Below are 228328 nucleotides of genomic sequence, written 5' to 3'. Positions count from 1 at the left end.
ATACTAATTGTATCGTTGTGTGTGAGGAAAGTGGTCCCCCCTGTATATTATCGTCAAAATCATAATAAATGGCCAGACTGTAATATACAGGGGGGGGGGGACCACTTCCCCCTGTGTTCTCAGTGTAAGAGAATAGTGATGGGTCGTTCGCGAACGATCCGGCTCTAAGAGCCGGCTCTTGAAGGTGAACGTCGGGAGCTGGCTCGCATATCTGAAGAACCGACTCTATTTTTAATAGATTAATACAGCCTATAAAAACTAAATGATTATGACATAATGAATTTTAATTGTATTTAAAATAATTGACTAATTCAAAGAACAACAAAAAAATACTTGTAGGCTTAAAGGCGCACACGATCATCCTCACATTCTGTTCCTGTCAATCCTGCATGAGGGAGGGCCGAGCCAACTCACACACAGTGAGAGAGTAGTCAAAACTCGGAGGAGAGCCATGACAAATCAATGCATTTTTAAAGATATGTGGTTACGGTCGAGTATGATTTCATTTCATAATTTAATTCAAATTGTTTTCACACCTATCATAGTCAAATTCATAGTTAAAACATGTATTTTTTAAAGAGCCGTTCGGGAGCCAAAAGAGCCGGCTCTTTTTAGTGAGCTGAGCCATACGAGCCGGCTCACGAAAAAGAGCCGGAATGCCCATCACTATAAGAGACTGGTGTGTATAGATGAAACGTAGTAGGCCTACACATTATGATCCCTGTAAAATAATGAATGAAAGTTGAGTATCCTAAAAATACAACACCGACTTTCCTACTTATCTTGCAGTAGAATTTATTTGTGCCTGAAACAAAACGAAAGGTTGTGTGTTAAAAACGACACTACAATAATAAAATTAATAACAAAAAACTAAAATATACACAACCGTCCGAACAAGACAATGCTCACGAAGAACTTGGCATTTTCAGTTAAAATTGGCATACCGTAGCACTGTAAATTATGATACCACACTTTAAAGCCTGTATTTAAGTGCAAATTAACTAACAAACATCAATATATGTACCTTATGCTCATGGAAAGTAGGTAGAGTACACTATAAGCTAACACACGCAATTATATAAATCACATTCAGCTCAACCAAGCAACAAGAGTTATGATTTCGTGCACGCGCAAGGAAGGGGGAACAGGGGAACTAAATTCTCCGGAACACTGGTCCATGCGTTTAACATGTTAAACCACTTGAGGGCGACACAACTCATCTAGTCCTTTGCTCATCTCGTATAATCGAATTTCGCACCAAATGTACATGTTGGTTCACTGCATAATGCTGCTACTCATGAAGAATTTCAAAGTATGCAGATATGCCAGCTGACTCAAACATTAGAGACATATAGGAATCCTCAGAGTGACGGTGTTTGAGTAAATACAAGTCTGGCCACGTAAGCAAAGATGGGATAATCATTTCTACAAATAAGATACATTTCCAAAGCTCTAGCTGATCTGTTGTGAATGTCAGGTTTAGATTTGACAACTAATGTCAAAGAGTAACTTATACTACGATTGACCTAAACCATATTCCACTTCCATGCATCATTAGGGTAAGCCTTAAAAGATACCTATAAGGAAAAATGACTTGAAAAATGACTTGAAATTGAAATGACCTTCTTAAGAAGTCACGAAATCACCGACAACTCCGTGAGCCGAGATGGCAATATCAAAATGATTAACAGTCACTCATTGTGCTGGTGGTGTACAACAAAAAGGACGTGATTTCTCTCATGGTATGAGAGGGGTGGTGCTATATGCTTTTTTTGTGGAAAGGACTTGCTTCCGCACTTGTCTAAATTCCCTACTGTCTGGCTGACAAGGCTGAGATGGTAACTAGGTGCTTTCTACACAGCTCAAATGTGTTTCTGCACAAACCAATGGGACCTTTCCCTCTCATTGTACAATGTCAGTGGTCAAGGTTTCTTATCATATAAAGAAAGTATTTGACTGTGATTACTAAATATACGGTAGATCCACTTGGAATATTATTTTGTAAGTTTTGCTTGCCTTTAGTCAATGACTTAATGTACATGGGTGCAATCTATAGGCTACAGCCTACCCTTTTATATACAGTTAAAAAAATTGTTATTCACCTACAGTAGCCTTTTGCATTTAATCTTTTGTGTTCTTTCAAGTAATTTCACAGTTTATGGTTGCAGATGTTGACTTCAGTGACTATTAATTTAGGAAACCTATTAAAAGCATGGCAGTTAGTATGTATGTATGTATGAATACCCTACATGCATGTTTTTGACATTTTCGTAATTGTATTCATGCAATATTAAAGAGTTTGGTTGCACCCAAATGGAAGAACGAATGCCACACAACAAGTTAGTGAGAAAAATTCTCAACCTGCGAGACTCTTTCCTCATCAGAGTTCAAACGAGATTTCCTTTTTATTGTTTCAGTATTAATACACTTACACCGATTTTTGTGACATATAAACTTCTGTTTGTTTACTGGAGCAGTAGTCAAATGAATCTGAGAATAAAAACAAAAAAACAAAAAACAGACGAAAATGAGTCAACCACCAAAGAGTGCAAGAACTAAAATGTTAAAAGCAAGTAAATGTTTTCATTTATTTAGAAACTTTATTTTTCATTTTACAATTTGTCTCCCAAAGATTTCCAATTGTTAAATCAAAGCCCCAATAATAATAATAAAAAAGATATCATACATATAACAACCATAATCATGATCTAAATGACTTGAATACATTTACATCTCCAGTCTCACCGCTGTATTATTTATTTGTCTATTTGGGTAAAGAGGTTCATTTATTTTTTACAAAGACAACACAATTGAATGATCACTTTTCATGATTGTTAGTACAGACTGTGCACATCTTTTATTTTTTCAATTTTAGTGGTATAGGTAGATCGTTAGAAATTGCTGTTAGCACCGTTACTTTGAATTTAATATAATGCTCATCACCATGTCCCACTATAGTGACCAAGAACTGTCATGGATCTGCTTAGATGACAAGGTCCTTGTCCACATCCTCTGCAAAGAAAAAAGAGAAGCGATGATAGGCAAATTATTAAGAATAAAACATCAAACAGTTAAAGGGACAGTCTACCAAAATCTAATTAAAAAATGCTTTTACTATTGGTCAGTTTTAGTAAACTACTCAGTACTCACGCTCTTTGATGCCAAAGCAGTTGGCCCACTCCTCCAGGGCAATATACTTGTCATTGTCAGCATCACACTGTTCGAAGAAGCGCGTAGTGCAGTGCTCCATGGGAATGAGGGGAGCCCGCAGGGGGGACAACTCAGTGTGAGACAGATACCTATAACATTACACACACAAATAAACAAGTATTTTGTGGTGAGTGGTGGATGGGGTAGACAGATAAACTGTCTTTGAAAAGTTAGCTACAATGTAGTCTAATGTGTGATATCCTTCCTGAAATGACACCTCTGGCACAAATGGATGTCGAGGTGATAGATCAAGATTGGCACGTACCCATCAATAGGATGCTGGTCGAGCTGTCCGAACTGCCAGTGCACTGGGAAGATGTACATGTTGTAGTTCTTCTCAAAGTCATGGGCCAGAAGGTCCAGGGTGTGATCTCCAGCCTGCAGCCTCTTCTCGTTTTCATAGATTTTCTTCACCTAGACAAGGATTCACAGAGCAGCAGAAATCTTTATCAAGGGCTTTTACATTGAACCACATCTTGTTTGTTTTGATCAGATACTTGCATCGCTGGACACAGCAAAGCCAATCTTATTTACGATTGTATTTATGTATTTGACTTCAACAAGATGAGACGTACTCTGAGCTTCTGCTTCTCAGTGAGCAGGTTGTTGTCCTCATCTCTCTCGAAGAGGGTCACCAGGACATTCTTGAGCCAGTCCCTCATACGCATGGGGAATTCAGTCAGCTCGCTGTCCACACAGGGGGCAATGACTGGGTTGGGAAGGGGGGGGTGGTGACATTAGGAGAGATTCCAACACTATGTCTATATCATATATCACATTGTGCAACTGTAGAAATGTGCATGACACGTGGCTTTTTAACTTGGATCATGACATTCAAAACATGTCAAGTGAGTGATCCTTCAAGTCAAGTGAGTGACCTTTATCTCAGTTTGAACCCATCAAATCTCATCTAACTGTGTCTTTAGGCTTGACAGAGAGTAATGGAGTACACGCTTGGACCTGTTTTCCTTTTGGTGCTGCAGGGCCCTAGAATACTGTTTTGGCCACCCATCAATCACTGTCAGCCAGACCCCGGTCATAAACTGTCCTTTTGTCAGTTTTAAGCCAGGACATGGTTGGAAATGGTCTAATCTATGCAAAAAATATATATTTGAAAAGTCTTCTTTGGATGGTTTATTAATAACTAAATAATTTACGAACCATCAACCAACCCTGAACTATAAAGAAAACAAAACATTCTTGCATCTCAGCTTGTCAATTTAGTGAAAGGAACAGTATACAAAAAACTGTCCACTGTATTAATTTGTGCATGTGTCATTGCTTTTCTTGTCAATGTTTCCACACGCACAAACACACACAAGCACGACGTCACACAAACACCTATTTAGCCAGCTACAAAAACACCAGAAACCACCACAATTTGATGCTGTGTGGAGGGAATATTTACACTGAGGGGTAAGTTTAACCTTTTTTTTTCTCAGGTACATGCTCATTGCTCACATTTGCAAGGCCCAATGTAGTCCAGGTGCAGCTTGTGGCCCTTCTTGGTTCCCTCCAGACTGCACTTGGTGGCAAAGAAGTGGCATGAGGAGTCATAGGTCTTGTTGTCAGTGCCACAAACCTGAGAAAGAGTCATGTATTCATTAAAATCTCCAATTGACAGAAAACGATGGTTTATGTAATATATTGTGTTTAGTCAAACATTACCATCTAAGAACTGAATTGCACTCATTAGAAGCACATTTGTCTCATGTACTGTACTGTAGATCTCAAGATATGTACATATTCTTTTTTAAGATATATTTTCAGCATTATTATGACAAGACTGTAGAGAGACAGGAAAGGCAGGAGAGAGATGGAAGGACATGCAGGAGATGGTCAGGGCCGGAATCGAACCTGATCCCCTGCCGTAAGGCGTTAATATGTGGCATGCAGTTTGTGCTCATGTGCCCAGTGAACCACAGGGGCAGCCCTGTCCATATAACTTGTCAATAGAGGTGTGTAAGATTGTCAGCTTACATGCTCAAACTCTCCAACAGAATCTGGGCAGGTGGAGGGGTCCTGGCACACACACATTGGGCTGTTGCTTTCATCAACCTCACACACCTTACCCTTCTTGCAGTGGTGGTTCAGACAGGGATCTAAAACGGAAGAAATGAAAGAGCACAAAAAGTCAGTTGAAGTTCCTATTTTCCATCATGCAGAGTTCCATTCTCTTAAGTTGGTCTTTTAGTTTTGTGTTGTACACTAAGTGTTTCAGCATGCACGTGACTTATTCCTGGCTTTGGCAGAGAAAACGTGGCCATTCCCCTGCCACATAAAAACTGTGTTCATCTGTCTACTGCAGCTGGGTGGAACACATAATTACAGCTCTCTGTTATGTGACAGCTAGACGTTACCATAAGCTAAACATTACCACTTTGACAGTCTAGGAAGTTTAGTCAACGTCACACAACACCACTGGAGTAAAAGACACTGAAATGTAGACACTGAACCAGCAGTCACAACAGGAAATTATGGCTTTTAAATATGAAACTATAAATTGTTTGGCATTATTGCTTTAATTAATTAAAATATATATATATGGTTGAAGCCTGTCAAGTACTTATGAAATGGAAAAATGTGTGCTTCTGAAACATCTAACATTTTGAAGAAAAAAATAATTTGGACAATGAAAGACATTCAAACATCGAACAAACACGATCTAATGGAACACTGATTGAAACTTACTCTCTGCAATAACATCCTCCACAACTTCAATGGCTTCATCAAACTCTCCGGTCTCCACCTGCACTGGGTTGGCCCCCACCTCTACTTCCTGCATGAATGAAAACACTCAGTTGGATAACGTGTGTTCAGAAGACGAACTATGTCAAGTAAGATTACATCTATCTCGTATTTCTCATCTCTAACATCAGTTGTATGAGAAAGCCAAGGAAACTTGAAAGGAATTGTATCCCAAGAGTTCTAAAGATACGTCTGTTTTTGAAAGTTTATTTATACCAGCTATGTCCACATGTGGTAAACCAATGAAAACGTAATGGCTTCCTGTTGGCTATATTTAAGGCTTGTGGGATTTTTGTCCCTTTGGACCTTAACAACACAGGAAATTATAAGGATTCTCACGAAAAAATAAAAATTGAATTAAGACTGTATTTAAATTTAAATATACAGGATTGTATTTTATTGCATTTAAAATTGCAATAATTCAACTGCAAAACCTTAGCGTAATAAGTCAAATAGGTTGTCACTGAACAAATCACATCTTTGACTCAGAAACTACAAAGTTTTTGCTGTCACTGCTGTACACTATAAGAGGATGTATGGGGAAAATGGGAAACATTTTGTGACGACTAAAACACATTGTACAGCAATGAAACATTAACAACTTAGACCAACAGTAGTCAGTCAAAAAGATACACAGGTGTGTGAGTTTTGGTAACTTACTGACCTCCTCCTGTATAGTCTCTTCTTCAATAGGCTCCTCCTCTACAATAGGCTCCTCCTCTACAATAGGGTACTCTTCAAAAGGCTCCTCGACAACAGCGTCCTCCACAACAACCTCCTCCACAATAGGCTCCTCCTCAGTCTGGGAAACCAGACATGCCAATGTTTATGCTTAGATTACAGGTGCACATTTGCAAACACACAGACACAGACACGTAAACAGTTACTCACAGGAGCAGCCATGGCATGGCCAGCCAGGCACAGGAGGAATACAATCCACACCCTCATCCTCAAAGCCTTTTAAGAGACAAGACATACACATGTACTGTTAGCGTACAATTGATTATGTTAAGACTTTTCTTTTGTCTTTCACATGAATTGAATTGTCATGGATTATCTTTGACATGTTGTTGTTAGTACAGGGCAATGTGGTAGACCTAAGTGACAGAGAATAGGATTGGATTGTACACTGTACAGAGCCTACTGTATCATGTAGGTAATGATGGTCCTAAAAAGGCTATTTTAAGCTTATTTTCCTAGTTCCAATTAGTTTCGCATTTATATGAGCCTTTGGATATAAATAAGTAAATACAAAGCAGTACAATCAATACACACACAATTGTATTTGCAAGCCTAGGGGTCTTTTTAGCGTCTCTGTTGGCTAACCACTATGCTGCCAATGGACAACCAAAAGTCATATATTATTATCACTAATCCTAGACAGAGTGATGGTTTGAGTCACGAATGTAGCTAAAAGAGAGAGAGAGCTTCTCCTCAAATGGCTAAGTGAAGGGGTTTGATGTGATGTCCCTCATTTCTCAAAAATATTTTCCTAAAATATAGCTATTTCTAAAGCAACTGCCAAGGAGAAAGGTGTCTTTCTCTTTTTAGAGAAAGAAATCTTCACTTGACTGATTGTAAGTGGTGTTTCGTGACTGACTGCTCCTTAAACCAATGATTCAGATAACAAGTTAAGACATGCACCCTGAAGAAGCTAGACTTTGCATCTTGATAAAAGTACACTGTATGAGTTGACAGGTATGCACGATACTTAGATTATCATCTTTTTTTCTTTTCTTGTCAAAATCCTTCTTGATCTATAAGCGAACTTTTTGAAATGAGTGAGAGAGAGATAAAAGCAGGCTTTGGATCCCAGAGGTCAGTCAGTTAAGAATGCTCTGGGTTTAACTATAGTAGATGTCTACACATGTGGAAAAATACTGTGATTCTTAAAGAGACTGTAGAGGATGACGTCTTTAAACATGCTGCTAAAGGAAAGTTATTTTTGCATGGAGGGTAAAGGGGTCTTTTTTGGTCTGGACTTAGCAAATAAGAAAGCTCACGGGTGTTATTCCTAAGAATAACAACAGACTTGAAAGTTTACTGTAATCATTAAGTAACGATTTTACAGATTCTTATTTAGTTAGCAAATTTCTTAAAGTTGGTAGAAAGCGAACCAATATGGTAGGGTGCTGGAGTTACAGAAAAACAAATAGTTTTTTTTGGAAAGCTGTACTCATAATCAAATAGGTCTGGGGTAAGGGGGAAACTCAACGGTATGAAGGATCCTTTTTGTCAGATATTTAATTTAGCAGGGTTGTTAGGTAAGCAAGCTGCCTTGGGGCGTAAACTAACTTGAAGTTGGAAAACAGCAGCACATATCCTGAGTGTTTTTCAGAGGCCTTAAACGGTCCAGGATTAGAGAATTCTTTCTGCTTCTCCAGGGGTCACATAACAGGTGGTTACACATGTGGAAAAGGAGGCTTGGGGCACAGGGACACAGTCTCACATCCTGTTTGGACACAAGACTGCTATCGGAATTCGCCAGGGGTTGGAAAATATGACCCATTTTGAGTTTGCAACCTGTCACTACACCTGTCCATTCGACAGCTTTGCCTAAAACTAATCAACCACTATATTATTAACGCTATGTCATTCCCCACTTATCCCCTAGACGATGAATATAGTACCCATCCATCTTTCTTATTGTAATGGTGTTATTGAAACACAACAGGAGTATATTCCACAAGCTATGTAGATAACAGGATCACAAAACAGTTTTGCCTTGAACATTTTATTTTCATGTATTTATACTCACACTTAAAATAGGAATGCATTGCTAATTTTAAAATGTGACTATTCACACATTAGATTCAAACATTAAAATCTTCACTATTTTGATGACCCCCCGAAAAAACTAACAAAATAAGTCTCAACTGCAGTAGATTGTTTGAAGAAAACGTTCCTGGCTATAGGGTCCATGAAACCGGAGTGTTAAGTAACATGACCTAACAGTTTTTCCCATCCCCCTATTGAATAGAACCTCTGTCAGTTTTTTCTTTCTTTCATTACTTTTCTTTTTTTTTTAAGTATTTGTCTGTTGTGGTAAAATATTTAACTGAAGTGATTATTCACACTAACTTGAAGCCAACTCCCGTTGTCAGTTAAAAAGAATTATTTTCTACATATGATATATTTTTGCTTTGTCTAATAATTGAAGTTTTACATTTCAAGACGCATTCATATACACATGTTGCAATGAAGTCAGGTGGCTGAGCGGTTAGGGAATCCGGCTAGTAATCTGAAGGTTGCCAGTTCGATTCCTGGCCGTGCAAAATCACGTTGTGTCCTTGGGCAAGGCACTTCACCCTACTTGCCTCGGGAGGAATGTCCCTGTACCTACTGTAAGTTGCTCTGAATAAGAGCGTCTGCTAAATGACTAAAATGTAAAAAGTAATGTGTGATTTAAGATGTGTGATGTTTGGTTGCCTTTTCTACTAAACAAAGGCTCTGGGATATCCTCTCTTTGTACACTGTTTACAGGGATCCTGGTTCCCAGCCTCACAGCTTCTCTGGTGTGCATGGCTTCCTGAGTGAACTGTAAATCTGAACTTCATCTCTCTCTCTCTGTCATGTGCTGCTTTGACTACCTCACCCTTCTCCCTCTACTTATCTTTTCTCTCGTGAGTGTGATCTATACCATTTGCATCTCTCAGGTACTCAATATTTTTAAGATGTATCAAAATGCGATGTTAGGTTCAAACTCAAGACTACTGGGAAACCAATGAGAGGGACAATGCAGCTTTCAGTCATGAACCAGGTTGCCAAGGTTTCAACCCCCTTGTCCTTTCTTGGCCTGGATTAGCCCTCCAACGACAGCTACTTGTTAGCACTCAGAACCTCGTAAACAGTATTCAGGACTCATTGCAAAGGATTTATGGGGGTAAAAATTCACTCGGAAAAGAAAAATTGGTTTGGTTTGATTTGGTTGACCTTTAATTTGGTTAACAAGCATTTGTCTGTAAAGAAGTCTGCAAGTTTAGGAATATTGAAAGTGGATGACCCATCAAGAGTCTGGCATCTGTAGATTCTCACAAAATCGTCAAACAGCTGGTGGGGGATTGCCATGGTAACTTGCATTCCTTTTGATGAGAGTAATTGGGGGGGAGGGCTCTATCTGTTTGAGAACAGTTTGTCTCTCTCTCAGGCTTTGTAGACTCCCATCCCCCCACCAACCCCTGCCTTTTCCAGTTCTCACTCCTCCTATTGCTTATGTGGCACACAATACCTCAACACTGTGTTGGAGAACAGTGTTGGTCCAGAGAAGCATTATAACAGACCGGATCTTACAGTTTGGTTGCAGAAGTTACATGTGACTTCTCACAATAAAGAGAGAATAAACTCACAATAAAGATTTTTTATTGTGTCTATTTAAAGAGGATTATCAAAATACAGTATCACACCTAACCTTCCTCTTAAACTATGATTTACTTCCCAAAAGTAAGATCTATTTTTATTAGTTTTTCCACACAAACATGAAACCTTTTTATGAAAGTATGTGCTACGACAAAACTACAAATTTGAGTATATTAAAACAATGGCATAGATTATGCTTCTAGGTTGAGCAACACTAATCTGTAACAACAACAACACACTCAAGTCTAAACCGAATTCCTGAATTATAAATGACAAATGAAAGTATTTTACAAATGGTAGCCTAAGGAATGTTCTTACCTTCTGTAGACAGAGCAGAAAAGCCAAAAAAAGCAGTCAGCTGTCACAAGGGCTAGGAAGATCTAAAGCTAAAAGTTCACTCAGAAGACTTGCAGAGGCAAGATTTGCAGAGGGCCCGCCTATGCAGACCCTATAGCCTCCCCTTTTCTCCACCCAGGGAGGGACAGTCCACAAGAATTAACTCTATACTCCCACTTATGTGGATTGAAAGTTGTACGTTATAAAAGACCCATGTCAACTGAAAATGATTCATGCAATTCTTTATATACAGTACTTCAGAGTTTATGTTGGCTTTGGGAGCATTAACAATGTGTGATGTTTCTATATGACGGCATATATTTTCGTTTAGATGTTGATTACAAGCACAATGTGTGTAGTTTGTAGTTCATAATAACTGTATGGCTATATAAAGGTCTGAGGTTGATTTAACTAAAGTATTAATTAGTATTAATGTATTAATCACTTTTCCAATGACAGTTAAGGCGCCTACACTAGTTTAGTGTTTCATCATTTTCTGTTCTGTCGCATTTTTTAATAATATTTTGTGATGATTCATCATAGGCCTTTATGTTAGACGGCCCAGACAACACAATATAAATGCTAAATTGAGAGTTTGTCCCTTAGAGGTTTAAGCAGAAATGTGTTGCATCGATGTATTTCTTCATTTACATTTAACTTGACTGATGATCATGGTGATTAGGAATAGACAATAATCAGGTCAGTTTCATTACATATCTGTTTTTACAATGGTGTCAATATATTTCACAAACAACCTTCTACTTACTCCAGAGATATCCCATGGGCTCTGTCTCAGGAGAATGAACATATTGATAGTGAAAACACTGAATATTTAGTTCAGGTTCTGTGATTAGTGAAACTTGAAGCCCTAAACACCTGCTTTAACCTTGTTCATGATTAGATTCTGTAAATACTTAGAGGTGGGCATAGATGCACAACATGGAATGATCAGTGGTAGATTATTACTGTCTGTTCCCTACAGAGCAGCAATCCCAGTGTGTAAAAAAAACATCTGGATGAGACAACTAGAGGAAAATAGCTGCCATGCAACGTGGCATTTTCCATTCTGGCTGCAGGATCAACCAGACTAAATTCAATGCAAGGCAATGGAAGAGGTGTAATTAAACTTACTGTCGTAGCCTGTAGACGTGGCACGGTCTCAGTGCTTGAAAAAAACATTGCAAATTCATTTCCAAGAAAGAAATGGGAGTAAAGATTTAACTGTCCCCTTCAAGAAGTAACAATACAGACTCTGATTTCACTGTCTATATAGGATATCCACTGTGTATATTTGCAATACACTTTCTGGACAATGTTTGCAAGAATCACAAAAGTAAATAGACCGTGTTTGACATTGTCTATACCAATATATCACAAAACCTTGTGGCCCAACTACACCAAACCAATAATCATACAGCCCAAGTGGAAAACATTAACCATTCAATTCAATGTTGAATACATGGCCACACAAGGATTTCCCAACATTGAAAGCACTATATGACAATGGTTTATAGAACACAGAAGGAACAGACTAGCAAGTGAAAATGAGAAGCTGTGCACTTCATACAATTGTTTACAAATAAACAAAAACAATCCAAGAACTGTAAATTATGTTTGCAAAAGAAAACTACTTGTAATATACTCTGCAATTGACTTGTTTCCATACTTGATGACAAATTTTAATGGGTATCCTTGTCCATTAGGTCAAAGATCTGCAAAGTGTCGTGTCAAATCAAAATAAGATTATATACCACCACCAAGTGGTGGAATTGTAATTGTGTATTTAATACAATGATGAGCAAGGTCTACAAAAGTACATTCCGCAAAACAACTTATTAAATTATATTAAAAAAGAAACCGAAAAGGACAAAGGTGTAGTGGAAATCTTTTAATTTACATACATGTGACAGATCTGTAGACATCATCTAGATATGCATTATTATTTATTTTTTTACTACCCAACAAAGTGTAAATAATAGAAGGTATTTAAGTTAAGGCAAAGCAATACCTCCCAATGATTCTGCTATCGCAATGGTATTGAGTGTTTCATGTTGATCGTCAATAAATGAATGCCTTTCTAAAACTAAATCCAGTGATCCCATAAAATGTGACAGCTATGGGTCTGTGGTGAAGTTGCCCATGAGATCTGGTCTAGGATTCATTTTCATTCCATGTTATTATCATGTACTTGTTTAATATAGATTTATGACCGCAAAATGGCATTCATGAGAATACAAGGTTCTTTTTTGAGCGCCATTTGCTTGAATCCCATTTTGATCATTTCTGTAACTCTGTATTAATACCACAAAGACATGCCGTTGGAATGTTAGCTTTTGTGCTCGCAACATTTGTGGACCATTCAATTCTAGTGTATTTGTATGAGCTAGCCAAGAATTGAGGACAAAACTTTGAATAAAATGGTGTATGTGGTATCAACGCAACTGTAGATAAGTGTAATGACTTGTAAAAAAATAAATCCATTAGTAAAATATGAGCGTTATATTGGCTCATTTATCCATGTGGACAGTAAGAGTAATGTGACTATTCCCATTTTCTATTTTACTTGTACGGTTAGTAAATAACATGTTTAGTGTAAGCTCATTGCACATATGATATCAAATGAATACAAACATTTTGAACATTTATCACTACACACCAGAAGAGGAAGTGTTTACAAAGGATCCGCCATTACTTTACGGGTGACAAATCGGTTAGTGACAGTGCCCATTCAACTGAGCAACTTAGCACTTGTGATTTCTTCTGGTGGTATTGATCTAAATGAACTTGGCAAAAAAGAAAATACTGTTGACCGCTCAGAATTGGCATCTTAAGAATATTGGGACACACCAACACCACATGCTATGTCTAACTAGAGGATGAGGCAAATGGGAGATCAAGTTCAGCATATAAAGGGCAACTTCTCCCCAATTGTCCTGTTTCTTCCACAAATTCAAAGGGCTTTTCATGACTGTTGATGATTCTTCACTTTGCATCATCAGCAACAAGCACCTGCCACACACCGAACAGACCATACATAACATTGAACGTTATGCACTGACTTTTGTCTGCTAAATTGAATACAACAGATCATGTACGTACAGATTGTAATCTCAAACATATCACCTGTTTATAAAGAGCTAGTCAGGCATCCTTATTTGGGGCCATTGTACGTGACACCTTTTCCAGTTTTCTTCAGCGTTTCAAGAAGAACATCGACATCCTTGTCCGACTCGATCCAGACCAGGCGCTTGGGTAGGTCAATGTCAAATTTGACATCTTGGCCCAACAAGTGATATAAAAGTCACTTCACAAAGTTGCAAACACAGCTCACCACAGCAAGGTGACTTGAGTCTAGATATATACATATATATATATATATATATTAAAGAATGTTTCTTAAATCATTTAAAGAGAAATAACACAGCTCTACAAACTCACCACCAAGTTTATTGAGGACTCTGGTGACAGCTCCTGAGCAGCCTTCACATGTCATCTCCACTTTAAACTCGTGTCTCTGTGTAAATAATTAAACACAAGAACAACAGTAACTTGCTTCCGCATAGTACGAGTACACATTGCTAGTTATTTTTCTCGTACTGTAGCTGAGTTAGCTAATGTCACTGGCTGCAGATGATAGTATTTGCCACATCAGAATTTTTTTTGAAGTAGGTCCATGCTATTGTAGTAGTATTGACAAGCTTGCTCAAGACAAGATGAACATTTAACTAGCGTACAATAACGAACCAACTACTAATATCCTACCCATTTTACAGTGCTAGCTAGACAGTACAGTAGCTACTAGCCTAGCTAATGTACCGAACTACTAGTTCTACTAGACCGGCTTATTGTAATAGCTTTCCCAGCTCGTTTTGCTCCAGGTTTCAAAGTGGCTAGAACTAGTAAAACTAAAAGGGAGTTCACAGGTAAACCAAGAGCTTACGGTAGTCATCTTTTCGTGGTGTGACAGATTTACAGAGCAATAAGAATCAATAAACCAGCTTTGGCTCCGTCTTGCAAACGGTCAGCTAGGATGTTAGAGCTACGTAGGAAAAGCTGCGGAATTCGAGTCCAGTTTATTTTTCTTCTTCTATGAAGGTTATTGCAGACTGCCACCTACTGTAGGGGAGTGTGCGGCCGACGACTAACACCAAATTAAGAGAAACCAACCAATCAACCGACCAAAGAAGATCATTTATATCAGGGCTCCCAAGTCTCACGCATTCGCACTGAGACTTCAGACTTTTTTTGTTTCAAATTTTTGGGATCTGAATTTCACCATTCGAATGAGAAATGTATTTTGTGTAATAATGAAAAAAAGGTGGCTCCAATTTTTGGGGTTAACATTTTTGGGATCAGTATTTCACCATTCTAATTCAAAAAGTATTTTTTCTGCTCCAATAAAAAAAGTCAGTTCATTTTAATGATGATTTAATGATTGCTCTGTTTTCACAGATTTTGTCATCTTGCGTCGTCAAAGGTGGAGACCAAATTGGACCTACTGCCCCCTTGCCCCCTTATATATTATAGATTTCTCTGCTGGAAAGTTACCAGGGTGCTTATCTGCTTGACCCTAGAAGACGTGAACCCTGGACATGGCAACGTGTAATATGATCACTAAATGTTTTTGACTAACAGTATAGCCAAGGTATTTACCATTCTGGGGCAATTCTAGTTTGTAAAATGTGGGTAAATATGATAGAATAGTGGAAAATCATTTTCCAAAAGACTGTTGTTTAAAAAATAGAACAATCCCGGCAAAACCGGGACTTTTGGAAATTATCCTGGCCCGTTTGAGTCTGTATGAAGAAGGTCGTACAACTGTGTTGATAACATCCAGCAAGGAGATAACCACAAGTCCCACACCATAGTCCTATGTGTAGCACACATAGCCTCAGTGATAAGAAATTAAAGAATCTTGCACTTTTCATAAGGCAAGCAGCCTTTGCTTTCCTACACATGCATAAGTTTCAAATTCAATTCAATTATAGGCTATTCAATTTGTTGTTAATACCGAAGAAAATTCTGAAAGGCTAAGATTGAATGTGCATTCTTGTGTTACCACCTTATTGAGTGAGTATAGGAAGGATGTGTATTTTTTCATTGTGTGAAATAGGAATTGACCTTTACACACTGATTGAGCCGTAGTGAAGCAAAAAAATTCACAAGCCGATAAAATAACTTTGTTGTTGACATGTTTGTCAAATGCAGCACTTTGCTAACTTCAGACCGACTAAGGCGCGCCACCTGCGAGTTCCGAGATGTTGAATCAGCTGACCTGACAGGCACCATCCTCAGATCACATGATCAAGCGCTGTGTGCCATCATAAATGCACTGGTCTATCACAGCAAAATGACAAACTCAAAGTGACCATCCTTGCTTCGAGAAAATTACGATTTTCGAAATATAGCACTAGTCATATCGTGAAAATATAGTAAGCATATTCTAAAACGCATGATAACAAAAGGAATGTCCTGCATCTTTTTTTAAGGTAAGTCGCCTTGCTTGAGCCTGAGGTCTCAACAACAAGCTAAGTTAGCTTGCTCGTGGAATTAATTAGCAAGAGATGTGTTGTTGCCAGAGTAGTCATGCAGTGAGTCTTTATTTTTTGTCTTGTCAGGGGTTGGTGCTTGCATTGTTAGCGCACTTGCTACTAGTATCTCCCTCCCAAGCTAGCTGTAAGTTAGCCTATACTGTGTACAGTAAACCTAGCTAGCTCCTATGGGCGTATGTGAAGCCCTCTATACAAATAAATTTGATTTGATTTGATTTGACTCAGTCCCTTGCTGTTTTCCATAGGCTATAGTTACGTTCTTTTAGAACGACACAATGCCTTTCAGTGATACATTCATAGACACAGACAAAATGTCATGCGTTCAGTAGGCTAACATTTCCGTGTGCTAGCCTATCTTTGTTCATAAACTCTGTTTGTTTAAAACCCTTCCCCACAAAGTGCCTGTCCCTGCAATGCTGGTGTGGGGAAATCATTTGGGAAGTGTTCCAGCTACCTCTTAGTCAAGAAAAGTTATAAATTAACACATACATTATGTTGTATTCAATGACGCGTTCACTCTTGATATATTTAGTAGTTTACTATCCTTCACAACAAGTGCCTTACAGTTGAAATATGAGTAGTTCCATCTCACGCCAAATTACTGAATTATATTGGTTTTGAATCAGAATCAGAATGGGTTTTAATCGCCATGAAAGTTTGCACAGACAAGGAATTTGCTTTGGCAGGAAGGTGCATACATTAAACATATAGGAATCATAAAAAATAAAATATGAGGTCTAACTATACTAAGGGTACATAAACTACCAATACTAAGTGGATTAAAAATAGAATATACAATAAAATATAAGTTGCCGTAATTTACAATACAAATATTACAAAAAATACAAAAAATGACAGCTACCCTCCGTTCTTTATTGGCCTTACAGGGGAGTGAGGCACAGGTGCAAATGTAATTTGCTCTAACATCAGTGCTAAATAAGCCATACATATTTTGTGTAGATGTGGGAAATGCTTCCTCCATTAAGTCCTACTTGTCTTTGTGCTTTTCAGAGGTTGGAAGAGAGGCGAAATCCAACCCGAGACCCAACAATGACGTCTAATCCTAATTACCAAGAAGAGGGTATACTAATTGTGTTACCTTGACATAATATGTCAATATCATGTAGTTAGGAATGATGAGGACCACAATTCAGCATTACATAGGATGACTAGAACTAGATATTTAACTAATCACTCATGGTGTACACAATTTGGTATATGATTTTCTTCCTGCTTAAAGAACATTTGTTACAGCCTGACATCTCAAATGACAGGGGGTCAATACCCCATAATCTGTAGGTTGATGAGGGGAAAAAATATCCATTCTAGATTAATGTGTCTGAATTCTTTCCAACGCATGGTAAATTTATTTTTAATTTCAGGCCCAGTTTTACCCAACATAGCAAACAGCCCATCAGAGGATGCTGCTCTGTGTCCCCCTCCTGCTGCTCATAGTCCAGCAAGTGCTCAAAACCAGTACCAACGGATAGGAGGAGAGTCCGGGACTTCGTAAGGATGATCCTTGTTGCAGTGATTGTGATATGGTTATACATTCGGATGTTATTCCATGTGAAATGGTGTATGAGGTTGTGCAGGGAGTTTCTTGTAATAGGATTTTTGCATTGCAGGTTCTTCCAAACTCTGATCCACTTACTGAAAGGAAACATTGGAACAGGGTTGCTTGGTTTGCCGTTGGCTGTGAAGAACGCAGGGCTTGTGGTAAGCATACTGTCGTTTTAGACGATGGTCGTTTTTCTTGATTACGCATCTCACCAACAGAAAATGCAAACATGGCAGCTTGGATCATTTTCTTGTCTCCTCGTGTGTTTTGCATGGACTACGCACTGTATCACAGTGTCGATGCAGCAGGTTATTTGATAGTTGAGAGGCAGGGTCGGAAGTAGTGTTGTGCGCACGGTGGAGATTTCATTTTTACTAACCTTGTCATCAATTTGTGCTTGAAGTTGTTTGTGTGTGTGTGTGTACACAATTAATACAACGCTATACCTATTATAAGAACTAATTCACCAATAAATTATTTACACATTTACAAAAAGAAATATTTAGACATCTGCATTTTTTTTTGTTTTGACATATGTGGGTTGCGTAATCAAGAAAGCCCCTGATGCTGTTATTGTAGACGTGAAGCTAGACATGCTCTGAAATGACCACTACAGCCATTTTTCCTTCACAGTTGGGGCCGTTGAGCCTGTTTGTTATGGGCATTATTGCAGTCCACTGTATGAACCTGCTAGTCAGATGTTCCCATCATCTCAGTGCCAAGTGAGTATCTTGAGCTGTGTTGAAATGCAATGTTTTGTGTTCCACACATTGTTATCGATAAGATTGCAATAGATGTTGCATGCGTGCCTGTAATATGAGGATCACTGCAGAACCTCTGTGTTCAAGCCTGGACTTCAAATGCATTGAAACTATTTTGGATTTGGATCAGATGGTAAAAGTTCTTTCCCTTTTGCGTTTATAATTGTTCCCGATTGTCTCTTTCTATGTTTGAACATAATATGTAATTAAAACGCTGACATGCTTCTGCAACAATATACAGTTAATGATCTACAAGTGAGACACCAGAAACATTGGCACAGGGATAGTTATACAATAAAACAATTTACAGAGGTACAATACTACCACATTTACAAGACAACCAGCATGATGATATTATGGTTATTATAGGATATTTGTTGTCATTGCAGGATGAACAAACCGTTCTTGAACTATGGAGACGCTGTGGAGTATGGGATGGAAAATGTCTCCTGGTTAAGAAGACACTCTTTATGGGGCAGGTAAACAGCCCATAGAACAACAACGTGACCCGATCTTTAGTCATATCATATATATTGCAGACCTCATTTGGTAATGCAATGGCTATTTGTGACATGTGACATGTTTTTTGACTGTCCTCTCTTCTAGGCGGCTAGTGAACCTGTTCCTTATCATCACTCAGCTTGGATTCTGCTGTGTTTACTTTGTCTTCCTCAGTGACAATGTGAAGCAGGTGACCGACCGAGAACACACATTCACCCTCTCCCACATCAACTTCTCTGTAAAAGAGTCAGTTGAGATCTCCTTACAAAATATAACACAATCCCCAATTGTTATGATTGTTACAAGATTCCTCTGATGTTCCACATCTCTGTGCACTTATCTATAGTCCCAAAGATTACCACTCAATGGCAAGTGTGTCTGAACCAGTATTTCTCCCAGGTTGTAGAGGCTGCTAATGGGACAACCATGAACTGCAATACCAACCAGACAGCAGTGATTGTTCCTAGCTTTGATTCTCGTCTCTACATGCTCTGCTTCCTGCCTGCTTTCATCTTGCTGGTTTTCGTCCGTAATCTCACGTACTTGGCCCCATTTTCCTTCATAGCCAACGTGACCATGTGTGCCAGCTTGGTGTTCATCTACTTCTACTCCTTCACGGTAGGGATGCAGACACATGCGCCCACGCAGAAATGCACACAGCCACAACAACCTTTTGTTTCTGACTGACATTAGACTTGATAATGCTTTGGTCACAATCGGTGGTTCCAGATGGTGCGGTAAAATACAAAGTAACCCTATATACTACAAAACATTCATTGCGCTGAGAAGAAAAATGCTACTTTTGATTTGTGGCCTAAAAAAACTTCTTTGCACAAAACCAAGTTTTCTTCCTATGAATTTCACTATGGTGTTGTTCTGTTGTCTGCTTTTCATTTAGGTATGTATTTATTTAAATGTGTTTGTTTTACTTTTCTAGAATATCAAATACCCAATCAATCTGCCCTTGGTGGGGAAAGCCAATGACTATCCGCTTTTCTTTGGAACGGCCATATTCGCTTTTGAAGGGATTGGAGTGGTAATTTCACACTTGCACAGAAACACATGAACAATATTGCCTCCCTGTCCTTCATTACATTAAAGTAGGGCAACCAGTTAAATTATTGTGCAATGTAAATATGTTATTTTCAGACACCTGTCCAAGTTAACATTTTGTCCATATTTAATTCCTTTCAATCAACATTTTTGAATAAATTACTTTTCTTTCACCTGTTTGTAATTGAGTACAATTTAGGAAACCTATGAAATTGTCCTGACATTGTGTTGTTGAAATCCCCAGGTGCTTCCTTTAGAGAACAAGATGCAGAATCCCCAGAGTTTCAACAAGGTTCTCTACATAGGAATGGCAATGGTCACCACCTTCTACATCTCTTTAGGCACTGTTGGCTACATCTGTTTTGGAGCGGAGATAGGGGGCAGCATCACTCTTAACCTACCCAACTGTTGGTGAGGATTACTTATACACACCATGTGTCCTGTATTGACAATTGTGAAAAGATATGTTACCCTTCGCTTTTCCTAATGGGGTTATATGTTTTATTTTGATGATCTTGCAGGATGTACCAGATTGTGAAGCTACTCTATTGTTTTGGCATCTTCATCACCTTCGCGCTGCAGTTCTATGTTCCTGCAGAAATCCTTATTCCTCTGGCAGTGGCTCGCGTCACAGAGAGATGGAATCTGCCCGTCGACTTATTCATACGCACCGCTCTCGTTATATTTACCTGTAAGTTCTACTTTTCTACCTCTTGTATTCAGTGTGTTCTCTGATTGGATTGGATACAGTCTGTTGCTCGTATTGGTAAGCTTGTTAGAGCTATTTTAGAGAGAAAGTTATTGTGGACCAAAACATTTACCAACTGAACCACCTTCTCTGCATAAACCCTTTATAAAAACATTATGGTCACCCACAGCTGGTAGGGTCTCGGTCCACTTTCCATCTTTGAATAAGGAGTTGTTAGACAAAAACAACAATTGCATTATTGACCATGAGATTCTACACCCATCCACCAAGATTTTTCACTCAATAGATTTTAAGGTTGAGGCATGTCCTAGTATTGACCACAGCTTAGAAAAGGATGTCTTTCATATCTCTGTCCTACCCACTCCCATTTTAGGTCTTTTGGCCATTCTGATCCCTGAGCTGGACCTCGTCATCTCATTGGTGGGCTCAGTGAGCAGCAGTTTCCTGGCTCTCATCTTCCCTCCCATCCTTCAGGTCCTAACATTCCACAACGAAGGCCTGTCACCATGGTCGAAACTGAAGAACCTCGTCATCAGCATGTTAGGTCTGGTAGGCTTTGTCGCTGGGACCTACGTAGCTGTCGAACAGATCATTCAACGTCGTGGGAAACACAACTATCTTTCAGATCCAATGATCCATTGATACCTTTACTAAGATGTATTGGATTCTCTAGGGATTACTCTTTAGCTATTCCAAACAGTGATTGATTACATGCTGTTGTAAGCAATGTTTGTTTGTAGGTGATCGTCCTAGTGGTACTTTATAATTGATCTACTGTGTGCAGAGCATTGCAGGAAACTTCCTTTAAGCGTTGCATTGCACATTATCGTTGCCATAGACACGTGTGCTGGTCAGAGTTTCGAGCGCACCGCACTTTAGGAAGAAGGTACCGATGGCACAGCATTTTCAGATACTTTTTTTGCAACCGTTGCAAAAGGGGAAGAAAAGATGCCGTGTGATGGCCTTATTCTGTGTCACATGCCTGATTGCTTTATTTTTTATTATTATGAGTAGCCAATAGGATATAGAATATATCCTGTACTCTGTAAATTTGCATTTAAATTGCATTGGTCGTTGCTACATCTATAGAATGTATACCAAACACTGTACATCAAGGGACTGTAATTACACTTGAACAGTAAATATTTATTTTTCTCTTTTTAAGTTCAGAAATGCATACATTTACAGTAGTCAAAACAACCAGATCCATTATGTTGCTGATGGCTGCTGTATTTCACAAAATGGTGGTAGGTTGTTGAGGTTTAACTATAAAGAAAGTCTGAGGACAGAAAGGGGAACATGGGTATAGTTACCAGTCACACTTTCTGTCACAGACACAGAATTACATTTTACAACAAAGATTGTGTGTCTTACAGTAGATGTCCCTTTTTTCACACAAAAGGGTTTTAGGTTGTTTGTTTCAATTGTGGACCATGTGGGGGCAAATAGCTGTTGGCGCTAGCCACCATTATTGTTCACTAACAATTAGTCTATAGATGAAATGGGTCAGTGATGACCGTGATGCAGTGAATCTTCAAATCTGATTCACCTTAAGTTACAATTTAAATATGAATGAAAAACAATCTTGTTATTAAAACGTATAAACTTGTGCAACATTGTATGTTTTCTATACTGTAACATTGTATGTATTGTAAACATGTTGTATGTTTACGTAATTGCCAATCCAGCCAAATAAAATACTCATGGACAAACATCTACTATGGAAATGTATTTCAGAATTTTCCACTGAATAGTGTGAGCTAGATGAAATTGTTCTGGTAAATTCCTCAATTGATGGAGGGGTATTGCGGCCCATTCCTCAAGTGGCTAAAAATCAACTTTTTACCCAGTTGGTTACTAATATAAGATATTAAACAACTGTATAACATTCTCACAAAGACAACCACAATATGGGTATTTACTGACATTACAAAAATACATCTGAAATTCACGTGAACTCATATGATGTCATACACACTGTACTTACAACACAGAAACTCTCACAAGGAAGAAACTGAGCCAGCACAAAACATTTAAAGATTAAAAAAAATTGCGCACAATCATACAAGCAGCAGCACACACATTACATACCATTGAGTACCTTTACGAAACAACTTCTTTCAGATGAAAGATATTCACACACTATTAATTACAGCATTGACAACATCACTTATAAATCTAATATACTGTACAAAGATAAACCTAATTGGCTTCATCGAGAATACATTTTCTATACAATCATTGACTTATGCCATTCTTCTTAATGTGATCTAGTTCCCTTCATTTTCATATATATTATCCTGTAACATTAAAACAACTGAATTATACAACACTATAGACAGGATAACTCCACTGATCCATTCTTAGGACATCTTTAATAAAACTAAATCTTGAATGTAACTGCCAATCTCTAAAACGCTTTGAGAACTAGTTTTAGATGGACATTTTTATGAAGGTCATCATGGGCACATGTAAAAGATTGATGTATAATATAACACACCCTTATAAGCCTGTTAATTATTCCCTCATTAAAGATATATGACAGGCTCTTAACTGTTGGCTGTGCAAATGTCCTTTATTCAGTCTAGACTCTAGAACATGACCTCTTCACAGCTCCCATAGTCACTCTCAACCATGTCCGAACTATTGAAGCTGTGAGGGTTCAGTGTTGCTGGTCTTGTCTGTGCAGGTGTGGGGTTAGTGCCGTCATCATAGGAAGGCTGGGCAATGCTCAGTCGCATACTGAGTCTCCGGTAACCACTGGAAACATTATCCATGCTGCGTGCATGCTGCGTAGGGTAGTAACTGATGGCTGTGTACTCGTTAGGGCACTGGGAGCTAGGGAGGGGCAGGCCATCGGGCCCAAGGAAATCATCCAGGTTCTGATTGCTGTAACAGGGAGGCAAGGGAGCGCGACGATCACAACGGTCAAGAGGAAACGGAAATCCCCCAAAACGAGAGTTCCTACGTGAGTCTATGGTGTTCACTGGAGGGTAGGAATCCTCCACGATGTCAAACTGAGGGAAATCCTGTGCTGTCGGCCGGCCATAGTAGTCTGGATCAGCTGGATATACTGCAAGAAATTTGAAAAAAACCCGTTATTGATTATTTAGTGTCACTTGCAAACTGGTTGACTGTTACATATGGTGCAGATACTGTACAGGGACATACATTTCAGTTTATTGCACTGTAGTCTTATTAACTTTCCATTTTAAAATATCCTGATTATTTGTCCAACTAACTACACTGGTACAATATACTGGCTTCAGACTCAAGAGAAGTTTTGATCAAGTGAAGATGTAGAAAACAAAAAAATTACAATTTGAAAAGAAAATGAAACAACATTTCCAGTTAATTCACGCTCATTTGCTTGTGCTCGAGTTGTACCGCTCATCAATCCAATACGGTACACTGATTTAGTGTATATTCACACACACAGTGAAAAACAGCTTGAGACGGGACATTTGTTTGATTTTGAGCTCGACAGGAAAGCATACCTTCATAGTCAGCGTTCCAGTTGTGTTTCATAACAGACTCGTTGTCGGAGTTGGAAGGTGGGCGAGCGGGGAAGTGAGGAGCCACGCTGCACACCACAGGCCCCTGTGTCTTGGGACTGTAGACCCCATCCTGAGAGCCCAGGTCCATCACCTGACTGCGGGGCCTGAGGGAGCGGAAGGGACTGTTGCCCAGGTCGGTCCTGGAACCCATCAGGGTGCACATCTCTAAATGGCCTTCCTGGTTGTCGACCATGATGCTCTTTGCCACATTTGATGCAAAATACCTATGAATTAACAAAGGAGTACATTGCGGTTACATTTCTACCAACGGGAGTGTTAAAATAATGACATTACATGTTTACCATTACAAGCTTTTGGAGTGTTGGATGAACTTCTAGGTTTGACGGTCGTATTGTTACATCATATGTTTGAGGTACACCAGACATAATTACCATATATCCTTAAAATAAACAATAGGATGATCATCCCCCTACCCGTTAGAGTCCTGGACGCACACAGGCTTCTTCTTCTTTTTCTGTACGTAACGTTTGCGTATGCAGACGAAGGCCCCAACCAGCAGGAGCACCCCCAGCAGGCTAGCAGAGATCTCGATGATCATGATCTCCACGCTGCCCAGGATAGGGGAAACCTGATGCAGAGGGTCACAGTAGATAGAGCCACCCGAGATCTTACAGTCGTAGCCTCCAGGGCATGGATTGGATGAACAGGCATCTACCGAGTCCTGACACCTGAAGGGTGAGAGGATGGAAAGAGAAGGTGTGATGGGTCTGTTGCCCTGCTACTTCACTGCATTTTCCCCCATTGTAGATGCATGTATTTGTCTTTTTTCCTTTTGACTGTTTATATATGCATGAGTGAGTGACTGAGAGAGAGAGAGAGAGAGAGAGAGAGAGAGAGAGAGAGGCATACCTGCTTCCAGCCGTTTGGAGTGAACACTTGCAGATGAAACCCTGATTTTGAGGAATGCACACACCCCCATTAACACAAGGTTGGGTCAGACAAGGGTTGTTGGTCAGCTCACAGCGGGGGCCAAAGAATTGTGCCGGACATCTACAGCTCAGCTCTGTGGAGCCAACAAACACACACACATGTAAACACACACACGTAAACACACACAGATGAATAAATCCAATTATGCTACTGTGACAAAGATTGTCGGTATCTTAGAGTTGAAGAGAAAATATAACAGTCTGATGTCTCAATGACATTTCATAAACATTTGAAAATACATTATCTTACAGCGTATTACTATTATCAGGGCCGGTCCAAGCCTTTAGGGGGCCCCTCCGAGTTTGTATAATTACCATTAACATAATATATATAATTTTTTAATGAAGTTGTAATTTCATGTGCTCTTGGGAGCCCTCTGGTGGCCACAGGGGCCCTAAGCAGCCGCTTAGTTCATTTATGCCTTGGGCCTGCTCTGACTATTATATCTGACTGATACACAGAAATATATTAGCGCAAAGAAGATATTTTATAAGTTAAAGCTCACCTCCATTTGAGTCCTCACATGTGCCTGCATTCAGACAAGGGCTGTTGGCACATCCCTGCATCATGCCACAGCAGTTGTACACCCCAAAAACCCTCCTGCTTCGTGGTCCAGTCCACTCCTCAAAATCGCCTGTTCTGACTGGCTCTCCATTAAACTCCAGCCTATCCAGGCATCCGGTAAAGCCATGCAGATGAGCCCCTTTAAAAGAGGTGGGCCCAGCAAACAGCAATGCCCCATGAGGCTGTATCATGCGACAGGACTCTGAGAGCGCCACAGAGGCCGTGTGGTGCTGATCTAGGGTCAGTCTGAGGGCAGTGGCGTTGACCTCCAGGAGAATGTGGTGCCAGAGACCATCTGATACTGGGTCAGATCTTACATGTAAGGTACTGGGGAGGACGTTTCCACAGCTGTACCTGAATGCCAACTCCCCAGCAGTTAGCTGTGAGAGAGACAGAGAAATATATAAGACAACGGTACACCGACAGTGTACTAAAAGTAGACAATGATGGATTAGGATTTAGAGTGTCTTATTGTTGTATTAAACTTTACAAACATAATATGTGTGTTACTTTTTATATTTTTACATTGTGTGTAGATGAGTAGTTAATGTATGCACTATCTATACTACATAACAAGGGATTTAAATAATCTCAAAAGAACAAAAAACAGTTACCTTCAGAGTTCCCCAGTCGGTGCTGTTGGTGGTCCAGATGACACCTTGTGGCTGATGAGTCTTAAAGCGCAAGGAAAGATGGAAGCCCTGGTTCTCCTCATCCATCTGATGGAGGTACTTTAGATAGCCCTTCCCATCAAATCCAACAGCAGATTCTAAATGGAATGTAAACACCATTAGTTTTAAAATCTGAGGTTTTCCCAGGTTTTCTTATTTGATGAGACAATCTGCTTCTCTTTAAAAGAGAGGGAAAACTGTACAAAAATATGTATCTAGTGTTTGTGAGACCTTTGTTAAGACATGAAACTACTCTCTGGGTACTGTGGCTCCAATATAAACAAGGAGGTTTGGTTAAGAAAACGTGCCCTGGTGATGTCCCTGTCTGAGGTGAGTCAGTACAAATGTCTCATAAAGTCATGTTAAGTTAACTGAAGCTTTGTGAATGATTAGAAAATGATCTAAAGTTCATTTAAGATCACGACACTCTTAAATGTCAAACAGTAGGGGTCTAGGTCCTAGTACCACACACAAAGTGGATCACACCTACCATTGCAAGGGCAGACACTCTCCCAGGTATGCTGGGGGGTGATGAAGCCAGCCCTGGATGTAGCATAGTGGTTCAATCCACTCAGCACTACTGAGTTTCTACAGCCCTTCGGAGGACATCCAGACCCCAGGCAACCATTATAACTCACTCTCACAACACTCAGGCCCAAAGTATCTTCTATGTCTGAGATGACCCCAGCCAGCCTGGAGGTGGAAAGTGGCTTCACAGCGCCTCCTTGTGGCCTCCAGAGGAGAAGCGCTTCAAGGACAAGTGAGTTGGGCTGCTGGAGGCTGGCCAAGTACAGGTCCTGTCGGTCTAAACCCAGAGCTGTACTCAGGGTCCTCTGCAGGCCTTTCCAGTGGTCCGCTACGAACTCCTCAGGAGACAGCCCGCTCAGCTGCAGGGTCACCCCCGAGTCCAGGGCTTTCTGATTGGCTGCCCACACATGGATTTTAACAGCTGTCCACACACTGAACTTCCCATCCGACACGCTGACGTTGAGAGAGTAAAGGCCTGGTTCCAGATCGCTGTCTGCCCAGATCCTACCATCCGCTGCATCCACAGAGAATGTGTGGGACGGAATCTCTGACACCAGCTTGTAGTAGAGAATGTCGTGGAGGTCTTGGTCCGAAGCGTGGAGTTTGCCAACGACACGGTTGGAGAAGATGTTTCCTGTAGTGGTAATGAATACTTCCAGAGGAACCACAGAGGGGGGGTACTTGGTCTCCTCTGTCACGTTGATCTTCACCACGCAGATCGAGGAAAGAGGAGGGTGACCACTGTCTGTTACCTGAAGTGTAAAATAAAGCATTAGATGTAAAATAGTGTATGTAATTACAATTAATGTAATTGTTTCTTTGATGTTTAAGGAACTTTAGCTGAGGTGAATCCCCCTATTTTATGGGGAGTTTGACATTTGCCTCTGAGCAATCGTCACAGCTACGGTAATTGTTTTACTTAAAATGCATGCGTGTGCTTGTCTAGACTAAACTATGGGAGACAAATGACTTTTATTCTCGACCTTAAACCTCTCACGCGGTTTCCATCGCACTGTGGTAAAGGGGCTCACCTGGATTTTAAGCAGGTGCTGTGGCTTCACTTTCCTCTTGACGGGGCCGGAGAGAGACAGCAGACCACCTTGGTCCACATGGAAATGGCGGTCTTCGTTGCCTGACACGACGTGGAAGGAGAAGGGCGGCCCGTTCCTGGCTGTGTCCCTGTCTGTCACCAGCAGCTGGAGGATGGTGCTGCCCAGCGCTTCACCCTCCTGGAGAACAAACATCCTGCCATTCATCATCTACTACAACCATGTTTATTCACTGCAAAGACTTACTTGATTTCCCTGTTCACATATGCCAGTAAAATTGGCTACATTTACGTACATCATACTTACTTCACAAAAAATTTACGTGCTTTACGTGTGAATTCCTATTGTTTATCTATCTTTAATAACCTACCTGAATGATTAGACTGTGGTTGATCTGTGTAAAGACAGGAGGGTTGTCATTGACGTCTGATATCGTCACGGTAACCTGCACCGCTGTGGACAGTGGAGGGCTGCCCTCATCAGCTGCTTGGACAGTCAAAGAGTAGTGGGTGTTCTGAGGAGATGTAATACAATATTATAAGAAGAGGAAAACACAAATACATTGCATTATACTGTAAGGGCCAAACATGCCAGCAATCTCCTTATCTAACTATTGATATACTATTTAGTTGCTTAGCCTCTAAGGCCCAGTGTCTCTCCAAGCGAGGAGGATATAGGAACTACATTTACAATACATTTACATAACAGTTACATTTAGCAGACGACTTACAGTAAGTACAGGGACATTCCCCCCGATGCAAGTAGGGTGAAGTGCCTTGCCCAAGGACACAATGTCATTTCGCTCGCCCGATTCCATAACCGCTCAGCCATCTGACCCATGAACTATGCTCTTTACATCCCTATACAGTATACAGTAGGGAATTTACTAGGTATTGTAGTGTGAAGAAATTCCCCTCACCTCTTCCCTGTCCAGCGCAGTCCTGACAGTGATCTCCCCACTGCGTGAATCAATGTTAAACTGCTGCAGTGGGTCGCCACTAGCAACAGAGTAGTGGACCAGGTTGTTCAACGGCCCATCCAGGTCCCCAGCGGTCACCTAGGAGGCCAAGAGGAGAGGACAACTTGTCATTAGACCCACTGAACAGCACTATCTCTGCCTCAGTGGTGATGGTTGATAAGTGTGTAAGAGGTGGGTAACTACCTTCATGACCAGGCTCCCAGGAATAAGATCCTCAGCAATCTCGACGTTGTAGTCTCCCTTGTCGAAGACCGGGGCGTTGTCGTTAACGTCTGTGATGTTTATGACTACCATAGTCATGTCAGTCAGAGACGACTTGGCTCTGGTACCTTCCACAGACAGGTAGTACTCATGACACCGCTCAAAGTCAAGTGGCTGACTCACCGTCAGAATGCCTGTAAACACAGAGTATTAAAAAATATCTTAGTGATACATTTCCGTCTGAGTCCGACAGCAGTGTAAATCATTTGAACATGAAAGACTTTTAATGTCACAAAGCTGGAAATGAATCAGTCCATTTTCTATCTGTGAATTCATGCAAACAGCCCCTGTTTCTGTTGTTTACCCGAGATATGGGAGATTTGTGTAGTGGTGACAGGCGATTCCAGAAACAAGTTTCTAGGCTACATGCCAGTCAGCTCCCCACACACCGTTGAAATAGATGGCACATTGTAATCACACAACAATTTAAACTGCCTCCAGACTCAGGCAGGTGTTAGCATGGCTAGTATTTCAGATCCAGAATGAGGTAATGAGAAATAATATGGATATGGAAAAGGTTAGAGATGTACGGATACAGTATCTTGCTAACATACAGCTAAATGTAAAGACTTGGTTGAATACACAGTTACGTGTATTCAACCATTATTTAATTTGCTAAGGTATGGAATATATTGGTTCTCCTGAGCTGCTAATAGGGTTAGTCACATGCTTGCGGTACCAATCAGTCATGGTCAGGAAGCTAGTCGTCTCACAAATCAAACCAAATATGTGATTGAAAGGGGCTGAACTCTGCTTAAAAGGGGTGTCACACTTTCTCTGACCCCCATATCTTTTGGGATCTACAAAGCACAAGTGTCATGTAAATCTTTCTACACTTTCAAGAGTAAAGTGGTGTGCTTACAATTGAGATGACCCCATTGCTTCCAGGCATATAGCTAATCCTTGGTTTCCCCCCAGAAGATTGAATTGAGAAAGAGAAACAAAATGTACTTATTTGTACCAAGATAAGAAATTGTGGCTAGTGACTGAACTTTAGAATGACACTTTACATCTGGTACTAATTTAATAGAAGGTGCTGTCAAACACGACGAGTTGGTAGTGACCGGACGAGAAGTGGAGATCATTGTTGTTCATATCCTGGATCTTCTACAGAACGAAGGACTGGCAGCATCACCCTCCATCATCTATAGTTTGGACCACGCGATAGGTCCAGATGAGAACTACTCACCGGTGTCTGGATGCAGCGTGAACCTGCTGTCCTCGTTGCCAGCGGCGATGGAGTAGACGATGCCTTCCGGACCGGTCCCATCTCTGGTGAGCGCTGAAACAGTCAGCACCTCTGCTCCCACCAGAAAGGACTCTGGGACCTGGGCGGTGTATTCAGAGCTGATGAACACCGGCTGGTAGTCACTAAGGTCCACCACATAGACGGTCACGGTTGCAACAGAGTACAAGTGTCGAGGGAGCCCACGGTCAGTTGCTTTGACTTTGAGTTCAAGGGTCGGGGGAGTGTCGGAGGTAAAGGGATTCTCCAGTCGTAAAACCCCGGAAAACTCGTCTATGGAAAAGTATCCCCTGTCACCATCCATGAGTGAGTACTTCACTTCAGAGTTGATACCTGCAGCCAAGGGTGAAAACAGTTTAAATCTAGAACTGGGCCGCCCAGCCAATGACTCCTCAATTTACGAGTCAAGTCTAGTCAAATATGTAAGTATAAAGCACATTTAAAAACAACTAATGTCGACCAAAGTTCTGTAGAGTCAAAACATATAACCAACTAGACATATTTATAGGATTGTTATGACATTAAGGCAAATGTTCTAAGAACAATGTACTGTATTTCTATCTGAGTGTTTGTTAACGTTTCCATGGCATTATATATGCAAAAAGAAAGAAAGAAATCGTTCAAGTCAGCAGGCTGCATGGACATCTATACAGAAGTTACTAGAATAACTATTTGCATCTTATTGATTGCAGGGGGAAATACACCAAGCAGCAAACCCAATAACAGTGCAAGTGATTTTTTTAGGTTCTCCGCAAACAGTAATTAAGATAATTGTGGTGAAACTTGCCAGAAGGCAAGAGGAGCGGAATACAGAGAAAGAAGAGTATAATAAGAACATCAAAAGAAGATGGATAGAAGGTGCATGCGAGACATGTTTCTGCACATCCACTGGAGGGGTTTAGTTGTGCTCGGTCCTGTTCTCTGACTAACGCTGCCTGCCAAAGGAGCTCAATCCCTGATGACAGCAAAGACCAACACACCCACAGTATTACCACATAGCTGTTCTGTGTCAGTCCTAGAAACTATAGTGCTTTCATAGAGGCTGATCCTGTTTGGACTAGCCTCAGTTAACCTTTCATTAAGTTTGGTTTCACTGATGTCACAGACACACAACAGTGTTCAGACTTCAAAAAGAGTTTGCAAGAAGAGTATTGTTATGTAATTACTATTACACTGTTACATAGTACTAATTTACATCACTGTATCAATGCTATGGTTCTGTAATAATTCAGTAAATGTATGGCAAAGAATATTAATTCTTATGTTTCCCTGGTCTGTCCTGAGGTGTAGTATGGTAAGCCGTATCTGTGGGATACGGGATGCGGTGTGCAATGATGTGAAATGATATACCAGTGTCAGGGTCATTAGCGAAGATGACGGCCACAGGAGTCCTGACTGTGGTGTTGTCAAACACGGTGACTTGGTAGTGACTGGACGAGAAGAGGGGGGCATTGTCGTTCATATCCTGGATCATCAACAGAATGTCGGCCTGGCAGGATCGCCCTCCGCCATCTGTAGCTTTGGCTACCAAATCATACTCCCCCTCCTTCTCCCGGTCAAGCACTGCCAAGGTGAACAGCTCTCCTAGAACACACAGAGGATGTCATGTCAAGGAGAAAAGATAAAGCAGAGTAATAACACTGTCTTCAAGGAAGCCCTGCTATTAAGACTATATTTTGCATGTTACCTGTCTTGTGATTAAGATGGAACTTGTCGGCATTGGGCCCATGGAGGGTGTAAGATACTTGACCATTGGTGCCAATGTCTGGATCCGAGGCAGAAATCTTTAGTATGAACATACTGGATGGAGAATTCTCCATGACGACCTCTGTATACAACAGCTGAAATGAAGACGCAAACATTTTCATTTAAAAACACATACATTACATTTGTTTTACATGGGACAAAGACGTTCTCATTGCACTTCAGTAGCCATCTGAGGTCAAACCAAGATAAACACATTCAGTAGCCTTATTTGTAAACGTTGTCGCTACAAAGAAAAAGCCTGGTGAAGGATTACATTCCTATGGGCTCAGGGGGAAAAAGCATCCTTCAGAAGTGACCTAAAGAATGCCAAAGGTTTTGGGAGTCTGTGCAAGGACTGTAACCAAAAAATAGACTAAATGTAGATACAGTCTTTTGTGTCCTCAAACATTCTGCCAAGGCCCAAAGAAAGGGACTTCTTTGTGATATTAATTAAGTTCCTCAAGTCTTAAGCAATGCTACACAAAGAAGTCCAACAATAAAACAATAGATAGCTGAACATTCTTATAACAACAACTTATTTTACTGTACCTGTTCACACAAGGGGCTATTGTCATTGATATCTAAAACATGGACTTCAACTGTGGTCTGGCCTTGAAATCTTCCATCTGTAGCAGTTATCTTTAGGGAGTATTTGTTTTTGGCTTCACGGTCCAGAGGTTCCTTTAGAATCAGCCCCCATTTTTCTTCTCCAACATCCTCAATGGAAAACTGGCCCAACGGGTCTCCGTCTAAAAAACAAGAAATATATTATTTCTCAAGAGCACGGTTTAGTTTTTGTTCCATTTATCTGTATATGTCGTATGTATGTAGATTTTGATTAAATGTGCTATAATTTTAAATTTTTTAAATGAAATAATGCCAATTACAGTGTCAATGCACCCTCATGACTCTTATGTTCTTAGATTATATTCTGAATACATTTACCTGTTATATAACATTGGATCAACCTGTTCTCGGGTGACACATCCATGTCAGTGGTCGCCATGGTCACGATGACCTCTCCGGGACTGAGGTTCTCCATGACAGAGGTGTGATACACGTCCTCGAGGAAGCGTGGAGGGTTGTCATTTTCATCCGTCACAATCACCTCCACTAAAGCCGAGGACGAAAGCTTGGCCTCCCCGCCGTGGTCCGTAGCAACCACATGGAACCTGTAGAGCCTCGCCACTTCACAGTCCATCTCCTGGAGGGTCACTATCCAGCCGCTCTTGTCATCTATGGTGAACACATCTGTGACATCGTCAGGCTGGGCCTCTAGAGTGTAAGTCACCTGACCGTTGTCGTCAGTGTCTGGGTCGTTGGCGGTAATCTGGATGACGGTGGTTCCAGGTGGCATGTTTTCAGCCAGATAGGCTTGATACGGGTCAGCCTCGAACATTGGCTGGTTGTCGTTCACGTCCTGCACCTGGATGCTCACAGACACAAGCGACGCTACATCTGTTCCGTTGTGATTTCCCTGGGCGATAACATCTATCTGGTACCACTTGGTCTTCTCATGGTCTATGCTCTTCTGGACTAGCAAAGTGCCGCTCTCTTTGTCCAGAGTGAAGACCTTGTCTTTGTTGCTTTCCACAGTGTTGCCATTGACCAGGCTGTATATGAGGGGCATGTCAGAGTCAGCCTTGACCGAGCCTATCTCAGTCCCCATCGGTACGTCCTCGTAGGCAGAGAAGGTGTAGAGAGGTTCCGAAAATGTGGGTAGAGAGACTTCTGGCGGAAGGACTTTAACCTGGACAGGGACTGTAGAGTTTAAAAATGGTAATCCTCCATCTCGTGCCTTCACTTTAAATTTGAAGATCTTGTTTTCTAATCCCACCGGACTTTCTTTTACAGTGATCACACCAGTGAAAGGATGAATTTCAATGATATCTTCAGTCACCTCCTCAGCCTCATCCACGGTGTAGGTGACGTCAGCGTTTTTACCGTCGTCGGCATCGTAAGCCATGATCTGAATCACAGGAGTGCCCTTGTTAACTGACGACTGGATAGACACTTGGTATTCAGACGATTTGAACTGCGGGGCATTGTCGTTTTCGTCTGTGAGAATAATCTTCACGGTACAAAAGGCTACTTTGCCCCCTCCGTCTTTCGCCATGACTTTAATGGCTATCACTCTCTGGGAAGGATTCTCTCTATCCAGGGGCTGAGATGTGACTATCTGTCCATCGCTGTCAATAGAGAATTTCTCATCAGCCAGTTTGTTGATGATGGTGTAATCCACGCTGCCGTAGGGCCCGTCGTCAGGGTCGATGGCAGCCAATCGAATCACACGAGTTCCTGATGCCGCGTTCTCTGCGAGCTCCGCTTCGTAGATGTTCTGTTTGAAATAGGGGCTGTGTCTGTTTGTGTTCATCATATCTATGGTCACAGGAGCGATTTTCTGGAACACACCATCAGATACTGCCACGGTGAGGTTATAAAAGGGATCTAGATTTCTCTTGCAGACATTAGAGAAAGAGATGATCCCGGAAGTGTCATTGATGTTGAAGTATCGGCCTTCATTCCCTGAGAGGATTTTATACTGCAGGTTGTTGCTGTCTCTGCTGTCAGCATCTGAAGCTTGAATTTTGATGACTATTTGGCCACATTTAGCCAGCTCGTCTAGAGTAGTCTGATAATAATCTTTGCTGAAGTTAGGTGGGTTGTCATTCACATCAGTTACGTTCACGATGACATTGGCTTCACTGCTCCGAGGGGTGGTCCCATTGTCAGTGGCTACAACTTTAATGTGGAAATATTTGGTATTTTCATGATCCAACATTTGTTTTGTAACAATGAGTCCACTCACGGTGTTTATCTCAAAAAAGTCAGTTTCATTCCCCTCAGTTTTCAGAATTTGGTAGGTAAAATCTTTGTTTCTTCCAGAATCTCGGTCTGTGGCAGTTAGCTGCAGTACAGATGTGCCAACGGGTAGCCCCTCTAGTATGTCCACTTTGTACATCGGCTTAGAGAAAGTAGGGGAATTATCATTGACGTCTTCCACCTCTATTTCAATGGAGGCCTCTGAATAAGCTCCTGTCACTGAGTCAGTGGCCCTGACAGTCAATGTGTGCATTGTCTGGCTCTCGTAGTCCAAGAGATCTGTTACTGTCAAAACTCCGGTTTTAAAATCGATATGGAAGTGTTTGGTTGCATTCTCCTCTTCTAGATTGTAGATAAGCCGATATCCCTCAGGGTTTCTTGCTTGTACATGTAGGATGGTTGTGAAGGGAGGAATGTTTTCAGGGACTTTGAGAGGGTAGAGAAGCGTTTGAAACACTGGATTGGAGCGATTTCTCACCTGGATACTGAGCTCTGCTGTTGTAGTCCAACTAGGAGAGCCCTCGTCTGAAGCCAGAACAGTCAGCACATATTTATTCAATGCCTCAAAGTCAAGAGGTCGTGATAGAGACACATCGCCGACATAAGGGTCTATCCTGAACAGATTGAAGTCCTCCTCCAGCAGGTACATAATAGATCCGTTTTCTCCAAGATCCTTATCGGTCGCCGTCACTTGAAACCACACATCCCCTGGGTCAGACTCCTCCGACATCATCATGGAGTATGGCAGGTTCAAAAACTGGGGGGCATTGTCGTTGATGTCATCGATGTAAACTTTGACCTGAGTCAATGCCCTCCGAGGGGGGTGTCTCATGTCTCTGACCTCCACCATCACATCATACACAGCCTGCTCCTCTCTGTCGAAGGGCACACCTGTGCTTTCAAACAGTCCTGATGTAGGGCTTATAGTAAATCTACCCATGGGGTTTAGAAGAGAGTATACTAAAGGCTCATTCAGATGGCTGCCTGTGGCTTTCAGAACTGCTAAGGTTTTGGCAGTTGTTGTGTTCTCCGTCACATTGGTTGTATATAACTTCTGTTCAAATTCGAGATCGCTACTCGGTATAGTGGTCACATTTATGTTAACGATGGCCGTCTCTTTGTACAGCCCATCGGAGGCTCTGACTAACAGTTGGTAAAATGGTTTAAACTCTGACACATTAGATACATAGATGATTCCAGTGTCAGGATGGATTAAAAACGCATTCTGGATATTCCCATCTGCAATGCTGTAAGAGACTACAGAGTCTGCATCTGTGGCTGTGACTTGTACAACCTCCATCTCTTTGACAGGAGGAAACAGGATGGACGACTCGTATACGGGGACGGTAAATTTGGGTGCACAGTCATTGAGATTAAGGACAAGGACGGTGACTTTGGCCGGTTCTGCTGCATACAGTGAAGGTTGTCCTGAGTCCCGTATCTGAACAGAAAAGTTATATTGAGCCTTGGCCTCAAAATCCACTGGTGCGATCAGAGAGAGTGTGCCCATGCTGGAATCTATCTTGAACACCTTCAAGGCCTCTGGTTCAAGGATCTGGTAGACCAGCAGAGCGTTGGAATCTGCGTCTGCATCAGACGCCTGCATGACCAAAGGCGTGTTGTTCTCTCCCATCACCATACTGTTGATATTGGCTGACTCGCTAATCTGACCCACATACGTCTTCTGAAGGAAAACCGGCGCGTTATCGTTCTGGTCTATCACATATATGTAAACAACTGTCTCAGACAAGGCACCAACCGCTGTCACGGCTTGCACATGGAGCTCGTACAAGAAATCATCCTCGAAATCGAGCTCTTTTTGGAGAGAAACGAGTCCGGTGTAGGCGTTAATATGAAATGTCCCATTAGGATCTCCATTTTTGATTCCGTAATGCAGCGCAGCAGGGCTTGAGGCGGAGACGGTAACCACCGGCATTCCTGTGCAGCTGGATTCGCTGACCTCGGCGAAGTACTGGCTGGAGAGGAAGGTAGGTGGGGTGTAGGCGGACAGCTTGACAGTGACATAGACAGAGGCAAGGTCACTGTGTTGTGGAAAACCCTGGTCTGTGGCACTCACCAACAGGTGGTACTGTTCTGGGTGTAAAATGGGGAAAGGTTTGGCCAAGCTGATGCTGCCAAGTTCAGAATTTATTGCAAAGGTGCTGTCAACATTTCCTGAAATTCAAAATACACAAATTAAGATCTCACAAACAGATGCAATACTGTAGGAATACTGCAGATTAATAAAAACATGTAAAAAGTCATTTATAACTACATAGAGACCAACTGAAAACGTTTTAACCCTTGCTATCCTACCTGAGTGAATAGAATAGCTGATGTCAGCATTGCTGCCCATGTCTTCGTCTAACGCCTTAACCTGCAGCACCTCTGTCCCAGGTGTTGCTAAGTTTGAAATGCTGCCCTTGTACTGTGGGCTTAGGAAGGATGGAGAGTGGTCATTACAGTCCTCCACATGAATGACAGCCTTCACAACACTCCTTTTCATTGGCAGCTCCTGGTCTCGAACCTGAGGAGAATAATGAAAATACACAGATCTTTAGTTTTAAGTGTTTTGTCGCAGTAGCTTGATTCTATTGTCTTCTCTTTTCTCTGACCACGCACTGCTTCAGACCTCTTACAGATCTATTATCGAAAAAAACGATGATTGAATTGCCTTCTACCTTACCATTACAATGAGTGTGTGCACAGCCAGTTTTTCATAGTCTAGCTCCTCAGTCATGACCAGCACTCCACTTTTGGGGTCCAGGTGGAAAGTCTTCATACTGTCGGGATGAAGACTGTTGTGGATGGAGTAGACCAGCTTGCTGTTGGAGTCTTTGTCTTGTGCGCTGATTTGCAGGATGTCCTTCCATGGAGACGTGTCTTCTGGGACTCTCACCTCATACAGGCTTTTCAAGAACATGGGCCGGTGCTCGTTCGTGTCTACGACACGGATGTAAGCCTAGTGAAGAACGGGTGGATTTAGATAATGACCAATTATTTGATACATTTATTCTTGCGTTTGTATTCGAAAATTGTATTAACAACGATTAAGGACTTTTAATAACAAATTATATTGACATTGATTTGGTCAAATACATTATTCATGTAAGTGGCATTGGAAAGAAAACAAAACATACAAATAAAAAAGATTGTATAATAGGAGATGTATGACGCCTCACCTGTGTGGTGACAGTTTGGTGGCCGTCAGTGACACTGATCGTCAGATTATAGTTAGAGAGTTTTCCTGCATCCAAACGCCTGGCAATTACTATGGTCCCCACGTTCACCTGAATGTCAAAGTCCTGCTCCTCATTTCCTCCTGGGAGAGAGTTAGGAAGGAATAGCAAGAGAAAGGAAATGGTCAGAATCAGTTAAGGCAACTGCTTGATGCTTTGCACATCTACTGAATTGTGAAAGCACATGGTTATTAGGATATCTTTTTATAGACCGTACAATGAACAGAATATTAAACATATATTGTATAAGGACATATTGACAGAAATTCAAAGAGGCAAATAAAGGCACAACAGAATAAGCCACTTTCGACCTTTCAGATGATCTGTTTGATACGGTTATAAAGCGAAACGATAATCCTATCCAACACAGCCAGATTGTACTTGTTCTTCTAAACAATATCCTGGCATTACAGTGTACACCCAGTATTCTAATGAACAGAAATCACACTGTGTACCAAGAAACACTGTGGCCAACCAATTGTCACATGCGTGTCGAATTAATGACAGAATATAAGGTTGAGCCCCTCCATACAAACCCCCACCCCCTGGTACACCTCCCCCACCCCCTGGTACACCCACCCACCCCCTGGTACACCCACCCACCCCCTGGTACACCTCCCCCACCCCCTGGTACACCCACCCACCCCCTGGTACACCTCCCCCACCCCCTGGTACACCTCCCCCACCCCCTGGTACACCCACCCACCCCCTGGTACACCCACCCACCCCCTGGTACACCCACCCACCCCCTGGTACACCCACCCACCCCCTGGTACACCTCCCCCACCCCCTGGTACACCTCCCCCACCCCCTGGTACACCCACCCACCCCCTGGTACACCCACCCACCCCCTGGTACACACCAGGAGTGTACCAGAACACTACACAATAGTTTAAAGAGAAACATTTGGCAGCAACACACTGAACAGGTGCCTGAAACAGCAGGGGGGGAAACCCATGCTTGCTCACACAGATGGTGTTTATTGAGAAATCTACCTTTAGAAGGCTGACCGGCTCCATTTTAAAGTAACAATTCCCTCTTCTATAGTACTGTAACTATTTATTGCAAGTTGATGATCCTGATAATTAGACTAATTAGGAGTTTATATATGTTCACACCAAGTGGATATCTATGACAAATGTAGCCCACAGAAAGATAATTATATACACATTGTAACTTACTACTTCAAAGTAAGAGATTAATTCCCCCCAAAATCCAAAGATAAATAAACACACACACTTGGCTGTAATTGTAACCGCTACAGACAATCAATTCCTAAGTATCCCTGGAAGTAAGAACTTTTTGTCAGGAACGTCAGAGTTTCCATGGCCTACAGATCTAACTAGACTAATCATGATTTGACGAACAGCAGAAGAAATGTACATGCCCAAATGCAGTGTGTTGTATAAACTGTTCTGCACAGGTACATTATGAATAAATCAAAGTGATGTTTTTTAAGGTGCAGGCTTGGGCCCTTAGTTCCGCTGAGGAAAGTTTGGGGAAAGCATTTCTTGTTTTGACATAGTAATGGGCCAGTGCAGGTCCACATGGTTTGTCAAGATCGGTGTGGATTTGAAAAATAAAGCCTTGCCATTTTCCCCATGAGACACAATGGGCTCTTCCTGTTGGGAACTGGCCCATCTTCAGAAGAAATGTGTCACTGTTTCTGTTTCCCCCTGCCAGGTAAGCATACCTCCCTACTGGAATCCATCTGAAATAGTCCTCAACACCAAACACAGGGGTCCTTACCTATAATGTGGAACCACCTCAATCTCTGTGTCTCTGTTGTGATGAACCCCACCATGTGATTGACAGAGTCCGTTTCCATGACAGCAAAGGTAAAGTGTGGTTCGCTGAAAGACAAGATTTCAGAGCTGGGTGTCGGCCTCGTGACCCATTCAATGTCAAGGCGTGCTGTTGAAGATCGTGGTGGACTGCCGTGGTCTGTTGCTTTTATCTGGCAGAGGAGAGTGAAGACAAGGATGACTACACCATAATGATCTTAAACAGAATGCTTTCCAACACCATTTGGACCTGTATAATATACCACAAGGAACTTCTGTTAGACATGATTGAAAGGTTGTTATGACAATGATAGGATGAGACACAACGTGTGGGAAGGGTCTTACGAGATTTTATGTGTTGCTTTGGATTGGAAAAGTTTCATTACTGTCACCTTGCCCTTTAATTAATTTGTATATCTACCCATCATCTATCCATATTCCATAAAGCCACATACAGTGCACAATAACAAATAAAAACAATTCTTAGAATACAAATGATGTCAAATGATATGCTCGGGATGACAAATGTATCATATCATATTTAGCATATATTATATATTTAGCATATAGCAGCAGAATCAGGCCCTTAGTCTCTCACCGTGAGGATACTGTAGTTGCCTGACAGGAAGTCCCCCTGTGATGTCACTACGCCTGTGCTGGGGTGGATCTCAAACCTCTGATCCCGATCGTTTTCAAGAGAGTATGTGACCTCAGCGTTGACGCCCTCGTCATCATCTCGAGCAATCATCCTGCTCACTTCCTGCTTGTGATCCTGGCCTCTCTGCTCAACGTGCTTGACATGGAAGAGTTTGTCGGTGAACTTGGGCCGATTGTCGTTCTCGTCCAGCACCTGGATGACCACAGTGGCAGTGGAGGACAGGGCTGGAGATCCGTTGTCTGACACTATGACCTGAGGATTGGGAGATGTGTGATGGGTTCATTTGCAGGATTGTAGGATTGAGACAGTCATTTTGCTATTTAAATCAGTGATTTTTTTTCTTCTTTTTTTATATTGTGAAGCAAGTAAATGTTTCAAGATGCTTATAAAGTTCAAACACTGAGAAGAAAATTAGGGGAATGAACATTTGGGGCTGAATTTGTGAGTAAATGTATGTTTGTGTAAAATAACTGTAAAAATACATCCAACTGTAAAAAAGCCGACCAACTGGTCAGATGGCTGAGCGGTTAGGGAGTCGGGCTATTAATCAGATGGTTGTTGGTTCGATTCCCGGCCGTGCAAAATGATGTTGTGTCCTTGGGCAAGGTACTTCACCCTACTTGCCTCGGGGGGAATGTCCCTGTACTTACTGTAAGTCGCTCTGGATAAGAGCATCTGCTAAATTACTAAATGGAAAAATGGAAACTCAGCGTGGGTAAAGTTGTTAGATTGAGGTAAGTTGTTACCTCAATACTGTGTTCAGATTTGTCCTCTCGGTCCAATCCTTTTACAGTGCTGATCACACCTGAATAAACACAGAGATGATGGGTTAAGATGGTGTGTGAGTGTGTGAGTCTTTCCCACATGCACACTCTGCAAGCCCGAGCCTGCAGTTCCTCCTTGGCATCAAAACTGGGCTTGCTGCTTATACTGCCTCTGCACACACAGCGTTAAGCAACAGCTTTATTGTCTACCTACAACGACACTGTTCACACAAAATACTACATTTTGAAATCAACATGGTTGATATCAGCTTAAACATCATAGTTACGTGACGTTATTTTTGAAACCTTCAATGTCACACGTCTTTAGAATGGTTCATAGTTAATAGAAAAGCAAGGATTCAAAAGTTTGATACGAGGATCTAAGGAGGAAGGTAAAGGAGGCCTGGACAGGAGAGGTAGAGCCTGTGTTTGGGGGGTGGGAGAGGTAGAGCCTGTGTTTGGGGGGTGGGGGTATAAGTGAAGTTTTTGTTTTGATGCTTGAGGGGTCAGAATAGTGGGGGTAGGGTGTATGCCTGGGGTGGGAGGTGGGAGGTGGCTGGGAGTGGAAGTTCTTACTGGGGGCAATTTAGTACTTAAAACACACTAGACATACCCTGCTGGGCCTATTACTGGAGATGTTGTTTAGATAGGACACAGTAGAAAGTGTGCTTTTGTCATTAGTAAACTGGCCTCGGAGTCTCGGGAAAATGTTGAGAGTGGTCCCATTCCCTCAGTGTCCTTCTCTGTCTTTGTTCCCAGCTAGTGAATATCGTATCTAAGGGGTTCTGTTGTCAGGCACAGTGTGGACCTTTCGGAACGTCTTGTACATCGACCTTGCCTCAGAACATTTGACCCTGCTGTGAATGAATGCCTTTCCTTAGAACAAAAACTGTGAGTTCTCATTTGTGTGAGATGTTAGTCAGACACCTCTGTGATTCATCCTTCAAGCTCAGACATGATGAACACAGCTCTAGAGAGGCAGGATCCCCCAGCAACTGACTGCTCGACTTCAGATTGTTGTTTTACACATTTGTTGAAATTAGAAAGACAAATTCAGGTATCAAATGAAAGCTTTGATAGCTCTTTGATTAATTGTAGAAGCTTGTCTTTGTCAAATCAACTATTAACATGGCTGAATCTATATTTTTGATCCCTACCACACAAAAGGTTTCTTGTGGATCAGCGTGTGTGTGGGTTGGAGTAATACAGGGGCTTGAGTGAGATTTGCATGTAATAGCCTGCAGCCATGCAGCAACAGTAATAACGATCTAATGTTTTCGTTCTAGTGTTACAGTTTCTGGCAGAATTAAGTTCAGTTCACAAACAGCCCACCTGCTCAAAAAGGCAATGGTTGGCAGGTATGATGATTGTAATTGCATATTCATAAACATACGTTCAGTTAAATAAGTTTAGCTTCATGCCTGCCCTCCTGGTGACACACCCTTGTGCTTCTTCTGTGCTCTAACATGTTTGGGGAGTTAAATACTTAAAGTGACAAATGAATTTATAGTGCCCGTAAAGTAACTGTTTATGGTTCCTCTGACGGAGAAAATTACCTGACTTGGGGTCAATGTTAAAATAAGTGCGCTGTAGGTCGAGCATCTGAAAAGTGAGTTTCCCTTCAGAAGAGGAATCCATGTCTGTGGCCGACACCTTCACCACGGACTTGTCCTTGGACACATTCTCCAGGACGGAGGCGAAGTAAATGGGCTGGGAAAATTCCGGGGCATTGTCATTGACGTCAAGGAGCTCCAGGAACACATGGGTCCACGACACCAACGGTTCTGTGCCCATGTCCCGGGCATACACAGACAGCCAATAATGGGGGACAGACTCACGGTCCAGCATCGTAGATGTACGAACCACCCCTGTGGACACACAGGAGGAAGTGAAGGACTGTTTTACATTCTCTATATATTATTTCAACAGTGTTGATGTTATGCTGTGTTTATTATGACATCGGTTACAACAATTACAACCACTGTCTCTCTACAGGAGAGAAGCACCTATGTAGAGGATCTAAGATATTTTGGCTCAACTTTGGAGGTGATATAATGCTGACACATTTAAGTTAAATGCAATGGTTGTTTAAAGGAATTATTAAAAAAATACAATGGTTAGATGTATGCCTCCAAATCATGTTTTAAAAGAGTTAATCAGCACTTTCAATATTATTCAATATTTTGACAATGATTTACCTGTCTCCTCATCGATGGCAAAGAGCCCAAGTCCAGAGCCATCGTGAATGTGATATCTGACCACCCCATCCCTTCCCAGGTCTCGATCCGATGCTGTCAGAGTCAGCACAGACGTTCCCACCTCTGCATCCTCCATCACACTGGCCTCATACACGAACATGGAGAAGGATGGCGGGTAGAGGTTCTCGTTCACATCCAGAACTTCAATCTCTACATAGCAGGAGGAGGACAGGGACTGAGGGAGTCCGTAGTCAACGGCCCGGACCGTGAGATTGAAGAACTGTCTTCTTTCAAAGTCCAGCTCTTTCTCGAGGGTCAGAAATCCAGTGGATGCATCTAGGAAAAAAGCTCCATTCTCACTATCCTTCAGGTTGTAACTGATCTGGCTTCCATTACCCAGGTCTAGGTCATAACTTTCCACCCACACCAACACTGTCCCGACAGGTATATCTTCAGGGACCTTTATCTTGTAGAGCTTAGGCACAAACTTGGGCGGGTTGTCATTGATGTCAGCCAATGCCACCACCAGTTCAGTCATCGAAAAGAGTTGAGGGTCAGCTTTGGACCGGTCTCTGGCTTGGATTTTCATGTTGTATCTGGGAGAGACTTCTCTGTCTAAATGACCATTCACAGTTACATCCCCAGTCAGTTCATCGATACTGAACAAATCCGATGACGTCAGCAGGGAGTATAGGATGTTCCCGTTCTCCTCAACGTCTAGATCCTTAGCAACTGCTTGAAAAACGCGCGTACCCACTTCAGTGTTCTCAGAGATGTGTAGGACATATCTAGGCTGGTCAAACAGGGGTGCGTTGTCATTGACATCCAATACATTTACTGCAATGAATTTCCATGCTGAGGTCTGGGGTGTTCCTAAATCATAGACGGTTATGTTCAAAATGTAGAATTCTTTGCTTTCTCTGTCTAAAGGACATACCACTTTGAGATTTCCAGAGAACGTATCAATACTGAAACATCCATCTTCGTTCCCACTTGAAATGACATAGACGAGCTTACTGTTAAATCCAGTGTCATTGTCGCTAGCGTTGAAGTGAAGGATGGTTGAATTCAATGGAAAGTCTTCTCTGATGTCAATAGACCCTGGGATAGCTGCATCAAATTTTGGAGAGTGACGGTTTATTATGTGAACATCGGAGAAGGAGTCCACCTCTTCAACAGTCAGTACTGGCTTGAGAGATTCAATGAGTTTATCTGTCAACTGTTTGAAAATCCCCGTTTCCTGGCAGTTTATGGTGGCCTCTGTCCCCTTTTTGGTGACAGTGACGGTTACAATAGAAGGGTCAGACTCATGTTTGCCATCTGTTGCAGTGACCTTTAGTGTGAATGAGGGCCTCTCTGTTTTCAGTAAGTCCAGGGGAATCTCTTTGGCTAGTGTGACGGCTCCAGACACAGAGTTGATATCAAAGAGTTGGAGTTCATTGCCAGACTCGATAACAAAACGAAGCTGTTGAAGTTCATCTAAGTCAACAGCAGATAACTCTGCGATGGTGCTGCCAACAGGCATGTCCACAGGTACTGAGGCGTTGCATCCCACCCGCTCAAACAGAGGTGCGTTATCATTCACGTTGCTCAAGGTAATGGTGACAGCACACTCACTAACATGGCAGAAAGGAATGCCACTGTCGGAGGCCCACACTCTTAAGTGGTACCACCTCTTCATCAGCTCATAGTCTAACATCTCAGATGTAGATATCACCCCAGTGAAAGGATCTATTGTGAAAGGAAGGGGGCCCGTCTTAACGATGGCATATGTCACAAAACCATTCTTGTCTCTATCATCATCCATAGCTGAGACTGTTAGGACACTGCTACCAATGGGCACATTTTCTGGTAGTGAAGCTTGATAGGAAGGTTGGGTAAACTTGGGACTGTTGTCGTTTTCATCAATTATATCAACAAGTACATGTGTCTCAGCCTCACCATTATTGGCCGTCACTTCAAATTCATACCGGGCCTTTTTCTCATAGTCAAACTTCTCTGTTGTAATGATTATTCCTGTTTTGGGGTTTATCTTAAAGTGTGAACTATCAGGGCCATTTCTAATCTGAAATGTTACATTATTTATGGAGTCTGATTGGACAGCAACTCTGATCACATGGTTTTTGGGTGGGGAGAACTCACTCAGAAATACATGATAACTATCTTCCAGAAATGTTAGTGAAGAGAGATGTTGTGTTAAAGGGATATGGATATCTGTAACAGGAGCAACATTCAAGGGGTTAGTCCTGTCTTTAGCCTGAAGGGAAATATTTAATCCATAGGGAAACTGAAACCAGTTAATTCTCTTGGTTGAGAGCAGTTGGAAGGCATTGCCTTGCAGATTCGACGGAACGATGTCAAACCATTTCTGTGGATCTCCACCAACAATGCTTAAGGAATTCACTGGCTTCCCAACTGTCTCTACACAGACATCAATGGTTAATATGTCACTCTCCTTTGAAGGGTTGGGAAAGCGAAGTAATTTTACAACAGGCGTGGTTGATGATACCTTTTGCACATTTACTATCACCCTAGCAACATTCCCAAATTTCGGAAAACCAGAGATTTTCTTGATCCGGTTTTCAGCCAGAACTGTGAGATCATATCTATCAGCCCGGCTGTAGTTTAATCTCTTGATGAGGCTGACGGTTCCAGTGAATGGATCTATGGAATATGGATGTGCTCTACTGGTGAAGGAGTAGTAGAACTCAGAGTTGCTGCCAACATCAGCGTCTGTCGCACTGACCCTGACCACAACTGACTTGAGTGGAGAGTCTTCCCTAATGGTCACATTGTAAGAGGCTGGATAAAAGAGAGGCTTCAAATCATTGGTATCCAGCACTTGAATGGATACCTTTGTTCTCGACTGGAAATCATACACGCTCTCTGTGGCCTCTATAGTGAGTGTGTAGCTGTCTTTCACCTCCCTGTTCAGCGACGCAGAGTTGCTGCTCCGTGTTTTTATTCTTAAGAAGCAGAAATCTCCGACTCTGACCTCTTCGGTTTTGAAAAGATTATCATCGTCACCGGCAACGAGGCTGAACTTGATGTCCCAAAAGGGATCTGTCATGACGATACCCATCTTCACGTGACTCTCGATGTACGTCTGTGGGGCTGAATTTTCATAAATGGAGGCGTTGTAGAGATGATGCGTGAATCTCATCCGTGAACTATCCTTCTCCTTTCCCAAGCTCCCCTTTCCCAAGCCCAGCAGTACTGCTGCCACCGTGAGCACAATTGTGTCTGGCCAAGCCATCTTCAAGGCCTCTGCAACGATGCTCCGACCCTAAAGAGAAATAAGGACAGGGGAGGTGGAGAGTGGAGAGATGCAGAATGTATATTATTTAAAACATGCCTAAGTAGATAGAAACATGTAAGTATTTTAGAAATCAAAGATACATTTCTATAAAATGTTGACACAGCAGTTCTTAAAGCAGATGGCAAAGAGCCACTCCCTGTGTTTCTTTGCAGTTCTACAGGTATGCTTTACAACTGGGATGTTAGACATACAATGACACAACACCAGAGACCCAACCTGCACTAAAGGTATTTGTCTCCTGTTCCAACTTGTCTTTGCCAGAAGGAGCATTTCATTGTTTAAGAGCAAAATCTGCTTGGAGCAGCTTATGAACCTAACTATTATTGCTCCATATGTAACAACAGATGATCAAAAGGACTATTTTGCCAACATGATTCAATCATAAAACTCAATGATGTGTATTATAAAAACAGATTGAGGTGTCTATGTATTATCCTGGTATAAATATTATTCCTTGTTCATCCATGTTTTGGTTGTTGTCTACTCTATTGTTTATGACATACAGCATGAGGGTGTACCTTAAAAATAAACTGTATTCACATTAAACCACACAGGCTTTAAGGATTAGAATGGCAGTACATAGACTATAGTCAGGTGTTAGGGTTTATAAGGGGAGTTAACTATCAAATGATCTCTCCTTTCAGTGTTGTGCCATAGTTCTCTTTCCTAAACATACTTTTAAATCCTAAAATCCACATGATCATAGCCTGCGTCAGACTCAAAGGGTTTACGTCCCAGACTCCTAATTCATCATGTTCCCATTACTGTACTTTCAATTTTACATTTTATTTCAGGGATAGTCTCAGTTTACGACTGTTTATACGTTACAGTCCAAGAAATCACCTGTTTTCAACAGTCAAAATAAAAGGAAATGTTCATCCTTGATAAACATCTGGCAGTGAGGGATATCGTCCCAGGCTGTATGTGATTTACGAAGACCTAGAGCAGTAGGATATTCCTGTGTGTTCTTGTTCCCCAATCTAACCCCTGTGTTGCTGCTATGGCCTGTAGGCACATGCTCAGCAATGCTATACAGATCTTATTTCCACATCGCCCTTATAAAGCAGCTAAGATTTGAACAAGGCATCTTGGCTATAGCTGCTCTACATTCCGTTCATTTTCTTTCCATTTTAAATGACCTTAATGAGATGTAAAAAAAATCACAGAATATCATTAAAGTACATTGTGTGTGTTAAATAAACATACAATGACTCTTTCCAAGGCCAGCTAGATTAGTCAGCTATCAATTTCGCTATAATAAGCTTCTTCGAATTGATACATTCAGTGCAAGTGTCATCTGGAGCTCGAACACTTCTGGAGATCTAAACAAATCTTACCACACAATTAACTGCCTCTATTCAAACAGGATCCACAACATGACTTAACAGAGCACAATTTGTACATCCCATGATTCAACATGCCTGCTTTGCAACAGTTCAAACAGGAAATAAATGACTACCTGGACATGCATTGTGCAAGTTTCTGCAGAAAATGCATTCTACACAGAACCCAAACCCAATTCTTTACCATAAAAACTCAGCTTGACTGCCTGCAAACAATGCCTCAACAATTCAGTATTTCTAGGGCAGAGTAAAAATGCTGATTTATTACCTATTTAGCTTAATATGCTTGTTTGCATATGTTGCCAAAATACCTAGTTCTTCCATTGGAGACGCAGTTTATAACCAACTTACTGTACTAAAATGTTAGCAATCCTTTCTATTTCTAAGCTACAACAATACGATGCATGACCCCATGACTTGTGCAGTGCTTGTCATCGTTCTCCATCTCGCTGCACTATGTGATAGATGTGACAGCTATGCGGGAGTAGTGAGAGTTTCGGTGCTCTGGGGTCACATGTTTACCCTCCAGCACCACCTTATTTGTCTTATCTTCCTATAGACTCACAAAATGTCATGGTAATTTTCCTCAAATCCTCATATTTTGAGGAGGGTGTTGTTTGACAACCACAAAGACTGTTTCATCCCAGTTGAGGCGGGTAGGGGACACTCAAGGTTAGGGAAGTACTTCTAGTCCACTAGAACACCCACAGAGATAAATATGTTTCCAATGTAATTATCCAAATGACTGGAAGGCATCAGTGATAAATGGTCAGAGACAGGACTCTTAATTGTGACATGGTGGAGTTCTAGATCCCTTGTTGTTGGAGGGCAATGCACAGCCCTTATCAAACAGCCACGCTATAGCATCTCACTTAAAATGAAAATAACATGTTTTCTGGGGCCATCTTTCAGTTGACATTTACGAGCTGATGGTCAAGGGGTAGTCATTGTGTGGACCACCTAGCTTGGGAGTGGGGCTCATTGAGGTTATCTGATAGGACATCCATCACACATGTTCAGTTTACAAGTTTTCAGGAATAGGGACATCTCTGTTTTAAGATTGGATCATGTTAAGTGAAAATGTAACTGAAAACAAACGTGTCTAGGGAGGGAATGGCCACTTCGATTTAAAACATGCTGCAGATTAAATGTCGTAAATGACATATTTATGTTCAATGAGATAACATTTGTAATTAAAAAGTTTACAATATACACGTTTTTATACTATCCCTTGTGCTGCCTTTGGGTCATTGTGACCCACCGTCGTGGTGCAAAAGGTGGGTCACAATGACCCGAAGGGCTATAGTGTGTAAGTATATAAAATCATTGACACTTGTCGCTGAAAATAAATAACGGCAAATATTGTGAAGATGCAAAATTGCGTACAAGATCATAAATATGGCTTGTCAGTTAGTAGATCGTAGTTGCCATTAGCCAAAGCAGAGTAGGCAACAGTGAGAGGAGGCTTCTAAAAGGTAGCTTCTAAGCTAAGCTAGTTCATCAGCACAGGAATGACAGAAAAACCTACCCCGAGTCCTCTGTCTCAAATGAAGCTTCTTCTTATCCTTTATGCTTTAGGGATTTAAGAAACCCCCCAAAACACATGCCACAATTCCCATAATGTTGCAGGGTACAATCCATAAAAACACACAAACTTTGTGTCATCAGTTCTTTAGGCACCTTTCTCGGGAGGACTGAGCTAGGTGTGCAGGAGAGACATCATGCTCTCTAAGGAGTCCCCTCCCACTTCGCACACCAAGTCTCCCTTCCTCCACACACACACACACACACACACACACACACACACACACACACACACACACACACACACACACACACACACACACACACACACACACACACACACACACACACACACCCACACACCCATGTGAACAGATTGTGAGCCGTTCAGTCCCTCTCCCATTCCCATGTCTTCTGGGCTGGGGCCAACACAAGGCTCCAAGGTTGAGAGCACAGTATTTTGATGCCTTTTGTTTTTACTAAAGTCAGATGTTTGGGGAAAGTAAGTGGGTTTATTTTCTGAAATATTTCTGAAAATTAAACTTGTGAAATGAAAAAAAATCTTGAATAGTGTTTTAACTTATACCACAAAGATCCAATCAGATGTCATAATATTGGTTTCGGCTTTTTGGCTCTTTTTCTGTAATCTGTAATTCTGAAAGCTGACTAATTCTAACGTTCAAATCAACTTTCAACTTTCCTGAAAAATAAAGCTTTCACTAAAAACTTCAAGTGGACAAGTAATTAGTAGATTGCATTTTTTTGTTGTTGGTCAAAACCATATTATCCTCTTCATAACTCTACCAACTCACACACACATACACACAGCTAAAGGGAATTTTGTCTCTGGCACGTCTGACATCCTGCTGCCACACCACAGGCCGATTTGTGTGTTCCTGATTGTGCATTTGCTGACCACAAGGCCACAGTGATGTTACATTTTGAATGGAGAGTGAACACACAGACTGGCAGAAAGGAAACATAAAATGGAGAGAGAGAGAGAGAGAGAGAGAGAGAGAGAGTGGCGGAGGGAGAGACAGGGAGAGGGAGAGTGGCGGAGAGAGACAGAGAGAGACAGAGGGAGAGAGAAAGCAGAGAAACAGGGAGAGTGGGGGAGAGAGAGAGAGAGAGTTAGAGAGAGAGAGAGAGAGAGAGAGAGAGAGAGAGAGAGAGAGAGAGAGAGAGAGAGAGAGAGAGAGAGAGAGAGAGAGAGAGAGAGAGAGAGAAAAGGGATACTGTAAGTAGAATTGCCTACAAATAAACCGTAACAGAAGGTGGGCATGGAGCCATGGTGCAGCAGGAACACAAAGGGGAGCATGATGGGGTTGAAGTTATAAATGACAACACAGAGCAGCCCTTTCTTTAAAGGGGCAGTTGGTTAATTATCACTGCACTAAAATTATTTGAACCTATAAACCTGCAGTGTGCAGGTTTTTTGAGGTGTGGGTCCTCTTGCACCATGCAGGGACTGTCTCTCACTCACTCAGTCAAAGAATAATAATAACACGGTAGCCTACAACAAGGTATCTTCTAAACGAATTGGCTAGCTAACTATGCCAACACCAACTGTTAAGTGAGAGGATTTCACAAACAAAGTGGCACTTGATAGTCTCCACTTTCAGTGTTGTTACACACATCAGCTGGGTCTCTTTCATATTTTGGCCGCTATACATTATTTTGACCAGCAGGCGGACCTAGTGACAAAAAGTCTCACTGACGCATCATCCACAATTTCGAGATAGCCTACATGTGAAAACCACAAATTTCACATGTGAAAACCACACATGTGAAACCCACAAATGTCACATGTGCAATATAAGACTATTATTAATATGACTATACTTCTGCATCCAACTAGTAGTCGCAACTAAGTCACATGGAAAAAGGCAAGCGCAGACCTACTAATGTATAGAAAAGAACATGCTCGATTTCGTTTTTTTATTTAACTTATGCTTTCTATCACCACATAGAATCCCATGAACTTGCATTTGAATTTTGAATGCATTTCAGGTGACGCGGGTCACCTGAAATGCATTCAAAATTCAAATGCTATGTCCAGGATAGACTATTTAGGGTTGTGTAAACAGAATTGGATTGATATCCTTATAGCAATTTCCTCTTTTCATTCTCCTTTTTTTTGCTACAAGGTGATCTGGACATGTGATTGGGTTATACTTGAGAAAGTGGGTTTTGGACACACCGGTACATACTTCCATATTTTCTTTGTTCGCGTCCTTGTTGTTGTGTTTGTAACTTACCTTGCTGCCCTAGCATTCGGACAGCACGCACAAATAATGTGCAAAAAGGCCTTCATGTATGTGTTTGGAGCTATTGACAAAGAGTATAGAAGACTTCTATAGCCTACTCTTTGCCATTGAGTCGTAGGCTAGCGAGCGAGTAGAGAATTTTCAAACTAGTTTTGGGACGCACCCCTTGTCACGTGATCTGTAAATGCGGAAATGTGAAACATGCCTACACATCAAGTGTAGGTTAAAACAGGTCATTTGCGTTTGTGACGGCGTCTTGTGCGATAAATGTAAACTTATCGCATTTACCATTGTTTTTATAAAACAGTTTGGTGACTTATCCGCTATGAAGCGCTCTATTACTTTTATGATAGCGCTTTGCATCACAGAATCTCTCATATCACAGGGGAGCTGCAAAGTGCAAACCAAGAAAATGCTTTTAAAAAAGGCAAAGGTAAGCTGTGACATCGTTTTAATAATGGTATATTTGCATACTATTCAGCCCTTTGCCCAACCATTAACTGCCGGTGTCTATTCAATCGATAGATTATGGATTTCGACTGGAAGAATTGCGGGAAGCCAGACGATCCAGCTGTTCTGAAGTCCCTAACTCTGTCGCCCGATCCTATTGTTATTCCTGGAGATTTGATGGCCAGCGCGTCCGGGTCCACTGAGGTGGAACTTTCCTCGCCCCTTGCTGTGAGTCGATTTTCATAGAAAGCTGTAGTATGGCCTTGTTTATTTTGCTGATTTGTTATGCATTAGTGTTTGACTAAATTATTTCCCTTTGCACAGGCTATACCGACAATTGTTGAAATAACTTCACACTGGCAATAACATCACTTGAAATGCTTAAGTATCAGTAAAAGATAAAGATAAGCTTCATTAGAAGCCCTCTTGCTCTCTAGATTTCTTTTGTGTGTTGCGTGTCCTGTAAACCCTAATGTTGCCCCTAAGGCTCATCCCCACAAAGATGGTTTCTTAGTCAAATATAATAATTTAGTTTAGTGAACCAAAGTTGGTGGAGGTACTCTGGTATACCAATGACCAACCTATCTGAGACTATTCTCCCTCTGCCACATGAACAAAATTCTGTAAATAGCATTGCATAATCTAAAGACCTGATCTGTACAACTTGTGCTAGTTTTTAAACAGAAACCATTTTTTTCAGGAACTGATCTGCTGTTCTATTTCGTTCATTCTTGACACACTGCGGTGTAGATAGTGTGCTTCCAGTAGCCTATAGGCTATTTTGATCATCTGTTCTCACCTTCCAAAAATATCAAAAAGCCTCAAACTTAGTCGGCTATGACACTATTTATTTTCTGATTAGGCTGTAACAAAGTCTCTCTTCACTGAAAACACCACCTCACAGTAAAAAAAAACAAGAGACCTCGCTATACTCCACACCTGTATCAATTAGTCCCACACTTTGACTACACACAGGGTACCCCGAATAGTCACCATTGAAATGGATCCAACACTGTAACACTGTCCTCTTTATATAGTTACATTAGACCTTTTTTCATAGTTACATTAGACCTTTTTTCAATCATGCCAATCATAATTGTACTCCTACTGTAGGTATCATTATAGTGAGTATCATCTTGTCAACAACTTTAGTTCTAAGTACAAAGTCCCATTTGTGCTATCAACAAAATTGACCAAACCCATGGGCCATAGACAATATACTGTATTTAGTATAGATGGTGTAACCATTGTTTTTTTCCTCTCGCAGCTGAATGTAACACTGGAGAAGGAAGTGGCTGGTTTCTGGGTCAAGGTGCCATGTTTGGAACAAATAGGCAGTTGCCATTACCCTGACGTCTGTGACCTTCTCAACATGGCGGTTCCACCAGGACAGGACTGCCCAGAGCCTTTACACACCTATGGCCTCCCCTGCCACTGCCCTTTCAAAGCTGTAAGTCTGTCAGACCACAGGAATACAAATATTAAAATGGTTTAAATCATTATTGTGCAAACATTAGTCATGTATATTTAAAACTATAACTTTGTATGTAGAGGAAGACAAAGTCTTCAATTATTTATAATTATTTACCAGCAGTGGACCGGGCAAGCATACATGTTATAGAGTATTTGAGAGCCAAGGTATTGTAGAGCCAAGGCCTTTCTGCACATTATTTGTGCGTGCTGTCCAAATGCTAGGGCAGCAAGGTAAGTTACAAACACAACAAAGAAAATAAGGAAGTATGTACCGGTGTGTCCAAAACCCACTTCCTTGAGTATAACCCAATACAATGTCCAGTAACCAATGAAATGTGTATTTCCTTGTTTCACCAGATCTTGTCTCTTGCCCACATAATTTTCTCTTTACGGATTTATAGTACTCATAGTTTGCATAGTTTTCTCTACTTACTTGCAGATTACCATTTTGTTTTGTTTTATTTCCTCGTTCCTCAGGGGGCCTATTCTTTGCCAGAGTCTGACTTCTACTTGCCTGACATGGATCTGCCCTATTGGCTAACTAATGGAAACTACAGAGTACAGGGAGTTCTGGAATCCTTGGGAAAAGAGTTGGGTTGCCTCAAAATTGCCTTGTCTCTTCACTCAAATAACTAAATCAGGACTACTAATGCACTTTGTTGTCAGTTGTGGTTTGTACACTGGTCACACTAGTCTAAGGTGAGTCGGACCTTGTTGTGAAGATGTACGAAATTAAGATACTCAATAACTTGATAACCAATTTTATCAATGGAATATAAATAACTTCTTTTGTATTACAGAAAGTTACTGCTCCTTGGGAATTGTATTGCAAATGTGCACGGTCCTGCTTGGGAATAGGTGTCAGTGGGGAAAATGCTACTGTTGCATTTGACAATGGGTGATACTGTATTCACATTGCGGTACTGTTAAGGGAACTTTTGATCTCATGAAGCCAATTACAAAGAACCTGAAATTGGAGCTGTACTAAATCTTACATGTCCAATGTAATAGACATAGTATAGATGTCAAATATACATTTCTAATGTCTATTTGGTCTTTACTTGTGCAAGTTATTGAAAGATAACAGTATATGTTACTTATTGACTTACTTTATATCCTGGGTAAAAATCACTGGATGAGTAGCTTTAAAGTAGCTTTTTTTCATGAGTTGTTTATTGTGCCATGCTTTTTTATCTGAAGCTCTCAAGATTGTTCATCAGATGTTTTTGTTAGAGTTTGCTCCTTAATTATACTACTCTTAGTCTAATGTAGCCAGAATCAGCTTGTTGAATTGACTTATCAGACTGTACTTTTTGGTAAAGGGAATGCTGCAATTAATTTGTATGGAAAAGAAGGCTTCATGTCTAATGTCGCGTTGACGCAATGCATTGAATCATTGTTCTTGTGCCTGAAACAACTTTCTACTTTATAAACCAATAGATGTACACATTTTCGGAATAAACAAACAATAGTGCTTTTTCCAATTATTTGATTTGACTGTTATTCTCTGTATGGCCACAAGATGGTATAGAATTACATGTACAGTACCCTTGTTAAATGTAAAATGGGTGGTGATGATATATAGTGGGTAAGAACTGTTAAACATTTTGGAGTTGCAGAAAGAGCAATATCTATTTACCAACAAATTATCATTAGTTCATTCAGCTTAAGACCAATTGTAAGTGATATAACTGAGTGAAAAGTGAAAAAAATTTGAAGTTACTGTACATCCTTAGGCTGCTAGTATGGGAAGGAAAACACCCACAGGTAGCCCAAACTTATTAATAAACATGATTGAATACCCCACAACGCTGACCCATACCACATCTGACACTGCACAGAAATGTGTATGTGTGCTGAATAGTTGAAGACGTGTAAAATGTGGTTTAATGGAAGTGCAGAGGTCTCATGATTGTTAGGTGAGTTCATGTGGACTCATAAATTTTGCTTAACTGCCTACTTTGAGCAATGTCAAGGGAAATCGTTTTCTGTATTTCCTTCTCCTGGCCAAGGAAGCCTTGTGACTCATGCGTATAACTTTTTACTAATTTTCACTCCCAATCACAAGGTGCAAAACAGTTACCTACTGTCCACCATATACCAATAGCTCAATAACATCAGTGTAGTCTGGAGTATCTTAAGGGGACATGCAGTCATGTGTGTCCTTATCTAAGCTCTCCCTTTCAGTTGCAGGCAATGGAAAGAATGCTATCTGAAAGACCGCTAAGGAGACCCAGACCTTTTCAAGAGTTCAGTGGCCATGTTAAAGGGCCAGTTTGCCATTTTTTAAACTGGCACTAACACCTACCATCCAAAATCTAAATAACGGAAGTAAGCAGATGTGCTCCTCATCCCCTTTCTTTATACCAAGGTGCTTTAGGATGCAATTTGAATATGGATTGTGCCTGTAAAGATTGTGTCACTGTTGTATCCTTGGGCACAGCACCACTTATTTGTAAAGGTTTACACCCAAACCTTGCAGCGATTGAAACCAAGGACTAATTAAATATATTTTGGCCTTTTTATTAAGACATAGTTTTAATATAAATAATGCCTATTTTCTGGTTTTCACTGAGTGTTTATTTTTATACACCTACAGATTAATGCTCAATATATCAACTGCAGCTTTGCTGGTGTGCAACCGGTAAGGGTTGAATTCAGAAATGGTTAGTAGGTTAGTTTGAACTGTAGTATAGAAGTGTATATATGTTTGATAATTTCTTTATGTTAAGTGTTCCCAAGATAATGGAGGATGTAGTGATATACAGTCCATATTGTACTATTAAATATTGTACTAATGGGTTTGTTGTGTTGCCTTTAGCTTTCCTGCAGTATCAGACAGAAGTCATGAGTCTGCCCAGTTTGTGTTGAGATAAATTTGGTAACTGAAGCCAGTGCAGCTGCTACCCCTTGGAAAGTTACTCTGTTCTCACACGTTTACTGTAACAACTGCTGCTTATTTATATGCCTGATTACGAGAGGCTAACCCTATAAATAGGTTAGCGGTTTTGACTAAAACAAAATCAGATTCCAAAGCTTTCTGTCAAGGCTTATTACAAACAATACTGCAGTCCCAAGATAGACTGGCACATCTGTGGAGAGGAAGGAAGTTGGTGTTACAGTTGGCTTGAAAAGAAAATGTCTATTTTGGGCAGAAGATTCACATTGAATTTCATAATTAGCTAAATCCTTTAAAATATAGTTATCAACATTAGCATCAGTGCTGGGGGTAGTTTGCATTTGTGTTCTGTTGATTTGCATTTGAGAAATTATCAACCAAGGAGTACATATTATTGTTTCTATTGATTTTCTGTAAAGCACCCTGAGCTACAATTCTTGTATGACGTGCTATATAAATAAAGTCTTACTTACTTACATTATTTATTCCTTGCCAAATCAATCCTTGACTACTGATGCGTTCAGATGTTCATTAGTGCTTATATACTAGTATCCATAAACTTTTTCACAATGAAACATGCTTGAACAAGATTCTGAGATTTAAATTTCTTTGAGATAGGCTAAGTGTCATTTTCTGGCAACACCAGTCAACAGAGGGCGCGCTAACAATATTACAGATGTACCAACAATAGACAGAAGAGAACTTGATACATTTAACAGTACAGATTTAGTAATTGTTACTGATTTATGTAAGTCTGTCACACCAGTGAAGATTTACAAAGTTTATGTTCTAAGATGTGTTTTTGGAATGGTGATTCGAGCCCCCTGCGCATACTCTGTAGTCTATAGCCTATATTACGGTAAAAAAAAAAAAAAAAAAAAAAAAAACATTTTGCAGCTATGAAAGTGTCTAAATTCTGCGAACTAGGCGCTGTTCATTGATCTACAATGAACTGTCTACGAGCACATTGAACATGCTTCGTCTTGCGCCAGTCCACGCAGTAAAAAAATCTGCTTGCTGTCCACGCTTTGAAATTGGATTATAAAAGATCCGCCCATTTGAGTGTTTGTAAATTGACAAAACAACTACCTTTTAAGGGTTGAAGGAGCAGACGCGGAGGGACAAGGCATGGGTTGCTACCACAGTAAGGTGCGTGGCAATGTTAGCACTAGCAAAAATTAATGTTACGTAGATCTCAAGCTGTATAAAAAATCTCATGTAGGCTACCATATTAAGTCTTGCAGTTTCAAAGAAAGTTAATTAGCCAGCAAACCTTTCTTCCCCTCAGCTGCCATTATCGCATCGCGGGCGGCAGTCACTCACGATAGCGGGATACAGCTAGATGATGTAGGAAATTAACTTTGTAAATGATGCAAGCAATTTCCCTCAAGTTATGTAAACTCCCTAAAGTTACAGTGCAACTTGCACTACTTCACACGTTTAGGCCTACTGATTTTTACTACAAGTTTTGATTGGTTTACACATTTCCGCTCATCTGTTTCCAATCGTTGCAATGTTATCTTTACTTTTTGTTGTCTACTTTTGAGGCTTATGCGGCAACCCGTTATTTTAAAATAGAATAATCAATTTTAAACAATGCTGTCTTTGATAACTAAGCATCTTTGTCATGTGTTTCTCATCTGCTGAATACAATTTATTTGACATTTTGTATATGTCATGGCCTATGAAACGAAATTAAATTGGCCTATCCACCTCACAGGATTTTGTTATAAACCTTATAAGAGCCATATCAAAAAGTGTTGTTTTTAATTTTAGAGCACTTGGTGCACTCAAAGCTGTTACTTTTAGAAGGTTGGTTGGATTGTGTGTAAGACTGTTGGGACATTCCATATCAAGTTGGGACATTCCATAGTTCTCTAGTGAAAAGCTGTTTCATCCACATTCATTCTTAAAACTACTATATTAATCAAATTCCTTTCTTGGTGCAGTACAAATTTAGTCAAGAGTAAAGTACACAGTAATGGTACCTACACCTTCTATGCCACCTTTTGAATAGTCAATCAAGGATTGATTTTGATTCAGCTTAATTTTCATAGAATGTAGCAGTTGACCTAGTGACTTAAACTTTTTCATCTTAGACAGGAGTATACGTTTATTGTTCTGCAACAGGATAGATAACTGGTCAAAGTATTTACAAGGTGCTTATAAATCATTGTTCTCTTAGCAACCAATACTGATAAAACCTCACTCCCTCCAACTAACCAGCCACTCTTCAAACAAGTAGTGTAGCCTGGCTGGTCCCTACAATATTAGTCATATAATTCCAAGTGGATATGAGTCAGATTTTGTTTACCTTATTCAACAAGAAAAAACAATCTTTTCTGGAAAATGTTTTGTGGACGTTGAACTAAGTGCAAATATTTATCATAAAGGTCACACCGCATAAATCCTAACGGTGCACTGTAGTAGACGTAAAGAGACATCCATTAGCTTTTGGAGTGTACATTCTACCATGTCTCTGGGATTTTCTTTCCGCTGAGGGTTCATGGGAAGAACACTGCAACGTCCAAATGTAAAAAATGTTGTGGAAAGATGTCTATGGTTGATTTATGGTTGGGTGTCAAATAAACGTTCCAACCCTCCTCAACATGTTTCTAGAGGACCCCTCTGTTTAGGAGCATTTTAGATATGAAAGATATGAAAATATATCTGCTGTATGTTAAACTTGACAATACAAGTCTGTATGTGAACAGGACGATGATGTTTATAGGCTCTCTATATTCCTCATGTTCTAGGGAATTTTTTACAAGTTGTAATATGGCGGTGGCGAAAGGAAAAATACAGGTTTTAGACAGATCGTGGCTGAACGAGGCCTAAGTATTGCAAAAGACTTGACGGGAGGCCTTTAGTTTTAACAGTCTGTTGGTATTACTGGACATGTTACTGTCGTGTAGCAGTTTAAACAAACTAATATGAACCTGTGACCACTTTTGAGAAGTAGACTGTAATGCCATAAAGGTTCTGTTTGTATCGTCTGGTAGTTTCCTAGTGGCCCTAATATTATCCATCACTTTGTGGAAACGTATCTCTCCTCACCAAATTATCCTTAAAATGTTACATAATTGAGAAGGATTTCAGTTCCAGTCATGTGGAGAATAATCACCCTGGTATTGGCGATATGGGTCAAGTGCCCATCAGCAGGCAGATTTCATAAGCGCCCTTACTGCTCCAGTTACTAACAAAACAAAGACTTCTGTGGTTGGCACAGGCTAAATGGTGCTCAGAACATCATGCTAGGAAGCACACTACTAAATGGAGTATATATCATTGTATTACAAGAACGATATAAGACTTGTATTTATTCTGACATTTGGATGTTTCTTACCAGTGGACAACTTGATGATTGTGCTTAGATACATTAGATAATAGTCACATTGTCTCCAACAAAAAGAGAAGGTGAGAAGATCTGCAGAGACCCTAAACTTTCTGGTCTCGAGATCTCGATTAGGTTGAAGTCCTAGCTCTGGCCACTCTAGAACATTCACAGATTTGTTATTTACATTTAAGAGTAGTTACACTCTTATCCAAAGCGACTTACAGTAGGTACAGGGACATTCCCCCCGAGGCAAGTAGGGTGAAGTGCCTTGCGCAAGGACACAACATCATTTTTCACGGCCAAGAATCGAACCGGCAACCTTATGATTACTAGCCCGATTCCCTAACCGTCACTTGGGTCATAAGTGCTCTGGAACAGGTTTTCATCAAAGACCTCACTGTACTTTGTTCTGTTCACCTTGTCCTCGATCCTGACTAGTGTCCCAGTTATTGCCACATAAACAAAGGGGATGCCTGCCAGCTGATTCCTCCAGGTTTCCTCCAGATGTGATACTTGGCACGCATGCCTAATCTTGGTTTCATCAGAACAAACAATTGTTTCTCATGATCCATGAACTCTTAGTGCCTTTTCTCAAACGCCTAAGCAGGCTGTCATGTAGCCTACCTTTTACTCAAGTGACTTTTGTCTGGCTAATTTGATAAAGGCCTCACTGGTGTAGTGCTGTAGATGTAGAGGTTCTTCTGGGAGGTTCTCAAATTCATTGACACCTCACTCTCTTGTCAGGGCTTGTTGTTTGTTGGTATGAAATGACACTTGTCATTTTCCCCCATTTATTCTTTGTCCGTTCTCCGTTCCATTTCAGAAGAAGACAAAAGTAAAACGGGGAGAGACGGGGCTGAAGGAGGCTGAAAGTCATCAAAATGGTGGTGAGTGGTTTCCTGTTCAGCACTGCTGTGTGACAGGTTGTACATCATGAGATCATAATGCGACACACAACACAGCCCGTTTTCATGACTCACTCGCTGACTGCTTCTATGTCTGAATGTCTTTTACAGTAATGCATCATTTTGCACAATAAAAAAAAAAATGGTGAAATCAAAAAGTAACTGGACAGGGACACACATTGTAGTTTGGGATCTTTGCTCCACACCTATCTCAATTTGAACAAGAGGTTAGTGCAGACACCTCAGTTGCCCTTCGTCAGTCCCCAGCTGCACTTACTGAATATAGGAAGTGGGTGATGATGATCTGTTTCACTGCTCCCGTGTACTGTTTCATGTTGTTTAGTCATGTCCCAAATTATTTCTCCTTGGGGTTCTATCTATTTCTGTCTAATGATTTATGATTTGTAAAGGTTACTTGGGGTTAGCAGAAGATTATTGTAGGTGTTGGTTTTAAGTGTGTGTGTGTGTGTTTTAGGTAAAGTTCCCTTGGAGGAGTCGGGCACGGATATGGAGAAGCAGTTGGAAGGTAATGAGTGGCAGCTGAAGATCCTGACAGAGGTGCAGGCTGCCAGTGGTAACCAGGAGAGGGCAGAGCTACTGAAGGGATATTCCCTCGGAGAGTTCTGTGCGTTGGTTCAGAACATTTCTGACAAGGTGAAGATAATTTAAATCTAGTTTAATATAAGGCCAAATTTTATGTTAATGGCCCTGTGCTGCCAACAGAACAATAGTTATCAGAGTTATGTAATTCTAGTTTTGAGTGGAGCCCATGCTGCCCAGGTAATGTAGCCAGAGAAAACCTATGTATAGCTAGACTTTGTATGCACCTTGCCCCCAGGCCCCTGACCTGTGCTCCCCAAAACTATCCAGTAAAAGCAGCCCCTCATTCTGTCTTCCGAAGGATTTCTTTTTTTAAATCAGCAGAGAGCAGCAGGGTGCAGATTTATATGTGGCTCCACTCCACTCATGAAGCTGGAGTTAAGCAAAGTTTCCTTCCCTAGTCTCCTCAGTGGCCACACTGAGTTCTGTACATGCAGGAAGTCACTCTGTCCTTTGGGATGGGACGTGGAAGTCTTCAGCGACTCAGCCCCAGCTTTAGGGTGGCTACACTAGTACAGACTGAGCAAGAGAACTTGGTGATGCATCAATGCAAGAGGAAAGGATTAAGTTGAGCAAGATTCTGCAGCATAAACCTCCTCTGCTCTTGCTCTACAGAAAAGTGCCACTGACTGAGACTGTTGTACCCAATGTAGTTGTCTTTGTACCTTTTACTTAGTTTATCTTGACCCTGTCTCCCCTGCTTACTGTCATCATTCATTCGGCCCTTAATCTTTATCTCCTGTCTATTTTCCTTAATCTGTCTTTCTCCAGGTGAAGACTGAAACAGTTACAGAACTGAACATCCATCATGACGAGAAATTCAAGAAAGCCTCTGAGGAACACCAGAAGGAGGTGGAGGGTAAGAACCACAGGCCCAACCTTGTGAACTTAGAATCTGACCCAGGTTTAGCTAATGACTCCTAACCCAAACCCTTTACTTTCCAGAACTTAGAAGGATACACTGTGAAGAGAAGACTTTGTTAACTGAAACCTACCAAGCAACTGAGAATGTGTTGAAGGTGTGTGTGTATTATTACTTTATGTTCTAAATAATAATTAATCTGTCGTTATTACACAGCGTTTGTGGTAGTTGGTCGGCACTTGCATAAAATATTTAAAAAAAGGATTGCTAATGTTTCCACCATGTCATCACAACATCAACTCACTCAAATTCAAATGACCACCACAACCCTAACTTTACCGATGCACAAAAACGTTTTATTCCTGTACACCGCTATTACACCTTTTTCAACACCTGTTACTCTACTGTACACATTGTTACATAGTTCTTAATTATGATTACAGGATCATCTTTTTTATCTTGTTTCCAAAAAGACTAGATATTTGTTACCAGTCCAACTCTTTTCCTTTGATTTCTTAGAGAATTGTTATGGCAACTTATGTATCCCATTAAAGGCAAAGATTGAGGTGTTGACTGCAGAGCTCAAGGTTTTCGATGAAATTAAAAGGAGAGTAAAGGAGTCAACGTTCAAGAAGGACCTTCAAAGAAACATTCAGGTGCGTATTGTTTTTGTCTGTTATGGTAAAAAGACAATGGCGGTGGGACAGTGGAGACATTGGACATTGAATCTGCCAGCTGTCTGGCAGATTCAACATGTAGAATTGGTTTTGGCCATAGTTCGTTTTTGAGGCTTGTTATGTTATAAAAAATTATTCCACACCATTAAAATGTGATTCTTATCTTATGAATTAATACAACATTCTCTAGGCCCATGGCAGTCCTGGTGCATTCTGGGAGTCAGAGCAGGAGAGTCTGTTGTTTGTGATCGAGATGAAAACTCGGTGTGTTCAGGAGCAGGGAAACAAGCTGCTACAGATGGAGGACTTGGTAAAGACTGGTTTAAACTGTTTTAGATACTTCTGCATTGCATCCTTCAATCCTCATTTGATAGGAGCTCAACACTGATGTGACATGTTCTAGGTGGAGAAAAACCTGTCATTAGAAGATCAAGTTATACATCTTCTACAACAAAATGAGGACCTCAGGATTCGCGTTGACAACTATCAAAGCCTTATACAGTATGTTTTTATTACATCACTATCATTTGTTAAAAAATATCACCTCCATGGAAACCTCTGTTATTCTAGTTGGGGTAAATACCATTGAAGTCTTGATAAGCTTGATTTATTTGATTCGCTATGAAACCAGTGTTGCAGTCATAGTGTTGTAATGTTAGTACCTCGGATATACCCACAGTATGTAGTTGTAAACCTCACACATTTCACTTTCCATGTACATTTATGCAAGTCTTTTAAATACAGTTGATAGCCCTGTGACGAATGGTGAATATGGACATAAAATGACTGAGATGTGTTGATGACATGATGTTGCCCATACCGTTTGTCATCAGTTGTCAGACATATCCAATTTTTTTGGTCTGTTCTTCCCTAACCAGGCAGCTGTCAAAGAAGCAGCAGGAACAGCAGGGGGAGCTAGAGAGGCAGTCTCATCTCAGCCAGAGGCTTAGCCAAGATAAAGAAGAACTCATGTTTAAGCTGAAGCACAGGGACTCCTGCCCCTCCATCCACCTTTCAGCCGTCGTGGCTGAGCTAGCCCCCAGATGACCCTACCATACCGTATTTGGCATAACCAGTGAACGTTTCAAGATCATCCATTTTAAGCCTAGTTGTTCTAGGTAAACCCAACGCTTCTAGGAACTCAAATTGAATCAGTTACTGTTTATATACTGAACAATACCAGCACAAGTGGATTCTTTCAGCAACTTCTACCAGCTGTACTATTGGGTCAGTGGCCAATTAAATAAGTTACGTTTCTCAGACTCTGGAGAAGTGTCAAGGTAGACGCTAGAGATTAATTATCTTCAAATGCAAGTTTTAGGATTATGTTCTACAAGACGAACTAACGCTGTTCAGTTACACTAGTGCTCCGAGTACTGGAGGTGTATTACACATAGACATGTGTCAACATGTACAGTAGCACATGTTGTTTTTTTTGTTGAATTACCTGTGCCTTTCTTTTAACTCATCGCAGTGGACACATTCACTTTCTTCTGGTTCTGATGTAATGTTCAGTGTGCACCTGAACTAGACATTGTAGATGATTGAATAACTGCATTGTCAACTGGATAGGTAGCATTGCAACTGTAGCTGTTACAACATGTAAACTGTTTACTACTGTTTGTCTTGGTACATTTGTTTGTTCTGTGAAATATCTTTTTTGTCTTGCTATTAAGGAAAATTGCCCAATTACAACAAACCAAAAGCAGTTATTGGTGTTGTTTTTTTGTATTTAATTTTTTTTGTATTAATATGCACTAGCACTTTTTAATCCATGTTGAACTAATAGTGTTTGACAGAGATTTTCATTCTTGATTTTAAATGGAAATGTGTTCATGCTTATTCAGTTTTACGTTTTCATTTATTTTCTTTTTAATGACTAAGGGTGTTTATGTAGTGTGTCATCAGCCCTACCACATTTTACTTTGACAGAAAATTAATACTGGACTTGAGTCAATGTCTTTAGTTGATGTGATGCAAGTCAAATATCAAGCTGCTTTGATAAGAGTTTATTGAAGGTGTTGAGAAGTATAATTAAATCTTACAGCACGATATCTTGTTTTCTTTACCATATTAAATACACTTAGTTTTTTAGTTTCCTTTTCAGTACTGGCAGACAGAGATTTTATTTTGCCCTGTGGTAAGCTAAAGATGCATTATTTCCAACAAATTAAAAGTTCAGTTATGATAGACGTTTTACTACGCCTCTGACATTAAATTAATTATTACACAACACTTCCCTCTAATGATTGGTCACATTATGTTTTGTGCTCACAGTATATGAATATAATTAATTGATAGTAATTGTCTTCAGTTCACCTTTGTTTCCACTAAGGGGCAGGAGAGGACAGTTAATTGTCTAAACCTATTTAGTGCGGCAGGTTGATTAAAAATAAGTTTTTAAAAAGACAGTATCTGTATGGAACATGACAAGTTTGTTGATGCATGACTTGGATGTGGTTCCACAGCTATCTATTAACGTTTTTCCTATTTATCCTAAAGACGTCATTCACTCACTTGATACTTGATACTTAAAAAGAGTTTAGGATAACATGGATCTATGTAACAAAATGTATGTCGACTGCATTACCAATATAATAGGAGTTCAAACACAAAACAGGATACAAGGGTGAAGTGATTGACAGATTTATTGGTGACTTCTGAGATCCACCTACCCCTGCACCTTAACTCGAGTCTTGTCTGTATAGAAGTTAAAGTGGGGCAGACGGCCTCCTCTGTGTGTGTGTCTTGTCTCAGAAGCGTTGAGCGGATGTAAAAGGATCACTATGTCAATGGATGTTTGACAAGTCAAGACAATACCCGGTGAGGCACCTCGCTAACGGAGGGTCAGACCCCTACTATGATGTCACAGTGTTCCCAGGGCACTTCACAGCCACCTGGAAGCACCTCTTTCGAACGGTGAAAGGTGTGTGCATGAGACAAGCCCCCACCACATCCGCATACACATGGGCCATACTTTCTGTGAGGATATCAATCAGACTACCACAAAGCAAAACAATACTCTAGTTAAGTAAAGTGTTTTAAGTTTTAAGTTAAGTTAGTTGCATGTCCCCTCGGTAAGCTCTTTATTTGTTTTTAAGCATACGAGAACCATGTATGTAATAGAATAGCCAAAGCGGCACAAAGTGAGACACGTTGGGGAAGGCAGAGGAAGGATCTTAGGTTAGTAACCAGCCAAATACAACCACATTTTGCAATCATTGTTAAAATCGAAAATTCTGAAAATCGTTTTCTTAGGTTTAAGGGTTCTTAAGTTGTAAACATGCAGAGATGAAGGTTTTGCTATTGTACTGTTCAGTAAAAAAGAAATATTGAGAAATGTTTCATCAAAGGAAGCTAGTTTCTAAAGTGACAGTTCATGCAAACCCTAATTGATCACAAATTATTCTAATGATTATTTAACTGTTAAAATAAAACACGCAAACATGATTATTATTTAAGGTTATCAAAAAAACGTTAAAAAAATCTTCTTAGAAAACCCAAAGAATCCATGTAGCATACAATCACAAAGCTCCCAAGACTCTTGACAGATTAGCCCCAGCTCTCAACTAATCTACTGTTGAGATTTCTTTGAGGGGTGAGACAGGAAATGGGGTGAGGTGTGTTTTGAACACACCTGAATTGTACAGGTCCCGCTGAGCATTATTAGCCCTGTGAATATGACTCCCTGTACCAGTCCCTTTGTCTATAATGCTCTAATTGCTCTGCAAAAAAGGTCTCTATTCATTAACAATGGTGAAAATAATTGTTACATCTGTTAGCATGTCTTCATGACTGATTATGTCTGGGATATTCTCCTCAGTGATCTTATTTATCATTGCAATTTCCATTATTTTATTACAGTAAAGATAATCACCTAAATTACCAAGTGGGAAATTAGAAATTAAAACAGCATGCACGTTTCCAGGTTATTGCTGGCTGCTATTTGTGGTAGTGAAGGTGTTTTTTGTCATGTTTGCTTAGAACAAGAAAGGTGAAAATTGCACCCTGGGGAAAACAGCTTTGAAGTAAAAAAGGTGTAGCTACCCCACCACCATCCCTATTACTATGCCTGCTCTCTCTCTCTCTCTCTCTCTCTCTCTCTCTCTCTCCTCTCTCTCTCTCTCTCTCTCTCTCTCTCTCTCTCTCTCTCTCTCTCTCTCTCTCTCTCTCTCTCTCTCTCTCTCTCTCTCTCTCTCTCTCTCTCTCTCTCTCTCTCTCTCTCTCTCTCTCTCTCTCTCTTACTCTTGCTCTTGTTCTCTCTTTCAATAAGCATAGTGCATTGCACTCAACAAATCAGGACATTGGTTGAAATAAATAAATGCAAACGCTTGTGGTTATTATGTTTCACACCATGTCCAGCTCACTCAGTCATTTAGCCTAAGTACTGGAACTGCAGTTTAGAAGTAACATATCCTGTGCCGAGTGAATAAGAGTGAGAGGGTTGAGGAAACCCTCTTCAGCCATGAGCACCAGGCCCTAGCTGTGGTACAACTGGCAGAAGGGCCAGAGCCATGTGCTCCTTTAGGCATCAGATCATTTACAGATGGCCAGACTCACACCCAGTTTACACTGTTTCTCCTGCAAGCTTGAGCAATTGTCTGATGGCTTTGGATTGCCAGTACATTTAGTTGATCATATACTGTTGTATCCTTTATCCAACACATTGTAGTGCATGTGTAGCCTATCATCTAATAATTCTTGATATTGGTTTTCTATATAACAATGTACAATTTTACTTAATTTTCTTCCGAGTCGGTTACAGTAGATTTTCATATAAAATCAGTTGGTTTGATGACACCGTGTAACCCTAAAACATTTGGATAAATCAATAGACAAACAATAATTAGGTGACTTTATAGGTGCTTGTCAATCTGCAGTACATCCCTCCCACACCATGGCTGAGCATGTAACAGCACAGTCAAAAGATGAGTAAGGAGCTATGTGGGCCACTTTAATTTGTCATAGATACTGTATGAAATGAACCAACTCAGTACTTACTCAGTAATAGAGTTTCTTTTTTACATTTTCACTTCCAAGAACAAAGTATTTTATTTCTGAAGACACTTTGCCATTTCTAAGACAGTTATCTAGCGTGCTGCTTTCAAAGTTAATTTACCACATAAACTGTACTTAAGGAACAATGAATTGTGTGTATTAACTCTGTCATTAATCTTCCCACCAATCTGCCAACACTTCACTCTCTCTGCCTGTCAATGGAAGCACTGTGTCAATTATTAACAAATACAAAATACACTCATAGATAGTGTCGCTGATATGGTGAATGTGAGCTACTTGTGTGTACTTCTCATTAATCAGACTCCACATCAGCAATCGTATATGTGCTATGTCTGAGAATGCCCCAGGACATAATGAGTTATGACATTTTTGGCATAGTTGTCCTACAGGTGAAAACATGTAAGAAATAGATTTTTGCTACTGCTGCTACTACTCCTGGAGCAATTTGTCCTTGACAACAACACATCAATTATTCTTTAAATGCTAAGTATCCTAGCCCCATAGCTATGATGTGTCTAGAACAACTACACCTACCAGTAGTTGTCTGGTACAGAAGGCCAACATGTTATCATCTCTGAGTCTTAAGACAGTATGATTGTCCACTTTCTAAAAGGATTTTCTCAGTAAAACACGTAGGAATAGGGGGTTTCCTTAAAACTGAAAGGGTAACTACTACTTATGCTGTAAAAGTATTAGGCATTATCAGTGCTAACAAAGATTTTACTCAGTTTCTTAGAGTTAAGGTTAAGAGTAGAAATACTGCATCTAAATAATTTGTATGCTGTTATAGTTAGAATCTACTGAGAAAAATATATGGACTCGATCAGGTAACCCATTGTAATAGTTCACAATACAGTATTTTATTATTCTGTATCGTGAAGCTGATTAGTGGTTCTATATCTTCAAGCCTGATCAAGTGGAGATCAACTGACTGACCACCTCCATGTTCTGTGTTGTTGAACCGTGCACCACAACAGAGCTAACTAGCTGGGGGGCTGTTTTACCACTGGTTCAGTAGGGGCTTAGAACCATCCACATAGGGGTGATATTATGGGTCTATGTGAAATGGTAATTAGATGGATAGAAAGTCCAGGAGGTACAAGCCCATGTGTTTGGGCCTCTAGAGAGTTTCCTTTACCAACTTAATGGAGTCCCCTGTTGAGTGCACTTTGGTGCAGTGCTCAACGTACTTTTAAATCAGCTATGGCCTTTGTTCCACAGCAAGCCTATTTCATTGTAAGAACACACCATTTGATGTATATATTATTTTCATCTTTTGAACAAGGCATGCAGATTGTATGCAATTTTTTAGAAGGTCCCCCCTGTGGAAAATGTATCTGTAATGTGCATGGTGTAATCATGGATATAATAGATACATGATGATAGTTTCATGCTATCTGCTGTATGTAGTTCATTTAGTTGGCGCTACCTTTTCTCCAGTGTTCCTGACAGGATGTATACCAGGGCTTGAACACAAGACCAGACAACGGTGCAGTGTTGGAGTGTGACCTTTCTCATTGATTATTGAGTAATGTCCAAAACCATGTCAAGACATATACTCCATCAGACAATGTACTCCATTTCCAACGTGCTGCTCTATTGTTACACTTTGTATTTGTTTTCACACCTCTCTACACAGCTCATGCAGATACTGACTGGAATTTTCATTCTGAAGGTGTGTCATTTTGAAATGATAGCCTGTCACACAAAGCCTAAAGGCGAACTGCACACAGCTTCCCAGAGCATATCAGAGCATGTCAGTTACACTTCCAGTTACAGTGACAAACAGACATGGCCTGACAACATTCCCTTCATTCAAGACCAAGACAGACAGGCACACATACATTTAACATTACTTAATTACAGACACTTTCATCTCAGTGGCATTAGGAAGATTTGGAACTGCCAATCAGACATGTCTGTCTTTTAAATTTGAGTGGCCAAATACTACATTTTAATTCCACTATGATATATGAATAGTAGTGGCAGCATTATTTTTACAGGGGGAATTCCTGTAATCCTCTTCAAATATAAGAATTACATGATGTAATTTCACATAATTTGAATGTGATCCTTTTTGAATGCAAAAAGGATTAACTTACTAGATGCAATAAATAAGTTGATAGGAATGGACTATTGCATATTATATTGTCGGCTTTTTCCACCTCCAACCCGCTCTGGCAGATTAATTTCAGTTAACTCCTGATGAAGTTTGGTGGTACACATAGATCCATTCCCTGACTACAAGACATTTCTCAATTTCAACAAACATGGACATGTCCCACAATACATTGTTATACACACAAGGTGACAAAACACAAACTTGTCAACAGAAAGAGACTCAGGAAAACAAACAGAGGTTAGACAAGAGACGTTTAAGACCTAATTGGGCTCACCGGGGAATCACTGAAGCTGGTTAAAGCCTCTATTTAAAGACTATCACCTTCAGGGGATAGCACTAGAAACATACTCCACCACAGGAAGACCCTAGGGGCTGGGGAGAAAATGCATCCTCTTTATCCCCACCTGCCCCACCCCTCCCCACCTGCCCCCCCACCTGCCCCCCCACCCTCCTCAGCCCACCCCCCCCCCCCCAAGCACCTGCAGACAAAAGGAATGACAGGCACCTTGCCCCCACCCCTTCTGAAACCTCCTTTCCTTAAGATCTGACACCTGTCAACACATTAGGTGTCAAATAAACAGTCTTTCAACCTAGGCCGGCAGGTAAACCAACCAAATCAAAGAGAATCCCCAACCCTGACAGGATGAGTGTCAGCATATAGTCCAAACTAAACAATGAGTGTATGTGTGCACATTTGTGTGCTTTTATGTACGTTCAAATGTGTGTGTCTGTAGAAGCTTTTCGAAAGTCTTTAGATACTTTTAATTCAAGGAATGTTTAAGGAAACCTTCATGTCCATCCATGCTGTACCATTAATGTATTCATCTTTTGAAAACTTTTGTAGACCTTTATACACTGTCTAGTCACTTACTTTGTATTTGTCATGTTTCTTAATGGTTTATTTCTTATCTCTCATTGGGTGTGCGCATGGTTGACACAATTATTGAAATCACCTTCCTCATAAATGTACCCCTGTAACATTCTCAGGAGCTAAGCCATCCCTGCCGGCAGCTACCAGACACGCCCAGGGACGACACTAAATCCACCTTTATGGCTACTTAGGTGGTAATATATCGTCCAGAATTCCACAAGTGTCTTCCTAAAGTGGTCTGAATCTGATAAGACCAGACCATCCCCCTTGTCCCTCTGCCTATCACACACACAGGCCCAGTCACACACTCACTGACTCTGCCCCTTGCCCCCCTCTCCCTCCAACACACACACACACACACAAACACACTCGTACACTCACTCACCCACAGCCTAGTTCCAGACAAATGGAAGTGGAAGGAAGTTATATAAAATTACATACACCTTACCCACGGGAGACAGAAAAACGGTAAACGGTAAAAAGTTTGGAAATTACCTAGCACATGCAGAGACACTAGGTTGTCCTCATGCTTCCATTTGCTGCATAATAACAGGTATTTTATCATTGAGATGAGATGATGAATGTAATGAAAGGCATTCCGATGGAGGCCCATTGGCATTTAAAATGTTAACTTGTTGCGACATGGAACGCAGCCTCATATCTCTTCCTAAAACGCTATTCTAAATAAACGACGACTCATGTTGTCTATTAACATATTTGAGTAACAATGTTTTGCAATGTACTCAATGATCTAAATAACTGGCATCAACATCAAGAATTACATTCATAATGTAATAATCAAATGAAAACATTGTGTGCTTAGTTAATGTTCCAAAAGTCAATTACAACATGTGTGTCCAGACAGAAGTATTGTATTGAAAGAAAGAAGCTGCCAAATTTAGGCTTAACGGTTCCGCTTCCCTGTTGACGTAGTTTAGATAACACAACATGTAACAGCGACAGTATCTCAGAACTAAATATGAGTCTAAACAGGTGTGAAAAGAGCAAACAATGCCTACTGTACACCAAAATATCTACCAAATAAGTGTTTGTCATTTATACTTGCATTATGTATGACTCTGCCTGACCAGAGATCTTGAAGCAGGCTGGGAAATGCAGGAGTCTACCCAGCCTTCACTAGCTGTGGCTGTAGTCTGAATCAAAGGGGCTGGGACTGATAAACATACAAACAAAAGACCAAGGAAAAGGTGCCAGTGAGACAAAACAATAGTGACAGTATAATGCCATAATGTGTTATTCTACAGGTGATCTACAGTGATCGCAAGTTGCCTGCAGGGAACCTTGTCAGGCATGTCATGTGGATTAACATGAGATGGATTAAGGTATCAAAAGTGTGAAAATTGATTGACAGACACAAATTCATCTCAGTCAGTTCCTTGTGTAAACATCAGCGATGTCCGGAACAAAACCATAGTAATGGTGCGTGTGTGTGAGAGAGAGAGAGAGAGAGAGAGAGAGAGAGAGAGAGAGAGAGAGAGAGAGAGAGAGAGAGAGAGAGAGAGGGGGGGGGGGGGGAGGGGGGGGGGGGGGGGGGGGGGAGGGGGGGGGAGGGAGAGAGAGAGAGAGAGAGAGAGAGAGAGAGAGAGAGAGAGAGAGAGAGAGAGAGAGAGAGAGAGAGAGAGAGAGAGAGAGAGAGAGAGAGAGAGAGAGAGAGAGAGAGTGTGTGTGTGTGTGTGTGTGTGTGAATATGTGTGTTTGAGAGTGTGTGTGTGAAAAGTCCTAGCCAGTTATACACAGACTGTAGCACAGATGGGAGAGAGACTTATTACCCCTCCTATAGATGTATCACTCAGAGAAATGGAGAGAGAAAGAGAGAGAGAGAAAGAAAGAGAGGAAGAGAGAAATAGAGGGAGAGAGAGAAAGAGAGAGATTGAGAAAGAGGAGAAGGGACAGAAAAAGGAGGCTGAAAATAGTTTGAATATTGCTGAGTTTCCTTTCCCAGAGGGGAATGATCTTGAGCAAAGCCTTCGGCCGTTGGAGGTGAGAAGTGTTAATCCTGAATTAAACGATCTGGCACTTTTCAAAATATAAGACAATTACACTGATAATTATACCAAGCCTTCACACCATGCCTGTGGGTCACAATTAGCATAATACTGACTTCACACAAGGAGCTGCACAGCATCTCTCCAGGTGTGGCTGTTTCACTGCACAGATCTACTGTGGAGAGGGAGCCTGTCTGTGTGTAGGCTAGAAATGATTCTAAAGTACAATACAGAGAGAAATTGATCGTTTAAGTCGTTTTCTCAAAGCAACCGCAGTTTGCTTGGCTATGATGCTAATTCCCTCATTCATTGTCTATCATGTCATATCAAGTTATACATTTATACATACTAATGGCTTCCCAACTTCCCAGGATGATTGTCTGGGTCTTATTATTATCCATAAGAACAACTAATAGAGACCATTCAGGACTTAATAGTCAACTGTATTTTTTCCTCAGGAATAATACTGACATTTAAAATGAGAGCAACTGTCTGGTGAAGGCCATCTGCACAGGCAGATTGGCTTCATGTATCAGATTTATTACAATTATCTGGAAGAGAGAGAAATGGAGCCAATCCTGAACAGCTGTTCTCCTATACTGGTGGATATGTTCGTCACAGCAGCGGACTAAAGACCCTTTATATAACAAATATATCAGACGCTCCTAATGCACATATTTTAAGGTCTGACAAAGGCTTCATTACCACAGAAGTGGTCTAATGTAAATACACTTAGACATATTCCTCATGGCACAAGTTTATTAGATACAATATTTTAACTCTAATATGGAATGTATGGTAACTTTAGCCTTATTTTACTTTGTCATCAACTAAAATGGAAAATCCATCCAATTCCATTCCAATTAAAATTTCCAACCAAATTATTTATACTTTTGTGTGCAATACTTAGGCCTACATACAAAGTCTAAACTATATCAACATGTATTTAGCTGGTAGGGTAATCATTAGGGACACCAGAAGCTACGGTAGTCAGCAACACCATATGGAGAAACCTCAAGTTGTGTGTATAATTGGTCTAAATCTGACTGCCTCGGTCTCACTGTGATTCATTTGCAGTTTACATGTCTGTGAGAACTGGAGGCGTTGACTTCCACTCAGAGCAGAAAATGTTGCCATGACATATTTCACCAAACCTGCATGCCAAGTATTGCCTTTTTGGAGGCAAAGCAAGCTTATTGTATAGACGATTACACCGTGACACTGTATAATCATTCAATTTACTACAGTACTGCATGATTTGTAAATGGAATGGTACTACAATGTGACAGGCTTGCTTTAGTACTGCTGATCCCAATTTAAACAGTAGCTTCACTATTTTGCCATCTAAGTCAAGTCTAATCCAAGTCCAAATAACTGCCAATGCATATTTTTTGAGATGTAATCATTAATTGACACCACTTGTCCATCCATTCAAACTATATTGATGAAGCTAATAAGACACCAAGCAGTTTTGTTCAGACTTTAGTTTTCAAATATCTATTGCTAGTACTGTATGTCCACAAGCCTACTTGAACAAGAACAAGAATAGATAACGATTTAACGTTCTCACTACGAGACCATGCCTTGGCCAACAGTTCACTGGCAACCTGAATCAAGCCTGGTGTTTGTGTCTCCCTCTTTAATTTATGCAGGACATTACAACATGCCTTCTGGTTGGCCAGTTCTCTCCACCATAATAACACACATTTTATTCCTCTGTCCCCCACAGACTGTGACTGTTTTAATTCTGCCCACTGATTAGACCGAATCAATTAAAAGTACCGTGCTGGGCCCAACAGCAGCTCAGCATGGGGCACTTAGACACATTCATCAGGACCTGCCTCTTAATCACACTTTAATTACAGGCTGACACTTGTGAGATGGAGGTGGACATGGCTGCCTTCTCTAGCCATGGAGGACACAGGATGGGAAGGAGGGTTTGACGACTTTAGTCACTGGGTCTTAATGCTTCTGAGTAAGGCCTGAGGTTGAAAATGAAGAAGGGGAAGATGATCATTTAATAATTTTTTAACTATTTCAGTTGAAGCCTGCAAAACCATTTTAAGGGACACATAAGGAATTGTACTGGAATTGAAATTCAGTACCCCAAAAAATGGTAAAACACAGGGATATTAATGTAACACAGAGATTTTCCTTATAACATAGTGTTAACTGGAGCGACCAATATAGACCCTAGTCTGTCAATTAAAGCTGCTAGTCAGCTAATCCCCATAGAATTGTAGGACTTTGAGGAATAAAAGGGAAACGCTTTAATGCCGCCTAATGACGTTACCGACATACTAGCCCCATACTGCTGGGAATTGGTTAATCCCGCCCTATTCCTTTTCTAGTGGCCATGTTCAAACCAACGGCCCTCTTTCTCTAAAGTTCTCCTGGTGAGATGACACAATAGGCACCTGCTGGAGACCCCAGCCAGCTCTGACTCTGATAAACACATCAATCGTTTGTCTTTCCGTGACTGGGGGGCAAATGGTATTTTATTTATTAGTTAGTAAATGCAGTGCATTTGTCACTTCCTTTCCCATAGGTGAATAACCATTCCTCTGTCCCTTTTATACTGTCATTAGCAAGGATATCAATGCCAAACATTCATCAAAGAAACTTGAATTTTAAAGTGATAACCTGAATAATGCACAACAAAATGCTGACAAAATTCTATATAGAGGCATTTGTAATAACAGAATACCTCTCTTTAAGAAGCCTCACATGATGTTCAACCGTAAAATACTACATCAAACCCTTTCAATTTCTGTAAGGTGCTGTTTGGAACCCTAAATGGTTCTTCCACCTGAAAAGTGGTCTTTATGGAACATCACAGGGGTTTCTGTATAAAACCATCTTTTTATGAGGGTTTATCCACTCTTAAAAGTGATTCTAAATTGAACCCAATGTGCATTTATTTGTACATCGAGCCATGTATTATTCTGCATGACCAGAGAGTGTGAAGCAGGCTTTGGAGTGAAGGAGACTTCCCCCCTCTCTAAAGCTGGAGCTGTGCTGCTCATTAGCAGTCTTATACTCTAGCCCTAAAAAGAAAGAGGAAATGAAAGCTTTGATGAACCTGTCTCCAAATTTCCGCCAAACTTGTCCTTGCCAAATCTCCAAATCCCCATACTACTTTTTGGTAATAGGGACAATGATGGGTGTGGTGGAGTAGGGGATGAAAGGTAGAGCTGTAGAGCTTAGCAGGGTATTACTGAGGTTGTCAAACCCAGCTCCAACTTAATACCCAATATAAGTTCAAGTGGCTGAGATCATGTTTACTATAATATCATGTCTGCAAATTTAGGTTCTATAGAATCCAATGGAACTAAAGCATACCTATCTTGTTGATCTTCCAGGTAACATTGTTCTCTTGTATCCAGTGAGAACCTTTATATTGCATTCTTCTTCATTCGGGGACTAGTTGGATGAGCACTTGCAATGAACTTCTCTTCAGAGAGAGGGTATCTCTCCTGGGTGCCAAGAAAGTCTCTTGTAGAAAAGAAAAGATGACAGATGGCTATTGCATTTAAAAAAACTACTGCTCTTGTCCATGTTCTTCTACAGTACTGACTCCACTGACAACACTGTGCAACTCGCAATGAGTCATGGGAAACAGATGCCAGTGCATATGGTTTTCTTCAAATGATCTGCTTCATTTAGTAGGATGAATATAGGCATTTGAAGTTGTTGTTGTTAGTACTTCTGTCTACTCTCTCTCTCCCTAACTGTGATGGGGGACCTTAAAGGTCAACTATCTTTGATTTGGGAAAAGAGGGTTGTGTTGCGGAGAGATTGTCAGAGAGCGGCTGCTGATATGGGAGAATAGGCAGCCCATTAATAAAGTAATTAGAGAAGAGGAAGTGGGTGGAACACGCAGCCCTGTAAAGCCCCCTCATTAAGACCCAGTCTGTGACAGACAAGACGCTGCCAACCAAGCCATTCTTTTGTAATTAACTGGGATTCAAAGATTTAGTCTTCTGTCTCTTTATACCACTCTTTGTAACAGAAAAAACTCAAGTACCTTATGAAAAACTTACATGGACGATACCAATGCCCATTTGAAATGCAGAGGTGACAGTAGGTGTTTGTGGTACAGTAGTTGTCATATAATACAATACAAGACAGAAGTAACAAAGAAGCAGAATCAGTCATCAGCCAAAATATTACCTTTTGAAGCGTACAAGAATGATCAGGGAGTGAGTGATGATGGAAGTGTACAGACTAAAAATACCTTCTTGTCCCTGACAGAGGTGCCAAGCCTGCCCGAGGGTGGAGGAGGGTGGAGATGTGAAGCTTTTGTTGAGCTTACGACGGATCTTCGGAAGGCCCAGAGCAAACAATCTGTGGTGACAACAAGATGGTACCTTCATTATCGGCTTTCGCCCCACACCTTCTCTTCATCAGCGAGGCTGCCACACAGCTGAGGTGCAAAAGCTGACAGGGCGGGTGGGTGATCAGATGGGCGTTGTGGGTTTGGCTTCCTTCCGCCACGTAGCACAGGACTCTGGGAGTGGGCGCAGCTCTTGCCAAACTACATGCACACACATTCACAAACACACACACACACACACCTTCGTCTCCATTCCCCCACGAGCATACCAGTGTTTTTTATGTTGTTGAAATCACATAATGGTACACCAAGTAACAAAAACAAAGTGATTTCTGTCACTTACAATTCACATGGTTGAAATGTCCACATGCATATGAGATATATTAAACACACCTGGTGCAATATTTGTTTGCTGTAGACAAAGAAACAGCTATATAAACACAGAGAAGGATACACGTCAAAAGTTTGTAAACTTTACAGAAGACATGAATTAATTCCTAATAGACTATGGATAAGGTTACATCCTTGTCAAGTCTAGAGAAAAAAACAGTGCTTTGTGTTCGTGTAAGTGTGCACTGTTATGAGTGTGTGTCTCAATGTGTACACGTGTACTAGAGTGTGTGTGTGTGTGTGGGGTCAAGGGCCATGGACAAGCCCTGAGGCTTTGCAGGTGTGTATGGGTGCAATAGACAGACATAGCTTGGGAAGCAATGACAAAGAGGATGGTAAAAATAAACAAAACGCACGACTAAAATGCCCCATTAAAACAGCCAGAGGAGTGGTATGACTGCCAGGGCTCTCGAGGGGTGGGGGGGGAATAGCGGGACCAATAAGGCCCCTACTAGTGTGCTGATTCAGGGGCTCTAGTCTGGGTGAGAAATGTAAGAAGTTTTCTGTGAACTGATTCTTCCGCTTGCTGCTGCTGACTGGAGGTGTTGTGAGTGGGGAGAAAACCCCCCTGGAGCAGAGCAGTCAGGCATCCAGCGAAACTATGTGTGTGTGTGTGCATGTGTGTGTTTGTGTGCATGTACATGTGTGTCTAGGTGTGTGCATGTGTGTGTGTGTATGTGTGTGTGCATGTGTGTGTGTGCATGTGCGTGTGTGTGTGCATATGTGTGTAGGTGTGTGTGTGTGTGTGCATGTGTGTGTGTAGGTGTGTGTGTGTGTGTGTGTGTGTGTGCATGTGTGTGTAGGTGTGTGTGTGTGTGTGCTTGTGTTTGTGTGCGTGCAGCTGCACAACCATGTAAGCCTTCTCATACTGTCCCAGACAGTGGACACCTGAGTGGATGAATGTATATATGGGTTCAAGTCAGCCTGCAAGGAAGGTTTTTATACAAACAGAAGTTATACAGTCGTCTGACTGTGACTGGGGGCAAAATATATACTGTTGAAAAATCAGTATGAGTGCTCAAAAATGTGTTCATGATGCAATCGAAAGACTTGGTTAGGAATTTGGAGTTATTTGCCGACTATCACATTTGTCACAACCCCCATTCCACCTCCCAACACACACACTTGAGATGATGATTGGCTGTCAACAAATTTTTCCACACAACTACTTACAGACTAATTAACTTAAAATGTGCTACGGGTGAAGCCACACACATTGCAATATTTGAATACATGTACAAAAATTACCATAAACAATACACATTTAAAACAAATTGTGACAAGGTTGCAGGCTACTTATGTACAAAACCACAAAAAAAACTATCAATGGTTTTTGCAAGGTAAATGAAGGCCTGATTTAACTTAACCTTGTCATGGGATATTCAGTCGTTTCTGCAAATTGCACCCTGACAACATCATGCTAACAAGGGGAGATACTTTATTTTCCTTCGGTTGGGACAATTAAACTAAAACCCCCTCTTCACACCATCTGACCCACCCCCACTGAGAAGCGATCATAGCAGTTGGATGATCCGACAGAGTGATGATCCGACAAAGCAGTGTTTCTGTAAATATTTTATTGAATGCCTTAAGATACAATTACTTACATTTCCATATTTAATGTCTGTTAAAAGTAGTATTTTTTTAAATTGTGACATTAGTGTTGGATGATGTTGGTTTATTACAATGACAGAGTTTGACATATTGCAGACAGAATGAGGAAGGCATTCTTCTGTCTTCATGTGGTTTTCTATTGCTAGTGATTGAAACCTAGTTGTAGGCTTGTCTCAAGTCAAATTAATAACAATTAATTATGTGTCCTTCTGTTGTTTGTTGCTTGCATTCCTCTCATAGCCAGTTTTCCTCCCACTTCTTAAGGTCTTTAAAGGTTGGGCTTGGCATTGAAAGCAGAGCAGCTACAACATTTAGGAGTTAAGCTTCCTTCCCAAGTTATGGCAAAGTAGTTTGAGGAATAGTCACAACGAATGGCTAATAGCTGGTCCGGTGGACAGATTCTCTACTGGGGCTCTGCCTGGACTCAGAGAAAGATGTAGTGGAGAAATGTTAGCTGTTCAAACTGCTGTCTATCATGAACAATGTCTCTCTGCCCATACACAATACCATGGTCAGGCAGCCAAAGGAAAAAATATTACACTTAAAGCATACCTAACAAACATACAGTATATACTAAATTTGTACATTATTAAGTAAACTTTTGTAGAATAATATAAATATGATAAAAATGTATTAAGCTCTCATTTAATACATATAAATTAGATTTATGTATAAATGTTTCCGCTTGGGAGAGGAGTACCTTCAGCCACATAGAGATCCTGCCTGATCAGATGGACAACCGAGCACAAGAGATCCTTTCTTGTTGTGACCTTTGGGGCTCAATTACAAACTGGCAATTACAAAGATTTGTCATGTATCAGATTGAATGTCTGTTGTATTGAGGTTTATCATTTGGATTTAGATAATTGTATGTTAAACCAAAAGTGTTGGTGCAGGTCAATGCAGATAGTCAATACAATTTGACCTATTCGACTATATGGATAAGGGTAATTGCTAAGTGCCCGTTCAAAGCTGGTGGTGGATATCAGTAACTTAATCACTTTCTCCCATCACCTCACTGACAAGCAAACAAAAATAGCCACTGGCACTACATGAGAAGTGAGGAACTCATGAAGATTTGATAATTGAATATACAGAATGCAAAGCATTACATCAATTACAACAAGTTGTGTAAAAGAAAAGTAAAAAAAAACATTTGACTTTTGTCTTCGTGTACACAGGGGTAAGGACTGACAGACAAGAGAGTAGCAGGGCTAATTGTGGACATGCAATAGCTTACATTCTCAAACGTTCATCTCAATCTATCAAAAGATTATGACATACTGTAGAATGATAAGTGACAAGTCTCTCTCTCTATCACCTCTCTGTTTGAGTGTGGGACAATAACTCTAAAAGAGAAAAAGAAGAGACTTGCCTTTACATGCCATCTGTCCCCCTCCCTGACGCTTGCTCTAATTACCGCTTCTCCCCCTGGCTAATGCTCTCTCATTAGGCCATCGGAGCATGTGCAATCGACACAAGCGCAGAGAAATTTGCACTAAGAACGTTCGCTGGAGCCATAATGGGATCAGAAAATCTGTCTGGTGCGAAAGGCAATTCACACTAGCGGCTAAACGCTCTTTTTGCTTTTTCTTTTCCTCATCTGAAAAATGTGTATGTCGTCCAAACCACAACAACGCTGTTCTGGTGTGAGGGCCTGAGCACCAAGTGAAGGAGTCTCGCACACGGGTCCTCTGAGCCGGAAAGGTGGAGGTTCCAGAGAGGTTTTATGTCAGGGAGCTTCATGAATGGGACACCAGAAAGACTTAGCTATGGTTTTTACAAATGGGGCTGAGAGAGAAGCACTGAAGATACAAGAAATCATAGATGGTCAATAATCTGATGATGATGTTAGATGTTTCTATGAGATGTGTATGCTAGATTCATACAGATGGCAGCCCAACATAGGAGACTAATGTGGCTGTTTGCAACTTATTGTAAAGTTGTGACAGATGATGGACAGATGATGGACCTAAATTCAAGTGAGTTTGAAACTTTCTTAGAGTAGCAGGGTGTGAAACATACCAAGACACCATCTTACCCCCACCCCACACACTACTTTAGAACACCATCAGAGCTGTTTATAAAAAGACAGGTGCAAACCAGACTGTCACTGGTGAAGAAAAAAGCAGACACAGCCAGGGTGTACCACCACGGACAGAACAAGAAGCCTGGATCATTCAGAACTTCTCATTATTAGATGTTGTGACAAGACCTTGAGACCTTTTTTTTCTTCTTTTTTTTACGAGAGAGATTTTTGTTTGTTTAGTTTGTAACCTGTCTATAAATCTAAATGTGAAAGATTAGGGTTAACAAAATGGAAGGACCTGAAGCGTCAGAATTTAGCAAGTGTTCTGTGCGTGTTAAGCTATGCTTAATTCAAGGCCACTGATTGGTCACCCTTGGAGATAATGCACTACGCCGCATTGATCTGTGCAGACAATTGACAATGCAAGAAGTTTTGGATAGCCACTACCGCCTTTAAAATGACAACCACCAAAATCTTTCAAACTTACCAGCGTGGATTGTTGTCATATCGACATGTCTTCAGTAACATTTTGTTAAAATCTGGACAGAAATACAGTCTCTTTGTGCTGAGTGTCCATATCGCGTCTTTTTTCAATTATTCCAGTTAGAGCAAAAGCGGCTGCCTATAGAAAAGGCACCGCTCCAAGCATCTATTTTCAGGCCGCTAGCCTATGAACTTTTGAGTGAGGCGTTAGCGTCGTCACTGTCGCTCCTTTAGCTAGCTACAGAACAAGCAGATTGTTTAAAAACGCCCGTTAATGATTAACTAGAAGCTTAATTTATCAGAGTGTAAACTAAAAAAGTATTTGCGCTACTAGCTGCGGTCAAAAGCTGATGAAGCCCTCCCCAGATACCCACCAGCGCTTTTCTGATGGAGAAAACCGCTAAATGGACACACGCCCTGAGGGCTTATCATTGTGACATCTCTTATGACATCATCAACACATGCATGTTTAAAATATTCACTGGACTTGTAGGCTAATGGGTCATCCGATGAATGGGGGATAGGATACAGGTATTTAAAGTAGAATTTGTTTAAAAGCTCAAAATGATTACTCATGTTAAGGCCTACAGCCTAGGATTACATGTAGTTGAGATTTTCAGGTCAAGTAGGCCTACTGCAGTATAGAAAGGTAATACACACTGGCCCCATCACTGCTGAAATCACCTCACAAAGCATCTCTCCTTCTACCTTTCTGTATTTTTAGAGGATAGATCCAGTGATCCTGTCCTCTTCTCTCTCCCAGGATGGCCATGCCTGTGGAGAGTGTGGCCGTGTACTCCCACCTAATAGTTACTGTCATCCGTGCTACGGGCCTGAGGGCGAAGACCTACCAGCATCGCATTAACCCCTTCGTGCTACTCCAGCTTGGCCCACATCGAGCCTCCACACAGGCTCTTTACGATACGCCGGCCCCACAATGGAACGCTGAGCTTTCCGTCCCTCTACCCGCCTCAGTGGACACTACTGCTGTCCTTGTTCTCACCATCATGCACAGACGGGCATCCTTATTCGGCCTGTCTGACAAGTTCCTGGGAATGGTCTCCTTCCAGCTGGTTGACATCATCACAAAGGAACATGATGGACGAAAAGAGTGAGTGTGGTATGTTCTACTATGATAATAAGGAATTAAGAAATAAGAAATCGAATTAACTTGTGCACAGATTTCTCAGTTTTTTTTCTTCCTGTATATTGATTCGATTACGTCTTACACCCACAATTTATCAGGCCTATTATTTCAGCTTGATGAACGTGCTGATGTGAACTGGTTAGAAGACACACATATGAGACGTCCAGAACAGAACGTATTTTAGGAGCCTGCTCTTGTACCAAAAATAGTTTACGCCCATGCATGTTCATCCAGTGACAGAACACGTGATAAATCATACCTGTGAACAAAAACTAATCTCTACAAAGGGTGTTGCCTTGATTAACAATCATGTGTTCCATTAACAGATCTTACATGGAGATATTAATCTTTTTACAGATGGTTCATGCTCCATTCTAAACCCAGCAAGAAACCGAAGAAGCGAGGCCACGTCGAAGTATGTTTCCGTTTGATCGGAGAGACAGACTTCCAGTCCCAAACCCAGACATCACTATTCCAAACCCTCACACAGCCCTCACAATGCCACGGCATTTCCCAAACGAAGCCTCTATCCCTCACCACCATCCAACCTCTCTTCCCCAACCTCTCTTGGTCCCACACCCACAACCAGTCTCTGTCCAACACTCAGCCCCCCTCCATCTGGGAGAGTAGCCACATCAGCTGGGAGGGAGAGTGTCTCAGCTCACCATCTTCTGTTCAGGTCAGCGCCTAGAAAAATGTTACATCATTTTTGCCTTTACCAACTGACAAAAAAGTAAAAAATAAAATTCAATGTTTTGCGCATTTAGAATGTGATGAAAACCTTGTCAAATTGAAGGAAATAAGATGTTTTCATCAGCTATCTTTAGGCATGGGTTATCTGACTGCCATGTAAGAAATACAATCTATAAATGGGAACTCAAAATATAAGTGAGATATTACACACCAACAGCTGTAGAGTCGTACAAAATCCTCTAAGAATAGAAGAGAGTAGATTACAGTGTGTTGAATGGTTACCCCTCGTCATTGTATGTGCAGCCGGTTGAGGGTGAATGGATGCCAAACAAGACATCTTGTGTGGAAGGTTCTGAGCTGGACTTGGGCCCACCATCTGTAAGAGCAGCAGCCCCAGCAGGCCCTCAGGAGTCAGCCACCAGCCCAGACCATGTCAGCATCAGCAACGGTGTGTAGACTGACCACCCATCTCTTTTTTCCCCAACCAGTCATGTTAGAGAGAAGGATGAAGATGAACTGAACAACAAAAAGAACCCAGAACCCAAGAGAGCACCAGGGAGAAAGACAAACAAGTATTTTTATTCTCTGATTTTCTGTTTTTCCTTTTATCTTTCCCGCAGACCTTGCAGCCTCCAGACCGACATCTCTAGGGTCTGCAGAGGTGAATCAGGGCTGTGTGGATTTAGATGATGAGGAGTATCTGCTGAAATCTGAACACAGTAGCAGTTCCTCCAGGGCATCTATGCTGGACCTTCTGTGTGAACGCTACACTATCGGAACTCAGACCTCTTGCACTTTCCACATCCAGGATTTATCTGGGAGAGCACCGTCTTTCACATCCAGACTAAGGCAGCTGTGCTACAAGGGGAGTGCACAAGAGGAGAATGAAGAAAGATGGTGTCCAAGGTTTACACATGGTTCCACCATGTTCTCAGGCCACAGTCCAAGTTCATATGAGCAGATCCCCAAACCAAACTCCATGAGGAGGCAGCCAGGATTCTTCTCACGGCTGTGTGTCTGCTTCCGAAGAGAATAACGCACAATACAATTACTGTACACTTGGCATAGCCTATTGTGCTGTTTTCCTTCTGCCCAAACAGAAGTCACCATGTATAAAATCCCCAAACCAAATAACTCAGTTTGTAGTTTCTCAGTTCCACAGTTTCTGATTGAACTTTTCTTTTTCCTTCTTTACCATCCAAACTCCAGGTAGAACTCAACTGTGTGTGATTCACAGTTTTGTTTGTGTCTGTTTACTCTTTGTTGTCTTGGATAGGAAGGTGAGGTTGCCTCTACACCTGAGGTGGCAGAGCTCTCACCTCCAGCAAACTGCCAGGTGCGAATGCACAAACAATAGAAAAGTATAATGATTTGTTCACATGTTAAGACCCTGATAGGTGTCACAGAGGGCTGAAGGAAAAACAGTTATAATTTGATTAGTGGCTGTGCATCACAACTTAAGTGCTCTTCGGAAGAAGAAAAAAAACGAGAGAAGCTGAATTTGCTTTTGTCATGATGTGTTACATGAGAGTGAATTCAGTAGGACATTTAACTGTTTCGCTGTATTTCATGAGAGAGGCAAAATACCCAGAATCCCATGACTACAACAGGAATTATGGGGTCCTTATATACATGCTGTGTTGATGCATCTTTAGGGATGAGAATAGACAATAGTGGAGATAGAAAGGTTTATTTCTTCACACCTTTGATGAGAGATCCACAGTTGAGGGTAGAAGGTGGAATTATTCATTTGGATTACTGCCATCGGTGGTGTAACATCTGTTTGCCAGACAATCACGCCAACTAGCAAACCATAATAATTCACCATTAAGCGGGGTCCATATGTTTTGTACTTTACATTTTATCATACTAGCTGCAGATAGTAATAGCTTAATTAAATGCATAATAATTGAGTAAGACATCCAGTGGGGTCTGAAACATTTATTGGGTCAACTGAAGAATAAGAAAGTCAAGTATTCTGCGACACCACAAGAAGCTGTTTGGAACATTGTCATATCATGTTGGGATAACATGGGTCATCAGGTTTTGCACAAACTTATGGAGTCCAGGCCAGCTACAGTACACAATGTCATTAGAGCAAAAGGGAGACATGCGAAATACTAAGATATTCAGAAATGTTCTGACGTGTAATGTCATATTTTTTCATTACGTTCAAAACAAATGCTATATAGAAGTATCTTGCCTAAGGTCACTGACCCCACTGTATGACATGGTACAATATAGTGTGGTAATAATATTTCAAATCATCAAGCAGTGTAGTGCATTATTGGACACCCACTTTTTTGGGTTGGAATACCAACTATCTAAACAAATGCGCAAAACATTTGACCCACTGCCAAGTGAGTAATGGTGTGGGCACTTAAATTGGAGTGGATGCCTTCTTTCTGCTAGTCTTTTTAGCACAACACTAGCTTTTTTCTCCATCTACCCTCCCACCCATTTCTACCCCTGAATTTGTTTCGCTCACCAAATTGGCTCCTCAGACACTCATCCTCTCCTTCCCCAGTCCTCATTTAAAAAGTGAGAAATTATAATTATCTGAATTATGCTTTTAATGATGCGTTAATTAGACTCCTAGAGTGAGATAAGCAAGTGCCTATGAATTATTACCCGTGAAATCCTTCCAGATTCGTAAGGGAGTTCTCATACAGGCAACACCATGGAAATTTGCTTTGCTTAGTGATTAGTATGCCTCCAAATAACAGAACAGATTGTGGTGCATATGCTTATGATTACAACTTTTGAATGCTACAGTGTTACTCGTGTATCATGTACTGGCAGTTTTATATGGAGATTTTAGTGACTGAACCTTTCTTAGGGAGTCAACCCACTTACAATATTAAACACCAAACCAGGCACACGAGGCTAAAGTAATTCTCTGGCTCACTGCTTTTATGTAAATAACGTATATCCTTATTGCCTTGTTGTTCCAGTATTTTCCTTTTGGAATTTACATAGAAAGGTAGAGTGACAAGTTTGTCCTTGGAACAACTTAAGGGTAACTTAAGGGTAACAACTTACCGCTTTTATATCTGTATCCAGACTAAAATATATTTGAATTGGCGTGAAGCACAATATCACAGAAACCGCACTACAGTATGAACAGAAGAGGGAAAATATTAGGATAGCTACAGAACGTTGATCTTTACTAGGAATGACGAGCGTGTAGAGAGCATTTGGGTAATCTTTTCTTGTAATAACTCTGTCTACTGTGTTTTGAATCTGGGGCGCCCATCCCTGCTCAGCCACCATGACCACGACCAATCTCCTAAGGCCCTGGCATTTAGTTGTCCCTGTTGTCCAAACTCCAGGAGGGAAATGGTCCTGCTAATTTGCAGGATGTGGGATCCTCCTTCTACTTAGCATGCATGAGCGCCGCTGAAGAGGCATCAGGAGCTTGAGAAAGAAGGTCTGGCTTGCATTGTTTAAATGGCCATAGCCAGAGGCTAAGTACACATTTTTCTTCTTAAGCAAATAAAGGCTCTTCACTTCTATTCTCTGACCAGTGTTCCAACGTCTTGCTTTACACTGAGCCATTGTCAGGATCACTGTTAAATGCTAACATTTCTCCAACATTCTCAAAAACAGTTTTTCCATAATCAAAGAAAAGCCTCACTGTGAGTTTTGCGCTTCACCTTCAGTAGCAGGCTCATTGTACTACCGTGCTCGACTTAGTGCGTCTGAAGGATCTTCTCACCAGTAACTACCACACTATTCAATGCACTACTCTCTGACTGCCTGGAAACTATTATTATAGTGTTAACAGTATGTTCACGACAGAATACTGTAATCACAACAAGTGACATTTGAAAATGTATTTGTTCATTTACAAAACAAAGTGTAACTTTGTCAATTATAATTAGCTATTGTTTCAGACTCTCCTGCTGTATTATTTTGCCACAATAAATGGGATCATAGTGGTTTCAAAATGCTGGAAGGCTTAAAGCAACAAAACAGACCACAATACAGGTGTTTTCTGGCTAGACCTCCGACTAGTCAAGAGGATATAAATATTGGCAGGCAGTTTTTGTTTAGCACAGGTTTCATGGAAATCAAGTGATGTTAACGCGTATACTCCCCTTGTTATAACACTAATTAACACAGTGCTACCTGCTCAATATTTGGTAACAGAACCACTGTCTGCGGATGTAGACATTTACAGGATTCCATTTTTAATTAGGCAAGAAAGCACAGGTGTGTTAATGAGCAGATGAGCTCCTTTGAATAAAATCCTCCTGTTTATAAAGAAAATTAGGCATCAATGCTGAAATAAATTCAGAACATTTCTCAGAGAAGGAAATAGCAGTTATTCTGAACTTTGTTCGCCTTTATTGCCTGTTTTCTCTCCTTTAAATCGTTATTTGATTTAATCATTGAAACATTTTCAATCATTCACAAACCATTAGCTTAGGAAATTGCTCCACTAAAATCCATTAAATGGCCAATGTATGTGGACTCCTGACTATCACTTATTGTGATAATGACTGTGGGGATAGACAGGAAATGTAAGGTAGGACATGCAGGGACTGGCTTTCACTGGAATCAAACCAGGCCCCCTGTGGTTAGGTCTCAGGTCACATGGTACGTGCTGTCTACCCTGTGAGAGCCACTGCTGGTGGAAATACGAAAATCTAAAGCATAAATGTTATTCGACACAAATCTGTGCTTTAAACTTTGTGGCAAGAATTTGGGGAATGCCAGAACTGTTTCGGCTTGCCCCCAATAATGCACCAAGCGAGGTCCTTAGAGACATGGAAGCAAATCCCGCATCAATGTTCCAATGTATTTTTGAAAGCATTATCCATAAAGTGAAGGCGGTTTTAGAAACAAAGTGAGAACCAACCACAATTTTGGAATGATAGGTTCAACAAGCAGGTGTCTGTATACTGAGCAGAGTCCACATACTTTTGGCCAAATAGTCGTTGTACCCAACTGTTTGTTGGGTACACATCAATGGAGAAAAACCTCTGTCAATAAAATACAATATCAAAGTGGTTTCAATCCTTTCAGTCTAGCCCAAGAAACATATTTAATTGTTCCTTTTCACCAGACAACATAAAATAATAACACTGCAGTTAATTCATGATTTGTAATTTAAATAGTTGTTAAGATATAAGTACTGTGTATAAGAGAAGAGGGTTATGCCAGGATTTAGCTTCTTGGAAGACTGTTCAATGTCAACTTAACCCCAGGCTTGACATTAAAATGTTCTACTTGACTGCTTCAAGCAGCAATTAGTGAGTGTTGTGAAACAAGTGTTAAAGATACTAAATAACCCTCTCACACGAGATCTCTATGCTGAAGAGTTTCAGTCTCCCACTTGGGATCAACCTTTTTTTTTTACATTTAAGTAAATACTTTCATTATCAGAAATGAGTTAATGAACATTTAATATCACAATCATACCATCTAAATAGACAACATACTTAAAAGATAGACCACAAAGCAGCCAGGCAAGCCTCTGCATTAAGAAAATTATAAGTAACTTTCCTGCAAGGTATGTCTGACTGTAAATTAATGACAAACATAATTCTTTCCAGAACCCACATCACCTGTTACCAGAACTCACATCACATTCATTACGCTATGCCAGATAGGATGCTGCCCAGTCATGTCTCAATAAGCTTTTCTGTCTCTCGTCATCTCAGTCTTATTGCAATTATTCTTTATGCCATAGCTAAAAATGTAATTGTGTGAGTGGTGTGATCCTTGAGAGGGAAAGATAGAGAGATGGGCTTGTTGGTGTGATGAAATGGTAGGAAACCTGCTGTCAAGTGTTGGTTCTGGCTGCCTAGGAGACGCCAGGGGGGGATGCTTGTCAGATTAATAGCCCGGTCAGAAGAGGAGAGCTGTTGGCAGGGGGTGGGGTCTTGTCAATGTTTATCAATCATCAGTTAGATATGATACTGTAATAGCTGCGGTATTTTTTACACACCTACAACTAACGGAAATGTACAAAGGGTCTTTGGATAGAGGTTCAATTTTACTTACAGTAATATCATCAGGTCTGCATAAATGCATTGCAAAACTGTTGGTGGTATAAACAAAGGAGACGGTTTTAAGCCGGTCAGCTATCAGTTAAGGACTGACAAGTACGGCTGACAAGTTGAGTTATTGTGCCTCAGTGATCCAGCACACTGTAGCCTAATGTTTACTTGTAGGCCTGGAAGTTTCTGTCATTTAAATGTAAAGGCATTTTTATGAAAATTATCACGGACCATTTTTCTATTGAGCCTTACATTTTGCTCCTTGTTTCTATGATTTACTTTAATACATTTTCCTTGAAAGCCCCATGGAAACCACTGCATTTTCAATTCAGTCTTACAAAGAGTAAACATTTGCTATTCAGTTCATTTGTTATTTAGACGACAGTAAACTGACATTAGTTGTTATGAAAAACAAGTGTTTGTATTCCAAACATCTCAATAATTTATGTTATGTTTTACTGCCCACTTGCATGTCTGGTTTAGTAACCTTCTTTGCTATTTGCTTTGCTTTTGAAAATGTATGTTTGCATAAGCTACAGTGTGTGTGTGTGTGTTTACATTTAGTCATTTAGCAGACGCTCTTATCCAGAGCGACTTACAGTAAGTACAGGGACATTCCCCCGAGGCAAGTAGGGTGAAGTGCCTTGCCCAAGGACACAACGTCAGTTGGCACGACCGGGAATCGAACTGGCAACCTTCGGATTACTAGCCCGATTCCCTCACCGCTCAGCCACCTGACTTTGTGCGTGTGTATATGAGTGTGTATGAGCGTGAATGTGCAGCATGTGTATATGTCAGTATTAATTTGTGTTTGTGAGTGGACATATGTTGATAGTTTACATCTTTCATGTATCTGTAATGTATATGAGTTCCTAGACATAATAATGGTTCAGATTATACTGTGCTATCCCCATAGGAACCAAACAACAATTAAAATTCAATAAACTTAAAACAACATTTTATTCACAACATTCATTATACCTTGATTAGAGCCTTTCTCTGAGTCATAAGAATCAATCTATTACTCTCCCGGACCCGACTGGCAGAACCCTGTAATTGAGTGGCTGCTTTCCTTTTCTCAAGTGCCCTAAAGCCAATCAGTGTGGAGCAAACAGGTGGTGTGTGAGGAAACAAGCTTTTCCAGTCCATAAAAGTAGCTAACTAGCTCCAGAGACCTTGCCAACCTATCATTAGCATGTCATTTGAGTTGTAAATCAGCCTGAGCTCTTGTCATGGTATAATCAGATCCACAGCAATTTTGGATGACTACAAATCTACCTGGTCATTTAGTAGACAGACAAAGTCAGGCAGCTCTTGTGATGCCTGAAGTGTACAGGCTGGATTGATGGCTAAGTTAGCACCTCAGGTTAGAGACTATGCTGGAGGTAAGGAACAGAGGTGGTTTGTAATGATACTTGCATGAGGAACCTATAGCCAAGTGAATATTCCTTTCTTTAGACTTTAGCTATGGTGACTCAGAGCATGTCTGGAACCGGATGTCTTTTGATTGATTCTAGTCCATGTCACAGTAATTAATCAGTGTTGTAATATAATTGAAGGTGTTGGTATAAAGACGGTAAATTGCATACATTTCGACAGTTTATATAATTCTAGGAGCTGTAGATTTAATTGTCATTGTTCTCTTGAAATGTCCACCATTCCTGGTGTGAGTAGAGATGTAGACATGTAGAAAGCATTCAGCACAGAAGCAGAAAGCAGCAATGTTAGAATTCCCCTCAGTGAACCACGTGGCATCCTTGGTTTATTGGTGTGCAGCCGTCTCTTGTCATTAAAATCACCAGATAACCTCAATCAACTGTGATCTCGTTGATTATTCTTAAATGCTATTATTCTTACACATTCTTCCATTTGAAATTATATATTGTGGGGAATATCTGAAAACCACTAACAGTGAAAAGCTTTCTAAACTAGATGAATTGTGTTCCGTGGTCAGGAACTATGACTAATTGAAGATTGGTTGTTTAGAAAGAAGTTTCATGTGGCGGGCAAAGTTTGTTCTTTGCAAGTTGTAGTGGATTTGGCGCTGATATTTTATGGGATTTGGTTTATCAGTTGCCATCTACAGTATTTGTGTCGACACTGCAATTATGTAAACTTGACTCTTATCTTGTTTCTTGTGTGATCTCCATATGATCCAAACCAAAGTTCATGAATCTAAAGAAGTGTCAGCTACATAAGCAGAGTGAAAATGGTAATTCCATCAAAATATTTGACAGTCATTCTTTTTCTATGTTTGGGAGAGAAACTCAAACATGAAAAAAAGTGCATTGATGTAAACTTCATCCTCAAACAATCAAAGCTCAAATTCTGTGGTAATTTTGTTTTACATAACAATCTTTTGAGACAGATATTCTATAATTCAGGGTTTTTTTACTTCTCATTTTGAGCCTTTGAACCTTTTTGAATAATTCACAACATAAGCTAGAAGTCATACTTTTCTCTTTAATTTTTTTTTTTTTTTTCTTTAATTATATCCCTATATCCTATGTTTGTCAGTCAAATCCCAGCATTAACACTCAGTCATTAACCAGATGTAGTGCAGTGTGCAATTACTTAGTGTCTCGGTTCATTTAATTAATCTTAATTGGTACATATTAATAATTATGTACTTGATTGAAAGGTCAATAAATAGACATCAACAGTAAGTGTGGTTTAGTTTGTTAAGTTTTCATCAATAGCATAATTAATTGAAACCTTTAAAATTCTGCTGACCTATTTATAAATCTCTCTCACTTCCCTCTCTCTTTATCATTCACACAAATACACACACACACACACACACACACAAACACACGTATATACACTGATTAGTGTAATCATTCATAGTCCTACACATTAGTATTTTACTATGATTAAGGCACTTCTACTTAAACACTTGAACTATTTTAACACATTATCCCATTGTAATGGAAAGCCTCCACTTGCAGTATGGTCAGGTATGTATGTCCTCACACTCTGGGATCACTTCACTGCCACGGGATCACTTCACTTTCACTGAAAATGAAGGAAATATGCTGTTCCTTATCAAGGATAATTAAGCTAGTTAAAGACAAACAATGTCTTTATAACTGGGTTGAGCTTAAGTTTGTTTCTGCAATGCATGTCCACAAAAATGGGGGAAAAAACGATCAAGGGCTGGAACAATGGTCTGAAAAATGCATACCTTTTCATTTGTTGGCCCAGAGAGTGAGATGCTGATGCATTGGAATGCAATGTATTGGTTGCATATCCATGTGGATCTATCATGGACCTCATTTCCATGTCATGTGGGTGTTCTGTAACTAAAACATAATCCAGTCTATGTCCAAATGTACTCTCATAGATTTTATTTGCATATCAAACAAGCACACTCTTATTCTATTACATAGCCTGGTACTTGTTTATATCTATCAACAAGATATGTATTTACATAGATCTTTCACAGTTTTTATCTGTACTGTTGATCCTATTCGTGACTTGACAATACAATAACAATACTGTTTTAAAGGGGTCATTGTGTATCATCATAAAATGTGTGAATAATGACTCACCCTCCATGGGATTTGTATTTTAAGAAATAAACTGAAAGACAAAAGACAATATTGCTGTATAGGGAAGTCCGTCTGTCCATCCTTTACCGATTCCAAAAACACAATTGCATATACCTCAGTTCTGTTTACTTTCAACGCAAGACTATGCAGGTCATGCAGTAACAAATGCTTGGAAAATGAACAGAATCTTCCAGAAACAGTACAGTAGTCATATAAGTTGTGTCTCATGATTTTTTTTTTAGCACACAAAGCTGAACATTTTGTGCACCTACGTGCATAACTACCATCTGTTATTTTATTAGTGCCTCTGAATTATCCATTTCCATGGCAACAACACAGAAGCAGGTATAGGCTTTGTAAATGTTTGAGTTGTAAGTGATAGGGTCCATATAGAGTTTAGGCTTTTGACATTTTAATACTTGAGTCTCTCAGTATATATATATATAGGTATGGTTTAATGTGTGTGGTGTGTATAGTGTATGTGTGTTTGTGTGTATGTGTGTGTGGACTTGATTGCATACATTTCCCTTAATTAAAAAATATAGATTTCGACCAAGAGGGTACTTAGGTCATTCTTGAAGCAAACATACCAAAAATACTAACATGCAAATTAAAAATGTATCATGTCAGAAATGACCTAAATCCCAAACAATGTTAAGACCAAAAGCAGTAATAGGGATAGTTTGCTCATACATTTTCTTCACAGTTTATGAGCATATCTGCCGATAATGAGACTATTATATATATGTCTATTATAAAAAGGTGATGAAAATGATGAAAATCTAACACCTCTCAATAGCTTAGGGCTTTAAGAATTAACAGGTCTAAATCACAATGCCTAGGTGATATGAATTAATTTTCCAGCTGGTGGAACAGTGGGCCCAAAACCTTGTATACGAAACCCCTCAGTGACATGTCTATTTCGACTAATGAATGAACTAGAACAATAACAATTAGCATTTTTATTCATAGTGTAAAACAATTTAGAATTTTACTTTATTTAGCTTTACGGAGCATTCATCAAATTGTGAATGGTTAGGCCTAGGTATTATCTAGGGTGCGACAACGAATGGTTGCTATTAAATCAGACAAAAAATGTTTTAATCTGAGAAATGTGTGAGATATTTTATACCCTGAAGGGCGACGGTTTGAGAGGTTATGTGTTTGTTGAATATTTTAATGGAGAGAAAAGAAAGCGCATGCTCTGTCTGTAATTTTCCGAAAAACTATAGCCTGATAATAGATTATCCTGTGATTAAAACTCAAATCTATTGTTTTTGACAAAAGGCCTAACATGTCGTGCCTGTAGTATAGGCAAATAGTCACTCAACCTCAGCAACTATAGGCTTGCGATAACGGTAGGCACAGCCTAACGAAAAGAAAAAGGCTACAAGAAGGCAGTTGCCGTCGGTGGCTTTAAATTAAAGAGTTATTTTCATTTTGAAACAGGTTGTTATTTATATGATCCTTGCCCCATAATAAAGAGCAGATATTAAATAACCTAAATAAATAGCAAATGACGAATAAAACGTACACGATTAGGTGGGATAGAGCGAAATAAAAAAAGTCGTTTTTAGCAACTTCTTACAAGCTGACTTCATCCATTTATAAGTTTTTATAAGTGTTGTCCTAATTGCTACGACCGTTTTAGTGAGGAGATACATGCCGTTAGTGAATTTTGTTACAGGTTTGTGAACCGTTTTCATTTTCTTCACAAAGCATGGTAAACGGAAGGGGGAAAAAATATGTAGGCTATACAAAATACATTTATGGATTAAAGCAGTCTCTGTACAAAGGGTCGTTATCCTATCTTCATAAAGATACAGGACAATAATTGTGTTATATATGCGTCTCAGATGTTATGTAGATTTTTGTATTTTCTAACGAAACCATAAGGGCATAAATCCCATATGGGCAACCAATATTTTCGAGCCTTCGCATGCCCTGTTCTCAACCGATGTCAGAACGCTGAAAGATTGCATGTCATTGACTATTCTTATTGCCAAGAGTGCATGTTAGGACCTGCATACAAAGTTTCAATAATACACAAATATTGTTGTGAAAAGACATCTCATGTTGATGTTTTTATTTCCGAAATAAAAACACAGAGAGAATTACAAAACCATTTTCAGACAGAAGGTTTAAGAAAATAAAGTATAATTATAGTGCATTTTTCTAACATCTAGAAAACTAAAATAATATTTCACTACCAAGTGCTACATAACAAGATGTTCCGGGTATGATTATGGTTGTGGAAATAAATGTACAGTAGAGGTAAATGTTGTTTTCCCCCATGTCATTGTGATGTAACTGGTCATTTCTTTTCACTAGGCTCTACATTCTGCAATAGTCTGGAGGCTGGAATGAATGCCAAAGGCATATAGACTAATTATAAATGAGCACACAGACCATGGCTTTAGACCTTTTAAACACCTGTTCAAAAACAAAACAAAAAACATAAACATGAACAAAATATATACATATCAGATGCATAGAATACATTTTCTCAATTTACATAAATAATACGTTTAACTGCCAAAAGGATTCAGTGAGAGTCAAATTGTTTCCAAGTATAATATACCACATATAATATTAATAATATGCAGTTAGCTTTTCTGGGTGGGTCTGATCAAATTATCCAGCCCACTTGTAGTTGTTTGCAGAATTATACATTTTCGGTGGCTCTTCCAATGTTACTATTGTGTGATTAAGCAACTTAAGGAAGAATCTTGTACATAGATAACATGGTAGATGGATGTTGCAGTAAAATAGTCTCTTCATAAGTTTGGTAGGGCTGTGATGCCACTGCATAGCAACAGGCCAAATAAATCTAGTGTCCATAGTCCAGGCTGGCTTCAGTCCAAGAGTTGATGTACACTTTGACAATGTCTCTTCAACATCCACACAATGTCATATCAGTCAGTTTTTATCAACTGTTCATGATGTCCATCTACTGTGTGTTGGGTTAGGCATCTCAGTCCAAGAAATAGTCCATAAAGTAAGAGTCGAAACTCCATTCAAATTAAATGTTGATTCTGAAAGGTGTCCAACATTGACATTCAGCACTTTGACCATTACATTTCAGTATTTGTGGAGCTCCCTGGTTTAAAATGATTGGACCAAACTCTGCCTAAGGCCCCTGTTATTTGAGACCTGCATGTGAGAAGGTGATTGGTGGCAGAGACCCTGTAGCATGTTGACAACCTCACAAAGTCATGTGGTCAGTCTTCTGAGATCACGTCAATGTCCTCAGTGCTGTTCTGTTGGGTGGCAACCCTCCAGCGACTGACATGCTGACTGCCTTTTCTCTTCTGTTGAGACTCAGGGGATTCTTCCTCCAGCTTCTGGCGCTTGTGCTTGGTTCGTCTGTTCTGGAACCAAACCTTCACCTGCCACAGACAGACAGACATCCCCTTAAAAATCACATTCAGTCTTGCTATCAATTGATGTTGCACCAATCACAAACTTTTTGAATGTACATTTGTACGACTAAACCACCCAACCATTTGTCTGCTTAGAACTCAGAAAAAAGCTGTGTGTGTTTCTGGATGTCATGAATACAGTTTCTTTTCAAGTCCATCTTATTCTTAAAGTTCAGGAAATCCAGAAAAGTGTTAGATCTTAAACTTAATATAAACTTGTAGTCTACATTTTGGTCGTCTACAGACAACACAGAAAAACATGTATTTGTCCCCACAATTGTAATTGTATCAATGGTGGAAATGTGATACTTTCCTAGTTGTAAACATTACTCTTTAATTCAGCATGTCTACAAATGCGTGATGATTTCATAAAAATAAATGAACCCAACCCTTTACTATAAAGTTGCCCAAGCCAAAGGAGCTATAATCCCACCACATTTTCTAATTTAAATTATTAGTGGATGAAACATTAAAGATAGAAAACTTTAGTATGTCTTGTGTCTAGTAACCAGGCTGCGTTATCTCCCCCTTTCAGGCCTTTTATAAATACTGTATTTAGAGCTTGTTTATCAACCCACTCACCTGTGTTTCTGTTAGGCACAGGCCGCTGGCAAGTTGCTTGCGCTCAGCACCTACCACGTAATGGTTTTTCTCAAAGGCTCTCTCTAGTCGCAAGAGCTGGGAGGGGGAGAATGCGGTACGGATCCGCTTGGGCTTACGGGAGAAAGCTCCGTGTAGGAGGAGATTTTCTGGACTGTTGTCTTCCCCTAAAAGGGTTGAGAAAAACAGGATTAAAACAGGCAACTTTACCCTGCATGCTTCACCTGCAATTTAAAGTTCTTGTTTGTTATTGACTTCATTCCAATGCTCTTTGCTGCTTTTCACTGTCATATAAATGCAGTCCATTTACTGTCATGTGTCACTTTGAAAAAAGAGATGTGTTCGTGTGGGTAATGCTTGCTTGTTTCAGCGGATTAGCCCTTAGAGATGATGACACAACACAATAGCATTCATGATGTTATGTTTAAAAGTCATCGGATATTAGCAAATAGTGTTGTGTAACTGACAGAATAGTGTTGCCTCTACTCCTGATGACTCCATTGTATGTCACAATCTTCACCAGAGGATGGTTGTTGTCAATAATGGGTTTCCTGTACTTAAGAAAGCCTGCTAGCCCAAAGTTTTGTTCAATGCTGTTCCAAGTACAGAAAAAAACATAGGTACTTTTACTTTTAAGTTATATATCCACTGAAAGATATTCACAGGCAGTATCAGTAATTGAAACTATCAGCCTCCATATTCTTTAGCAGTTTTCCATTTAATTTAAAAGCTGTTTATTCCACCATTAAGACCAATAGTTATGTGACTTAACCACTCCTCAAAGAGTGGCATTGGCCTCATTTGTATGCAGGGCCTTAGTGGGGCATAGTTAGTTCAATGTGCAGCATTTAAGGGGTATCGGAAAGAGTGAGCCATACGTAAATCCTGCAGGTTTTAAAAATGCAAAAACTATTTGTTGTGAAAGTAGCGATGTACAATTAAGCAAATCAAATCTCATGTTCATGTCTGATTTCATTCAACACAAGACAAAAGTTAAAGGCCCCCGTTTTTCACTTTCATTGTGTTCGTGACTTTTCCAGCCCACAAACAGCATCTGGTCTTGCAGGCTCTTCAGCCGTTTATTAAAATCACACCAAAAAAAACATAATATTTTACATAAGCAAATACATCTTGAAATTATTTGACCACTGAATGAAAAGATTTCATCTCTCTTGAAAGGATGAGGCAGCACAAAAATAACCTCAAAACACGTGTACGCAAAGTCAGTTGGACCTCGGCTGTAGGGGACAGTGTGTGGGATACACGAAAGCTAGGAACAATGGTCGACTGTCAAACATAGGTGAATGCTAAGAAATTAAATTAACTATATTCATATGCAAAAAGCCTTTCTGTGTACACTGACTTTTGGATATAAACACTGTATTCGAGAAGATGAATTACCTTGCATCTCCTTACCTTCCCTTACATTACACTTGGCTCATACAGTGTAAAAATATTTGTAAATGTAGTTACAAATGTGTTCAAATTTAAATATGGACAACTCCATTTTTATATCTCTTTTATTATATTTATTAACATCTGGCAGGTGGTACGGGACCATCAGGGATTGCACCTCCAGACTCAAAGACAGTTTCTACCTCTAAGCCATCAGGCTACTCAACTGACTGAATTATAGATATATTTTAGGTTTTTCTTTCATTCCCCCTCCCCCCTTTAATATCTTAGATAGCTTTATTTTATAAATTGCTATTGATCGGGCCTTGTCTCAAGTATGCAGGTACTGTGCAGTATGCAGAGTACAGTATTCCATACTGTCACAAAGTAATTACAGAGTCAGGTCCACTGTTTCATTCTCAAAGACACGTCAGCATGGAAGAGTGGCAACAAGTAAGACACCAAACGTTGAGTGATACTGATGGCTTACATACTTCAGAAAGTCACATATGCAAGAAATGTTTAGCCACATACCAAACATGACTACCTTATGTACATTTACTTAAGGGTAATACATGTCTGCATTAAATGATTTGTACGTAAACAAGAAAAACATGTTTTCTCTTTGTTAATTCAGGAGTATATACTATATATCTATTTAATCTATTTCAGATGTTTCTAATTGAGGTTGTAAACAAACACTATGAAACAAAACACTATAAAAGTAAACAAACGTCATATTTGTTCCACTCAGATATTGTTACAAAGTGGAATTACCTTACTGAATATTACAGATAAGATAACAACACATTTCCACCCAATGTTGCACTCGAGGTGGAGATCTTAGTTTTTGGTGGGCTGACAGTGTGTGCTAAAGAGTTACCTGTATGAAGCTGTCTATAGCACAAAATCAAGACATATCTCCAATTTGTCTTTGTCTATTGTCTTTGTCAGTCTGTCGGATCTCACCTTCTGTCTCAATGAATATCTTGTTTGATCCAACTTTTGTTTTTACCGTTTACTGGTTGGGCTAATACATTTGGTGAGAGTGGCGACAGAACTACTGCTACTGCAGTTGTGTAGTTAACACTTCAGCTGTTCCTTCCTGACACAGAAAGCAAACCTGTCTTCGGCCATGTGCATTCTTTCTGCCACAGGACTATCATTGACAACCAAGCTCAGCTCGCAGTGCTGAAACCCTTTTGAACATCTAAGGGCCAAAAACAATGAAAAGGTCCGGGAGCCATTATGCATGTACAGAAAAGAGAGGAATGTAGGAAAACTCTACAGGAAAAGATCTACGACTGCCAAAAGCTACTAAAACTTACAAGTGATGTTATGACGTTGGATGCAGCTCAGTAGTATAGTAGAAATAAATCAATTTGTTATTAATGTAGTATTATTGTTCTTTACTAATCATGTTTCCCCTGTTTTCATTGTCAGTCCCATAAACTTCTAACTCTCGGTATGACAACTTTGTCCTGACGGAGAGGAAGCCACTTAACACAATTGAGCCCCAGCTATTGACCCCTGAGCCCTCCTGATGAGCAGGGGGATACCCTGGGGCTCAAACAGACATTGGCCTTTACTCTGCTAACGTGGCCCCTCCATGGCTGGTGTGGAGCAGATGGCACCACAGAGAGGAGAGCTGCCTCACTAGGCAGACTAGTCCCCTGGCATCACCAACAAGCTTGGTCTTGTTGGCTCAACTTTGTAGGTAGAGGGGGGCAATTTCCCAGAGGTGGAGTTGCATGTCATGCATGGACAGTCCATGGCAGGAAAGGGAGGGAAGAGTGAGTGTGTTACTACCTCTTTCTGTCACCCCTCTCTGTTTATGTCTGCATCTCTGTTTCTTTCTTGCACACTCCGACACTCTTTCTTTCTTTCTGTCTTTTTGGTTTTCTTTCTCAGGAAGTGGCAATAGGATACTACAACAATTACCAAAATAAACAAATGTTTCTGACACTCATGATGGGTAATCCCTTGCCTTGTGAAACAATCACAACATGCATTATGTTTCCCTAAATAAACTTTATTGAGCTAAATCATTTAGAAGGCAACTGGGTCAGTCTTCAACCTATCAGAGCAAGGTAATAAGATGTTTAAGAGATATAAGTTTAACACTACTACCAGTGTATCAAATAGTAACACTAGCGATATAGATAGGGTTAGATAGCATGTATGAAGAGTATTTGGGGGATTCTTGATTAGTTATACAGTTCTGAACAGAATGTGTACAGTTTTACTCACTTTAACTTCTACAGGAAACAGTATAGCAACTCAATAAATTCCAGAGCAGCAAATATTGTGCCCCTATCAAAATTGCAGTTGCGTTAAAGGATCTTCCCGCTTTGCTCCCAGTGCACTCACTTCCTTCTTATCATGAACTGCACCACCTCTACAGATATTTGATCATGCTAATTTGTTCTGGCCATATGGAGGATGGAGTGAAAGGGTTTCAAATGGTTTGAACCTGTTGGTGGAGTTTTGTGGAGTGTACCTGTGTAGCACAGGAGAAAATAATATTGAATGGCATGGTTTGAAAGTAGGTCATTTCTGTCCACCCTGTCCTTTTGTTTCTCGTTTGAACACTTGTAATTAGATAATTTGATTGATAATTGTCTAGATTAGCTGTCCTACTGCTTTCTGAATAAGGGGTATGATATGGCCTGACACAAAGTTCAGCAGAGGAGGACTGGCAATGTCAACATAAGCTGCAGTCTTGATATTCAGGCCTTTTGTTTCGATAAAATACTGTGGTATCAAAAAAACTAAATTAAACAGGATGTGTTCTTAGTCAAATCAAGACAGTAACAACAATCATATCAATAATAACATAGCTTATGACTAACAATACTCACAACTAAGAATAATGTGTACGTGAATCATAATAATAACATATGTAGATGAAGAAGAAAAGAAAAACCTGAGCAAATCGTAATCTATATGTGAGAAATGTATATCTGCCTGGGTGTGAACAAGCAAGCTTTTTCAATATTGCAATCTTAGAGCTAACTTCCAAACAAAAATAACATGAAGGGTAAGCATAGCATAATTTATTGCATCTGTCTTGACACATAATGGTCGCAATATGTAGTGGGTTATGGTTGTCACAATGTGTTTCCCGAAACATCTCTCAATTTACATTTGAGATGTTTTGGTCTCCAAAAGTAAGATGAGAAAGTGGTTTGGAACTTCCTATGCAGTGAGAAATTCGTCAATTACTTGCCAATTACTTCGGCCTACTGAATTGGGATGTGCTTTTAACATAGTAATGAAATAATATGAAAACTCGCATGCTACAAATTGTTACAAACCCGTTTACCCATAGCCTACATTTCTCACATATAAAATATATATTGACAATTAGGCTATAACAAAGCCTGTAGCCTATATTAAATTATCTATATTACTGAATGTATTTGGGCCTTAATATGGCGTGGGCTATGTCCTTAACTTTAATTTAATTGAGAATGCATATCTCATCTTCTGATAGGCTACATCATAAACCATTGTCACAATTTCAAAGCACTTGTGTCTCAAATGCAAAATAATGACTTTCATATACTGACTGTAACATTAATTAATAAAGCCGTGATAAAATGTTTATTATTGTAATGTAGGTTAGGCTATTATCAATCTTATGAGAAAAAATATCATGTTAATGCACATAGCCTACCTTGGAACCTGTGTCCGAGATATCGGTTTCGTAGAACCCACGGATAGAAATTTAAGGTTTCTCTCTGGTGCGGATTGAAGAAAGGCTGCGATGGGATCTGAAGCTGATGCAGCGGCAAACCAGAATTGTTCGTGTGTGTCCCCGGCTCTGGGAACATCATATCTGGACTACTGTACAAAGCCCTGCTGGAGTTTTGAAAGCAACTCCCAAAGGGCGCGGAGTGAATTGATTCCGTAAACCTCAAGGCTGTCGGTCTGATGGGTTCGTCCACCGCTGGCGAACAATTTGCGTCTTTTCCAACCAGTGACTCGATTGTAAAACATTTCTTATTACTATGTTGGTACATAGTGTCAACCGTGTGTCTTTGCGTCAAGAAGGATATGACAAAATAAGTTAAAGAAAACAACCAGTGAAATCCGGTTACGGTGTCTAATTCTTAGAAGGTAGTTGAGCAGTCCGACGGGAATCCATAACTTTGAAGTTGCAGCTGTTAAGAAAAACTTCTCCCAATATTTCTAATTAACCATCACCCTTCGCACAATAGACAATAAATAATCGTTTCCAATATCAACTAATTGGTTAACTAAAGTGCTGTTGCCTATAAATCAAAAGCGACACTAGCGTATGGTCTTTTAGCATATGATTAGTTTAGGTCTTTGACAAAGTAACTCTTCTCTCATCATCACCGAGGACCATTTTCGGACTCTGTATGAGGATCGCGGATCAGTGAGTCTTTGAGAAGGAGCTTGTCACTCATCAGACTCAATACCTGCTTTGAGCGGTCGGTAAGAGAGGTGTGGTGAGCATGCGCGGACATGACTGTATGCTCAGCCATTTTGTTAAGTGGTTAGTGCTGTTTTCTTTACTCATAAACAAGCATTTTGTTGAGATGATAGGCCTAAATGATTGTTAAAATAAATAACATTGTCCATCTAAAACAAAACATTTATGAATACATGCATGTTCTTTCTGTCACTATCTATATTTGGAAGATGTTAATAATTCAGTTTGATATCATGTGCTAGAATAAATCTAAGGTACAACAAGGACGATTCATTGACAAATAATACTAACTGTTGAAGAAATAGAGTTGTGTTATTTTAGCCTATTAAAAAATATTTTAAGCATAACCTATTCTTTTGAGGTTATTCACCAGTGTCAAGTAAAAGGCTTAGTCAACGTCTTGAGGTCAGAGGGCTTCAGGAAATCTGTCCATTAAATCACTGTACATAAGATTGAGGGGGCCTGGACATGGACACACATCTTAACCACCCGAAATGAAGAAAGAGTCCTATTTCAACAAATTGACAGTCCTCAATTTTTCAGTCACCATTACACCAGTACATCAGGGTTCCCCTCCCCTTTTTGTCAGTTACATTTTTTACATGTTGTTAGGAGAGCACGGGTGGGGAGTACCAGATCAAAGTCAGAGACCCAGGACAGATGCCACCTCTATTCAGGGGCACTAATTGTTGGCTTAGGGGAGCCCACAAAAGCCCCCTGCCTCTCTCTTGTATGATCTGCTCTGCGGAACCCATGTGAACCTCGTAGGGCAAAGATCCCTTTGAGTCTCAAAGTATCTCAGTCTCCTGTTATTTTGTACCCCCAATCCCTTTGCATACAGTTATTGCAAATAAAAGAAAATAATGATTGCTTTTATTATAAATGTTTAGACTTTTGGCTTAGTTTCCCAGTACCATCTATACATTCGTTTCTGGTAATTAAGTAAACATGTTAGTGGAGACAGCGATAAAATAAGATAACATAAATGTGTTATTTAATTAGAATATTGTTCCTCTAGTAATCCACAAGGAAAGCATTTGTCTTTTCTACTGTTCATATAGGAAAAACTGCTATTTACAGAACTGAATGAAATAATTAAATTAAATGTAATGCCCTGATACCTAGTATAATTTGAGGTAGGCCTGTATGTCAACTGCACAAAGGAGAATCACATTATCAGCCACAATAGACAGTTATGTGTTAACATAATTGTATTATTATTTTGTAAATTGCATTAAAGAGAAATAAGAAGGACCAAGAAGGGCAATGCAGCAGTAAAAATATCTCACTCCACTAACCCAATCCCGCAGTTATAAAGAACATAAGTATGTAGTATAGTTTGTGTTACATACATGGTTTGTGTTATGTCGTTGAATTAATTGTAATCTAAAACATTGGTAAATGTACTCCCTCTAGTGGATGAATTTGGTCTCAGCAGTTCGAGTTAGATTTTCTGTAGCATATGCTTTGGTCACAGGCCATATGCAAAATATTGATACCATTTAGTTTAGCTTCCTACATTTAGGCTATTTGTAATTTTTCCTGGAACGTTTGGAAGACATTCACATTTAAATGTCTTTCAGATAGGCCTGCTTTTAAGATAGCATACATGGTAAATAGGAAATTAAAAGTGAATGATGAATTAGGGAAGTCAGGTGGCTGAGCGGTTAGGGCGAACCGGTAATCTGAAGGTTACCGGTTCGATTCCAGGCTGTGCCAATGACGTTGTGTCCTTGGGCAAGGCACTTCATCCTACTTGCCTCAGGGGGAATGTCCCTGTACTTACTGTAAGTCGCTCTGGATAAGAGCGTCTGCTAAATGACTAAATGTAAATGAATTATGGGCATAGGCTATTTGTCAACTTTCTGTCGCCCCTTGCTTAACTGGCGAAATGGTTTCGTCGATAGGACTAAATAATTGAAATGTGAGTTATATTGCTTGAGATCATTTCCAAAAGGCTCCACTCTCTTCACGGTGAAGGTGAACAAGTAAAGGCGCGTTGGATTAGATTATCTTCCATTTTATTTCAAAGCATTGATTAAGATACAACTACAAAAACGTTTTAACACATTAGACGTTCATTAATCAGTTAATGCATAAAAAAGTACGAAAAAATACCTTGTCTACTGCGCAGATATTGACGCGTAGCATAGGCTATCTTTATTTTACTGATGATCCCGTGTCCTGACCGTCAAACTCCCGTGGTCGTAGCGCCGTCAATTTTTTATCAACGTTTCAAGATTACATTTTTTGCTACTGACAGGAATTTCTCCATTGCGGCCAAGTCTTGCATTTGACCAGTAACTTTGAATCGTGCACGTCTTTTAGGCCTACGTCATATCAACTATGCGTCGACCAGCACGCATCCTATAGCTAAAGTAAAGTGGTCACATAATGCGTTTTCTTTTCCGTTGCACTTTTTATTTGACTTGCAAGTTTAATTATGATTGAGGGCATTGTTACCAGGGCTCACCTAGGTGCTGACATTGATTGACCAATCACCATCATGAGTCAAAGGGTGACGGGTGGGTACAAATCGCTGGAATTATGGCGAAATTGATTCAATGGTACCCTCCCCCTTAAAAAGCTTTTGTAGTCTTACGAAATGGATATGTCTTCTTTGTATATTGAAAACGAATAATGAATCATCTGAAGCATTCATGAGCTAGGGAATGATATCCTGCTGGCCTGTAACACCGCCTGGTGGGGGGGGAGGGGGGTTAGAGAAATCATAAACGAGCATCTTTGATGTTTAATTGGTGAATAACAAACAGCTTTCTGAAATACCCCTTTAACAACCCTCTACATAAAATAAAGATTTTGAGTTTGAAAGCACATTCAGTAAATACTTTTTCTACTGACATTGTCCCCATGATCATTATGGCTCAAGAAACACTTGAAAATAGAAACAAAACAGCTGCTGCATTTTGAAAAGCTGCAGTATTACTAATTTCCTATGCAAGTCATGCTAAATTTATAACATTTATTTGCATTGCAAACTATAACAATGAGAAAAGACACCCTCACATTTGACGAAAAGCATAGTCTTATATAAATACTCAATATTGTACAAATGATTTATGCATCTTAAATAAAATGATTGGACTATATTGTCCAATCAAAAAGCTTTAAATGCTTGACCAAAAGAGGCCAAAACGTACAAACAGAAGGATGTTTTACCTCATGGAGACTTCTACTAAAAATTATGAACAGGTTTTACTGACACAACAGGATTTAAAAAAATGAAAACATGGTTCTCAAAGATCTGTGAATAAATACACACATACAAAAAGTATGCCAAAACCAAATAACTTTCAAGTAAGGCAGGGTAGTAGACTGTAGCGTCTATGAGGAATATATAACAACAGCAGCACTGTTCTAATTATTATTGTTCGTCAAAATACATTCTCACAGAGTTTGGGCTAATTTATCTGGGCCATGAAAGACCCCCATGTCCTTGGGGGGAGGGGAGCTGGTCAGAAAGAGAAGGAGAAGCTGCACAGTTATGTAATTGTGTTGTATGCAGGGAAAAGATAAGTCTGTGAAATCTCCACCATGTGCAGGTCTAAGTCTTTGCATTCCCCTTGTATTCGTTTGTATGACTACAAGAAGGTATTCAGGTTATTCTCAAGAAGCAGTGAGGTGATCCATGGACATCCCCAACCCAGAGAGGAAGGCCATCTAGCCAGGCAGACACCATGGGGTCTTGTCCTGATCACATGCCAGCTTGGTGTTGAGAACAGTGCATGGGGCTCCACTGATGCTTAGCTCCTGTTTAGACTCAATCTTGTACTGCAGGTTAGTCAAGCCTCCCTCATAATCCACCTTGAACTGCTCCTTGCAAAGGAAAAAATGTTTAGTGTGAAAAAAAGCTGGACATGATGAGGCTCTGAAGTTGTATTTTCAATCAATCAATTTATTATTTGTAAAGCACCAAATTTTATATTTCCTAATTTCCTACCTGCTTCTGTGATGCTACTCTTTTCTGGTCTCTCTTTCTCCAGGCAGGGTCATGGATGTGTTGGAAGGTCTTATATCCTGTAGTTATTCCACTGGGCCTGAAAAGCTTCAAAAATGTATAATTATTTATAGATAGGTGTCTGTGTGTTGTCTCTCCATCGCTCAAGTTAAACACATTGAGAACACAAAGTTAAACACATTGAGAACACAACATATCATTCTGATGTTTGATTATTTGGCAGTTATCCTCTTGGTTTACCTGTAGACCAGCTTTTCTTAGTCTCCTATAGAACTCGTCATCTTCTCTTCCCCACCCCCAAAACCGGTTGGACATACCATTACACTGCAAGAGCAGAACATATTAAGAAACCCATCATGAGCATTTTACTCAAAATATAAAACAAAATAAAACAGATCTGACTACTATACTGATGTATTGAAAGAATGTAGCGAGTGCACTGAGCGCATATTGAAAATATGTACAATATAAATGTGAAGATTATTCAGTGAAGTAACAGGACATAATTATTTTCTCTTGTCTGCATCTTTTCCATCACAGCTGATTGGAACTACAACTGTTGTGGTTTAACCAACCAGAGTTTGTTCCTAAAATCCACAACTAAAAAGCAGCAACAAGGCTCATAACAATATGAATAATATGAGATCAAATGCAAAGAAGAAACCAATTATTAAAATGTTAACCAACAGTTGTATAACGTAGAAGTTGTTACCATGTGGTAATGCTGCTTGGTAAGAAGCAGAATTCCTCCAACATATGTCTTGTAGTGGTAGAGGGGATGGAGCTCTGGGGAGGCTACATGGAAAGGCCCTTCTTCAGGGAAGCCATAGTCAAGAGCTTCGTTCAATGGCAGCAGGTCCACATCGTGCATGGCAATGTAATCTGTGTCATTGCCACTCTCTATGTAACCAACGTTGATGAGGGATGCTCTGTTGAACCTGTGTGACGCACACACTGTTAGCCAAATCCCATTATTATGGAGATGAAAATGTGCACTGGCGTTAAGTACGACCACAATCGAGTAAGATTCAAGGAATGCTGCCATACTCAAATTTCATTTGAATGCACAACACCATTACCACAACAAATCAAGGTAACATATCATTTCTTACCGATAGTGATCCACTTGGTTGATAACTAAGATCTTATGAAGTATGTTCTTCTTGTTAAGAAAGGAGTGCATTAAAGGGACAAAAACCAGTAGCTCCTCAAAGCGCTCTCTAAAGGGTATGATGAGGGCTAGTTTGTGAGGACCCCATGAGGGATTATCTGCAGCTGCCCGTCTTTCTGTAGGGCATGGCTGGTGAGGGAGATGCCTGTCTTCCATTACTACGCGATTCATGTCTCCAGTGCAGCTGAGCTGAAGCCAGAAGAGAGATACCAGCACAAGAACCATGCACAGACCAAAGAGCTTATAGACTGTCCACTTCCCTGGTAGAAACCTGAAGAGACAAACAAATGTTCATTCAGAAATTAGTATATAATTGAAAAAGCAATTCCTGCGTTAAATGTTCCAACCTTTGGAAAGGCTTCCCAGAGGAGTGTTGGCAGTTACAATGCATCAAAGGGAAATAAAAAGGGCAGAATTACATGCAATTGATTACCTTGTTTGTCTACATTTAAATTTACATTTAGCAGATGCTTTTATCCAAAGCGACTTCCAAGAGAGAGCTTTACAAAAGATGATCATAACAACGAGATAGCCCCAAACATTGCGAGCAGCCAAAACATGAAGCATACATTGTGGAAAACCAAATAAGTGCCAAAGGGAAGAACCATAAGAGCATGCAGTTTAACAAGTTACAATTGAACAACATGAAACTCCCCACAAAAGTGCAAGTCTAAAATTATTACACAAAATAATGCAGGGTTACTTAGTCATCACAATTTTCCATACCTGACGTTAACATGCCAAGCCACCAACTGTGGCCAACCACACACTGTGTAGCCTACTTCAACGTAGCTAACTACTCACTTATTTATTTCATCTTGAGGCAGAACCTTTTTGGTCTCATTTCTTGAAGGTTGTACCAAGACGTATTAATGTGATTAAATATGACAAGTGATCTTAAGCATCGCAAGGTAGCCACCAACCTGTGTTGCACTGTGCAGGCGGGTGGATAATTTATGTAGTTGCAATAACTTCATCACTGAGTAGCAGGCTAATAGGAATAATTTCTTACCTCCTGTCTTCTTTGAAATATAGGACTGGTTTTCTTCTTGATGAATACATCATTTTTAAAAGTAATATGCAACTAAAGAATGCTGGAGTTAAGTTAACAACTGTGTGTAACAACAGGAACACTAATACTGTTTTAAAACTTTGGCTAATGTTAGCCAACAAAATACATTTCTTTTATTTCTCCATACCCTTGTAATCATTGACGATCACAAAGATTTGACGTCTAAGCTGTTTTGAGCTTTGATAACCCTGCATGTTTTAACATAATGCTAAATATGTCAGATAGTTAACAGTCTGCAGCATGCTTGGTTCTGTATGTTACACGTAGATATAGCGAGAATCGATAACGTGTAGCTAGCAACACTAGTCAGTAACACACACGGAGCTCAATACATTTCATAAACATATTTTGTCAATCTCGTTTACGACATGCGTTAATCCGATTCTTGCTCTCACACCGTCAAAATTATTTTAGTCTCGATCTGAAGAGATCGAGACTAAAGATCTATTTTTCGAGAAAACTTTACTTGTATCCTAGCCTAGATACGGCTGCCGCTAATGTCAGAGGTCCATCCAGGTTGCACCGACGGAACACTGTTCCCAAAATTAAAGTTCCTATCTATTTTTATCAGATCGATCAGTTAGCCTGTCTGCACTATGCACTTGTATAATTTTTGGGTCAATGTTAGGACGCATGAAAACATTTGGACGAAATATGATGTTGAGAGGACTCGTGCATAGAGATTACATTGAAACTGTTGGTCCAAGCATAGGACAACGGTACACCGTACACTGAAAATATACTGGATTCACAAAAGCGTCATATGCCACGCAACCACACAGCAGAAATGCAGAGTTCACATTGATATTTTTTTATACCGGTACATGAGGGATGCTGAGCCATTAAAAAACCCCATAAAGGATGCTCCTTTACAGTTTTGAGGAAGTCTGAAATTCTTTTCATTCTATTTATATAAAATCAACAGAGCAAATCCTGAAATAATGTGAATATCTGTTTCAAACTAGGTGGTAGTGGTTGATTTCGGTTAAGCCTCAGTTCATTTACTTTTAATTTGTGGGGTAGTTTCAGATATGTAATTGAAAACACATTAAAAAGACAAACAAGCCAAAGGTGTCAAACTTTAATTTGAGTGCAAATGTAGACAAAATATACCCCCCCAACACACACCACCTCCTCAAAATAGAAACCTTCACCAACTGATTATAACACACCAAACTGTAGTTATGTAGTCACAAGAAATGCAAAAAACAATAGTCAATAGTCTTTATCAATTGAATGAGAAGGCTGGAGGCCTCAAATAAAAACAAACCAAATGAGCAAATGAGACAGGTACAGATCAATTTATCCAGATGAGTTCAAAAGTGTATAACACTGATGTATAGCATTGACTCATTTCTAAACCAAAATAACAACTTAAAGACAAGATTATTCAGGTTTCTGTCAGCTAAAAATGGAGCAGGCCTTTATGATGTGTCTGTATAGAGCAACTCTACCTGAGAACTTGCAGACAAAACAAAATGAGGAAACATTTGATTGCTGTATATGAAATGAGAAATAAGTTTGCAAAATCGAACAAATTCGAAAGACAATTAGCATATCTACCATTGTCTTAAACATGACAGGTAGAAACACATTTCCTTCTAGAACAAATGCATAGTTTATCCACAAATGTTTTTCTTTGACAAAATACCAGATACCTACAACCAAAGTGTCTACAAGGTACTTGGCACTACCACCATGTTAGGTTTCCCCTTTCACATACCGGCTCAGAAATGTACCATTTTACACAGAATATCTACTGGAGATTACCAATTTCAATTGCAATGATTTATGGAAGTCCATACACTCACTTACACAGGTTGAATATACATTCACATTGAGCATAATAAAATACATTAGTATGCACATTACCAAAAAATAATCTCTCAATGTACATTCTTTCTAAAAAGAAATTTTGGGATCTCTAATGGCCAGTAACACATACCCTTTTCAAGAAAATAGCAATGTAATCAGTATGAAAACAATTGTTCTCTTGAGACGGCTGAGGGTGTATGTATGCGAGTGGACTGCTGTGCATGTAAAAATATATACAATGATGGTGATATTTCAGTGGGGGGGGGAATCTGCCTGTTATAAATGTGAGAAATAAATACATTTTGGTCTGCTTTCCCAGAAATTAGGTACCTAAAAAGAAAGAAAAAAAAGACTCAAAAAAAAAAAAAAGACCCATTAGGTTGGTTTACACTCAGGATGGCATTTTTGCAAGTCTTTAAACATAAGCTACCTTTGAGAGAATGACACCTTCTGACTGATGTTTTTTGCATGACTACATAAACAATTTCACACTTCTCTCTGACACACTCACACTAGTTTCTTAGCCTCAAAGAAGCTCTTGAGATGTCTCATCTGCCAGAAACCAATGGCCACCAGGATAAGAGTCTGAACAATGGACCACCACAGCACCCTCTGGTTGGTGCTTTCGCTGGTCTGCCTGAAGCGCTCCTCCCGGTACTGCCCAAGACAAACAACAAAGAACAAAACAAACATTAGCACAATTATGTAAGAACAAACTAAACCAAGACCCTTCCTCAGGTGACCGAGAATGTCAATGCAAGACAACTGCATAGAGGCATATTATGGGATGGATTGCAGTGCATAAACTCCTCATTACAAAGACCAATACACAATAGAGTAGTCCTTTCCCATATTCTTGACAGTTCAAATCAATAACCATCCTATGCAAAAACATTTCTATTCTGATGGGAGTTGTCTCTTCCAGGATGAAAATGCCTCAGGGGTCACTGAATGGCTTCACTGAATGGTTTCACAAGTATGAAAATAATGTACACCATATGCTATTGCCTTCGCAATCACCCAGATCTAAACCTCATTCAACACCTATGTGACCAACGTGTTGAACAGCGGTCTCCACCACCATCATCAAAACACCAAGGGAATATCTTTTGAAAGAATGGTGTGCCATCCCCATCCAGAGACTTCTAGAATCCATGCCAAGGTACTTTAAAAGGTATTCTGGCAAGTTTGTAGTGGCCCAACACCTTACTAACAAATCATTGTTAGTTTTCCCTTTCATTTGTCACGCATCTATAACCAGTCTATTGCCGTACCTCAGGCGTACCTCTGATGGTTCTTCAGTAACAAACACGGAGCTTGTTGCATTGAAACTCTTGGTCCAAAGCATAGTGAGGACGTGACTCAGGCTTACCCTCTGATAGTTCTGCTCCTTCTGGATCTGGTCCACCTGCTCCACCAGCTGCCTCACTCTCAGCTGCAGCTCAGTCAGTTTGTCCTTGGCTGCTATCTCTGCGTAGTTGTTCGTGTGCTCCCCAACTTGAATGTCCAAGTGAACCCTCTAAAGACACAACATTTAGCTCAGTGAAGACAACAAAATACACTTTTCAATTGGGGGGGGGGGGGGGGGCTTAATGCAACTTCCACATGGATTTCAGTAAGATTACGATGACGCCATATTTACATAGTCATTTAGCAGACGCTCTTAACCAGAGCGACTTACAGTAAGTACCGGGACATTCCACCCCAGGCAAGTAGGGTGGAGTGCCTTGCCCAAGGACACAACGTTATTTTTCATGGCTGGGAATCGAACCGGCAACCTTCTGATTAATAGCCCAATTCCCTAACCGCTCAGCCATCTCACCATATATGTTTACTGTCACGTCTATTCAAAGAAACGAGTGATGCATATAAATGGGCAACTTACAAGCATTCCCCCAGCAAAGAGGGCAAACTTGGAGGAGTTGGAGTGGAGGCATATCTGATGCTCTCCAGGGGTGTGAGATGTAAATGTGAATCTTCCCTCTGAGCCATACTGCCGTGACAAGATCACCTATAGGGAGGAAAAGCATATTCACAAAACAACAAACCATCATAATGAAAACACAGTTTCTTACTTGCTCTGTGATGGTGATTCCCATAGAGCTAATGGCAAACAATGAAAAACATTTTCATAAATTCTCAAATTTGTCTGATGATTTGAGCGTCACCTTCTCGTCAGGATCTTTCACTTCAACAAACATGCCCAGTCCCTGCGTGGCTGGCAGGTATTCTTCTTTCTGCTTGTCATACAGCTGTGTGCGGTAGTTTCCTGCATGGCAAAATGCATACAGACTTCTATGGGACTGCTTACTAGGAATTACATAGATAAATAAATGTAAATGTTACATCCTAGACAGTTATTAGATACGTACATGCATGTCTTACACAGCAACGAATGCCTAACTAAAGCATGTTCTGGTAAGCCACTTCCCCTGTAGCTCTTCCTTGATAGTAAGCTAGCTTGCCAATTGTGAGACTGAGTTGGGAGTTACTACATATAACTCTGTATTCAAGGTAATTTCATAATGCTGGCTCTCCTTGACGTTTGTCATGCAACCACCACGTTGTGGTTCAGCTGGCCAAGCAAGTTCTAGCTAAGTTACTGGTAAAAGGCTATTCTAGCTAGCTAGCTGAATAGCTAACTTTTTAGCAACTGTTAGCTGCTAGCAACCGAAAGCCCATATCACAAGGCATTATACAGACCAATGATCATTGTTTCATCTGGAATTTCTTCTATAAAACATTTCTTCTCGGTCTCCCCGATGTGAAAGTAGAGAGATGAGACAAAACTGTAATAAACGTTCAAAAGTAAAAGTGACAACACACAAGACTGCATTTTGACGGCCATCTCCCTGCCTGTAACCACGAAGTTGTTGACTGAGTTTGCGCGAACTCATTAATGCCACGTAACCTTAGAATGCATGACCGTCGTCCAATCACCACTCAGAATTATTTTACAGAACACCGGCCATTCTATTACAGCTTACTGTGGGTGTAGAAGACATGGCTGCATCTCCATTTAGCACATTTAGTGACAGGCACTACTCTACTGACCAGCAGGATGAGGAGCTGTGAATCAGGCGTCACGCAGTAGAGGTTGACTTAATGCTTGTGAGGCATGTTTATTGGCATTATGTAGTTTAAACATTTCACTCATGTCATGTGTCCTACTCAGCTTTCATCCATGACCTGATACACCGAGGTAAAGTTAACCTGAACCAACTCAAACTAGAGTTGTACTAGAAGTATGACCATTTACAGAGAAGTACACATAAGAAAAAGCAGTGGAGTTGTTTATTTTTTTTAAATCAACAAAACAATTCCGTTGGTTGACTCAGCTGTACAGAAGGTCATTTATTTTTGCACATTCCACTTTAAAATCATGGATCGGAAATTACTACAAAAAAAGAACTGCACAACTTCTGATGCACAATAATGAAGTCCCACCACGAAGAAATCTAGACAAGTCTAGTAAATGTATCCCCCCAAATCACCTGGTAACTCTGAATACAACCATGCTTAAACCAAAAATCTAGACAGAAAAAGTCCAATTTGGCCATCATCAACATCTCACTTCCTAGAAGCTGAGTTACACTTTATGTAACTTCTGATATGTTTATATATATTTCTCAGCTATCTACTGCAGCATGTAAGCCCAAATGGGTCTTTGTTTTGAGTCGGCAAAGAAGCTTGAAGCCTGAAAAGGCAAAACCTGCATAAGTTACAAGTAAATGACCCTGGATTAATCCCCAAATTTGAATTTAACCCTTGTGTTCTCCTCGGGTCGTTCTGACCCATCAGTCATTGTGACCCACCGTCGTATTGCGACAACTTTACCGCATACAAAAACAAAGTGAAGCATTTTCTTTTAACCGTCGGGCTGTCTCAGACCCCCCACATTGCGAAGGTTAAAAGAAAAGTATTTTTATTTGTTTTTGTATTGGGTAAAATTGGGTAAACACAATGATGGTTCGTTACCCTTTGGGTCATGTGACCCGAAGGCAGCACGAGGGTTAAAAAGCAAACGCATATTCAGCACATAGAAAACAAACTTCATCAGAGACTGGTCAAATTTGAGAGGTAATAAAATCTTTTTACATCTGTCTAAAAATAATTTTGTTGAATGTAGTTTGAGTTGTATTCGAAACTAAAGGAAAGTTCTGTGTGATGTACTGCCCTGTTCTGATAAACCCAAAAAACTGAGTGAGTGAATAGAAAAATTAAAAAAAACATTCCAAAGACCCTCATTTACAAGACAAGCAGGAATCACTGGTGGTCTTTTCATAATAATTATAATTTGTTTTTATCGCAGTGCTTCAATGATATAAACAATTGAACATATCTACAAAATTCACATTGAATCTGTTGACTCAGTTAGTTGGTTTCTTCCCAAATTGACATAAAGAATAGCTCTTTATTCAGTAAAACCTTTTGTTTCTTTCTTGTCGCTTCTGAAAAACAACAGCTCCGACAACAGCACAAACTACAATTCCCAGAAGTGCACATAGCAAAAGCAGGAAGACCTTCCAGCCTGTCAGAGGTGTGCTTCGAAAGTTGCCGGTTGGATCATCAATGTTGTCTGAAAATAAGAGGTGGACATTTCTATTATTCAATTATCTAAAAGAATGCTATTGGTTCATCTCTAATGTGGTTACAAATATGAGCAGAGTTGCAACAAATTAGATTAATAGTAAACTCCTTTCATAAACGTATTAAAGTATTTACTTTAACCTCTAAACACTATGTGTTGGCTTTATGCAAGAATCAATGATTCACAGTGGAAATATGGAAATACAATTTGACAAAGATCTTGCTCCACTCTATTGGTTCATTAGTGCCATGTTGCCTCACCTTTGGGGGACTTCAGCAGGCTCACACTGGGTTCAATCTTTGTCCAGTCAAGACTATCTTCCTCAGTAGTATGTTCTACCATAAGCTGATACATCTTCATGGAGATTATGTCATGATGGTCTGATAGAGAAAATATCACACAAAGTATCAATATCCGGACCCTTCATATATTCATTTAATACGCTTTGAAATAAAGAATTGAAGTAAAACAACCTCAGGGATTACCCAGGTGAACCTCAACCTGGTCACTCTTAACCTACCTGAAAGATCCCCTGTGGCAGCAGATGCCCCAAAGTAATACCCAGTTGGCAGACGGACACCTCCTATGTCAATGCATTCTTTCCACTCATTCTTGTCATCAACATCCACCATCACCTAGGAAAATGCCAAATGACTTAAAGCACAGATACTCAGGTCAGATACAATGACTTATTTAACATGATATTGTAGCTCATCAATAAGATAATGAGTACAAATTTGCTGTTGCAGGATCAATCTTTAACCCATGAAATACACATCAACGTTGTATGATACAGATATTCCAAACCACTACTGCCATATAACGCCAATGGTAATAAAATTATTTGAAAACTTACTACTGATGAACAGTGCATTGGATTTAATTAAAAGCTGATATGTACACTAAGTGTACCAAACCATAAGAACACCTGCTTTTTCCATGTAAAATCCATGTCAAAGATATCTGTCTGGAATCACTGTAGACATTGTTCAGCTGAGCTCCACAGTTTAAGTTTAGAGGAAGTGACTTTACTCTGTACCTCGAGAGTTGAACTTCAGTGAAACAGTGCAGCAGGCGGCCTTGCAATTTTAAGGCGATCATTTATTTTTTACAGTGTTATAAGCGCTTAGGTTCACTCACAGGTAGCCATGCTCCCAGGCATGGGAGTAGCATACACAGGCCATTAAGAGAGGATAATTTTTTTGTGGTAATGTTCCTTATTTTGAAAGCTTATATAGCAATGGGTGTAATGCATTCTATCGAGAGCCGAGGCTAAATTGTAGGATGACAATTAGATGGGTCGCCTACACAAAAGGAGGACACTGATCTGTTAACTTAAAAAACGTTGTGTTAAGAGGGAGTAGAACTTGCAACAGAACATTATATGTCAAAACAGCCCCACAGTACCATTGAGTTTTGAAAGACTTGCGTTCTGGGTCTAAAGCGCTCTATGAGTAACATTTAGTGATTTGGTTTACTGCCATGCTAATTATTCAAACTTTGATTTTCACAATTTGTTGAAAATTAGTTAGTTAAAAAAATCTTACAGTCAGTCTGCCTTTGGAGTAGCGGATGGCCAGATATGTGTCATGGTCCTTGTTCCTTATTTCAGCCGAGCAGCCTCCTAGCTCTGAGTTACGTCCATCTTTTCCATGGTCGTATGGCTGGGTACCATTATTCACCATTGCTGAGATGTAAGGGAAAGACCGCTGAAATACAAGGGAAGACAAAGAAGAAAAAGGGGCAAAGTAAATCAACTGTTGGTTGACTCAAAACAGCTTATCGTCCATATAAAGTACTGTGGAAAAGTCCATTTATATGTTTAAAAAGTATATCAAAAATGCTCTCAGAAATAATTAAATGGAAAGAAAACATTTTCGCAAAACTGCACTTTAATACTTCCGCTGAATACAGAAGACAAAAACATTATACAATCCTGTGCAAGTCTTAGGCACACAAAAAAAGTTAAGCAGAATTACTAAACACAAATGTTAGCAACCTTGCACTTTTATACTGCAGCACAAATACAGAAGGCAAAAAATGAAATACTTAATATATTATATATATATAATATTTGAGTAAAAAAACACTTAGGTGCCTAAGACCTCTGCACAGTACTGTATAAAACCACTCTGTTTTCTATTAAGGTAAAAACACCAATATAAGTTCAAAACAACATAAAACATCATGCTGGATTGTAAATTAAATCGATACAGTCCATAAACTCACGTCTGAGGCTTCATCATTAGGATATGTGTCTATAAATATGGCCAGCCCGTGGAAATTAGAATTGCTGCTAAACACAGGCCCTGCAATAAAAGAATTACATGAGTCAAATAGCTAACACAGTCACTTACATCCATTCCATGGAGGTCATTGCGGAAGGTATCCAAAAATAAAGCAAGGCCAACAAAATGATCTTGGTTTCCAAAGACTGGGCCTGAATGGAGGCAGAGGCAAATACATCATGAATGACAAATAAAAATAAAAAAAGCAATGCAGGATGGAATGAAATGAGATTTTGTGAAATCTGCCAGCAACATTACCTGGATGCAGTCTTTCTTTTGTGTACCAGATGGCAATGCCATCACCATGGAGATTCTTCTTCCCTGAACCATGAACTTTGAACTGCACGTGCATTTCCCAGTCTTTTTGAAAACATGGCTGCATATCGAGAATAAGACTTGACACTGACAACATGATCATTCAATGCCATTTACATGTTCTGAATCATCCTCGCATTTTAACAGTGGGTGCTGGTTTCTCGGGACACAGACTAATATTAAAGATGCAACATGGTTAACTGCTAGGTGTTAACTGTTCTTCCTGCAAATGTGTTTAGTTTGAGGCCCAGAGTTTTTGTTAAAGCTTGTAAAAGTTTGTTCTTACCACAGTGTTCCAAATGGAGCCTTGTTTGCTTTTTTCATCAGGTGTTAATCTTACATATTGGCTGGTTACCAAGGTGCTACCCCAGAAATCCCACTGACTGGACGGGCTGGTTCCAATACCTGGAAAATATATGAATAGGCTAATCACTTCCATTGTCCCACCATGGCGAAGCAAAAAGAGTGTGCATTGGCAGTGCTTATGGGGCAGTAATCAGGTCTCTCATGGACTTATTTAACTGCATTTCCACTGTTCATACGCATTCTTTAACTTATCCGTGAGTAAGAGAATAACACATGTTTTAACAATATGTTACAAACGCGCGAGGTAAATATTTACATTCGTTGACAGCCAGAACAGGACCTTGCTACTTCCGGGAGGACGGATCGGGTGGTGACTAAGTTGAATATCACATATTGAACATAGGGTATCGACAGGCTACACATCAGCTGCACATGATTCAAATAACGTATACTCTTTGGATGAGGTGAAGCTAAAACTTCCAGTGCCACTGAGTGAAGCAGCTTTTCATGCAACACCATACAAAAATTCCCCGAACGTTTAATTCAATGCCATACTGTATAAAAGGTTATGAGACGTAGTGCTAGTCGCAGTCACATACTCGTAGGTGTTTTGTTCAGTCATACTCTTCTAGCTTTCTATTTGGTTTAGCTACTATCAATTAGTAACATACGCATCAACATATTTTGAGCCATCCTAGAAATAAATATGGCAGAGAATGGGACGTGCAAGACATTACACGGTAGCAAGCTAATTAGCTTGCCTAGCTAACATTATACTAGCTTACCTTGGTACGGTTTAATGAGAGAATGTTCTCGTTTTAAGTGTTCTGCGTTGCCATCTGTAATATCCCCATGTACTAAAGTCAAATGAGGTAACACAAGTAGGCATGTGCTTAGGAATTTTATCAACCTTTTCATTTTAGAAGCACTCTGTAAAGAAGTGGCGGACTCAACTATTCTTGTCATTTCAAGCACCATGTTTCGAAGTCCCCGTTCTTTTCTTCCCGATATGAAACATCAATCACTTGACATAAGTTCCTGTCTTGTATGGCACATATAATACTGTATGACTTTGACATATTTTGACATTCCATTCATTTCATATTCTAGGCATAAGACAAAGAGTAGTCGATAAAATCAAACCATAAAATGTCATCCATAGATGCTGCTATATTAATAATTTAATTAATGTTGTTGAATAGTTAGCCTAAGTAAAGTCCTTATTATTTATTTATGTTAAAATGTGTTACTAATTATATTACTTGTTATTATATATTGTAAGTCTTTAGGCTACATTTGATTTAATATATAACCCGCCCCTCTAAGTGTGGGTTGACCACTCGATTTGACTGACAACCAGTCAAACAGTTCGGTGATTCGAGTGGAGACACAAAGTGCTTTCGCCCTCTGCCGCCACTTGTTGTCTTGCTGGACAATACAATGGAGATTGTAGAATGAGGGACTGTATCTCCTTATTTAATTACGGCTGCCCTTATTGGAAAGTGACACTTGTAATCCTGTGTGTTAATGAAAGTTTCTTATGTTGCGTTCTGGCAGTATAATAAATATCCACTAGAGGGCGTTACACGATTACTGTTTTTCCTAAACTCTGTCCCATACGGTCTGTTTTATTTTAAGGAGTTGTATGTAACGTATACTATAGGAGTACTTCATAATACCACCCCCATGCTGTCTGTAAATAATCAATTAATTTAATCGCATTTCATGGACTACTATTTACAGGTTTATTGACATGCAGAGAATAAACTGCAGGGTGTCATTCAATTAATTATTGTATTTCTTATCACTGTACAAGCATAAAGGGAATAGTGCTTAATTTTATATGATTCATAAATACCTTCTAAATAAAATATGAATGTGTTTGTATAGCCTTTTTTTTACAAGCAATGTCACAGATGGCTTAATTAATAATTAATAAAGTGACCAAAACAGCTTTCTTTCACCTGAGGAATATAGCAAAGGTACGACCATTCATAAACCAAAATGATGCAGAGAAGTTAATTCATGCTTTTATATCCAGCCGGCTGGACTACTGTAACGCACTTTTCACTGGTCTTCCCAAGAAAACCACTGAAAGACTACAGCTCATTCAAAATTCTGCAGCTAGATTATTAACCAAAACTAAAAGGAGAGAACACATTAGTCCTGTCCTAGCTACTTTACACTGGCTCCCTGTTACCTTCAGAATTGACTTTAAGGTCCTTTTCTTCACATACAAAGCTCTACACGGACAAGGACCTAGCTACATTGCTAACTCCTTTATAAACTACACACCAGCTAGAACACTGCGATCATCAAATGCAGGCCTATTAGAGGTCACCAGAAGCAGTCATAAGAAGATTGGTGATTCGGCCTTTGTCAATTACGCCCCAAAACTATGGAACAAATTACCCATAAATATTAGGGAAGCAAACACTCTAGACATTTTTAAAAGACAGCTTAAAACCTACCTTTTTACCAAAGCATTTAAGTAATTTGATCTCAAAAGGGTTTTCCTACTTTTTAAAGTTGTTTTCTCTCTTGAACAGAGATCGTCTTGGGATTTTTATTTTTGTTTGAATTGTTTATCACTTGTATTATTGTTTTTATTGATTTTATGTAAAGCACCTTGAGCTACAATTCTTGTATTAAATGTGCTATATAAATAAAGTCTTACTTACTTACTTACTTACTTAATATCTACCCACAGAACTACACCTAAGTCAACCTAAGACACTTAAAGACTAGGAAACCTTGGGAAGAGCAATTCAGTGAGGGATCCCCTCCTCCATAGACGATCGGGGCCACAGAGAGGTGCAGAGCATAGGCGGAATACAATTATGCAGTAAGAGTAGAGATCAAAATAAAAGTATGCAAATGAATGATAGACACAGATATCCAGAGTTCCGAATCAGAGGAGCATCCCCAGCATTCCACATTGGTGGGGACCCACTTAAAAATGATATGTGCAACCAATACCCCTAATCTGATCGTCACTGGAATTGTCTAGACAGCTCTCATTGTTGCTGCCTACACAGGCGTAGATTTAGGGGTGGATGGTAAGGACATTTCCCTCCAAATGTCAAAAACCCATCTATTTGTCCCCACCAGTAACTATGCCAAATCTGAACGCATTTCAGTGTATGTTATTATCATACATATTTCTTGTCGCCAAACTGAATTTTTCACTGCACAGTACACGTAAGTGCTGTGGAACGTTTGTGTAAATCTAACAGTTTGAGTGTGGCCATTTTAGAAGGGATTCAGATAGTCTTTGGCAGATTTGTTTCACACCGCCTGGGGCTCAGGCCTGCGACAGTCATCAGCAGCAGCCCATTGGAGCTCTGGCTCTCTTCCTTGCCCTCTCTGTCTCCTCTGGCTGTCTCAGTCTATAAAACAGGATAGAGGTGGGAAGGAACACATCAGTAAAAACATCCATGGATATAAATCAGCAGGGGACATTTTAAGACATCTCTGCTATAACCATTTCCCAATAGACACACCAGTGGAATTATTTAGGAAACGAAGACAGTACAATAAGAAAGGATCATCTTATACTGGCAGGCAAATGGGGATCTCTGACATTTTGCAAAAATGATGTGATACAGTCAGTATTGTTCTAAAAAATATGATTTTTGCGTCATGAAAACATCAACAACAAGAAAAACCTAAACCTTAATCTAACATGTTCTCGCTTTCCAATGCTTTTTCAGGGGTTGACCACAATAAGTGCTCATTCTGAAGAGACATCAAAGGGAGAGTCAGTTAAATCTGAAAGTCAAAGCAATATCGGAGCTTTCTCACTCTTCAGTTCATGCATTCCAGTAATTTTCTGAAAACCAATATTGAATGTGATACCTTGACATCAATGAGTAACAGAGTAAACACAGTGAAGTCTCCCTGTGCTCATTATTTGCTGGTTGTGCGGGAGGGTTAATTAATGGATGCACTTCGGAAAATGCCGCCCCCCTCTTCATGCCGCCCTAGGCGGCTGCCTGTCGCCTGTAGGAAGGACCGGCCCTGCCTGAGAGACCCTGTGGGACATCCAGAGAAAGGAGTGACTATCTAAATCATGAAACAGGAAGGACGTCCAGGCATTATGGACTATAGAGTAGAGCTGGGAACTAAATAGAAGAGCCATAGAGGTAGACTATTTTAGTTGTACAATCTCTTGAAATGTCAACTTCCAACCCATTTTACATATGAGGCTTAGGACCATTTCAGGTCCCACGAAGTCTCTGCTTTTGTAATCAGAGTGAATTGTGTCTGAACCAGAGGTGTGACTGTCGGCTCACATGAATGAACATACCTAACTGGGAAATCTTTGGGAATATATTGTATTACTCTATCACACATACATGACCCTTTCTCTTTGGGTTCATATCAATACCAGAAGTAATTATTAAGTGTAAACATTTAAGTTCAAAAGAATCAGTGTTAGTGCTAGCATTAGTGAAAATCTATATCCAACTGGCCTCAGTCAAATGTAATTACTTATTGGAAACAGATCCATCCTGAATCTAATCATGCCCAAGCTGACTGTTAACATATCTACCAGGGACAATATCCAAGATGGTGTGTCGTGATTTGTTTCACTGTTTTGAGGCAGTTAAGCTTTTAACCTTCATGTTGTCACTGAACATACCTCAGAGTCCCCTTCAAGCTAAACATGGCCACCCCTCATATAATGTCTGTCATGCCTTGGTCTAGCTGGGAGTCAGGATGTGTGGTAACATATCTATCATACAGCTGTCTGCAAGCAACATAACTGAACCAGATGGTCAACATCTTTAGTTCCCTCATCACACAACAACACAGCTGGTGCCATGAAGACCTCCATGAGAGAGCTGTTTTTGATTTGTCATCAAATCGGACATTTATGATGTAATGATGTATAAATGTGTTAGGTTAGAAATGTATTCATCCTGTCTAGTGTTTTGTTATCATGCCTATTCTGTCATTGTCGCCAGAATTCAGTAACAAATAATGTTTCTTGAATCAAAGGTCTTCAAGAATATAAATGGTCTGAATAGCTATATCATGCTACAGTAATGTTGTAAGCATATAAAATAACACAATGTGGTAAGGCGAAGATTCTTTAGTCTACCTCCTGGTTTGTTTACACTGTTACTCAAGTGAAGTCTAGAGCAAGTCTACAGTAAATAAAATTGGGAGAGGTTTAAGAAGTGACGCACACAGTTTACCTGTTGGTACGAGGATAAATTAGTACCTGCTGTCTCAGTCAATGACCAGCATTATTGTTGAACCATGACGACAAGAACAGGGGGGTATGAGGGTCTCCACATGTGGGACCCGTTCCTTTTGTATGTAACCACAAGTCATAGTATTTTTGTACTGTACCTCAACAGTAAAACATTCAAGTTTTGCCACAGTGTGCCAAATGATATGCAACAAGACCTTGAGATGCTGGCTTTTGTTGGTTCCCGTTAATTGACTTTGCCTTTAAAACTGAATGACCATGAAGTGTAAAAAAAAAAAAGAAAGTTCTGAATCGTAAACCTTTGTGCATGTTTGAATGACATGGCTATCTTGATTCATTACATATTTTTTATTTAAATATTTGTTTATAGCAAAGTAAAGCTGAGACTCAGGCATATAAATATTTCTTTATATTTATTCATTCGTCAGAGCTGTCACATAGCAACATAAAATGTAATACACATGGCTCCCTGAATAAAAAGCATTTTTTTACATGACAAGATGCATGCATATCTTACTCATTTTAGAATACAGTAAATACTGAGGAGTTCCCAAACGTTTTAAACGGTTTGTTGGGTTGTGATTTATACTGTGTATTGTTACACATTTCCACTGAAAACTGAGCTCATGTGTCAGGAGAATTAAACAATGCAGGGTTGACAGCCCAGGTGAAGTCAAAACGACAGGTATGGTCTGACTACAACTCAATAGGATCCAATTTATTAAAAAGGTCAAAGAGGCAAAGTTTAGACTGAATTCAAACTTAAACATTCATTTTTGCTGAAATCTTGAAAGACAAGTGAATGCTGCACTGTACAGTATTATACTGAGCAAGTAGTTTACCACTATGAAATGCCATGGATTTAAGTTTATGCAGAATTGGAAAATCCCCCCCAACTAGTTCTAAGAATCACTGTTGATTGTGCTGCTGTGTTGTATTTAGGTGCTTTTGTATCGTGTGTATTTTGCAAATGTATAGTGCTTGTGCAACATGATGTAACATCAGTTTTACTAATTTACTATAACCCTTTGAAAATATTTTTTTGTCTACAAATTTGATTGTGCTGTAAAGGTGACAGTTGGTGGTGTGATCTAAGTCTAGCAAAAGTATGTTTACTAAGTTAAGGGAATGAATATGGAAAGGGAAGCACTGGTAACTACTTTACAGTATGAGACTTATCATTTTTAATCATTTATAAACATTCATCCTTCATCTTGATACTTTGCTGGAGGGGTTATGCTGGCAAAAGATTAGAAGAAAATAAATTAGTTTATACAACTATTAATTTAAGACCACTGAAGAGGCACAGATTAATATTACAAAAACGTTGCAGAAGAATATACCATTGTGTACGATTTATAATCCTAGGAGAACAGGCGTCACATATATTTTATGCACCAAAAAGACCAAAAGACTGATTCAGTTTCAAGATAGTTTCATCCACAACATGTCAATTTGCATGGCTTATGTAGGCCTAAGAAGCTGTGCGAATCATTAAAATCCATAACTGAATTAAGTAATTGTACTATAAATAATAATACAATCACATACAATTAAAAAGGTTGATTTATGGCATCATACTGAATATTTTTATGATTCTATGTTGAGTAAGTAATCCTAAAAATGGAAAAGAAGGGAAAAGAATCATCATTATGTATTGAAAATTACATGGACTAATCTTCAAAGTAAAAAAAGTGCTCGTGCTTCAGTTATGAGAGGTCACAGTTGGAAAGTAAGGTAACGTGGAAACGACAAGAAAATATCTCATATAGGTGAAAATAAGAGCATTGATGCACTCCAAGTACATTTCTCTGTCTATTGTAGGAAAATATATATAATTTATTGTACTAAACCTTTCTATAAATATCTTTTTATGACCCAACACCGTGTGTGTGTGCATGTTTTGTGTGTGTGTGCGCATGTTCTGTGTCTGTGTGTGGGTGTGAAATTGTGCATGAGTGAAAGAGAGTGTCGACAAATGCCTCTTCATAACAGTGTTTCTTCATTGTTATTTGATTGTCTTTCATGTAGTCTGCGATTCATAAATCACATTTGTACTGTAATAAACTCTCCAAGGCAAGTTGCATGTGTGGAGAGAGGCAGAGATTTCACAGAAATTAGGTGTGGCCTGAGATGTTTGCCTTCAGAGAAGAAAGCACATTTTACTAATAGGTCAATAGTCCTGTCAACATTATTCATTTTACATACTTAGCTACCTTCACTTTTAATGAAAAATTAATCTTTTTGTCATCAATCAACCCAAATAATACAATGAGTCATGCTTACTATTTAGCTAAACATTTCTTGATGAAGTCTATGAGTCTGGGTCTACCCAGGATCTCTCTATGAATATCCAGTTGTGGGTGAGAATCTGTGCTCTGAATGACATTAGGACAGCATGGAATACTTAGTTGACTAAATGACTGCAGGTCATTAAGGTGTAGAAAACTAGTATTAAACCATCATGTCCTATGTTGGCTGTAAGTGTGAACCACTTCAGTGCTGGTTTCTCTTCCTCTCTCTTATTTTCCTATCACATCTAAGGGAAGATCCAGGAGAAACAACTGCTTTGGCATTGTTGTTTTCTTCCAGGTTCCATCTTTATTACAATGCTGCATATTACAAGTCAACCCAAAAGATCTGACCCAATTCAATGGGGAAAAATCTTCTAAATACTTTGTTTTATTTATTATTATCCCATTCTGTTTCCCCATTTCCAAACTAAGGTTTCTGTCATGGTTTAATTTTGTGCAGACAACATTCCAGGAACATTAATATTTTGGAGATGTTTTGCATAGTTTTGTAGCATCTCCTAGTTTCAGAATAGGAAAATAGTGTAATGTATTTTTAAGCAAGCAAGCTCTAATTGGTTTATAGGTCTGCAAAATCATTGTTTGTAATAGAAAAAACGAATGCCCTTCCATGTGTGCCGGTTGGGTGAGGATGAGAGCATTACAGCTATTGGCTTTGTAATGTTTGCAACCATCCAAGGGAAAAAAAAACTTTACTTAGAGAACTTTGTCCCACCATTCATGAGTGGAGCTAGTTCAGGCATGGGACTCGGGCAGCGCACGTCATCCACTCATCACTACACCTGTGTTAGCCAGCACAAGCCCATTGGACCACGTCCGATAAGGCAGCATTAAAAAGCAGCGTGGATACGCACACACTCACCACCGGTTGTTGTATGATCAGTGCTGCTGCCACCCTCCACCATCCCCTTCTCCCCCATGCTGTCAGTATGTTCTATCTTTCAGGGGGATTATATCTCTATTGCTCCCTGCCTCATATGCCATGTATGCATGCATAGCATCGAGGAGGCAGGGAGTGCTTCCCTTATATCATCCACTCCGCCAACGTCAAACCTATTTCCATGTCAAGGTTATCAATAAATGCTCAATCTAATACGTAAGTGTTTTGACTTAATTAGCCAAATCTGACACCAAATTGTCAAAGGTGTGTAAATGAGAGCACTTTTATGATCATGTAGTTATAAATACTTTCTTTTGGTACAAAAGTACTCTTGATCAATTGGGTTAACACTGAAGGAAGCACCATCATTAAGTGGAAAATCATGCTTTTTTTACATACTGGAATGATAAGAATCCTTTTGGGCTTCTTATGAAATCATAATATGTTTTGCTCAGAGTATGCCCAAAAAAACACTTAATGAGAAAAAGCCATTGTTTACATTGACGGAGTACTGTATAGGTAGGACCTGGCCATATGTGCTGTGGCCCACAGTTAAAGAAGATCTATAATACATATTCATAAATATAAATGGCTGAGAAACGCCTTTACACTACATTCTGGCACATGGTTATAAAGGCAAGAGATGTTTTAAGAACAAATGGGATGCAACTTTGGACAAGACACATCCTTACCCAAGCAATATAACATTTACCCAAAGCATAAATGATCAAATGTGCGACATTGTTGGTGTGACATAGGCAGTGTTCACACATAGTCCACTATTCACACACAAATACATAGCACATTCCCACATGAGATCATTTCCAACCACACACACACAATGGAAGCACAATATCAGTGATAGGCAAAATATAATGCCCAATTTTAATATGAATGAACTGGTGACAACTGGTGTTTTTGTCTTTTTACTAGTCAGAAGGTCATGGATTTGTTCATTTAGTGTGTTGAAGCTTATATTGACCTCCAGTATTGGGCAATGACTGCTTATAACGACACAAAATAATTAAAAAGAAATAAATTACCTTCAACATTCTGCTTTTGAAAGTTGTGCAAAACCTAAAAAAATGAGTTACATGGTATTCTGCTAGGTATAGAGGACAGGGCACAATGTGCTGGAATGAAAAAAAAGAAAAGAAATCCACATCAACATTTCAAATGAACACTTCCATGTCAATAGAGTAAGTGCATAAATGTTGTGGAGCTTTACAACCTTGATCAGTATACCCTATTGAAAGGATTACTTAGTGACATTGTTATAACTTTCATCACCATTGGAATTTGCTTTCCGAAGGGGGAAAAAGGGAACTATAGGGAACAATTGAAAAAGTACTTACTCCCTCTAAGCAAAGTAAAGGACAGGTTCAAATAAGTAAATGATAATACAATATCAATACTCAAATCTGTTTTTGCTGTTTTGGATTACAATCCAGATGATCTTCAGCTTGCTGTGCCATAACCTTTCATTCCCACAACTGTCAGACCTGGAAAATAAGTGCAGCCAGCCTGAAGTTTTGATCCTGAAGTATTATCTTGTTCTTGGGGAATTGTAGTCAGTCGCAGTCAGAAGCAGGACTCCTGTGACTCAGTGTCGTTTTGTAGAGAAGGTTTCTCTGGTTCAGTATGGTTCCCGTTGTGCAGGGCGGAATACCTGAGAAGCAAGAAGACTATTACAACATTACACAGTAAAGGAAAATATATTTCAATGTGTCCCAATACATTTTTGATCCGTCCACTTTGTGAGTTCATAAGGTGAATAAAGCAAACGGAAATTAGAATCAAAGAAAATGGCACTATCGTGTGTTTAATCATAGCATTGCATCAGGTTTTATGAGAGGTTTGGTGAGAACACAGACCCTTTTTTTCCTGAAGACGCTGGATTTATATTGTCATTTATGTCAGACGTTGCAAAAGTATTTTTCTGACCAAATCTGTCATGTTTCTGCATTCCAAATGCTACAATAAAATATTGTTCTCTTTGACATTAACCACAAATATTGGCAGGGACAATTAGATGTCCTTTTGACAACGTCCACCCTTAATCTATGAGTGTCCGTACATCAAGTGCATGTGTGTGTGTGTGTATGTGCTAGTTATGTAGATGTGTCTGGAATTTAACGCAAGAGTTATTTACCTCAAGAATTAGCCTAAAACCATAACGAACAAGCACACCAAAAGCAATTCCTGCTGAGAAATTGTCCATGCACATTTACCTTGACAAAAACCATCTGAACACCCTCTGATGTTCCAGGACTTTAAAAAGGAAATTTGCTAGAGCTTCTAAATGGAGCAGAACCCAAAATTGCTGCCACATTGCAGTGCTTAACTCAGCAATACACAGCAAATGGCAGAATGCCAGCATTCTGGTAGTGGCCACTATAAGTAACATTGTAGTAAAATTGGTTAGTGTAGTTTCCTGTACAATTTCTTGAAATTTAAAACCACCAGTTGGCAGCACATTGGAGTACATTTGAGCTAATAAAGCTTTGTTTTTTTTTTACAATTACTGTTTTATAAATATGTGACTCAGCCTTAAGCAAGTGTCTCACCAGTTATTTTTTCATGACAGGCAGGGCTACAAGAAAGTTCTGTAATGCTGTATCAAAATAGGAGTTCTTTAAATGTCAAATACTTTAAGAAAAATCAAAATGCAAATGGAACTAATCTGTGACATCAGTAAGGCATTAGAGGTCTGTGACAGCAAACAGAAAAGTTCACAGCAGTTTTAACCCTTGTGTTATCTTCGGGTCATTCTGACCCATCAGTCATTGTGACCCACCGTCGTATTGCGACAAATTTACCGCATACAAAGACAAAGTGAAGCATTTTCTTTTAACAGCTAGGCTGTCTCAGACCCCCCACATTGCAAAGGTTAAAAGAAAATTATTTTAATTTGTTTTTGTATTGGGTAAAATTGGGTAAACACAACGATGGTTCGTTATGAACCTTTGGGTCATGTGACCCGAAGGCAGCACGAGGGTTAAAGCTACAAAGTACCAGCCAAAAACTGATACACTGTAATATAGTAAACTAGAGAGGGTACAATTTCTGGGGAAATTGTAGGGTGTGCTTGCTTGCGTCGGTTGCACAGGGGTCCGTTTTTGAATGACATTTTTAAAACTGATATTTCTGAATATTTTATATAAAAATGCATACTTATTATTTATAAAGATTACATAGATTTAAAAGCATTTTTTTTGCTGCTCATTTACAACTGAAAATACGAGTGAAGTGTAGAATGAAATAGATCTTCTAATTTCCCCTGCAAAAGGCATCCTCATCGTTGAATCAAAACGAATAAATTTGGCAGACCGGTGTAAAAATTGACCTAATCTCTATGACGTAAACGTCCTTTTAAGTTTTTCCCTTCTCGTGATATTTTCATGCATTTAGCCTACTCATTGCATTCATTCATGAATAAAGAACCCCCTTTGAAGATTATTCTACGACGTTACCGGCAGTAGAAGATTGAATCGCGATTCAAACAGTACCATCTTCTAACTGAAAATACGCCCCCAAAAACGTAAATAAGCTTGACATTTATTTAGTGGAAAATCGCTTTCATGAAAAGCTCACTGGTAGCGATCATTAAGTAACAACAGTAACAACGCAAAGTGCGCTATCCCTGTGTGGAGAAGCTGCCCCGGTAAATTGTACTACTGCTGTGTTCGTCTTGGTAGCGATTGCGTTGGTTGAATTGGATTTAACGTTCCGTTGTACGGTTTAGGCTGAAATTAATTATTTTCATGAACAGATTGACAAAGTTTAGGCTGTGGCAATGAAGTTAAGGTTAGCAGTTAGATAGACTTTTGATTTAAGTAAGGGGAGTGCCGAACATGTTCTGTCGCCGTTTGACTTCCTACAGCTGTGTAGATGTTTTTGTAGTGTCTCGCGTAGGCTACAGCGTTGCAGTGAGCAACACTGGTTTGAAACCACAGGTAATGATAATTTCACCCACAAATCGTTTACTTGTAATGTAATGTCATAATAAATCCTACAACGAAAATGTATTTGTGAGGAATGTTTATTTTAAAGATTGAAAACAGATGCATCATAGACCACTGTAGTATGTGTTGCCCGGGCAACAGAGGCTAATGTCATGATGCTAATGCTTCAGTGAAATAGTAGACTACCGTTTCCAAAAGTAGATGTGGGCCTACTTCCTTAATAATATCAGCTAATATTGTACATTACATTTCATAATTGTGTTTCACATCACAAAGTAAAATGAGTAAATAGTTATCACCCTGGCCTCTTTGCTTGTGGCGTTCCTGCAGCTGCCTTGCAGTAAAGCTATAGTTAGCCTAGCTATCTCCCAAGTTAACAGATGTGAAACGAATGTTCTGCTACAGGTAGTCACGCGTGTTTTCGTGACGTTAGTGACGTAGTGACGTTAGTAACGTCAGTGACTGTGGCTAGCAAATTAGCCACCGTTAGCTTCACTTTTCACCACAAAAACGCAATTTCTACTTAAACCTGCAACGGAACGTAAATAAAAATACAACCAACGCAATCGCTACCAAGACGAACCTTTTGACACCGCCAAATATTGACTGATCCTTAGGGGGGCGAAAATAAATAATAATTATAAATAAATATATATGTGAGAGAACAAAGGTTGAGCCCTTGCCGAAGGCAAAGCACACCCAAATATGTAAAAATAAAATAAAAATACGTTATCTATTCACTATCAGATCAAATCAGTGACTCTAGAATCTGGAGCATTCCCCAGAAACACTGATGTGAGACAGCCAATATTCTACACATGGGCTGTGGTTAAAAAATAACTTTGACAGAGCTGGATCAGCTGTCATTGTAATATGTTAGTCCTTTTTAAATGCATTTTGTATGAACTTGTTTTAGAAATGTAGAGATGCAGAAATCCTGTGCCTGTACTGCAAAATTATATTGAGAGATGATAATGATTGTGAGTAAGAGATGAGATCTATCTGAACTTAAATAAAATCATCCCTTCCTTCCTTGGGGCTGAAACGGCTCTTGAATTAGTTGATTGGTGCACATTTCATCTTAGCAGCTCTACATGGAGATCAGTGAAGGATAATGTAACATAATACATCCCTCCCACATGTTGTGATAGAGCTGTCGGCATGCGAAATGACTGCATAGCTGATCAAATGGTGCGTGAACGGCATTGTCATTTAGGTCAGTCAGAAAAAAGAGTAAGATGAAAAAATGAGAGTAAGGGTATAGACTATAGCTTTATTTGGAGGAACTTCTGAATAATAGACCATTATTTCCAAAGACAGCCTTCGTGAAACTGAGATGAGAAGAATTGGAAGACTGACGATCAAATCTGTCTGGAACAACGCAGCTGACTCTAGCTTTCAGATGTACTATTCGTCATACCACTGGTGAATTTACATTGTTGATTTATGTAATAAAAAGTAGTACCTAAATATAGCAACAGGCCGTCTGCTGTACCAAGATAGGACCGTCAACTTGTTCATGGCCAAACATTCTCTGTGTAGCAAAATCTTTGAAAGATTCTGAAATGAAGAGTTATTGGACGCTTGGATGCTTTTGGATGCAGATGACACAATGCTAGTTTGTGAGGACGTTTTGTTTGCTGTGTTGTTGAGATGACGTTGGCAGCTGAGCACATATGGCAGTACCATTCAAAGAGCTATGACAACCATGATGCTTACAGCTCTGGAAATGGCGCTGCAATCTGCACCACATGAGATCTTGAACTGGGGTTGAATCTTCTCCAGGCAGTTTTTACACAATAAAAGTCGAAAGCCCAAGTAGGTGTCAAAAAGTACAACTTTGAAAAGAAGTTTCACCCAATGCTGCCATTCTCAGCCATTCAGTCTAAAAAGATACAATCCCTCAGAAAAGCACCTCTTTAAATGCAAACACACCTTCATGCGAGCAAGCACACACGCACACAGGTAGAAACCCAACTCACACATCCATGCAGACATGCGTGCATACACAGTAGATGCCCTTCACAGAAATTCTTCCTATGGGAAGGGTGGAGAGTGAGGGTAAAGCAGGTGAAGGAGACTCACTTGAGAAGTCCTTCAACAGCACTAGACGGGAACAGGCCTAGTGTTGCAGAACCAGAGAAGTAGTTTGGAGAAAGACGAGCATCCACTGATGACCAGCAGGGAACAGGGGGCAGCAGAGGTCCAGAGAGCAGGGAGACGAGAGAGAACAGAGAGAGGGGGGAAAAGGGAAGAAAGGTATCTAATTCAACAGTGTCTAACAGAGCAGGGATAGTGTGCAAGCAGGGACACTGGAGGCAGTTCGAGATGCCGGGGTTATAATTAAGCAAAGCCTTGTGAGGCCTTCAGCATCACTTGTTTTTCATGACTGATGCCCCACTCTACATACCAATTAATGTGTAAAACAGAAGCAACCCACGTAGAATGACAAATGTATGAGAATATCTAATAATGAAGATGACTCTGTTATTAACAAGACCTTTAGAAATGCAGGTTTGAGTGTTTGTATGTGCATGTGTGATAACATTCTGTTCTCTAGTGTATTATCTTAAAGTCCGATACTGACTGTGTTTATGGCTGGTACTGTTTATGGATGTACTTTGAGGACTATGCACTCATGACTGCTACTGTACATTAACTCTTACAGCCCAGATCTTTGAATGAAAGCTAGAATGTCTCTGATCAACAAAGGCATAAGAAGCTACACTACAGTGTTCTGAACTTGATTTGATGCTTGGTGTCTAACTTGTAGTGTTGGATGACAAAGTACAGTAACAATAACAAGTTTTCTAAAATATTGATCGGTAAGCTGCAAGTGAATGCACTAAAAACATGTAATAATGTTGATGCATCCAGATACAGCCATTATTACAGTAGTTGGCATTCATAATTTAATATAAATTAATTTAGATTCCCTATGCTGTTACTGTGCAGTTGCCACATTCATACCAGCATCTGGACATTTTTCCTGATCTGAGCTTTCCTGTTTTGTAGTTGCTTTGTAGACGTTGTTTATTTTCTGCAAACAATACACTCCAGACGCACTCACACAAACAAACATTGTATTGGATTTTTTCAAGGCTATTATAGTAGAACCAAACATCTCAGCCAGACAAAATGAGAACAGGAAGTACTGTATACACACTGCAGAAGCTATTTTTTGAACACAATAAGTAAAGTTGTTGAGCAATATGTCCAATCGATGTCAAAGCGGAGGAGAGAGAAATTGGAAAAGAGAAGGGTAGACATTACAGTGTATGATACTGTTCACGCTATTTTCTTTGTATTATTTATGAATAATGGGTGGTATGGTATTGTCATAAGAAATATCACCCAGATAGAATTCCAGTGTGACCTCCTAGTCAATGCCCCCCTGAACTCTTGAGACAGACTGCTTCTTAGCTAACGCACCATCCACCAGCCCTTCTAAGATGTGTGTGTGTGCAGTTAGTAATGTTGAATTTCATGGCGGGAGCTGTCATGGCAGACACAGACTGCAGACTAATGGGAGCTTAGTCAAGCCAGGGAGGCATGGGAGATGCATACTGGAACAGAGTTGGCTCTGTTGGCCGACAGACTATTATTAGCCAATATATCATCCATATTAGCTTTTGGGAACTTCTGTTGGCACTATGGCATTCTGTGACTTACAGTAACATTCACACTGACTCCCGACTCTAGTAAGACTAGTGCCTGTAGAAACACAGCGGGATCACTGCTCTTGCCCTCCTCACAAATAAATACACTTAAGGCCAGGACACACCAACCAGACTGAAAGCAAGGTCACAACCACATGACAGCGGTGACAGCATGAGTCAGACAGGTTAGGGTTAGTCTACGTTGAGGGTTGGCCAGTGTTGGTACCACAACAATCTAACATTTCAAACAACAAAAGTGTTGGTTCTATGAGCTGATGATGAGTTTATGAGCTGAACTATAAGATCCTGAAAACAGCATTCGTTAGCAACCTAGCAAGCTTTTTGTTGTTGTTTTGATGCACAAAGGAGCAGGGACGTCAACGGCAGAGATGACAGGTGTATTAGCAAACTGATGTGAACGTGTCTGAGGCAGCTTATGGTGCAATGATATAACCAAGTAACATTTCCCAAACAGGCTGCATTTCATGGATACTACCTGCACCGGTATATACTGGTAATCCCAGAAAAAAGTATGCAAATTGTCTATACTATATTGTAATGTAATATATATTTTAGACAGTTTTGATAAATAGTGTATATACGAATTAATGTAAGCACATCCCTGCACTATCCTGAGCCTACTGAAGCAAATGTTATTCTTATCTTACTGTAAAGTGACATTGAATGACAATAAAGGTGAGTGAACTGAACTGAACTATACCTCTTATGTACCAATCGATCTCCTGTCTGACACGTCCTGATCGTGAAATGGCTCACAGCCTAACCTCTACCCTACCTCCAACTCCTGTTGCCAACCCCTTTCCGCCTTATGACAGAGCACCAAAGGGTCTCCAGCAGCAGCTGTTTGCACATCCCAGCATCTTTGTGTTTATGGTCCGGACGAACATGCTGACAGCTCTGCCATTTGGAAACAGTTCCAGGATTTATGTTACTGCAGATGTTCCAAGGGCCACAGAACTCTGATAATTGTGTATGTGTGTGTGTGTGTGGGGGGGGGGGGGTGTCATTCATTCATACATTTTATTTTAATACAAGTTTAGGTTACGTATGTTTTTTTTTAACGAAAGTCTACAGAGGAAGAGAGGAATTTGCATAACAGAAAAGTTAACATACAAAACTTGGATTTGGTACTGTACCACACATATAACCTGTCAAACCCATGATCCTCCACTCTCATTTGATGCAACATCAACATAATCGAGCCATTTATAATATCCTAAACACTGTGCTGTTTTGTGTAATATTTGGTTGAGGCAAATGACAACCTCTGGCAGCAATGGGAGGGCAAGTTCATAAGTCAGCCAAAGCTGTCATCCAAAGCTTCACACTCACTGTTTCTTGTTAAGACACAAATTAGTCATTGACGAATGCTTTCATGTTCTTATTAAAGTAATATTTTGAAATATTTTCCTGGAATGTGTGTAATTTATAATAGTGCAAACTAAACAGAAGGCATACGAATCCAGAATTCTCAATTGAGACCACCCCAGGTAGTTTTGTTTAAGTGCTGTAAGGTGACTTGTTTTTATTTTAACTTTTTCTCCAGCAGTATTTACTGTACCTTCACGTCATCCAGGGGGAATCACGCTAAATGTCACTAACAGGCCATGCATAAAGAACAAAGAACAAAAATAAAAAACTGCTACCATGCCATAATAAATGATTGAAAAAATAAATCCATCAATTATGAATTACCTTTCTTATTTTGATGAGTTTGAGTTGTTTGATGCATGACTTGCAATTTCATTAAGGTCAAGGAAACAAACTAAAAAACATAATTGTGATATCTGCTAACTTTCTGGTATGTCTTTCATTTCTTTTATAACTTAAAGTACACAGGCATCAAACTATAAAAAAGTTGTCTTGTTTCCAGTGCAAGTACATTACAATATGTCTGAATTTCTGGTACTGTAAATCCAAATGAATATAATTTCAAACTTGGTGCCAAACATTCTGTGACAATGTGTGTTTCTGGTCTAATGACCCATAGGGATCTTACATATAACACCAGAGCTGTGCAACACATACACATCAGAACGTATACATATTATATTATTCTCTATGGCTGAAAGCCTCAGTTCAGAGAGATGTGAGAGTGTGAGAGATTGTCGTCTCCAGAACACACAACTTTGAGTGTAAGAGATGAACTGGCCAGAACCACTGCTGCTGTCTTCGATCCAAAGCAGAGGAAGTCATTAAAGAGAGGGAAAGCATCCTGTAATTCTTAACTTCTCTGCTCACTCTTTACACTACAGCCATGAAACAAGCAAGTAATGCCTCTAAAATCCTCTTGAAGAACCAATGAGTAATACATAGATTGGGAAAATGCTTGAGGTAATTTGTGTTGTAGTCAGACTATTTGATTTTGTGATTGTTTGCAAGCACCTGTATTCGTGTATGTGCATGACTTAAGTGCAGTCATCTGGACATGAGCAACAATATGATCTAACCTCATTCAACTGCCAGCCCTTCTCTTGCTCTCATGGGAAAACAAACAATGGAGTAAAAGGTAGAGGTGTTGGCTGTGTTCAGTCATAAGTCTTGCCTGTCAGTAGGGCCCAGGACTAAGGTGGGAAGTGAAAAAAAAAAAACGGTGGTAATGTAGCGCCTCTCTAGCGCGTTGGGCTATATTGAGAGGTGGCTATCCTGAGTTCTTTAAACCTATACAACTAATCAAATAAGTGGGAATACATTTCAACAAGGTTACAGTAATACTTTTGATCCAGGTGCTTCTTATAAGCATCAGTTAACAGGTAATAAGGCCTTAGTAAGTTAGTATGTCCTATTAACAAATTAATGTTAATACACATTTTTTAAGAGCCTTATTACTTATTAAGTAACACATTTCATCTTACGATAACACTAATCCTAACAAATACTATTAACACTTATGGGGCCCTTATTTGAACTATCTGAAACGCATGTATCAAATGCGAAACGCAAGTAACTTTGTGGGCGGAACTCGGGCGCTGTTGCTATTATACCTCCATGCTCAATCCCATCATATATATATATATATATATATATATATATATATATATATATATTATATAATAAGTTTAAATTTTTTTGTACTCGCTGTGATATATTGTTTTTATTATTGTTGCTTGTTTTTTCCACAGGTACACTTGCACTTATAGCGGTTCATGTTGTTTAATTGTAACTTGTTTAACTACATGCTCTTATGATTCTTCCCTTTGGCACTTACTTTGGTTGTTCACAATGCTTCATGTTTTGGCTACTCGCAATGTTTTGTGGCTATCTTGTTGTTATGATCAGTGACCTATGCACTTTGTAAAGCGCTCTCTCTTGGAAGTTGCTTTGGATAAAAGCGTCTGCTAAATGAATAAATGTAAATGTAATGTAAATGTATACCGGCGGGATAAATTACTCCTGCGCCCGACGCAAATCTAAAATGGGTTGGTCTGAAGTAGCTACATTACTCATAGGTGTGGTTTGGGCGTAACGTGCAATAAACCAATCAGAGCGTCATCTCACATTCCCTTTAAAAGCAGGCGCGCTTGTTCCATGGCGGATTGCTATTATAATAGCGGATTTGCCAGGCGCACGCATGATAAAGGTGATTTCGCAGTCAACCCACTTTGTCAAGTGTCCTCATATACCTATGTGTCACTATTGGTAAAATAGGTTTGATCCGTCATTACTGCAATTAGCCTGAATAATTTGGGTAAGTATGTAAGCTAGATTTATGCCTTTTTTCACATCTTCATGGACACACACAATGATTTCCCTCATGTGGTAATATTTTTGGTAATTATCTAGGCCTATGGTTTGCACAAATGGGAACTGCTGCGTCTGTAGATGAAAAAATAAAAGTGTATGTGCGTTATACACACGCTACGTTATGGGCAAGCATGCGCCCCAATAGCATCTGAATAACGCGCCACTGACTTTAGACTACGTTTTTCCTGGTCGGTGGCGGAATTGTTTTCTGAAACTGCAAAACAGCACCAGGGAACGTTTGCTCTGGAACACGCCTCCTCTTTTCGCTGAACCGCCCCCGGGAGCGCAAGTTCATTCCTTAATTTACCAACGTGCGTCTGTGGAGGGAAAAGTCTGCTGTGCGTTGGGTGCAAAATAGGAATGATACATGCGTCGGTCTACAAAGTCAATTGCGCTGGGTGCAAGATAGGGCCCATGTAGTCTTATGAATGACTGCCTTTGAAAGAAGTACACCTACTTGAGTACATGCGTGGATCCGTTGATCTGCGTAGCAGTGCAGGGGGTTCCAGGGCCTAAGATGGAGGGTCTCCTGTATCGCTTCCTACCACAGCAGAGAATGATGAGGAAGGCACGTCTGAAGGACTTGTTGAGGAAGGCGTAGAGGATGGGATTGAGCATGGAGTTGATGTATCCCAGCCACAGACATGCTGCCCACAGCTTATCTGGTACGCTGTAGTCTATGAACGGATCCACCACGTTGATGATGAAAAACGGTGCCCAGCACAAGCAGAAACAGCCCATAATAATACAAAGAGTCTTGGCTGCCTTGGTTTCCGTCCGCATGCGATGGTTGCGCTGGTTGTCAGCGCTGTCCGAGGCATTGGCACCCCCCGCCCGCTGGAGCATGCTGATCTGGCGTGCATGAGCACGAGCAGTGACATATATGCGCTGGTAGGCCAGGACCATGAGGCCCAGCGGGATGTAAAAGGCTACCACAGAGCAGGTGAGGGCGTACGGTTTGTTGACCATGAAGACGCACAGCGTTGAGTTACTGCCCTCGCTGCTTTGCTGCCTCGCCTCTATCTGCAGAGGGGGAGGTAGAAATGTGTCAGACACAGCGGAGATACACACGGGCACACATGTACACACACAGGTGGCAAACGTGTAGTTCCAGTACTTTCCAGTACTTAAATTCAGTTCCATTGCTTGTCGTGACTATAATCCATTTTAATCCTGGAAAATGTAAGAGTATCGATGAGCTGTACAGCGAAAGGATTCCGACTAAATGATCATTAATCATTAGCTACCACTGGCATTCCCCCCAGCTTCTTTGGCCACAATCCACAGACGCTGAAGGTGGAAAATGAATCAATCAATAAATACATAATCCCTTTATTCTTCTTTAATAAAGCAAAACCCATCAGTGTTAGCCAGAGGCAGAAAGCAGCATCAGTCCTGCCTCGCTCTGGCTCTTCTCCACATAGACCAACTTAGCAGACATGTTGTTTATTCCTTGTCCAAAATAGTATCTAATAGGCCATTAAAATAACTACACTTTTCCCTTTGCATAAACTTTAGCATAGTTGTGTTGGCAGACTAGGAAACTCTTTACAGTAATCATCAGTAACGTGTGAACAGAACAAGAGTCTGTGGGGCTATTCAGATTTTTGGTCTCAACAATCCACATTTACTTTTGTTATAAACATATTGTTTTTGCCAGACAAGTATTAGTTCAAGCATGTAAGTATTTATTAGAGTGAGCATGCAGCCCATGAGCCCATGCTAGCATCCGACTTTTGCAGCATTCTTCGGCTTCTTCTATTATCACAATTTTTCTAGACCAGCAGCAGTGTTTGTGTGACTGGTGCTGTGTGAAATGGTAGTGTCGCAGCAAGCTGACTGCTGGGATGAATTGTTACTCTGTAGACAGACAAACTTTGTACTTTGACACTGTATTCCCTCTGTTCTGACAAGACCACTGTTACTACGGATGTGACTAACTTGTGATAAAAAGAATAGCAGGAAGAAAGGCCAAAATAAATATCTGTTTGCGTCCAAAGTACAGTAACTGTTGGCATTCAACTGTTTCCGAGATGACATGTGCAGAAATGCAGAAGTTGCTAAAGAAGTGCTACAGAAGGTGTATAACAACACCAAAAGACACTTCTCAATGTTTGTAAACATTAAAGTACTGTAAATCGTACTGCTGTCTTCACGTTAATCTTGTGTATCAATGTATATAGGGAGTCAGGTGGCTGAGCGGTTAGGAAATCGGGCTAGTAATCTGAAGGTTGCCAGTTCGATTCCCGGCTGATGACGTTGTGCCCTTGGGCAAGGCACTTCACCCTACTTGCCTTGGGGGAATGTCCCTGTACTGACTGTAAGTCGCTCTGGATAAGAGCGTCTGCTAAATGAATAAATGTATAAGAATACGAGTACTGTGGTTAAATGTCCATAATGCTGTCAAGAGCAGTGTTTAAAAAAATGCTTGTGTAGTCGAACCTATTCATCTAAATGAGATACTACTGAGATGCATTTTCAAGCAAAGTGAGCACTTTATAGGTGCACCACTAAAATGCACCACTCATCGATATCACTGTAATCCCCATTTACCAATAAAATGGAGGCAGGACAGCCACTTCATCCATGCATAGATATTGTAACTGTTCTTCTGTTTTGCATTGCAGTACATAGATTAGTGCTGATGTTATGATGAATAGTTTGATTTTTGATAAATGAAAAGTGAGCTACAGCTGAAAAGTGCTGATGTCATAGCAACAAACAACGCTCAGCTCAGGGAAGCTCAGAGACAGAGGTCAGTTCACATGGCATGCCTGATTTAGCTTTACCAGCTAAATTATCCTTATTTTTATAGGAATACTCTATTGAATGTATAATGCTGAACTAGCTGCACCAACAGTTATAAAATATTAGAAACTTCCCATTGATTTATGAGAGTTCATATTAGGTTCAAATTCATCAGAAACCCTGTTTAAAGAAAACTATAAATCATGTCACTCATCTGGACAATCCTTTCATTATGTCAGAGACCCATGAATTAGCGCAAATCTTGTTCCAAAGCTTTTGAGTTGAAATCTGACTCCTGTTGAAATTTGTAGAACTTAAAAACAAAGTTAGAGTCTATATTCTTGGCCTCTATACTATGGACGCCAATTACATTTATTTAGTATGCTTCCCCTTCCTCCAGATTAGCCAAACCAAATGGGATTGTTGGATACTGATATTCTGGATTATTTTCAGGTAAAAAATAAATAAACAATAAAGCATGTTGGTCTCAATCCACACTCTCAATCACATGGTTCTCATTACAACGCCCCCCAGGCCACTTGATATGTTTACAGTCCTGCTGCAAATTCAACATACACATCTTAGCAAGACCATCATATCATCCATTGAGCTTTTCTCCAGGCGATTGCGATTGATCTTAAAAGCCACAATGTGGATTTTGCATTATAAAGTCTGAAAGACTATGTATAACCTGTGTAAAAATGCTGACATAAACAAACACATGCACATGGATAGAATAGTTGTGATGACTCACCAAGTGGTCTATTCCAATACTGTTCCATCCCTGCATGATAGGCAGGAAGGATATAACAGCAGGAATCACCCAACATCCACTCATCATCAGAGCCACTCTCAGTGGTGTCATTTTGTTTCTGTAGACAAGGGGCTGACAGCAAATGGCATAATACCTGGAAATTAAAGACACACACTGTTATCCCTACATAACATTTACATTTTAATCACTTAGACATAATAAAGACCACGTCATGAAGTAGCTGTGTTATTGTCAATTTTTACACATTTTCCACAGTTATGCTACGGCCAATCAACAGTGGGCAACAATAGTACAACAGTAGGCACTTATCCATGTGTACAGTATCATGTCAGTCATTGTTGAATACTTGAGCGGAGATCTTGGTTAAACCCTTGGAAATAGGCTACAGTACACTTATTATGTCCTACAAACCATAATAAAATTGCTGGATAATGTTGGCCGAAAGATCTATCGACACAGACAGGCTTCCAGTAAATTGTGCCATTAAAATATTATTTTTTTTGTTTCATGAGTTGTTTCATGTGACACTGTATCACTTGTGACATGTGACATTGTGTCATGTTTTTACGTCGGTACCATGGTACGGCCGGGAATGGGAATCGATATAGTTTTCAGCTGTTCATACCTTTTTCATAGAATATCAATATACTGTATTCCTTTCAACAGATGTGATCGATTATAATATCCAATATAACCAGAGTAGCCATACATCCTCAACCCCATCATCCAATTCAGCACAAACAAAATAGTGTGGTTCTCTTTTGAAGAGTCACCAACTGCCAACTGGGCCTCAAGCACATTGGCACACGCACAACAGGGGTTACAATGCACAGCAAAGCCCATCGTGGCTATCGCATTAGCCTATCATCACAGTAGAAAGTCTGCAGTCTGTAAAGCACAAAGCCCCTTGATACCAGCTTGACGGTCAATTATTATAGCTGCCATCAAAAAGCACTTTATGTGAGAGAAAAAGGTGCTGAGGGTTTCATCGTTTTCCATTTTCTCTGGTGTTCATTGTTTCCAGCGAGTGGTATCTTTTCCATTTAAGTGTTTGGCAGAGTTGCTGCAAGTGCTGCTTTTGACAGGGTTCATTACGAAAGTGTCATAAACACGACTAGAAACCTGTCAACATGATATGAAAAAGGTAGCAGCTCTTCCCAAAACTAAAGAGACATCACACCTCACACAGCAGCTAAGATATGAATAAAGATCACAAGACTATTTGGGCTGTATTCCAATATCCTTGAATAGGTCACTCCCTTCCGTCAGCTGAAACTGTGACTATATTAGCAGCTGTCAAATTAGAATGGATTTTAAGTATCTAGAGAGTTGACATTAACACTCATCCACTATCAATGAGCGTGGCCATCTTAGCATCAGTAACCTCTGATGAAGTGTTCTGTTTTCATCTGCTTTCAAAGTGAACTAGTTATTTAACATGCAGCAATGAGTGAACAAGCTCACCTGTCCAGGGCGATGCAGCAGAGGTGCATAATAGAGGCGGTGGTCAGGAGAACATCCAGTGAGGTCCGAACTAGACAGAACGTCTCTCCGTAAATCCAGTTCTGATGGATCAGCTCGATGGCACCGAACGGCATCACCAGGACTGAGACCAGCAGGTCGGCAAACGCCAACGACACTATGAAGTAGTTGGTCTTGATTTTTCTACATGGGGGAGGTGAGGTAGAGTTTGGAAATGGAACGCTTTGAAAATACTGTACCACAAACAATTTTAAAACTGTATTTTCGTTTTTAACCAAGGAGGAGTATCTGCACATAAAAAGCAATCTGCAACAAATAAAAGGAGTGTCCGTATTATATTTCTGCATTTTGAATGTGTGTAGTATAGAAAGGTCTGAATGCTCCATTACATGCAGTATATTGCCTTTCTACATTAGAAACACTTAGAACCTTGAAGACACCTTGCAGAGGCGGTGAGTTTTTGCTTCTTCAAGCTAAAAATACAATGTTTAAGTATTTGATTTCAGATGCAGGTTAGGAATGCTACACTACCTGCCCCAAATTACACTATATGTACCAGGAAGTCAAAAATACAAATAATTCTTGGATTTGAAAATGCAATAACTTCTCTGTACACTCCAAAAACTTTCAAGTCCTTATTTTTTTATTCCAGGTGTTTTAGCAGTGTTGCTTCGGTAGGTAGGAACCTTTCTGAACTCTTAGCATACTGGACTTCTCTGTCTTCTATGTATGTAAAAAGAAGCGTGACATAACTTTAAAAAAAAAATGCTTTTCCATGAGCTAAGCAAATTGGATGTAACTTGCAAAATACACATACTTGGACGATAAGCAGCAGCGAGGAGGGAAAAAGAGAGAACAGTGAAAAACAAAAGAGGGATATTGCTGCGTTGAGACATTCACATAGTGATGTTTAGCTGCTGGACAGTTCTCTGGCATGCATGGTGGCGTCTCCTGTTTGTGTGAATGGTTGTGTGAGTGTGTGAGGAAGACCAGAGCCCTGGGCGCACCAGCAATGACTAATAAAAGTATGTCTAAGCCAACCACTCACAAGCTTGCTTGATGGATAAAAATAGCTCACTGGAAATGGCTAACGGCCGCCACTCTGTCATTTAACCAAAACACGCTGTAAAGGGTATTTAGCAGCTGTCTGTTAACGGAGCAGAAAAATAACATGCCCCGTTGGCGTCAACTCAATACTAGTTAATTTTTTATATAAAGAAGATTGACGGTTTACACTGATGTAATTTAATATTTTGATGTATTTGTATAACATTGCATAAGTTTATGTGCATGAATGCACTGTCAAAACATTTAAACATGACATCACATAACATGCACGGAGCAGCGTGTTCTCGTTTTGACTAAATAAACTTGACTCTTAAGACACCCGACATTAACTTTGTCTCCAGACAGAAAAACCAAAAACTAATTACCAAGCTCTAGTTAAAATGACTGACATTGATGTATTTCTACATGATAATAAATAATCAAATGTTTTGTTCATTTAGCAGACACTTTTATCCAAAGCAAATAAATGGAGGGATTCAAACCTGCAACCTATTGATCTGAAGTCAAATGCTCTACCAGTGAGCCATACCTATCATATTCCCACTGTTGTTAAGTACAGGAGGAATACGATTGCCACTGAGTTGAACCCTAGACAACTCAGAAGTCATTTGAACATATCAGGAACATGCTACATCACAAAACAACCAAATGACAATGGACCCGTGTATACAGAAATGTCCTTGATAGAAACACAGGCTTGGGTAAGCAAGGTCAGGAAGGGAGTGGGTGGACAAAAGGAACAGATTCAGATTGACAGTTGGAGGAGCATCTGAATTAGTTTGATGCTAATAAGGTCAAGTCAATTTCTCATCTTTATTATCATATTAGAGTCTCTGGAGCTTGTTTGTTATTTTTAAACAAGACAGACAACAGGACTGTTCCATCCTACATCAGTTTTAACTGGCATTTCGATTTCTGGGCATGTGGCGAAATGTGTGTGTGTGTGTGTGTGTGTGTGTGTGTGGGGGGGGGGATTAAAGGTATTCATAGATTTCTTGCAGGTGTTGTATAATTGTATAAGGTGTTAGTGTATGTGAAAGTGTATTTGTGGGTAGATAAAAGCCATAACTTTGTGACAAGCTCAACAAAACACCCATGTGGAGGGTGATCATGAAGGGACACAAGGTCAGAGGAGCGTCACATGAGTCCGGTTTAGTGACGCTTTGTGGTAAAATACAAAAAGGAATGTGTCCAATTCGTTGTTGGAGCATGCGAGTGTGCATGTGTGTGCGTTTGTACACAGACTCACCTAAGCCGTCTGTCCTTGCAGACGGCTACCATGACAAGGAGGTTGCCCAGGACAGTCATCAGCATGACCAGAGATAGAAAGCAGATGAGAGCAATCCGCTTTGGCATGCTGTCCCTGTGGAGAAGGCGAAACGTTTTTTACAGTGTGTTTGGTGTATTTACCATGTAATTAATACAGTCAACTGCTTTGTAGTAACTAATCTTACATCATATAAAAATGGCCAACATATTTTCAAGGAAAAACCTGAATGAAAAGACTGGAGAAACATTACGAATGCAGATGCTTCCATATAGGTGTGCTGCATGATACAATTAAGCAATTAACATGCTCTATGGGGTGTATAAACATATTTAGCATTCCCACTTTACCTCCATTTTGGACCAAGATGGCGAGAGGTAACGATCTAAGTGATTTTAAAAGAGGTACAGATTGCAGGAGCTTCAGTCACAAAGACTGCTCAACTTTAAATTCATGGTAAAGGCATCAGTAAAGAGGGTTTACATTTTTGGTCTATAGCACGCATTGGACTACCGCGATGCTCCTGCATTTGTGTAATTTGTTAAGAAAAACAGAATAACAATTCTTTCACAGGTGACTGTCAATGGCCGGGTTTCCCAGATTCGTTAAGAAGCTTCTTAACGAATCTGGGAAACCCGGCCATTATCGGTTGCAGTGCTTAAACCTCTCATTCCAAAAATGAATGCACATTCAGTGGTGCACTGATCTACAGAGATGTGGAAAAAAAGTGATATGGTTGGATGAGTCATCCTTCACCATATTCTAGATGTGGGTGAGTGTGGCGTAGATTGCACCAAGATAGCAGTGAGGAGACCAGAGGCTCTGGTGTGCCGTGGTAGCCATATTCCTGCATGACAAACTCTGGGTCCTCAGTGTGAAAAGTTACTGCATATCAATTCAAATTCTTATTCTACCTTTGATGAAACACTTCTATCCTGATAGTTACGAGAGGTCTCTTCCAGGTCTCTTTAAGGTACCAGGAGGCATACAGGGTCACCACATGGTTTCATGAGTATGAAAATGATGTGGAACATGCTATGGCCTTCACAATTACCAGAGTTGAACTAGAACCTCACTCAAATTCAACCCCCATGAGACTGACGTGTTAGAAGGAGCGATTCACCACCACTATCCCTCCAGAGCACCCCATTAGCTTACTGGTTAGAGCGCGTACTACCTGCTTCCCTGTCTCTCTCCAACTGTACTATCAATACAAATTGAAAATAATTTATAACCCCCACCATCCTTCAATTAGTGTTCCAGAGACTTGTAGAGTCCAAGCCAAGGCACATTGGCTGGTGGTCTATTGGGGCCCAACACCTTAGTAAGACATTTTATGTTGTTTTTTCTTTTAGTTGTCACCTATCTGTATATCTGAGGTAAGGGTTACTGTTAGAGAAATTAAGGATGTAACCGTTATACTGCATAAAAAGGATCAGCATTCCTTGCGTGCAGAAAGAGGAGCCCTCCAAATGAACTCGAGGCAACACTATGCTTACGTAAACATGCTGACCCTTATTGTACTAAGCATGCTATAAACTCTGACCGTTATCTTTACGCATGCCATCTGGTTAGCCTAGTAGGGTCAAATCTTCACCCCTGTAAAGTTTTCACACATGCACACACACACACACGAGAACTTTAGGATAAGAAGGAGTTCTTCAGACTCCAGACCTCAGACAACTTTGTATCACGATCAGACTTGTCTCCTTGCTAGCAAGAATAAATTGGACTTTCTTTGAACCCGACGACTCTACTTCTTTTTAAAGATTTACCTAACAGTTACTAATTGGCTTGTCTCAAGCTCAACTCTCAACAATTAGGTGATTTTTTGGGCTTCATCAAATGGTGAGAAAAATCTTTTCAAACTACAATGCTTGCTCCAAATGATTACTAGGAGTTGAAACCGTGAATGTCAAACCACATCATTACAGTCAGCTTCTTATCATTGCAGTCAGCTTCCCTGTCCTTGGCTAGCTTTCCTCTACAAATGGCACACTGTTTTGTTTCTTCTGTCTCATAAGAAAACCTAAATCAATATCACATTCTAGGAACTGTAGGTCTTTACTCAGATTTTGATTGCTGATGATCTCTCATCTGCACAGACATTCAGAAAAATTGCATTCAGGAACGAGTACACAACTAACACAACAGGGAGGTTTTGATTCATTGCTGATTGGGAATCGGGTTACATGTTGTACAGATGGGGCCGCATCAGTGATGGGAGGAAAACAAGGGATTTAACAGCTGTATTTAACAGATGTCAGGAATGAATAGTGTTGTATCCTTGAATAGCAATAAATATGTAAAAAGCAGTAATCTGGCCTTCACAAGATTACCGGACCCAGGTGTCTTGGTTCTATAAGCATTGACGGCATTGTATATATTCCAGGTTTTTTCCTTAATCAAATAAATCAATTTGGATTAGGCTTTTATTAGGACTATTCAAAATGTGCATTAAAACCCAGAAGACAGACATAAATAGAAAAGACTAAACAATAAAACAATTTACCAAAAATCTCAATTTATTCGCTCATAGTTTTAATAAACACAGTTGGGAGTTAAAGAATTTGAATTTTGGGATATCTGATTCTGACTACAATTTACTTGTGGTTTACAATTTGTGGTGATTTGTGGTGACCTACAATACATCAGAATTTCAACAAATTACTCTCATTTGACTTTGAAATCAATAACTTGATGTTAACACAATTTCGCTGTGCCATTGGATGTTCCTTTCTCCCTACTTTGGAACGACAAAGATGCACTTTAACTGAACCTGGAAGAGGAGATATATGCCAGAGAGTCACAGACAGAGTAGCGAGACAGAAGCTACTCTGTCTGTGACTCTCGGGAATATTCATCACAAGTAGGTCTCAATTACAGTGATTGCAGATTGCAGTACAAAACTGTGGAGTTATACTCTCACTGGTAAAAGGCCCAATGAAACCATCATGATACACACTCTATGAAACAAGCTCAAGTTGCTATTTCTAAAGACTCCTAACAATAAAGCAAGAATGCTTGATGTTATTTATGATCACATTAAGGTGAGGAAATTACATTTGAAGGATGTAGGCAAGACTGGCCTGTGCCTTCATCCTCTCATGAAATCTGAGAGATTTGACCCTTGACCTGCAATTGGGTTGAATGCTGAATTGCAATCAACGCTTAGCTGGCTCAATCAACCCTACCAGACAGATGATCTGAGTCTGGGGTCTACCTCCCACCCAGGAGTTTGACCTGCCACAGTATCAAATGGTTGCTCTCAAATCTTAGCCACATGGAGTGTTTTCTGATTGATTTCAAATGTAAAAGACAGATTTCACTTGTTGATTGGCATCCATCTCGGTGGTCTGTGGATTTTAATGAACCTTTAGAAACTGTAAGTTAATTGATGCAGGATGACAAGCCAACTGGTGAGTGTGGTAATCCCACTGTGGTTTACAAAAATAGTTTATTATGTGTCCATTACTCTAAAAAAGCTGTACTTTTTATACCTTCTTCTTTCCAGCAGTCACAGTGTGACTGCTGGAAAGCAGTCACACTGTGGTGTTCTTTCTCAGCAAGACGCTACAAGGAAGCTATTACGTAGACATCTCCTACAGGGCAAATAATACATTTTAAATTAGTGTTATGATTAGAGAGCAAATACAGTGAGGAAACATTGATAAGCAACATCATAATAATGTCTGTCTAGCAGAAAGTTTGCATTTTTTGCCATACTTATGAATAAGTGCATCAAACAATAAGAAATTAATATTGAGGAAGGGAAAGAGTGTAGGAAATATTAGTGCAAGTTGCTTTTAAATTATTTTATTTTTTATTAATAAAAAAAATCAAACAGGTTCTATAAGAATAAAAAACAAGAAACTACACCATATATTTCCCTTGGTAAGTCACAAAGAAAAAAAAATCTTCAGTTGTTTTTTAACCTAAAACTACAGATTGTGTCCACTGCTTTGCTGTAGCCCAACACTATAATTCAATGTGTGGTATGCTAAGTGCAAAGTCATGTTATGTATACCAAAGCCATTTAGACACTGACATATATATAGATATATAAGTAAACATTCCCTACAGTTCATAAGAATATATACTCAATAGATTATTGTGAAATGGTCCATCTGTGACCTCTTGAGAGAAAGCGGGTGAGGTTGAGAGTGCAAGCTGGCTGTAATTTGATGTTAAGTGGGCTTGGATAGCATGTGTTATTTTAGTCCTGATGGTTATTTTCTTTCTAGTGAGAAGAGCTCTGCAAGAGACCATTGCTGCTGATGTTGCCTCATAAAGCTAGCTTTTCTTCATCAACTGAAGTGATAGGTGGTGACTGAGTTTTCTTCCAGTTACATACTGTTGCCTCATTTAAAATCAGGTAAAAAACAAAAAACTCTGAAATACAATCTGGTTTAGATGTGTAAAATTCAAGGACAGAAGAGAAAATCTAAGTTGTTCTGACTGTCTGAATGATGCAATTTCGCAGAGGATGTATTGAAGTGGGAAAGCAATGTGATTGAGTATGTGGTATGCCTACTGGGTTTTGTGAATCACGTGGATAGCATTCTATTTCAAACTCAATACCCACTTTCCAGTAATTGTGATTCAATGGAGAGCACAAAAAATGAATAAAATCAAACAGACTTTAACATGGAAAAACATATTTTCAAGCATACTGGCCCTTCATACACACTGTAAAAACATTTTTTTCTAATGATGGTGAAACTGGTTCCTGTTAGGTTACTGTAGGGTTCAGGTAGATATATAATGCTTGTGAGATACCTTTTATTGTTAGAACTGATTTTAGAGGGCAGTATTTCATGTGGTGAAAAGTCAACTGATGTAATTGAATGAGTCCATGAATTATTTGTGTACTTTCTCAGTTTGAACACATTACAAATGCAAATGCCAATTACATAACATAAATTCAAGCATAAAACTGAATCTGCCTGGTCCCAGACCAGAACTGCAAAAGTTGTGCAAAGAGGAACTTATGGAGAGCCTATTTTGCTTTTACATTCTTCCTGCTATTTTAATTTTGTATTCAATATTTATAAATATGGCAAATACATATTTTCTACACCATTAGCTACTTGTGCACGTAGAATTATACTCATACTTTAGCTGGTACATGGGGACATTATACCCTGGTCTGCTCAAGATCACTGTGTCTCTGGACCCCATTCTGATCCACAAAATGGCAAACATAGGTCATGTGACGACCTTATGTTGGGCTGCATGTGGTGGCATGAGATTAGGGGGGTGGAGCTAATGATCTGTGACAGAGATGATCAACCTACTGCACTGCATCATCCTTTCAGGACAACTGGATCTGACTGATAAACCATTCGGATCACAGTATGTCAGACAAAATCATTTCACTCTCTGTGGAGAGAAAAAGGAGGGTATAGGAAGGCCCTCTCTGCTTTTGTAATATATGTAAAAGAAAGAAAACATTTGTTCTTGAAAAGCTGGAAATGTCTACATTATTTCATCTAGATAAACTCATCATTAGACTAGAGCCTGAGACACAACCATTCACACATGACACCTTCTGTGAAACAGTATATGAGGTCAATTGATGGTTGATGTGGAGTCAGGTGGCTGAGCTGTTAGGGAATTGCGCCAGTAATCCGAAGGTTGCTGGTTCGATTCCCGGCCGTGCAAAATTACGTTGTGTCCTTGGGCAAGTCACTTCACCCTACTTGCCTCGGGGGAATGCCCCTGTACTTATTGTAAGTCGCTCTGGATAAGAGCATCCGCTAAATGACTAAATGTCAATACGAGGTAAATTGATGGTTGGTGAATTGAGGTGAAACAACCATCAAATACAACATATTTTTGGTAAAAAAAAAATATATATATATCTATTAAATCCTTTCCAATTTTCAATAATATATTTGCCTCATCATGTTTAGGTCTTATATTTTGTGCAAGGGAATCTGGAAATGACTAGCAGCAGGGGCAAGCTGGGAGTAAAAATGTTGTGAATTAAATTGGTTATGTCCCAGCTGATATAGACATCCTTCAGGGAGAAACTGAATAAACACGAATGCTAAAAAAACTACAATATTTGTTGATGAGAATAATTCAACATTCTGTTCAAGGCTACAGATCTCTATCATGTTTCTTTTTCATCTTCATGACATGTCTATAGAATGTAATTGTGAACACAACACATTTTCACTGGAAATGTTGCATTATTACTGAGCTGTTGCTAAGGTGGCAAACCTATAGTCTAAAGTGTGTCTAAAACACATTGCAACTGCTATCACTCTACACACATTATGTATCAGTAGCTACATGATAATCTAAGATGATTTTACAAGAGTGAATCTATCTGGTTTCATTTTAGTATTTGTACTGAGCACTCTGACTGTGGACAAAGACCAGTATGAGTTGCTTAGCAACATTGCATGACTTAGAAAAGACTCTCAAACATGCAGATGCGGCTAGGGCATTATATCTACGTATAAGTTTAATGATTTGACATAAAGAATATATTATTTACAAATGCCTTCGCTCATCATCACATTTACTGTTACTGCACCATGCTGACTGGAAATCAGAAAACCACAGCAGATGGGGAAACGAAGAAAATAGATTGCTGCTTGCAATATGATTATTTATTTCAAATAAAATGCTGCTCATACTTGTACAAACACGTATCTGTACCTCATCCAAAATACAGACCCACAGAGAAGTCATATTATGATGAATGAGTAATTTTCTTCTCAAGTGTTTGCCAGATCAGCCATGTTGCAGACAAGGCCTACCACTCTGTTACCTGCTCACCTTGGCAAAAGGCAGACAGAAGTAAAATACCACTTACCATTGGCCCTGTGGCAAATTGGAGGACCAGCGCTCTTAGTGCTTGTGTTCATACCAAAAGAAACATCAACTACAGCGGGTGTGTGTGGACACTGACCTGCGATCTCTGTGATAAGTCTCTCGATCAACATGCAGTAGTGTTTTCAATAGATTCACGTACATGAATTAATTCTACTTGTCTCCCTACTTTGCAGATGTAAGCCTGGTCTGGTATTGACATATGACTCTAAATATGTCATCATTTGGCACAGTAGGAAAGAAACTATGGAACGGGTAATGGATTAGTCTCAACAATTAACAATCACTTAATCTACTTGTTCATAAAGACTAATTAATGCAGTGTAGCAATCATTTAAATACATTAAACTGTTATATTTCATATGAGACAGCTAATGTATTTTAGAGGACAGTGAAACTGAGCTTAATGGTACAAATAGAGGATATGTAGGAAGTCTTCTGTTTCATAGACTGTGGTGATTTTGCCATATCACCTTTCATCCTGTGCCGATGTAACAGAAGTTGAGGTGGTCGCTCCAAGCTGATTCTAACTTAAATTAAACATAGTTTTTTTTTTTACTCGGCCCACTACCAAATACTACACTACACCTTTTCAGTACACCAATTGCAAACACTAGAGTTCATTATCCAGCTATTTTGCCAGCTAAGAAGATCAGTACAAGCAATAATCAATGTTCTGTATTCCTAGATGAATGAAATATCAACAACTTTGCTTCGTCTCTCAGTAATATTTAATTTGTTATACCTCCCATATAATCCCTGTAGTGCGACAGACATTTCAAATCAAATCATTTCCACACAGAGGGTAACTCCAAAAGCAGTATTCCCTCCATCTTAATATGTTTACTGACATGAACAGGAATGAACAGAAAGAAACTTGGATCACAGACTCACAACTCCTGAATTAAAATAGGTGGGAAACCACTACTGCTGTACAAGTAGATACACCTCTTGCACCAGAATACAAATGGAAATTTCTGACTCAATAAATTCAGATCAATAATACTGTCATTTGTGTTAATTGTGTTAATTAAATGAGCGTACAGGCATGCAGATGCGTCTCAGGTCTGCCTAGATTGTCTACGTTTGCTGGTATATTTTTCTCAGTCATTTGACAGGATGAATCAACTAAAGAAACATTCCAATGCCCACATTCTGTAAGCATGAGCTAAAAGAATACCCTAAATATAAAAGCACTTCCAGAAGTAAGTTGGGCATGTCCTTGAAAATAGCAACAACCTCCAAAGGCTACTGTGTAAAACACACAGAACACCCGGAAATCTGGAAAACACGAACAAAATACGCCAAACCCAAGTAATATTCCTATTAAATTGGTGTTTACTTTTCTTTTGTATGATTATTTGGAGCATCTGTTTAGAATGTTGTCTGACATAATATGTCCTTCAGGATCCAAAGTATGTCACATGACACCAAGACTTCAGTGAGTATCAGCGGATGTGGGCACAAAAATGCTGATTCTGGAAGAAGGAGCCTCTGATTCCTTCAATACTGAATGACTACAAATAGTCATAAATTACCATTTACAGTATCCATTGTGACATACAGTACGGTGGTAAATGCATCTCGAACTTGATCCTGTAGGAATTTAATCCCCCACCACATAACTGTAGCTATGGTATAATGTTCAACCGACTGAAACACAACAGGCCAATATAGATGTTTGCCTTTGTGGCTGCAAAAAAAGTAAAGTATTGTTTGTTCACTGGTTTATACTGGTTGGCTTCTTTGCATATTTGCAAATTCATTAACAATAGTTTAAACTCACCTCTCATTAATGTTGACCTCCTCCATCATCGCCATCTGGCCTTCCAAGCTCAGATTTATATGCTCATGAATACAAAAACACCCTGCCGAGAAAACCATAGATACAGTTAGGATGACAAGTATTGAAAGTTGGTATCATTTTTCTATTTGAATGTAAATTAAGGTAGTGTTCCATGAAAATATATCGAAGGTTTTTGTAGTCACGTCCCAAAAAAAGGTTATCTTTCCTCCTACAAGACTTTTCTGTCTAGATTTTTTGTCCCGCAAATAGGAGGCACTAGTACTTTACTATGTGCTAAACTTACAGTACTATTAAGGGGTCTAAGCAACATAGGTATCATTAAGAGTCCAAGCAGCATAGCTGCTGATTCCTGTTGATTCTGTCCGTATAATTACGGTCTAAACAATGATGCTGCAGTTCACCATTGTCTACATCCTTATTATTATTATGTTCTATGTTGCCCACTCAACCACTCGTTTATAATCCACACCAGGTTGGAAACAAAGTACAATTATTTTGTACTACTTACCCTAATTTGAGCATCACAAATCCTAACATTCATAATTAAATATAGCTTTACCATGCATCTTGCTCTATATATTGCTTCTTGCTCTCACCTCATTGATACAGGTTACCTGTTAGTACCTTCTAATTTTGACATTGTAGTGAATCATGTTTATAGTTTCAGGAGTACTTTAAAGGTCAAAGAATTTTGCTAAAGATTAAAATGGTCCATAGTACACTATTTTATCTTCTATTGGTACAATTCCTGGTTGGTATCCATTGCTACAAGTTTACTGCCATACCATGCATAACAATGTTCAAAGTGCTTTTATTGGTGCAGTGTGATCATGTCCAGGAAGGCAACGTAATATTGCTCAATAATGGCATTACTGACAGCATCATGTATTTTACTCTTGTATTCATACAGACTCGGTTTGGTGCCAATGGACTTTCAATATCTGACAACCTTGACATTGACAATATGCTTTACCAAAAATGTGTCCGAATGAACACTCAATAATGTCAGTTCCAATCTGGCATTTTTATTATGGGACAGACTAAACCTGAACCAGGTTGCAGGCTTCCACAGAGCTGCTTTTCAGATCCTGGCAGCTGACTGCATTAACAGGGAAGACTGGATCCAACCCAATAATAGACCTTACAGGATGTGTACCACTCAATAATGTGTGCATTTTGATGCATGAATGCAACAGTACACAGTGCCTCCACCTTTTATCACAGACCTATCTTGTTGCTATGCTGCTCCATACTCATAAACAAACTGTGCTAGTACACTTCAAAACGGCTGTGTCTTTTGGTATACAATGACAAAGTGACTTGAGGGTTATGACTTCTTCTACATCATCACCTGGAGACACACACATCATCACCTGGAGACACACACATCATCACCTGGAGACACACACATACATACACATGCACACACTGTTAGCCACACACACGCATACACACACTACCAGGAAGACTTGCCTGAGATAATGTGTCCACATGGGGAACAATAATACACACACTCATTTCTGAACTACAGGAGCTAATAGCTTTCTCAAAGGAACTGTACGGTGTTTCAATGTGCTGCAAGTCACATTCACACACTTCCTGGATACATCACAAGTCAAGCCTTCAAAGCAACTGGGAGCATTGGTTGCAGCCAAGTATTCAATTAGAAATCTAATTCATGAAATCATGAATATCATTTCCATTTCCTTTGAATTTGTATTGAGTGGCATTGAAATTCAAAGTATCCGCTTAATGTTGGATTTCAATTAAACAAAATGTTAGTTCACCCCATGACATTACTGCAATGTTGTTGACTGTCAGTATAGTCTCTGGAGTATATCTGGAGAGAAGAGGTGGACAAGTAGGTTGGTAAGGTCAGGTTTGTAGCCTTATAATAAAACACACTTTGTTTTCATCAAGCATAAATGTGTTTAACCATTTCACTTTGAAATGTCATTTCTGGACAGGTATTTCAGACTCATTTCAGACTGAATGCAGTACCCTGAAGCATTGTCTTACAATCAGTCACAAAGTCTGACTGGTTAAGGGTTTTTAAATGGTCCCAGGATCTGTTTAACTTACAGACTAGGAATCATACCCAGGTCTTCCTCACACCAACCTAGTAGATGCAATTTAACATATATATAAATACTGAAAGATTATCAAGCTACTTTTCTAAGCTGTAGTATAAGATGAACAGCTTATACTACAGCTTATACAGCTCAACCTTTTCTAAACGTTTTTATTTTTTCTTGCACATCTGAATTAATGTTTAACTTAAATAACTGATCCTCTGGACCTTTATCTCCACTGAAATGTTGGGTGCTCCTGCACTTTAGCTGACTCTGCTCTCCATAACCTTTCCTTTGACATAGTAAAATGATATAAAAGATGCATTTATTCTACAGTATGTCATTTCTATCCAAGTTTCCCCTATTTCACAGCTCCCTTAGCATTCACTGCCAAGGAAGAGCACTTGCATTCCATGAAAAGGTTATAGTAACTTGTTGTTGTGAATGACTGAATACCAATCTGAATCTTCAACAAATGCCTTTGAAGAGCACAGCCTCTTTATGAATATTTCACTTCATTTGTAAATCTCAGGTTAGGTTACCCTATTATAAAATTATGGTCCACTGTCTTACATTTACATTTAGTCATTTAGCAGACGCTCTTATCCAGAGCGACTTACAGTAAGTACAGTGACATTCTCCCCGAGGCAAGTAGGGTGAAGTGCCTTGCCCAAGGACACAACGTCATTTTGCACAGCCGGGAATCGAACTGGCAACCTTCAGATTACTAGCCCGCTTCCCTAACCGCTCAGCCACCTGACTCCCACCCCTCTGTCTTTGTGAGTGAATTGCACAGAACAGCAGGACAATATTACCACTTGTACTTAAGACTACACACACACACACAATTTCTAATTGAAATACTTATTTGAAACTGAAGATGGATAGTGGTTCTGATGTCATACATTTTTTTACTGAAGACTCTTGCCTTTCTTGGTGTCAGTACCATTAGCACATTTCTGAGGCATGGAGAGTATTTAAAGCAATGTTCTAACCCATTAATAATCCACCTCATGTGGTTGTGTTGTGCAATCATGCAGCAGGGCTGGCTCTTTCACTGACCACCTTCCATGTGAATGTCAAGTTATGTAGCATCCCAACCCAAGCGTTGTACCAAGAGAGAATCACTGGTGTTGTTTCTAACTCTAACTCTGTTACTGTACGTACAGTATGGTTAGGGAATGCAGGGTCAAAGGGTTTTCAACTGTTTAATATTTACTGAAATAACACTAAGCAATTTTTAATGGCCTAAAGAGAAAAGTAGAACTGGTAATTACATTATTAATAGTATATACAAATATAATAGTATTGATCTAAAATAATAAATTAAATAATAATAATACCAATACATACAACAACAACAACAAATGCCATATAATAGTTCTTAAGCATTTTAGACTATGAATGACAGTGTCAAAATGTTTCATGACACCAGATTTATTGGACAAACTAAGGTTTTAAACCTGCCAAAGTCAGGTGGCTGAGCGGTTAGGGAATTGGGCTAGTAATCTGAAGGTTGCCAGTTCGATTCTTGGCTGTGTCAAATGATGTTGTGTCCTTGGGCAAGGCACTTCACCCAACTTGCCTCGGGGGGAATGTCCCTGTACTTACTGTAAGTCGCTCTGGATAAGAGCGTCTGCTAAATGACTAAATGTAAACAAATGGGTTGGAAATTGGATTCCAAACCTCTCTGTAAAGCAAACATTCATTCTGAAGTGATCACAGGACATTTAGAAAGATCATTAACAGCCCTTCCGGCTATTATTTGATAGTGACTCATCGGTTGATAGAACCAACTGCAAGACCAATAAAATAATGCAATGGACTTTTTGAGAAGAGGGCTCTGTATTCTGAGTCAGAGCCTTAAAAATTATTTAGCCAACATTATAAATGTCAAACTGAGTGTCTAGATGTAGATAAGACACAAGGCTAAAATTAGATACCCTAGATGAAGGCACATGATCTAGCAAACACCGAAGATGGGGCTATAGCAGATCCAGTAATTCACAGTTACAAACCATAGAGATCTCCAAACTCAAATATAAGATTATTGATCACACAGGCCTATTTGATCGTCTTTCACTGTGTGTATTTTTTTAACAATTTATTTCTGATTGTTTTGGTCCTAAAATGAGTTAATTAACTCTTTTGTTGAGGCAAATTTAAAACAACCTTTTTAAAACATAAACGACAGGGAGGCCTTATTCTGACATGGTTTGAGTCCACATGTCTGCTTACAGAGGGTCAATGCAAATCAATACAAAGTTTTCCAAGAGATCAACATTATCTTATCATGAAGCGTATCCATCCGGATGGGAGTGGTTTCTTCCAGGATGACAGTGCCCTAACCTCATCCACATGGGAAAAACATTTTGGTAAATCATAGCTATGGCTCCGTCAAAACTTTAAAAGCTGTCATCTGTAAAGATGCAAGGAATGTTGGAGTGATCAGCAGAATATTGGTCCTCCTGTAAAATGTCATCATGGGTTTATTGCTCTATGAGATGTTCAGTTGTATTCTATTCCAACTACTCAAAGCTATTGTAGTAAAAAATAAAAATAAAAAAAATCTACAAAAATGAAATAATAAAAAAATAATAAAAATGATTAGACAAGGGCTAGCTCCTTGGCTAGCGAGTGTAGGAAAGTTGGAACCATAGTCCAATAAAATATGAAAAAGGTTTTGTTCCACTTGATCGTTGCCACAAAGGCCTTTAAACAGACAATATACTGACAGCCATCAGAAAGTCTACCTTTAAGACAGCCTTTTTCAATCCTGGTCCTTGTGCCTACCTGTCCTGCATGTTTTCTATGTTTCCCTGCTCCAACACACCTGATCCAAATTAATGGGTCATTATCAGGCATCTACCAATCTCGATAATGACCTATTCATCTGAATCAGGTGCGTTGGAACCTGATTCAAATCCTCAACCAGGATTGAGAACCAATGCTAATCCATCTTTTCAATGTTGAAAGTCATACTGTCTCTAGCAGTCACTAACATAGGTATAATGTGCCACTCTGTTAAATTTAATAAATAATTTTCAGAAAGCATTTTCAGTATTAAAAATAATTTGTTTCTTATTGCACATATAAAACAAATCTTAAGAATGCTATGTTCATGACTGGGGGATATTGCACAAGTATTTTTTGTCTAGTTCAAGGATTGATCAATGACAGTAGACTGGCATGCCAGACTGGTGCAATAAAGAAACTTTTACACCTGCCAGGGTAAACTATGATGGTTTCTCACTTGCCTTCCATGGTGAGTCAATATGTTCAGTGTTTGTCTAAGTGCTGGACCTAGAAGGAGTTCTGTAAGTCAGTGGAATTTTTGTTTTTTCTTCCCCTCCGCTCTCTTCTGAGCCTCCTGTGCAAACTTATACAAATCATCCAACTGAGCCCAGCTCAGCAGGGAGGACCTGTGATTGATTATAGAGAAACTTCTCTGCCTGGTTTGTGTGAAATGCACTTTCCACTTCCGTGTGGACTGTAAGACGTTCGCAAAAACACAGAAAAGCATCAGGGACATTTCTATAGCCCAACTGGAGGTAAAGTAAAGGACTGAGTTGGGGGTCCCAGTTGGACCAATGAAGGTGTGTGTGTGTGCGCAAGCGCGTATGTGTATGTAGAGAGATAGAGTCTCACTCTATCTCTCTACATACACACACCTTTAGGAACTTTTGGCCATGAAGCATAATATTTCTATCACTCTCAGTCAAAGACTTGATGAAATGATGTCTGTAAAAGGAGGCTACATTCCTAAAACCACTTTAAGGCATTGCCATATCTCTTATATCTCTTACTTTCACTTTTAGTTCAGAGGAAAATGATAAAAATACAATATATCATTTTCTAGATACAGCCATAAATTGAAAAACAATTTTATCCATAAATTGTAAAGCAAAATATCAAGATGAGAAACAAGTTGATTGATGATTGCAATTGCCATATCTAAAGATTTAATACCACCCACACATATTAACATAAACCTCTTCAGTGCAAAATAGACCTTCACTACCCAAACAGGGTAATACGCATGATTCACAAGAAGACAAATGTATATGTTTTATATTCATACTTTTGAACATCAGCTTGAGAACTGAACAACTCCTGAAAGAGGTTGTGTGTACAGCTTTTCCAGGGAACCACAATTCTTCCTATTGGAAATGTACAGGTATCCAGCAACATCAAACTTTTCATTTTACTATGGACAATCAATTTCCAAATTAATAAATATAAAATATGCCATCTTACGTAATCAATATTATGCTTCATGTCCAAAAGTTCCTAAATGCTCTAATTGTGAGCCAGTGGCCAGGTGCCTATAAACTGGTTCTGTTTTATCAACAAATGCAATAATGTCTGTTACAAAAGTTTTTGCATATCTTTATCATTTGCATTAAGTTATGAAACACGAATATCCACATTTTTGGTGTCTCTGTTACACACCATTTCATTATTTTTTTTGCACACTTACACCGGTATGGTTTGTGATTTCACTACCCTAGTGTAATTACAGGGCTTTTAGCAAACAGGGAGGATGACACTATCAATGTCATCAGAAACAAACTGATAATGTGTTTGGTATTTAGAGAAGAAACCGAAATCTTCCTGTTTTAAAATTGAAATTCTAGCTAGACGGCCATGAACGAACTTGCTTGCTTCCATAATGTAACACATCACGAACATCCCCAAAACATACCAAGAAACTGCTTTAACTAGGCAGCTAGTTGGCAGTTCATCCTAATCTCACAGCACCTGAGCTCGTCTGAGGCACGATGCAGAAGTTATCTTTCATTTAACTTGTTTACTGCAACTACATAACCAGTGGTGCGAATAAGCTGACCCAGATGTCTGAAATATTGTCTTTTAACTTGTCTTTACCTACAGACAAAACATACAGGATTTAACTTTCATATTGTCCGTTATTTTACCAGGAATACAGACATCAGACATCCACTGCCAACTAGAATCTGACCAAAAAAGGCCCAAACATTCCCTGGTTAGACTAAGTCCACCAAAGGCTACTGGTCCCAATTCTTTTGGGACAGTTCTTTGTAGTATAAACACAAACGTCTAAGATTCTGAGCCAAACACCGGAGTCAAGAGTGCCAGTGGAAATGTACCATTTCATTTTCATCTTGAAGCAGTAGGCATGTTGATGTGCTAGCCCATAACATAAGGAACGCCTTAACATTCCAGACACTTATAAACTGGAGATTTCTTCAGTGGAGTCCAGCTCAGACAGAGCACAATAAATTTGGAGGTAAGAGCATAGTCTTAAGTGTGTCTGTTAGTATGCTAACGGGAGTGTGTGTGTTTGTCTGTGCAGTGTGTGTGTGTGTGTGTGTGTGTGTGTGTGTGTGTGTGTTTTGGGGGTGTACAGGCTGAGTGGTGTCTGAATTTAAACAGAGGCGAGCTAAATGGGATAAATGTGGAAGCAGAAGCTCTCTGTGACAGGATTTGTCTTTCAACCAGCAGACTGTCTGTCACTCGGTTACTTTCAATTCTTTACTTTATTTAACAGCCATTTAGTCACCATAACATATTTTTTATTTCAGTCAGTGTTACTATAATGCAAATAATGTTTCACTAAACACAAAATATGGCCAAATATTAATCATTAAACTACCATGTAACTACATATCACTACCTCATTTGTAACAATATTGTAGTTACATAGGAACAGATATGTAGTTACACTTCATTATAGTTTAGCAGTACTTAACACTAGTAACACTTGGTTTGTGGGTGGTTGGGATTTCCAGAGTTAAGTGGATGGTCACATTGATCTTGTTTTGGTAATACAACCTTCAATAGCCCGTTTACAACATCCACTTACCCCTTTTTCCCTTCATCCATGTTGTGCTTTATTGTGCCTCTACCATTTATTTACATAGAAAATCCTATGTACCTCCAATGTTTATACTACAGGAATCGCTAGTTACATGATAGATAACGTAACATATAAAGTGTTGCCCAAAATCTAAATTCAAATATTGATTTTGTATTGTGAGAATGCAATGGGTTTTACAGATGGGCCTGTTGATGACCTAGTAAGGACCTTTACCTTTTGGCTCATCTTGCTCTGTTGAATTAAATTTACATTTGTCACCATAGAAGTTTGAAGTTGGTGTCTGGGGTGGGGGGAGAGGTGTGATTGATAAATTTATATTGTACAGAGAGATCATTAGTTTCCACTCACAAGGCACATCAGAGTACCACTTGGCCATCAGTGTCAACAATTTCAAGCAAACTGTTTACGTTGTCCCACTTAAAGCACCTACAATAAAAAAAATCCATATGATATTCTAAATAGGCTGTTTTTCACACGTTTGTTGACCTTGGTTTGCATTGGTGCTCACATGCAAGTCAGACAAGCCAACACTGTCTTGGCGCTGTTGGTTTCCATTAACAAGCTGTCTGGCTGCTACAGACTGCTACCAAATATGTCCACCATGCCAACCCCTTGCCTAATGTAAGAAACTGTGATTTTCAAACATCTCAGATTTTTCAGAAATGACTGTACTGTTTTCTATGAGAGAATACAACAGTGTTAATGTAGGTGACCATACTGGGTTGGATTCTTAATTTGTATTTATTTGAAGAACCTCTCAGTTTTGATCAAGCTCATCCACCAAGGTGAGCATATTCTCATTAATCTCACACATCAAAGAGTTCCAGGAGCCCTGTGTCTGATTATGTCCACTGTAACATCAACACCTCCAATTATCACAGAGGGATTCCACCATCATACCGGAGTCAAGAGTTTTTGAAAGAGTTTGACTACAATGGTGCTAGCAACACACCTGAGACTATTTCCCTCAAATGTGAGTCATAGAAGATCGTCGAGGAGTGTTTGAAAGGGTCAGAACTCAGTAAAATTAACACCGTCACAGACGCTGTTTTCATCTTTTCTGTTAAGGTGTGTGTGTATATATATATATATATATATATATATATATATAGATAGATAGAGAGAGAGAGAGAGAGAGGTGGTTCTACCATCCTCCTAATGCAGTGTGGGGCTATTGATCTCATTAAAAAGGCTCTGACTCCATTCCGTGTCATCCATAACGATACATCCCCTCCACTGCCTCAGCCGCCTGGCAAAACCTTATTGACAACTGGCTTGTTTGAATGTTGCGTAAGCTTTTCTTCGACCAGGCAGCAGGCAGGCTACTCAGCTCAGCTCACTCAGAAGAGGTCACAGACAGTTTGTCTCACTCTGCTAGTATACAGTATATGAAGTATTTACACTTAATTCTATATATGGCCTTAACATGCTAGGTAGGAGGTAGATGTGTCACTTCTGGAGAGTGTTTACACAATTAGCCTAATAATATTTGTACCAGACAAACAAGTAATGAACTAGCAAACTTTACAGTAGCGAGTATTCATTTGTGTGCCCAGGGCTGGTAGGTGAAATTTAAAACACGTAAGTTAAAGCTGACACAAGTCCCAGTGGGTTAGCTGGTTATACATGACTTATAGATAGGGTTTGTGGTTGAGGTAGTTAAGTGGGGTTTGGATGCATGTGATGAGTGGTATTTATACATTTCTGTCAATTTAAATAAATGCCTTGTGTTTAAGTTATGTGTAACTTTACAGTTACCTAGCAGTTCAACATACATAGCTGACTTGACTTTTGCCATGTTTGCTGACACTAAACTGTGATCCATAGCACTAGTACTGCTGAGAAATGCACACTCTGAAACTCTGCTTTCTCTATAGTGATGCTGAATAATAAAAAAGCAGATAAAGTGAAATATCAGAGACAAAACTTTGTAAGTGGCAGGCCAAGTTCCATTCATTGTATTATGTGTATACAACATTAAGCAAAGCACACTGTCACATTTTGATTGCTCCATATAGTCCACGGAGCCAGGAAATCACATCATTTTGAAAATTAAAAGATATAAAGAATGTTAACGGTAAAGCTTTTTCTCAATTCATCCAATTATCCTATGCATACGTGAGGTTAGTATAGTATGCAAGTATAAGTCTTTATAATACATATGTACCACACATATCACAAATAAGAAAAAAGGTGACAGAATTTACTGTGTGCAGTAATAGCAGTTCTGAGATCATCTCAAAAGTCTCGTGCTTTGAGAGAAAATTGCAACGCTGATTTATATAGGCTATATTTTTGTAACCACAAAAATATATTTCCTTAAAGCTAAATGTGCAGTAGGCTACACCATTTTTTCTTTATCCCATTCCAATAGATTACACTTTATTCAAGTTTGTATGTGGAATATAGTAATACTCACAGGTTACTTTACAATATGCATATTATACCCAACATACTGCAAGACTATAATAAACTTACCATTTCCAAGTGTAAACGCCGGGTCCTAAAACCATGTTACGTTTCTATATCCCCATGAGTCGTCAGCTTCTCGACTTGTGACAAAATGCTCTAATCATACCTGAATACTATTAACTGAATAGAATGTAGTCAATAAAATTCTTATTTCACGAATCGCAATAATTTCCCATTTTAAGCCTCGAGCGCAGTCCGCAGTTTAAGCACGCATGGAAAGGGATGGAAGCTTTGACGCGCGTGTCTACACCGTGCGCTGTGTGTGGTTATAGAAAAGCATAGCGACTACGGAGCCCTCGATGTTCCCTTCAAACTCTATCTTGAAGTCCCTCCTCTTTGAACCACAACAATTGATACGATTTATGAAACGCTTGGCCGTCTGTTTCTTCTCACACACCGATAATTCGTACAGGAATTAATTGAACAAATACTCTTGAATAGATAAAACTGACAACTGCTCAATTGTCCTAGTTTATTCAAAGTAGATACTGCAGCCAAACGACTATAATGTCAAACTATTAATCAATCAGTAACAGTGTATCTCTCTATGAGAGAGGTTCACTCGTGACATGTGTACTGTATACTATGGCAGTGGGACCTTACATAGACTAGACAGGTTTAATAGAACTGAAGTTACAGAAACTCAAGTGTGTAGAAAGTTGTCGAAACATCTCAAGGATGATCAATGGAAACAGGTACCAGAGCTCAACATCAAGTGCATAGGTAAGAGTCAAAATACAATTTTAATATGGTATCTCTTTCAATTCTATGTCCGTTGCTTTGTATAAAAGTTCAAAGATGATTATGAAACATTAACCGGGGTTTTGCTCTAAGATAATAAAAAAAGTGCAGGGGGATTTTAACCAGTCCAAACTCCTCAAGCAATACAGTAAAGCACCAATAGAGGCAGGACTAAATGGAGCAACAGTCACACTTCCTTTTTTAATAGGTTAGTGATTGTAACAGTGAAAGTGTTCGAAGGTTGGTATAGTTTTTAGGTATTTTCTGTATATTGTGGCAGTGACGCCATATAGTTATTAGTTGGTCCAAGCATTCAGCAATCCATAGGCCTACTTGAAACAATGTTCTCAGCATAAACCATCGGTTTGACCCCACTTTAGAGTTTTAGTTTCCAAGGTAGTTCCACGTGTTGTAGACTACAGCAATGGCAGCGATAGTTCCAGTAAAGGTCACCTTTGTGGTATTAGTCATTTATTGGGTGATGAAAAAGGGTGTCCTCACCAATGTTTAACCAAACGTACACCCTTATCTAGTTCTCACAACGTGCCTTTAACAATACCAGAGGTAGTAGCACTGCTACTCTAGCTGATCTTTGTTTAAAAGGTCAGGGTTCATACTTGTGGCTAATATAACAGCAGCTTACATAACCAACTTAAAGTCAATAAAAACATGCCTCAACATGTAGGTGGGATTGTGTAATATATATTACACTGAGTAATTAAGTAATTTATGCAAAGCAATAGTCATTGAATGCATTTGACAGGTTGTGGCAGACGAATTTAGAGGAATGTAAAGAAACTAATCTGCTCTACAGATTATGATTAATCTTTTAATTACTCTATTATAATTAGGAAACTGAATCAATGTCCCAATCAATGTACATACGAAGCCGATGTAATAAAGACTACTGAAGATTTATGAGGAACATTCTCTGTCTTGATTATATCAACCTATACAGTAATTTGTAATAATAATGGTAGACTTCTCTGTAGACTTCAGACATTTTGCAAAGGCGGCATGGAAATGCCAATGATAACAACTGTGCATGAGCCACCCAACAAGTCTGTTGGCTTTGATGAGGCTCCCTAATTCTGTCTTTTTCCTGGTTCCCTCTGCACCCCACCGTTTGTCTCCATCTTTGTTCTTTCTTTCTCTTATTGGACCAATATACCAAAACATTGCATTGGGGGGTTGGAACTGATTTGTGAATACTGCTTTTAGCATTACATCCATGAGATAGCATGATGTTGTAACAATTTTGTCAAATTAGATAGATTAGAAGACACTGACTGTTTAAAACAGTGGGAGCACCTGTTCTTTCTATGGACTAGGGTGAATCTAGGGAAACTATGATCCCTTATTTCTATAGCCTGGTAAATCCACTTGAGTCAGTGTAGATGAGAGGATGAAACAGGAGAGAAAGCAGGAAGAAACTTTTTTACCTGAATGGACAAAAATGTTGGACCACAGACACACCTGGGTAGCGTTTAGCGCACTGGAGTTTTGTCTTACACTCTTGGTTCCCGTCTAACGCTCCAGGATAAATAATTTTGTGTCTTGCTCAGGCAATTTTTCCAGAAGTCGACGAGACCGGCTCAACTGTGTGGCTGGAATTATTGAACACGAGTACTTTGGCTAGTTCATATCACCGATCAGGTGCCCAACAGTACAAATGGAGGTTGTGTGAAAAGAAGTAACTATGTGTAGCTGGTGTGAATCGGTAAAACTCACTCCTCAAGTATGTAGAAGGCCACCCGCGTCAATGAAGAGCTAGCTTTTCGTTGGCGTAGCTGGTAGTGGTGGCGCCTGGGAAGTCAGAGATGGCGGGTTCGATTCACGGTGAGGGATGAACACGGTCCGGAAAAGCCTGACAGAGCTTGCAAGACCACGTCTGTTGCATACAATGGTGACTTCAGACACAACACATGGGGAGTACTAACAATCGCTACGTATGTAGAGATAACGACAACCTAAATTCACTAGGTTGAGATGGAAGTTCACTGTAGGAATAAATAAAAAAGACTAACGGAGATGCTCAACATCCCATATAGATTGCTAGGTCTAGAACGGTGTTCAAGGATTTAGCAGTGGCTATCGGTGCATCTTTGACTGGGGTCTAAGGAACACCTGAGTAATGGAGTTTGGCCTGAAATACCTGGTGTTTTTCAGCTAATGACTTTTATGGGCATTCAATGAGGAAACAGCATTTTGGCAAAAGGCTCCATATTTACCTGTGATGTGGGGGCAATACCCTGGCTGTTTGCCACCAGCTCATCTAGCTCTCTATCAAGTTGCTTACAGCCCTGTAGTGTCTCCTTTGTCATATTCAAGTGGCATTCATTACTCACGGCAGTACTGTTCAGAATCCAACATCCCACAGAGGAAGTGTTGGATTCTTAAGGAGTGTATTGTGGTGACCCTGTGCCTTTTCATGCACCCGAATGTTCTAACGATTGCAAGTTGAGATGTTGACAGAAATGATTAAATGTGTATTGTTTCAGCCATGTGGGGACTATTTACAGTTTGTGTGGTGAGGCAGGTCTTTAAAGGATAATCACTGTCTGCATCACCCTTCCAGAGCTTTGCTCGGAAAAACAGGAAGAAGAAAAAGGGTGAATACCAACTTAGAAATATCAAAAAAATAACGTGCTGAAGCAGGGTAATTGCATACTGTAGACAGGACTGCAACCACCTCTCATGATCCATACAACCTGCAGGCCTACATTCTTGCAAAGGAAACCTTACATAGATCTATTAAAAAAGGTGCTTGATTGACTGATTGATGGTTTTTATTCAAATTGGGTTTTTGAAAATAAATCACATGGTGTAATAAATTGCTGAAGAGGAGGTTGCTTGGGAGGAAGAGCAGCACTGCTCTTGTGTGTCGCTGCTCTTCCAGACTCCCACAACTTTCACTGCCTACAAACTTTGTGGAAACCTGAGGTGGAGTAATACCCATGAGATGACGGAGCGGCAGTATGGTCCGGCCCAATGTGTTTGCCGTTTATAAGGTTAATGAGCAAGACAAACAGTTTCAGTGTCTTTAGGTGGTGAGGATAGTAGACTCACACAAAACGCTCGGCCGGCTGTATCTTGACACAAAGAGGATGTGGCAGCTGACGACATAGAAGTTTTCCTTTCAGCCCCCAAAAAAGAAAAGAAAAATGCTCTTCCAAGTAGGCTAAGAAATGAAAACACAAATTGGGTTCGCAGTAGTAGGGGAGCAGGCCCTTGAGCATAATAGGCCTCACCCCGTCATGGAGGGTATACCTAAGGTCAGCCCCTTGGAGCTGTTGCGGGCTGTAGCAGTTGTCAAAGGTATGTGCACTACATTATTTAATGTGTTTCTAAATTGGTATTACAAAAGGTATACATAATGAATGACTGTTTCAGTAACTGGACATTGAGTGACCTTGTTTCAGACATCAACACTCACAGGAGAAAAGTAGTTCATGCAGCTCAATTTAATTCTCTGTAAATTATCATCATATAGTTATTTCCAGAATATTCTCAAATGCATTTAAATGTGCCACTTCATTTTGAAGTTGTTTTCTAGGGGTTTGAATCTGTGACTACCTAAAAGGTAGCAAGAGCCAGAAAAAATAGTTTGTAGACCGTCTTTCCCAAGGAACCTGAGGAAGATGTTAATTCCTGTACAAGCTGTTTGTCCATACAGAGATAGAAAATAGAAGGCAAGAGATAGTATGCAAATGTTGTGTAGATTACAAAAATGAATGGTGTTTTATACAGGAAGGTTGCTCTAAGTGCACATTTTAATGTTAAATTGACATATTCATGTCTGGACCTGGATACTAACTGTCATTATTCTTTATAGAGGCTGTTCTTTGACTTTTCAAGCACTACACATTTATCCATCTAGCGGACGCTTTTATCCAAAACAATGATGAAATAATGGAAATATTGAGTGCAGCAGATAATGAAAGACTAGTATCAAGGAATGCTCCGCTTTTTTACTAGACACAGGGCAACAATAACATCATCTCATCTACAACATTTTATGATCCCATAGATAATACATTGTATCAACAATAACATCCTATCTTAAGTACAACACTGAAATTGTGCATGTGCAATCTGTTTTACAAGATCTGTGGAAGAAACTGGATTTAAGATTTGTCTATGTTCATCTGACTGATAAGATATTTCTTGTCTGGGATTGAGAGTTTGCCTCATTTTGTATAACACTATCACACTGCATGACGCTTTGGTCGGTTATTCTTCGATTATCCTTGAATTCCCTTTTTTTTTTAAACATCCTCAGAGTTACTTTGCAACAGACCATGTCCTTTAGTTTGATCTATTCTGTATTTGTGTAGTTCTGTTTCTTGTCTGGTGTTACTCTCTTTCCATTCAGCTGACTGATTAAGGTGCCAGAACCCAGACTGAACACACCGCTAGTGGAGAAATAAACATTTTCTTCCACTGATCTCACACAAAACATGCACGTAAAGGTACATTTAGCATATCCCACAAGATACGATGTGCAAATAAGGGCTGCACAAGGAGCTCTCATAAGAGGACCTCCAGGTCAAGTAATTAGTCTAGATAGAGTTTGAAGAGGTGCATCTTCAGACCTAGTAGGAAAGAGGGCAGTAAGAGAGAGGAGTGTAGTTAAAGAGGAAGATCCTTCCCCAACGGAGGAGCAAGGATCGGAGCATGGCATGGCAGGGTGGGTGTGGGTACACTGGAGACACAAAATATCTGAGCTTTGTAGAGCAAACTGCCTGAGTGGGGGCATAAGGCTGGATAATGTCAGGAAGCACCATTTTATTACAAAGGAAACATTATTTTAAAGAACAGTTAAGCCAAAAACCCTTTCTACGCACACACAAATCACTGATAAGTGGACGGTAGGCAGCTGATATTTTTAAAGGCAGGGACTGTTTTTTCTGTAACATAACATAACCTCTCACATCCTATAATCAATTATCCTAACTCTACTGTACATGAAGCACTGGCCCTCTAAACGTTTAACATGACATACATTTAGCTGAATCTTGGACATGCATCATGGGCTTACAAAATATTTATGGATTATGTGACTGTTAACCACATTGACAGAAAATGAACAATGGGAGATTGGACTGGACATTGAACTCCACCCTTTTATTTAAATACTTAATTGGGTCGGGAGACTCACATATTGATTGGGTTCCATACAGGCGTCTGGAGCTGTTTGGAATGTTGCTTGGTTAATTACACCCATTATATAAAGCTCCCTGGTCGCTATGGAAAAAATCACCCCCCAAAATAAATCTACAAGGTAATCACGTAACTGTTGACCCACGTTCAGCCAAGCCGCTCCAAGCCCACACTCAAATAGAGTGAGTAACATCTGTAACGGTTAAACCGTCTGATAAGTGTATGATAAATGATCAAGACACATCAACCCACCTTGTCACTGGACCCAGACGATTAGCAACAAAGGTGTGTGGAGGAGTGTAACCTAGGAAACTATAAAATAGGATTGACCGACAACAACCGGTGTTTTCCGATGTGAAACTAGTGCTAAATCTTTCCATATCACATGTTCCATATTGGAGTAAGACATAACACGACTATTTTAAAAAGAAAAAAAGCTAGTTTTTTACATTTATGAGTACTGAGACATCAACAAATGGAAAAATGTAATATGCCCATTTATGGGCAAGTAATTTTAACTTGCATATAATATGGATTACCTATTTTTTCCCCTCTCCTCCATTCACCTTAATCCCTAAGATATTTACCTTGTGGATCTAATTTATTTAGAGATAAGAGGTCTTCAATGTCTGAGATGACATTGACTAAAAACTGTATAACAATAAACTGTTTGCAATACTACTGGATAATGCAGAGAAGGTTTGGAAAAGGACATATCGACGCCAAGGGTCTGGGATTAAAGTGCTGCTTTTGGTCCCAGTCTGTTTTTAGAATAATGTTATTGTAAGTCTGATGTAAGATGTGAGAGGGTGCAAGTGAGCACAAGACACACAATCATCCTTCCTCACATGCCTAGCTCTCACATGTAAACACGCACACTATACACTAGGGAGTCAGGTGGCTGAGCGGTTAGGGAATCGGGCTAGTAATCTGAAGGTTGCCAGTTCGATTCCCGGCCGTGCCAATGACGTTGTGTCCTTGGGCAAGGCACTTCACCCTACTTGCCTCGGGGAGAATGTCCCTGTACTTACTGTAAGTCGCTCTGGATAAGAGCATCTACTAAATGTAAATGTACATGAGTGAAAGAAAGATAAGAACACATTGGCAGGAATAATGGATGTGTTACCTGACAGGCTTGCCCCTTTCGCCCCCTCTGAGACCTCGGCTCATCTACAAATAGCAGCATGGGCATGGGATTTGAATAGGCTGTTTTGAAGCTACAATGCAAGGACATTTCTTTGCTCTTTCCACAATCATTGCATGTCCCTCTGGTATGGGGGAAAACTGAACCACATGTATGTAACCTTTAAAAACCCAACAAATCTATTTAAAACCAACAATTATGTAGAAATAATAATAATACATTTAATTTCTAACGCACCTTTCATCCGAGAACAGATGTCAAGGTGCTACAGTTAATATTATAAAACAAGGTAAAACATCAATATAAAATACAATTAGATAATTAAAACTCATAAGATCTGCTAAAAATAAATGTTTTTAGTCCTTTTTTAAAAGTCTCAGTGGTTTGAGGTGCCCTCAGATGGTCGGGTAGGGCGTTCCAGATCCGGAGAGCGGTGGAACAGAAAGCCCGGTCACCCATGGTGCTGAGTTTAGTCCTGGGGAGATGTAGGTGGTTTGAATTATTTGAGCGGAGGGATCGTGCTGTGGTTGTAGGGATTAATAGTTCTTTCAGGTAGGGGGGAGCATTGCCATGGATGCACTGATGGGTGAGAAGGGAGACCTTTAATTCTATCCTGGCAGAAACGGGAAGCCAATGGAGTGAATGGAGTATGGGTGTGATGTGGTCGTATTTCCGCACTCTCATCAGGATCCTTGCTGCACAGTTTTGAAAATAAATAATTATGTTTAATGTGATGAGTTATGGTATAAAAACCCTAGAAGGAAATCAGTTAAAAATCACATCACAACATAAGTCAACCAACACACAAACGTGTCTCATAATACAATTTTAAGTACAACAGACCAACATAGCTACAGGGCTGTAACAGGTGACGTGTAAAAGATCTGATCTGGAATCATTCTTGTTTGTGTATACATTGCACAGTAATGTGATGGTCATTGCGAATTAAATAAATTGAAATCAAAAGCAAAACAGTGTCTATCTTGTGCATTGACACCCTTCATTACCCATGGTAAATCATTTGTTGTAGGACTAATAGCCATCTGAGTTGCAGAATTTGCAAAAATAAGGCATGCCAAAATACTAAATATTTTAATGGATTCTTAATTCTAAAACTACCTAACAAATGTACATAATATAATATGTTTCATATCACAATTACCAGTGACAGGGTGCTGACAGTGTGAGTTGATGTGCCAAAGGGCTTTGTAATCGATTGAGACAGGGCTTAGACATTGGCGGTAATGTGTTTGAATTTTATGAGAGTGCCGAGCAAATCATAACTTGATAAAAACAAGTTAAGCTTCTACTTGTCTTACACTTAAAAATATATTTTATGAATGAAAGGGATTTGAGTAGGGGACAATATCACAAGATAATCTGATATCTCCTTGATTACCCATGGCTGAAAAACAACCCACAATTGGAACGTCATACAGGAAGTGTACAATAAAAAAAATAAGTTTTGAAGATCTCTTTTTTTACACACACCAGAAACGTGAACTGACAAATAGGATAACTCTAAGTATGCATATATAGCATGGATCAATAGTCAATATTGAGGACTCCACGATAGATTTTTTTTAAACGATGCACATTTGGTGTTTAGCGAGAAAGGGCAGTCATTAATCATGTACTTGGCACTGTTCTTGCTGCTTTGACATACTAGCCCAATGTGTCTCTGGTAATTACGGAGCGACTTTAATTAAGTAGATGTAACAGAAGGTACAACAGCCGGGGCCGTTCAAACCAACCCCTCTGAATGGTAAACTGTGACTGTTCAGTAAAACTATGCACTTGGTCTTTCATTCTACAAAAATTCACAACACTGAAACATTGCTTCTGTCCCCAGGCTACCATTGCCACCGTATGTTCCTGACTCGGTGAGCATTCATACGTGATGGAAACTTCAATACACTTTTACGGCTTCATTGCTACTTGCCAAGCACTATATTTATCTTTTCAATCAGATAATCTACATAAAAGAGGATGGGTCAATGTTCAATAGCTACTCACAGTGGATGTCAAAATTTGATACATCGTTTCAAACTGCACAGTCCAAGTTGTAAATTAATTCGTTTTTTAAATCTTCTACACTCGATACCCTATTTTAACACTGCATTAGTATGCAGACCTGAGTACATTTGCGTTAAATGAATCGTGTTGGGTACTTGACCAAGCAGCTCTTGCATGCATTGTCTGTAAGCCATTACTCTTGGTACATCATCTCTTTTCTAAGAGGATACTACAAACACTTTGCATTTCAATGTGTCTCTTTGAGAGAACGGACAGGAAAGACCAACCACAGACAAATGAGGACAAATTATCCTCTTATGGAAGGCCAAAAAAAGGAGCTGGGAAGCCCCAGGAAATGCCAGGTAGAAACCCAGAACAGACCTGGGACATACCTAGAACAAGTCAGGGAGAGATTTATGAAAGACCCGGAGGAGATCTGGGATGAACCAGAATAGACTATAAAGAGATCCCGGAAGGGCCAGGGACAAACCCAGGACCAAACAAGGAGAGACCCAAGATCCAGTTAAGGCCAGTAGTAGACCCAAGAGAGACAAGGGAGGACACACTAGGGAGAGACACATAACATAGCCGACCAGTAAAGACTTTGGATAGGTCAAGGAGAAACCCAATAGGGAGAGACCAAGGATGTGACAGGGGGCCAATTACACATTTAAAAGTTAATGAGTCAAATCTGGTCGAGTCATTCAGGAAGCAAATAAACAAGTTAATGCATAACGTCACCATCTTCCAGTAAGTCCCGTCTCACCATACGTAACCCCTCAGAAACACAGGGCAATTGTTTGTTTGTAAGGCTCCCCTGGACCAAAGGAAGTACAGGAACTTTCTGACCTCTTGTTTTTCTCAGCTGACTGAGTGTGTGTGCACCTACTGTACACAAACCTTTCGCAAAAAGTTCAATGTGAAGGTAGAACCCACTCTTGGACAGAACCTTGTCTTGTCGATTCTCCTCATAGACCCTTATAATTACCCTGATGCACATGAAAGCAGTTCATTCTAGAACACTGAATTTTGGTGAAAGCATCAAATTCTAGGACACTGGTTTGTCATGTAAATGTCCAGTTTATTTAACTTCATAGGCCCCGTTCTGATGAAGTGCTTACAAGCAAGCTTGGGCAGTGGTTTGAAAGCTTAAGTGTAGATATCAAGGAATGACTAAAGCCAACCAGGGATACATGCAGCTGAACCAGATGTTTTCCCACATCGTCCCCTAGATACGTTTTTCCCAGGCTCTGCTTTCTTGGGAAAGGAGCCAGGATTGGGAAAGTATGAGAGAAGCGAGAACTGCATCTACAATTATACTCAAATTGTTGTATTAGTTACATTTTTGGTCACTATGCATCATTAGTCCGGATTACACAGTATTATATATGGAATTGCAGTGCTACCAGTATGTACAAAACAGGCGACATGAGGAAACAAATACATTTAAAAGCCTTTAAAACATCTGTACCTATTGTAATAACTCACCCCCAGTACCAGTTGGTTTATTGACATCTATTTGCCTGGGTCCATGTGGGTCGATGGGTATGACTCTATTTGTGTCTCTGAGGTCTGCAGGGTCAGGCCGAAAAGGACAACAGGGTGGAATATTGCTCCTGGGGGTAGTCAATACTGTGACCTATTACTGATATCAAACAATTGGGAGGATAGTTGGGGTTAAGGACCACTCCAAATCCATGTGCTTTTGTTGATGTGCCCATTGCAAATTAAGTCACCATTACTGTATGTATGTAGGAATGTGTATAGATAGTGTAGATTATACAGTACACATTTTATACCAGGAAAGACTAGATACAGTAGAAGGAATTCAAATATTGTTGAAACGTGTTTAATAAAACATATACATTTTACTGAAGAGTTAAGAGTGAGTCATTAACATCTTCTGTAAAATTGCATTTATGTGAAAGAAATAATAAGAAGAAAGAAATCCTAAAGCCAATGAGGAGCCATTTGAAACTTTCAGAAAAGTATTAAATTTATACTATATTAGCATTTCTGTCATTTTAATCAGGAATGGTACATTTTGCTTTCTGTCTTATTAATCATGACACTGACATCTGAGCTCATTGAGAGAGCAATATTGACAATTTCATACCCCCCAGTAATACTGTTGTGTAATGGACATACATGCACACATGGCACCCTCCCTTCCTGACACATGTCCTGGCCTAATCTACTGCTATGGCAAAATGACAAAACACATTTTCTGTGGTATGGGTCTTTTTCGCGTACAGTCGGTCTCTTGCTGTCCATGTAAGAATTGAAGAAGTGTAACATTTGTTGAACTGTATATATCATATGGTTTATTTTAAATTCTTAAGTGCTTTAAAAAATGCATGAATCAACTATTCATCATTTCAAGTAGTTTTTCATTGGTCAGCAATACATTTCAATGTACATAAGACCACATCGAATATACTTTTTGCCACAACAGCAACTCAATCTTATGCTGGGAAATGTCTTGAATTTGATCCTTCCTGTCAATTACAACCAACTGTCACTCCAATGCCCTCTGCATTGTCATGTATTAAAGTTAACATAAACAATAAACAATAGATGACAGCATAACTGGAACTGTATATGATATAATTGGAAAGCTAATGTTATCCTCCATCCAGTGGTGTATAGGCTATAACTCAAAAAGCACTTTGTGGTCAATGAGCAAGTCATACCTTCTAAATGGTAGATTACAAATTCCGGAACTCACTAAAACATTAGAGCCAGTACACAGTATGCACAGTTAAAAGTACAGTAATCATACCTTTGTATCTTAGGATTTGTATGTATATGAACACTTGCTTGTCAAACATCTACTTTAAAAATCATGGGAATTAATATGGAATTGGGACCACTTTGCTGCTGTAATTGCCCTAAGAATTCTGGGAAGGCTTTCCAATAGATGTTGCAACATTGCTGTGGTATTTGCTCCCACTGAGCCATGTCTGTGAGATGAGAGATACAATGTACTTTATGTGCCAAATGACCTAAATATGTATCGCCCAGTGTGAACATTCCTGGCTAGTGAGACAGAAGGTGGACATCTTCATCTTGTGCATGACTTACCCAGCCACTTAATGTGATCCAGAGAGAAAAAGTTAGTATAGTGAATATGTACACTGAATACCCAGCCCATGTGACGCCTGGACAATACTTGTTGACTTCAGCTGGCGAGTGTTCAGCACAGAACAGTTGGCTTTCCCGGGTGAGCACTGCATGGTGATGCTATAGGCCTACATGTACAGTACACAACAAGAGTTTACTATGTGGAAATTATTAACTACAGGCATTAACTACTGGCAATGCCTGACCAACTGCACAAGTTTAACTTGGCATATACGTATTGGCTTCACTTTAAAGACTTTACTTGAGACTTGGGGAAGGCCTTATCTCACTTTCACCTGTGACTACTTACAGCTCCCCCTTACAATCCTTCCATCGCCAAATTCATTCAATTTACATTTTACATTGTACTTTTTGTAAGTTGCTTGGCAACTACAGATTGGCCTAGACTCAGTGTCACTGGAATACACAAAATGGTACTTGCCTTTTGCCTATACAAAAAAACTGGATTGACTACACTGAAAACTGTTACATCACTGTTTTCTGATTAATCAAAACTGAAGATGCACCTATATAGTGGACACACTTGTTGTAACTAAGCATGTCAACTGAGCAGAGAAAGAAGCATGCTATTAGTTAATAATAGTATTAGCATTATCTTTCAGATGAAAATGCAAATCACCTCAAATATGAAATACTTCTTTACAGTGAAAGCAAGACAACATTTACTTTTTATTCAGACGCTTTTTCCAAAGCATTTTAAAATTACAGCTGATTCAAAAGGCTTTTTTCAAATTTCCTCTTAAATTTGGACAGTTAACGTCTCAACCTTGCTTCTACAGCAAGCTAGTTAATATGATTGATTAATACATTAAAAGCCTATTGACCATTTATTTAATAACAAAAGATTTGGACTGGGTTGGGTTGAAATGATCAACCGAGATTGAAACTTGCACAAACCATCACATGCTTTTATCACAAACACATCTGACTCATGTACACAAATTAAAACCCAGATTTAGTCCAGTTCTTAATGATGCATCCTTGTAGGAGGACCTTGGCTATAATTGAGAGACCTCGTCTCAACCATGGGCAAGTTTATAGATACATTGCTTTCTTCAGATACATTACTACCTCTTCATTGAGAGAGAATGACTCACACATGCCTCCTGAATACCACGATCATCTTTTTCTTTGACCACAGTTTTCTCCACCTCGTATTGTTTTTCCCTTTCTCTGAGTCAAGCACTTGTTGTCAAGGCAACAGCTCAATCGTCATCGCTAAAATAAAACCAAGAAGGTTGAACTCTAATTTCTTCAATTCAGGTTGTTGAAAAGAGGATACTTTTTGTCATGGTGATGAACCATTCAAGAGAGATCAAAGCTTAAAGGTTAAACTGAAACAAACAATTAATTTTGATCCCTTAGGTTTACATGTCAAGAAGGCATACCTGTTAGATGTATTAGGCATATCTTTTAGGCAAGGGTTATCTTAAGCCATTTGTTTCATTTTTACATTTGATTTAATCCTCTCTGCCTCTGCTTGCTGCTCTACATTTTATTTAAATCTTACAAAAGGTTTTATGGAACCAATTTGACTCTATAACTACATCCACTAATCTAGGAAGGCTTCAAAAGTATGTGATACCCCTTCAAATGAGTTCTGAGGTATTTTGCATAACAAGTGTTTGACTTCAGATGCAACACTCACTGTAGGTCCAAACTGCGTCTGGAAGGAGTGTCATAATCTTTTTTTTTTTTCGAGCTTTATAAAATGGTCCCCCAAACATATTCCACAAAGTATGAAGCAAAGAATTATGTAGAATGTCATTGTATGCTTAAGCATTAGGATTTTCTCCAGTAGAAATATGCAGCCAAGCTCAACCCATGATAAACAGCCCCCAACCATTATTCTTCCTCCACCAAACTGTATAGTAGGCATTATGCACTCGGGCATGTAGTGTTTTCCTGGCATCTGTCAAACTCTGATTGGTCTGTCAGACTGACAGATGGTCAGGGGTGATTCTAACTCCAGACAACGTGTTTTCACAGCACTAACAGTCCAATGGCTGCAAACCCTTGGCATAGCACATTGTGATCTTAGGCAATGGAAACTTCTTGAAGCTCCTGACAGTAACTGTGCTAACGTTGCATCCAGATCAAATCAAATTTCATTTGTATGGCCTTTTTACAAATGATGTTACAGAGGGCTTCTTAGATGCAGAAAGAACTGTACCTAAACCTGCCTGAAACACTCAGACGACAAGGAAAAATACCCAGGAAAACTGATTTTTTTTAAATAAACCTTGGGAGGAGCAATTCAGTTAGGGATCCCTTCTTCCAGAGACAGTTGGTGAAACAGTGAGCTGCAGACTATAGGCTGAATAAAATGATGCATAAAAATAGAGATAAAGGTGAAAAATGTGCCAGTTGTGCAAGATAAAGTTAGCCTCCCAGATGGAGACAGGAAGTGTATTCCAGAGGAGAGAAGCTGAATTGAGAAGCCCTGCCCTGCCCCTCACTGATGTCTCCTTGATGTTGGGAACCATGAGACATCCGGCGTCTTTAGATCGTAGTGTTGCTATGGGTGACAGGGTGTGAGGAGATCCAGGAGACAGGGCGGTCCTGATCCGTGGAGTGATTTGCATGTCAGGAGTGGGCCAGTGTTGAGGGGCAAGGATTGGTGAAATGTGGTCGTATTTTCTGGTAGTTCTCCAGGCTTCAGGGAAATGTCATCCATGCAGCAGTGAAAGTGTACTCTGCACTCCATAAATTACAATCATGTTTGCTAGAAGCAGCAAGAGAAAAATAGAGAAAAATATTCATTTGATCTAAACCGCTTAGAAATGGTTGGTTAAGCATGGTTGTTATTCATAGATTCGCAGGGACGATAACAAGAGAATAAAAGTGTTCAAACGATCCTGAATCCTGATCTTAGTTGTAAAAACCCTTTTTGGATGAATGTCAGTGATTTTTCTGGCATGTTGTATGGTCTGCATAGAAGGGTTAGTCAACATTCTCGTAAGTTGAAGATGGGGTGTCTGTTAAATCCATTGCTTTACAGCTGACAAAGCAGATGAGAGAATAACAATATGGCTTTATAGAGTACACATAAAATGAGAAACAGCATCACTGAAATTATCTCGACATCAGATGGACTGATTCAAGGAGTCTTTACACCTCTCTTCGATGCCATCTAATTTTGTTCTCTCCTTCATCCCTCTTGCTTTGCCCTCTTATCCAGCTGTTATTTCATTTTGGTCAACAGCTTGCCAGCTGGTTGGCTTTCAGGCTTTTCAAGGAACCCAAGAGGCCTCTGTTGTTGGTCCGAGAAAAATGACCAGGCCACCATGGGCCTAGAGTTACTGAGTTAGATTCAACCCCTCAGTCTCTCATTTTCTTAGCCTTTATTCGCTTTGAAAAGATCCCATTGAGGTAATGACTGCACTTATCTCTTTCACAACCTAGCCAGGATAAGAACAATTCATAAAACAAAATAATAAAATGTCAACATTAAAACAGATGGAGTTTCAGAGATAAACCATGGCCAGCCAAGAAAGACAAAGTGTCACCTGAAACAGATGGAAGGGTGAAGCAGGAGAGAGCTGCCCAGCCACTGAGGGACCTCCTCTTGGCGCAGGACCTACGGCTCATCTTATGACTGAGAATGAGGGGATCAACACAGTAACGCCATTGGTCAGTAGAAGCTGTTATCATAGATTACCTATTGCCTTACCTATTTAGCATGTCAAGTGGATGGCAGAAGTGGTATTCGGCAGTTTATTGTGCATATAAATATCATAGCGAGTATGTGTGAAATCTTGTTAAAAGATTACAGTAGAAAACAACTTTAGCATGTTGTGGGTTACTGAGCAACAAGGACAGACATGACCATTTCTGCTGATAATATCTGTTGGACTCCCGCCCACCTGTCTAAGTACCTGTGTACTGCACCACAAGGCCATTTGCCTCTTTCAGAGTATCACTGTATACATGAATGAATGCATACCCATATGAACAATGAGGGTTGTTGAAGTTAACATGAATCCACTCAAGCAGTCACTCTTTTGGTATTACTTTCAGAAATCAGATTATAGTAATGAATTGATAACATTTTCAGCTGTCTCTAGTGAAAAAAAACACTGTAAATTATTTTTGAAAAGCACTCAAATAAGGAGAGCGGGAAGATCTGATTAGCCGGAGTGTTTGATTTGTTATCTCTAATCCTTGACTATACATCTAATCCTATCCCTACATACTACCAGATCAATACTGAAATGTCCCTTTTCATTATTAAATTAGTGTATGAGCCAGGAGGCCTCTGTCCATCATGACGAACCAGGTTATTTAAGTCACTTGAGTTTGAGCTAAATCAGGTTGTCACTTGAGTAATGGGAACTTGGAAAATCCAGAGGTAATATGTAGAGAAACTGCAAATGACCTTTTTGTACTGCTGAAATCTAGTGCAGTGGTCGGTATTTGGACTCAGTTTTTCCACATCTTGTAGAGGGATTATTTATTATTTTTACATTTATTGCCCTTTTTACCAACATCGGTGTGGTTTAATGTGACTGCTTTGAACTGCAGAAGACTGCAGGGGATATTTTATTTCTGTCTGTCTACGTGGTGATGGATGTTAAGGCCAGTTGTGTGTTTGAACGTTGAGGTATAATGTGTTGCACTCTCACAGATGACCCCTTCACATGTAGAGCTGGAGACCAACACAAGCAGGAAACCCCACTATGAACAGCTCATGTCTGCCCCCCATTGGTGGCACAGCAACATTCCCTTTTTATAAAAATGCAATTACACTGTATACTCTGTATAATCTGTTTAGTGCATTCATTCTATTTAGACTCCTTCACTTTAATACTTTACATACCGGCGCAAAAATATATAAAATTCCGAACACTCTTTAACAATAGGTATGGCAGAGACAGACAGACAGACCTCCTGGCCAAGGACAATTGGATGAGCCGGAGGTAATCCCAGAAAGAGACAAAAGAAAGAGAAATTAGAACATCAGTCCACATTCCCTTAGATACCAAATTAAGTCTTTATTGTCAGGTAAGGCAAATTTGGTTTGCAGACAAAGTTAAAATATATAACATTAATAAGACATACAGTACATTACAACAGCGTCCAGAGAGCATTGGTTCAAAGTAGCTTGTAAGGGGATGGCCCAGGAAGACAATGATAGTATTGGACTCTTTCTGCATCTCTGCAAGACAAAATGGTCAGAGCAATGCTATGATGTAGGTCAAGACAGACTGAATAAAATGTAGTTAAATAGATAAATTCACGAAATAGAAAACATTTCCCATCAACTCTATATCAACACAAAAGGTGTGTACCCGTACTCATCCTCACAAACCCACATATGACTTAACTTAAACAATAAGCACATATGCTACATACACTTGCAGCAATTGATAAACTAACTTTGCACCAAACTGCATCAAAGAGTAAACACAGTTACTGTAATACAGTGGGCATGGTGTAGCCACAAATGACTTGGACCTGAATTACGTAAATGTAAGAGGTGGTTACAATTGCAAGTCATACAAATGAAGAATTAAAGGGCCTTTATTACAAAGTTTGAAGATAAGTAACTGGTAATCTACACTGGGTCAAATTTACCCTAACTTCACTTCTTAAGTTTTTAGTAGTTGTGAAGAATGTTAAAACCAGCCCAAGCAAATGTTCTTAAACAAAGTTAAATATTTATGTTGAATATTATTCCACTTTTATCATTGTTGAACACTTATTTCTAGTACATTTGCTGTGGCAAAAATTAGGAAGGCACTATGATACATTCACAAGTAAAAAACAAAGGCACTTGAATTTGAGGTAGAACTTTTGGATCTGTCCCACTATATTGCAATAAAAATATCTTACTTATACAGCTGCAACAATTTTATAGGAAAGTTATATGTAAGACACACCAAAAATACTTTTGCCTTTAATGCAATCATAACAATATGCCTAGGGTTGAGAATTATATCAGAGATGAAAAACAAATCTTAAAAACCTAAAGATCTGGGTGGTATTCCAGAAAGCAAGTTATGCGACTTAACCGGGTAAGTTAACTCTCCAGCTGACACAAAATGTCGCTACAATGCTGTGTGCCAACTCGATAGTTCACTTACCTGGTTATGTTGCATGATGCTTTCTGGAATACCCTCCTGAAGGTTGGAATTTAGTTTTGTATTTTGCTTGATTACTGGTTGTTAACATACAACGTCCAATATGGTCAACTCTGAATGTATTTAGCTCACAAGCATGCTTCTCACTATCTCCTCATGTTATGGTTAAGCTGGCAAATATATTAAAGGAGTATCCCTGAGTAGAAGCCTGGAGGGCAGATATTAAGTTGGAGACATTACATGGCAATCATGAGCCCCTTGTAAAGGGTGAAACTGTCTATAGCTCAGTGAGTTCTTATTGACTAATTAATGAATATCTATGTGCAGTGAATGTCTTGGAAAATACACTCAGCACATTTACTGGGCAACACAGGGCATTCAGTGAAACATTTTTGTGAAAATCACTAAATGTTTTTTAAATGGTTTACATTCACCATTAGAAAACAAATATTTTGGAATAGCATTCTTAAGACAACATTGATCTTCCTCTGATAGATTCAGTAAAACCGTAATTCCTTTGGTTATGATCATAATTGTTTTAAAGCAGGTGATAATACACTTTATGGCCAATAGTATACAGACAACGCTCTGTATACAGACATCTGCTTGTTGAACCTCTCATTTCCAAACTTTGCATATTTAACTGCTTTCAATATTCTGGGGCTTTCCAATATACATCCGCCATAAATGTGACATGAACACATCAAAACATACATAAATATTGAAACATCAGCTATGTGTACCCCTTTAAAATATAAATGCTGTATAAAGACGTTGAAAACTGAACTCAGCAGTGTGGGTCACATGCCCCATTTTCACCTGAGAGACATTGAGCATAATGCACAGCATCACTGATGGTGAAAAACACATGTTCTCTTTCTCCATCGTTGTCTGGGTAGTACCCCCCTCTCTGCAGAGAGGCACGCACTGAGAAGTTACACTGTGCCAGTAGTACCTTCACTCCCAGCTCTTTGTAGTCCTCATATACCTCTTTCAGTGAATTCACCCCAGCTGTATCTAAAAATAATACCGGACTACAATCTATCACCACACTGTGGAAGCTGGACTTAACTGGCAGAAAGACATTGGTGGTCATCTCTGCCTCTTGACCCTTGGTCCTGTTCTCTCCTGCCCTCATCTGACCTTCTCGTTTCCGGTTCTTTTCCAACTTCTTGCGATGGACCTTTTCCTTGACCGGGTCTAGCCCCAGCCGGTGATAGAGGCACTTCTTGAACAAGCTCTGATTGGCGTAGTAGATGGGCGATTCATAACGGAAGATTGCAATGCCAGGCTGGCTCTGGATACCGTGGTAGCCGGCTAGGTCCTCATACAGTTCGCTGGTTCCAACCCTTCCCAGCTCCAGGCCTTGGGCCCTCTGCGTGCGAACCAGAACACAGAAGGCTGAAACCAGGACCCCAACCAACAAACCAAGCTCTGTGTTGATCAAAGCCGAAGTTGCGGCAGTAATAAGCCAGATGCTTGCGTCAACACGGTTTACGTGCCACATCTGAGGAATTTCCGTGAACTTTCGCAGTGCCCCGCTAAGGTTCACGATGATGATCACAGCCAAAACACACCTGGAGAAATGCAAACCCAGCAACAGCATCATCAATGAAAATGAAATAATTATGCAAGTGGGATTATTAGTGGATACTGAGCACCACAAAATCATTTTCTGAGTGACTATTAGAAAGCACCAATAATAAATGACGATAACAATTAGACAAAATGAGATATTAGAGGTAACTCAATAGTCATACTACAGTAAATCATGATAAATCAATTAGTAAACAAATTAATAATTGAAAAAAATGAATGCATTACTTCTGCAGTGAGTAGAAAAGTGGGGCGATGAGCAGAAGTACTAGCAACAGCACCAGAGCAGTGACCAAACCAGAAAGTTGGGTCTTGCAGCCTGTTGACTCCTTCACCAGGGTTTTCGTCAGTGCTGCGCTAGTAGTAAAGCAACGGAAGAACGATGGCAGGATGTTACAGAACCCAATCGCGTACATCTCCTGGTTAGGATCCACTTGGTAGCCGTGCTTCTTGGCGAACATCTCGGACAGTGAGACAGTTATAGCGAAACCCACAACAGCAATAGAGAAGGCATCAACCGCCACGGCAGGGATAAGTGACCAGGAAGGCATCTGGGGTGGCAGGAAACCTGTGGGGATGGTGCCAGCGACATCTGACCCATACACCTCCTGGAAGCATCCAAAGTGGGAAGCAACTGTTGCAGCAATGACAACAAAGAGTTCCCAGGGGATCGGTGCCTTGAGTCTGAGGAGTAGATCCATAGTTGTGTGGTCAGATTTTATTGAAAAATGTATATAAAAGTTTTTTTGGTGAGTGTGTGTGTAAATATTATAAAAATGCAAGGGATACAGTATAATGCTGTTCCAAACAGAGCCAACCCATACCTGGTCTTGAAACGCTCATTCAGTTCCTTAGTGGGGACCAGGACAAGCAGGCAGAGAAGACTGGTAAACAAGTCACACAAATTGGTGTCGGCCATGTTCTGTAGTAGGCTGAACCAGGTCTTTATTAGGGTGAACCAGCCTTGAGCCCTAGGCAGCTTCAGTCCTAAGAGGTACTTTAGCTGGGAGGTGAGGATGGTGAGGGAAGCCCCAGTGGCAAAGCCGCTTAGGAGGGAATCAGACAGGTAAACGGACACAAAGCCCACCTGGAGGAGACCCATCATAACCTTGAAGGGACAGGAGGGAAGTAGGGGTAAAGGTAACTATCGATACAGTATTTGCGGATATTTTGTGATCATCCCAGAGCTTTGGGGTTTGTTAACTCTCGGCCACAGTCTTACCTGGTACACCCCAGCCGTGAAGGTGACCGTAGCTCCGACCATAATGGCATAACAGCTCTTATCGCAGACTAGACCAGCACCTGCGGTGTCATTCCCCAGTCTGCCCAATATAAAGGACGTTGTTTTATTACTGTATCCCTCTGTGATGTATCCTGCTGCAGCCACCTCCCTGTCCACCACCTGCCCCACAAGAAGACACAAAACGCCAAAGATACCCACAGATACGTGACGTGAGGTGCCCAAGAAGGAGTAGATGATGGAGGAGAAGAAAGAGGTATAAAGGCCATAAATGGGTTCCTGCCCAGCTAGTAGGGAGTAGGCAATAGACTGGGGAACAAGCAGTATTCCCACAATTAAACCTGACATAATGTCACCAAGGAGCCACTCTTTAAGATGGTAGCGAGGAAGCCATTGTAAGATTGGGATAAACCTAAGCACAGAAGCTTTGGCTATCTGAGCTGAGCTGCAAAAGCAATGTTTTTGTAGCCTCCGAGCAAACACTGTGTTCCATGGCTCTTCTGTCTTCTCTCGTCTCTCTAAGACAATAGCAAGCTGCAGGTCACTGTCCTTGGCTACTGAGTAGGAGTCGTTTTCATCCACAGCCGGCCTTAATGTAGCCATCATATACTCTGCAAAGATATTAAAGGTGATTATTATTATTGTACAGAAACGTTGTATATGTCAGTCCTATTTTCCATTGTCAACGGTTTTGTAGTTAAGATAATAAATGTGTTTCTTGTTCATGATGAAATAAACTGCTGATTTGGCCTGGCACAATATTTTTGCACAAACACCTATGGAATCAAATCAATTATATCATGCTATTTGTGGAGTGTTCATAATAATTTCGTCCATTCTAAATGTAAGGTCTTTTTAATCGTAGGCCTACTGTTACTTGTGTCTGCTGCATATGACATGGTAAATACTCTACAAGATACTATGAATAAATACATACGATTTGTGCTGAAATAGGGCATAGCCTAGGCCTATAGCCAAACCAGTCTATGAGCCTATACCTCTGTTTGCCAATAGGATTACTGGCCATGACAAACACTTATGCAGTAGGCTAGAGTGCCTCGTTGTACTGAACACACTGGAAAGGCAAAAAGTGGCCTTTTGACTTTTCGATTTTAACAACTATGCTACTTTCATAAACAATCCTTAATGAAAATTTAGTTGAACTGTATTTTATTTGAGTAGTTCTCAAAATTTGGGGATGCGTAAACTATAGTGGTGTGGTTCAGACAGGCATGTCCACGAGGATTATCCGTATGTCTACTATACAGTTGGTAATGTACAGTGAGACATAGTGGACGGGATCGGAAAGCATACTGTCAATTGTAAATTGAAAGCTCACTACTTCATTGGAGACACTAAACTACTTCTAAACTCCATCACTTCCACCCTTTGTGAGAGGCTTTATGAATGAAAACCGTAACTTCTGGTCGCCAACGTGTCTAATTGACAGCAATTAGCTCTCCAATAGTCTATATTTAATGATAGCGTTACTCACCTGAGTTTACGTTCATCCGTTCATTGCACAGACTTGTTTTTCAATTGTAACATGAGAGAACAAGAAGGCTGCTTCTCAATCCGGTTTACTTTAGACAACGTCACCCACGCCGTGTACACGTAAACACGCGATGGAATGATAACCGACTAAAAGGACCAAAAATAATCAAAAATCTGCACAAATGCGCACCGTTTTGACACTGCACAACAATTTGTAAACGTAGCCTATTTTATTTTTTAATAATATAGCCTATATGCAGCATTCGTTAGCGACATCTATTTTGGTCCATGTCCTTCTGATATTTGAGACCTTTGAGAGGTCAACATAATTCTCTGCCCCCTGGTGTCAGATACGAGGCTCCATTGCTTATGCGGGGTGGGTTGAACTGAAATATGTAGCCTATACAGGCTACTGAACGCAAATATACACTAACTCACGAGTCCCTATCAAGATTATAAAAAAATAGCCTAAATGAATAGGCTACTAAAACAGTAAGTCACTTAAGATGAGTCATCTCTTGATACAAAATAAGCGTATAGCCTAGAAGTTAGATTTCAACCAAATTCTAATTAGGCATAGTTTAGGCCTTACTCCACACACTACTAGGATGTATGAGGTGATTTTTAACGCTTTTGTGGCAGTTTTTTCACTTTCTTTACCTGGTATAGGTCATTGGCTCAATCTTTACAGACTGAAAGTGAGAACATTTGTCATTAGTGTTGTGTGGGCCGCATGGGATGTTGTAATACATTGAGCACTGGCATGCCAAGGTACACCAAGATACAAACTATCCAACCTAACTTAATTTCCATACCAAAGTTAATATTTACATAAAATGTTCTTTTAACGCATTGCCAAAATACATTTTTACACAATTATTAATGACTGTTATTGAAATCTGTTTAGGTCTGTTTTGAATGTATTCCTTGTGGAAACCAAAAACATGTACAAACAACATTCACTATCTCGGGATCTGGTTGCACAAATATGCCACTGTAATATTTTTGTGGGTTTGGCAGTGTTATGCAATGGAAACTGCCATTTGTCTTTAATATCCAATATGCTTGAATCCATATCTTAATACCTCTCTGCCTGGATTTGATTGCTCAATTTAATTTATTTTCCAGTTAGTTGCAGTCTTCTCATATTTGAAGGCAGGATATGTTATGTAAAATGGCTGCGAGCAAACATTAACAGAACTTGGAACAGATGTCCCTCTGGTGGTGTATAGGGTACATTTCACAAGTGCTTTATTTTGAAAGCTTATTTGTGGTTGGGGCTACAATTCATTTACACCTCAAAATATAATGCAACCACTATGGATTTCACATGACTGGGGAAAAATATTAATCTGTTGGATGAGTAAGGATGTGTATCAGACAAAGCAGGGTGCATGCTGTGTAAAGCTGGTTAATGGTGCGACCTGTAGCAGCAAATGTAGATTCAGAACATCCCAAACACTGATAAGACACACTGCCAATTTAAATATAAAAAAGAATGGGGACAAAACTGCTCAATTTAGAGTGGCCTTTTAATGTAATCAAAACAAGGTGCATCTGTGTAATGATCACACTGATCAATAAGCTTAAAACTTCCTCATTCCATCCACCTGACTGATGTGGCCCATCATAACAAAAAACTGAAAACTTCTCAAAAATGTATGAAGACAGACATGTCTGGGATCTAATTTCAGCACATGAAACATCATGAAGCATCAAATCTCAACACGTTGCATTTTTACTTAATAAAATTTATATTGTTTGTAAATGTCTACTCAATATTAGTATTTCTCAAAAGATGAACACGATTTCCAGTCTTGAAACATGTTGATCCTTCCTCTGTGTTCTACACAATAATCAGCCTGGAAAGTTTTCAAACTTTTAAAAACTTTATTACAAGCAAAAGAGTGAAGCTTAAGGGTCAACAGAATACAGGATATTTTAAGTACAGAACTGCAGGTATAGAACAGCACATCTTCGACAAAAAAACATCAGGTCACAGAAAAAAGAAAAGATCACCATCAGATAAAACAAAATAAATAATGCAATGATCACGATAGTGCTTGACATCTCAAAATAACCTGTCACTAATCTTAAGATACTCAAAAGTATACATTGCTTCCAACTCCATTAATACCCCTGAGTTCATGTTGCTAAACTAATTGACTTATCTGGCTGATAACTTGACTGTTACCACCCAACTTCTTAAAATGCGACGTGAACTACATTTATTTAAAAAAAAAAAAACATTTCAAAATAAAATTACAATTTGACAGTTCTTAAAAGTTTAACTGGTATCAAAGTCCATAATGTTTAGGAGTCTATGTGGAAGGGGTTGAAAACAGGGGCTAGGGGGAGGGGTGTTCATTCATTCAGAGTGGGTGATGGGCGACGATTCCTTGGGTTCCATTGTAGCAACAAAGAAAGTGAGCACCCCGACCCATGGGTGTAATATCAGTTCTTTGAATCAAACTTTCCCTATGGACATTTCCAAATTAATTACGGAGGTCAATGGTTTCTAATAGCCGCCATATCCCCCCCTGCCGTAGCCGCCGCCGCCACCTCCGCGGGCATACGGTGCACCGCTTCTGCTGGAGTAATTGCCCCCCTTCATGGCTCCGTAACCGGAAGACTGCTGTGCGTAGTCGTCGCCAAAGTCACTGTATCCGTAACCACCCCCCATTTGGCCCCCATAACCTCCTCCGTAACCCCCCTGGTTACCGTAGCCTCCGCCGTTACTGTACCCGCCGCCGTAGCCACCGTCGTTACCACCGTAGCCTCCGCCATAACTGCCATAGCCTCCACCTCGGCCGCCACCGTAGCCGTTGTATGACATCCCCCTTCCTCGTCCGCCTCTTCCACCACGACCACCGGCCGCCTGCATCTCTTGCTTGGTGAGAGCTTTCTTCACCTCCACCTTGTGCCCGTTGATGGTGTGGTACTTCAACAATACTGCTTTGTCGGCCGAGTCATTATCTTCAAAGTAGACAAAGCCGAATCCCCGCTTCTTCCCGGTCTCTTTATCGGTTATGACTTCGGCCTTCTCTATTGCGCCATACTGAGAAAAATATTCATTCAGATGTTCGTCTTCTATGTCGTCTTTCAAACCACCTACAAATATTTTCTTGACTTTAGCTAGTGCCTCTGGCCTATTTGCATCTTCACGAGCAACGGCTCTCTTCAACTCCACGTTTGTACCATCTACGACATGTGGCCTGGCAGCCATGGCGGCATCGGCCTCCTCCGGTGTAGAGTACGTGACAAAGCCGAAACAGCGGGACCGTTGCAGCTGCTGATTTAGAACCACCGCGCAATCAGTTAACTGACCGTACTGCTCGAAATGCTGCCTAAGTCCATCGTCGGTAGTCTCGACGTTCAATCCACCGACAAAAAGCTTGCAAAGTTGGTTTGTCATGATTGTTTGTAGACTGGCAAAACGGCAAATTCGTTCGTTCTTTTCTCCAAGATGCCGATCGACGTAAAAGGCCTTCCTTGCGTTTGCCGTCTGTAGTGTACGTGCAGCGTGCACGGTACGTTCTTCGTTCTGATTCGCAGTTCACTTAAGCCCCGCCTATCCTGGCCACATTTTAAAAAATAAGATACTGTTGAGAACCCCAGTGTTTAGAAGCCTCCTCGTTAACAAATTACCGAAGAAACACTTTTAACCAGTGAATCTCAGACTGAAGGCAATTTCTGAGGCATTACAACTCACGGTGTCCTGCCAAATCAAATAATTTCAGACAATAGTAAACTACAATTTTTCATACTCGTCCTCCAATAGGGTTTATCCTTGGTCGATGCCACATGTTCTCCATTACATAAAACATTCAGTGGATTTAAGATATTAAACGTCTAGATATTAAATGTTGAAACTGAAGTCACAATGTTGTGTTCACTATATAATCATTAAATGGATGCTGTGTCCAGCTATACAGTCACTATGATCAAAATCTTATTTATCCCAAATTTCCAAAGCCATCACTCAGGATTAAACTTTGAAATCGACTTCAAAGACAGAATGCATTAATGTGACAACCCCATCTAAGTCACCAACAAATATCCGTGTCTTAGTTTGATCCCATTACATTTACATTTAGCAGGCGCTCTTATACAGAGCAACTTACAGTAAGTACAGGGACATTCCCCCCCGCGGCAAGCAGGGTGAAGTGCCTTGCCCATGGACACATCATTTTGCACAGCCAGAATCGAACCGGTAACCTTCTGATTAATAGCCTGATTCCCTAACCGCTCAGCCATCTGACTCCATTAGTTAAAGGGGCAGTTGGTAAACCAACCATTTACATATTCATAACCTCATTAATCGACCTGGCATATCACCAATGAAGTGAATTATGTAATGTATACTATGTACTAATGAGGAAATAGCATGGAGTTTTCCCAGACAGTTCTTCCTTGTCTGAGGGTTTATAGGTTTGATTTAAGTGCAATTCTATGGGTGTATTTGAAGCCCTCTGATTGTAAAAAGGGATATACAAATGCAATTTGACTAGGGAGTTAGGTGTTGTGGAAAACCTACACATATCCACCCCAATATTCATCGACATGGTGAGGATTCACTTTCATCTGAAAAACATGTTTCTCCAGTGCTGAAGGCAGAGCTCATCCCACTCAGCATTCATAAGTCTTCAATGATTCAATAAGACAATGCTAATATTGCTATAATATTTATTATAAAAACAGTCTTAGGATCCATACACATCACTTGCACAAGCAATCCCCCCATAGTATGCGATGTGCCACCAAACATATGCATCTCCTTCCTAAAAATAAAAACAAAAGCAAATTAGGAAACAACTTCTGTATCATAGCCTGCACTTGTACAAAGACAGTAACATGTTCATACTCCATGTTTACCAATACACCTGTAATTAAGCCAGGTGGGACAAAATCACCTTGGGTGACGCATCAGCAGTTAGCATGGTCCCCAGGTCTGGATGCACTGGAGACATGTTCCTCTTTGCCAGATGAATGTCCTGGCACTGGTCACAGGACAACCTGAGAGACAACACAAAGTAAAGAATGAACCACTAGTCAGGTAGATTTTTCCTTTTCTGGAGGTAGACACTAGGTGCTATTCCATGCGCATAAACACAGGAATAGCAGTGTGTCTCCTTAGCCCATTACATATTTTTAAGGACCAAATTGACCAGAAACCCCCTTTTTACTAAATACAAGACGCTATAGATTAAGTCTAAGTAGTAACGATTGAGTTAATGCAAGAACCTTAGTAAACATGGTACATTTGTGTACCATTTGAAAATCCATAGCTTTAAATACTTGACCAACACATAGTGAAGACAGGTTGATTTACATACCTAGTTGCTGGATGTGATCCTAAAGAGATATTTCAGAGTCCTATCACAATCGACCCCAGGTATTGAACAGGGTCCTGTATAAACAAACTGCTACAGCTATTTTGGCGTACTGGGATAACAGTATGAACACCTAAATGTAGGAATCAAAAATAAATATGAGAGCCCTCCAGTCCACAATAAATTCACAAAAGCATAAAGGTAACTACTGTACGAGACAAAGTGCAAGTCATATTGAATTTACTTTATTAGCCATCTAGAAAGCCTCCATGCATTGGCTATGGGCAACGTGACTTTACCATTCACCCACTGGGAGCTTGCATACAATAAATTGAAGAAATACCGGTTAACTAGTGATACGAAAACAAGTATAGTTTCAATTCACCTGTAACCAAGAGAAGAGGCGAACTTAAGGCAACCTGGTTAAATGAGTAAGAACTAGCTAAACTTGTTTAACTTTTTATTTAAAATGAACATACATATGTATATCAATGCTTAACAATAGTAGTTTGATCTTCAGACAGATTATACAATATACATGAGATATTGCTGGAAGTGAAGGAAACGAACAGGCTGATAAGGTGGACGCTTTGTGTAGTGGCTGGGAATCTACTGACGTACTTCGTTGATTTACAAAACATTTTGGCAAGAAAATGAAACTGACTGCATCCGCTCCACCAATCCCGCGAACACTACAACCTAAGGGCTATAATAGTGGACAGTTACACAATTTACATCAGAGACATAAGCTAGGAAATCCAATGCCATAGCACATGCGCCCCTTCCCCATACATTGAAAACAGACTAGTCTTAGGGAAATTCGATACCATTTGCTTAAAATGCAGATAAGAAAAATATAGTAGTATTTAACAAAACAATCCTAAGTTACTAAATTCGAGAAGATGCTGTACGCATAACTAAATAAAAAGCAGGTCAACTAACGACAGCTACACGCCCTCAACTTTAAACATAAGATAAATGAATTCTGCAATCGAACGTGTCCTACGGCAACAGCTGGTCGTGCAAATCAGGTTCTGGGAAGTGATCTTCCTACCTGTTTGGTCTTGAGGTCTTCGTTAATGATTAGGGTTCACAGTGTCCGCATTTTGGCCTGGTGTTTTACGGCTGATGCCCCATGACTGATTTGAGCTCGGTTAGACGTCCAATCTGACGGTATTGAGGGTGTGAGAATTCTTACGAATAGTCTGTCGTGGACATTGGTTCAGTAGCCGCCATAGGCACCTCTGCCGTAGCCTCCAGCACCGCCTCGAGCATAGGGAGCACTGCTCCGACCCGCAGCGTAATTGGCGCCGCTTTTCATGGGCCCGTATCCGGAGGCTTGCTGGTTGTAGCCAGTGCCAAAGTCACTGTAACCGTTGCCGCCACCATAACCACCCATCTGGTCGCCGTATCCCCCTCCGTAGCCACCGGCAGCTCCATAACCTCCTCCATAGCCGCCACTAGCATAGCCGCCGCCATAGCCTCCATCATAGCCCCCACCGTAACCACCCCCATAACCGGTGTTGTAACCACCTCTAGCACTGCCGTAGCCGTTTTGATTGCCTCTCATGCCTCTCCCCCCTCTACTCCTACCACCACCGCCGCCGCGCATTTCTTGCTTGGTCAGGGCTTTCTTCACCTCCACTCTATGACCGTTGATGGTGTGGAACTTTAGAAGGGCTGCTTTATCGGCAGCATCGTCGTCTGTGAAATGAACAAAGCCGAAGCCCCTCTTCTTTCCGGTTTCCTTTTCAGAAATAACTTCGGCCTTCTGTACCTCACCGAATTGAGTAAAATACTCAGTTAGATGTTCATCTTCAATATCATCTTTCAGTCCTCCGACGAATATTTTCTTGACCTTTGCGTTTATCACTGGGTCATCGGCATCTTCGCGAGCAACAGCCCTCTTTACCTCCACGTTTTTGCCATCGACGACATGTGGCCTAGCCGCCATTGCAGCGTCGGCCTCCTCCGCGGTCTTGTAGGTTACAAAGCCGAAACAGCGGGATCTCTGTAGTTGCTGATTCATGACTACAGCACAGTCGGTAAGCTCACCGAATTGCTCAAAATGCTTGCGGAGTCCGTCATTGTCGGTATCGACGTTCAGTCCACCGACGAAAAGTTTGCAGATTTTGGCAGCGTTGTCCATTTTAGACCTTCTGGGTTTGTCGTTACCAGCGTCAAAAGAATATGAAGGTTGTGTGGGGGAGGGATTCAAGCTGTATTTATAGGGGATCATGACGTCACATTTCACGAACGCGCTTGCCAATCGCACGACAGTGCGCCCATTTTGAGATCTGGAGAGGTTTTTAAAGAAAATATGTGTATACTGATAAACTATCTAGGAAATCCACTACATGGAAAGCGGTTCATTTATGTGTTGGCAAATACACAGTTTGTGATGGTTTAGTAAGCAGACATTCAGAAAACGAGTGCTACTGTTTTCACATTGCAAATTGTAAGATAATTTCCTTTGTATTATAACTGTTGTTATAATATTGTGTTATAATTTGTATTATAACAGTTTTTGATTGAACCCAGCAATCAATAAACCTGAACACCTTTTCATGTGTCTTCCATATGACACATGCTTCTGCACATTCTTTAGTAAAACCTGCTTAACCTCTATCGTGGTTTATTGGATTTAAGCAGTAGACTGTTCCTAGAATATTGTGAGCCCTATGTGAGAAACTTGGATTCAATGTCAGCTGGTAAACTGATGAGGATATTTGCACAACAGCAGAGGGCATGTCATGTGGTCATCTGAACAATGACTTTGGTAATGCAGCCTAGTGCTGCCTATTTGTGATTGAATAGATTGATGAGGCCCCTCACCCTTTATGTAAAGTCATCAATAGGGCAATCGAGACTCAAGGTGCCAACAGTATCAAACTGCAGTTGCCGATGCTTGCTGAGTGTAGAATATGGTCTTAATGGTCATCACACCATGATTATTTGTAAATATTGACATCCATCTCCTCCCCTTAAGTGTTCACTACCCTCTCATGCATCACAAACCTCTTTTTATAACGTTTTTTCCAACTACCTGCCACTCCCAAACATCCCAGTCAAGCCTTGGGGGTTTCTGTTGTGGATTAGTATGTTATAGTATATATAGTGATACAAGTTATATACCATTGAGTGGCTGGTTGGGAAAAAATGACAGGATACATTTTTACTTAAATCTTTATCATCAATTGTTCTTGAACAATCCATCTATCCTACCAAGATAAACATGCATGAGCAGTTTCTAAAGTCTTTCTACTATGACAATACTTAACAGTTGAAAAGCAACCAGCCAATGAAAAGTGGAGATGGTAATGATCGAGATTCATGACTAGGTGACCTTTAATCCTCAAGGAACACCTATGCCAAACTATGCTGTTCTATGAAATCGGAAGTCACACAAACTATCAGCCAGCAGATACAATTTTATGAGCAAAAATATTCACAACATCTTTTCTTTATTGTAATGCACAGGGTTTATCATTGTAAAATATGTATGAAGTTAAATGGCAAACATTAAGTGATGTGGATGAAACTCATCACTTTCATTTCAAATGAACAAATATCAAAAGTACAGTGACTAATTCACAAGTCGGTTGGGAAAAAAGGAATTGCCAAACCTCACACAATGTAGGAAGACCACTTGGCAATAGAAAACAGATAATTTAGCTATTCTATTGAAAACGTATCTGAGTAAGTCCACCTTTTGTCAAGGGGATCTTCTGGTGTTCTAAAACTATGATAGGTTGGTGTAGGTTAGATTTTGTAGTTCTTATTAGTTTGTTTTGGTCATTCTCCAGTTTAGTCCCTTCAGTTACTGAGAAGACAAGAGAAACATTGCCCAAATGTAAACAATTGACAAACCCAAATCTGTACACCATGATGGTCAAATCTGTATCCAGTATTTTTCTAAAAGGAGCCCATTTCCAAAGTCCGCAAATCAACGCCCATGCCCCTAAACATGGCTACAAACAATGTTAACAAGAATGTGCATCACGAAACGAAAGGCCGCTCGATGCAGTTCACTTGACCCCGCCTATAACTCAGTCTGCCAAGTTTATATTGACAGCACACTACTCGGGGGCCTACTAAGTTCAATCAAACTCAAAATGTCTCACTTTAAAAACATTTCTGTTAACTAATAATCTCTTGTTCACTCCCACAGTGTTCTGAGTCTGAGTCATCTCTGACCAGTATGTTGTTGTCAGTTGATGGGGGGTTGCGGTTGTAGACAGGATATTCATCAGAGCTGAATGAGCTGGAGTTTAGCTCAGTTGCATCAGGGCGGGCAGGCAGGCCATATATGTAGGCTTCCCGCCACGCACTGATTGGACAAGGTCACAGGTTACGGTAGAAGAGTATCCAATCACATGTTGTTCCTTAGTTGACCCATCTGATCACATAATGTAGACTTTCTCAGCCTGGGAGAAGTTGAATACCTCTTTGGTCCGTGGGCAGACTACCTTGTCATCTTGACGGATGGACAGGAGGGACTAGAGAAAATGAAAATATAAAACAATTACCAAATAGCTACATCTTTTAATTGAAATCAAATCACCCATCAGCTTTGGCCAAGCGTGAATCCATTTCTCTTTCACTGTAGTGATTACTGATCTGACAAATATGCAGTGTACAGCTAGCTTTGATTCTTTATTTGATTGATTATTTGGAAGAACTCAAACATGGCCTTAGGTTTCAACACCGAGATGCAGTATGATCACAAAGCCATAATAACAACAACAGAAGACGGAAAGAAAGACTGACATTGTATCCGTAGACGTATCCATTGGGCAACATCATGGGAGGGTTGTTCTCGTTCATCACCTCTCCAGAGATCTTACACACCAGCCGAGAGTTGGCACAGTGAGCCATGGGAAGGGGCTGAGCCAGCTTGTTCAGAGACTTGCTACAGACTGGACAGTCTGGGTTCTTCGAGGTCCCGTCCTCCTTGTAGCACTGACTGGGGGTGTGATGGTTAAGGGGCTGAAACTGGTGCGTCGATGGTACCAATCACAGTCTGGAATTCCCTCTTTCTATGATAGAATGCTACCAATCAAAAATAACTGTGTGGCTGTATCATTATTGTATAGACAACACAAATCTGGAACACGGGAGCTTATAAATGCAGACAGTGTAGAGATGGGACAGGGGAGATGGAGGGAGAGGAACAAGTGAGGGAGGATACGGCGTCTTGATGGCAGACAGGCCTGCCTGGAGGGTGATGGTGAACACAGAGTTGTTCCCCAGCTGATGGAGACGGTAGTTGTCGTATCTAAACTGCTGGATCAGCATCTTCCATCGGGCTGGGTCCAGCAGGTCCTGGGGAAGGGGGAACATTCAGACACAATCCAACTGATACGATCAAAAACTAAAAATAGTCTCACGCAAACAAACACACCCTTTAAAAACTGATCTTAAAGCAATGGTGGAATAAGTAAAAATGAATCCTAGTGCATATTTGATGTCAATCAGTTAACACATGTATCATGTCATTTTTCCATCCATATGGTATAGCATGCAGTGGGCTCCATTCACAGGTGACTTACCTTATAGGGGGAGATATGAGTGTCTGAGGGGAAGGCGAGCATTCCCATCACCTGTCGTACCTCGTCCAGCTGCCCTCCCTCAGCTTGGCTAAAGTGTTTCCGTGCATGTCTAACATATATGCACGCACACAGACAAACAGAACGGTGTTGGCCCATAACCTCCCTCTACACTTTTTATCCCTCATTCAAAATGGCATTAAAAGTGTATTTTCAAAGAGGCTAACTCATCCAGCAGCATGGTATTATTAAAGAGGCTAGCTCATTCCCCTACCTGACGGCATCCATGCGTTTGTTCTGTCGTATTAGCTCGATGAACTCCTGGATCCTCAGACTAAACTCCAGACAACTCTGAAGAGGAGAACACAATGTAATGTACTGTATGTGAAATCACACTAAACAGAATATAAAACCCAGTTTAAGGTCATTCTAAGACCAGAGACAGACATCTGCTGAAATGTGAGACCAATAATGCTCACCTTCATTTTGCGAAGGCGTGACTTGTTGTCATGGCACCAGGCCAAACATGTGGCGGTTTCTTGTCTCTCCAGCGACTCCTCCACTTCCTTCGCTGTCAAAAACATCTCGATGTTCACCAAGTCCTGGAGCACATTACATGACGCAATGCATAGAATTAGAACGCTGTGGGCCATTGATTCCACAGAGGCAAAGAACAACACAGGCGTTGCCAAGTCTTTTCTTTGTCAACTGGTTTTGTTAGATCAGGGAAAACGAATGATATCCTCCACCAACAAACAAAACTGTTTCCGACAGATGAGAAACAACATCAGACATGCTACCCAAACACACGTACTTCTATACCACTCTGGCGTGCCAGTTTGACCGCTGTGTTGTAGTAGCCGCAGCGAAGCAGGTGCTCCACCATCATGCGGTCCATGCGTTTCTTCTTCCACACGTTGGTGCCGGCAGGCTGGTCACTGCTGTGCTCCTTTAGGTGCTCAATGCGCCGCTTGCACAACTTGGCACTCTCATCTTCTGCCTGTATAGACTCTGCTGCCTACAACCCAGATTCCACAACCAGATTAGGGAGGCTGCAGAACATGCAGAGTAGCTACATTCACTGAATGCCAAGGTTTCACCCAGCATGTTTTACTGTAGTACTCATATCCCAAACTGCTGTGGATTCCCACCCCCCCAAATAGTTCCAAATGGTCTATGTTTTAGTCTAAGGGCTAGGGTTTTGCTTTTTTCTAGCATGCCATATCTTAAACATGATCTTGTAGGAAAGGGTGACCTTGTGTGAATATAGTACTTTACCTTTCGCTTGAGAGCACTGAGTTTCTCCACAACCCCATCTAGTAAGGACACCACTGAGTCTACTACTGGGAAGCTGCTCAGGGTCTTCTCCAACTCTGCCACCACCATTGTTACGTGACTAGTCTCTCGGTCAATATTCTTCTGGGCAGCTCTGAAGCGCTTGTTCAGTGTCTCGTAAGGTACCTGTGTGAATGATCAAGACAGACGGATTCAATGCCAGTCCTTAAAAAAGACTAATATGAAAATAATTTTCATATTATGCAAGGTTCCACAATGTTTGGGTGATACTTGTTTAATGTATCCAAGTTAACTTAACATTATACATACTATTTTACAAAGTACAGTATGCTCACCACTGACCAGATAAAATTGACGCATCATCACTGAAATCGATTTACAAATACTTACCCAAACGACCACTGACCACAAACAAAGACGCGAGCAAACCAACAGCATTCTAACAGGCCATGAAACGATTGTGTAGCGGTGCTGTCCGGTGAGAACCTTCTAGCTAGCCATTTTGAGAATAACCTGAATCGCAAGGTAGCTTCAAACCACCATCTTACTTGCATTTAGACTGCCAGTGTGTAAAACTGAATTGGATACAATAGTATGACAATACATTATGTGGGGTGGGGTACTCTTCGCAATGAGAGGTACCATGTCATGATACAGACAGCTAGCTCTAGTAGTAGAGTAATCGGTTTAAGGTTAGCCTAGCTCTAGTCTAGCTAAGCTACCTAGCACCAGAGTAGTCAATGCTGGGTAATCAATTGGACCTTTACTCGGATACTAGCTGTCTGGGAAATATACTTTCCAAACTTGTTAGAGGCAAGCCAATGTAGGCAAGCTGCTTGCATACGATAGCTAGCTGTCGTTAGTTAGAAGCTAAGTTACAAAGCTCTGATGTTAGTCAGACAGCTGCGTCAGTGACGAGTGGATGACAGCAACTATGCTAGCGTAGCCAGCTAGCAGTACTGTAGCCTAGTAGTAGTACTAGTATTAGAATGCCACATTTGTAGGCAAAGGGGTATGATCGACCTGGTTAGCATGCGAACTTTGAGACAACACATTAGACTAACTTCAACCTAGTTTAGCGTCTTTTTCAAAGGAAACCACGTCCTTGAACAGCTACTAGTACTAATGATAAGAGAGCTAGATACAGTTAAATGCTACCACGACGTATCTGACGTTGAGCTAACTACTGTAGTCTAACGTTAGTCTGCTTTCATCGGATTCTTTCACAGCTGAGCACAGTAAAGTTGTCAAAATAAGGCTTCTTCACTGGATAATACATCGATGACTATCTAGAACGAATGCATTATAACACAACGTTGAGGCTTTGGCCTGTGTCATCGTCTCTATATGATCCGATTATTACCTTTAGGGTGGGATATTCTTGAACCTTGAGAGCCATGGATAGTTGTGATGCTGTCTCTTGCACCGCCATTTTCGTTTATAATGTTAGTGGTGGTGTTGGCGTTTTTTTCGTTGCAGCGTAAAATGGAAAGCCTATTTAGCTCAATACTGACATCTTGCGACGATGTAGATGGAACCATGTTGGTTTATCTTATTACTGTGAGCACTGAGCAGTTACATATCGGATAACGTAGAAACTTACATCAGTGTTGCACTGCACATTAATACGATATAATAATATCACTCTCACTGGCCCAATCATTCGTCTTAGATGGCCCCATCCTAACTTACTGTTTGTTTACAAACTAGCTTCCAAAAATGTATCATTTATTGTTGTAGAGTCATAACATAGTAATAGATACACTCATTATAACTCTCAATTCATATATGATTGCAGGATACCTAGTTAAATCTTACTATCATAGCATAGGTTTAGCTGTCTGGATCATTTACAGTACAGTAGGCTACTAGAAAGATTTACATGGGATTTTACTTCCAAAATAGATGAACGGGATGTCTGTTATATTACACATACTCAAGATACATAGTGTAACTGTAATGTAATAAAAATATTTTTATAAACAGGACATATCCTACTAGGTTTCTATATTAACTTATAAATGTGACTAAGTTGTAATCAAACCATCAAAAAGAACCGTCCAACACCCTACCATTGCATAACACGTCATGTTTTCTATCTTGCAGGAAACAAAAGATCAATTTGAGTGGCCTTAGCTCCTCCCCCATTCCCCATCTCTTTCTTGCCGCCACCTCGTACTTGCGCACCCCCCTCTCCTCCTCCAACCTTTCGTTTTCTCTCTTTCCCACTCCTATAAAATGCAGTGACACTTGCATTCTGTGTATGGACGCGTTTTTGACAGAGAATAATAGCCAAAACAGATAGTGAGAAAGGGAGGGAGTTAGAGTGAGGGAGGGAGGGAGAAGAAGGGACGGAAAAAGGGTGAGCACATGTGTATATTTGTCACTAAGGGGGCAGGAAAAAAGGAATAAGGAAGCTGAGGTAGCCGCCATATGCTGTGGATTTTGTGAATGTCTTGCTGAAGTGAATATCCTTCTTTGGGGGAAAAGATGGGAAGCTCTCATTTGCTGAACAAAGGCTTACCTCTAGGTAAACGTTTGCCTCTTTTGTGCATGGATCACACATTAAATGTGGTATTGTATGATTGTGTGTGGATGGGTGTATTTGTGTGTGCATATAGATATTTGTTTTGTTTTTCATACAGTATTCCCCCCCCCCCTCCCCCCATTATCTTAAATCTGCACTGTTTGTTCATGCTCACAGAGCACTGCTTGCTCTCTGCTGAGTGTTAGTGTGTCTGTATTTGCATGTGTGTGTTACACTGTAGTCCTGGTCATAGGATATGTGTGGGCAGCAAGGTCAGGGTCTGTATTGTTTATCTTTAGAATGATGACACTTTACAGCCGTGATGAAAGACAGAAATACTCAGATTTTTTCTCTTTGGAGATTTGAGGTACTGGGGCTGCCAATGATCTGGCAAATGATTTCCTGTGCATTCTCCATTCGGAGAGAATGTCATCTCCGGCTCTGGCCTTGAAAATGTTCCTAATTCTGACTTTTTAGGAGGAAGAAAATGCTCATTCTAGAACAGTCCACAGAGGAACTAGGGTAGACAAGGACAGATATAAAAATGCCCTCTTTAGCCTCTTGACTACTGTTTCTGAACTGTTTTTAAGTATTGTCCCATAAAAATATTTGCACGCAGTACAGTTTGATCCCATGGAGGATGCGGTACATGTTTATTCACGTCTCGTGTAGCATGTTCGGTATCGCAGGGGTCCTCTGATCGGGTTATGAAGCCCAGGCTAATTAACACAGATGTCTTTCATCCCCTGTGGGGACTCCTTATTGGCTGATTACAACCCATGAAGATCACATGTCAGAAAATAAGTCACGGGGTATCAGAGATTTGGCAATAAAACATCTTGTAATTATACATTAATACATGAAAGAAAAATGCCATAGCTTTATGTTATATTATTGTGGTGTTTATTACATTATTATTTATTATCCAGTTTTTGTTTAGAGGTAATCATCAAACACGGGTGATAAAAATGATCCTTATCATGCTACACAGGTCTAGACAAATGGTTCGTATAATTTTTGTACTAAATAGCTTCTGGCCGATGGTCTGTTTTGCTGTGATCTAAATAGACTTCAACTTAAAGAGATCTGTCAGAATCACAGTTTGTCTGTGTTTGTATGTGCTTCTGTGTGTGTGTGCCTTGTCAGGTGTGTGTATGTGTGTGTGCGTGTGGTGTGGTCTGACGATTTATAGAAGCAGGGAGAAGGAGGGAAGGAGATGGGTGTGTCTTCTGGCAGGTCTCTGGTGGGAACTGAGCCGTGGGTAGAGATAGGCTAGGCCTGCCTCCGCCATGTTGAAGCACGCCACATTGGCCAGGAACATAAATTACTGAGCTTGACAGGTGCAGACATTCTCTCCCTTTCTCAACACTGAGTTTTACTTACTATACCTATTTCAGAACATCTGTAACCTTGATTGTATGCTTTGTATTAATGAACATTTAATTATAGAAATGCAATTCCTAGTGGGCACAATAAACTAATTTATGCTAAATGAAGATAGGACTGCCCCTTGTTACAGTTTTTCTTATTCAGATATGTCAAGGATTTAATTACATGTGTTTTATGTGCCACTGAGGATAGTTTCCCTGTTACAAACGTCCAGAACAGAGGTTTTGAACATCCAAAATAGGGGATGCGTCAGACACATATGTCCTGCATGTGTGAGTATGTTGACTTGTTTGTGTGTACAGTCACAGCCACTAGGAGACAGATACCCCAAGGATATGGACACAATTCATGTTCTGACTGTAAAACTAAGAAACCACATTAGACCTTGGAGGGTGAGTCAAGATCTGGAACTAGATTTTTTTTTCCACTATGTCTCGTGGTTTGACATTAAAAATAGAAAATAAATTAAAGGAGTCCTCCTGTATTCTGTAATTTTCCTAGAATTATTAATGTGAATTCCTTGAAAGGACATGGGGCTAATAATATCATAAAGAGCTGGAGAATAGATTCAGAGCAACTTTGTGATAACAAGGACAATTTAGTAAACAACAGAACAGGTTTTGTTTGTATACTGTTTCAGTATGTGTGTTAATGTGTTTTTGTGTGATTGACAAGGCAGTTACTCTTTAAAGGTACATTTGTTTAAGTAATTTACAGTTACTGTACATTTAATTAATTTAGCAGATGCTTTTATCCAAAGCAACATACAAATACTGCTTTTATCCGTTTGGTCCCAGTTTCTGACTAATGGCAGAAAGTGGCCCATTATAATTATTGCACTATGGAGAGTGGGAGGGGACTTCATTATTGCTTAATGACACTACACTTTCTCAATAGCCATAGTGTGTTTCTGGTGCATTGTCAATTAGAATTTCGCTTTCTAAAGCCATGGCTTTAGGTACTATGCTCTCTTCAGGAAAACCAGCTAATATTTTGGAGGAACAAAACGTTGCTTTATGTGCTTTTTGATTTGTTTTGTAAAGGAAAGGTTGTATGTCACATACAATGTAGGAAAGCTGACAGAGTAAATCAGCGTGTCTAATATTACGCCACTAAGTTTAGGTACTAAGATTAAACAATCTCCATTGTGTTTATGTTTGTGCTGTGTTTGTCCAGGCATCCGGCCACCCATCATGAATGGGCCAATGCATCCACGACCTCTGGTGGCTCTTCTGGATGGGCGTGACTGCACAGTGGAGATGCCCGTGCTGAAAGATGTGGCCACTGTGGCCTTCTGTGATGCCCAGTCCACCCAGGAGATCCACGAGAAGGTAGACGGAGCACACACACACACACACACACAAGAACACATCATTTTCCCCCCCACACACTATCATGACTATTATGCAACATGGCTCATAAGTGTACTAAGCTTTATTAAGCTGATATCCAGATTTTGTTTGTGTTTAGCCTATTGTCCAAGTCTGGATGCCTGCCAGAGAAATTACATTGTCAGTCTGTCTCTCAGTGTCTCTCTCTCGGTCTCTCTTCTCCTTCCCTCTTCCACATCCATCAAGGTTCCCGTCAAAGTCTTACTGTCATGTAATGACTCATTTGAGTGACGCAGAAGCTTCACACAAGACATAAAACCAAACCTACCTGACTGCATTTCTGTGTCAATCTAAACCTTCAAGAAATCCTTCTTTCTCACAACACACCATTTTATTCAACAATATGCAAATCTAACCCTACCTATCTATCCTTTGCATTCTGGAACAAGTATATCCTCTTTGTTAATCCTGCTATTTGGTTACACAGTTGTTCACGTGCTAAGATAACCCTGCTGCCAGTCTTGTTGCCCTCTATGTGCTAAAAAAACATTGTTATCTGTCTCTGTAGCCCTCTATGTGCTTAAGACATCTGTACCTCTGTCTCTTTCATGTTTTTGGAGACAGCTCTGTTACCTGTGTCTTTGTTGCCAGGTTCTGAACGAGGCTGTGGGAGCTCTGATGTACCACACCATCACACTGATGAGGGAGGACCTGGAGAAGTTCAAAGCCCTGAGGATCATCGTCCGCATAGGCAGCGGCTTCGACAACATTGACCTCAAATCTGCCGGAGATCTAGGTGAGCTGCACTGGCATCAAGTAACACAGGGATCAGATGGCTGAGCGGTTAGGGAGTCGGGCTATTAATCAGGAGGTTGTTGGTTCGATTCCCGGCCGTGCAAAATGACAGGCACTTCACCCTACTTGCCTCGGGGAGAATGTCCCTGTACTTACTGTAAGTCGCTCTGGATAAGAGCGTCTGCTAAATGTAAATGTAACAAAAAAACTAAAACAAACGAGAAAAGTCACTCAAAAGCAGATATTACATAAATATCAGTTATGATAACCTACAACGATTTTGTCTTTTGCAGCCTGGTCGCTCATTCCGTTGTCAAACTTGTACTTAACACCTTTCGTCCATTTTGTCAGTGTGTGACCCTCTCCTCCTCCTCACCTCTCAGGCATCGCAGTGTGCAACATGCCGGCAGCGTCCGTGGAAGAGACGGCCGACTCGACGCTGTGCCACATCCTGAACCTGTACAGACGAACCACCTGGCTGCACCAGTCCCTCCGTGAAGGAACCCGGGTCCAGAGCGTGGAACAAATACGGGAGGTGGCGTCTGGGGCGGCCAGGATCAGAGGGGAGACTCTGGGCATCATCGGACTGGGTAAGGACAGGGTGTGGAGGCGGAGGAGGAGTTGGGAGGGTTGTAGATGGCTTTGAGGCTTTGAAGATTTGCTCAGATTTGGCATAGCATGGGGTAAAACATGGTTTGAGACTGGTTGAGTCTCATGAGATGAAAGGAGGAAGTTTGGACGTGGCGTCCAGAATTGAGGGATGGAGGCTTGGGGTTGTGACTAAAACACCATGTGTTGCGGTGTTTGTTCAGGCCGTGTAGGCCAGGCGGTTGCTCTGAGAGCTAAAGCCTTTGGCTTTAACGTGATCTTCTACGACCCCTACCTGTTGGACGGTGTTGAACGAGCTCTGGGGCTGCAGCGGGTCAATACCCTGCAGGACCTGCTCTTCCACTCGGACTGTGTGTCCCTGCACTGCAGCCTCAACGAACACAACCACCACCTCATCAATGACTTCACTATCAAACAGGTGCATGCACACACACACACACACACACACACACACACACACACACAAACACACCACTTCACAATCATATAACATGCACAGAACTAACACATAAGATGGATTTTCACCACTGATCAACAACATAAAACATGTGCACAATGTTCAAAAAGGCACATGCGGGCAAAGATGTTTCGTCAAAGATTTGTTCATTTGTTTCTGTGCAGATGCGTCAGGGAGCCTTCCTGGTGAACACGGCACGAGGGGGCCTCGTAGATGAGAAGGCCCTGGCCCAGGCCCTCAAGGATGGGCGGATAAGAGGAGCGGCGCTGGATGTTCACGAGACAGAGCCTTTCAGGTGAGCGCACACACAGACTCACACAAGATAGCCCTTCTGCTCTCCCTGCCCTCTCTCTTTCCTGCCCTCTCTCTCTCTCTCTCTCTCTCTTTCTCTCTCTCTCTCGGAAAAACACACACATAAACACACATACACTGGAAAAGTGGTTGTGAACGTGTATTGCTCGCGGCCGGGGTAACTAGATCTAACTGTGTGTCAGCTTCAGCCAGGGCCCGCTGAAAGATGCCCCCAACCTGATCTGCACCCCTCACGCCGCGTGGTACAGCGAGCAGGCCTCCATCGAGATGAGGGAAGAGGCGGCCCGAGAGATACGACGAGCCATCACCGGTAGTTCACACTTCATGGACACTGTATTAGAACCATACTTTTCTCACGGCACTTTCAAAATTAAACAATGAGCTTGCAAGTTGTTTATCCCGATGTGCAATAATGAGTCTAAAGCATAAACAAATCAGACTAACAGACTACAGTATACATGTGACAACTCGTACAATATGTTTTTTTGGTACTCATATGGTTCTCATATGGTGTAACAGACTGAACGCCGCAGGAACCACAGATTCACTAATGATCCAGCACTGTTCCCATCTTCAGGTCGTATCCCAGACAGTCTGAAGAACTGTGTGAATAAAGAGTTCCTCACCCAGACTAACCACTGGGCGGGTATGGACCCCGCAGCGATCCACTCTGAGCTCAATGGTGCTTACAGGTAACATGGCATATGAACAACGCTTTCCTGTTTTACATGACATTGCATGTATTTAAATGAGACAGATAGGTTACCACGGCTAGAGAAGTTTTAAACAGGTAGCCTTGCCCCTTATATTAAAGAATCGAATATCTTCGAGGTTGAAAATGTGTGTACATATTTGGTTAATAATCACTTCAGTCGCCTGATTTTTCGGTGAACTTGTGGTAAAATAGACACTTATTTCTTTGTAACCATCGCTGTCCTTTTCTGTGTCTCCTGGTTCTAGATACCCCCCCGGGGTTGTGAGTTTGGCCTCTGGGGGCCTCCCTCTTGCCGGGGAGGGGATTGTGCCCAGCGCCATGCCCTCAGCCACACACCCGCCCCACAACCCTTCACCTAGTCAGCCAGGCAAGCCAGATGGAGACAGAGAGCAGCACCCTAATGACCAGTTGTAACTTTACCTTCAGTAGATACCAGTCCAAGCTGCACCCACACAGGGCTCTCTGGTCGTAGCCAAACATCCTTTCCAGAGAGTGCTGTGGTACATTGTCGATCTATTTTGGGGAGCATTCAGTGAGCTGAAGCACTGCACAATGTTGCAAACAGAAATGTGAGGTACATATTACAGATTCGTACCTGTTCTAAGTGTACATTTCTACCTGAACATTGTTTAATGTTGCACCATCCTGGACACACCAACTGCTTTTCACCCCAAAGAGAAGGGAAAGGAGGTGCCAGTGGTTCTCACCTGTTCCATTAGCAGACTTACTGACTGACGGCCTTCCTGGCCTAACCCTATTTTGGTTGCCCTTAAAAAAAAAAAGAAAACGTTTCTAAAAAAGATTACATTTAGTCATTTAGCAGACGCTCTTATCCAGAGCGACTTACAGTAAGTACAGGGACATTACCCCGAGGCAAGTAGGGTGAAGTGCCTTGCCCAAGGACACAACGTCAGTTGGCATGACCGGGAATCGAACTGGCAACCTTTGGATTACCAGCCCGATTCCCTCACCGCTCAGCCACCTGACTCCCTAGATTATATCAATTTGGAAAGAAAAAATGAAATTCTGCTGTTTCTAGACTGTATTTTGTTCCAAATATGTGGATGAATATCTGTTTGTGTGTCCTATACGGATTCATTGTTCATCTGAAGTAGTCGGTAAAAGATTAATGTTTGTGTACAGTTTTTAGGGTTATGAGAAAAATATGTTTGTAGGATACAAGAAGAAAAAAATATATCAAAGCAACAAATTTGTCCCCCTGATAGCCACAAAAGGTTTTGCACTCCTTCTCAGGAAAAGCCACTTTTGTTTTAAGACTGCTATGAGACTCATTCATTCTGTCAGTTAAGGGGCATGTTTTTTTCCCTGGGCTCTGTGTAAATGTTGAAACTGCATTGGGAGAGGCGGCCCTTGTGTCTCGTGCATACATACCTGGTGTCCTGCTTGCCCGTGTCAGTGTGACTTGATTGTAAGTGTTGTCTGAGAAGTGGCTGTTAGCTGCAGAATTAGTAGCAGACCTTCTGCCTATCTTTGGTTCCCCCTATGGTAAAGTAGTAGGCTTAGCAATATATGTATTATATTATACAGTAAAATATCATTATTTTTGGTCAACCAAAATCCAGAAAGAAATGTTTGTGACTGACTGTATGCATTTGTATGAATTATTTTGGAAAGAAATTAAAGTCGCTTTAGAAAGTTTAGGATTGGATTATCTGTGAATTATTTTAGATAAAATGGTGGCATTACCTACATCTGCCACTAGATGGCAAAACAGCTGCAAGAACTCGCACAAAGAACAAATGCTTTTAGTGCTATATCCACGCCATCCTTTTGTGTTTTTTTCCCCCTTAATATTCTGTCATTGGATCTTTACTTTTTATGTTTGAATGAAAACATACGCAGTTTTCTGCATGATAAGACACCTGCACAAGGGTATCACTACATTAAATAATTTCAAGTATAAATTGAAAATTAAATGAAACCCATTTGATAACCATACAAGGCATGGTAACATTTGCCAGTTGTATCAACGATAGAAGGACGGACAGACAGACGGATGAAACAATAGATAGAAAGACAAATAACTAGATAGATATTAAAATAACATTTAAAATAAGGTTTTCTGTAGATAGATGGACAAAGAGATAAAATGAATAACATTTCACAGCAATTGTTGAAGCAGCGTATGTACAACCACAGTAAACAAATCTACAACAAAACGAGAGTGTGTAACCACAAAAGATTGTGATAGATATTGTTTAGTGCACCGCCCACTCTTTTCACTTCAAACACACTGCACTCTGGAACAGACAATGGAAAGAGATCTCTGCTTTTTTCATTCTAAATTATAACAACTGGAACAGCTTTGTGAGCATGTGGAAACTGTGGAACAGAGAATATCAAAAAGCAGATGGGAACCTAGGAGCAAAGTTTTGTATTCAATGTAGATCCCTCTCATCTGAGTGGAGCTGTGGACGATTTTAAGAGCAAGTCATAGAAATGGAGTACATATTGTACTAAATGTTTTGTCCGTTCTGTGTCAAAAGCACAACGCAATGGTTGATGTGTTTCCTATGTAGCCTGAGGAAGAGGGAATGCTCACCTGTATAAGATAGGTGCTAGTGAAGTACATTCCAGCTCCAATCCAAACGTATGTGCATTTACGTGCAAAACACCAATATTTCAACAGCAAGCTGTCTTGGACAGGAAATTTTATCTGGTCCCAACAAGTAATTTAATCTCCATTACCAACCTTAATAAACCAATAATTCTTGAGCGAAGCCTGAATGATGTCGGTTTTAAGATTCCCCACTATATCTCACCATTGTGGTAAATAGTAAGACAATGATCAAATAAAATGTCACCACATTATTTTACTTTGAACATTTTCTTCTTTGTGTCTAAATTGTACTGTATATTATACTGTTTCAGTTTTTCAGTTCTCTTCCCACCCAAACACTGTGACCTGCACTTTATTTGATTGGGCTTTTCTCTGCATTTTATTACAATATAACCCTTAACAGCCAGTCTTGCTGAATTGCACTAGAAGGTTGGCTCTCAGCAAGTAGTAAAATTATTGTGTTCTACTAACATGTCCAGAGTCTTAGAACCAGTTTCAACTCAAATAAATCTGAACATAATCAAATTGTCTAGATTTGCAAGGCCCCGAAACTTACAAAGCTAAGCACTTTTGATTTAAAAAAGCATCTATTAGTCAAGGCAGTAATTGTATTATTTACTCTATAAAACTCGTGTAAATCATTATTTCAGATCTCCTTGTGTTTTGTAGAACAATATAATCTCAACCACAATAAGATTGTGCAACACTTTCTTTCACAATCCCTTTCAATGTAAACAGACTGTTTGGCAAAGTCTTCAGCGACTTTAAACGATGGGAAAGTAGGCCTGAAAAGACCTGTACTAAAATAAAGGAAGAATGTTTTATGTTGGGAAGAAGACACATTACAGTTTTAAGCATTGGAATGGGTTTATATTCTTGTTTTTGTATTTTGCAGTTATCGGTCACGTTTTTCCTAAACTAGTCCAAGGAGGGGTGACCCACTTACTGCCTGGCTCTTATTTCCCACTGGCAAATCAGACAGCAGCCGTGAAGAGCCATGTGGTTCACATCAAAATCTCAGCTAACAACACCGTTGTACTTGCTTAACAGCCTCAGACCCCTGTTTCTATCACTTCACGTGTGTATGGTTGGCCAACATAATAATACTCTGTCTGGATTCCAATTCATAATTACATTTTGTTTGGCCAGCAACTGTTAGGCTTGTAGCTTACATGTGAGAAATGTTTTGAAAAAAAAATGCTTTCATCTGAGCAGCCCAATTCTGGAACATTTCCAAAAGCCAAATCACACCAGTTCCATCCTCAGAACTTGACCAGGGGGATTCCATGAAACATTACAAAATCTGGAAAGCTAAAGCATAAAAAAGGCAAAGTTCAAGGAACAACTGTGAGTAAACTCTCGTGGAACTGTCTTATGAACATCATAGTCATATTTTATGGGAGCTTTCTGTCCAAACAGTTGGAAAAATATTTTGGACAAAGCCTTCTGCACATGAGTGTTGGGAGCCATAAGAGTTTAAGATGCTACATCATCTTAAAGCTTGCATATTGGTACCAAACATCACTACATATTTGAACAAAACCCTAAGCAAACTCGTCTCAATTCAGAATTGGAACAAATACTATCATGTATTCCATAGCTTCTTTAAGCATGTGAACATCTGAAAACCAAATGGATCAGACTTCCAACCGCTTTTTAAACTCCGGACAGTCTCTTTAGGAAAGACATGGAATTATTAAGAATACTGTATCTGGTTCTTACCAAGGTAAAAATAATAATGGATTGTTTTTGGTTTTTGTTCTGACAGAAAAATTTTAATAACCCCCTGGTGGGCAATCTGTATAGCTCAGTAAGCAAGCTGATGAAGTGTAGATTTTTGAGTGAATTTACAATCTCTCGGTCGATAAAACACTGGATGGGAAGAGAAAAGCTAGCCTGAAGCACCAAGAGTTCTGAACATTTGAATAAGCTCCAACTTTTATTAAAACCCCATTCATCAAAATTATACGAGCAAATTACTTCACCATTCAGTCTGTAAGGGGTAATTTTGGTGTTATAAAATATAGAACACGTAAAAACATTTTGAAACTATGAAACACGCTCACTTCATTTTTTGACGACATTCAAGGGCCAAGTCAGAGATATTGAAAATATCAAGTCTTTGATCTTGAATTTATGAATAGCCTCAAGTAACTCTTGGAAATAGTTGGAAATAGCTGGTTCATTTTATAAACACGGCAGTAGGGACTTTTGTAGGGACTGACTTGTTCATCCCATACAGACTTTCCTTGTGAATGAATTCTCCATTGCTGTCGTTATGTAATGGAACTGGTTGAGTAATATCCAACAAAGGACTTAACTCAGTTGGCAAAGGCTATTTTGAAGGAAACCTGAATTAAAAACCGATTAGTCTTAGTGTAGAACCAATGCCCTACTGAGAAAACAACCTGGTCAAGCTGAGATCCCTTCTTTCCCAATAGGAAGTCACCTTTAATAACAGCTTTTCAGGCCTGCCAAACCATATGTCAGAGCCATTAACTGCATTTTCTGATATAAGACAAGTTTGCCTGTCCCACCAAATGGTTCTGCAGAATGTCAAACAGATTGAGGTATTGATTTTATCTGACAGCTAAATTATTTAGCGTCCGGTTCACTCTGGTTTTATGAGTTTGTCTGGCTTCAGCCTCAACATCCTCTCTTTCTTTCGACACAACCTGACTACTGGCATCCTGTCTGCTACTGTCTTCTTACTCATAAATGAACATGAATGTCCAAAGAGAGGGGCAAAGTGTTAGAGGGCCACCAAGTCTTTGCATTGACCCTTATTGCATTTTATTCCCTTAGCAGACGGTTAACACAATGCTGTGACATGGAACCTGATAACCTGGTGCCTTAACATTTAGCAGCAGCTGGATTATTTGTACACTATCAAGATGGAGCAAATGTCTTTCTGTAATTCGGAGACTAAAGACCCATGGGTACAAAAAGGCTTTTGAACAAGGACTCCATTACCTACCTAAGTGAAGCATTTCATGAAGGCAAAACCGTGTGAAGAAATTAAGCACTCGACAGGTGGAGAGGCCTACCGTGTAGGTTGTGTGTGGAAGCTATTCATCCCAGCCAAGCAGCCAAAACCCAATCTTTATACTGTGGTGGATTCCCTTACGAGTGCAGAACACAAAGAGTTAAAAGAATATCAAAGGGGATTGAACAAAACAACCGTAAGACTAGTTAATGTGCCAGCTAACGGAAGAGTTTCCTGGATTGTCCTGAAGCATTTCATTTCCCAGGACTGAACTTTGCAATCAAAGGCAGTAGACTGTGGTTCTAGAAAGCAGAAGCCACAGGACTGCATGCTTCCAAAGGTTTGTAGGCTTCATTTCATCTGTCATTCCACCTTTACATCGTGTCTCCTACCATCTGCCATCCACGTGACAGCAGAAACCCTACTTCCCTCTTACATTTAGTCATTTAGCAGACGCTCTTATCCAGAGCGACTTACAGTAAGTACAGGGACATTCCCCCGAGGCAAGTAGGGTGAAGTGCCTTGCCCAAGGACACAACGTCATTTGGCACGGCCAGGAATTGAACCAGCGACCTTCTGATTACTAGCCCGATTCTTTAACCGCTCAGCCACCTGACTTCCTCAATAGCTTACATACACACTCACAAATCAAATCAGACCTTTTGATGGTTGATTCAAACAGCGCTCGCGTCTACGTGGACAGGACCTGTAATTGAAAGATATGTGAACTACCGGAGAAATGGGTTTTGCGCTTTAAATGAAATTGGACCACACTGTGCTATTGCCAAGGCACTATATCAAAATTAGGTTTTAGGGTAAAGCTCCTTATAAAACAGGCTACCATGCTGGAAAACTCTTTCTTTTCTCTTTTTTTGGTTGAGGCCCTTAAATCACTTGTTTTATACCTCCGGCCGAGGTCAGACGTCTCCCGTGCGGAGAAGTGGATGATGGGAAAAACAGAGGGCTCTCCCTTCGCGGGTCAGTGAGGAACCTCCAGAATTCAGACAAGAGAGAGAAAGAGAGAGTGACATATAAAGCGTGCACAGGGGGAGACAATGAAACAAAACGGACCGATACACAGCATTCAAAGAGAGATGCTTTCAGCATGCAAAAAGCTCAAACTGAAGATCTCTAAACATCTTTACACTGACTGACAATAATAAGATTATTGAGGGAAAAAAAATAATTACACAGCTGACAATACTGAATCTGAACGCGTATAGGATTTTACAACTTTGGCAGACAGCTTCCACATGAGGCTACCATGAATAGGACATCACTACACTGGCAACACTTGCACCTCCCCTCCCCTCAGGTATTGCTGACACACTGTCTGTCTAGCAGGCTGCAGTCTGGATGAACAAGACATGGCAAGGAAATTAAATGTGATTATTGCTTTCTACCTGGGGGTAGTTTTTGGGAGAAAAGGTAGCACAAAAGCAAGTGTTGAATGTTTAAACCAGGTGTTGGGAGACTGTGTGCTTAAGGCACTGCAAAAATTATCTAATTTGTTGCACACGTGGAAACTTAACAGATCATGATGTGTACATGCCATTTGTAGGTTACCTGTAGTGTTAGTAGGCCTAGTTAATGTTGGTAGTCCTGCCCTGTTTTCTCCTCACCTACATTCAGACACATCAAGTCCCTTTAGGTAAAGACTACTTCCTGTTCAGTACTGTACTTCCTCTCACAAAACACCCTTTCAGTTGAATTTTATTCCTTTCAGAAATTGCCATCTTGAGATTCAGTATATTGTATGCATGCCCATGCCACGATAAAAATACTAGAACATAAATAATAACATCTCAACAGAAAATGCACAGAGCAAGAGGTGAGGAAAGGCGCCAGGGTGTGGGCTGAGCAATGGGGCAACCGAAAACGTGAGCATGTGGAAGTCATTATATTAACCCGCAGCGGTGGAAAAGCTGTGCTTGTGGGCTGGAAAGCCAACGTTTGTGTGTTTGTTGATTGTGTGGGTTAATTGTGTACGTATTTGTGAGTGTGTGTTTATGAGTTGTTGTATTCAGTGGCAGAACTGAAAGATGCAGAAGTATGACGTGGATTACCCCACCTTACCCATGGCCAAGCCACCAATCCCCCCCCCCCAACCCCTCTTTACGAAAGTAAGAAAGGAAAGAGACAGCAGAATAGACATTTAGAGAAACCACACACTGTTTCTAAACCATGAGCTAAGTGAACTTGCAAGGTAAGGTGAAATTGTGTTTCTGGAGGGCGGGGGAAAGATGGTTGAGAACAGAAGGAGACTGGAGGCTGAAGTGCTAATGTGGAGCATGTCTGAGGAGGGGGGGGGGGGGGTCCCTGGTGGTGAGAGATGTGAGGGGGGTGAGAGGAGAGGGATTCCTCTAGAAGGCATAAATAGCAGAGAAGCCGGCTCAGGTCTCGCAGTCACTTCTCCAAACGGCCCCGGACACAGGTGGTGTCTCCTGCACTCATCTTCTCCTCTCCAACACCACTCCTCTGTTTCTCCCCATCCTTCCAGCCAACTCTCATCTCCCAACTGCAAAAAGTAAGTAGCTTTCATTCTTAATCCTCATTCACATTTGTACAGTGGTGTTCTGAAAGGCATGCATGCAAAGTGCATGAGATCAGATTAACCTTCACACAGTTTACCATGTAACTGTCATTTGTATCTCTTCCAACAATTTAAAAAAAACTTCAACGTAATCAACAGCCAGTTTTGACATTTTTCCTTTGCAAACTTCTTTTGAGAAAGGCACATTTTGAGTAGGAGTAGTTATTTTGGCTGAAAAACCATGAAAACTTGATCTGGAGAAACTGAGACACTACATTGTATTTAGCATTTCCATGTCAGTCTGTCTTTTTCTTACTGAAGCACAGAAGGACTTCATATTGTGGAAAATGTTTTAGGGGGGAATTCTTTCCCTGTGAGTCATACAACCCACTGAGTGTTGAACTAACACGTCCAACTTCTCCCTCCTCTCACATACTAACCCCCATTTATTTCAAAGAGTAGAAACAAGGTTGAACCTGTAGATCATGCCTGATCTGACACGACACATGGATATGCATGTTAGCGAATGACTGAGTGAAGGGACCAGTTCAAGGTTGAAGAGTAAAATATTGAACTGCAGCTTCAGACAGAAAAGCGTGGCTGCTTGCACAGACATGCGTATTGTGTCATTTAATTCCTCCCTCCTCATTTATCCCTCTTTCTCTTTCTTTCTCATTCTCTCTCTTTCTCTAAAAAGCATGGAGAAAGTGAAGAACATCTTCTGCCCCAACAGCCTGCCCCACCAGCTCACCACCTTGACCCTGACTCTACTGGGACTTGCCCTGCCCATGCCCATGCCCAACCCTGATGAGTCTGGATGCACGGCCTCTGAAACTGCCAAGTACAGCCTAACGTTCACTGGGAAGTGGAGCCAAATGGCTTTCCCCAAGCAATACCCCCTCTACCGCCCCCCAGCCCAGTGGTCCCCTCTCATTGGTGGGTGTACAAGTGTAGAACGGACAGTAATTGGTGGTAGAATTGCTTCTCTAACTAAAATACATCTACAGACGTAAATTGTATGCAGATGCACGACTCTTAGAAACTAAGGAGTCTGTAAAAATGAGCCAAGCTCTTTCTCTGGGGTAAAATAAAAAGACTCTCCCAGTCGTACAAAAAAAACCTGATGAACTTGATTTTCAAGCATTCATATATGACATATTTTGAATCATGTCTTCTGCCAGGGGTGACCCACAGCTCTGACTATCATATCTGGCAGAGGAACGAGTTTGCCAGCAACGGGGTGAGGGAGTTCACAGAGAAGGGCGAGGCCTGGACCCTGATGAAGGAGGTGGAGGCAGCCGGGGAACGCATCCAGAGTGTCTACGGGGTGTTCTCGGCTCCCGCCATGGATGAAGGAACCGGACAGATGACCTCCGAATTCGAGGTCTTCGCTCGCCACTCTTTTGTAAGTCTAAGCGCTTGACATTTTTTCAACTCTTTAATAGAAACAAGAAACACATCAAAGGAATATTTGGGGACGCATCCCACTAGAGAATGAATGAATTTATCTTCAGTGTACCCATCTTAGAAGTAAAAGTATTTTACAGGGTCTCACAGGTGGATGTTTCATTATTGTATCCTGAGCCAATTTTTTTAATTAACGTACCCCAGTGGTTTATTGATAGTGTATTGATATGGGTATTGGCAGTAACACAAAAATCCTTTCCCTTTTTGCTCCAATCTTCATCTCTGCCCAGCTGTCCTTCATCGTGCGGATTGTTCCCAGTCCAGATTGGTTTGTGGGAGTGGACAGTCTAAATCTCTGTGAAGGCACACAATGGAAAAACAACATCACGACAGACCTGTATCCCTACGATGCAGGAACAGATAGTGGCTTCACCTTCTCCTCACCCAACTTTGAGACCATCCCTCAGGACAAAGTCACACAGGTACATAGATGCAGAAGTATCATGCATTGGTTCTACAGACCGACCTGGCTGCCAAATTCTTCCTCCCCATGGAAGATTGAATTTCTCCTTAAAAATCCTACTTGCTGTTCAGCCGTGGCCACCGACTACATCTCCCATTCTTGTTTCCAGTTTTGAAAAAGATGACCTATATCCTCCTGCACACAACATGAATGTGCTAGCCTGTCTAGATAAAGTTTAGAAGTGTAAGAATTAGAGATTACACGTTTCTTTAGGATTACTGTGCACATGGTTAATGTCATCTCTGAACTGCCTATACACTGACATTTGGTTTCTCTTTACTCAGATCACATCATCTTTTCCGAGTCACCCAGCCAGTTCCTTTTACTACCCCCGTTTAAAGCATCTACCCCCCATTGGCAAGGTTACCCTCACCAAGATCAACACAAACCAGATATTTACCCTTCCCCTGGAACCAACCCAATCAAACCAGATACCAACTGGAAACGAGATAGAAGATGTCCTCATAAGTAAGTGTATCTGAGTTGAATTGGTTGAGCTCACTCCTCACTGTACATACCGACTACCAAAAAGGTTTGGTTTTCGGAGACGTTGATGGCTAAAGCAGTGTTCATGAGAGGCGGTGCGACTTGGATGGCGAGGGATCTAATGCCAGAGAGGGTAGGTAGGGAGGAAGTGAGATACATTAGGGAGGCTAGACCTTTGACCATGAATAGAAGAACGTCCTTGTCCATACAACACCATAAACTTACTGCAAAATGTTAAAATGTATTGTTGTTAAGAGACATCTAAACCAAAAAATAAATCCTGTCATTTTGTTCATCTAGACATGAACATTTATATAACTTTGTGATCAGTTAGAAAACTTCTGCAATTATTTTGGCATTTGAACTGATGAAAAAGCTGGAACAAAACCAGAAATGGGTCATGAAAACCTTGCAATAATCTGAAGGTTGGTCTGAGTTTGACTTCTGTGACCATGGTAACCAGACAACAAACAAAAGAAAGTTGGCCTGAGAAAGCACAAGGTTTCCTCCTCAGCTCAGGGAATGCTTGTTATAGAAGTGATAGTTGTCCTGCTTTGCTGTTATTTCCATGTTACCTCCTTGTGCTTTTCTTCTTCTACAATTCTCTTCTCAATGTCTGTTGTAGAAATCAGCTTTTGACTCATGTCTTGGGGAGGCAATGACTTGGAACGCTGATGAGAATGAGAACATGAATGCTGCGTTGCAATAATTCTATTATTCAATTAAGTCAAAATAAAAAATAAAAAAGATAACTTGAGACAGAAATGTCTGGCCAAGCTTTTTGGCTTCATGAAAAATACACAATAAATTTGTACATAGCTATTTTACAGTACAAAAAAACTTTAATCTATGAAAGAAGGCTCATGGAAATCTGCTGTACATGCAAGACAGTCTTGAAAAGGAAGATTTGATTCCAGTCCATACATTAGCATTAATTTTTTGTGTTGGGAATGTGGACGGTTGTTAAACTACCTGATCCACAAATGAATTATTTAATTGCACGTGCACATATACACATGATATATAATAGTAATACTTAATACATGCTATTCAATTATTATGTGGTTTTGTGTGTAGATGGACAAGAAAGAAATCTAAATGAACTATTTTGAATTCAGACTGTAAGATAGAATATCTGTATATTTTGTTTGGTATTTTAGATGTTACAAGTGTAATTGCTAACAGGTGTGCGTCCTTTCTTCAGATACCCCTTTAGACTGCGAGGTGTCGGTGTGGTCTCTCTGGGGCCTGTGTAAGGGGGAGTGTGGAGAATCAGGCACAAGGCACAGGACACGTTACATTCACATGCACCCGGCCAACAGTGGAGCAGTCTGCCCCCCTCTGGAGGAGGAGAGGAAATGCACCCCTGACAACTGCTTATGACTGGGCAGGGGTCAGCGGAGACGCAGACCGAAACACTCCAAAAGACGCCCTCCTAAGAAGGCCAAAGTGTAGAGAACAATCGCTGGACCAGGTTCTGCTGGGCCTCATAAACTCTGAGCCAACTCGATACAGTAGACAGGTCATCTGCAGTGTGATGTCAGAGAAGACTCAAGTCCCAAATCAGCCCTTTGCTCTGCCTCATGTATGTACTCCTGAACATCTGAAAGGATTGATAATGTCATGTTATGTAGTAGTGGTTCTTTTTTTCTTTAATCGTTGATCTTAAAGGCCAATTAAATTATTTTAATTCCCAAAAGTGTTAGTTAGGGAGGCAGAGCCTTTCAACTGAAATGATCTCTTCACACCAGGTTACATGAGTTTACCACTACACAGAAAACTAAAAAACTCAGTCACATAAATTGTTCAATTGTTGTTCAATGAACAGAATGGACGATTTCTTCGGACGTAAAAGCCAGAAAGTCGTAAAACCTTGTGAACATTGAGGTCAAACAAATATTGAACTGGGCAGTAAATTCTAGGTCCTTTAGTGGATTACCTTCTTTAAATAGAGTGGAGACTAGAGTTACACTTAAATTCAGTTTCCTTTAAGTACTGTCAAACTTAGGAAGTGCTCTAAATGTAAAGTGTGCATTGTTGTCCTTGATCATCTCTTAATAAAAAGAATATATTTATTCACAGGTTTTGGACCTGTAATGTACAGTAAACTGGGCTAAACAGAAATTTTTATTTTACGCTTTTGAGATATTTGCCAAACCTGAGGGAAACAGTAAAGCTGAACAAAATGTCTCCCTAAAAATTGTTGCCAATTTTATTGGGTTTTGTATGAATTTCCTTTCCTTGTTGAATAAACAACCAATTCCAGCAATTGCTTTCACATTAAACTGATCTATTGTTGTATGAGATGTTTTTATTTTATTGTTATGTCATTAACAGTGTATATTGAAGGAACTGCACCACAATTGTTGAAAAGAAGTTTGTTTTTCTGACTTCCACCTCTTAAGCTTTCATACTGTATCTTACCTGACATGCCCTGATGCACACCTGGTGAAGACTGGTAACTTCAATGTTGACAGAGTAGCCAAATACTCCAATAATAATAGCAACCACAAATCTGAGCATAATAATTTGTATTTTTTTCTGGTTGCTTTGTCTTATTTTAAATAAGAAAATGACATTATTGAAGAAACAAGACATGTAGAAAGAGTTTTGGGGATGACTATGATGATGCTATTTGAAAATACTTGACACACTAAGCGTGACTTTAAGAAATAAGTCAACTATTAGTCCAGTTTGCCCATATTTTTACTGAGGCCAGGTCCAGTGTTATCATTGGCTGACCAATCACAGCATTTCAACACATGCAGCTGTGAGATTCTCACACGACCTCTCACTCTACCTGAACCTGCAGCTACACCAAGGCTGGCTGTAAGACAGGGTATGTACACGAGGTGGGCCATAACAATATACAGTTGATCAATTCAGGATGGATATCAGGTGGGTTGGTGTCGTGGCACAGTGTTGCCTGGTGCTCACGGCTGCTATGTACTTCGACTTGGGAGAGCAGGAGAAAAAATGCATAATTGAAGAGATCCCTGAGGATACCCTCGTCACTGGTGAGATTCGTGACACCATGAATACTATGTAGTCTGATTCTGAGGTATTTAAATTCCCTGTCATTCTCATTTCACCCGAACGCTAACCCAATTAACATGTTAACATGGAGAATGTTTTATATTTAAATCGAATCTCTACTTGATTTGTGGTTTGTGGCCTCATGTAGCCTTCATGTGTTTTCTACTCAGGCTATTTTCTATTGGAGCCTTGGGACCACAAAAGGGGAACAAACTCCCCACACCTAGGCCTCACTGTTTCTGTGAGCGATCCAAACCACGAGGTGCATTTAGCTTCACCTGTGTATTTTGGATGTACATTACGAAGGCTTTGTACTGTTTATCCTGGCTCATCAATTGGCTTATATACACTGATAATTGAAATACCTTCTCTCCTCGTTGCAGGTGTTAATGTCTAAAAGATATGGCAGGTATGGAAAGTTCACTTTCACATCCCATGCCTCTGGGTCACATTTTCTGTGCATGCAAACCAACTCAACAAGGTTTTCGGTCTTTGCTGCTGAAAGATTGGTGAGATATGCCTCTATTTACACACTTGGGAACACACAAGACATATAAGTCTACACCAGTCAACATTTTTATTAAATTTAATACAAAATTAAATACAATTAAAGTACCGCAACACCCCACCCTAACACTTTGAATAAACCAAAATGTAAAAACAGACTCTCTAATGCTTTACTCCCTATGTTAGAAAATCCATCTAGACATTCAGATGGGTGAGCATTCAATAGACCCCAATGCTGAGAAGGCCAAAGACACAGTCCAAACCATGGAGAACAGTCTGAGTCACCTGATAGACCAGATACAGTACATAAGCAGGCAGCAGGACTTCCAGAGGGTAAGGTCTCGAACACATCCAGTGTGTTTGGGAGTGTCTACATTGATTCCGAAAGTGAACGACTCACCTCTGGTCTTTTCCATCCAAAGGAGCGGGAGGAGACTTTCCGCCAGATCAGCGAGGAGACAAATGGGAAGGTTCTTTGGTGGGCTGTGGTGCAGACCTCCATTCTGCTGTCAGTTGGCATTTGGCAAATTAAAAGACTGAAGGACTTCTTCATTGAAAAAAAGCTGGTCTGAGAAGCTTGCTTCGCAGATATCGAAGAGTACAATGTAATGGTATTACCTGAGGGGTAATATAAAATAACTAAACTGTGTTCAACTTGATTTAGATAGCCTAACTGTTAAAAATAAAAAATGTCAACACATTATTATCTCAGTGTTTGTGCATGTATTTAGAAAACATGTGATCCAATGCCACCAATAATAATTTGTCTTTTAATAATTTATAAAGAAAAACTAAATAAAACAGTTTAGAAGTTAACTCAACGTGACTTGTATGAGAGCAGCCAATCATAACGTTACTTCATGATCTGTTTATGATCGCAAGCACTGATGGGATTGAAAATCAAGAATCCGGACAGTGTATGCAACTAAAATCCAAGAAAAAGACGTGCTATTAAGTCATTCATAATCTAGATAATGTAATACGTTTCTTTAAAAATCCTTTAATCAAGTAATAATACATTATTATCTACTTCAGCTAGAAAGCTCGAAAGATCCGATAATCTACTGTACTAGACTAGACTACTAGCAGCAGTAGTTAGCTAGCACTAACTGTTCGTTAAATTAATAGGCTAACGATCTTAGCTAGGTATCGGGCTAGTAATGCCTGAGCTACAAGCCAACTGTTAGCTTAGCTGTGTGTTTTCTGAGTGTGTGTTTGTGTGTGCCAATTAACAAGCTAGCCTATCTGTAACACTTGAAACCATAAGATTACTTTTATTGTAGGCTATAGCACTCTAGCCAGGTGACCCGAGTCGGCAAGGATGCCTCACTGGATCTGCTGTAATTCTTGCTTCCAAGCCCCTGGTCCTGACCGCAAAGTAGCTGTCACAACATGTGGCCACATCATATGCAGCGTGTGCTTTCAAAAAGGTAAATATATAGGTAGTAGTGTAATGAGGTACGTCTGGCTCAATTCCAAAAGTACTCATAAACATACTGTGCACATAGCCAAACCTGAAAAGACAGGGCCATCTACTGATGTACTTCGGTCATGTTCTTGAAGGCACTGGAAACCAAGTCCTTGTAAACCCCTCCTCTCCCTTCTATGAATTATTGACTTGTATTTGTTTTTAGTAATAATGTACAATTTATCATTGAATCTGGTCAAATCTTTTATGGGTTGTAGTCAGTGATACATGGTGGAGGTAAGACAAAGCACCATAAGACAAAAACTTGTTTACATCTAAAGATTGCTTGTTTCCACACTGAGCGCCTCATTGGGTGTGCCTTATATGATTTCAGACTTTTATCTTGTATCACTGCAACCATTGTCATAACATTAAAATTTAGCATTCTCTAGGATGAAATGCCCTGGCCCCTTCAATTTTGACATCACTGTCAGTGATTGGAGACCCATAAAGGACTGAGTCAAATTTAATAGAATAAACCTGCAACAATTCAGGATTGGGTAAATACTTTTTTACGACACTGTATACAGTTTGGGAACTGTACTATTTTTGTTTCTAGGCAAGCAAGGGGAATGCTTGATATGCAAAGCAAAATGTCAAGTTAGTCCTCTTTCTGACAAAGTGAGTATACATTTCTTCTTCAAAAGGTGTGTTTAGAGCTAAATATACATATCTCTGTTCTGGTTGGGCTTTTTCGGCATAGCTCTAGTGTCTATCATATTAAAAGTACATGGATATAAAAGTAAGAGATATTGTTTTTACAGAGCAGTGCAGAGGTAAAGGCCCTCTTCTCTGACATCAATTCTGTGGCAACCAAACATTTTACAGAAATTAGCAAGGTAACGTCTACAGTCATTTAAAAAGACATGAATCTATCAACTTGTTAACTGTGTCAGCCGTGTCAGCCATTCATTTAATCTGTCATGAATCCATCCATTAATTCCTAAAAAAAATTCGGGCCATTTTAGGTGCTATTATTCCAGGCAAGGCATCAAAGGAGACTAATGGCACATTACCAACAGAGGGTAATGATAATTTAGCTGACGTCAAGGTTTTGTAATTTATAATGACACATGATACATTACATAATTGTTTCTCTGATTGTCAGTGTTTTATGTTGATTCATCACTAATGATCCAAACGTTCTGAAACATCTTTCTTTCCATCTGTCTAGAATGAAAAGCTGGAAGAAGTCCTTCTAACAATAAAGCAAGAAATGCAACAGATGTCAAAGTAGGAAAAATAAACCTATACATCCCATTCATCACTCTGGGTGTCAAACCTTTACTGATGGAAACATTTGTGTTCTACAGAAGGCTCGCAGAGCAGAGCGCCTACATAGCTAAGCTGGAGAATACTCTTCAACACCAAAGGTATACATTACAAATATTTTTCAAGAATAGGTGCTTCATATGGCTTTCCAGAGTCAAGACTGCTAGACTCTCACTAGATGTCGCTCTTAGCAGTATTTGCAGCACTCCTATATGAGACCTGAAATAACGAATAAAAGCAAAACTGTTACTGAAATAGAGGTGTGTGAGTATGGACACGTTTACGTGACAGATTTTGATCATGTATCTCTTGTCCTTGTTTAGTGTACCCCTTTCCACCCAGCCAAAGAACCAGAGATCTCACAACCCATGTGGTTCAAAATCAGGTAATCTCGCCTTGTCTGATAGCTGTGACTGTGGTTTGGCCCTTGGTCCCTTTAATTTATCGACCATGTTCAGTTCATTTCCTTCATTTGTAGTTCTACAGATCCCATATTCCTCTCCCATCTCCCTGTCTCGACAGTCTTCCACTTCTAGCCTGTGAGTACAAACACAAGCTTACATGCACATCGGATGATGTGCATGTAACATTGTTGATGATCTTCTACTTTTGAACGGTGTACATATTGGGTGGGAGGTGGTGAAATGCCTTTTTATAGAGGGTTCGGTTAGATCACTATTGACTCTGTTTTAGTAGGGCAACTAAATAAAAAGATCCACCAAGTGGGTCCAGGTCTGGTTGTGTGTTCTCTGTGCTTATCTCTCTGTATCGTCGGGGACCCAGACCGCTGGAACAGCCCTACTTTGCTACAGAAGATAGAGGGAATGAAAGGGGGAGAGGGGCAGCACAGTGTAAAGCACAGGCCTTCCCAGGAGTACATGGGCTTCATTTCTTGTTCTTATTTTCACTCCTTATGTTTGGCATCAGATGTGATTTATGTTACTCTATGATTGAACTTTTCACAGGGTGGAAAACATGGAGGTTGATCCAAGGAGTCTGTTATTCAGGAAAGTATGTTTACTGAGCTGTTGATCTTTACTTACCAAGCATGATGTCATTCTGTGTTATGACGGTGACACAGTCATTTACGCCCTGCATTGAAAGATTTGTAATACCTGTTGACTTGTGTTAATAGATTGTGTGTGTGTTCCTATCCTTCCACGGAATAGCCTGAGATATGTGGGAGTGTTCCGAGGCTGTCGTTGATCAGCCCACCACAGGACGGACACATAGGTATGTCTGTTCTACTGCTGCAGTAGCCAATCCATCTGGTCTCTTCCTCTCCACCTCAAGCTATAAACCTCGACTCTGATCTCAGGTCCACTTCTCTTCTAACACTCAATCTCACCTACAGCGAACATCTACCTCTCCTCCTCTCCACATCTCAGTTCTACCTCTCCTCCTCTCCTCTCCACATCTCAGTTCTACCTCTCCTCCTCTCCTCTCCACATCTCAGTTCTACCTCTCCTCCTCTCCTCTCCACATCTCAGTTCTACCTCTCCTCCTCTCCTCTCCACATCTCAGTTCTACCTCTCCTCCTCTCCTCTCCACATCTCAGTTCTACCTCTCCTCCTCTCCTCTCCACATCTCAGTTCTAGCTCTCCTCTATCCTTCCTCCACACCTCCCCCTCTTCCAGTTGTCCTCCATCCCAGCTCCAGTGCTTTAGGTGTTTATAAAGTGCATATGCTGTGATATTGATTAAAGTGTGTTAAGTTTGTTTTGTGTGTACCCTGTAAGTGTATACCATTTTAGAATGTAGAAGTAATCTAAGTGGAGCCCCCAAAATGTCATAACACCGCTGTCTTTTTAGGTACCGTCTGTTATCGATCAGCCAGTCAGAAAACCATGGTCAACCGCTCAGCTTGCTCGGCCACTGTCAGGTGACGCTTGCCTTTGTATTCAAGTAGAATGAGTTATTATCACCTTGTAGTCACTGCAGGACACGGGAGTCACTCAACTGAAAATCCTTTCCTAGCTGTTTTGTTTTTTTGCACTGGGCCAATAAAGCATAGAAAGTCTTAAGTGTCTCCATAGTGCGCACGAAAGTTTGAATCAAGGCTATTGGCATTAAAGAGTGCTTTTATTTATGACAAAACATTTTAAATAGTTCCCTCCTACATGGTTATGGGATCAGGTACGAGCTGTTTATGTCCGACAGTTGGGCAGTTTACCAACAAATTGATAAAGATTTTGAGTCGGTGCAGGCAACTTGAGCGCTGACGTGCACATCACTAAAGCAGAGCAGAGCTTTCCCCCCTAGATGTCAGTGTCCAGGGTGCACTGTAGAGGGGATATTTGTGGCACAGGATGTGACATTGTGTGTTTTCTGTCCCCGCAGTCGCCTGCAAGAACTCCAGATGACCCCTGAACTGTCTTACCGTGCTTCAGGGTGGGACACACCCGTTTTCAAGCCTCCATCTGCTTTCCGCTACTCCTCCCTGTCCTCTCTGGTCACGCCCTCACTGGGCAAACCATAAACACACTCTATAATGTGTTATCAGCTTCACAGGCGGTCTTAGACCCCCTGCGATTGGTATTCTAAAGACGTGCTGAGCAATTAAATTGATTCCTTTTAGTTTGTAACTAATAAAGACAGGGACCCTGCCCTCAGCTAAAACAGGGAGTGAATTGAGTTGAATGTGAATGTCTGTTCTACAGGGTTTCATTCGACTCACAAAACGAGGCCCTCTGTCATAGCTGAGCTGCCTGTCCCTGCCAGGCCTTCTCAGCAGAGATGTTAGGAAACCACAAAGCAGGGTTTCAGGGTCCATTTACTGACAAGAACACAGGCACAAGCGTGAAGGGTGTTGGGTAATGAGGTAATTCTTCTAAGTGACTTGTCAGTCATGACAGATTTGAGGCAGAAGATTTTACTGCATTCTCTTTATTTGTTCCGAGCCCCAATGAGATGGTTTATCTATTCTGGCTTGTCATTTTATTAGGACTTGCAAGACTGGTAGACCAAAAGCTCTGGGTTTCCTATGTGGATTTATTCAGCGAGCATTTAATCTGTTTTCTACCCGCTGTAATCCATCTTTTACTATGGTTCATGATCATGGTTCTCATGGTCTCATAACCAATACAAAAAAGACATGCTGAATGCCTGTTTAAAGGTATGGAGTTTCTCAGAGATTCTAGTAAACCCATCAAAAGCTATTATAGGAGTCTTAAACAGACCTTGGGTGATGATGACATTGACAGCTGACATTCAACCATTTGGAGATAAGTACAGGTTAATTGACATGTCAG

General features: G+C 40.2%; 20 protein-coding genes and 1 long non-coding RNA gene across 28 annotated transcripts; 8 read left to right on the top strand and 13 right to left on the bottom strand.

The window, feature by feature from the left end:
• Positions 1-2372: 2372 nt before the first annotated feature.
• On the bottom strand, positions 2373-10783 carry sparc (secreted protein, acidic, cysteine-rich (osteonectin)). Of its 2 annotated transcripts, XM_062476226.1 has the most exons (11): positions 10633-10783; positions 6850-6915; positions 6623-6760; positions 5902-5989; positions 5191-5312; positions 4672-4792; positions 3786-3919; positions 3476-3624; positions 3151-3299; positions 2944-3012; positions 2373-2490 (listed from the first exon to the last, which is right to left on the bottom strand). In XM_062476226.1, the coding sequence occupies exons 2-10, from the start codon at positions 6904-6906 to the stop codon at positions 2984-2986; spliced, it is 987 nt and encodes a 328-aa protein (XP_062332210.1). In that variant the 5' UTR covers positions 6907-6915; positions 10633-10783; the 3' UTR covers positions 2373-2490; positions 2944-2983. The 2 variants fall into 2 exon arrangements, with proteins under 2 accessions (XP_062332210.1, XP_062332209.1); XM_062476225.1 differs by lacking the exon at positions 2373-2490 and having other exon boundaries at positions 2564-3012.
• Positions 10784-12523: 1740 nt separating this feature from the next.
• Positions 12524-14736, bottom strand: atox1 (antioxidant 1 copper chaperone). The gene is made up of 4 exons (XM_062476807.1): positions 14591-14736; positions 14089-14164; positions 13774-13926; positions 12524-13659 (listed from the first exon to the last, which is right to left on the bottom strand). The coding sequence occupies exons 1-3, from the start codon at positions 14597-14599 to the stop codon at positions 13802-13804; spliced, it is 210 nt and encodes a 69-aa protein (XP_062332791.1). The 5' UTR covers positions 14600-14736; the 3' UTR covers positions 12524-13659; positions 13774-13801.
• A 1226-nt stretch (positions 14737-15962) lies between these two features.
• On the top strand, positions 15963-22505 carry slc36a1 (solute carrier family 36 member 1). The gene is made up of 12 exons (XM_062475847.1): positions 15963-16139; positions 17214-17283; positions 17585-17711; positions 17831-17921; positions 18397-18485; positions 18914-19003; positions 19131-19215; positions 19425-19643; positions 19963-20061; positions 20323-20489; positions 20600-20769; positions 21161-22505. Exons 2-12 carry the CDS (start codon positions 17253-17255, stop codon positions 21427-21429), a joined length of 1437 nt encoding a protein of 478 aa, XP_062331831.1. The 5' UTR covers positions 15963-16139; positions 17214-17252; the 3' UTR covers positions 21430-22505.
• Positions 22497-50109, bottom strand: fat2 (FAT atypical cadherin 2). Its single transcript, XM_062475841.1, has 25 exons — positions 49996-50109; positions 43806-47091; positions 43164-43475; positions 41590-41648; positions 40784-41095; positions 40151-40358; positions 38345-38484; positions 37849-38124; positions 37479-37689; positions 33285-37337; positions 32889-33088; positions 32281-32434; positions 31944-32177; positions 30537-30926; positions 29270-29481; positions 29027-29164; positions 28478-28621; positions 28090-28287; positions 27021-27810; positions 26474-26628; positions 25801-26239; positions 25215-25368; positions 24779-25033; positions 24285-24568; positions 22497-23860 (listed from the first exon to the last, which is right to left on the bottom strand). Exons 2-25 carry the CDS (start codon positions 47059-47061, stop codon positions 23379-23381), a joined length of 13056 nt encoding a protein of 4351 aa, XP_062331825.1. The 5' UTR covers positions 47062-47091; positions 49996-50109; the 3' UTR covers positions 22497-23378.
• A 2343-nt stretch (positions 50110-52452) lies between these two features.
• Positions 52453-55682, top strand: gm2a (ganglioside GM2 activator). Its single transcript, XM_062476803.1, has 4 exons — positions 52453-52691; positions 52784-52936; positions 53976-54158; positions 54659-55682. The coding sequence occupies exons 1-4, from the start codon at positions 52584-52586 to the stop codon at positions 54815-54817; spliced, it is 603 nt and encodes a 200-aa protein (XP_062332787.1). The 5' UTR covers positions 52453-52583; the 3' UTR covers positions 54818-55682.
• Positions 55683-58143: 2461 nt separating this feature from the next.
• Positions 58144-65513, top strand: ccdc69 (coiled-coil domain containing 69). The gene is made up of 9 exons (XM_062475849.1): positions 58144-58229; positions 61241-61304; positions 61798-61976; positions 62694-62781; positions 62868-62941; positions 63339-63440; positions 63652-63771; positions 63865-63962; positions 64340-65513. Exons 1-9 carry the CDS (start codon positions 58209-58211, stop codon positions 64506-64508), a joined length of 915 nt encoding a protein of 304 aa, XP_062331833.1. The 5' UTR covers positions 58144-58208; the 3' UTR covers positions 64509-65513.
• A 17232-nt stretch (positions 65514-82745) lies between these two features.
• LOC134032664 (uncharacterized) lies at positions 82746-85288 on the top strand. Its single transcript, XM_062476682.1, has 5 exons — positions 82746-82980; positions 83095-83442; positions 83836-84157; positions 84475-84619; positions 84792-85288. Exons 2-5 carry the CDS (start codon positions 83096-83098, stop codon positions 85205-85207), a joined length of 1230 nt encoding a protein of 409 aa, XP_062332666.1. The 5' UTR covers positions 82746-82980; position 83095; the 3' UTR covers positions 85208-85288.
• Positions 85289-95904: 10616 nt separating this feature from the next.
• On the bottom strand, positions 95905-103172 carry emx3 (empty spiracles homeobox 3). The gene is made up of 3 exons (XM_062475850.1): positions 102827-103172; positions 97735-97919; positions 95905-97119 (listed from the first exon to the last, which is right to left on the bottom strand). The coding sequence occupies exons 1-3, from the start codon at positions 103170-103172 to the stop codon at positions 96952-96954; spliced, it is 699 nt and encodes a 232-aa protein (XP_062331834.1). The 3' UTR covers positions 95905-96951.
• A 3406-nt stretch (positions 103173-106578) lies between these two features.
• On the bottom strand, positions 106579-110423 carry b4galt7 (xylosylprotein beta 1,4-galactosyltransferase, polypeptide 7 (galactosyltransferase I)). Of its 3 annotated transcripts, none has more exons than XM_062476666.1 (7): positions 109772-110423; positions 109564-109605; positions 108701-109030; positions 108301-108526; positions 107829-107912; positions 107571-107675; positions 106579-107440 (listed from the first exon to the last, which is right to left on the bottom strand). In XM_062476666.1, exons 1-7 carry the CDS (start codon positions 109822-109824, stop codon positions 107291-107293), a joined length of 990 nt encoding a protein of 329 aa, XP_062332650.1. In that variant the 5' UTR covers positions 109825-110423; the 3' UTR covers positions 106579-107290. The 3 variants fall into 3 exon arrangements, with proteins under 3 accessions (XP_062332650.1, XP_062332649.1, XP_062332651.1); XM_062476665.1 differs by having other exon boundaries at positions 106579-107446; positions 109772-110418; XM_062476667.1 differs by lacking the exon at positions 109564-109605 and having other exon boundaries at positions 106579-107446; positions 109772-110410.
• A 618-nt stretch (positions 110424-111041) lies between these two features.
• tmed9 (transmembrane p24 trafficking protein 9) lies at positions 111042-114529 on the bottom strand. 2 transcript variants are annotated; one of them, XM_062476461.1, is made up of 6 exons: positions 114350-114529; positions 113815-113915; positions 113532-113657; positions 113019-113165; positions 112158-112303; positions 111042-111976 (listed from the first exon to the last, which is right to left on the bottom strand). In XM_062476461.1, the coding sequence occupies exons 1-6, from the start codon at positions 114492-114494 to the stop codon at positions 111802-111804; spliced, it is 840 nt and encodes a 279-aa protein (XP_062332445.1). In that variant the 5' UTR covers positions 114495-114529; the 3' UTR covers positions 111042-111801. The 2 variants fall into 2 exon arrangements, with proteins under 2 accessions (XP_062332445.1, XP_062332446.1); XM_062476462.1 differs by having other exon boundaries at positions 111889-112303.
• A 393-nt stretch (positions 114530-114922) lies between these two features.
• Positions 114923-120154, bottom strand: lman2 (lectin, mannose-binding 2). 2 transcript variants are annotated; one of them, XM_062476602.1, is made up of 8 exons: positions 119932-120154; positions 119127-119245; positions 118784-118901; positions 118595-118677; positions 117785-117946; positions 116758-116872; positions 116498-116617; positions 114923-116225 (listed from the first exon to the last, which is right to left on the bottom strand). In XM_062476602.1, the coding sequence occupies exons 1-8, from the start codon at positions 120122-120124 to the stop codon at positions 116065-116067; spliced, it is 1071 nt and encodes a 356-aa protein (XP_062332586.1). In that variant the 5' UTR covers positions 120125-120154; the 3' UTR covers positions 114923-116064. The 2 variants fall into 2 exon arrangements, with proteins under 2 accessions (XP_062332586.1, XP_062332587.1); XM_062476603.1 differs by lacking the exon at positions 118595-118677 and adding an exon at positions 118467-118546.
• An 8812-nt stretch (positions 120155-128966) lies between these two features.
• On the bottom strand, positions 128967-165595 carry htr4 (5-hydroxytryptamine receptor 4). Its single transcript, XM_062476693.1, has 7 exons — positions 165352-165595; positions 154921-155002; positions 146271-146384; positions 143936-144136; positions 142451-142604; positions 139406-139971; positions 128967-129228 (listed from the first exon to the last, which is right to left on the bottom strand). Exons 2-7 carry the CDS (start codon positions 154953-154955, stop codon positions 129141-129143), a joined length of 1158 nt encoding a protein of 385 aa, XP_062332677.1. The 5' UTR covers positions 154956-155002; positions 165352-165595; the 3' UTR covers positions 128967-129140.
• Positions 165596-182522: 16927 nt separating this feature from the next.
• LOC134032265 (uncharacterized) lies at positions 182523-209587 on the bottom strand. Its single transcript, XR_009932002.1, has 2 exons — positions 209086-209587; positions 182523-183844 (listed from the first exon to the last, which is right to left on the bottom strand). It is a non-coding gene; the product is annotated as an uncharacterized LOC134032265 (long non-coding RNA).
• On the bottom strand, positions 183061-188053 carry slc26a2 (solute carrier family 26 member 2). Its single transcript, XM_062476172.1, has 5 exons — positions 187968-188053; positions 186455-187083; positions 186057-186340; positions 185461-185916; positions 183061-185213 (listed from the first exon to the last, which is right to left on the bottom strand). The coding sequence occupies exons 1-5, from the start codon at positions 187981-187983 to the stop codon at positions 184424-184426; spliced, it is 2175 nt and encodes a 724-aa protein (XP_062332156.1). The 5' UTR covers positions 187984-188053; the 3' UTR covers positions 183061-184423.
• On the bottom strand, positions 189837-191489 carry LOC134032557 (heterogeneous nuclear ribonucleoprotein A0-like). The gene has a single exon (XM_062476552.1). It carries the CDS (start codon positions 191379-191381, stop codon positions 190485-190487), a length of 897 nt encoding a protein of 298 aa, XP_062332536.1. The 5' UTR covers positions 191382-191489; the 3' UTR covers positions 189837-190484.
• LOC134032556 (heterogeneous nuclear ribonucleoprotein A0-like) lies at positions 193747-195510 on the bottom strand. Its single transcript, XM_062476551.1, has one exon. It carries the CDS (start codon positions 195446-195448, stop codon positions 194522-194524), a length of 927 nt encoding a protein of 308 aa, XP_062332535.1. The 5' UTR covers positions 195449-195510; the 3' UTR covers positions 193747-194521.
• On the bottom strand, positions 196745-201663 carry maea (macrophage erythroblast attacher, E3 ubiquitin ligase). Its single transcript, XM_062476550.1, has 9 exons — positions 201508-201663; positions 200127-200309; positions 199663-199866; positions 199328-199450; positions 199123-199199; positions 198852-198960; positions 198491-198624; positions 198070-198265; positions 196745-197798 (listed from the first exon to the last, which is right to left on the bottom strand). The coding sequence occupies exons 1-9, from the start codon at positions 201574-201576 to the stop codon at positions 197703-197705; spliced, it is 1191 nt and encodes a 396-aa protein (XP_062332534.1). The 5' UTR covers positions 201577-201663; the 3' UTR covers positions 196745-197702.
• LOC134032264 (C-terminal binding protein 1) lies at positions 202474-209940 on the top strand. Of its 2 annotated transcripts, none has more exons than XM_062476174.1 (9): positions 202474-202674; positions 205237-205391; positions 206043-206187; positions 206570-206776; positions 206999-207213; positions 207417-207547; positions 207753-207874; positions 208142-208256; positions 208525-209940. In XM_062476174.1, the coding sequence occupies exons 1-9, from the start codon at positions 202635-202637 to the stop codon at positions 208691-208693; spliced, it is 1299 nt and encodes a 432-aa protein (XP_062332158.1). In that variant the 5' UTR covers positions 202474-202634; the 3' UTR covers positions 208694-209940. The 2 variants fall into 2 exon arrangements, with proteins under 2 accessions (XP_062332158.1, XP_062332157.1); XM_062476173.1 differs by having other exon boundaries at positions 207747-207874.
• A 6292-nt stretch (positions 209941-216232) lies between these two features.
• spon2b (spondin 2b, extracellular matrix protein) lies at positions 216233-221080 on the top strand. The gene is made up of 6 exons (XM_062475848.1): positions 216233-216373; positions 217077-217315; positions 217561-217784; positions 218077-218268; positions 218594-218777; positions 220000-221080. The coding sequence occupies exons 2-6, from the start codon at positions 217078-217080 to the stop codon at positions 220176-220178; spliced, it is 1017 nt and encodes a 338-aa protein (XP_062331832.1). The 5' UTR covers positions 216233-216373; position 217077; the 3' UTR covers positions 220179-221080.
• Positions 221081-221588: 508 nt separating this feature from the next.
• Positions 221589-223039, top strand: si:ch211-255i20.3 (transmembrane emp24 domain-containing protein 11). Its single transcript, XM_062476493.1, has 5 exons — positions 221589-221812; positions 222002-222093; positions 222215-222340; positions 222525-222671; positions 222761-223039. The coding sequence occupies exons 1-5, from the start codon at positions 221683-221685 to the stop codon at positions 222908-222910; spliced, it is 645 nt and encodes a 214-aa protein (XP_062332477.1). The 5' UTR covers positions 221589-221682; the 3' UTR covers positions 222911-223039.
• A 144-nt stretch (positions 223040-223183) lies between these two features.
• LOC134032443 (probable E3 SUMO-protein ligase RNF212) lies at positions 223184-227711 on the top strand. Of its 2 annotated transcripts, none has more exons than XM_062476413.1 (13): positions 223184-223253; positions 223629-223768; positions 224366-224427; positions 224571-224645; positions 224775-224831; positions 224981-225039; positions 225120-225179; positions 225402-225463; positions 225557-225617; positions 226044-226089; positions 226248-226311; positions 226890-226959; positions 227418-227711. In XM_062476413.1, the coding sequence occupies exons 2-13, from the start codon at positions 223660-223662 to the stop codon at positions 227554-227556; spliced, it is 864 nt and encodes a 287-aa protein (XP_062332397.1). In that variant the 5' UTR covers positions 223184-223253; positions 223629-223659; the 3' UTR covers positions 227557-227711. The 2 variants fall into 2 exon arrangements, with proteins under 2 accessions (XP_062332397.1, XP_062332398.1); XM_062476414.1 differs by having other exon boundaries at positions 224337-224427.
• Positions 227712-228328: the final 617 nt, after the last annotated feature.

Source organism: Osmerus eperlanus, chromosome 13 (assembly GCF_963692335.1).
Source record: "Osmerus eperlanus chromosome 13, fOsmEpe2.1, whole genome shotgun sequence".
Taxonomy (NCBI): Eukaryota; Metazoa; Chordata; class Actinopteri; order Osmeriformes; family Osmeridae; genus Osmerus; species Osmerus eperlanus.
Note: the sequence above shows the minus strand (reverse complement) of the source record. Positions and strands in the feature narration are given on the sequence as shown.

Bases quoted from the DNA above. Each gene is read 5' to 3' on its own strand.
- sparc (XM_062476226.1), bottom strand. From the start codon at position 6,906: ATGAGGGTGTGGATTGTATTCCTCCTGTGCCTGGCTGGCCATGCCATG. The intron at 6,761-6,849 runs GTGAGTAACTGT...CTGGTTTCCCAG, and splicing joins GCCATGCCATGGCTGCTCCT to ACTGAGGAGGAGCCTATTGT. The intron at 3,625-3,785 runs GTACGTCTCATC...ATCCTTGTCTAG, and splicing joins CTGAGAAGCAGAAGCTCAGA to GTGAAGAAAATCTATGAAAA.
- atox1 (XM_062476807.1), bottom strand. The intron at 13,927-14,088 runs GTGAGTTTGTAG...TGTTGGGCCAAG, and splicing joins AGTCCTCAATAAACTTGGTG to ATGTCAAATTTGACATTGAC.
- slc36a1 (XM_062475847.1), top strand. From the start codon at position 17,253: ATGACGTCTAATCCTAATTACCAAGAAGAGG. The intron at 17,284-17,584 runs GTATACTAATTG...TTTTAATTTCAG, and splicing joins TCCTAATTACCAAGAAGAGG to GCCCAGTTTTACCCAACATA. The intron at 20,490-20,599 runs GTGAGGATTACT...ATGATCTTGCAG, and splicing joins CTTAACCTACCCAACTGTTG to GATGTACCAGATTGTGAAGC.
- fat2 (XM_062475841.1), bottom strand. From the start codon at position 47,061: ATGGCTTGGCCAGACACAATTGTGCTCACGGTGGCAGCAGTACTGCTG. The intron at 41,096-41,589 runs GTAACAACTTAC...CCCAATCCTCAG, and splicing joins AATCTGAACACAGTATTGAG to GTCATAGTGTCAGACAACGG. The intron at 28,288-28,477 runs GTAGGTTATTAA...TTTGTTCTCCAG, and splicing joins ACCACAGTCTAATCATTCAG to GAGGGTGAAGCGCTGGGCAG.
- gm2a (XM_062476803.1), top strand. From the start codon at position 52,584: ATGAAGCGCTCTATTACTTTTATGATAGCGCTTTGCATCACAGAATCT. The intron at 52,937-53,975 runs GTGAGTCGATTT...TTCCTCTCGCAG, and splicing joins AACTTTCCTCGCCCCTTGCT to CTGAATGTAACACTGGAGAA. The intron at 54,159-54,658 runs GTAAGTCTGTCA...CTCGTTCCTCAG, and splicing joins GCCACTGCCCTTTCAAAGCT to GGGGCCTATTCTTTGCCAGA.
- ccdc69 (XM_062475849.1), top strand. From the start codon at position 58,209: ATGGGTTGCTACCACAGTAAG. The intron at 61,977-62,693 runs GTGAAGATAATT...GTCTTTCTCCAG, and splicing joins TTCAGAACATTTCTGACAAG to GTGAAGACTGAAACAGTTAC. The intron at 62,942-63,338 runs GTGTGTGTGTAT...ATCCCATTAAAG, and splicing joins CAACTGAGAATGTGTTGAAG to GCAAAGATTGAGGTGTTGAC.
- LOC134032664 (XM_062476682.1), top strand. From the start codon at position 83,096: ATGGCCATGCCTGTGGAGAGTGTGGCCGTGTACTCCCACCTAATAGTT. The intron at 84,158-84,474 runs GTCAGCGCCTAG...TTGTATGTGCAG, and splicing joins GCTCACCATCTTCTGTTCAG to CCGGTTGAGGGTGAATGGAT. The intron at 84,620-84,791 runs GTGTGTAGACTG...TCTTTCCCGCAG, and splicing joins CCATGTCAGCATCAGCAACG to ACCTTGCAGCCTCCAGACCG.
- emx3 (XM_062475850.1), bottom strand. From the start codon at position 103,172: ATGTACCAACATAGTAATAAGAAATGTTTTACAATCGAGTCACTGGTT. The intron at 97,920-102,826 runs GTAGGCTATGTG...CAACCCTTTTAG, and splicing joins TCTCGGACACAGGTTCCAAG to GGGAAGACAACAGTCCAGAA. The intron at 97,120-97,734 runs GTGAGTGGGTTG...TGTCTGTGGCAG, and splicing joins TGTGCCTAACAGAAACACAG to GTGAAGGTTTGGTTCCAGAA.
- b4galt7 (XM_062476665.1), bottom strand. From the start codon at position 109,824: ATGATGTATTCATCAAGAAGAAAACCAGTCCTATATTTCAAAGAAGAC. The intron at 107,913-108,300 runs GTAACAACTTCT...CTGCTCTTGCAG, and splicing joins CCAAGCAGCATTACCACATG to TGTAATGGTATGTCCAACCG. The intron at 107,447-107,570 runs GTAGGAAATTAG...TTCCTTTGCAAG, and splicing joins GAGTAGCATCACAGAAGCAG to GAGCAGTTCAAGGTGGATTA.
- tmed9 (XM_062476461.1), bottom strand. From the start codon at position 114,494: ATGGCCGTCAAAATGCAGTCTTGTGTGTTGTCACTTTTACTTTTGAAC. The intron at 113,916-114,349 runs GTCTGTATAATG...TTTGCCATGCAG, and splicing joins AGATGAAACAATGATCATTG to GAAACTACCGCACACAGCTG. The intron at 113,166-113,531 runs GTAAGTTGCCCA...TTGTGTCTTTAG, and splicing joins TCTTTGCTGGGGGAATGCTT to AGGGTTCACTTGGACATTCA.
- lman2 (XM_062476602.1), bottom strand. From the start codon at position 120,124: ATGGTGCTTGAAATGACAAGAATAGTTGAGTCCGCCACTTCTTTACAG. The intron at 118,678-118,783 runs GTAATGTTGCTG...GCCTCCATTCAG, and splicing joins AAAAGAAAGACTGCATCCAG to GCCCAGTCTTTGGAAACCAA. The intron at 117,947-118,594 runs GTAAGTGACTGT...CTTGTATTTCAG, and splicing joins ATGACCTCCATGGAATGGAT to CGGTCTTTCCCTTACATCTC.
- htr4 (XM_062476693.1), bottom strand. From the start codon at position 154,955: ATGGCGATGATGGAGGAGGTCAACATTAATGAGAG. The intron at 142,605-143,935 runs GTGAGCTTGTTC...TTTAATTTCCAG, and splicing joins TGCTGCATCGCCCTGGACAG to GTATTATGCCATTTGCTGTC. The intron at 129,229-139,405 runs GTAGGTGTACTT...CTTGCTTCTCAG, and splicing joins GGATCCACGCATGTACTCAA to GTATTCCGCCCTGCACAACG.
- slc26a2 (XM_062476172.1), bottom strand. The intron at 186,341-186,454 runs GTAAGACTGTGG...TGTCCCTTCAAG, and splicing joins TCACGGCTGGGGTGTACCAG to GTTATGATGGGTCTCCTCCA. The intron at 185,214-185,460 runs GTAATGCATTCA...GCATTTCTCCAG, and splicing joins CTTTTCTACTCACTGCAGAA to GTGTGTTTTGGCTGTGATCA.
- LOC134032557 (XM_062476552.1), bottom strand. From the start codon at position 191,381: ATGACAAACCAACTTTGCAAGCTTTTTGTCGGTGGATTGAACGTCGAG.
- LOC134032556 (XM_062476551.1), bottom strand. From the start codon at position 195,448: ATGGACAACGCTGCCAAAATCTGCAAACTTTTCGTCGGTGGACTGAAC.
- maea (XM_062476550.1), bottom strand. From the start codon at position 201,576: ATGGCGGTGCAAGAGACAGCATCACAACTATCCATGGCTCTCAAGGTT. The intron at 200,310-201,507 runs GTAATAATCGGA...TCATTCACACAG, and splicing joins AAGAATATCCCACCCTAAAG to GTACCTTACGAGACACTGAA. The intron at 199,867-200,126 runs GTAAAGTACTAT...TCTGGGTTGTAG, and splicing joins TCAGTGCTCTCAAGCGAAAG to GCAGCAGAGTCTATACAGGC.
- LOC134032264 (XM_062476173.1), top strand. From the start codon at position 202,635: ATGGGAAGCTCTCATTTGCTGAACAAAGGCTTACCTCTAG. The intron at 205,392-206,042 runs GTAGACGGAGCA...CTTTGTTGCCAG, and splicing joins CCCAGGAGATCCACGAGAAG to GTTCTGAACGAGGCTGTGGG. The intron at 207,875-208,141 runs GTAGTTCACACT...TCCCATCTTCAG, and splicing joins GATACGACGAGCCATCACCG to GTCGTATCCCAGACAGTCTG.
- spon2b (XM_062475848.1), top strand. From the start codon at position 217,078: ATGGAGAAAGTGAAGAACATCTTCTGCCCCAACAGCCTGCCCCACCAG. The intron at 217,316-217,560 runs GTGGGTGTACAA...GTCTTCTGCCAG, and splicing joins CCAGTGGTCCCCTCTCATTG to GGGTGACCCACAGCTCTGAC. The intron at 218,778-219,999 runs GTAAGTGTATCT...TCCTTTCTTCAG, and splicing joins GATAGAAGATGTCCTCATAA to ATACCCCTTTAGACTGCGAG.
- si:ch211-255i20.3 (XM_062476493.1), top strand. From the start codon at position 221,683: ATGGATATCAGGTGGGTTGGTGTCGTGGCACAGTGTTGCCTGGTGCTC. The intron at 221,813-222,001 runs GTGAGATTCGTG...TTTTCTACTCAG, and splicing joins TGAGGATACCCTCGTCACTG to GCTATTTTCTATTGGAGCCT. The intron at 222,672-222,760 runs GTAAGGTCTCGA...TTCCATCCAAAG, and splicing joins GGCAGCAGGACTTCCAGAGG to GAGCGGGAGGAGACTTTCCG.
- LOC134032443 (XM_062476413.1), top strand. From the start codon at position 223,660: ATGCCTCACTGGATCTGCTGTAATTCTTGCTTCCAAGCCCCTGGTCCT. The intron at 225,040-225,119 runs GTAGGAAAAATA...TGTGTTCTACAG, and splicing joins GAAATGCAACAGATGTCAAA to AAGGCTCGCAGAGCAGAGCG. The intron at 225,464-225,556 runs GTAATCTCGCCT...CTTCATTTGTAG, and splicing joins CCCATGTGGTTCAAAATCAG to TTCTACAGATCCCATATTCC.